The 288,358-nt window shown below is 46.8% G+C and overlaps 1 protein-coding gene across 1 annotated transcript; it reads right to left on the bottom strand.

The window, feature by feature from the left end:
- Window positions 1-2,125: 2,125 nt before the first annotated feature.
- On the bottom strand, window positions 2,126-216,989 carry PRTG (protogenin). The gene is made up of 20 exons (XM_069624881.1): window positions 216,827-216,989; window positions 200,423-200,725; window positions 110,279-110,423; window positions 109,255-109,388; window positions 106,904-107,041; window positions 105,516-105,674; window positions 103,153-103,312; window positions 101,747-101,994; window positions 98,168-98,332; window positions 96,590-96,895; window positions 92,677-92,865; window positions 35,512-35,607; window positions 33,529-33,721; window positions 30,728-30,855; window positions 29,299-29,469; window positions 20,087-20,269; window positions 18,609-18,735; window positions 11,813-11,978; window positions 10,501-10,602; window positions 2,126-9,530 (listed from the first exon to the last, which is right to left on the bottom strand). Exons 1-20 carry the CDS (start codon window positions 216,885-216,887, stop codon window positions 9,129-9,131), a joined length of 3,576 nt encoding a protein of 1,191 aa, XP_069480982.1. The 5' UTR covers window positions 216,888-216,989; the 3' UTR covers window positions 2,126-9,128.
- Between the last annotated feature and the right edge of the window lie 71,369 nt (window positions 216,990-288,358).

The following is a 288,358-nucleotide window of genomic DNA, read 5'->3' on the forward strand; positions in this document are numbered from 1 at the left end:
GTTTTGGATGTGGTGCGATTTGTTGTTGAGGTAGTCTGGCATGCTTGGTACAAGCTGTTTGCTTAGTCGATTCTTGAGAGTGTCAGTGAGAGGATGGAAAGTGTCCTGTCTGGGAAGCTGAGATACAGTAGGATACGTCTGTTTAAGCACAGGCGTAGAAGCATTTTCTTACTATGGCGTGGACTTGCGGTTGTAGAGTCCATGAGAATTCCAAGGTTTGTTTTCATCATTGTTGAGGTTTCGGGTCTATTCCACCATATTTCTGCAGGCCTGGGAAATGGCAGATGAGGTCCATTCCTGGAGGGGCGAGGGTAGGGCACCCTTGCTTTCCATTTGGTTAGGGTTACCTTTCAGTTATTGGTCATCCACATGTTCATCTCACTGAGGCAGCTAGTTATTGAGTTGTTCTATTAGGGGTCAGTTGTCAGCTTGAAAATGTATTGTGTGAAAGACTTATCCCCGTGGAATGCTCCCTCTGATAGCTTGTATACTTCACGAGAAATTGTATTTTTTTCGGTTCTTTCCATGAGGAATGTCTTTTCCCCATTGCAGTGCAGTGCCACACAAGTTAGATTCCTTATGTCTACAGTTATGTGGCTGAGGATGTTAAAAGCTGCAGAAATGCCTAGTAGCAGGAGAGCTAAAACATGACCGCATTCATTTTTAGATCACCCCAGATGGATTTAAGCACTGATTCGCTACCGCTCATCAGTGGAAAGCCTACTTCAGATTGGTCGATTGCTCCATTTGATTCTACGTGTTCAAGAGTTTCTTTGTATGTCTATATTTCCAGGATTTCAGCTGGATAGGGTATGGCGAATATGGGTCTGTAATGGGTTACCTTATCCAGTCTTCCTGTGGTAGTCTTGAGAAGAGGTTTAATGCAGGCATATTGAAAACCTTTTGGTACTATTCCGGTTTCCAGCTATCAGTTTTCTGAAATTGTAAACTGGGGTTTCCTTGCTGAGTAAACTAGTGAAGATGTCTGGCAGGCAGGGTTCTTTTGGGTGAGCTGGCCTTATTGCCCTCTTTCACAAGTTGGAGGAACATTTCTGGGGTTATAGGTCCAGGGGCTCTGCTGGAATTATCTGGTTGTTGTATGGGGGTTACGATAGTGGGGTAGCTGTTAGAATGGCTCCCTGAATGTTGTCGTTTCTGTTCCTGAAATGGTCTGAGATGTCCTTATAAGGCGTTTGTGACAGAGGGAGTGTGTAATTGCATGTGGCAAGGATTTTCATCTCAATGATTTTAAAGATTTATCTTTTTAGGTTGATCGCTGTTCTGATTCTTACGGGGTAGTGTAACTTCTAAGCTTTTATGATGACTGCTTTATTTTTGACAAATTTGATGTTACTTCATGTGTCAGCTTGGTGGTAGTGTTTCCTTCCAGCTTGCTCTATTTTCCAATTTGTTTTCTGGAGGGCTCGTAGTTGCCGGGTGAACTATTTTACTGCTTTTTTGCAGTGTTTGAATAGTTTTAGGGGCATCAGTGTGTCTAGAGTTTTTGTGATTCAGTGAGAGACTTCTTCTGTGAAAATATCCAGCATTATTCGGTCAAGTAGGAGGATAGTTGGTATTGTATTGTCCATTAAGTGTGCCACATTTTCTAGATTTATGTTGGATGTGGTGGTAGAGTTTGTGTTAGTGTGCTCATTGAAAAAAGGGATCATGAGATGTTCACTGCAGGTAAGTGGAGAGGGCAGTGGTCTCAAGTGCTTCCTTGTAGAAAACTGCGTGCAAGCTATGTCCGGTTGAGTGTGTGGCTCCGCTGACCATTTGATTGAAAGAAAGCTTGCCTGATGGATCCCAACATGATTGGTTGAGGTTTCATTTTCTTCTTCAATCTAGACGTTACATACCCCTGCCGCCCCCCATCCCCCGAGTAGGATCATACTCTAGTTTTCTAATGCATGGTTGGCTTCTACTAGGACTCACTTTCAAATACATTTCTCACAATTTCAATACCAGCACAATGGTGGCGCTATGTCAACATGTTTGGAACCCAGAGAGCTGGCCATACGGGTTATCGACAAATTGATTATTTCCACAACAGGTGCTGCTCCATTAAGCACCACAAGTCATAGCACACTCACAAACACAAATCAAAACAATGAAATTTAAAAAGTGAGGTATTGTAGTACTTTTATGTAGGAAAACGTTTATTTAAACTGTGCAATCCATTAATGATCACACTCATTTGACTTCTGTTCCATAAACATTCTTGGCATTTAAACTTCTATTCATTTTTGGCATGATCGCTGGGCAGCACGTACATGGCCCTGAAAATAAAAACACAAAAAGAAAACAATACAAAAACACGTAAAAAAGAACCCACAATATTAAAGAAAAAGTTTGTAAAAAGTGGGAAGATACATTCATATTTCAAGGCGTACACTGGCTTCAATCCTGCAAATGAGATAAAAGAGCTGATCCCCTGAGTTAAATATAAAATTACTATAATTCAGCCTCTTCCCTCGCTACAAGACTGCCAGTACATCCTTTACAAGAAAATAAGGAGATAAAGAGTGAGAGGACTCAGGACACCCACAATATGAGATACTGGACTGAGTCCACCACATCATTAAAGTGTGCCTTCTCCTTTAAAAGCCACTTCCTGAAATGGAAAAATGTGATTTCCTCTAAAAAAAGACAGTGTAACTAACTTGAAGGAAGCAGTTGACTAATTTTTGTTATAATCACATGCCAGTACAGTAAAGTAGTTCTGGCTAAATGGACTGTTATTCTAATTTCTAGCAGATTGAAAGAAATAAGGAATAGACATTTTGAGTGCTAGTGCTTTTTTACAATCACTGCATTGTGTTACACACCAGTGTGGGGAAGGGGTTTGCTCTATTGTAGAAGCACAGACAGATCAATCATTGGCTCTATGTTGCCTGCTTGTCTGATAGAAAATTCCACGACTGAATGTGTCTGCCTTAGGACATGGGATGCGAGTAGTGAGGGGTTGGGGGTAGGACATGGGATGCAAGCAGTGAGGGGGTTGGGGGTAGGACATGGGATGCAAGCAGTGAGGGGTTGGGGGTAGGACATGGGATGCAAGTAGTGAGGGGTTGGGGGTAGCACATGGGATACGAGTAGTGAGGGGTTGGGGGTAGGACATGGGATGCAAGTAGTGAGGGGTTGGGGTAGGACATGGGATGCGAGTAGTGAGGGGTTGGGGGTAGGACATGGGATGCAAGTAGTGAGGGGTTGGGGGTAGGACATGGGATGCAAGTAGTGAAGGGTTGGGGGTAGGACATGGGATGCGAGTAGTGAGGGGTTGGGGGTAGGACATTGGATGCCAGTTGTGAGGGGTTGGGGGTAGGACATGGGATACGAGTAGTGAGGGGTTGGGGGTAGGACATGGGATGCGAGTAGTGAGGGGTTGGGGGTAGGACATGGGATGCGAGTAGTGAGGGGTTGGGGGTAGGACATGGGATGCAAGTAGTGAGGGGTTGGGGGTAGGACATGGGATGCAAGTAGTGAGGGGTTGGGGTAGGACATGGGATGCGAGTAGTGAGGGGTTGGGGTAGGACATGGGATGCAAGTAGTGAGGGGTTGGGGGTAGGACATGGGATGCGAGTAGTGAGGGGTTGGGGGTAGGACATGGGATGCAAGTAGTGAGGGGTTGGGGGTAGGACCTGGGATGCAAGCAGTGAGGGTTTGGGGTAGGACATGGGATACGAGTAGTGAGGGGTTGGGGGTAGGACATGGGATGCAAGTAGTGAGGGGTTGGGTAGGACATGGGATACGAGTAGTGAGGGGTTGGGGGCTCTGGCAAGCAAATTAACATCATTTGTGAAGTTCTGTTTTTTGGAGAAGGCTCGGGTATACTCTGAATTTTCCAACACATGTTAAATCTCTTTGGGGCTTTATAGAAATAGCCCTAAGAGCATACCTTTAAAGGTGGGTGCTGCGCACTGTTAACAAAACTTTTCTTTTTTTCTATAGAGGCTATTTACACACTTATCAGAGGCCCAGCCCACATGTATTCGAGAGGCACCACTGAAGAGAGAAAATGGTTCTTTTTTTAAAGCAAAAATAGGTGGTTGTTATTTGAAAGTTATATAGTGGGAAGAGGTAATCTACGGAACATGGCTTTTAAATGTAAAAATACACTTTAAAATAAACCAAAAAAGGCATACAAATTATTTGTACATATATAAAAACACACTTCATGTACAATTCGCTTTAAAAAACATCATTGGCTGGTGTCATGTACACATAGAAAAGGGTAGTCCAAAAATCGAACCAGTTTAAGTAACAGTCACGTAGTGGTGTGGTTCTGAATGTGTCAATGGCACTATGCTTCGACTTGAAAAGTTTACAGGTTAGACAAACTCTTTTGGCCTCTGGACAACACAACCATTAGCATTTTAAAACAGGCACCCAATCTGGCTCTTTGATATGTTAGCTTAAGAAATTGGTACAGCAAGCAGGAGCTTGGAGGCCGTTTTTCAAGATGGAAAAATGTATACAATGAAATATATGTTTTTGAATAAATCACTAATTTTGTATCTATAAAGACTGATCTTGGTCCCCCTAAAAGGGGAGATTAAGCGCCAGTACGGCCTTAAGAGACGGGCCCCTTTTCAGCATGTTAACGGTTTGTGGATAACTCCAATAACCAACCAACCTCGATCTACTTCCTGATTACGCAGGATAGCCATGACACGTTCACATGCGCCTTTGGCGACAGCACATCTCACTGGCACACGGAGCAGCGGCCATTGCGGCAGAGGCAGCAAAACGTCTCTGCCAGCCTTCGTTGACATTGAAGTTTCACTTGCACATAACTTGCACGATGTCAGCAAACCAACGTAGCAAGGTTCTTTCTCAAGTTACTTGCAAGTGGTGTCACTACTGGGCAGCGTGTGTTCAGCATCCATATAACCATAAAATGAAGTATCTAGAGCTTCTAGTTGCTCTGAGTTTTGATTCACAACATATTAGCAGTGTGACGGAGCAGAGACATGTTCTCCTGTGACCTGTTGACTATTGGAAACAGGACTGATATCACTCAGCTATTCAAAGGTATTAGTAGCTGGGCACCCCGGCTGCTTAGTTGTGGGATTTATTTGCTGTGGTTTATCACCCATTTTGTTTGCGAGTTAAATGGTTAGCCACTGATGAGTACCATGTTACTAGTTCAGACAATCAATAAGTCAGTCTTAAAAAGGAAACAGCATGTCATTGTATCTAGCCAGGCAAGAATAGACTAGATCAACTGTCCCTTTTTGCAATACAAATCACAAAAGCTTTCTGTGGTTGTGTGTTGCTTTCATGTTTCTAAATGACCATATAAAGCAGCCTGCTATTACCAGATATGACTCAATAAAAAAAATTGAATGACGATGTATTGAGAATTCGAATTTTTGGTAAGAGACCAGTGACAACTGTATTGCTGGTCTGAGACCCCTCGATAGTGTAAACATGTCCTTTTTGTGTTAAAATATGCACACCTACAATGGCGCACATTTCTCTGAAAAACAAAAAAAGGCAGTCTTCTTTAATATATCATGGTTAATAATGAAATGCTGCTTTTCACCTGGTTCCTTAATTATAAGGAAATCAAAGGCCACACCCTTTCTGTGCATACATAACACCAGCTTTGGATCTTATACATTTAAAAAAAAAAAACATAGCAAATATCAGTTTAGAAAATGTAACAATTCCAGAGTCAGGTTCATCTTTGAAAATGTACTTAAAAGCACAATAAGACACAGGAGGGTTGATCATCTGTAGGTCCCAATTCTGTGGGCCCAGAAGAATTTTTGGCAGGTAGACTGAGGCTGGAGAGTCCGGGCAAGCACCAATAACGGATGCTTTGATATTGTCCCAAGCTTCATAGTAAATACAGTTTTGGAGGACCGGATTTGTTAATGCCTTGCATGAAATGTGTGTGCGCGTCACACTGGAGTGTGCCTTTTAGGTGCTGGCAAAATCTCATAACAAAAGTTCTCAGCACAAAATCGGCCTGCGCGATGCAATCCTTTAGAGCCTTTCTGGCATGCGTGTTATGCCGGACATTATCCCAACGAAGCATGGATGGGTTCGCAGGAAGCTTATCAGACAGATCTTTCTGGCACTGTGTAGATTCCAGCACAGGGATTGCTGCCTCAAGCTCCACATTTAATCCGGTTGGAACACGGTCACCATAACATTGACTATTTCCTGCTGCGCCAATAACACACTGCGTGTCCTGTGTATGGCCATCCCAGTATGTCAAGATGGCCACCATGCAGGCATGTCTTGCAATGCTCACTGGCCAAAGCACCGTAATCACGACAGTGGGACGCTTGACAATCTTCGACAAACCGAAGGCTCTGGAGATGCATTCTCTTTTTGGTTAACATGAAAAGTAACACACAAGACAAGACACTTAAAATTAGAATTGTTTGCCTACTATGCAATGGTAACCTTAAATATCTTTGGTATTCTATGTCTGCTGGTATGTGAATAAAAAGTAATTTTCGGTTCGTGTACAGCAAGTTACCGGGACTTATCTTTGGTAGAGTTGGTCTTGGTAATCTTTGGTTACAGTGGAGAGTCACTCTCTTACAAGAAGTGACTACAGGCAAAGGTCTGCTCCTTGGTCATTCAGTGTTTTTCTTTGGTCTTCGCTATGGTGATGGGTGATGTCCCAGGGCATCACTGTACACGAACAGAGAACTTCACCCAGGCTTCCAGCAAACAAGTCTTTGGGAGAGAACTGGCTACCATTGCATCTAGGCCTCTACAAAAGCGGTCCTTACTTATCAGAAAGCACACATTCGCTAAATACAAAGAGTATGCCACTGTGAAACGACAAATATTGCTTGGTCGAGACCAAAGAAAATAAAAAAAATAGATCTTTGGTGGGATTTGGTGCCTTCTTCAGCAAGCAGCGTGTTGTGTTCCAAAAACAGGCCATCTAATACTGTGTCATTAAACGACTGCAAGCTGAAGAAAAGGAACCAACCCAATTACACTTGGAAATCTTTGGAGCTTTCTGTTGCATGGACATATTTACAAAGTTCTTGTAGTATTTTTAGCAACAAGTAATTTGGTAACAATTGTAGAAATATATATCTAACCTAGTCATTCAACTAATACAAGTCAATATAAGCCCTACTATTTAACTATTTATACAATAGGCTCTTCAAACCTATAGCTTTAAACAAGAATATTTCTTGTGGCATATACTATGCAACTCTCTTGCTCTTCCTTTTATAGAAGATTCTTTGGTATGAGATTACTCCTTCAAAGGCTTGTATACACACTAGGGGTAGGTGGATATGCACTGGTGCATATCTCTAGCAAATAGTTACTTCCTGTGTACAAAGTAAGTATCTTCTATTAACAAAAAATGAACATGATACCCTGTCAGTCTTCCCCATGTTTCCAAGGGGTACGTTAAAAGTAAAACAATTGTTCCCTGAGTCCAGGAAAAATTATAACACTAAAATAATGTTACAAGGAGGTAGTATAAAACAGGGGTTGTAAGGGCACAAGGCAGGGAACTGATCCTTCCATGGGACTATCCACCCAGAGCTCTGATAACGTTCACTAACTTCACTCATCGCATAAGACTTCGCAATAGGGAAGGATGCGACAAACTGCTATCGGTAGGAATGCCGGAAGACGTGAGCATATGGCAAATACTGAACCCCGAACTACGGAGAAGGAAATGTGGAGCCCCGAGTATACTATGGATTAACACTTGCTATGGACGCGCTTACAGTCACACACACACACACAATGGCTTTGTGCACAAATAGAAGTACACAACCATGCTTCATAATCAGTTTGAAGTTCAAAGGCATCCGTAACCCTAACATTAAGGCGTCTTTATGCACTTCTAAGCAACTTTAGGTATACTAACAGGGATAAGGCAAAGTTGTAGTATTTTAACATAATGGAAGGCACCGTTGCTGTGAAGTACTAAGATATTTAAAGCTCCATCATTTATAGCTCAGTTATTTGTCATCACTGTCTGAGCATCCTTGTACGGTGATCAGTATAGGGATCAGTTTCATGTTTTTGGACTACCGCAGACATTTCACAAAACTGAAATCTTTGTTGTAAACCCTGAATGGGTCTGGCAACAATATGCCTTCGCTCGACGGGGAGTTATTTCAGGTATTAAAAAGCTGTGAATGGTAGGTAATTGTTAAATTAAAAGTAACAAAACGTCAAGGTTTCATTACAAAATCTCCAATGATCCTCTTGAAATGAAACTAATACCGCAGCTTTGATGCCAAGTTGCCCAGAGTAGCCAATTTCATCAAAACAACTGGCAACTTCATTGCTTCCACAGAATGCAATAAAATAACAGCAGGACATCTCCCTTGACATCGAGGGGTTTGTATCACTAAGGCTTTAGCGGTATGGATATTATTTTCTAACTTTAAAGACATTCATTATGAACAAATGTAGAGAAGGTAAATAGGAACATTACTTTTGTGAAAGTGGCACAATCTGGGATTTTTGAAAAAAAGCCCATTGGCACACATTGGCGACTGTGGTCTCACATACAGCTTTGCATGTGTTGAATATGTAAAGAACACGTATGAATGGTTCATCTTTTACACACTGGTTAATAGCCCCTCCTCCTCTCCCCTCTTCCCTATCGGACGTCTTTGTTCATCTGGTCAACGATGCCGAGTTTGTCTTCCCCTGAAAGTTCTTATGCTTAAAGTAGAGCTCTTGGTCGATAGCCTCATCACTTTGCCAATACAACCCCTTGCAGAGAATATTCATTACACGCACAGCAAAAATAAAAAATTGAAATACTCTATAGGAAGTATCATGTTATGTAGCTGAGAACAACCATAACACGAATGAGTTAAAGCAGCGGTTTGGAGTTCACGACATGGCCAACTGAGGTAGATATTCAGCAAAGGGTTTGAAGGTCTCCCCTTTGCTCCAGTGATAGCGATTTTGGACGAATCCAGTCTGAAAAACTGTCCATTCACATTACTGAAGAGTGAACATTCAAAGCGAGTGAGTAAAAAAAAAAAGAAAAGAACCAGAACATTCCAACGGAAATAAAGAATCTGATATGACATCGAGATTCTCAGGCTCATTTTTGGCTGTTGTTCATTGTCCTCCGAACAGACATAGTTAAGATGTTTTGGGTTCACAGGCTAAACAGGAAGATCATCCTTATTTAGGAAGGGCACAATAACCTGCGTGTGCAGTGTGGATGAGGTAGTCTGTTCAGCCGCCAGCGGCCCAGGGAGTGGGTCACAGGTACTAGAGATCGGGCTCTCCCCCGATTCACTGCCTGTGAAAGAATCGGAGGTTGGTGGGGTCCTGCTCAAAATAGAGTACAAGTGTATTTCGTCAATGGAGCCGTGGGAGTAGCGTCCCGAGTCGCCGGTCTCGTGGCTTCCTTCACTGTTTGCGGAGTGCTCACTATCATTTGTGATCCGGTATCCGACATGGAAAGTAGGCTGGCCAGGTGAGATAGGGGAGTCCTCCTCGCTGATCAATACAGCAGTGCCAGACTGGTATAAACACACCGTTTTCACAGGTCTCCTCTGGGGCTGTGTAAACAAAATAGCAGGCATGAATATAAAGGAAAATGTGATGTTTTTTATTACAACATAAAAGCATAAACTACAATTTAAATTTGTTCAAATACATACATTAAATGACATCTTTTCTGTGCAGGTTGGAAACATGAAATGCAATCGTATAAACCAACATGGCAAAAGAAAAGGTGTTTTCTGTTCCATTAATAACTATGAATCATTTGTAAAATAGAGTTCACAATTTAAGGTTCCATGTGTTAATACCCCCGCGAAAATATTGCGATACAAAAATATTGCCTTTTTTTGCAGCGATATTGAGGCATGCAACCTGCGGGGGACACCCACCCAACCCCTCCATGTGCGGGGGACACCCCTGCAAACCCCGCTCCCACAAATTACCCCCCCCAAAAATATCACCTATGGCGTTTCAGACGATCATATATACAGCAATATTTTTGGTGGGGATAATATTACCTGATACCCAATTTAAGCACAACATTGTCTTTCTTTTGTCATTTTGTAAGGCACCTCATTGTAAAAAAATGTTGGGTAAAATGACTAGGCAGTGATAATGTCTATGAACCTCATCTCTTGCTTGGAACTACATGAGGCTACAGCTGTGATGAGAACCACCCAAATAACATGCAACATTGTTATAGCACTGTTACAGGTTCCCCCCAAACTGTCCAAATGGAAAAAATGAGTGCCAACAAGTCACTGATGCAAAATATGTTTTTTTCCCAATCGCAGTGGGTTGCGGAAGCGTGCGTGCACACACCCCCACACACACTCTGGTTAGCAAATATATCAACGAATATATCAACGATCTCAAATTAACTCCTAAACTTGCAGTCATATAATGATATAACCCCTCCTAGATCAATCATTCCATCCCACCTGGAACCCAAATGAAAAAAGAATCTATTTTAATTTGACCAAACAGCTAAGAAACGGGTGTGCATAAATCACTCGATTGAAATACCTCGTTTTTGGTCTTCCTGCAATCTTTCAAGAACAGCCACTTTTTACTTCTGCGGTCCCCCTTCACCGGACCATAACCATTGATTATAAGATCAGACCCTCCCTGAAATGAAAAAATAAAGCAAAGTGTGATTTCGAGAAACAGCTGTAGGCAGGAAGCTATGCAAGGCCATCACTGATTGACCCAACATCAGACAAATTTGGCATTATCTGGTTTCTACTCAAGATCCTTAGAGTGCTGTCAATCCATGCAGGTGATGTAGTCTAGTGGCTAACTCGCTACTTGTCAACAGGGGAACAGAGGTGTACATCATACTTCTACTTGCGCTGTCCCTTATTTTGTTAATTTAGCGACTTACACCGGAGTCACAATAATGTATTTACCAGTGCGTTATAGTTATAATCTACCTGCCCATGAAGGATAAAGGCACGATGAAACAATTAAGATAAAAGCTTGATTTTTCTGGTCAGATTCCTTCCAACCCTGAGGCCTTGTGCATACCCCAAAACAACTCAAAAGAGACTAAGGGGCATACCCCCACACCATACCTCATTACTCTCTCCCAGTCAGATGGCGGCAGTTACACAAGCATTACCAAAGGTCCGGAGGGGGGAGGAATGGGGGTATGAATACAGAGCAGACGAACCCAACACAAGCAGCCTTCAGATACTGGGGGTGAAGGATAAGGCTACTAGTGAACTCGACTCAAAAGGTGGTCCCATGACCAATACCAAGAACGGGAATCATTTTTCAATCAAAATTCATATGCCAATAAACAACTCCCAGGAGCAGAGCTCGATCACGTAAGGGTTGCAATGGTTATATGCCAATGAGCAAGACCATTCAATGGAGCCCAGTCTCAAATGAGGATCCCGCAGACAACAGACATGACCCTAAGGGAGTCCTTTCTTTTATGAGGGTTATATACCAACAGTCAAGAGAGGTGGTGCCCTTTCTCCCGTGTTCCAATGTTCCAGAACAAGATGGGCTGGGTATTCGACCCCCAAAGCAAACTACGCCTATAACCGAGACAGAGTCCTTTCTTCCATAAGGACCCTACGCCAATGAATAAGACAAGAGAAGTCTTTCTTTCTTCCACAAATGTCATAGGCAACCAATGTCCAATCCCATTTTCTGAAGCTCTCCACAGCCTGCACCACACTACCAGCCTTCATTTCTGTGTAAATAAGGTAGGTAGGTAGGTAGGTTCTGGGCGATGCAGGTGCTTGGGGTTTTGTGATCTTTGCTCCGTTTGCACCTCCCATCACTGGCTAGATAAAATGTACAATGAGTCATCATATTCTCATGTTACCTTTGCATCAATAAAGTTACTTCCAACCATCACCGGCATGAAGGATTCACCATTCGCCTCCATTTGGCTCAGATTCTTTTCCAGTTGGCTCCGATTTGCTACTACAATTCTAGCACGGGGCAGCGGCTGCGTCTGTTGCTGGGCCAGTTTAAGAGCTGATGTTTTCCTGCGAACAGAAAGGAAAAACAGAGTTGGTAAGGAACTTACTAGCTACATTAAGAAATGTAAATAATTGCTCCGATCAATTCTCATGAACCTTGAAATCTCTTTAATGGATATTAAAGCAAAGAGTTGACTCAAAGTCCACTGTTTGGCCCAGAATTCCCTCTACCGCCCATCCCCAGGATCATGCCACAAAGCATTATCACTATAACAGCCGACTAGACGCTGGAGGTCGACTAATCAAAATCATATGGTCACCATCTAGTCTAAATACAAAGGTTTTGATGGAGGATCTCTCAATTTTCAAGGCTTTTCCTCTGGAATTTTCTCCAGCTCCGACCAGCCATTTAAAAATGGCATCCGAGTGAAATTCCACAGACAGCTCAGGATTTGTCGGTTGCTCTCACTGTTCAATAGCACTCCATCTGTGTAACTCTAGCCGCACCTGATATTTACATCTACGAACTCTAACCAGCCAGTATCAGACCTGGCCTTCTTCCTGTCATGGTCAATCCTTTGTCCCTCTCATTGCTACCCTTTGTATTTTCTCCTTCTCCTCAGCTCATGCTTGAAGTGGCCTTACAGCAGGAATGCATTCACTACTAAAACCCAAAAGAATGTTAACAGAGAGAACAGGTTTAATATCATTACTCATTGGCTTTCCGATCTACTTTGGTGGATAAGATTTGTTCACCTCTGGATGAAACGCCCTAGAGGATATGGATCTGCCCCTTTATGCCCTCTGTACGTTCTTTTCTTGGCAAGGCATGAAATATTAAATAAGAATATCTGCTCAGGCTTGTGACAAAATGCAAGTATATACTTTGAGCTATCTTCCTAGCCCAGGAGAACTCGCAAACATTTTCTACAAGGCCAAAATGTTTGGATGGTCATTGTCCAGGGCCAATTTGATTACTGGCCCCTACCCAAAATGCTAAGCCCCCAAAACATTAACCCCTCGATTTCAAAAGATATTGGGGGTTTCAAGTCCTGATAAAAAAAATGTATTATTCTTAAAAACACACACAGCAAGTAATACTGATAAAACATGACATTATTTAAATACCAAATCAGGGTTTGGCCAGGGAAATGTGGTTGGCACTTGAGCCAAATGGTGCACTTTAAAGCACTTGGGAAATAGCATTAGTAATACACGAAAGAATGCAAAATATAAATGAGTAGGGACGTTTTACTGTAAAAAAAGAAACTGCCAAAGTGTAACGCAATTTGAGCCAGTAGAGCATGATAAAAAACAGGACGGGATTTGAAAAGAATATTTTTGCCGGGGTTTGGGCTATTAAAGAGACAGAAAATGACTGCAATGCCGTGCATTGTAATGCAGATTAGTTACCGGCTCTTGGATGGCATGGCTGTGGCATTTGAAGCTCTACACTTGGCACATGATGGTGTTAGGAAGTCCCATGCCCTTGGACAATCAATGGGCACTGCTATATTGGGATGAGGAACTACAAGTACTGGCCTAATCTTGGAGGCCTGTCTCATCTCTCCTTGTGAAAAAGACACGGAGATGCGTAGGCGCGAAAAACAGCTTTGCTTTGCACTCCAGTGACAGCAGAGGCGCTATCTATACATGCCGGGTGGGTAAGCCACGAGTTTGTGTACAATGGAAAAGGAAAAATGGAAATCGGAAACGATCTTATTGGAGAGAGAAAGCAGGAAAAGTGCAAATGATTTAGCAAAGGAAGGATTGAGGTGGAAGAGAAGAGGAGGGATATTGTTTGGGAGCAGAGACAGGGGGGTATCCGCTTGTAGTATCTGCAAGGAAGAGAAAGGGAATATTGTGCGGGATCGGGAGAATATTTGGAAGGAGATGGCAGAGGGTAGTGTGGTGTTGAAGGACGTAGAGAGAGGAGGGAGAATGAGGGAGAGAGAGAGGAGGACCGAGGGGGAGATTGAGAAAGAGGGAGCGAGAGGGAGGGAGAAAGAGCGAGAGGGAGGGAGAAAGAGGGAGAGAGAGGGAGGGAGAAAGAGGGAGCGAGAGGGAGGGAGAAAGAGGGAGCGAGAGGGAGGGAGAAAGAGGGAGCGAGAGGGAGGGAGCGAGAGGGAGGGAGAAAGAGGGAGCAAGATGGAGGGAGAAAGAGGGAGCAAGAGGGAGGGAGAAAGAGGAAGAGAGAGGGAGGGAGGGAAAGTGGGGAAAAGAGGGAGAGGGCGGATATCCTTAGGCCATAAGGATATGAAGGTTCCGGAGTACCACTGCGGTCCATGGCAAAGAGTAGAGGTGGGATGAGGTTTGAGATGGCGCTGTTACACTGGAGCACAAATATAGATGTTCCTACCAGCGGTTAGTTCAAAATCTATTCAGTAATTCTTTTTACAGGGTATGCCTATTTGGGCTAATGGGGACCACTTTTTTGGAAGGGGCTTGTGGGATGTGGTCAAGACTAGGTTAACCCTTTTGTGTTAACGTAATTCTTTATACGAAATCAGTTTGTATCACATATTAGAATCTTGTTTAAAGAACACGAGATTATTAGGTGGTAACTATGCAGGATGAGAACTGAGACTCATGCTCAAATTAATTTAAATGCTTGATTGAATGGCTCAAGGCCTAGTAGGACTGTTATTGTTGTATTCTCCTCTGCCCCCCCCCCCTCTTTGTCTTGTGGTGCCTGGAAACACTTTCTGCTGTATAGGCGCCATACAAACGTGCGATAAATCAATCGAATCATCGAGTTCTTTAAACAAGATGCGAATATGTAACAAATGTATTGAATTTAAAAAATGACTGAGATAGATGTTGAACTAACCACTGGTAGCCACGTATCTTTTTCTGTATCAGTTACCCTCCCCAGTTCCTATCATTGTAGGGGCCTCCCTCTTGTACGTTAGCGGTTACACTGGGGAGCAAGGTGCACAGTGTAGAAGTAGGCAAGACAGAGAAGGGAACATTTGGTGGGGAAGAATGGGGCCATGCTTTTCTGCCAAACCTCACCAGAGAGCACCAGAACATCCCGTAAGTACCAACGGAGAGGTGGTGCCCTAAAACACTGGTTAACTCAGGAGCCGTGGGCCGCAACCCAGAGGAGCAGACTGCCCCCACCTCCCGACTCCTGGACAGAGAGACAGCCTCCTTGGGGAGGGCTCTAGTTTATAGTGCCCTTGTTGGAAAAACCTCTTTGCAGCAAGCGGGGAGAGGAGTTGCTGTTCTTTTGAACCCTTATTTGTGAGCCCCTTATATGCCCTTCCCTCACATCATGCCAAAACCTTTGATTATTCAGTTGGCATCCTGAAACTATATGCTTCAGTGAAAACCTGCCTAATAAACCCTTACAATTTACACTGGTGACAGGCAGTTGTTCAATACCAACAAGCTCCCAAATCATGTGTAGGCTACGAACTGCGGTGAGGTCCCCTGCCTGACCCTTAGGGTGGAGTGACCATGGGGGTCTTGTGCCACGGCCCGCTGTGAGAAAGATCCCGTTTCCTACCCCATCATGACACCTGCTTTTATAGACCACTCTCCCTTTTGGAGGCGCTCCCAGTAGGGCCAATACATATCTTGATCTTAGGCAACCTTAGGAGGCAACCGTTTCTACACGACGCCTAGTACCAAAATCCCCTTGCAATGCGAGCATCCCCTGAAACAAGTTGAAATGGCAAGTCTTAAAGTACGCCCGAGGGGCAGAGTATATCAAATCAAATATGCGGCATGTAACACACAGGCTCGCTTGCGGTACGACTGTCCAAAATACAGTCAGCGACTCCCCAAAGCACTGCACGTTTCCCACAGAGCTGGTCTCTGCTGCAATTCCAGCAGTTGCGGCAAAAGAAGCAGTGGAGCGAGCAGAGAGGCTGTGCCTGGGAGAGCAGTGTGTTCTGCAACGCACAGTCCAAACATCAAGAATCCAAGGCAGCAGCGGAAACTAATGTGTACTTGCCCCGCCTCAAAAGGCAATGCGGTACCCGATCAGTTAGCACAGGTGATTCCTTCCAGTCTAAATTGGGGGGGGGGGGGGCAAATGTATGTCTCACAGCAGACCTTCATTTAATGTGGGGGTGCCCCAGAATGGCAGAGATTGGATGGTACAAAAAGGGCACCTACGTTAGGCAGGGTGGGGGTGTTTAGAGGTGGGGTAGGAGTGATACAGGAGAGTGTAGAAGGCAAACGCAGAAGATTCTGGAGCAGGAGGAAGGTGACTGGCGAGATGTGGCCATAGGGCGGAGTGAGGAGGAGGTGAAGGAGATTGAGAGGAGGAGTATCACAAAGGGTGAGCAGGAGGTGGAGAGGAAGAACAGTCAAAGGAGGTTAAGGTGAACACGGTGTTGGAGAGAAAGAAAAGCCGCTGCAGTGAGGAGGAGCTGAAATATAACCCCAGGTCGAGAGGAACAAGATCAGGAGGAGGCGGTTGGTAAAGATATTCAGAGAGGAGAGGGGAAGGAGACAGACCGTGAAGACGGAAGGGTAGTAAAGTAGGAGCAGACACCCTAACGTTGAGGGATGCAGGCAGAGGATGGTTGGAGGTACAAGCATGTCTTGAGGCATCGAGGAGGAAGAAAGAAAAAGGAGATTGAGAGGCAGGGGAGAGGTGCCCGTAAGCACGAGACTGTGCCCAGTGGTGAAGGTGGTGGGTGGGGCCCTGGATCTAGTCTGCAATAACTCGTGCTGACGACAGAGATGGAGAAAGCAAACCAGCCCAACCTGTAGAGAAGCCCAGGAGACCCAACTCGTGGTGGAAGCTCTGGAGATCATGCTCGCCTCACTCATCCTGAACCCACAATGCTAGGTGGGCAGACAATTCGGGTCTCCCAGGAGCACATGATGAGAAGCAGATGACCTAAAATTACAGACCCGAGAGCCAAGCGAGAAGCGCAGCAAACTCACACGCCAAGACGGAGCGGCAGAGAAAGGAGAAGATTTCCTGAAGGAATCCTTGGAATGGGGCGTTTTAAGGAACTGTTGGAAATCCTTGGAACTGTTCTTGAACCCAGAGACTATAGTTTGGACTTCAAGTCTATGATCGCCTGCTACAAAGCGGCACTTCATTCGTAATCTCGAACGACAACCCTGCATTGGGCGTCCTGGAACTCAAGACTTGAAACACTAATGTAAGGAAAAGTCATCCTGATACTTGATGTTATGTCGAAGTGAGGTAATCAGATAATTTCCTAGGGTGATTACATTAGGAGAACCCCTAAGGGCCTAGTGAGGTTGGTAACACAAAGGACTTATTTTTTACCAACTATTGTAACCTCCCCCCCCCCAGAATAAAACCTTTACCAAACAAAGTCCATTCTCAGCCTTGCATTGACCCCACTCGGCTACATGAGAGAACATAGAAAGACAACAAAGCATGGAAAAGGTGTTACAGTTTTTGTGTTTTCTAGTAGCTGCCGCCTTGTGAAGCTGGCATGCTGCTTTCACCAACCCGCGCATTCAAGGAAAGAGGTAACAGTGAAACCCCTTCAATGTACAATAAAACATTTTTAAAAACTGCTCATTGCTTCGGGAAAATCCAGTTCATGATATGAGGAATTTCAGAGCAGTACCTGTGGACGCTCCACTGGGGGAAATAGCCTTAACCGCAAGACAACAATCTGGGCTGTTAACCAGAAGAGCGGCTAAAACATGAATCTGGGCCTTATCTCTAGGGCACAAACATAACTAACAATACCGGCACCATCAAAAACAAGTCGATACCCATGCCGAGCAATCACACCACATAATAAAAATGAGCGTTGGTGAACTAATGCAGTATTTACCACATGAGTGCTTTCTACACAATATATACAGTAAAGGACGTTGATGAACACCTTCACAAAGGCCCCCTGCCAATGTTCCCCACCACTGTCCTTCCGTCAGATGAATGGATGAGTCCAGACTCCGATTCATACAAAGAGGAAGACCGCAACACAACCTCCTGCGGTCTAAGTGATGGCCAGGATAAAAAGAAAAAGATGTTAACTATCAAACCGTGGATGTGTTTTTACGGAAGTCATCGTAGGTCAAATCTAACCTGGAGCTATGAGAACATGCGTTTCCCCAAGTAATTCAACGAGGCGTAATTGTCAGAGAGCTGTGCAGTTTTCTTGATGCTAAAGTCGAAATGGAACGGTTACTGTGACTGGTAGTGGTCTGCTTTTGGATGAACTCCGCTAATACCAAATAACAGTACACAGGGGCCCAAGTCTCACTGCTTTCTTCCAACAGGATCCCTCTGGAAAGAAGTTAAATTACACTAAGCCCCTCATCCCATGTATATGCTGCCACTGCAAGGAGGAACTTGCAAAAACTAGGCACTGGTCCTCTTTGCCCTTTTCCCTGGACCAGCCCTGATTTACTTGCCTTGGCCGTTGAGATGATCATATCTAACTGGAAGACGTCAACTCACCGACTATTGCTCAGTGCTGGAACGCGGCTGAGCAGCGTGCATGAGATGCCGTGTCCCACAACGGAGAGGTTAGCAGATCCTTCCATAAGATAAAGACTCTACCAAATCTTACTAGTTCCATTGCACTATCCTTGCACTTTGGTTCCTCCCACCTCTGTCTGCAATTTAAAGTATTGTCAGGCTATGCAGAGAATACACGCTTTATACGCTGTATGCATATAAAGATTGATCATAAGAGGCATGACTGCGCATACAGAACACTACTGGATTTCCAAACTCCTTACCTGGCTTTGCTTCGGTAGATCAGGATCAGGGCGCAGAGGATGATGCAGGTCAAGGCTATGCATACTCCCACGATGATCCCAGTCATGGACTTCTGGTCCAGGGAGTAGTATCCGCTGGACGAGTAGACTGCAACAACGGAGACAGACCCACGTCAGAACACTACATGCCTTGGCATTTATAACAAAGGCTTGGCGTCACATTATGAGAATGCGTCACTCCGACACACAAGATGCCACAGGGTTTGCAGCAAGTCCTAGATTTCGGTGTATACACATTACAGGTAGGAATAGACAAAGCTTTTCTCAGCCCATGAAGCGCACATGTATATCTATTTAAGGAGGGAGCATGACCGTGGGTGCAGAGGCAAAGTCTAAAGGAATGCTCTTATAATGGTCAATAACTAGTTTCACGCTTCAGGGTACAGGAAAGCGAGAGGAACAGCCACGTGCATTCAGCCCCTGAGAAGCCCATATATAGGACAATAAAATAACAGCCTGGGGAGGCTTGCTTTAATATTAATACAAAACTCGTCTCTAGTTGCTATTTGAAAAGAAAATTTGTTTCTAAAGGGGTTATGAAAATATTAGCTCATTACATTTGTAAAACTGTATTGAAGTAGAGTAAATGGATGGACGTGATTATTTCATAGCCGAAAATTTCAAATCCAAATTATCACTTCTGCCGCAGGGTCTATGTTTTTTATTTTCTTACTTTTTAAAAACGTTTTGTGCACCGCTTTCCTTTTTATGGAAGCAGGTGCCATCCCCTGCAACCCCCGAACTCCCACAATATCGATCAAGGGGAGCGGGAGGTGCGGGGGGACATTCCCACAACCCCCGATTTGTCATTTTAGGAATTCTTTTTAATTTTTGTACTATGCCCAGTGCGTATAAAACGTGCATTAGGCAAATCATTTCCCGAAACGTACGGCAGATTCGCAGTAAACCTTGACACAAGATAGTTACATTGAATGTTAGTGACTAAGTCAATGCACCCAACAATTGTCTTTCCTTTCCTTTTGCGTTTACTTTTCAAGATCTCTCCGTTTACCCCTTCTACACGTTATAGGCTCAGCACCAGTTCAAGGGCTCAAAACTCGGGCCGACTCATTAACATTGCTAATATCTGGCGCATGTTGAGATTAGAAATGGCATGCGGATACTTGTAAACACCGTCATTCGAACTAATACCACTGCAAGTAGTGGACCATGTGTTCAATTTCACTCCTTCTGCTAGAGGGCAATAACCCAGAAGACGAGTAATGGTCGAATATTCCCCAGGAGTTGGGTAAAGGCCTGTATGTACCTGGAGTTGGGTTATCACTGCCTATTCCAGAAGATAACTAAGATCTTGAGGTTTTAGGAGCTGGAAACAGTTTGAAGAGAAAGTGGCAAAGGTAGCATGTTCCAAAGCTTCAGTCCCACACCATCAAGACGCCCCCGTGCTTGGAGAATAGAGCGAGGAGTTATGCACTCACCTTCAGTGTTTGCAGTATCCAAGCGCTTCAACTTCTGATTGACCTCTTTGGAGTCCTTGGCCTGGACGGTCAGTTCCACTGCATTTGAAAAAGGCCCCTCTCCGACCTTATTGGAGGCAGAAATTTGGATGATGTAGACGTTTCCGGGAATCAGATTCTCTAGTAAAGCCATGGTTATAGCCCCTAGAATGGAGAATGAAGGCAGACATAAATCCACTTGACAAGCACTCATTACTACTCTCAGAAACCAGTCCAAACAAAGACATTGGGAGAGCTATCCAAGTATCAACACATTACGCAACATAACTTCAAGTGTAGAGTGGGTCATGCTTATTGGCTCAATTCAGATAGAATTCATTCCTCTGCGTACAAATCTCGTGACAGTTGCTTCACCTTTGCAAAAATCTCTTAAAAGTTTGCATTGTTTGCCTTGATCTCAAATGGAACACTACCTCCAACCTTGCATACGATTACTACAGAAGTATAAAAAAGCATCTAAGCTTAGACCATGTTCCCAGTTGTTTGAAAGAGGACCATGAAAAAATACAAACATAATTTCATAGACTCTTCAATGCTCAATATATTGATTTAAAAATAACAATACAATCTGTGTTGGCTGAATGTCTCTTTGATTCGACAAAATAACAGGTGTTTGCTTGAATAACATGTGAGCATATTACTATGCTGGATAATAGGTGCTTCCAGCAATGTCTTCTTAACTGGAAAAACACACTGCCAAGTCCAGGAATCGCCGCTAAAGGTCTATCCTCCAATGAAAGTGCTGATAAAGTGCAAGGATAGTCCCAAAGCTGTGGACTATGGATTAAGCGCTAGTTTAATGGCGGACTGCTCGGGTAACAACAGAGCTCTTACAATACTAATGAGTGACATGACACTAAGTATGGCACAGTCTAAGCGGAGTGACAGCTCCTACGGAGGGGGGCATAACGACAGAACCCTGGAGGATTAGAATACATTTAGGAGCAAAAGAGCGGCAGAGTGCTCCAGGTGTTAGGAAAGCGAGAGAACCCAAGGAGAGTGAAAGAGCCATGGTGGAGTAATGAGCCCTAGGAAGGCTAGGACGGTTCGCGATCCCGAAAAGTGAAGACTGAGACAGCCCTAATAAAGTGAAAGAGACTTAGGAGGAATTGTAAAGCCCTTGGAGAGTGTCAACAACCTAGGACGGGGGTCTGCAGCCTTTGGCTCCCCAGATGCTTTGGATGACAACTCCCATCAACCCCAGCCAGCATAGTCAATGGTGAGGGGTCATGTGAGTCAAAGTCCAAAACATCTGGAGAACCTCAGGGTGCAGACCCCTGCGCTAAGAGACGTGCAATGTGACTGAAGTGTAAATGTAAAAGCGGTACTAAGATCCTAATTATCATTACCCCACACTGCACAACGGCTAGACTGCAGGGTCTTCTGCACCCCAAGAAGAACTTACATTCCGTTAAGCGAGTATGCACTGTAACGCACCTCGGAACCCAATGCTGCACGTAGACTGCGCGAACCAACTGAACTACTTTGCTGCCTACTTTTTAAGGAAATATTTGTTTTGTAAAAAATCCACACAATCAATATAATTGGCAAAACAAAAGGCATTCCTAGCATTTTTCCCCCCACAAAACACATTTTGCAATTGTTCAGAGCAAGCAGCAGTACCAATTATCATGAATCCTCTAACAAAAATGACTTTCATTTGGGAGCCTATGCGGTGGCTCTTCTACACATTCCAAGGGTTTTCCCGACTCGCAACTTCCTTGCAAAGTTGAGCATGAGTTCTCCGTGTCCACAGGCGATGCAGTATTTACCGCCACCGGGGACTAAAGGTCCTAGCAGCCCCCCCCCCTCCCTTTTCCCCGCTCAGTGCCCCCTTGGAAAGCCAGTGCCCCCTTGGAAAGCCAGTGCCCTGCTCACGCAGCGCTGGAATCTGCACTGATTTACAGCCGCCAAGATGCGCAAAGGCAGCAACTCGTCCTGAGGCGAGCAGCGATGGCTCCTGTTGCAAACAGGCCCGGGCTGCACAAACAGGGGCCTGTTTACCAGTCCCTGCGGAGGAACAAAGGAGCTCTGTTCCCTGGCACACGTGGAAAGGTCCTCTCCTCCACCGAGAGGGACTCTGGGAGCGGCCGAACGGCTGATAAAACAGGTCTAGGAGCATTTACAGTAATTCACATGGACAGGTTGGGGGGGGGGGGTTAGGGTCTAAAAGCAGACGTTCCCTGCTGGAATCTCCCATATTAATCTGCAGGAGGGACAAGACACCTCGAAGCAGCTGCACCCCAGGAAGGAGCTACAAGGACTGCGTCCCACTCGTCTCTGCATCAATCCCTCTCTGAGATCTTTGCTTTGGTCCAAATTCATCAATATACACTTCATTTTATTTGCATCTCCTGTACCCTTTGTCTTACTCTGTGTTTAGGATATGCCCGTGTTTCAAATGCGAAACAAATATTAGGATTGTTCCATGTACATGCGCTGGTATTTCCAAAATAGATGTTATAACATAACAGCGCTGAGTTGGAATATCAGTATTGATTCCATGGTCATGAATAAACAAAAACTATGCCGACACGTGTTTCGACCACATCAGTCTTTTTCAAGGCAAAATATTTGATCTCCGATGTTCACATGTGTCCTGGCCATATGGCCCAGAAAAGTATCAGGTTTTGGTAGCGGTTACATTGCTGAAAACTGGCAAAATAATGCCGTAATGTGAACACTGAATTAGGATAGGCGCGATTTCCCTCGTAGCAAGAATGTGTTGCCGGCAGAAATAGTCATTTTGGGTATATTCAGTACGCGATCGTGCCATCGTCTGGCCTGCACAGCAGTAAGCAGTTGCTTACTACTATGCAGTTTTCAGCAATTTAACCGCTACAAAAACCTGACACACCCGAGGACGTTCAGGTACGACACATACTCCTTGGAGCAAGGTCAGTATTTTTGGGTTTCAACTCAGCCTCCTTGATTTAGGCACCAAGTGAAAGCCTCTGGCTCCGGCAAGTGTCCGGTACTTCCACTTCTCGTCGGGTCTGTGCATGGTATTATTTTGTTCTTTATTCCTAGAGCGCCTTCGCCAATGTCGCTTTACAAGTTTAATGCATTGGTAAAATAAATGAAATGATAACCAGTAAGCAACAGACTACAATAGAAGATCAAGTTTCCCCCAAAAGAATTAGGCAAACCAGAACATCAGGAAAGTGACAGTTGAGCAACAAGATGAGGAAAAACCTGACCGTTCTCCACCAGAACCAAGGAGAACGGTCAAATCTAAAATACATAAAAAATAGTTCTGTGCCAATTTCAGCATAACAACCGTTGGTAACAATTGCACTAAAGAGACCTAAAAAATAGCCCCAGATCGAACTCAATACAGGCGAATAAACGAAGTGCGCAGATGGAGTCCAGGACCTTGGAACCATGGCCTCCACCACTCAAGACAGCCACTGGGAACACCAGACCACCATTAATGGCCCAGGGGGCAGTCTGAGGGCCTCCTTAAATGTCCAGGAGCACCAGCCTCCACTCTACCACCATCTCCTTAGGCACCTTGACAGTTGTCACATCCTGCGGCCGGCAGCAGCAAAGCAACTTGCTGCAGCTAGGTGCCACACACACCCCTGTCCTCCTTGCCAGTGTCATGCTCTAGCACCACATAGTGGGCCAACCCGTCCCCCCAAAGGCCGACAACCGGAGGCCCGGAGGACGATGGTCAAAGCAGGGTCATGGACAGTTCGGTAATGCTTTCCCTTTGAGAAGGGGTGCTCTAAAACGTGCACCCCTGGGGGGGGAGGGGGAACACCAGGTCAAGCAAAAGGATTGCTAGTCTTTGGTTACCTCTAGTCAGCAAAGTCCAGTGTCCACAAATGCCGGACATTGGACCATTCTCTGCATATGAGAGCACCTCCCTTTCAATCCTATTCCATTTTAATTGCTGCATCTTACCTCCAACATGGGGTCTGGAGGGGATTTGTACATGGCTTGCTATCAGGACTTCTTGACAATTGGCTGCATATGTCCTGATGCACGGCACAAAGATCCATGCTGTGGTGTGTGTGTGGACTTTAATATAACCCATACATTTGTATTTGTATATTTGTTCACGATCATCAGTGCCTTTTTAACACCGGACCCAATATAGGTGTGTATGTTGTTAAGTAATACAGACTTTTTAGTTACATGTGAACTCGTAACTCTAACGCAGGTGTAGTGAGACTGAAACATGTTGTTGAGAGAGTTATCTGCGCACAAGTGAGGATTTGTCTTTGGCTAGTTCTGGGACGCCTTCCTACTAACCATCCACTGCACACTCCCTAGCCCCTTCAATCAACACATCGGTTCAGAATTTTCAAAAAGCATTTATTTGCAAAACCTTGAAATTCAATAGGCAAGCGTCAGCCTGCCCATCGCACCCACTGATCGCCAACCTTCATGTGCACACTTCACCCACGAAAATGCTACACAACCTTTCCTGCTCTACCAAATGCAATACCCTCTGACCAACGTTCTACCTCGTTGGTATGCAACATTTAGCTCCCCCGACATTTTGGACTACAACTCCTATCAGCCCTAGCAAGCATGGTAAATGTTGAGGGATCCTGGGAGTCCTATTCTAAATCATCAGGGGAGCTGCAGGGTCCAGACCCTTTTTCTACCCGTTGAGCTAATCATCTCCTCTGCTACCAAGCCCTCTTGGCAGTGCCACTGTACATACATGTCCACAGACTGCACATAAGTCGCTCGATGAGCTTTAGAGGTGTTCTGCCATTGGTGGGCAGGCCGTGTGCTGGAAATATTGGCACAGGTTGATAAGAAAATAGTCGGGGCAGGAGGGGAGGGTAAATCTTTGTTTTACTTTTATTGCAACACTAATGTATGCGGTTGGGCTAGTTGCTTCGCTTGCAGAACTGGAAGAAAGCTGAGGCCCAGGGACCATGTGCATTCTGTTGACTGTGCCAGGTACACATGCAATGCCGGCCTCTCTAAATGGCAGATGACAAACCAGCTTCTAATATTTTGGAAAATGCCAAGGCTTAATGTGCCCACAAGAGCTTCGCTGCGAGACACCCTCTGCAGGGGCATTTAACACCTACCCTTAAAATATGCAAGCTCCACAGTCTTTGTGAAGCCTTGAAATCAGAAACCTTCCCATATATTGCCAGCAGCTGGATCACGTGTCTTTTTGACATAACCTTTGGCAGAGCACTGCCCAGACCATAAACCTGTCAGGATGCCTGGATTTTTCCATGACCTTTTGCCCAATGAAATACTGGCCAAACTACAGGAATAGAGATTGCAGTCCTTATCGGCTTTCAATAAATCGAGATTCATAGCTTTCCATCTGTCTCCCACTGGGCCATCCTGTTTTGGAACCCATAAATTCAGCAGGCCCATGAACTGCAGTCAGACACCTAGGATTCTCCCCTTTCTATGTTCCATGAAACTGTCCTGCAGCGTCAACTGGTCTAGAGTGCCCGAGCCATGTGAATTATGTTACGGAAATGAAGTGCAAGGCTTAACCATTCCTGTTACTGAGAGAATTCTGCTTGCAATCCCTTCAGAAAACATTTTGGAAATATGCCGCTTATCATAGCCACAATGGACTATGTAAATAGCCACACTTGCTGGCGACCGGCGCGATACAAACACATAAATAAATAAATAAAACCAAAAATGCGGCAGAAGGATTAACATATAAAAAGCTATTATGACTATTATTATTAAAAGATATTTCCGCTGCCATCATGCACACTGGATCACATAGTTATTTCTGGCTGCTAGGAGGTGTGGAGGGCGTCTGCAATCATGCCTAATTGGGACAAAGAATCCATTCTTTAATGTATTCAATGTTATGGCTTTCTACATGTACATTAGGCTCTACTATCTGTATATGTAAAGCTGAATGTATGGGTGTGTGTATGTTTGTCCGGCTATACAAAGCTACACCGTGGAACCCACTGCTATCGAATTTTGCATGGATTCCTCTTTTGTCTGGGGCAAGATTGCAGTCTATGTTTGGATGCAAAAAATGCACTCCCTAGACACCCTCATTTACTGATGCTCACCCAGATTCACTACAGTAGGTACTAGAAGGAGGCCAAATTTGGAAAAAATGTCTTAAGCAAAATGTCCGATGTGTTGGTTATTCCTTTGAAATGTATGACTACTGTATACAGTTCGAATGTGTTTATGAAAGCATTTTTATAAAGGCAATTAAAAAATAATTTTAAAAAAGTTTTTATAACGACACTCCAAATATGGGAAATGGCAAGGCTACAGTTTACTTAAGTTTATTCCCAAGAAGAGGGCACAATCAATCAGTCTTTCTTGGACATTTTCTCAAATGTGCTGAAGCCATTGAGTGGCTGAAACAGGCCACACAAAAAACGAACATAACTTGGAAAAGCTCCATCCGATGCAAAGCGAAAATCAATATCAAGAGCTTCTGAAACACAACAAACAGCACCACGACTTGCCAACCAGAGGGCAAGAGCAACTTTCTCCAGGGCAAATGAGATGCCAGGGCAAACTGAAGCAAGACTTGCTGACATGAGGACAAGAGCAACATCCTCCAGGGCACATGAGAGACCAGAGCAAACTGAAGCAAGACTGCCGGCAAGAGCAACATCCTCCAGGGCAAATGAGATGCCAGGGCAAACTGAAGCAAGACTTGCTGACATGAGGACAAGAGCAACATCCTCCAGGGCACATGAGAGACCAGAGCAAACTGAAGCAAGACTGCCGGCAAGAGCAACATCCTCCAGGGCAAATGAGATGCCAGGGCAAACTGAAGCAAGACTTGCTGACATGAGGACAAGAGCAACATCCTCCAGGGCACATGAGACACCACTCGATCCGGACACAGGCAACCCTGGGTACCCCAGTTAGTATAAAATATGGGTGACCTTATTTGTAAAACATGTCCTATGATCTTTTGGCTTTGGTAGGATCTACACCACTTGTAATTAAATATTGACCTGTACATTAACAAAAATGAACCCTATGTAAATGTTGTAGCAGTATGCCTGTGATGTGTTCTAAGTGGCACTACGAAACATGAAAGGAACATTATCGTAACTGTTCCCTGGGCAGCAAATAGAGCTGTGTGTGTCCGTTTGTGCCCAGAGGTGTGCTCAAACAGAACATGTAGGTAAGAAAGCTTAATTCCTCTGAATAAATCAATATTCCAGAGGGCTAAACTACAGAATCCTATTTCTGGGACTGCTGACCCCAAGGACCAGGGATGGTCTAGCCAAGTTAGTGTGTGTAAAAGATATGATGCTACGTAGGGGAAAGGAAGGAGAAGTAGAGAGACCCACAAAAGACAGCATGGATCTAAAGTAGGGGTCTGCAAACTTTGGTTCCCCAGATGTTTTGGACTACAGTTCCCATGATACCTTGTATCCATGATGATGGCTAGGGCCGATGGGAGTTGTAGTCCAACACATCTGGAGAGCAAAAGGTAACAAACCCATTGATCTAAAGGAATCAAAGTGAGATCCTGATGACCATGAATTGCTAGGCTTTATTTTCGTTTCCTTGTTCTCATATGAACAGAATGTTGGTTGTACTCATGTAATGAATTAATGTTTTGTCAATAAATTGGTGTTTATTCCATCAGTGAATTGCTGTGGAGCCTTCAAATGTAGTCAAATCTGTAGTGGGCTGATTTGATGTTTATTGATGTAGTGTTGAGGATGCCCAGTCAGAACCATCCAACAAGAGGCCAGTCCCGTTGTGTGCATGGTGACTATCTACCATTAAGGAAGCAAATGCCCGGCCGTGTCATTGCTCGTTGTAGATACAGCTCCATTATCGGGCAAGACCAGGCTATGTCGAACAATTACCCCACCACGTATCTTGCCATCTCTGCAAGTGAAGCCAGCAGCCAGGTCCAGGACGCCCACACCTGACGGGCAATCGGTAAAGGGAACTGCCAGAGCCAATGTCCAGGTTAGATGCGTAATGTCTATCCATCTATTCCTTCAGGAACCCAGGAAATCCCAAATATGGAGGCCTCCTTTGCCTGGGACATGTGTGAGGTCTCCAACCGCCTGTCTAAGATATATGAAACTCCTGCGGAAATGAATCCATGCCCATAGAGGATGGTGAAGGATCATGGGCGTCAGTCCAAAACATCTGGAGAGGCACAGGCTGCAGACCCCAGCCCTAAAGTGAACAATAGAGTGGGCCAAAAGAAAGGTCTAACATAGGATCTATGCCCCTACCACCTCACTACAAAAGGCCAATGCGCTCTTAAGCCTGCGAGCCCAGCTTGAAGTCAAAGAACGCCCACCCCAAACTCCACCTCACCTAATACCCCCACAGCTCATTATTTCTATGAGTACCCTGGATAGAGTCAAACTTGTGTCAGACTCCGAGATGAAAATGTTTCAGAAACTGGATTAATCGGAGGGGTCAGGGTCGGGGGCCAGGTCTTGTATACCCAAGCTTTTTGCTGTGTCAGTAGGACTGAGGTCCACTTACCTCAGACATTTACCATTTCTTTTACCCTGTCAATTGGCTCCAACATATCCAACCCTGCCATTCACAGAGGGCAGTGCCGCAGGGGCACAGGATGGGAGATAAAGTATGCCAGCTCTCATTTAGTTGCAGCACAACCTGCTGGTCATCGACACTTGTAAATAAATGCAAAGCCAGAGGTGGCTAATAAACAAACTAGGGAAGGGGTGCTAAACTCGGTCCCCGAGAGCCGCCAACATCTCAGTTGTGTAGGATATCCAACACAAATATCAATTTTAAAAATGTATATGGTAAGTATATCCAAATGGTAAAAAATGAACATATGCAGAAGCTTTCCTGGAAACCCAGTAGGTCTGTAGGCTGCAGGATTCAAGTTGTGCACCAGTGATCATTGGGATGAAAATACAGATTAAATAGCACACCAGTGAAAGAGTGGATGCCTGTGGGAAGCTTCATAATGAACTATGTTATGTTGATTTATTTTCCAATGTGCAGAACATATATTACTGGAGTAGCTTTCCCAGGCGTTCCATGTGGCTAGGGGTAGAGAATTTGGAATCAGAGAGCACAGATGCTGGTGTTCGGTGCTGCGGAGGGGCAATCCGCAGGAACTGTACAGTGCATATTGTTGGAGAAATGGAATCCACTGCATCTTACTCCATTCAAGTCTATTGCACAGAAGAGTAGAAGCATTGTGTCAGATGACAAATAGCGCTCTAGCTTACCATCGATGTGAAGCACCTGCCACTCTCCCCCGATCCAGGCCTTTCTGGAGGCATACAGAATCGTGTAGCCGACAATCGTAGATTCCAGGCCTTCGGGTGGCTTCCAAGCGACAAGAGCAGTGTTGTCCTCTAGCAGAGTCACCTTCACTCCCACTGGTGGGCTTCGTGGGGCTGCACGAACACGGACGGGAATAATGTTAAAATCACATCCCATTCATGATCCTTTCCAAGACTGTAAGTAACCCAATGGCCCTGCCATTGTCTTTGTGAATAAACAATCACTTTATCTTAGAAATTAACCTATACCTTTACAAGTCCACTTCTAGAGAGGTTGGTGGCTAGCAAACAGTGGAGTAACTTTGCTGAAAATGTTGGGGGGGGCATGACCTCTGAAGAAAAGGTGCCCCAGCCAAATGAATGGGTACATAATGGTGTACCATGAGAGTTGGGGGGGGGGGACAAACACCCCCACATCCTTCTAAAATTAAGCCCATGCTAGCAACTATGCAATGATAACACAAATCCAGGGGGAGGGAGGTAGGGGGAAGCAAATACGCCATCAGGAAACCCCCCAGTTTGGAAACGTGGACATCAAATGACATTTAAATCCTCTTTCTGTGTCTATGATAAACAGCCTATTTGTCTGGTGACCCAGCAAGCATCGGATAAAGCTAGCGGGCAGCATGTACCTCTATTGTGGGGCATCACCCCCCCCCCCCCGCCCTCCTGTCGGATCTGCCACTTTTCCAGAATGGAGAGCCCTTGATTCCGGAATTGAAATCCGAGCTTAGAAAGTGATCATTCCTGGCACCCTGGATAGACAGGAGGCTCTAGCAAGAGGGGCTGGTGGGGAGATCCATGGAGCCCTCCTGCAACAGGGTGTCTTTTTCAGATTAAACCCCAGTCAAGTTCTGCCCTAGCATCCAAGTGAGATGGCTACTCTGAGCCCAGGAGCTTGGTCTGTAGTTAACATGCAGATCTAGGTCTTCATGTAAGCTTTAACATGCATGAAACAAAGCGGCTACAACTACCAATGCTGAGGAAACGCCAGCAATGTGCGCACAAAATTCTCCACTTTAAGGTCAGGATTCAACTTAATCTGGAATGCTAGATGCGTGCTCAGACCACATAAAAGACGGCAGAAGACCGACACAGAAATGTAATCACAAGGACACAGGCTGCGAAGCCTCCGTGAGGGCCAGCAGACACACACACTGTCAGCCAAGAGGAATCGTTTCCATCGCAGAGAAGGTCAGCGTTGGGATAGCAATGGAAACCCAGCTCATCCCAACTCCCTCGGCCTGCCCCTGTGGCTTTCCAAGACGCTATGCCACTGGCTGACGCTGTGCCACTGGTTTACGCTGTGCTCGATACAATATTGCATTCACGCCACCATGCATCCGAGGTGGCCAATGATCCTGCCGCTTACCTTCAGGAAACGTGGCCTGGTAAACAACCGGACTCCAGGGGCTGGACAGCTGGTCCACGTGCAGACGCACCGCAAACTCATACTTGGTGTTCGGTTCTAGCCCCTGGACTACCAAGTGAGGCTCCGACCTGTGTAAAACAACATGCATGTTCAGTTTCACTGCACCCCAGGGAACATTCCAGCAGCTCCTACTAGCGGCATCCCACCGCCCTCTCATTAAACATAGGGTGGCGTTCCTTCTCTGTGGTTGAAAGCTAGACTAGGGCCTTCATAGTAAAAATGGCTATTTAAAAAAAAAAAACTATGCCAATGGAACAGAAATGAGTTTATCTTTGATTTAAGGTTCGCTGGACGTGTCAGCCGAAAGGAAGGCCAATGAAAATCACTTTAATGAAAGCTTTTACTGGCTGTTCCCTTCCAAAGTCTTCTTCCAGACCTATTTTCATAAGCACAGGGATGACATTGTTGGTAGATTGGTTAGTTGGCATTGCTGTCCTTGCAAATATGCGATTCCATCTAGGTGTGGTGCATGCTAACATTCACATCTCCATCCAGATGTGACGTAGGCCAAAGTTCAGAATTCTAAAAGTGGTGCATGCTAACAATCACACTTTCATCTAGATGCGAAGAAAGTCAAAGTTCAGAATTCTAAAAGTGGCGCATGCTAACAATCACATTTCTATCTAGATGCGATGCAAGCTTAAGTTCAGAATTCTGAGTGTGGCACATGTTAAACACATTTCTATCTGGATGTGACACAGGCCAAAGTTCAGAATTCTAAAAGTGGTGCATGCTAACAATCACACTTTCATCTAGATGCGAAGAAAGTCAAAGTTCAGAATTCTAAAAGTGGTGCATGCTAACAATCACATTTCTATCTAGATGCGATGCAAGCCTAGATGCGACGCAAGCTAAAGTTCAGAATTCCATACGAGTGTGGCATATGCTATCACATTTCTATCTAGATGCGACGCAAGCTAAAGTTCAGAATTCCATACGAGTGTGGCATATGCTATCACATTTCTATCTAGATGCGACGCAAGCTAAAGTTCAGAATTCCATACGAGTGTGGCATATGCTATCACATTTCTATCTAGATGCGACGCAAGCTAAAGTTCAGAATTCCATACGAGTGTGGCATATCTAGATGAGAATCCCATATTTGCAAGGACAGCAATGCCAAGTAACCAATCTACTAACAATTTCATCCCTCTGCTTACACTTCTCAAACTCTAACCAAACACAACCACAAGCCTAAAACGCAGCAATCCGCACAAACTTCACAACACTGCAACAACAAAAACAACCACACATAGACTTGCACAACAGCACACAATGGCTAACGACCGTAAAACACCCCAAGCCCAGCCAACGGACCCACCAGGCTGAGGCTGCCAACAGCACATCACTGCTCTCTTGCACTTTTCCAGCTTTTTCCCACTAACCCACCCCACTTCCCCCCTTTTTCAGAGCCGCCAGAGCGCCAGTGGACCACTCCGGTGGTGATAGTGCTCGGTACAAATATTCTTTAACATTAACTTTTTTTTTAAATACAGGGTTTGCAATGGATTGGGTGCCACCTGGCTCCCACTGGTGGTCTACAAGAGACTGGTTGTCTGACCTGGAGCTACTTTGGTTCCCAAGGCCAGCTGGTGCCATACAAGCATACCCGTGTTACATCAACTCTCCTTGGGAATGTGCATAGGGGAGCATTAGGACACCTCTTGAAAACATTTAAAGCACAATTTGTCAGCATAGAATGGACAAAAAGATAAGAGATTGCATTGCGTGTGGAAGTTAGATGTGTGCCACCCCATGTGCTAGCTCCTCAGAAGCTGGCACTGCTTACAGGGTGAAGACTAAATACACCGCAGCTGCTTTTAGCTCTTGCTCATAGAATCCATTTTGATCCCCGATTTATGTCGGGCGCATCATGATTGACTCCTACAGCTTCGAAGCGCTGTAATAATAGGGGCTATCACGGCACGGTCCCAGAGGAGGTGTCATGTGGCTCGAGGGGTGAGAATCGTGGGTGAGGGGGAATGAAACAAAGCACATAAAGAACAGTAGAGCCTTGGTACTGCCAAGCCTGCAAAGTTAGAATTTGTGACGGTCCAAAGAATTCACAAAACCTAGCATACGCTTGACACCGATCAGAGCTTGCTGCCTGTTTTAGTAAATCAAAGTAGAAGTAAACAAAGGACTGGATCGCTCCGTTTTCTCTTGTAATGGTTAAGTGGCTGCTGGGACCGCCCTGGCACAGCCCTACGGTGCGACTTCATACCCTAGTAGAAATACCACCGAGCAGACCACCGGGAAATGGTGGAGGTGGACTCCAACAAGGTAAGTCATATTCAGGCGTTATTGTCCTTGGTCTGCCACACGTTCAGGGTCCGTAAGACAGTAGGAACGGTAGGTAGACTGAGACAACGCCTAGATCACCCAAAGCCATTGCCTACTAACCTGGGCCGGGATGTGGCATGATGCACGAGGTGTCATTGTACCATAACAATTGTCACCCCAAAAAATCCCAATAGTATTTAACTCACAATGATGGCGACAACTGGTGTTTGTGAAAACGACCAATTGTGGATTGTAAAGGGCTTTTGCCCAAAGTGGTTGCCAAACTACAATTTTGCGTCGAATCACTAGAGGACTTCAACTAGTAATGTTTTCATTCTTGCTGGCAGCACAGACTGCGAAGTAGGGAAATAGATGGAGACAGGCACCCAAAACATTTTTCATAGCACAGCAGACATGGTTGATCCGGTTGGTTCTGTGCTCCCTGGATGTGTACGTACGTCTGAAGATAGAGCACCAGCGACGCGTTCTGCAGGCCCACGGGGTTACAGCGGACGGTGTAGTTGATCACTTGCTCCGATGTGAAGGCCGCTCTTCCCCAATGCAGAGAGACAGAAGAGGAACTGTTGGCCTTGGCGTACAGGTGATGGGGTGGTGGCGGCGGCGGAGGAGGAACCCTGTGATCATGCAGGGCTTTTTGGATAAACACAAATAAACATTATTTAAAACATGCTTATGTTGAGCAATATAAAACTTACAGACTGAGACAGGTACACACACACACACACACACATTACAGATAAGCTCAGGTCACAACTTCTAGAAATCGATGCCAGTGAAGGAAATTCTGTCGCTTCCTTAACTTCAGGGAATGTTACATGAAACCATGGCCTTTGAGAGCAAGGAGGACCACAAGGCATGAACTGTGCTGATGTGTATCCTTCTACATACATTCATTCATTCAACTAAGCCTAAAAACAACGTGCGTTAACCTTCAGTCTTTTGAGGGCTGCAAACAAGTCCGGTTTTTCGGCTATCATGAATAGACCGGAAATACATTTGCATACAGGGAATCCAAACAGGAAATCATTTACATATTCAGTGTCATATTCAGTGCCCATCAGTAAAATAGGATAGGTTTGTAAGCTTAACAGCCAGAGATGTGCACCACTGATTAAACCAACTTGCAAATGTGTATATACGATGCACAAACCCTCCTAACCTGTGGCCTAGAAGAAGTGGTTTCTTATGCGCTCCGTTTGGCTGTTGCCGGCTGCATCCAGGATGCCTATTTTCCAAAAGAAATGTCAGGCGAGAGTTTGACTCGTCGACACACTGAAAAGGGACTTTCAGTTGGGTTCTGGAGGGACCAAAGTATTTCTTGTACATATGGATTGTGGACATTCTGAAAAACCCGATGGCTTTTCCGATTCTTTAAAGTATGTAATCTACTGACCATGACTAACAGCCTGTCACATTGAGATGTGGACCATGGAAGCAGGAGACCTTAGGAGAACTCTTGCTTCTCTACTTGGCAAAATTAGGAGATCACCGCCCAGCCACTTTATCTCTCCGTTTCTCAGTCATACGATCTTTCCAAAAACTGATAAAGCTTTTCGGCAGCCTCATGTATCCCAACACGCTCCTCCTTTCCCACTGCAATAGGACAACGAGTTCCATACCCGATCGGCACAATGGGGATTCAGGATCTTGAACATGTATGGGCTCGACTGTGACAGGACACTGCCCATTGTACATGTGTAATACTTTTAATTTCCTCCATGCATACAGTCCAAGGCCCGTGTCTATCTGCCACGGAATGGGGGGGGGGGGGGCTCTTTACCTGCATATTCCCACTGGGGCATCTCCTTTGCTGTAGCTCAAACCGGCTTATGGGGAACCTTGTCATGACTGCTTCCTTCTTATTCCGTGTACTCCTTACCCTGCTTCCCTCTCTCATATTGTCACCCCCCCCCACCTTTTGCAGTCCGAGGAGGGCACTAAGCAGCAAGCCGCATTTCAATAAAACCCAAAATAAATAAATATATATATATATATATACATACACACACACACACAGCATCCTGCAGCCTTGCATGTGGAAGAAGGCTGCACACTTAAGCACTTCTGCCTCAGTAGAAAACTAGATGAACTCACATTTACCTTCCAATGTAGCCACGTTCTGACATGGCATGATTGATCTATGCTTCCCAACATGCAAGTACAGAAAGGCCACAGGTCACTTAGACTGCAGCGGTCGGTCAATGCTGCGTGGGGGGCATTCGATGCGAGTACTGCGGCTTTTAGGAACGCGCAGCTGGAGGCAGGGACAAAAGGCCGCTTGCGGTGGGAGAGGGGCCTTGAACCTTTGCAGGGCACAGTGGTCGTCGCAGTGCACTTTCGCCAGCTTCACAATAGGCCCGCAATTGCACCTTGCGCCCCCGGTCTCAGGGTGTGCACGCAGCACGTCTGGCAATACTTACATGGGCATTCGGGGGTGCTGGCGGTTTGATCAGCCTGGTAGCCTTCCTCCAGGTGGTTGTAGGCCAGAAGCCGCACGTGGTATTTCCGCCTGGGCTCTACAGAAAGAGAAATGTTCGTTTAAACGTTAGGGTTGCGCTCCAAGGCTCTGCATGAGACACGATGGGATGTAAACACTTCCTGACACGTGTAATGCCCCAAGAGCTACATACAACAGGGGCCTCCGGTAATAGCACTAGAAAAGATCGCCAACAAAAAATAGACAGCTAATAATATTACCAAAACATGGCTAAAAATAGTAGCGCATAAGAGGGAGGGGAGCGTGCAGAAGTTAAAGCCTGTAGTGGTGGTGGGGAAGGGCCGAGAAAAGGAGGAAAGAGCATGGATCACTAGGTGCTGTAGGGGATAGGTTATATAGTGCAGGGTTTGGCAGCCTATGTCTCTGCAGATGTTTTGGACTACAGCTCCCATCAGCCCCAGCCAGCACAGTCAATAGTGGCGGATCAGGGCCCTCCTAGCCAAACCAGCTGGAGAGGCGCTGAACCTCCCCCCACCCCACCCCCCAGAGGCAAATAGATAAAAGTACATTCTGCCAGCTTCAGAATGCTGCAACACTTGCCTGGCAGAGTTGCATTACTCGAAAGGATGGCCATGTGCAGGGCACCGAGGATTCTGTAGAAAATGAGCTTGCTTACAACAATTGAAAAGCTAACCAGACACATGCATGTCCAGAGGGCCAAATACCCGACACGTGCCTTTCTGATCCCTCTGCATATAACGGATTGGCTGTTACTAGTCGTTTGTCAGCAAGCTATGTGCAATGTTTCCTGGGCAGAAGACACACACGGGTCCAATTGTATACAGTCAGGTTCTGCACAGTTTAAAATGTGAGGTTATAACACTGTAATATGCAGGGGGATTGTGGAGGGAGGTTTGATTCAATGAGATCCGAACTGTGCTCTGCATTGGATACCACCTCGCCCTTTGTCACCCCTTAAGAGAATGCGGGCAAACCAAGGTGACGAGGAAGCGGCCTCTGCTATGTTAAACAAAAGACACCTACAAATAAAAACGTGGATTTTTGATTTTCTTCCAAATATTTATTTCAAATATCCTTTATGTATTCCGTTTTTAATAGCATATTAAGAAAACGTAACCATACAACTCCCGCATACCGACCATCCCTTTCCCCAACTTTAGACTCCAAAAAAAGTCCTGATCTTTGACATCGTGCATAACCAGATCCAGTGGCCCCGCCAGCATTGCTTTTCAGAGTGACTGCTTGGCTTCTGGCATCTCAAATGCAGCTGCTGTAATCATTAGCTCATCAAAGTGCTCAATCTTGCCAGATGCCCTTGGCATTGTCCGCTCCCAATAATGCTAGGTAGGGGTTCTAAGCCCATTCTATAGAAGAATAGGAACATGGGGGCATTCGCTGAGCATTAGTAAGAGAGACCCTCCCTAGCATTGAGGGGGCAGGTGAAAGTGTGGTGGGGATCACTGCATCCTCTGCAAGATGTGTGTTTGTGTCTGAGGCATATTTCCATTCACTTGGCTAATCCCATCCGACCACAGGTTACTGTCTTCCATTTTAAGCAAAGGTGCGCCATGGGGCACCCGCCCAATGGTTTTAGAATTGCACAAGCCAGATCACACCGAATGCCACCTGCCCAAAGTTGTTCATCGCTCTGCCAGCACAAGTATTAATTCAGCGCATTGTAAGTTTGCAGCTGCAAATCACAAACATGTGCCGAAAACCCAATGTACCAGGATGCGCCATGCCGGACAACTCTATATTTATATAAAAATAGCAGGGGCATATATATCACATGAGTGCCTTCCTACTGCAGCAGTGCAGTGTGCCTCAGCAGCGGGCGGGGCTGGTGCCAGCGGAAATGCAGCCTTACCTCATCATAATCAGTGTTAGTGAAAGGTCTTAGTATGAGACAAACTTCAAACAAAACGCCACCCTTAGAAAAAAAATACAAGGATGATCTTTAAAGATCTGTTAAGGAAGGATAGCTCTGTGGCAACGTGCAGGCCTTGGAAGGAAGACCACGCCGAGCAATACAGGTTCGAATCCCGGATGCGTGTTCTAAATAACCTGCACGATCTGAATACACAAGGCCTTTTAGTATAGTTCCACCCTCACCCTTGCCTTGTTGCGCTTTGACACACACGTGTACAGGCGCATAATAAATGACCTATACAAAAAATAAAAAAAATCATCAAAGTGAACTCAATCAAAAAAAACTGGGAACCCAAGGCTGGATCGTTACCAGTCTAAAAGGTAAATGAATGCAGTAAACAACCCAAGCCCACAGCAGACCACCCAGAGTCCAAGCAGAGGACTATTACTGGAACAGGGCCATGAGGGTCCTTGCAACCTACCCTGCATCTAAGCAGAACACACAGGAGAGGAGCCCCCGCTGCCATGCCTGGGCGGTACCCTTGCTGCTAATCTGTTTATACGATGGGGAGCAAGCGGGAATGCAGGAGGCTACCGACATCTAAACACACCGAACACAAACCCAAAGAGGGCAAGTGAAACACTACACTGCACCTGTTGCTCAATGTAGCAGTATAGAGCAAAAGGGAGCACGGCCTCCTTTCAACTTCGTTCTTAGAAGCTTGAAGCTTGGGATGTCCTGCTACGTGCCTCACAGGCCCTGGGCATTTATCGCAATGGCCGGCACCACAACCTCCACGAATGGCCGTTCCAAAAACCAGCTCTCAATGGGAAGCATAGCTAAGGTCTAGTGGCGAGGACGTGTGGCTAGCACAACACCACAGGTGCACCAATTCCAAAGCTCCTTGCACACTCGGACCAGAACCGACTAGTCATTTTTTAACAATGCCTTACTAGTGTCCCATTGGCTCATTGTTAAGCACCAGATGTCTGGGGAGACCCACAACGCTCACAAGGCCCACCCGGTAGCTAGGATGCCATGTCGTCTAGGAAGATACGTCACAAGCTTAAAACCAGGCGGACATTTTAATGAAAGCACAAGTTAAGTAATACCATGTCGACCTGGATAATGGCCTTTTTCTGGACACTAGGGACCAGAGCTCTCTGTTCAATGTTTGCAATCCAACCATATGGTGTATTGATCACGATGGCGGCAGAAGCAGACCTCCGCCGCTGGGAAGACCACTTTCAAGAATGCCAAACTGCATGTGTGCCGGGGGAGTCAACTTCGGTGATGCCCGTTAGAAACTTGCAAGCATCGGCGAGAGGCACCAAAGTATTGCACTGGCAGGCCCTTAAGTTCTCAAATGGCCTTTACTCAACGGATAGTTGGATAGTAGCTAGCGCATGCTGGTTGTGGACATAGAAAATGGACTGGTCCACATGACAGGACAATTGCCTTCTTCGAATGAAAAACTTTTTGGAGGCTTCAGGTCTGTAGCTCCCTGTCGCATAAATAAACTTTAACAAAGTACAGACCACAGACAACCGAGTACAGACCACAGAGCATAATCTTGAACAAAGTACAGACCGCAGACAGAGAGGACTGCGACTGCAAAAGTTCCACCACTTCAGAGGGTGGCGGACATTTTGGAGACACTGAAGTAAAAACAACCAACACGCAAGAGCTCTGTGGTTCGGGAAGCATCTACAAAATGGCCTCTGCGGTGCTCTAAATAAGGTATTCGTGCAGGAGTATTTATTTCACTTCTTGTGGAAGTTGAGAGGGAAAGATTTTAGGGACTAAAAAAAAAAAAGTTTTCAAACTAGAACATTTTTTTTTTAATGTCTGGAAAGAAATTTGCAATTTTAAAACCTATTTTTGAAAAACATGTAATTCCAGAACAAGTAGAGGCATTTCATTGCACTCCATCAACTGGCCCAAGCCTTGAAGAGAGTAGAAAAGAGGCACGTGTCCACAGAATGTTCCTGCTCTATTATAGGTCTGTAGACTGAGCCCATGCATCTTGATCAACTCCGGGCTTTTTAGCCAACAGACGTTTGCAAGCTGGGCTTGAAAGCCCACACTTATAATGGACAGCGTAAACAAAAAGTGCCAGCTTGAAGGGTGAAACTAGCTGAAGAGACGGGGCTCGATAAACGCGATGAATAACGGACCAGTTGGCCACTCTGCGATATTTTACACCTGGCCAGGTTTCATTACTAGCTGCCTACGCAGTGAATAAAGTAAGAAGCTTTTGTATTTGTTTAAATTGCGCACCGAACCCTGGGGTAACTGGGCGCTTGAGAAACTTGTGAGTTACATACATGTGAGGCAATATACATACAATAACAGGTAAAGAGTAAAACATGCAGAGGGACCCTGGTTACAGATGGGTCGGGTGAAAATAGTAATTTGTACAGTGTCCAGTTAAAAGCTAATTGTTAACAGGTGGGATGACAGCAAAAGGCATTTATACAGTATCAAATGGAAGGTCAATTAGGAGGAAGCGCAAAAGGTGGTGAAGTAGAAGTGAGGTGACCGGGTATGGAGGGTGTCAGGTTAATGTAGAGGCTTATTATTGAGCCAGTTTTTAATTCTGGCTTTCAAGGTGAGGAAGGAGGCTTCTAGTCTGAGTTGGATGGGAATGGAGTTCCACCATTTGGCATCTTGGACTGCGAAGCTAGCTCCTCCCGCTGTCTTTAGGTTATACCTTGGTACCACCAGATTGAATGAGTGAGTTGATCTGGTGGTGCGTGCGGCTTGATGTTGGCATATTTTGTCGGACAGGTATTTAGGGGTGTGTGATAGCCAAGGTGCGTAGTGTGATTCTGTCACGAATAGGCAACCAGTTGGCGTTGTGTCTGAGAGTGGAGATTCGGCTGGATCTGGGTAAGCGGAGTGCTGCTCTTAATGAGTTATTCTGGAGGACCTGAAGTCTGTTTAGGTTGAGTTCGGAGGAGCCTAAGAATAGAGTGTTACAGTAGTCTAATTTAGACACAGCAAGAGCCCTCGCTAACGTAAGGCAACTACCTCTTCGATAGGTATGATTTACAGCAGTAAATCAGTTTATTGGTGTAGGCTGTAGAGGTCGCCAAACTGCTGACTTGTTTTTTAAGGGATAGTGCTGCGTCCAGATAAACCCCCAGTGTTTTTATCTTTACATTTCCGAACACGCATATTCTAACCAGTACACAATCTAACCAAGCATAGTGTGCGCAAGATAATTAAAAACACAATAGCATTCTGGCAGAAAGGAGCAGTTGGAACGTGCAACATTCTACTGACTCCCTCCGCTTTGCCAGAGAAGAAGCATCTTAGCAGCCCAAGCCCCTCAATAATGGGAACAGGGGTGGGTTCTGGTCTTAGCTTTGTTTTGCAAACACTTTTCGGAATGTGATGGTTTTGGGAGGAGGGTAGGCCTAGGGTTCCACTGTTTTTTTGCAATCTCGGCCAATAGGAAGTGGAGTCACAGCACGAAAGAAAATCCTCTGAAACCACTCCTGGTCCCAATGTTGGTGGCCAGCCGCCTGCGATTAGCAACCTTCAAGTGAACAGACCTGAGGCTCCAGAGCCCCGTTGCCCTCTCTGTGAATAGTCATACCAGTCTGCAAGCTTACACCCTTGTATGCTATGCCCCCCAGGCACGTTTGCAGATATTACAAACGACGTTCCCATATTTGCATCTCGCTACCTGTTATGGAATAGGTGTTGCAAATCATCTCTGTGCCTTTTGAAGCCGGTGCTTTCAAATATGGGCCTTTTGGGCTCTGTGGCTTAAGGGGTGTGGTTAAAGACGCCCTTGATTCAACGCTCGCCTGGTTTTTCCACATTTTTGTGAACTATTTCGGATCTGTCCACTAGATGGCAGGAGTTTACTAGAGATGTTGCTCAGCTCCAGTAGGGGACTCCCCTCCAGCTGCCACCAGGGGGTGCCAGTGAACGGCTCCTATCAAATTATTGGCTGTTGGAGGCGTAAAGCATGGCTCTCTTAACACTGAAGCACGCTAACCAAAGGCACCCCAATCGCATACCCTCCTCTGCCCCCCAGCTGCCATCTCCTGCTGAGCGTGACCACCAATAGCTGCCAGCCTGGGAGATCCCCAACGTACCTCCAGTGTAGGGTGACCAGACGTACCAGTTTTGCCAGGACTGTTCAGAATGTGGGGCTTAAGATAGTATTTGTTTGTGATAAATGAATTTTAAATAGGTGCTTATTTGAACAGTAGCACTTAAACCCCCTTCTCCTCCAACCAATACTGTTGGGTAGTGCTTTGACAGCCACTTTCAAGAGTTTGTCCTACTTTCATGTTAGTTGCCCTGTCCCGGATTTTTACTTTTTAGATCTGATCATCCTGTACCCCAGTGCCCGTTCACACAGGCATCCTACCTGAATCGCGAGCACAACCACGGTAATACATGCGTACAACGCACATATATACTTTTGAGCTAATCGCCCACTATTTCGCTCCAGGGGTCTTTTCTGCTAAACCGAAGTGACGATGGATGGATGGATGCCTAGCGTGCGCTCTGTGGAACACGATTTGCGCGTATGCGTTGGCTTTCATCGATTCCCGGCCAAGCTGACTGCAGGAAGTGATGGCCCGGAAGCTAGAGCTGTAGGGAGGCGGCTAACGGGTGTTAACGAATGCAGCCAAGGGCTACATCGCCCCACAAGAACATGGGAAGGTTCTCCCTCTGAAAATCGGCAGGGTTGGGACAGTCTGTCAGGGGTTAGGCGCTTGGCGATCACTTGCTGTAGTATCTTCACATCTAGTTTCCTGGTCCTGCGTGAGATGGCCATCCAGGCATGTTTTGCTTGGAATTCTGGGACTTATACTTTTTTAACCTTCATACATGGCAATATTCTGGAGCACCTGAGGGACATTTCTTCACAGGCATACATGCCAACATTCCGAGGCATCTGGTAGGGAGATTTCATCCAAGAAGTCAGGAGACGTATTTTTCCATAGGAATGAATTGGGGCTAGAATTATTTTAGGCGAGAGAACGTGAAAAATAGCAATTTTTTCCAATGAAATACCGGGAGTTTCATTTCCCTACAGGCAGGGGTCAAGTCCCAAAAATGTAAGTGGGGGGACTCATCAACAAACCCAATGGGATGTGACTTCGCCAGAAATGTACATATTAAGGCGAAATATGTAAATTTCATTGAATTGGCTTTGCATAACCACCCAAATTGAACAGGGTGAATGGCATAAAATCAACACAAACACAAAACCAAGAGAGGATATTTTCGCCTAATAGGGTTTTTAAAACGTTATTTATTTATTTAGATTTGTGGAGCGCACCTCAGCCCGGAGGCATCGTGGCGCTTGTTACAGACATATCTTAGTTGCATATACACAAGTAATACATAATTTACAGGAGCAGGTATGACATTTGTACAAATGTACAGGGCAGAATATTTACATAGAATTACGTTAAAAGGTGTGCATGTTTCAAACTCCAAGAACCAGTACAAATGTTTTCCCTGGGGCTTGCAGTACCGAAATGGGATATTTCCCCTTTAGTTGCTTGTTATTTTTCATCAGGTAATGTAGTGCAGTGGTGAAGTGTCCAGCCTACAAACCTGATGACTGCGTTTGATCGTTGAGGGCGGCTTAAATTCATAAATGTAAAGAGAACAACCAATATTTCTCTTTTAGCTAGGAGGGACTGAGTCCCCCCTCTGAATAAAGTGGGTGGACTCTGTCCCCTTCGCGTGTACCCTCGACTTGAGCCCTGCCTACAGGATTGCATTGGGGTTAGAATTATTTTAGAGGTGGGTGGGGTGGGGGCAAGTTAAACAGCAATATTTTTAATAGAAAAATCTTGAGTCTCTCGCCCAAATCGGGACGGTTAGCATGTATGGACATTTAGAATGGGTAAGTAAAAACTACAAGTCCCAGAATACAAAGGGTGAGGAGTAGACAGCCTTCTCACACGTATGGCCACGGGAAACGGGAGAGCTCTGCATATCATGACCAGTCCTTTGCACTGGAACCCGACCCAAACACGCCAACCCTCCTGATTTAGGCAGGAGACTCCCGATTTTTCAATGAAAAATAGTGCCATGAAATTATTCTAACCCTAATGCAATCCTATGGCAACATTAATGTATCCTGCTTTCTGTGGTGAAATGCCCCTCCCATATGCTCCAGAATGTTGGCGTGTATGCCAATCTTCTAAGGCCAGCCGCCCTTTGCAACTCTTGGTGGTTCAAGGAGTGGCACGATGACAGCACAGCTTGCCCCTAAACCCAGTGCCATAAGCTGCGCAGTGTGTTTGAGACACTGCGCAGAGGCCTTGGCAGGCGCCAGCGGGTCAGGGAGAGATAAAATGAAGACAAAATCCGAGGTCAGGACCGTGAACAAACTTTTTTTTACTCCCGCTCCGCCTACTGTCACAGCAGCCCTTTAAAGAAGCAAACAAAAGGCCGGAGATGGACGGCTCTTTCATAGCAAAAGCAAAGCGGCTGAGAAATTGGGCCAAACGCACCTTGCCAAAGAGAACTCATTGCCTACTGTGGCCATCATTGTGTACTGCTCCGGCCATCAATGCACCCTGTGTACGGCGCTCCGTGGCCACACCGTCTTCATTTTGAAGGAAATAAAGTAGAAACATAAATACTCATTTGTAGATCAGACCGAGATGCGGGGCAGTTTGCGCTGCTTTGCTCAAGCTGCGCGCACTTTGCGGAGAGCAAACCGAGATCAGTGTGCAATCTGGTGCCCAGGGGAGTTGCTAGGTCTGGAAAAGACCCGGGGCTAAGCTGATGTCGGATCTGTTGGGGGTGGGGGCTAGCTAGTCTTTTGGCTGTAGCACCTGAGATTGTATCCGGGGCTACAACCAAAAGATCAGGGGCTATAGCCCCCTTAGCCCCCCCCCTAGCAACGCCCCTGCTGGTACCTAAGCACCAAACACTCCGCAGTGTGCTAGCCCGCCATCTAGCACCAAGTCTTGCCTCAAAAAACACTGAAACAGGTCCCCCGTGAGAGTCCAGGGGCTCCATACTAAGTGGGAGAATGTCACTCCTGGTTTTTTTTTTTAAGTCGGGAGTATCATTTGATTTTAGGGAGCACAAAAGTAAGTTCCATTCCCAAATGGTTCATTTTCTTTTTTTTCTTCTCTAAAACCGGTATCTTTTTGTAAGCCTTGCAAATGAAGTGTTCGAATTTCTCCGGCAATAATGAGAGTACAGCTCTTTCCTGCGGCCCGGCTCTGCTTGTGCCACTGATCTGAATACAGCCTGGAGCTGTGTGGGCGGTGGCTGGTGTAGGCCCTTATGTTCCAGCGCTCTCCTTCTTTTAAACTTTTTTTTAGTTTAGTTTGGCGGGTTCCATGCTTATCTGCAGGCCTGCCAAAGGGATAGCTGCAATGCCATGACACCAGGAAGGGGAAACCGTGCCCACTTGATTGCAAACTCTGGGACTGCTCTGGATTGACTCGGGAAGTGGCAAGAAAAGGGCAGTCACGGAGTTTAAACGGATTTGTTCCACGAAAAGCGAGCCGAGGGCAGAGGGGCAATTCAAAAGGCAGCGAGGGTGGACCCTAACATTAATCCAGCTTGCTCTAAAGCCCCCTAACCCAGGGCACCCAGCAGAGAGAATTAACCCCACATGTCCTGTGCTGATGGGCAAGGTCCCTGCAATTCCAGGCTACCTTTTGCCAATGTAAGATTTGTCCAACCGCAATAAAAAATAAAAGGCACCCGATTTGAGGTCTCCTAAGCGAGTGAGGCCTCGGCCAAATGCCCCTTTTAATATAATCTTTTGTGGTGTGGGATTCTGTGTAACTCCAGAGATCCATTGTTGAAAGGGAGCCTGTCCGGACAGCCCATTGGCCCCGCTCTCTCTGCCCCCAAGCCGGCACCCTCAAGACAATAAGCTCACCGCCATTATTCAGGGGACAGGTCAGCGGCCCCGGCTGCACTGACATCGGGGTCGCGACCTTTGACATTAAATCTGGGGTTGGCTAAAGTCTGCTCCTAGCAATGGAGGTCCAGGAATTGTGGATCAGGGGGGGAAGGGTGGGAACAGGGCGACAAAGCCCGAATCTATTATTTCCAAAAGAGATGCTAAGGTCAAAAAAGCGAGAGGCTGGGGAAGAAACGTGTGGCAGACAGAGAAGCCCAGCTGCCCAACCCCCAGCAAGAAGAGCAAGTATGTGTGCTAAAAAAAAAAGAATACATCGCTGGCATTCAAATGACATAATGCATTTCACATCAGACACCTCCAATGCTTGGTTGCAAGCACGGGTGTGTGCTCCTGGCGCACCACTGCATGCTTAGCAAATACACCGACACCCAGACGGCGGGCATCGGGCACTTCCAGGGGCACTTCGGGGAAATGTTTGCAGTTATGTGTTATGTGTTAACAGGGCTGAACAGATACTCATAAAAAAATCCTAGTTAGATCAAGAGTTGCATTGTTAAATGGATGATTTAATCCTCCATACGTTAGAAAATAAGCAGGCTCAGTGGTAATATGAACACTGCTGTCGAGGAAAGAGTACACTTCAAAGAGCTTTGCAGCACCCATCGTGTCCTTCAATACCGTGGAACAAAATCCATGGGGGGCGGGACCGGGTGGACACTGCACACCACCCAACGAGGACTAACATCCAGCAACCAAGGCAATCTAGAACTCCCATCCAAAGGGAAGTCACACAACCCAGAGCATAAACTTCGGGAAAACACTCAAGAGCTGGTTATTTGCTAAACCGTGCAACCCTTAAGTCTTTCAGCACCCAGATATGAGCAACTGCTGGCAAGAGCCGCCCGCCCGATGCAAGTGCAACCATGTCAGTAATGCTCACACCAGGATGGCAGCCCAAGACAGGGTTCCAACTGCATGACCAACCCTCCATGGCAGCTCAACCACCGAGGATCTTGATAAAGGATACCCCGGACTGCACCCCCCCCCCCCAGCCCGCAGGCTGCGGTCTGAGGACCCCAGAGCAGCTTCAACCACTGAGAAGCCTAGCAAAGAATCAGGCCAGACTGCACCATGCACTGAACTGCCTCTTGAGGTGCTGCCGCCGCTGCAGCACAGCCGCATGTATCTGGGCCAGTGTAGGTTGGCCTCGAGGGATGGGACGGCGAGGAGAGGTGTCCAGTAGGACGGTGCCGCACAAGCTTAACCCTGACATAGGCACTGCATCCACTTCCATTGTCCTTCAGTAATACCCGAAAGGAGATTGATGGACCGCTGCGAGGGACCACTCCTATGAGGAGCTACACCCAAATAACCGATTGAAATGTCAACGCTACAACTCCAGTCCTAATGGCAAGTACATTAGTTTGTTCCTGAAGGGTTCATTCAGATATTTCAAACGGGTCCAGAGGGAGCAAAAACGAGCCTGTTATTCGCTATTGATACTAGGAAGTTTGCTAAAACCTGGTCCACTCTAACTACAGCACTATAATACTGGGTTCTCCGAGGGGTACACGCTTACGTGCGCTACTCGTGGGTCGATATCTTCATGGGGCACATGGGAGCCAAGATGGAGCCAAATACTTGATACTTGCACTAGGATGTTAGCTCTTGGGTGGGGTCACCAGTCATGTCATGGCTTTGGCGCCTGCTCCTGAGAAGGTTATCTGGGATTTTTGCTCCTGAGCAGGGTGTCTATGATGTGTCCCCCTGAGAGGTCCATTGTGAAACTCCCCGGTGGTGCCTCTATTCAGAGACAGTTCTTTGTGATGAATGCACAATGGTGGTGGCCGCGGCCGAGATGTATCGAGTGCTTGGTGGGATCATAACGTCTGTTTCCAACCTGCTCATATACATACTTACCACTATATACTCTGCACCAACAAAGCCACTCAAGCACTGCAACAGAGTACCCCTTTACACACTAAAACCACCAGAAACTACATCTCTCCCACCAACTAACATGAAAGTCCCACCACACACATTCCTGTACTCCGGGAACATGACGATCCCTTCTGGTTACAGCCAACTCGTGTGCCCTCTACACAAATCACGGGGAAACATACCTGCACACGAGCACTGCTGAAAGGATCCCTGGTGCGTGAAGCCGCGCACATGGGACCAGGAAATAAGTAAAGGTGCTAGAGTAAGGGACCCTCACGCAAGGCTCCCTTGACTCTTAAATGGAGAACAAAAAAGGTTGTCGGCGCAAGTGGAACACCTCACAACAGCAAACCCTGCTAGAGGTTTATAGACGTTCCATGCTCTGCCACCCCCGCTGCCCGGATCCACCATTGGCAGTTCTGCCATTGGTGTGGACGGGAGGGCCACACCTTTAGTATGTGCACAAACCTGCACAATTACATCCAAATCGTAGCAATGTTCCAGGCCTTCAATACTCCAACATACAACAAGGACAAGGAAGTGCAGCACTTGAATCCTCACTACTACTAAGCTCTGACCGAGTAGAGACAACCAACAAATCCGTGACACCAGACAGCCCAAGGCTGCAGTGACACCATCGTTGGGCAAGTCACCTGGGAACCAGCAGCCACCCAGTCCAGCTAGTCCACCTGAGAGGAATATCACCTGTAGTCTAACTACCAGCAAAGCAAGCGCAGCACACGAACATCATGAGCTATACCAGATGGGCTCATAGCGACTGCCATCGTTGGTCGCTGGCACAATCGCTTCTGGATTGCTGCTCACAGGTGCCCATTCTTTATGAGCGGTTCTACAGAAAACACCTGGCGCATATCCCATTGGAGCCCTTGGCTGGACTGAACTTTCTGGGCGTGGTGACAACCCTTGCAAATATCTTGGGTACATCCAGGTCAGACTGCAGCTTGCACACAATGTAGCTGGAGTCAGCACTTCTATCAACACCCTGGCCTGCAGCCGTCAGAGTGAAGATCCTGCAACACTGATGGCGATTGGAACCAATTCTTCGATGATCGACGCCGTGGCAGCATTATTTCGGGAGATGACTGGACCACGATATGCTAGCACGTTGTCCATGCACACCATTTGCTGACAGGTGTACTTGCAGAGAGAGATCCAGTCCAGAGCCAGATCCCACTCCTAGTGAACCTGAACCCCATCCGGAGAGTGTTACTTCAGAGCTTGTTCCCGATCCTGTTCCAATTGCCCCTACTATGTTGATCATGGTAGAGGAGCCTTACCCGTTCCTCCACTGGGAGAAAGGGCCCCTGACTTGGGTCAGAGCATTGGGCCCAGTCCGGGGGGAACCTAGATGAGACCATGGCTGTTCTTTGTTGTACCACCAGGGAGAGCAGACCTGTTATGAAGTTAACATATGATTCACCAGGGGTCCAGTGCGAGGTTCCCATTGCCTGTTCCTTTCAGTCTTTCGTTCATCCTTCCTTAGAACAGGTTCCTGGGAATTCAGGGGGTACTGGGGAGGTGTCTGAGATTCAGGGCACTAGGTGGCAACCAGTGGCCTGGCCTAAACCATGGCTTGATAAACTCATAAACCAGGCCAAGGCCAACCTCAGGGCCGAGGATAGTTGGGGGGGTCTTGGGAGTGGGCAGTCAAAAGTAACTCTTTTGTCAGGGGGATTTAAAGAACGGATCTCCAGTGTATGAAGCTGCACCAGGAATCTAAGGGGGGGGGGGATTAGATCCTCGGCCAGGAAATAAAGGGCTAGAGTAAGGTACACCTGCGCATGGGCACACGAGGGTACCTTTACTCTTAAATGAGAAAGAAAAAGTTATCTGCACGAGCGGAGCACCCGACATAACAGCAAACCCTTCTAGAGGGATATAGGCGCTGCACGCTCTGTCACCACCGCCGACCGGGCCCTGTAAGAACTCCCCTGATAGGCAGGGGAGTGCCACAAGCATTGTCACCCTTGCAGATGGCTATCAAGAACTGCCGCGGGTAGACATGAAATTAATGGCGCTCCCCACAGCAGGGGAGCGCCCAATGGTTTGAGCCCGCTTTGGCTAAGTTTAAATAAAGGGGCCAACCCCCTGGACAGGTAGCCTACTTGGTCTCCCTGGGGCACGCTTGGCAGACATGGCCCAGGCTGTGTAGTGTTGAGGGGGTCTCCCCACACTGCCTCTGAGTGCTGGACTGCATCGGACATATGCAGTACAGCCCATAAAAGACTTTTGGCCCTAACACTGTTGCTGCCTGCCCACCACCTACTGCCAGCTTGAACCGACAACACCAGCGAGTGCCAAGGTGAAAGAACATCAAGAGAGCAGCAGTCGGCACAGATCTTGAGACAGCCCTTGCCAGGTTGTCTCAGAAGTAAGGTTTTATATATAGTTTTAATACAGTGCACTGTATAGACTTTGTACATATTTTTTAAAGACTCCTACATTTGTAATATTTAAAAGGACTAATTTTAGTGTTTTCTTTTTAGATATGCAGCTGCTAGGAGTGTTTTCCACTTTTATACAAAAACTCACCAAATCCTGCTGGTGTGCCAGAAAAGTATATAAGTGAACATATAACTAAAGAACCATACACCAGGATTCCCTTTTGTGTGCTATTTATTATAGAACCGTGTGTTTTTTCCATGGGGTATTCTAGGATCCTGCTACTTTTTGCCTACCCTCGGGACCATCCCATTGGGGCTCACCGGGGTGATCTCTCGAACCCAGGGAAGCGGGGCTTGGAGACGGGTAAAAGGTGGGTCAAGTTAAAAGTTGATACAAGCTACATACTGTGATCCCGCCTACACCGGTCTCCCAATAAGGTGCCCACTACACATGCATCAGCACAACAGCAAAGCTATCTTGCATTTTTCCTGTCCCTATAAACCAATCCAAACAAGCTCTTCTGCAGTACCAAGAGACCTTGCAATTGGAAACCCATTAACATAACCGCAGTTCCAATGTTCTTTGCTGCGGAGTCCGCCCCCCACATTTCCCTACAAAAGGGTCTTACGTTTATAATGTGGGCCTCAGGCGGGGTTGTTTCAACAAAGCCAACATGCAGCACTGCTGCACGGTCTTAATGATAGTGTCTCAAGATACGACGTGTTCGTTTTTGCACCGCTGTGGTGTACTTGTTAGTCGCCACTCCTCTCTCAAAATGTGGTTTCTATGACCCTTGCATAGAAAGTACCATCTCATAGCCGGAAGTAAAAAGGTCAATTTCCTCTGTGCCAACTCCAGTGGACCTTGCAATAGTTTCTACTTCAACTGGCAGTTGTCAATTGGCACCGACTGATCCTTTCCTGCACTTGGCATCTCTGTCCTAAGAATAATTTCTGTTAAACTGGATGATTTCTTCATCCTTTTTCCATGTCCCTCCTCTTTGGCTATAATGCCTCCAGCTACAGCGCTAAAATCAGAGAAGAATTGGGCCACTGGTTGAAGTTTCCTCCCATCTCCGCCTGAACGTCTTAGGAGATTTCAATATATCTTTCCTAGAACAGGCTCTCTAGGAGCCAGATTCTGTACTTGGCAGTGCTCGAACGACAACTGCAGAAAACTGTCCGAACTGTACAGCGGGACACACCCTGGGTGCACCGGACCATTTACTTGTGCACCCCTGCTCAAGCTCCCCATGGGCAGATCAGCGGGTAGTCTTCTTCTGTATCTCTAGCTACATGTTTTAAGGTCTTACTCAGCCCTGCTTTTCGGAAAGCAAAGGCCATTGCGGCAGCAAGCTCACAGATGATGGTCATAACACCAGGTTGGGGGTGAGTCACGATAGGTGCAATTTCCCAGGTCCACTGCAGGACTGTGCCCACTATAATGTTGCCAGGTGTGATTTTACTCCAAAGTGCTTCACGTGATAGCATTCCAAGGGTCCCTCAAAATCCTGCCCGCAGTGATTTTGCTCACTCATGGCCCAATGCAATCTCGGTCCCTATTTTTGCCCCCAATGTATCCTCGCAAATAGTTGTCCCACCACAATTGGCTTATTGATACCGCACAGTGACTTAGCCGACTGAGTTACTGCTAGATGTCTCAACAGGACTCTCCAATGGGACTTGTCTCTTAGTGTCCCTATTGTGAGCTTTGTCCTGTAACTATATCACCCCATTGTTCACCTAGTACCCAATACTGGCCCTCTTCTCCATCTTTACTGACTAGGACGCGCACTGTCCAGTTAGCGTGCGGGTTTGCCACAGAGTACCTAGTGCAACGAGTGCAAGGGAAGACCAAAATGTTAGAAATGGTGCTATATTCGGCCACATTGCATTTCAAAACTAGAGGTTAAAAGTGGAAGCATTTCTGGTGACATAAGAGGAGGGCCTTATTTAGTCGGAGAAGCCGGGAGTACCCTACCATTGCCGCCTCGGATTTGCCGCATGTGGCATTAACAAACCTGTGAATCCAGACAGACGCCTGGCTCTCGTGCCGGTTAACACACCACACAGAAAAATCAGTTGGATTGCTGTAATGCGTATTTATTCATACGCGGCACAGATCGAGAATTGTGGCTCCCGTGCAAAAAACATGACAGCGGATCTCTATGTAAACCGTAGAAAGAGCAGGTATCTTTGCTTCAAATGAGAACTGATGAGGGCAGAGACTAATTTGGATCCTGCACGAGCCAGGAAATGCATCGGGGAGATTTCCCACTACTTTACTGCCTCCTTGTGGTGAATTGGGATCAAAACGGAGTAGATGTGGCAAAACCCAAGGAAACATGGCTTCCAGTGGTATTTATGATAGCATATGACATTTATAGCGCGCCTATACACAAGTGTTTCAAGGCGCGACGCGGCAGGGGAGGGGGACAAGACAACGATCTTACTAGGCCAAGTGGCATTGAGATCACACTAGTGGATGGGAGAGGGAAGGGGAAAAGTGCCAGGGGAAGGGGAGGAGGAGCAAGTGCAAGACAGGATCAAATCATCAAAAAACAAGAAGTACGTGAACCTCATTTTATACCCTCATTGTAATCATGGTGCTGGTAATTCTAAGAGAAAATAGATCTAGTCACCCAAAAACAAAGCAGACTTTAATTTTAAGAGGAAGCTGACCTACTGATCATAAAGGGAACACCGAACAATTGATTATAAGAAGCATGCCTAGCAACTGTAAGCAGGAAAGGTCCAGTTATTAAATAAAGGAGCTTGCAAGATTATCAGAGTAAACCGATCTATGGATCATTAAAGAAAGGAGGGCAGTGATAAGAAGAGGAAGCAGCTCCAGTGATGCTCAGAGGCGGATGGTCTAGTGATGAGCGGAACCAGATCCACACACTGGAAGACTGGCACAACAGCGTGTTAGCGCGGTGTCCTCTAGATATGTGCGCTGCACACTGGGAGGGAGCAGGGCATGTCTCAAACCAATCCTCACCTCGCCGGGAGCCAGGACAACAGAAGACACAACCTTTATAGGAAGAACCAAAGCCTATATTTGGATAAGAACTATAACATTTTGGTGGAAGTGACCCGTTTTTCCTAAGGAAGACCAGAAGGTCTCCTAATGAGCCTGTTGCGTGTGGAGGTCCAGGGGCATAAAGTGCCGACATGGGACTGAATCTCAACCCAGAGCTACATGAGGAAGTGGCCATGTCTTGATGTCTGGATAGGCTCATCTCTTTTGGTACAAGGGCCTGCAGAGACTGGGTCCCTTTAAAATGAATATTGAGACAACCAGAATACAGGTACTTTGTTGGATGCACAACGTGTAATTATCTTTCTTCGTTAGGACCCAGAGCTGTAGGACAAACCAGTTGCAGTTGGTCTTTCCCTACTAGGATGGCAGGCCTACGTCCTCATGTGACCCACTGTAAGACGAATGCAACGTAGTTTTGTAGGAGTACGCTGCACATATAGATCTCTTGAAGTCTCCGTCTGCTATCCCATTTGGAGGTCTGATGTGGCTGGAATTTGAACTCCCGTCATAAGCAGTCCAAAGCTCCAGGGGCAAGCCATGTCAGGCGGCCCTCCGATCAGGGGTGTCACATACATGTATTCATAGGGATGAGGTTGTTCACTAAATCGTCTCCACGTGCCCACATATTGCGTGAATCCAGTTCTTGCAAACAGGCTAAACATCTTACGCAGCACCTTATATCGAAAGAAACAAGTTGCCCATTCTCTTCTGCGTGCAGGTGCCCCGAGGCCGTTCTGCTTGGGGCACTCTCACCGAGTCATCCAGTTCCAGACATTGCGGTTCAGATCCATGTCAACCTCCCGGGGGTAAAGAGGCACTCACATTTTATTTTCTTAAAGCAGGGGCTCTCCCTTTACCCTCTCCGTTCCCGCCCTGCGTCAGGTGTGTGGGGTAAACTGGGAAACCGCTCCCTGTAACGCCGCAAAGAATTTGCCCAAATAAAGGCCCTGAACAAGCGACTCAGGTTTGCAACGATGCAGTCTTCTCATATCCCCTGGCGCTCAGTGATCCAGAGCACTCATCCCTGCTCCCATCTCTTGCTCAGCCCAAACTATCGCAGACCCCTCAGATAGCGCTTCCGGTTCACAGTGCTGCGCTATCCCCATCGTCTCGGATCTTCCCCAGTCACCCTGGTTACAGGTGCCTCGCATTACATTGATTTCAGTTTCAGGAGGGATCCCAGGCAGCTGTGCGCACGCTTTCACACCCCGATCCCTCTTTTAGAAAAAAATCAATATCGACGACCTGGGCCTCCAGGAGCGATTTTGGTTTAATGGCTGCGCGTGCGCGGCGAGGCGCTGCCAAGAGATCGAATGTCTCATTTTCGGAATCCGTGTGCTAACAATACATTTTTACACACCAACAGAAAGAACCCATTCAGAGCTCAGAAACCTCCCCCGGAGCTATGAAATAAATTCCCTTTTAGAACTAACATTTCCCTAGCCCGCTGTCATGAGCTCCCGGTGCAATCCTGACCCCCCACCCCCTTTATGTAGCAAAATGAAAACCCCATCTATCAGCTCTCACACTGAACCGACTTCCCTGGGAGGAGCCTGGTTTCATTGGAAAAACATCTGTGGGTTTGTGACCTGACCATCCGTGACCCCTAGCTCCGCAAACCCAACCCCCCCACCCTCCCCTCCTGAACTCCCCCCAGGGCTGCAGCGCATGTTTACAGCGCAAGCCCGAGGTCCAGGGCTACTGCTGGTCTCCCCTGGGATGCAAGTAACTCCCACGCAAGAGCCCAGATTCTGAAGTTTGCATAAAAATGATCCTTGCCTTGTAAAACGCACAGGAAGTACTGCCTGGGGGCGGAGGCCCGTGTTATGGCTCCATCGTGATGGCGACGTGGACGTGATCACAAGTGATTCGCGAAGGTTCTTAATGTGTTTTGCGGCTGTAATTGGCGTGTGTTCTTAAAGACAGTGTCTGCACCAATTTCGGTATTGTACTCCAAATTCGGTAAGTGCTGAAAATGGAGAGACGCCCTGGCACTTTTTGATATACTTGGTCGTGCGGTTTATTGATGGTGGAAATTGAAATGGCAGCCATACTTGATCGGGCGGCCTGCGATTAGATACGTGACTCAGACATAAAGGTGCCATGCAGCACACTCCCACACCCGTGTTACAGGATTTCATAAGTGTGTTGGAACCGCTTTAGAATACGCTCGGTCCCGACACCTTCGCAAATCTGGTGGTTGTTAGGAAAGTTTCCATGGCCCTAGAGGAAAAAAAAGTCACAACAAAAACCAAGCGGCGATTGCGATGGGGGCGTGAAAGACGGAATCTGCCCCCGAGAAGTGCGTCAGTTTGGGTATGTCACACCTCGAAGAGGGAGTTATGCGGGCTGAAACACACCTATATAAGAGCACTGGGGGACATCGAAATAAGGGAGGAAAGAACCTTACACCCATACCTGCCTACATTTGAAAATCAAAATTCCTGAGATTTAAGCCCCGCCCACATCCACACAAGACTCCGCCCACACGCCCCGCCCACCTTTCAAAAAGGTAAACCCGATTGTTGTAGCCTTCAGTTTGCTTACTATAGCATTGAATGAATTATTTTCAATGCTATAGTAAGCAAAATGAACGCTACAATAATAGTGCTTTCCATCCATGTCATTGGATGGAAAGCACTATTATTACGGCGGCGTTGCGACGTTCATTTTGCTTACCACAGCACTGAAAATCATTCATTCATTCAATGCTATAGTAAGGAAAATGAATGCGGCGCCGCAGCAGAAATAATGCTGCTTTCTATCGAATGACATGGATTGAAAGCAGCATTATTTCGGCTGCGGCGCCGCCTTCATTTTGCTGAATATAGCACTGAATGAATGATTTTCAGTGCTATGGTAAGTAAAATGAACGTGGCACCGCCACCGTAATAATACTGCTTACAATCCAATGACATAGATTGGAAGCACTATTATTATAGTGTTGCAGGCAGTGGGCACGAACATTTCGCGCCGTTTCCGGGTCCCGTCATATTCTCCACCTGATTGGCTACCGGCGGCAGCCAATCAGGTGGAGAATATGACGGGACCGGAAAGAATCTCAAAATTCCTGAGATTCAAGGGATTTTTCCGGAGACCCGGAGAAATGCTTAAAATTCCGGAGTCTCCGGAAAAATTCCGGAGGTTAGGCAGGTATGCTTACACCCTCCCCTACCTGCTATGCACCTTCAAAAGAAAAACATTGCAGCGATCCCAAACAAATCAAATTCTTCAGCCATCAGGCAACTGACGTCAGCAAAAGAGGAGAATTCCACAAGAAAACACTCAAAGAGGCAGAAGATTTATCCTCAAACTTAATATGTTGGAAGCAAAGGGTGCCAACATTACAGAAAGTCTCCTCGGCTCTCAGAGTAGGAGTATTAAGGTGTGGGCATGAATTTTAAAATTGGGAAATAAGTCTTGGTCTAAGATTAATGAGGCTGGTAAAAGTAAGCGTCTTCTCCCTTTTCATCTTAAAGTAGGCACAGCGCACTTGGACCGCGTCTGACCCTTCGTCAAACCGCTATGCTGCGCTACCCCTTTAAACGTTGATGCTTCTGGCTACTGGTTAAACATTGGAAAACTTCGTCAGAGTGCAAGAGTTTGTCTCCTTTTCACACAATGTAACATGGACTCCCCCACCCCAGATCTACACTGGCCCCCCGCCACCGACATTTTGCTTGAGGTCGATCTGCCCCCGGAGCTCAGTCAGCCAAACTAGACACCATGCAGGGGTCTTTGGGCAAAGAGAAGGCTGGTCAGGGGATTGGGCGGAGAGAAGGCTGGTCAGGGGATTGGGCGGAGAGAAGGCTGGTCAGGGGTTTGGGCGGAGAGAAGGCTGGTCAGGGGATTGGGCGGATAGCCTGAAGTCGTCAGTCATGGTCTGTTGTTTATTTCATGTTTCTATGTTTCAGTGTGGTCCACTTTTGCCAGATTCGAGTCAAAAAGTCGTATCTTTCATTCTCCCCCACCTCACCCCGGGACAGAAGCTTTAGAAAACAAATTAAAGAAACCTATTCGCAAGGTGTACCGTAATCAGTGCACTTTCTTCGAAAGCGTGGACATCTTCTGTACGTGATGAAAACTGCACACATACACTTTGCAAGATTTCCAGAAAGTCGCTAGCAATATTCTCAAGCCATAGTGTTGTCCCAAGCTCCCTGTCAAGAGCTTCAAAGTCTGCACCAGGGGGACACAGACACTTCTTATTGCTAACTTTTCCTCCCAGCAGGTCAACGCAGCACAGGTCACCGGATATGCCAAGCAGATTACCAGATAAAGTAACCTAGGAGGCTTGGGCCGAGCCTCTGCTTTACCAAAGAGAAAACTTGCACCCAGGCCTCTGCCCAGCCAGCACCGTCCTTAGTAATCATTCGGATGGGTTTTAATGAAGGTTTCAAGGTGTTATCTGTATTCTGGGTACTGGAAAGCAGGCCAAGCGCGACACTCCTGCTTTGGGCACTCTAGAAAGCAGATCATGTTAAAAAGGGGAAGAAAAAAAAAACGAAATCTTAGAAGGCAGAGTTGGACGGCAGAACTCCAGACACTGCACATGTTGCAAAATGGGTCCTTGTGAAGCGGAGCCAAGGCCGGAACACATCATACCTCGAAAAGTTGCAGGGATGAACAGGATGCATAACAACATTGCGCGGCTGCCTGGCTGGATGTGTTTTCAGGCACACTCTGTGGGAATAGGCAGGGTTGTATTCTCATTTAACATGGAGGCCTCACAGTAACTTACTTGCGCCTGCAGATGGCGCCCGTACATTACCCAGCAGTGTAAACGTGAGATTCACTTTTAATTAGTGGGTAAAAACGAATGTTGAAAACAAACTATTTCAATCAAGAAAATTTAAGACACAAGGATTACAAAAATAAAATAATAAATATCTATATGTTACACAGAGATACGATACATTTTCGTAGTAAGCCAAAACATATCAAGGCCTCAACAAATATAAGCAAGACTATGGACTAAGCCCCCATTTAAGACTAGATGCCTGGGGGGCCATCTACAATTCAAAGAGGTGCAAGCCTCCTCTTACCCCCAATTGCCCACAATCAAACCCTGTTCGCTTTCTGGCCAACAGCAGTAGGAAGCCAAATTGTGTAGGGTCAGGGCACTATACAAGACAATGTCCTCATTTTATAATATCCCTGCCCTTATTTGTAAGGAAACCGCTCATAAGCAGACTATATCAGGGGCACAGGTACGTCTATTCATGTAGGATGTTACTGCACTGCACGGCACCCCGTGGTCTCCTCAGAAAGCTGGCGTGGTGGGGGTAAAGACAGGAAGGCACCGGCCCATGGAGAACAGCCGCACGTGATGCAAACGGGCCGGGTGGAGACTGGCCTACTGCAGGCACGGAGTGTCCACGTCACATACTCCAGCAATGCTGAAAGGGGCCTAGTGGAAAGAAACCCCGAGAGCCGGCAAACGCGGAAGAGGGGTTGCAGCACATTAGACCATTGACGAATTAGGATTAGTAATGAGACAGAGGGGCGGGATATTGACAACATGCGCCTTCCGGAAGCATATGGTCCCTTGCCAATTACATAATCTGCGGAGTTCATGGTACGTTTGCGCATTTGATATGCACGCATCTTTGCGCATTTGATATGCACGCATCCTGTCCAACTGTTTTTTTGTCCCTCATCAAATGCAATCTGCCAAAAGTTATTCCATAACTTTTCATGGCTCCATGGGTCGTCATCACTTTTGAATGTCAACCTTGTGCCTCAAAATGAGGGAATGGCTCTGGGGAACATGCACTGTTTCATTCCCAATGGAATGCTAACATTTTGAACTTGCCATGTATTTTAGGTCATATCTTCCCATTCTAAGAGTCTAGAAAAACAAGAATGCATTTAAAAAAGGGAGGGAAGAGGGGAGCGTGAGGGGGAATTGGAGGGGGGGGGGTACAGTACAATCGATGCCAGGAAAGTTTTTCTACAAAACCAAACCTTGGCGATTTCACCTAGATCCAAAACATTTTCATGAACATAATGTATGCACACCATTTTACAGGGCAAAGGAGACCACAATAATATAGATCTATAGCTATAACCTGTTGCAGAGGCTTTCTAGCGGTCATCTTCGAATACAGGTAATTTAGCATTTATATAGCGCTACGAAGCCTCGGGCATCTGAGCGCTGCTTATTATTACCCACGGCGTGTGGTGCTCATTTATCAAGAAACAAGAGTAACAAGGGATACCAGGGATATCTAAGTGCTGTGACCTGGTCTGGATAGAACAACAAAAAAATTAATATAGAAGGTCAGAGCACTGTTGTGTTTATGTGGCGAGTCTCAGTGTAGCACACCTGTCTACATAATCATAACCCAGATAAATTCAAGGTGCAATAAACATCTTCTGAAAAAACGCGTCTTTCAATACAACCAAATACTAGGTAGAAACAAATTGAATTCGACCAAGTAGACGCTCCAACACAATTCATTATTTTTTATCAACATATATGGATCAAAAAATTGCTTTCATGAATATAAAAACAATGATACGTGTATCCATAAATTCATTAGTCAATCCAACAATTTCATTGGGCTGACAAGATACATATTTCCCATCTAAAACCACAACACACCACACTTCAACCATACTACATTCACACTCAAACAATTTGTCGCGTCACTCAAATATAACAAATATTTCATCAGTAAAAACAAACATGCTAAAAAAACACAATTATACAATTTTTACAATCTCTAGGTCATTATTAATATGAACCATGAATTTTAGCACAACTGAGTCACTCTTATTTATATAATCTATTCCGACTCGTGCAAATATCACTAAAAACTGTTTATAAATAACAGAACATTCCCCGACCCGACATGTTTCTTTCTGTATAATTCTTAGTTGACAGAAATTCTTCAGGGGCATTAAGGTCCAGCGGAGTAGTGTGGAATGTAGATAGAAAAAATGGAGAACAAGTGTACTACACCGACAAGGCTCACAGTCAATCTGGTATCACTAAGTCAAGTGATAATATTGCTGAAAACCAGACTGGATGGTAGAGAATCACCAAAGAGTAAAATGACACTAGGCACCTAATCAAGTAGAGGAGCCCAGTCTCGTGGGCTCTGTATCTGTATAGCGGCGAATTCTCGCCCACCTTTTCCACAAAGGTCTGGCACTATTCAGTGTGTGCCTTAGATGGGACTGCCAACGAGTCAGGCACGTCCAATGAGGAGGCGACAACAGCACCCTCTGTAAAGGTTGATTACCAATACTGCAAACTTCTTAGTCGTTCATCGTGGGTAGCCGTGAGCATTGAATCAGCCGACATATCCACCTCATTTATCAACCTCGGAAGGATGAAAGGCAGCGTTTTGGCCCTGCCGGGATTCGAACCTGCATCACCAGGCTCTGCACAGATGTCAAAGTGAGCGCTCTACTCGCTGTGCTATCGGACTGGCAGATGTTTTAACCTACAACTCCCATCAGCCTTAGCCATCAATCAAGTATGGGGATCATCAGAGTTGTAGCCAAAAACAACTGGAGAGCCACGGCAGGGCTCGAAATCAGAATTGGGGAAGCAGGAGCTAAAAGCAGCTCCTGTTATCTAGCAGTAACCGGTCACTGCGGGCTACCACTGGGTAACGAGGAGCCAGTACATAATGCAAACCTATAATTGTATCCATTGATTATGACCCCTTATGCTTTAAATGTGATATAGATGTGTCGTTCCTTTAATACACAGTTACATTCACATAGGTGTGTTTGTTCGGCATCAGTTGGCCTGGGGAGCCAAAACTAGCTTTTGGTAGCTATTGGTGTCAAGCTAACCAGGCTCTTCTAGGCCATAAGCAGGAGCTAAATAGCTCACAGCTCCCCTCAATTTCAAACCCTGGCCAAGGTTGAAGATCCCCTGCTCTAATGCACCAGGTCTAACAAATAGTTGGCAAACTAGCCTTCTTTACTGCCTAAAAACAGGCAAATACTCTCAACAAAAAATAAAGAATAAAAATACTCCCCACAAACACTGGCAACAATGGACTCAAAGAAACCTGCCTCTGCGTATGCCCACGCAGGTATGATATATGATATGATATTTTATTTATATTGCGCTCGTACACAAGTGTTTCAGAGCGCGACCAAGCAAAGGGAGGGAAACAAGGGAGAACAAAAAATAAAAACAACGATCTTACTAGGCCCAGTGACATTAAGAACGCGCAAGTGCATGGAGAAGGGAAAAGGGGGAAAGTGCGTGGAAGGGGAAGTGGAAAGGGCAGAACAGAGGAGAGAAAAGAATAAGTTAAGTGAATAAATATAGGCAATAAAAAGGTGATAGTGCAGCCAGCAAGTGGCAAGTGCAAGATTAGCTGGATAGGGTTTATCTGGTAAGTGCAGAGGAAGAGTGGGGGACTGTATGGGTACAGATACAGAACCCAGTGCAATGAGAGGCCCGAAGGCAGTGCAGGAGGGTGGCAGGGTGAGCAGGTACCTGGGCCAAAAGGACAGAGGGTGCCCAGGTGCACAGTGCCAAGAGAGAAAAGCAGGTCAGCAGGGAGAAGAGGGGCAAAGGTTGAAGCAAAGAGGAAAGTCTTGAGGTGTTTCTGGAACCGGAGATGGTTCTCCTCAAGTTTCAAAGTGGCCGGTAGCCTGTTCCAAAGGGAGGCCCCAGCCGAAGGCAGAGATCTGCCCCCAGCTCGTTTCTTTGAAAAACGACTGACCCTGAGGGAGTTAGAGGTAGAGGAGCGAAGGGTTCGAGAGGGGAGGTATTTTCAGGGGGATAGGTGAAGGTATTTTGGACCCAGGCCCCAGAAAGCCTTGTGGACAATGCAGAGGGTTATGAATTTAATCCCTGAATCCACTGGGAGCCAATGGAGAGATTTCAGAGCTGGAGAGATACGATCCAAGGGCTTGAGGCCAAGGACAAGTCTTGCCGTCCTGTTCTGGATTAGTTGCAGAGGACGGAGAGTGGAGGCAGGTAAATTTAGAAAGAGGCTGTTACAGTAGTCCAACCTGGAGAGAACCAGAGCTTGAGAGACAGTGAGCTTCTGGGGGAAGTATGTTCAGTCAGTGGTACCAGCAGAGTGGTCCCACAGGAAGGAGTACGACTATCATCCCCGATCTGAAAGGTACAATGCATCTTAACATTTTCTGCAGGCAAAAAAAAGTATGGATTACAAAATGATGTCTGTTTTAGAGTAAAAATGTATTAGATTTGTCTAAAAAAATCCCCCCATTGAGAATGTGTAGTACTTTTTGTTCCAAAGGGAGGACCCAGCCCTAAACAAACAATTGTACTCACACCTTCTAAGAAATAAGTAAAATACGTGCACCCCAATGTCTTATGTGCAGCCCTGAAAGAGTAGCATGGGTTGGGCCGCGGCAGCATTTGTGGCGACTCCAGCGGTTCTAAAACCAAAGCATGACCTTGCGGGTAATGCAGGCGGAGCCTGGAGCGCCACTCGATTTCTCGCGGCGCGGCCTCCGAATCAATGATGAGCAGAGACGCTACTCATGAAGATGCTGGCGCGGCCGGCACTCTAGGGCCTATTAAACCTGATTACTGGCTGCGCCAGTAAATTATTGAAGGGCCGGGTGGTGTAATTCAAAAATTGACAAAGACATTAAAAGTTTAATTAAAGCGCTCCATTATAAACGAACCGTATAAGATGAAAATTACTTTTAAGATGTGTTTTACTAGAGTACCAAACCTTAAAATGTAATCTTTAATAGTGGCTAAATATGAGCCACGGCTAGATTGGAAAGGCCAGATCCTTTAAGGCTAAACAGAGAAGAGGGACTGGGAACACGGACTCCTGAGCACAGCAGGAAGAGACCCCGCAATTGGAATGGAACTATCGGGTACTATGTACAGAAGATTCTGTAGGCATAAACAACTGCGCCGTGAGTTACGGACAATTGCATCCCGAAATAAGTCAGCCATGTGTCCACTTGCAAGCAAAAATTGCATTTTCCTTTTTCAGAAAGACATTTTAAAAATCTGTGAAACGGATTCAATATGAGGTGAGATAGCTTAGCGGGTTGAGTGCTCGTTGCTGCAATTTGGTGTGATCTGCAGGTCACAGGTTCAAATCCCGGCAAGCCAAACTGAGCCTTTCATCCTTCCTAGGTCAATAAAGGAGTACCAACTTTTGGTTGGGTGATTATTGTATGGAAATATGTTCTATGTTTCGAGCTTCGCCATATACAGACCATATCATTCACGAGGAACGAGCTTTGTAAAAAGAAAAAAAAACTTGGGTTGGGGCAGATGGCCCAATGTTAAATAAATAAGTGGGAGCTCCACTGCTTCCACTAGACAGGACTAGACAGGGGCGGCTCTGCAACTTTTGGCTCTCCATATGTTTTGGACTACAACTCCCATGATCCCATACCATTGGCAATGTAGGTTAGGGCGATAGGAGTTGTAGTCCAAAACATCTGGACAGCCAAAGGTCGCCTCCCGCCCTAACAACAACGGAGGCCCAACGAAAGCACCCCAGGCAGAGGCGAGACTTTGTAGGCAGGCCCGTATCCGACCTCATCTTGCTTGCTCCCGTCCTATACATGGCAGGACACTCTCCACGCAGGCAACACGCATGCGTCTCGTCGCACTGCAATCGCTTCACTCCATCCTTTCCCTTATATGCGGGTGCAAATTCCACACAATAACAAACGGGAATCTTTTCCATTGGGAGGAAAGGCTGCCGTTCCCCACAGCGTGTTCCAACAAGCTCAGAAAAATTGAAAACGGAGCATCAACAGTGTTTATGAACATGCCTGGTGACGCTGCACGTTAAACACACTGGACTGCAAAACGGCGTGTACCGGTTAGAAGGCCGCGTTTCCAGGCGTCGTTCTGCATAAATAAATTAAAACTGTTCGAGTCCTGGCGAGACCGAGAGGTCAGAGCGCGCTGATGAAATGAGCCCTTCTAAAGGCTTCAATCCGCCCGCGTTGTCTCTTGGTTTTATCGCGAGGCAAATAATCGACCAGCCCCCGCGCACCCCCCGCCCCTGACACATCCTTCATGTTTCAGCAGATAAGTAATAGGGACGAGACTGCTCTAAGCAATCGGCGGACTGACAGATAAGCGGCTCAGTCGAGGGGGGAGTAAATACTGCACGGACCTGTTGGTGTAAATGGCGTTATTAAAGCGCGAAGCTTGTTTGGTCGGTTATTGAGTGAACAGCCTTTTCATTATGTTACCTCCACGGAGGAGGTCTTTATAACATGCCTGCAGTCACGTCAACCATGTGATCTGGTTGGGGCCATCCAGAGCCTGTTGGGCAGATTCTTTGTCCCCCCCCCCTCCGGCCCCCCATGCTGCCGTCCCTTCTCCCCGACGCTGGAGCACTAAGTGAGCGCACAGTGAAGCAGGCACACATCTCGTTGCATATTCCGTGCAGTGACGGAAACACTGCACATTCTGCGCCGGGAGATACAACCATGAATCGTGTTTGTGAACCACCTGCCCTGGAGCAGCAAACCAGGAGGTTAGGGTAAGCATCTCACATGGCCCCGTGCCACCTTACCCAGGGTTCACGAAGCCTAAGCCAGGAGCAAATCTTTGCTTTTGCTGGGAAGCATCCCAATGTAACCCACTTTTAAGGCTGTGAGGATCTGCTCATTTGCGCCCAAACCTCCGAGAAGCCGGCCCGGCGTGCACACTCCGTGCAAGGTGGGAAACTCTCTGTGCACACCTAGGAGATATACTCCAAGCACTTACAATATGGAAATGGACCTTCGCAGTATTTCGGGGTTCTGTTCTTGCGTTCCCTTGATCGGAGCCACCAACCAGTTGGGAAGAACTATGGGGGCAACGATGACGTAGGAATATGGACTTTACAGACCGATGAGACGTCAGATCAGCGGGAGAGTACTGGCGGGGGCATTAAGGCCTGGCCCAGCTGTCCTTACCTTGCTGATTACTGGCAACAGAGGAGCTGAGGTACAGCGTCCCCTTTATATGGGCAGAACAGCTCGCACCGCATGAACCCCTGTGTGACCCCGCCCCCCGTCCCCCCCCCTGCCGGAACTTAGGAAGATAATTTGTGTCCTGTCCTAACTAGAGGAAGGAGACCACCGCTGTTAGTTTGGGTCAACGGTTTTAATTCTTAAAACGCCAGCTGTTCCTCCCTAAATCAATGGGCAGCCCTATCCGAGAATGTGTGCAGGCCCGATTCTAAAAAGAGGCTTAGCAGTGGAAGGGAGAAAACATTGGGCTGCTAGGGAGCAGTGCGAAGGAGGGCAGGCGGGCACTCTCGAAGACCAATTGTAATGTAACTGGGCCTTATAACGCACAGTTTCTGCTGTTCTTGGGCGGCCTCTAGGCGCTGAATCCTGCCTATCAGGAGGACCTGGCCTGTGCATTAGTTAGATGAATTAATACCGGAGACTAGTCTCTAAACTCGGGACCAGGGTTCAAATCTTTGTTCCTCTATGTTGCCCCTGACCTATCTTCCCAGCCCATTCTAGGTATTTGGGACAAGTCGGGTATATGGCGCCGAAAAGGCCCCCAACCCCTTTTGTTATGGTGCAGCTCTGTTATTCAGTGTCATTTCATGTGTGGGTGCATTAGGGGTGTGTGGTGAAGTGTAATGAATGGGCAGATGTTCCTGTCGCACATGCAGGAGAACAAGGTGGGAGTAGTGTGGTGTGGCAGAAGTGCAGGGCGAAGCGGTTCTAGGTCAAATATTCGAAAACAAAAGGATCGAATGCCTTTTTTCGACGCCAAAAGGATCGAAAAAAAAGTCGATTTTTTTTATTTTTATGGGGGGTACCCCCCAACCCCTTGTTTTCTCTTTTAAAACATCTTTTTTTACATACAAAACAAAAAATAAATAAATAAAATAAAAAGGCATTCAACCCTTTTTTTCCGATTTGGATTTGAAAAAAAGGTCATTCAATCCAGAAGCACAGCAGGGTAAGGAGCAGGTGAAGGCAGAATAAATCGACCCTTCCCATGTACCCCTTATTTTATGCTGTACACCTTACATTCTCGTGGGGGGGATACAGTGCAACAGACAACACGTGCAAGCTTCTCCAATACCAGAAGTCTTCTTGGCTACTCCAACTCCATGTTGCCTCCGACCACCGTCAAAGCGTGAACACATTCGATTATGAATGACTTTTGTTCCTCATAGATTTGCTTACTCACAAGGCCTCTACGTGCTTGTGGGGGCAGACGGAACAATGGCGCTTTCTGCCAAGAGCCTGAAATTTCAGGGACAAGAAAATTCAGGCAAAGTGGCCCCAAAGCTCGCAGTCCTGAGCCAGGATAGAGACCACTGGGCAACCGGTAAAAGGCCCAGGTGATGGATACTCTTGCCAGTCTCTGTGGCCCCTCGCGGCAAGCGTGTGCAGGCTCTGCGATTAAACTACTACAGGACCCCGGAGACCCCCGACGAGCCGGGAAGAAGGCCACAATGGTTGGGGAGTCCCAGAAGAGGATGAGCCCACCCCACACAGAGGCGAGAAATCTAATGGGCACGGACAGTGCTGTGGGGCGGCTGCGAGGATCCTTGAACATAAAGTGGCTGAGGTGCGGAGTCATTCTCCGAAAGAGATGCGTGCACACGCAAGCCTACGTCTTGGTGGAGAAGGCTGCGGCGTAGTAGTGGCTCAGGGTGTCGGACATGACAGTGCCAGTGGCACGAGCAAAACAAAAAGGATGGAGGACTTGGAGGTTTTGAATCCATTTTAACCTCTGACATTGTTCTGTGCAACCCTCCAGTCCATCATTCTTTGCCTGCCAAGCCATTAAAGCAAGGGGAAAGACCATAAGCAAACCAAGCTTGGTTCCACCCCAAAGGGGCCAGTCTCGCCCAATCTGCTTGGTCTCATACCTTCTGCAGGAGACCACAAGCGACTCCGGACACATTTCAGCCGCGCTGGGTTTCATCGACGAGGGGCATGGCGCCACTTGGCAAAAAACAGGGGGGGGGTCCTGGGAGTCCCTCTGCTGGACATTAGTCCCGGTTCCAAGAGCCTCACTCAGATTCTTTAGCTCACTACCTTTCACAGAGGAGAAATATCCAAAACATATCAGTCTTTACCTGTCCTGGGGCAGTCCAGCACCGAAATTCTAGGCAATTCTCTGAACAAGAGTACCAACAGCAACCCCAGACACATGTTTCAGTCTGGTTGAGGAGTAGGGTGGAGCTGTTCCTCTCTACGAATATTGAGCATGGGGTCCTTGTCTGGATTCCCATAGTAACTTAGGGTGAGACCCAAAGCTACTTGAATTATGCAAAAAACAAGGGGGGGTCCTGGGTCTCTGCTGGACATTAGTCCCGGTTCCGAGAGCCTTACCCAGATTCTTTAGCTCACTACCTTTCACAGAGGAGAAATATCCCAAACATATCAGTCTTTACCTGGGGCAGTCCAGCACTGAAATTCTAGGCAATTCTCCTCTGAACAAGAGTACCAACAACATCCCCAGACACGTGTTTCGGTCTGGTTGGACCTCATCAGCAGGGTGGAGCTGTGCCTCTCTAAGAAAAGTGAGCAATGAATAAAAAGATTTCCCAAAAAATAGCGGTTTACTGCCTTCAGGGGAACAACCTGCGAAGCAGACATTGGGGATTAACCTTTGGATGTGGCTTGGTCGATTCATCCAGTGCATTTCTTTAAAGTATACGGACACCACAAGCTGCGACAACCCCCATTTCTGAATGTTCTTATGATGTTCGGTGGGTGGGAAGGAATGCAATTACCTACGGGTTTGGTGCGCCCTACAAATCAATAAACAAACAATATCGAAATGAAGACCCTACAATAACTAGCCCCCATGTCAGGGTTGCCATTATGCCCATACTTCTGTTCAAAGAGTGCTACGCATATTATGGCTGAAAGATAACTCGGTAAAGTACGCCTGCCAGCTGCAGGTAGGAGGCAGTCCTGACAGTCAGATGTTCCAATCTTAGTGGTTCCACTAAGCCTCTTCACCCTTCTACCCTTGTAAGAATCACTAGGCTTGGTTAGAAGAACTCGCCTTGCTAGCGCCTGTTTGGAAAATGCGCCATATGTGTGTACTAATTACTACCGTTTCATGCACATCGGAGGTGCTCGGCTCACGACACTCGCCAGCTCCATAGCCTGTCCCGCCTCAATGCTGCTCAAAGCACACACGGACATCAGCACGGTTTTCCAATGTGCTCTCCTTCCCTGTAAATTAAACTTCTGTAAATGAATGCCAACATTGATTATCTGGAACCAAATCCAATTCATAAATCTGCCGGCTCATATTGATCCCGAGCCGTCAGTGCAGTATTTACATTTTGCCGTCCATAGGTTAATCACAAGTCTATAGTGCAAGTCTCCAGCATGGCTAATTACAAAATGGATACTTTCTAGGAAGCAGCCAGGTTCCAGCGGCAATGGCCCTGTTCTCTCGGTGGTCACAATGTATCCCGGCACTCAAAAGGTCCTTGCACAATGGTCCCAGCGCAATGGGTCCCCAGAGTGGCTGTATAACGAGCATCCGCCACCCCTACGAACAATGTTTAATTCCCTATGGACATTGAAACTACCAGACACCTTCGAATGTCCTTATGGACATTGAAACTACCGGATGCCTTCGAATGTCCCTGTGGACATTGAAACTACCAGACACCTTCGAATGTCCTTATGGACATTGAAACTACCAGATGCCTTCGAATGTCCCTATGGACATTGAAACTACCAGACACCTTCGAATGTCCTTATGGACATTGAAACTACCAGACACCTTCGAATGTCCCTATGGACATTGAAACTACCAGACACCTTCGAATGTCCTTATGGACATTGAAACTACCAGACACCTTTGAATGTCCCTATGGACATTGAAACTACCAAACACCTTCGAAGGACATTGAAACTACCAAACACCTTCGAATGTCCCTATGGACATTGAAACTACCAGACACCTTCGAATGTCCTTATGGACATTGAAACTACCAGACACCTTCGAATGTCCTTATGGACCTTCGAATGAACCCTCCACATGTCTGCAGTCCTGCTCTGTGATCTATGGTTGCTGGATTGACATGCATCCAAGCTTCCACAAACACGGTCCTTCCTTCAACTTGCCCCACCTCCACCTGTCACCCCCTCTTTGTTTTGCCTGTACTCACCCCGATTCATACCTTGCCTTTTTCTTTCCCTCCACTGAGCACAGAACGGATACCCCAGGCAGGAGCACAATGAGACCACTTCCCTACCACTACGTATGTGACGATTTGAACAGTAGAACGATTTCTAAAATTAAATTGGATAATGACGTCCCAAATAGCTTACGCAGGCAGCGATTGTTGCAAGACAGTGCTGGCAGGATTGAGCAAAGAAGTCGAAAATGTTAGTTACCTATAACACATTTGCAGCTTGGCTAATGTTGGCATGTTTCTGTACGTGTGTGTGTACGTGTGTGTGTGTGTGTGTGTGTGTGTACGTGTGCGTGCACGCGTGCGTGTGTGTGTGTGTGCCCGCGCGCGCAGGGGAGGTGGGGTGTCTAGGAAATGTAAGTCTGTATGTTGGTGGAGGGGCCCGGGGTGCAATTTCGCATAAGGTACACCCTGCAGTATTAGGCTATTTCATTACAATTGTTCCTACAGTGGAAAATACTGGCAAGCTGGGACAAAGCAGTGAAAAGGTCTGGTCTTAACGTGGCAAATAATAAAATGTTGGTTAAACACCATCACAGGGTTGCTTTCACGTGGGGGAAAATACTGGTTTTGGAGCAAAACCAACATAGGTGTGCTGTTACAGCGGCAAATACTGGTATATTGTGGCAAAGCCATTACGGATGTGATCTTGCATGAGCAATACTGACATGTTGAGGAAAGCCATCACAGATCTGGCCTTACAGGGGCAAATTCAGGCGCATCGTGGCAAAGCCATTGTAGGTGTGTTTTACAGAGGCAACTACTGGCATATTGAGACAAAGCCTTGTTTTACGGGGCGTGCTCTTACAAGGGGAAAATACTGGTTTGGGGGCAAAACCATTTCAGGTGTGTTCTTACAGTGGGCAAATACTGGCACACTGTGGCAAAGCCTTTATGGGTGTGTCTTACAGAGGCAAATACGGGCATTTAGGGCAAAGTTATCACTGGTGCGTTATAACATGGGCAAATACTAGCACTGCTGGGGCAAAGCCATTACAAGGGAAAATACTGGCATGATGGGGCAAAACATTCACCTGGGCATTCTCAGTGCAAATACTGACATGCTAGTGCACAATCATCACTGGGCGTTCTCACAGATGGCAATACTGGAATATTGGGGCCAGCCATCACAGGTGTGTTGTACAGGGGGACCATATCACCATAATGGGATACAGCTGTGTTCTTACACAGGCAAATAATGGCACTTCTAGGCCATCACAGCAGCGTTCTAATATGGACAAATCCTGGCATTGCTAAGGTAAAGCCATCAGAAGTGTTTTTTGACAGGGGCAAATGCAGACATGTTGGGGTAAAGCTATCAGAAGTGTGTTACTACAGGTGCATGTAACTTGAATTCTTTGAACAAAACCCTCACTGGTATATTCCTACCATCACATGGGTCTTCTTACAGAGGCAAATCCTGGCATGTTGGAGCAAAATCATCACAGGCATGTTCTTACAGAGTGAAATGACAGCATTTTGGGGCAAATCCATGACAGGTGTGTTCTTACATGGGCAATCTCTTGCATGATGGGGCAAAGCAATCAAATGCGTCTTCATACAGAGGCAAGCCCGGAATGTTGGTCAAGGCTATCACAATTGTACACTTAAAGGGGTAAATACTGGCACTATTCAGGCAAAGCCACCATGGGTGTGTTCTTACAGTGGCAATACTGGCCTTTTTTTGCTCTGAATACTGTATATCTACAAAATGGTTCCATGCTGGGCTGTGACTTTTCCTGCATATGTACTGCATGGTTATTCCGCAGCAGTTATCAGTTTCTGTTTGCTCTTTTTTTTGTGCCGTTATACCCTTTGGTGGAAGACAGTGTTCCCCATCAATGGTCAGGAGTAATAAATGACTAGCAATTAAAAAAGAAACATATTTATGAATGACATTATTTGGTGCTTTCTCATGGCACTACTGCTTTGATCGTCTTATGGCCCCCTGCAGTCCGGTGGTGAGCCTTCCTGCACATGAACAGGAATTAAATATGGCGACAATCAAAGTCAGCCTATGCATACTCATCTCTGACCCTCCCATCCCGTCAGAGCAAGTGCTGAGCCCATGCCCCACATAGCTGTGCAAAGAAAGGCTGCTAATCCAGGCGGCCCGGGAATGTTCACACCAGTACAGAAAGCGTGTTGCCCATCAGAGTGAGTGTGAACACTTATAGTGCAGCAACAGGCGAGTGGCTGATCCTAGATGCAGAAAGCCAAGAAGCGAAGAGGGTGCTGGGAAACAGCAGGGGTGCAGCAACCAAGTGACCTTAAGCAATTCTACAGCAGCATCGAAAAAGTTAGGGCCTCATTACGACCCTGGCGCTGACGGAATGAAGGGGGCCGGTACGGGACCGGCCCCCTTCATTCCGTCAGGGCTGATTACGAGGTTCCCTTTGCGGGACCCGGATCAGACGTCTGGTAAGGTACTTGGCAGGTGAGTGAACTAATTCAGTCAGTCAGGAAGTAACACAAGACATCTTCCTCGTCACAGTACTTGGTAGAGAGGAATACCAAGTGAGTCCAATCAAAGAAGAGGAGAAGCTAGGGTCGTGGACCCTTTGAACATTTGAGAACTGCATGTTTGAAGCTACGTGATATGTAGACATGGCAAAGGGAGTCATTCCCCCTGGTGGCCCTGACCTGAAGCCAGGGCCAAGAAGCATGGGGAAGGGAGTCATTCCCGCAGGCAAAGTGACAAAGCAAGAAGGGAGGCATTCTCTTGGCCAACTCAAAAGGACACAAGACTCTTTGCTCACCAGGGGAAGGGAGTCGTTCCCCTGGTGGTGTGGAACTGTGCAACCAAGTGAAAAGATAGCAGGAGAAGGGAGTACTTCTCCTGGCAGCCAAAGCTGAAAAGACTTTCTGATACAGTGTTAAAAGATCAGCAGTACGTCTGTCAAAGAAAAGTATTGGAACATTGTCTTTTGTGTTGGAGGACACTTTTAATCCAGGGAAGGAAGCCATTCCCCTAAGAAGAAGCCAACACCTGGAAGTGAACATTTAGCCCCGGTCCAGATGAAGGGAATCACAGGGAAAGTTCAGTTTTGTCTTTATTTTCTTGACTAATAAAAGTCTATAGCAATCACCATGCCACCTGTGTGTCAGTCTCCTCCTTCTGCACCATTACACAACCTTTGGACACCTGTACCATAGGTCTACCTGTCTGAATGCCCGGACCATGCCTCTACCAGGTGGACACCTGAGTAACACTGCTACTACTCTGTATACCTTAACGAGCCTGGGAACCTAAATCATACTTCTACTAGTTTGTACACTGAATCCAACCTCTACCAATCTGGACACCTAAACAACACCTCGAGACGTCCTTAATCGCGGCTCTAGCCATAGGACTACTAAACCAGCTTTAGTATTCTACAAATCTCAATGTCCTGCTATGACCAATGGTGCCCCCAGAGGGTCTCGGTGCCCTATAGCCTTCAATGTAAAAAAAGATGTAAACCATTTTTTTTTAAATTCCTACATTTTGAGGTTTTTACTCCATTTGTTACGAAACGTGTGCATGGTATTTCACTATGTTGTCATAGCAGCAATTAGAAATGTGGACTCCTCCCCACCCTCCCACCCTGGCTCTATTTAAGGCATTTCAGTATCACAACCTATCGCACCAGAGGACTACCAGAAGAATAAACTGTGCGGGACGAAGTACAGCACAGTCCATTCAGCGATAATTGCCTCTGGTGTGAGATTTCATCACGACTTGGATTGCACAGATCCACAGAATGAGCCCCTTCAAGACAAAAGGCGGCCACAATTGGCCTTCCTTTCTGCGGCGATGAAGATGCCACAAATCCTTGAGCAATAACAGCTCGAAATCGTTCACGGAAATTACTACATCACTCACTTCCTCCCGAAACCATTGCATCGGAGCGAGACAATAGACCTGTACATGGCAACCGCAAAGAGCGCGTAAAATAGACTGGATGCATTGCTGCTCTTGAGGCCGCTCCTCTGAGTGAATACACACTTGCGAGCTTCAAGCTCGGGCGAAGGGGAGCATTAAAGGCACTCAAAGGCATAACCGACCATGGATTGTTGAGCAATCAATCGCATTAAAGAGAAAAAAAGCTGTAAAGACAGCGACGTAAGGGAGGGTTTTTTAATGGGGTTTTTTACACCGCTTTGTAGTATGGAAGCAGTCTTTGAGAGTCAACCATTATATAATTGGTTATTTATAACGGGTTTAATACCAAAGAGGTTTCTAAGCACAGACCCGGGATTCGAACCTGTGTTGCTCTGCGTCTTCTTGCGGCGTTGACACTCTCACCTGGCTACGCTCAAATGACCCCTATGACTAAACCTTGCCCCTCTTACACTAACAGACCCTATCTAAACCGACTGTATATATGTACATTCCTTAACTGAACTCCTGAAATGTAATTGTCTGTATTTATGTAAATCTTTTAACCTGATTCAACGAAATGTTTTATACTCAAATTGTGCCTTATCCTGTAACTAAGCTTTTATGTAATCTTATTTTCCTGTTCCACCCTGTTACCTCTGGGTCTGGCGTGCCATATAAAATCAATAAACAAACAAAAATACTACCTCCGCCAATATTATTTAGAAGTAATTTTTAATGTGAATTTGAATGCCCAATTTATTAGATAGATTTTGGGTACTGTCAAGTCTTCACCAAATCTCACGTTTTTATATATCGATTAAGCCAAAGTCCTCCTTGACGCTGTAATGACGGTTGCAATCATTTTTGTCTCAATGTCGGATCTGCAAGAATAGGCATCTCTGAAGTGACGCTTACTCGCCTTCATTAGCTGCCCCACTCAAATGGAGCAGTCCACGCAAACGTGCTGGCTTCCGCTGAATGCCTGCAAAGGTCAGGTGGCCAAGCTGGGCGCATGCGCATTCCATAGAGGCGTGGCTGGGGCTCGCGACCTGCGCATGCAGCTGGAAACTGCTACCATAGAGAAAAAGAGACACGCATGGGATTCTGCCTGGTGGGGAAAGATTTCACAAAAAGAGCCCAGGTAGGAGACACAGTGAAGGCATCGCTCCATCAAAACCAACAAAGTCACCTTCACTAATTCCCCTAGTACACAGAGGCATTCCGCAGGGAACCCCAACAAATGCTGGACACATTTATGGGAACAGTTTTAAGTAGGCCTCCGCAAGAAACGAACCGGGAAACCAACAGCCCAAAACGCTGCAGTTCGATTGATAGAGGTGGCATCAGAAGGAGCCCCCAGTGCACTGGCAGCGATTCAATACCTACATTGCTAAACCTCGACCAAGAGAGCTGAGTTTGAATTGACTCGTTTTGCTCACTAGATTCCCCAAGTACCCACCCCATCAACGATTGCTTACAAAAAGTCGAATTGTTTCCGGTGCACGTGAGAGTTCTTCGATCTATGGCGAAAAATGCAGCATATGGCAGGCCATGTGTGGGTCAGGAAGGTTGACCTGCCAGTACTCAAAAAGACAAATTACGGGCTCTTTAAAAACAGCCTTCAGAAATTGCCAATTAGCCTGACTGTCCCTTCCACACCTTCACCTTGAGCTGTTCAGCACCTTACCAAGCGCTATACAAGCACGGCAAGTGCACCCAGGCTTGCCAGATAGATGAAAGGAAGCGCCAGAAGGTGGTGATTTTCACAGGATCACACAATTCAGCCACGTGGGGAAGCCAGGATTAGATCTCGGGTCTCCTGCTGCCCAAGTAAACTATCTAAAAACGAGACGAGATCATGATTACAAGGACAAAAGGGACCGGCTCAATGTGATTTTAAGTTGAGTTAATCCATAGAAACGGGCTCCAACTACTTATCAATGGCAGGCCTTACCTCTTTGTCAGGACGGAGCAGCGAGGTAATGCCTGCCATTCCTGGTCACCACAATAGCTAGTGGTGGATAGCAAACCGTGCATGCAATGAGGAGACCAGGTAAAATCAGATGGCTCGGAGGTAAAAGCAAGGCTGAAAAAACCTCTGGATGGCGTTCTGATGAATCCCACGTTGGAAAATGCAGGAGACGGCTTCAGGATCGAAGGGCAAGATCTAGGAACCATCTTAGAGGGAATCCAAGAGGGCAACAGAGGAACTGGAGCCGGATGGTAACGCTCGAGAGGCAGAAGAGAGAGCAAACAAGGCTCGTGAAACTAAAAGGGAAACAGGGAGCAACGAGGAGCGAACAGTTACGGCTCCGGCAAGCGTCCGCTCGAAGGGTCACAACGTTGAGAAGCAGAAACTTCTGTGTCTCTTGCAGCTTTCAGTGCGGCCAGGAACCACACCATCATGTCTTGAGCATAAGTGCAGTCTGGCGGCCATGTTGGAATGGGCTGCCGGCGCGCCAGCACTCAGAGGGCTTATTTGACACGGCGGACCGTGACTATCATCTGGTATTTCTGCTTTATACTTGGAAACCACAACAGTCCGGCACACAGGAGACATTGAAGGTGATACAAAATGTATTTTATGCCTGGTCTTTTGTGCTTTGTCACACTGCCTGGAATCTAGGATATATGAACTAAAATAAAATCTGAAGTATATATATTTCTACGATTGCCTGTCTGCCAGCTGCATATTTGGCTGCCAAGTGGCCTGGACCACTCGATGCTTACATCGATACCTATTAAATGCCACACTCGCTCTCCATTTCTTTAGATTTGGGATATTTTGTTTTCCAGGTCTCATTATTGCGAATATTTACCCCTTTTAGTTGTATAAGTGTCGACTTAACTCCAGAAGACATGGAGTGGACTCACTGACCTAGGTCCGGCCGGCCTCATGCTTCCGGCTAGAACTAGTGAACGAGGGCGTGTTTTCTCCACCCAGCCACACATGTCCCCGATGCACAAGACCAGGAGGCTCCTCCCAGTGCCCTTAACCTCATGGCGCACCAGATCCGAGAGGAAATCATGCCCAGAACTCGTGGCACTGCCCCCACTGCGGGCTGATGGGAGATAATATGCCAGTCTCTCTTGGCCCGATCTACCTCCACTGGATGGACCCCCTCAACAAGCAAGACAATTTCAACATGGGTGGCAATTCTAAAATCACTTTGAAGGAAGCACAAATAAATGTCATCCCCACGGCATTGTGGTTTCAGTCAGTGATGCTTAATGGTGGACATCACCTCGAGAAGGGTAAAGTCTTATGGAAAAACATTTTCGGGGGTAAACATATTTTAATTTGTTAACCTAATGTAGGCGTCTCCGCCAAATACAAGAAACACATTATATTCTCTACAAGGACAAACCGCCCTGCGTTCACAGGGGGACACAATTCACTCTGCTCACTGCAGAGACAGAAAGCATTGTGTTGACTGTAGTGACAAAATATGATTTACTACAATAAAAAAGGGAGTGTGTTCTGTCCCAGAGATGTAAAGTATTGTCGTCACTTCCAGGGAATAAAGCGGTTGCGCCATGTAAACATCCCAGGCTGCAACAATGTCTAAAAGCGGGAAGCATTTCTGCCTGACCCTTGTGTGGATTCGAGCCTGAGGGTGTATTTTTACAACTCGAAGAGGGCACGTTGGCGACAGACTTGCACAAGCGTTTCCATCAGTGGATGCCCTCCTCGCCATGGGAAACCGCGAGGCAACCTAGTGGAATTGGCCTCAACTGGAGCTGGCGTGTTTGATCCACTTGCGGTCTGTTGTCCAGTGTGAAGCGAGGGTGTCATTATCTACGGGGCGACAGCACCAATATAGACAGAGGCATAGCTTGCATATCGCTCCGAGCCACGACTCTGACTTCAAAGGGAAACATGACCACCTTAGGCAAGGCAGTTTGGAGGGTTGGGACGCTGCTGCAGAGATCTGTACGTAAAACAGCGGTTCAGAGGTTAAAATTCAGCTTTTCATCCTTCAAAAGTCCATAAAGGGAATACCACCTCTTTTGAACAGGGTTTGAAATTGAGGGGAGCTGGGAGCAATTTAGTGCCTGCCTGTAACCTAAAGAGCCTGTTAGCTTGACACGGATAGCTGCAAGGAGCTACTTTTGTCTCCCCAGGCCAACTGATGCCGAACAAACACACCTATGTAAATGTAACTCTTTGCATTTTGGACAATCTATGAAAATTGGCACACATTTATATGACATTTAAAGCATATGGGGTCATACATAATGGACAACATTATAGGTTTGCATCTTATGTGTAAGTTACATTTGTGGAACACTACGTACTAGCTCCTTCTTCCCCAGCGAGAGCACCTGGTCCATGGGTAATGCTGGATACCCGGGAGCTGCTTTTGGCTCCGGCTTATCCAACCTTAATTCTAATCCCAGAATTGTATATATGGCACTTCATGCCAGATTCCTCCTGCTGCTATGCAATGTAATATGTGCTATGACTCAAGGTTATAGAATCCATTTGATCCAGTACAGAGGATGAAGGGCTGAGAGGCCCATGTCGGAATAGAAACCTACACACTATAGGCTGGATACAGAGGACTGGTGCGAGCGCTTGATTGGTTGAGCTGAAACTGATCATCAAGGATGCTATTGGAGCATCAGGTCATTTTGTGATGTGCCATTTATGAAGGCTTCCTAAAGCCACACTTCAGCCCCATGGATCAATGCGCAGATTGGGTGGTTGTTGAAGTCACAAGATCCGAACTATGCATTACAGTTCTTAGGCACCTAACCTGGGTACCTTGCCAGGCGCGTATCCAATTGTAAGAGATAAAACCGCTCACTGAGCTTCTGACACCGATCAAAGTAATAGCTTAAAAATCACGGCTGGATCCAGTTTTAGGCGGCCAGATGACCAGGTTACTGGAACACTATTCTTCCAGTCACCAGCTTTCATTTGACAAAGAAATGCATTCTGGGAGTAGCCTCTGGTAAGTTTTATTGAACAAAATTCACTTCAGCGGCTGATGTTAGGGATTTGAAAAAGGAAAGCTCAGGGCTGGTAAAATGCTGTCTCACAGATCTTGAACCACCTAGTCCCCAGAATCCACGGAAATGTGTAGACGGCATGTTGCCCATCTAGGACCTCTGTCTATGTCGGGGTTCTCTATGAAGTCAATCCCTGAAAAGTGAGATTTCACAATCTGTGCCTCTGGGGTCATGTTATCGGACACTTTGTGGAATCCTTCCTCCACTTTTCTTGTCCTACATCTCATGGACCGCCCCCCTGCACCCCTCCTCCCCCCAGTATATTGTGCATTCAGTAGCATTCCTAATTTCAAGTTTAAGGATACTGCTCAAAACCTAGGTCAAGGGGGTTCTGTTTGACCTGCGACTGTGCGCCGGGAGAGGGCATCACATTATGTTATGAGCTATTTGTACAGTGTCTAGCTGCCAGTCATTGAGGAAAAGTTTCTTGGACCGCCTGGAAGCTCGTCAGATCATGGTCTGCACATTACATGTTAAAACAGTACATGGCGGATTCCAAGTTGGCGGCGGAAAGAGGTGGACGTGCCGAGCGTCGCTCCGTCCCCCCTTCCAGGCCGCGACATTAAAGCTCCATAATAAAGCGGAGGAAATCATAAAAAATAAGCAGGTTGGAGAAGAAACGTATGAGGCATACACGGCACATCGAGGCACACCGACACTCACGGCAGGGACCGAGAAAGGGAACCCCCCCAGAAGCCGAGAGCAATCCGAGATTAGCCGGAGGAGGGGAAGGGCCACCCACTGCACCCACGAGAAGCGACCCGGACATCGCCGGAGTCCAGCTGTGCAGGCAGCATTGGAGCAGAGCTCCCGACCCCAGGAAAGAAGCCGCGAACGAGAAGAGGAGTCAGCCTCACCTCCGTGGTCGGGGGAGAGGAAAGGACCAATCGCCGCCCGAAGCGTGAGGATCAGCGGGAACCAGATAAGGACAGCCCCCCCCCCCCCAGCAAGCGCGGCCCCGAAGGCCCGAAGACGCTCAGGAAGACAAGAACACCCAAGCGCCTGAATCAGGAACGACCCCCCTCCCGCGGAGACAGGCGGCTTCGTGTAAGCGGACAGTATCCAGCACCAGAGCGTAGCACACATCAAGACTAGCACGGGAGTGCCAAGGACATATGGCACAGAAACGAAGGATCCAGCAGGCAGCAGGCACCACCACCAAAAGTAACATCCCTTCCCCGCCTCCCCCAAGCAAGTGTGACGGGGGTCAGAAAACCAAGTGGCCCACACCAGAAGCAACGCCCAGGCCTGCGCACCTCAGAGAGCGCCCGCACGCACAAAGACACGGCGCTGGGAAACACACGGCGGACACCACAAGGGGACAGGGGCTCCCAAAGAAGAAGAGGAGTAAAGGAAGGAATCCTCCTCCCCCTGCTCATCCAGCCCAAATAGCCCCCCTAAGCAGCCTACAGGTATCAGAGGGGACACCCACCCTGCACATTCTGAAGAACTATCTCCCCCGACCGGGGGTAAATAAGGGAAGAAATAAAGGGAAGGAGGGGCGCACGGACGCTACGAACAGGGGAATCAAACCCCCCATACAACGCAACAAACGGACTCCCACTGAGAACCAATCTCAGGGGAGGAAGGCAAATAAAAATAAAAAGCCCCAGATAAGAACATTATAGAAGGGCTGGAAACACAGGTTACTTCCCTCCCCCACCCCAAGGAGGAAGGAGCACCTCGATTCAAGCGATTACCAAGGCGCACACGCTCCCCAGCAGGGATGAAGCGACAAGGGGTACGGGGGACCTCAACAGAATAGAGAACGTGCAGTGGGGACCACCCACCCCCCCACACAGGAGCCGTGCTGAGGAAGGGGCAAAGTAAACAACCTGGGAAAGGACCTCATCGGAGCAGGCACAGAGGAAGAGACGGAAACACGAAAGCCTAACAGCACATATATCAAAATCCAAGAGCATATCAGGGCAACTAAACCAACAGATACCCCTGAAGAAGCAGGACCAGAGCCTGCCGCAAATTTGGGGCTCGGAAATACCCACCCCATCTATCACGACCAGGAAAAAAAAAAACAGGAAGAACAAGCAGCAAAGACGTGTAAGGACACAGTAGACCCAGACATGGTGACCAAAGAAGACATGAAAGTGTGGTTCGGGGAATTTCAGGCTCAGTTTATGTCGTCCATGCAGACACAATTTGAGACAATGAAAAGCGATATGAAAACAGCGGTCCAAGACTTGAGAAAGAAGATTACAAATCTAGGAAACAGGACGGACACCCTCGAGAAAATAACACAAAATCTGGACGAGGAAACACAACAAAATGCATAAATCCAGGAACAACTGATGCGTCAGACCCACACCCTCGAACTGCAAACAGAGGACTCAGAAAACCGCTCTAGGAGGTCAAACATTAGAATAAAGAACATGATAGAAACGGTAGAAGACAAGGACCTAAGGTAGGCAGTCCAGCAAGTATTTAAGGACATCCAGGATGCAAAAGAGGAGGAAGAAATAGCAATAGACAGAGTACATCGGGGGGTTCCAAGAGAACAGAAGATCCAGGAGCGAGACCGCAGGATGTGCTGGTGGCCCTCTCCTCCTATCCCCAAAAAGAACAAATCATGCGGAAAGCTCGCCCAATGTCTCACATCATAATGAACGGACAGGAAATTCAGCTACACCAAGATCTGGCACAATCCACTCTACAGAAACGCTGGGAAATGGGCCAGGTAGTGAAGGCCCTTGCAGCGAAACAAAATCAGATATAAATGGACGTTTCCCTTTGGGCTTCTATTCACATGGGACGGGAGGCAAAGAAGGGTAACGACGAGCGAAGGATGACAAATTCTGGGCCTACAGGACCAAGACGAAGAAACCCAAGGGAAAAGGAGCGAGGGACCAATGCGGAAAAGGTCAGAGTGGCACTGGAAAACCATGGACAGAAAGGGGAAATCACCACCGCCTAGACAATAGGCTGACCCCGACCCGAAAGAAGGATCGATAGGATCCAGTCAAGGAGACCCCGAGATGGCCGGTCACTCCTCTAACCTCAAACTACGTCCACTCGGGAAGAGGGACCTCCATACTAACAGGTGCGGAGGAGGGGGAGGAGGGCACTTGGGACACTCCTTGGAATCCAGAGGGATTAGAAAACCCTACAAGTTATCCCTGAGAGGAATGGGCATGGCGCACAAGGCGCAACGCCTGAGCTATCATAGAAACCAGAGCTCACCCCAGTGTGGTTTATGGGGGGGAGGTTATTGGGCAAGTTGGAGGTCGCCTAATTGGGAGGGGGGGAAACCGAGATGTAGCTCAAGGCACCGGGAACACGTCGGGACACACAAACAGACACACAAACCTTCGACCAGAGATGGGGACTAGGATCTTGACATATAATATTCAAGGGCTAAACTCTCCAGTCAAAAGGGAAAAGGTAGAGCAGTTCCTAAAACAAGGTAGATACGACATAATAATGCTCCAGGAAACACATGTCAGAGGTCAGGACAAGGAGAAGATTAGGCTAAAAGGATACACCAAGAATATTCAGGCTAACGCGCAAAACAAAACAGCGGGTGTCATGATCGCTTTCCGCAACTCTCTAAAGGTACAGATACTCTGCACCGAGGCAGACAACCAGGGTAAATACCTTCAAGCAAACATCGATTTGGAAGGATATCCCCTCACGCTGGCAGCAGTGTATGGTCCCAACACGGGGCAGGAGGGTTTCCTCAAAAATCGACAAAATAGAACGGTTTGCCACGGGGGAGATAATATTGGGGGGAGACTTGAATATAGCGTGGGACCCCAACTTAGACAGATCGGCCCCAAGACAGCAGGGACAGGGCACCCCCTCAAATGCCCTGACACAGAAAATGTCCAACTTAGCGTTGGGAGATATCTGGAGGCACACAAACACTAATCAACAAGGCTTCACATACTTCTCACATGTTCATAACACAATGTCAAGGATAGACTACCTCTGGGCCTCAACGGGAATACTGGGGAAGACGCGGAAGGTAGAGACCGGTTCTATAACACTCTCAGATCACGCTCCCCTGTGGGAAGAGATAACACTAAACCCAAAGGCCCCTGGACTGTGGAACTGGAGACTCCCAGAGGAGATAATCTGGGACCCGGTATCTGGGAACACCATCCGAGAGCATATAACAGAATATTTAATTAACAATAATCTCCCAGAAATATAATTAGAAACCCAATGGGAAGTGCTGAAGGCAGTCACGAGGGGACATATTTCTTTAAAAGCCCAAAAGGGATAAACTCAACCTCCAATGGGAAAAAGAGCTAGAGGCAAACGTTAGCAAAATTCAAGCAGAAACCCACATTGAAGTTACAAAAAGCCCTGCACCACGTACAAAGCCAACTCGAATCTCGAAAGGCAACTGATTAGAATAAAACATTGGTACTACATAAAGGCTAACAGAGCAGACACACTATTGGCTAGACAATTAAAAGGCAAAGCCCGGGAATGCACAGTGATGGCGATGAGAGATGAAAAAGGGGATAGAAAGACACAAACGACAGACATAGGGGCCATATTCGAGAAGTTTTATCACCAGCTATACTCACCGGTCCAACCAGACTCCCAACAAAAAGCCTATATAGAGGGGACAACTCTCCCGGTATTAACGGACACAGAGAGGCAAGCACTAGATATTGATATCACTCCGGAAGAGGTAGCCAAAGCAATAAAAGACCTTCCCAGAAATAAAGCTCCGGGTCCATACGGGTATACTGCCCAATTTTATAAAAACTAAAGTGAAATACTGATTCCCGTCCTAATAGATCTGTTTAACTCCTTTAAAGACAAAGCGAACATCACCCAATCAATGAACGAGTCCAAGCTGCTGTAATACACAAACAGGGCAAGGATCTGGAGCAACCATCCTCATATCGCCCAATCGCGCTGATAAATCAGGATGCTAAGTTGTACACCAAAATCCTAGCCACCAGATTGACACAAGTACTCCCTAAATTGATCCATCAGGATCAATCTGGCTTTATCCCAGAAAGACAAACACATGACAACATCAAGAGGGTTCTACACATAGTGGAGAAAGTAGGAATAACGCAATCCCCAGCAATAATACTCGCTCTGGATGACGAAAAGGTGTTTGATCGAGTAGAATGGACCCTCCTATTTCACACACTGCAGAGAATGGGGGTGGGTGACTCCTTTATCAGAATGATTAAAGCTAATTACAACTCGCCCAGTTTAAGAGTACCGGTGAACGGTGAACTATCCAATAAAATTCAGATCGAGAGAGGGACAAAACAAGGCTGCACCCTATCCCCACTACTGTACGCAATCTTCCTAGAGCCACTACTCGCGCGGATAAGGGGGGTGGGGGGGATAACAGGCATAGAAATATTGGGTATCACGCACAAAATAGCGGCATACGCAGACGACATGTTGGTGATCCCGGGGGACCCCGAGAATTCCCTCCCAAACCTCATGAAGGAGATAGAAACATTTGGCTCCCTGTCAGGGCTGAAAATTAACAGGCAGATATCCGAAGTTCTGATTCTGGCAGGAAACAAACTGCTCATCCAATCAGTGGCAGCCGGTCTACATCTAAAAGAGGCAGAGACGGCCGTCAAATATCTCGGAATCACACTAACGCCCAAGATACAAGAGTTATACTCCCAAAATTACCCTCACATACTAAGACATATCAAACGACTTGGGAAAATGGAACCCCCTAACAATCTCTTGTTGGGGGGCGGATAACAGCGATTAAGATGACCATCCTACCCAAACTGATGTACCTATTTCAAGCCCTGCCGATAAGACTCCCTTCTGCCTTTTTCAAATCCCTAACGAAAGCCGTCAAGGAGTACATTTGGCAACGGAAAACCCCAAGAGTATCGAATACGGTTCTAACAGCCCCAAGGATAGATGGGGGGTGTGCCCTCCCACACTTTAGGAAATATTATGAGGCGGCCCAACTATGGGTGCTGAAGGAATGGATCCCAGACAATTCACAAAAAATGTGGGCAGCACAAGACAGAGCAGTGGCGACCACACGTACAAGACACCTGTTATGGATCGGAAAGAAACATAGACACCCCAATCTACAGATTAGCGAAATCATGCAAGCGACACTAGATGTATGGGATAAGGCAACACAGGAAAGAAAACTGACAAAAACCCCAGCCCCCTTCATGCCTCTATTCAAAAATCCAGACTTCCCTCCAGGAATCGAGAAAAGGGCGTTCCACAAGTGGGAGGCGGGAAGATGTAAAATGGTCATGGACATTTTCCAGGACCACCAAATAAGGAAATTTGAAGAGTGCTCTGAGCTACTCAAATTGAACAACAAGGATAGATACAAATATGAACAGCTATATCACTGGTTAGACACCCCCAGAATAAAAGAAACAGCGACAAGGGAGCTTACCCCCTTTGAAACCTATATTATGACACGATGGAAAGAAAAAGTTTGTCTCAAACACATACAGACATAAACAAACACACAGAAGAAATAAAGTGGCAATATATGAAAAGGTGTGAAAAGACCCTGGCAACACCAATCCCAATGGAAAAATCGGAACACATTTAGGAGATGATACCCAAACTAAAGAGGGTGATACAGCCAAAGGAAATGTGGATGAAAATCCTCTTGCAATGGCACTACACACCAGAAAGACTACATGCGATGTTCCAGGACTCCCCCAATGTATGCTGGAGGGGATGCGGAGGAGAAGGGGACTGGCGCCATATCTGGTGGGAATGCCCAAAATTACAGCAATACTGGGGGGAAGTGAAGGCACACATGCAGCAAATGTTCCCAGGAATAGGGGACAGGGGAGAGGAAGTATGGTTATGTGGAATGTGGGACCCGAGAGACAAGACAGTTTGGAAAACACGGAAACGGAACATCATGGGCCTACTGATTGGAGTCTGGCTGGAAATAGTCCAAAAGTGGAAGCAAAAACATCCCCCTTTAGCACTGCACTGGATAAGAAGAGTCTGGTCACATATAACGATGGAAAAAATCACGTACAATCTACAAGGAAGTGATCAGCCTTCAGAGACGAGTGGGCAGAGACCCTGGGTTACCTTCAAAATGACTACATGGAACAGTGGTGCCCCCACAACATAAAGATAACGGACCTATTTAGATGAAGAAGAAAGGAGAAATCCCGGAATGATGAGTAGACGCATAACATCGGGGGGGATGGGAGCGGCGAGGGGGGAAGGGGAAGTTATAAGTTAATTGTTGTAAAATTAATAAAAATACTTTTTTTTTTAAAAACAGTACATGGCTTTGCGCAGCAAAGAGACATTACACAGTAAAAACTACATTACAATTGCAGGAAAATGACAATTGCTTGGGCAGAGATGGCTTGTACCATAACATTTAGCTGTAAGGCATTGGGAGGGGGTGCCATGTCGTTTGCTATGCCATTGAATAACGGATTCCTGGCATGCAAACCCAACTGGGTATGTGAGTGTGCCAACAAATATCGGTCTACTGCACTAAAAAGGTGGAGAAGGCAGAATGTGCGGGCACAACTATCCGTGGAGAAAACGTTTGCAGTTGTGTGCTCTGTAGTTGGATGTTAAAGTGCACCTTATGTCGCATGCATATTGTATCGTCCCTGGCCTTGTCAATACAGTTGCAGTAAAACTCTATAGCTTTGGCAGAGATGGCATAGACTGTAGCGTATGTGTGCTTTAGGGTCGTTTGAGGCACATCTATACAGCAAATATCTAGCGATCCTGGCCCCAACCCCTTTCGTGTGAAAAATGCCATTGCCTGCCCATCTAGCGTTGCCCTCAGTGCATAAGTCCAGAAGCCAATACTAGACACAGCACCTGTGCAAGGTGGGGTGTTTTCTGAGACAGCTTCCGGCCTGCTAAACATCATATCAAGAAATGTGACATGGGGCCCTGTACAGATTCTATCCTTGGAGTCCCTTTCTCTCAACCAGAAAACCTAGCACGGTACCCCAGGATAAATGAGAGGAGTCCCCAGGTAGCCCCTCCATCCCTTATTTGCAAGTCCAGACCTTTGACAGTGGCAGATCTTCACCGGGGAAGGAAGGAATGGCAGGCATCTTCAACCGCAACTGGAAGGACGCCTGGTCTGCGTGTGGTGGCCATCGCTGGAAATCACCCTCTCCCCGCCCTGTGAAGGGTCCTGAAGAGGGCTGCATCAGTGAATCTCGCAATTCACAAAACGCCAGGGATTGCATCTGGTCCCGGGCTCCAGAGGCAGCGGCACCGGGGTCACCATGCCCTACCTAGGAGAGCCACATTGATGGTTTCCCCCCTTCCCCCATCATGGGAAGAAAATGGTGCTATTGGAGGGGAGTTGGTTCCTGGTTACCAGAATTGACTACAGCTACCAGAATTCCCTGAGACCAAAATTGAGACTAATCAGTAACACCTAAAAAGACTGCCTCCCTGAAGATTGTTAGAGACATGAAATCACTTGGAGGATAAGAGCAACTGAACTGCAGCAGGTATACAAAGCTGGGAACTAGAGTGCGCGCCTCACCCTCTCTTTTTTCTACATATTAGTTCAAAAGTCCCGGGCTCCAGGGACAGTGGCACCGGGGTCACCATGCCCAACCTAGGAGAGCCACATTGATGGTTTTCCCCTCTCCCCCACCATGGGAAAAAATTGTGCTATTGGAGGGGAGTTGGTTCCTGGTTACCAGAATGGACTACACCTACCAGAATTCCCTGAGACCAAAAGTGAGACTAATCAGTAACGCCTGAAAAGACTGCCTCCCTGAAGATTGTTAGAGACATGAAATCGCTTGGAGGAGAAGAGCAACTGAACTGCAGCAGGTATACAAAGCTGGGAACTAGAGTGCGCGCCTCTCCCTCTCTTCCAGTATCTCCCTCTCTTTTTTCTTACTGGAAGAATCCTTGAACTCGCAGCTCCTGGGCACCTCTCACTGGAACCAGTGACGGGAAATCCAACCTCCAGCAACCCCCAATCGACCCATCTAGTCATCTGGGAAAACCAGAGCTGGGAGATTGGGGGTAAACGCAGAGCATTTGTCCCTTGGTCGTCCATAGGATAACATTGGGAACCAGTCCCTTTGCAGCCTTATATTCCATTCCACTACCCTTTGATTGTTAAACCTGGGTAGTATCTGCTGAAAGACAAGAACACAATTTACTTACCTAGTAATCTGCTGAATATCACCAACACCAGTAAAATTAGAACTTCCCTACACAGACTACATTCTGTGGAGTAGCATTGTGGCACCTGTGACTTTTGGACACAAAGTCTCATTCTTCTTAGGGATTGGACTGCGAAAGTTAGGAGAGTTCACTTGTGACTTGGTTCCATCTTTACTGCATTTATTTACCTCTCTTATTAAGTCATTTGAATGCATTTTAAGAACCTATTGTGAATGTATACATGTGTATTATTGAGTATTGTGCGATTATATCACCTGCTCATTGTGCACTGTTGATCCCACTCGGACGCTCCTAGGAATAGCCTTGACTGCTCTCCTTAGCCTTGATTTGGTTTTGGCTTACCTCCAAGTTCCTTGTTCACTATAAGTAGGGTGGCCTCATAAAATCTGTCCTCCAGGTCAGATTCTAGAAATCCATCTCAACACTGCCCATGGGTTGACGACAATGAACCCCAGCCAGGACCGCCTCCCATTTACCCTCAGATATACATCATAAATGGTCACCTCGGCTCAGGAACTCAGCAGTAACACGAGTAGATCATTTGTGCCACAAGGTTGTGCCAACGGCAGAGGTGTGCTATACAAATTCTGCATAACTTAATCTCCTGTGGAGAACAAGGCTCCTATCCTTTGGTATCCGACCATGTGTGTTTGAACTACAAAGATGTGCTTTTCTCTCCATAGATGTGATTTGTTCACTATATATGTGCGATTTGGCTAATGTTTGAGAGCTCTCGCCTCCATATATGGGGTCTGGCTTCTGTATGCGTTTTGGCCTCAACATATGTGCTTTTGTCTCTGCATGTGCACGTTGGCCTACATGCGTGCTTTGGACGCCATATGCGTTCGCTAGCATCCATGCATGTGCTTTGGTCTCCAGTTTCAAGACTGCATTTTGAAAGTATTCCCCTCCCCAAGATGACTCGGTTCTCACAATCTAGATGGTTTGGACTTTTACTTTGGCCAATCAAAATAGGAGATCCCCTGCCCTATAATAGACCCTCAAAATAATCATATGATACGATTTAATTGTGCTTTTAATTAGTCATCATCAATAAGTCAACTGATGCAATGGACCCACAAGCTACCAAAGGGTACTGCAGCTCAAAGATATAGGCAGCCACTCCGGAACTCCTCTCGTCTTCTCTCTCGTCTTCTGTGCCCTCATGCTTTGCTAGACTCTTGAGGGAACGAGAATTACCTTTACTTGTAAATCAGGACAGGAAATCGATGATGGACAATATTTGAAAGCCCTGACCACCTGAGAGCTCCTGAACTGTGGAAGTACAGTAACGTTCACTAGACCGGCTTCCTGCAAGCCATGGGCTTCTAAGCCAACAGTGGCTTCAACCTCTGCGCTGTGGTAGCCACAGAATCGCCCAGTTCACGGATAGAGACTTGCGCTGTACGGTGCGTTCCTCGAGTGCAAACCGAGTACAGTAGAGAAGACATTCTGTCTCCGAATTCCAGAGGACATATGGCTTAATTAAGGTCAGAGCTTAGCTGTGAGAACTTTGTCATGATCCGTTTCAGAGTTGGGACGCCTGTTGGCACGCTTTAAAACAGTTATGTTAAGGCGGGAAGTTTTGGCATGGGCTATTAAGGCCATATGACCACCCCACCCTACCACCCCGTTCTTTCCTGTCCAAAAAAAAAAAAGGAGTGCTATATGCAAATTTGTATGGGATTAGAATATTCATTTCAATGACGATCAACTCTTGAGAGCCTTCAACTAGAAAAGCATTTTCTAAAGCTAATGTTTGGAGTTATATGCAATAGAATTCCTCCTTCATAAAAGCTGGACCTAGTTAAGCACAAAAGCTGTTTTATCCAAGCGAGAGCCGCCATTGATACACAACTTTCAGAAGGCCACTCGTAATGACGAAAGGTAAACCAATGCAGGGTTCCTTCCCAACAGTTCCTTTAGGTGTGAGCGAGACATGAGTGGGAGGTTTTCAGTGCAATTATTTTATTGGTATTGCCTTTTTAAACTCCACCCACCCTCCGGCCCACCCCAGGGGTTCAAGTATCTGGAATATTCCTAAACTACCACAAAAACTAAGCCAAGGGGAGTGAGGTTCCCTCTTCCTGGTCAATTACGTCAGTTCAGGATTGATAAATACCTATTACTAAATCAAAAACAATCTTATCAACCTGAGAATGATAAAAGATTGGTATTCACAATTGTGACCTATAGGTTAAACAACTGCTGCAGTCACATAACCCAACAAGTTATCTTACTTCAACTCTTAATGTGTGAACGTTACCTAGAAGTAATGCAGCGCACATGTTCTAAGCATGCAATCTATTCTCTCTCTCTATGTGAGTGGCTGATAAATACTTCTAATAGGAGCAGACTTCTAGCTCACACGCTTCACTACAGACCCTCATACACAAGTTGAGACTTTCAGGCGTGCTGGCAAAATTGAGTTGTGTGGGTCTTGTTCTGACAAGGACACTGCCTCTTCTATTTGGGGCGATTCAACATGTATGACGATCTCGGACGTACCAGTAACATGTGTTTGTAGGAACATACATTCAAGGTGAAGAACACCTGCAGGCCTTTCCCATCCATCAGCAGTGGGCTTAGCGGCAGAATTATCCTTGGTTTGTTAAAACACAAATATGGATTTTTTTTGGCTGGGGTTTTGAGGGGGTAGGGGACCCGAAACAGGTTTGTATTTTATTTGCATAAATGTGGCATCAGATCAATGGTGACACTCGCTCAGCGGCCCAAAAACAAAGGCGTGCTTCGTTGCACTCAATCAGTGGACTGCAAGAGAGATGGAAACTATGAGAGCGGCGTGTGGTGGAATAGAATATTCCAGGTAATTGATACCCTAAGTCCAAAGCAAATGCTATGAACGGGTCTGCGTTCTCCGAGCAATAACACAGCCCCCGTTGTGCGCTCTCGACTACGTTGATCCAGGAGAGCGTCAATCCAGCTCAGCTCCCCTAAAAGATCAGGTCCAGCTTTCGGTGACCGCGGATCCTACGATGCGAGCGGGCTGCAAAGGGGCAGCGGTTATAGAGGAACTCTCAATACTCAGAGGTGGGGCCACTGCCACGGGGCGTAGCTGCAGAAACACACCAATCCTACTATGTTGCTTTTCAAGACTTTGCCCTCCATTGGGTGATCTGAATCAAATTATCCCAACAGCAAATGACCAGTGAGACAGTTGCGTGTTGCAGAAATAGATACATGTCTGTCCAAAATAACAATTTACCCAACCAAAAACAAAAAACACCAAACTGACAATACTGGCTAAATGTTTAAAAATAGACAGCCTCCTATGTCCATTTACAAACAAAGGAAAGTAAAATGTACATCACAAGTCGTAATTTTAGCAACAACCCCTATATTAAAAAAAACAATTTTCCAAACTACAGTTAGAACTATAATTAAACATACAGTCTGCTAAAACAAGTTATGTCAAAGTGTTAACTCCCAAAACGTCTAAAACAAGAGTTTTTTTAGATGGGGATTAAACGGTACAGATACATAATGCATCAATTTTAAAATCGCTTTTGAATATAAGCATTTTTCACCTTGAAATAATTTGAATTTAATAACCTATTAAGTAGCCCCACCTATCCTCTTGCCCGCGCTAGTCTATTAGGAACACGTTCCCGACAGCTGGTATGCTATGCAACAGAGAAATGTGTGTCAACATTTTGATTTGCGGAAATTAAGTGCTTGTCGACTTTGTGGGTAGAAATAACGTGCAAAGTCCCAATTCGAGTCGTGCATGGTACACCGTTAAAATGTGCATGCAACTTTCACAACATCTTTTCACATTACAGTGACTGAGTCTTTCAACTCCCCAAGGTTAATATTATGCACACCATTCAGTAGGAGTACTACTAACCCTAGTTTTTAACATTGAATTGGGCTTTTAAATCGTGCTTCATGCCGGAGTCCAGCCTCCAAACACGGCACCAGGTGTCACACCCATGCTGCTCAGTGTTGTCTTGCTTCGAAGACAACCGAGTTGCCCTTCCACTATCCTCCCGCCCTTAATAGGAATCTTGCTCGGAAAAGCACTTGCACCCAAGGTGGATGTGTGGTTTACACATGACCAAAGCACACTTGAATCACAAAAGGAAACAGAAGCGTGAACTTCCATAGCGCTGATTCACAAAGGTTCAGACCTACCCAATTTTCACTTTTATTTTCTTTGATGAATCGGGTGCATTTTACTAATGTGGGAATTGCACATTTGAAACATGGATACCTATTTTTGCAAGCAAGCTCTTGTTTTATATATATATATATATATATATATATATATATATATATATATATATATATATATATATATATATATATACATATACACTCAACTGTTAAATTCTTCTTCTTCCCCGCCTTCTTTACTTTGGTGGCAAATTTTAAAAGCAGAGCATGCTGGGAAGTCCAGCATCACGAGCCCATCCTGAGCTTGCGAATATTCCATTAGAGGTTAAGTAGTTGACAAAATCCCTCACTACAGCCAGCACTGTTATGATTGTTGCAATCCCTTTTTGACTGTCAAACATGCTCGGCTGTCATATCTAGCCATGATGATTTTTGCATGCTGCGTCAAATAGCAGAATATGGGTTAGCAAACGAAGGGGGCGACATTCGCAGCTTCCTACGGATTTATTTAGACATTTGTATAGCGCACACCACAGACCCGGCATTATGTGGGTTTCCCCGCTGGCAGTATATTGCAGAGGGTCCTGCAGGGTTGGAAATTGAGGGGCGCTGGGAGCTATTTAGCTCCTGCTTGGTATCTGGTCTTTCCATCTAACCCCTTTCCATTGAATACCTTTGCATCGAAAATTATTAATTGATTTGACTTTCCACTGAAAAGCATATTCATTGAATAATTTGCGATGGTTAATTTCGATGGATAGTGTTTGGGTTGGGGCTAGTGTTAGATTATGGGTTAGATTAGGGTTGGGGCTAGGGTAAGATTAAGGGTTGGGGTTAGGGTTAGATTTAAGGGTAGGGTTAAGGGGGGGTGGAACCCCCCCCAATATACAAAAAAACATTAAAACGTTACAAGGAGCTGGCCAGTGCACTGGACAGCTTCATGTAATGTTTTAATGTAGAAAATAAACGCATTGAAATGCTATATTTTACATTTAAAAGTACATATCCATTAGATGGAAAAGTTTCGAAGGATATGTACTTTTAATGTAAAACATAGAATTTCAATGCTTTTATTTTCGATGCATCTTTTTCGATGCAATGACCATAAACCCTCCTGCTTATATCCTAGAAGAGCCTGGTTAGATTGACACCAACAGCTACCAGGAGCTACTTTTGGCTCCTCACGACAACGGATGCCAAACAAACACACCCATGTGAATTTAACTATGTTTGGGACAATATATAAACAAACATTAGGACATATCTATATGACATTTAAAGCTTAAAGGGTAACAAATAATGGACAAAGTGATAACTGCATGTTATGAGGAAGTGAGATTTGCAGAACAAGATACACTAATTGATCGTTCTCCATTGGTAGCTCTTGGTCACTAGGTAATGCGCGACACCCAGGAGCCGCTTTCAGCTCCTGCTTATACAATCGTAATTTCGAACCCTGCCCGGTTTTGAAACCAACACTTTGCCATCTGAGATCATTTTTGCTCTCCCTATTCTGATGGATTCAAAAATAAAGTTATTGAAAGCAAGACATCACAATTTTAAAAAAATGAACTTTAAACTCTTAAATGTAAACAGATGATTTGCACATATGGCTCCTGGTTTCAAAGATGGCTCAGTTGAAAACACATCTCTTCTTTTTCTAGGGTTGTCCCATTGAAACCAGAACGAAATGAACATACCGAGTCCTAGGATGGTGTACTGGAGGTTCTTGGCTTCCAGAAGGAACGGTCCCGTCTCCAGCCGCCCTTCCTCCTTGTAGAAGAGCTTGAACCCTCTCACGGCCGCTGGATCCTCGGGGTCTTGCTGCCACTTCACCACGATAGTCGAGCAGTTCAACGTGTCTAGACGGAGTTCTGGGGACCGCGGCGCTGGTGGGAAAACGTCAACAGGCAAATCAAGAGCATTAGTTTTCCAGCAACAATACTGCAGATACAACATGCACACTCAGATCCCACTGAACATAAATTGGTTTTACTGGGAAAGGCAGTACATGGCAAACTGAACAGACTGTGGCCTTTGTTCTGAAGAGCCAAACATGATGCTTAAAGAGCCAAAGTATTCTACATTCTCAGTGTTACACAGGATGTACCAACGACGGTACTGAAATTACCGAAATTAAATCACATACTGTCTTCTGCAACAAACAGAGGGTTTGCCGAGTTCCTCTTGCTTGGATGGGAGTCGAAATTCTTTATTCGTTTCGGTTGCCGCAGGGTTGAATCGGTGATAAACATCTAACCATTCCTTCCTTGACAAATCCATTGGAGAGGTGCGACAATGGCATGGATGATAAGGGTGCACCTAGCTGTTGATTGTGTATCCTCCGTAAGCCACCTTCTTCGTATCCGTGGGCGGTCTAGTCCGTTGTTTCGCAGGTCTGTCCTCTTCAAGGCTGGCTCAGGTTCAAGCCAGCATCCTCTCATAGGCACTGTAGGCTCTCGTGGTGATAATGACAGCGGGGCAACCTTACTGATACAGTGAGCAGCACCACCATGGGCTATAACGCTCCTGCAGAGTTGTTCTGGATTGTCGAAGATTGTGATCTATTGCTTCAGCTTACACCGACTTTTACTCATCAGTTCTTTACTGGGCTATGGTGGAGAAGAATTTCTGTATGGAAATCACCATTAAGTCACTGTAGAGTGAATCCTTTCACACCCTGCAAAGAAAGAAGTCTCCTTGCTAGGGGTGATTTCTTTTACCCAGGCCTCCAACATAAAGGGACTCGCTCAGGCTTCAGTGCAGGGGGGGGCATCTTCTCTGGCGTACATTCTAGATTTCACGGGACCTCACAAGACTCTCCTCATAAGTGAAGCTCTTGTCATATTACCCAATGCCTAGAAAGAGCAAATTGTTTCTATGCAGGTTTAGTACTGGTCAGTTACAGAGGATAAACATTATTATATATCTATATTTGGTTGATGCGCGCCCTACACACCGTGGGAGAGTGTTCACACATGAGGACACGTTATAGGGGAGTTCCAGAAGGTTGCCAGTGATAGGGGCGAAAAACAAAAGGATCGAATGCCTTTTGATCGACAGTCAAAGGATCGAAAAAAAGGGTCGAATTTTTTTTTTATAAGGGGTTCGGGGGGGGGGGGGAGTTCCCCTCCAGCCCCCACCCCCCCGTTTTCTTTATTAACTACATTTTTTTACCAACCCAAACTAAAATATATATATAAATAAATAAATAAAAAAATTCGACCCTTTTTTTTCCCGATCCTTTTGCATTCGAGCAAAAGGTCATTCGATCCTTTTTTTTCCGATCGTTTGACTGGACACCGTTCCAGAACAGCTGGGATCATTAATAAACCCAGATATGCTTTTCTGAACTCACTCACCTAGAGAAAAGGAAATATTAGGTGAGGTTGCCCTAAGCTTTCATGGCGGCAGGAACCGTGCGGGTGTGCCATAATGAGCATACCGGCGTGCCTGATAACCATTACACTTGCCACCAGGCTGGGGTGGCTACAAGGTCTGCAGCGGTGCAGCGAAGTCAGAGTCTACCTGCAACATCTAACGGGTGACTGGTTCTGCGAGAGCCACACAAGCCCTTCAGAGAACGGATCCCAACTGCTATACAGTGGTCAGTGCGAGCAGTGCACAGGGATCTCGAGAGTTTTCATTTGCATCAAACCTTGGTGCCTGGGATCAGACTGGGAAGCAGATGGCATGTGCCAGGCTCTCTCCCGGGCTATTCATCTGTATGGCCTCTTCTCCGGCACTTCCAGGGCATTCAAAAACTCCTTTTGATGTTCCTCACAAAAAAGGGGTAAAGGTCACTATGGTACCAGTGGGAGACTTATTACAGGGAAATTCACTGCTTTGGCGCAAGAAGATATCCTGCACTCCAAAGATGACTTAAGAGTTAGAGCAGCCGCCAACGGACCCCAAACCTCCATCGAAATGATTACAATGCAGAGGACATGCTTGCAATGTTAAGAGCAGAATATTTACAAAGACGATGAGTGCTCCGGTTAAGCAGAGAGAAAGAACACATATCCACTTCATATAATTGAGCCATTTCTTTTGAGTGCATGCTCACTGCTTGCACATGGACGCAGGTTTGAGATGGTTCCATGACATTTCATTGTCAGGCATTTCAAAGCCTGCAATTTACACGTGTGTGGGGGAAATCTCCACCTCCTGCACCTATTTTTAACTATACCGAACCGCCCCAACCACTTATCTGCCCTTTCACACCCCTCACCCCAAAAATTTGATGAACTGTCTTTGAAATGCCTGACGATGAAAGACCGTTTGAGATAAGAGCCTCACGCTTCAACCGCCTGCCCATTGGGGCACAGCAAAATCGGAGAAGTGGGATATCTGAGGAGTACTGCTCCAACTCTCCCCTCCCCCAACAATTGTACCCATTCTTCACTTAAGAGCCAATTCTGAATACACTGTGAATGAGGTCTACGCCTGAACCCCAAACTACCCCAGCACATTTCCATATAAGTATACCTACCGTTGACATTACAATGCAAAACAGTAATGATGCCCGTGGGCTGCTTGTGCGCTATAACATTTTTTATAAATAAGTAAATAAAATAACATTTGATGGAGTACAATACAGTCTTTTTTTCATTCGAAAAAGCCCATTCTGATTCTAGGTTCATGCCCATCATTGGAACCGGCTTCCAATTGGCTGAAGGTCCTCTACTAGCTCAGGAATGTGATGTAACTAGTGCGTATGCTTATGCCCCAATTGAAACCACGGTGAAACAAAGCACAGAATTGACAATGTACACATTAAACTAACATGATTTGCAGTCGGTCCACACCGGCATTAATTTGATTCAACAAGCGCACTAGTAACAGAGGGACCCTAAACCTCAAACATATGTGTAATCTGAAATGCATTTAGAAGCAGCCTGGGCGGGGAGGGGAGGGGATACGGGCTATCATGCGGAGTCGGTAATCTTTGTCCTGGGATTTCAGCAGGAGCTTCATTATCTCTTTTTAAATGTGTCTTAAATCTGTATGGATCGCCTCTCAGTTGGATCAGGACGGTCGATTGGTGGGAGGGTGCAGTATTTTCCAGACCTCGGTTACAGGTTAATATTGCTTTTATCATCACACATCTAGGAGGAGGCTTCAGATGACGCCCCTCCGAGCCCTATCACCACGCGTTGCATATCCTGCAAGGATAAACAGGCTGACTCGTCCTTTGAGGCGTGAGCATGTGTAAGCTTTGAGTTCGCATGCAGCCACCTCGTGGTTTATGAGGCTCAACCCTTCCACTGGCCTCACGCGATGCCCGTGTCTTACGGTGAAGATCTCGACACATAAACATCCTTAAAAAAAATATACCTCCTGCTGCACATTATTATTGAACAATATAAAGGACATTCCAATTATTAATTTGCCAGAAACCTGCATAGAGTGTGTATTGTCTGCAAAATTATTTCTAATATAAGGAGGTCATAATGTAAAAATGGAACTAGCAATAACTTTTCTTAATTTCCACCTAGATTTTCACTTGGACTAAAGAATATTTAAGTCTCATTACAGGCTACCACGAATAATCTTGTTTTCCATGCATTATAAAGTTGAAACAATTCGTTTCCATTGTATGAAATCTATTACCTCTCACGCTCGTGGCTTTTGGGGTCCTGTGGGAGGTCCAGACAGAGGGTTCGCCCCAGCCCACGCTGGTTGCTGCCGCAATCCGCACCATGTACACACTGTCGGGTCTCAAGCCTTCCAGGAGGTACTCGCTTGTGGATCCCGGAAGCTCCAGAACCTGGACTGAGCTTTCGGCACTGAGGCGGAAGGCGATGCGGAACAGCACCACCTGACCCCTTCGGAACTTTGGGGGGATGGGTTGCCAAGAGATGAGGACATCAGTCGGGCTCCGGCTCATCAAACTTATTTCAGGAGGTCTTAATGGGACTGCAAACAGAAGGTAAAAAGGGATCATTTTGTACCCCAGAGAGTGTTAGAAACAGCATGAGCGAAGCATGTGTAGGAGACACAGATGGCTGCGGGGGTCTTGCCACCCTCTAAATTTCATTTACATTTTAAGAGTGATCTCCTTTCGCCGCGCTGTGCCCTCAGAGATGACCATTTCAGGTTTAAAACCCAGATCGTGTTTTGTTGAAATTGCGCTTCACAGGACCAAAGTAGTCTTTCCAAAGGCAGCATCTAAAACCTATGATTTCAGCAACAGCATGCCCACCTTCATTCTCATGCCCACATATCAAAGGGCTGGGTATTTGTAGAGTGCAAATGGAACTATGAAACCAAAGCCAGAGCCGTGCAGACTGGCGCGCGTGCAAGGTGGTACGATTCAGAGTAGCGCGACGAGAGCGTACAGGGTGAGCGTGCGGGTCTGTAATCTCAGTGGGGTGGTGCTTGCACAGAGACTTAGGAAGGCCAATCAGCAGTGCAGACTATGGTGTTTGCAACAACGATGGAGGGGCTCCTTTAAGGAGTGGGGGCCTCAAGAAAGAGATAGAACAAGTCGTACAGGGAAGGGGGACGGATATTGCTCCACAAACTCAGAGGACAGACCGAGTTTGGAATGTCTTTCTTCCATTAGAGTGTAGAGAGATTTTGGCTCCTGATGTTGCGCTGATTGCCAGAGATGCACGGCTTTCCCGTAGCTCTGTAGGGGGTGCAGCAGGTACTGCAGCAGATGGGCAACAGTGGCAGGAAATGACGCCATCTAGTCTGCCTTGTCTCACACCATGGAAGAAAGCATTGAAGTCACTACGAATTTTGACAAAATAAAAACAATGCTAGGCCTGATGCCTCTTATTGGTATTAAACAGTAGACTACGTGGGAAGCTGGCCTGTGTGGTTTGCTCATCTAGTGCAGGCTGCTGAACTGGACCACAGTACGCATGCATTGGCATAGTATCATTTGTGTCAGTCCAAAGAGGTACAACAACCTGGAGTGTCTGACTTTCAACCTGGTGGGAACATTTTCTCAAGCAGGAGGACCCCGAAAGTTGATTCATGGGTAGGATCTAATACTAGGCGTCGGCTCACATCCTCCCCATGCAAGGTCTGTTTTCTAAGAGATAAATGACAACCTGTTCCACTGCCATAGAGCACCATGCAGGTGGGGGGGTGGTACATAAGGTATGAGAAAATGGTCTGTTGTGCACTGCTGCGTGTCTCAGTGGGCCCCAAAATAAGCACCATTCTGTGATTGCTTACCATCTTCCAGCGTGTGCTGCGTCACGTGATCAGACATCTGGCTGGCACCCATGGGCATATAGGCCACAATGTAGAAAGTGTAGTTGCTTGCAGGGTCCAAGTCATCTATGATGTAGTGGGTTGTGTCATTTCCAATAACTACCTGGTACTCTTCATTATTCAAACCTGGATAAAAAAAAAACGACAATTCAATAGGCGCAGTTACAAAAAACGAAGCATCGGATTATTGGAAAAATAGTCACTGCACGCAAGGGGATCGGCCAGATCGCCCACTGCGGACTTGAATATCCTACCGGCTCAGCCCACCTTGTGTGTCCGGTAAAGTTACTGTGTTCAAGTCGGATACGAGCGATTCAGAACAGCTCTGAATGCTCTCAATTTGCTGCTTCAATACTCATTCAAGAAGCAGTCACAATAAAGCGGGGGGAAGCGTAATCCAGCAGACATCCTTAATGGCCTCCATCCTTGAAAGACATCTTTAATTCCACTTATTTAAACCCAGTCTCAATGGAGGCCTATTTAAGGAGCCATCATGGTGGACTATGGGCACCGTGATGGCTCTACTCGGTTGACAAAACCAAAAACAAACAAAAAGAAGCCATTCTGAGAAAGATCTTATTTTCCCCCTGAGAAACCCATTATGATATTGGATTAAAAGGACGTCAATGGGATTGGTAAAGAATGCCCCCGCGCTGTAAATTGCCTGCTTTATAATGAGCGTCCTCTAAAAAAACAATTTGCTGCAATTCATATTAAAATATGCATGGCGATGTATAGAGGAGTGCTTGTCTTTGTCGGGATTAATTCCTATAGAACAAACTTGCAAAGTGGAACAAGCCCCAGAGAAAGCGGCCCTGCTTCGCGGCGGAGGCCGGCCCACTTAATCAAAGCCTGGCGAGGGCCAGGCCCCTCCGCTCGACAACTGAATTCACAAACAAAACCCGAGGCAAACTCTGCCATTAGGTTTTCCCACATTTCTGAATAAACTTGATAGCATTTTAATTAGACACGATTACCAGCATCTCACAACAGCGCCCGTGATGGCCTGTTAATTAGGACTGGCATGGCGTGATTTCTGACCTGCTCAACGGCACCCTCGAGCTCAAATGAAAAAGGCCCGCTCGGCGGCTGAATGGGGCCACTAGGCTTCCCGCCGGGGGCTAATGAAACCGCCATAATGGAGGACAAGCGCGACCTTGCACCACAAGCGGGGCTCCCCATTGTCCCGCGTTCAAATCCCCAACAAGGAATTAACGCACTCCAACATGCAATGTACTCTCGCGCGGGGACCTCATTATTCGGGTGGAGGCACCGACCGCCCGACTGAAATGCTAAAATATCCCTTTAAACAAAACCACCCACCTGTTAGTTTCTTTAACTAAGTTTATGAAACACTGCATCTTTTGGCTTTGTGTGTATGTGAGGGCGGGCGGGCGGTCGGTCGGAGCGGGACTGGTCACAATTTCCCAGCAAATTCGCAAGACAAGGCTTCGGGTATGGAAATAAGAGGGCTCTATGTTTTCAATAGCATCCAACAAAGGAAAGCAGAAGACAAGGGGACATCATTATTATTTATTTTTAATAGGAGTTTAAGTTTTTCTTTCCTTCTAAACTTTGGGGAACTTAACACAAAAAAAATAAGCTTCAATGAACAACAGGAGAGTTTACCTTGGAAGTCGGGGGTGAGAACTTTCTGCTGCCTTGTACCCGCTCACTTTATACTTTATGGAGATATTCGAGAAGGTGAAGGCAGGAATGTTTATCCCATTCTGCTTCCATCTCTGGTTTTTATTTCAGGTGTGTTCAGCACCACTGTAAATTCGTAAGGCCGCCCTCCGCACAACTACCAAAACTTTGAACATATACTCTGAACAAGGTGGGCACCCAAAATAGGATGCAGGCAAAGGGGTTCCACGTTCATGACACGCCTCGGAGAAATGGTGTAGGGGCGTAAAAGGAAATGGCTAAAAAAAAAAAAGAAAAAAAGGACCTTTATCCTGTTTTAGGATCCACGGCTATCTGTGCTTTCCCTGGGGTCGCATATTGAAGACCACGTTTTCTCTATGAGAACTACTTTATTTTTGGCTCACAACGGGTCGGAGGAAGTTAGGCGCCATTAGGCTCATATTTGGAACTGTGGGGTCCAGAGCAATGGACCACCAGGTCCAAGAGGGACACTGGGCCCCCTGTGCACCGAGGATGGTCACAAGGTGAGCAGGAGAATTCGAAAGAAAGCCATTAGATCACGGAGCGGATCTGCTAGGGCAAAGAGGAGTCTTTCGTAAAGGAGGTGAGAAGACTTGCGTCACCGATAGCATACGGTAGCACACTTGCGTATAGGCGCGTTACAAATGCCATATCATATCATATCATATCATGCAATGACAGGAACCGTTGGGTTGAGCAAGGATTGAAAGATCAAGCCCGTTCTCGGAAAAGGGCAGACTTTTTTACAAAAAATAGCTGCGCCCAAGGTTTTGCTGGGCCCAAGGTTTTGCTGGGCCACCATGTTATGTTATGTCTTTGTGCGTTTGTACTGTGCCAAATCACCACACCATAGTAGTTTCAAAGCACCAAATCCTTGTCCGAGGTATGTTATGACCAAGTCCAACGAGTAGTGGGGCAAGCCTTCCCAGCATAAATAATGGCGCTCGCAGTCAATTAATAATAGGCCTGGGACAGAAGGTAAAGATGCTGGGGACTTCTCAGGGTGTTCTTCGGGACTTGCTTAGAAATTTGTGCAGGAGATGGTGGGCATGGACGACAGTGGTTTGCACACAATTGGGGTCATTATGACCCCTCTGGTCCGGTAACAATGGTTTCAGTAGGCTTAGCGGCACCTTCGTTACCAGACCGGCAGAGTACAAGTTTGCGGCCCGGATGCCCTACTGCCCGCCAAGTCTGACCTGGCGGGGCGGAACGGCACCCGCTCACAGACTTTCACAGTAGCTCCGGCACCATTATGAACAGTGCCGGTGCTACCGTCATCCCCATTCTCATTGAGTCCTATGGGACTCATATGGGAATGGGTAATACCATTTTTCCAGCGCCTGACTTCCCGGAACGCCAGAAAAATCACAAGTCCGGCAGCCAGCCTGCCGGTTTTACTGGCACGGCTACCGCCGGACTCGTAATGAGTCCCAATATGTTTAGTCTGCTCCGCCTCAATGTACTATACGAAAGCACAGATCACTATAGCAAAGTAGTGCTTTCTGATGATGCCATCATAGGAATACTGAAGCCAGAAAAGCTTAACTTGATGCGCGGAAACATAAAACATTAATTCCTTGTCACGAGTAGTAGAGAAAAACACTTGTACAACACTCTGTAAATGACAGATTTCACCCACGTCAAGCCTTTCATCAAATGATTTCACACCACAACGAAGGCCCAAGCATGTGAACGCGCCCATTTTCAATGAAGAGCGTCCCAATGAGTCTAGAATTTAATGGCAACTGTAAATGCATCAGCAGGGGATGGGTGAGCAATGATCACAAATAAGGTCTACTGCACATTGCAACGGAAATGGAAAAGCTACTATGGACTTGTTTAGGCTCCACTGTGGGGTAAGCTGCTCACCTTCTGCCTTCATGTAGTGCACAGAGTATGCAATGACCTTGTCAGAGTTGTAGAGGGGCCGCTCCCAGGCCAGGAGAATGGCAGAACTGGACATGGTTTCTGCTCGGATGCTACGCGGAGCACTGGGACGGTCCTCCGACAGCACCACGATTAGCCGAGCTCGGGCGAGGATGGAGCCTTGGCTATTCTCTGCCATGCACTGATAGACTGCATCATCTTCTGGAATAATCTGGTTAATCACCAATTTACTGAAAAGCAATAAAAAAAGGACGTAAGCAAAAGTCCACATTTCTTGCCACATTACATCAATACAAAAGCAGGTTCTGCCAGAGCTTTCAAATGGGACTGCGTCCAAAGGCTAGCAACAAAAAGCATAACATGGCCTCGAAGGACAGCAATCTCCAATATTGCCCAGGAGTATGGAGCAATAATGAGACTGCAACTGCAATAAATATGTGAAATAACAGTAGCATTATTTCCTAGTGCAAATGGCACCTGGGTTGTGGAATGTGTTAATTGACGGGTGCCAACTACAAATGCTAAAAAGGGATTGGAGCACAGGATATTTCATCTTCTGATAAGGCTCTGCAACAGCCATGGAACACTGTGGCTAGATACTCGAGTCGATTTTACTATTCAGTTCACAGAGACAGCTGAAGAGTCCCCAGTCTTCTCCGCAGCCACATCCCACAGCATATCCTGTGATCTTGGACCTCAAGGACTCTTTACCAATGCATCTGCATTGTACTGTACATCACCTCAATACCACATAGCTGGTTTTGTTGCCATCCAACATTCCACCCTATGAGAACAATCGATGAAGCCACAATGTACAGCTTTTCTGTACAAAAATGCTTGAGCGGTACAGAAATACACATATTACACAAGGGAAGCAAGGCAGTTTTATCATCCTAGTCCTTGGAACCTTGGAAAGAAGGAAGAGACTGAGCCAAATCCAAAGCACGCATATTAATGTATGCTGTAAAGTCCTTTATAGCACAACCATAACAATCTTTTCATTCATAGTACAGAGTACTCTAGAACTATTTATAAGTATAAATGAAATCTGTGGATGCAAAACTCTGGAAAAATAAAAGTGGCAGGATTTAGAGTTGCTCGTATTTTAGTGGTCATTGATCGCAAAGCAGCTAAATGGTCTTACTCCTTCCTTTCGTGATTTCTCCTAAGCTTTGGAGGCCTTCATCTCCTATATTTTCCCTGGCCTTCCTCTCCAAAAGTGTGACCCTGTTCAAGAGTCCATGTTTCCTGCTCTGTCACTGCTCACTCAAATGCCCATCTCTGCACACACTAGTCACGTGGTTTTCCTCCTACTCCCCTGCCACAGCACTCACCAGGAAGCTCCAGCCACCCTCCAGATGTGCCTAGAAGTGAACGCACAACCCTACCTGTTGTACATTTTGATCCTTCCGTTTGAGTGCATTCTCCTCCCATTCTTCAGCCAGGACATCTTAGGACTTGGAAGCCCTTCCGCCTGGCACACAAACCGAGCAGTGCCCGCTCGGGGCCGGGTCAAACTTTCAGGCCACTCAATGAACGACGGGGGAGCTAAGGGCAGTAAAAACAATAAGAACATCAATTGCAATAAAGCTGACATACTGTGCAGTGCACATTACAACAAGTGTGTCCTCCCCACCCCTGTGCGTGTAACTAACTTGAAGGGTTTCACAGTTATTGAATTGCCGTGGCGTGGCATTGACATATGTGAGAAGGCCTCTGAACATGCACACGCCAATGGAGACATTGGACGGTATTAATTCTGAACACTGAAAGGAGTTCCTTCAACGAAAAATACATGGAAGAAAATCTCCCATTGTTTCCTTCAAATTCTGCTAAGAATACACAAGCCCTTTTAGGTGCTATTCAAATTGGCCACCACCCAGGATACAGCTTCAGTTAATGTCACAGTGAAGGACAGAGGTTGAGTACAAACTTCTTTCAGCCACCTAAAACCTAACTATGTAAGTCAGAGGTGACGCAAGTCACATAGCGACCCCAACACTAGCACAACAGGTTATTAGCGATTGACAAAGGCACTTTATACAAATATTGCTTGTGTTGGATGAAGAATGAATTAAACACAAGGCCACCATCTTCTAAATGAACCCGACAGTCTTCCAATATTTCTAGCTATTGAAGGTCCACAACTAAAGATTATTATTTTTATGGTTATTGAGTGCAGACCTAGCTTCGGAGAGCAACGCAGCACTATCATAGGGGGAAGAACACAGGGAGGGAAGCAGGGAACAAAAGTGGGGCGGTAACAAAGGGGGAGGGTGGGCAATTGGCAGCAAGGTATCTACAAGCAACCAGGGGAAGAAACAGTGAGGAGCAGATTGCCAGTGTCTCGGGTAGGGTGGGGAGTGAAGGGTTTGTGGATCTAGGTAGATGATAGAGTAGTCTGAAAAACTGAAGTACCCAGCCAGTGCACTGAGTGGCCCAGGCTGGGTATGAAGCAAGGCAGTCATTCATTTCAAGGTCGGATCGCGTCACTTCTGAAACAGTGGTCTACCACACAAGCATCCACAGGGCATGGTACCAGCTGGACTTTTCTGCATACAACTGGAAAACCAACCCTCAGCCAGCACTAGCCTAGGGGAGTCAATCCCACCTGCTTCTGCAAAATGTTGGAAACTAACTCAACCCACCAGCACCAGCATGGGAGCGCCAACACACCTGCAACTGACAAATGTTGCAAACTCATCCCTAATAGCACACGCCTTGAAGTGCCAATCATAGCTGCAAAATGCAGCAAACTAGCAGCAATCAGAGAGCAAAATACATCAGCATTTGCTAAATGTGGCTCAGTCCTTTCACGAGCACCTGTCTGGGAGATCCAGTCACACTTACATTTGCAAAATGCTGCAAATTAACCCAGAGCAGATATGGAAGAGTCAACTACACCAATGAGCAGAGGACTCTGATGCAAGCGCATCATGAGATTGATCCCCTTAGGGATTACAGGACTTTTGTTCTTTCAGGAAGGTCCAATATACTGCATTGGTGCCAAAGTGAGAGGGAAATGTTTCTATTTCCTCTTCCCACATGCTGTCTTAACATAATCAAGAGTGCAAATGTGTGCTCGAGTGTGTGTGCCTGTTTAGTGTATGGGTACGTGTCGGGGTGTGTGTGTGTGTGTGTGTGTGTGTGTGGGAAAAAGGGAGTGTGTATGAGAGCCATTGAATATGTGCACGAGAGAGAGTGCGCATGAGAGAGAGTGTGGGTTTGGGTGAAAGAGCGCAGGTGTGTATGCATGAGAGAGTGGGCATATGCATATGAAAGAGTGAGTGGTGCGAGAGAGAATGTGTGAGGGAGTGTGTGGGAGGAGGGCATTTAGTGTGTGTGTGTGTGTTTGGGTGTGGGTGTGGTGGGGGTCCTGCAGAGCTCTACTACCAGGGGTGTGTTGTACTGCCAGTGGGCCTGAACCAATTAGTTGACTGCATAGCTGAGAGCACAGTATCCCTCCACAGTATTGTAGTTTTGTGCATTTCATGATGCACAGCTTAATGACTTTGACACTTCAGTGTAAATCCAGAGGGCTATTCCTAAAGCCATAGAACGTTACGTTCTCGTCGACAGGCTCTCAATTGCAAGGTCTGGGAACATTAAACACTCTGGCTGATGGTGACAGCGTTAGGAGGAGGCAGCAACCCTCAAATGGGCCACAATAAAAAAAAATGTTTACACAATCAAAGGAGTGCAATATATTGACTTCTCAGAATGGTGTATAGAATTCAAAAAGTGTGCTTACCTAGGACCGTAACAGTTGCCATGGAGACAGTGAAGTTGCGTGTCCCTGGAGTGGAGGCGCGGCACACATAAACGCCAGTGTGCTGCATCTTCACATCAGATATAATGAGGTTCCCATTCCCCAGCACTCGTGTGTTGAAAACATCAATAGGCTTGTGATCTGCTCAAGAGAAAGGTTGGGTTAGATGGACCTGTTGCGCAAATCAGGTCTCAAAAGGATGAAACAGCGGTCTGCTTCCAGATTACCACGAGGCTTCCCCACTCACAGGGCCTCATGAAAACACCTGCAACATGTGAGGCACAAGAAAACCTACTCCGTCTCTTCCTGCTGATGTCTAAGCAACCTGTTCTGACACCTTTGTCTTCGCAGAAACAATACTTCAGCACAACAGAACTAGAATTACTGTGCAATTTCAGAATGAGGAGAAAACTACTCCTTCCAAGGTGTCCGCCTTCGGTGGAGGATTTGTAAACAATGTAATCGACCAGCTCTCTGCATAGAAAACTCACTTTTTCCTCCTCCAACGAGCTCCCCTGGATGACATGCCAGGCTGCCTCTTGCCCAACACCGTCCCCAAATGGCACCACTGGCAATTCATTGGGTCTGCTTGAGAAGGGTGTTGTGATGTGGCAATGTTTAGAAGCCCAAACAGTGGCAGAGCACCTACAACAGCTGAAGCCCACTTCTTGTATGAGGTGAACCCTGCAGCATGCTGACTAACATATGCACTGTCTACTCTGGCGGACTTCATTCCCTTTCCACATATCGGTTCCTCTACCCGAGGCACGGGACCTCGAGTCCCAACCAACCTCTGCTTCTACTGCTTGATTCTCATCTTTGCTCTTGATCCCCGCCATCACATGTTCTGCATAACATTCAGAATTCATCCGGCCTCTGCCCAAATTAAATCCCCTACCACTTCAGCTTATAAACCCCCATGAGTCCTAGTTTTGACAGAGTGGTGAAGCCGTATTTTATTTATTTTTGGGCATTTCATGAGTGCGACCCTAGCTTGAAGAATAAATGGAGCACAATTATATACAGAGCACTAGGAATCTTACAAAGAAGAAGTAATTTCACATTCGTCTTGTAGTGCTTGTTGGTCCCTTAGAAAAGGCCTCTCCATGCAATGGAAGCATTTACATCCTTCTCTTTCACTGCAATCTTTAGCTCAGTAGCGTGAAAGTAAATAAGAGTGGGGCATTATGACAATATGATGGTTTCGTCCATTGTCCAAGACAAGTTCTCATGCAGCTCACAAAGCTCGGACCACCAGTGTTTGAAAGGTACACACAGCCTTTAGCACTGTACGGGGAGACAGCCATGCATATGGTTGGGGTGTCCGCCTTCCAGAAGAGAAGGTCCGAAAGATGGAAAAGAGAACATACCTAGCCGGCTCCAGGACACGATAGGCCGCGGATTCCCTGTGGCCACACACTCCAGGATGACCGTCTGGTGCAGCGAGGCTGTAATGTTCTGAGGCCCAGCGATGATGACTGGTTTCTGGAAAGACTCTGGTTCAGTAGCTTTGGAGGAAAAAAACAGCACGAAGGATTAGAAGAAATAGTGTTAGACTGGAACAAAGAGGATTAACAAGGTCTAAAGACCAGAAACAAAGGGCATGAGGTGGTAATGGTTTTGGCAATAGTAGTTGTTCTGCTATCAAGAATCCAGACCATTACCAGGGATATTTCAGTCTCAACTCTTTAAGCATTTACCAGAGTTGTAATCTAAGAAGTAATTCTAGGAGATACACTGAGGAGGAACATGAGTGCAAAAGAATATTTAACCTCACACAAAAAGGCTAAATGCCTGGGACTGACTTCCAGCATTAGTAGTGTGGAAATGGCAATTTCTATGTACCATTTATTTGCAATGTGGTACATGACTTAATGTCCCCACTGTATTCAATGTATTGTACAACTTCATTTGACTTTCAGGTTTCCTGCTTTGTGGCTCCAGTTTCCCTGAAAAGCGAGTAAAATGGCAGACTTGTTTTCCCTTCCAACATATGCTTGCTGAATATTTCTGTCAAGTGCCCTGTGTGTGTATTTTTTCCTGTATTCACTGTGCTTGGTCCCCACATTGCCTGATCACTATATATTTTGTACTTGATTCTGGCACACTGGAAAGTAAGCCTGAAAACTCCCATTGTCAAAAAACCTGTTCTGCCACCTAGGGCTGAATCTTTACTCTGCTCTACTGACGAATGACAGTTGGTGGGGGGGGGGGGGCTCTGCCAAGCTCACCCTGTAATTATCCTGAGTCACCAAGCTAGTCTCTGCTCTCGGAAGATCCTCCAATCCCAATTCCAACAAATAACTTCCCTAACTGCCCTCCACTGTGTCCTAAAATTAACTTCCACACCTCTGGGCTCCACTCCCCTGACCCGAGCATCACACAACATGTCCTAGCAACAGCCAAACAACGACTCCTAGGCGGAGAGGTGGCTAACCCTGGAGGGGGTTGGAGCGACACTACGTGTCCTGGCAACACTTGCCCCAAACAAACACTTGCTTGGGTGAGAGGCCAGCTCTGCAGGGGGCAGGACCAAGAGCCTTATATAAGCCTGTGGAGAAAGGACTGGGGTCTTCTTTTTTCCTTGGCTGCTAGCAGTGTGGTGTGCTGACATGGGTTGGGGCAGAGGCTGCAGAAGTCCTTCTGGCAGGTACCCTTACCCCTGCCTGGTCTTATCAATCTCCCCTAGTTCCCTTCCTCCCCAACCATGCTCTATTTCTCCACCAGTGGGTCTCCTGGCCTCTGTCCCTTCTTCCCCTGCTTCTCTCTCCTGGCCTCTCAGCCTCTGCCCCCCTGCCTGCCTCTTTGCCTCCTTGTCCCCATCTGCTTCTCTGTCCCCATTGGATCCCTGTGTCTGTCTTTGTGTCGCTGCGCCTGCCCCTCTTCCCTTTCCCCCTCACCATCTCTACCGACCCCCTTCTCCATCCCTTTCCTTTCTCCCTTGGTGCCCCCCCCTTGCATCCAAGGGTACTACCCAGACCCTGGGTTCCATGTCAGTGGGTGTGCCTAGCTAGTCCTGTGTGTCTAATTTATCCTGCTGGCAATGAGTATACTTCTCTTCCTGTAATAAATCTGTTCCTGGTTTCTACAAAGATTTTGGTGCCTTCATTGTGTTCATATCTTTCCATGCAACATGGCTGTTATTACCAGAGGGGGCCCCAGTCTGTCTGCGTACACATGACACCCCCACTGTGTCTGTCTTGACTCCCTGGTCCAAAACTGTGGCTCTTACTGGGGTCTCCCACACGGCCTCCCCCATTTTGCCCTGCCTTCCACTTCCACAGTAGTTTGAAGAAAACAAAAGTAAAAATCAGTCAGGCTTGGTACGGACACAGGCCCATACCATGAGAAAAGCGTGAGAAGAAAGACAAATCTGTACTGTGTGCATAGCGCTTGCTGTGTTAGGGTACATACTCAAGATCAGCCTGGCTGTCCTCGTTTGCCCCACATTTTTGTATATCGTAGGGCAGAGTTTTAATATAAACGCCAACATGTATGGCACTAAAACCTTGCTCCATCCTGCCTAACTTGGCAGCTGCAATGTAGAAGTAGGACTGACCCGCTGGAGGTTGCTATGACAACAGTGGGCTGGCAGTACTTGTCCACAATCAGTCGGGTTACATGCTGCATTTGTCAATGCATCTTGTACACCTCCGCCCACAGTTTACCATCATAGCCGCCCCATGCAAGCCAGCATCGTATAGTGCCGCCTCATCAGTACCTGGAAGGATGGTGAGAGTCGCCTCAACACTTTTTCTTCTATTTGCGATTGTGGTAGCAACACATCGGTAATTGCCGGCATCCCTCTGGTCAACTCCATGGATTTGAAGAACACCTCTTGATAAGACGGTTACCCTGTCAGAAAGACAACGAGATGAGTGCATTTTCGTGAGGTTGCTAAAGGTGTGGTCAGAAGGTGAATAAAAAAGTTGCAGAGTAAGGAGTAATATGGAGGTAAAATGGAGTGTCCAACTAGTAAAAATACATTAAGTATAATTATCAGCCTACAGTGAAACTTTCACTGCAATCCCTTGTGCAACATGGAGCCGTTAGAAATCAGATGTAGTCCCTGCTGTTATGTATGAAGACCTGGACATTTCTTAGTAGGGAAATATTTGGGCTGGATGGTCCAGTTTGAGATAGGTGAAGAAATATTACTTTTAGACTTCATAAGAAAGAAATGGCAGGAAACTCCAACTTGGGATAATATGTCAGCAGATTCGTGTGGGCTCAACACATTGCATACAGTCGAATCTCCAGGGATATTGCGCAGGCACACTATTAAGCTTGTGGGCGGGATCACCAATAGTTGTTTCACAAATAGAAATATATAATTGTTGATGCCATTAACAACAATCTATGAGCATCTACATATAGGGAAATCATCTAGTCACAGCATTTTTCAGGTGTACATATTATGGAAGACTTCAGCCACACCTCCAACAAATTTTAAGCACCTCACTGGCATGCATAATACAAAATGGGGTCTCAGGAAAGAAATCGGAAAACAAACTAGATATCCTCAAGAGGATTAGGCCAATGAGGGTTCTCGTCCCTCTTAAACGATCTGAATAAGATTCCCACGGTGCAGGAATACACTCCCCCAACCCCAGCAAAACTGGCGCACATGTATTAGGGGTAAGTTACGAACGCGCAGAATTTGTTTGTGTGGCAACTCGAAAATGCAATAGGGAGGATATGCGTACGGCACCCACCCCACAGACATGCAATGTTACGTCACTTACCGGTCCATGGCGAGCGGCAAGGTGGTTCGATTCACTTCCCACGTGATGATGGCGGGAGGGTGCGCGGTTATTTTGCAAGAAAATCGTGCCACGCCTCCTTCTTGTACCTCGATGGAAACTGGCTGCACCTCAAAATTAGACATGGCTGGAAAACACAGGGAGGGGAGCCGGGATGTTAGTATTTTGAAAAGCTTTAAACGGAGTCAAAACATCACGGTGTGAGGATATTTCAATATGGCGGCACATATTATAACAAAGATTAGAAACGCAAAACATCACGGTGTGAGGATATTTCAATATGGCGGCACATATTATAACAAAGATTAGAAACGCAAAACATCACGGTGTGAGGATATTTCAATATGGCGGCACATATTATAACAAAGATTAGAAACGCAAAACATCACGGTGTGAGGAAATTTCAATATGGCGGCACATAGTATAACAAAGATTTGCAACGCAAAACGAGAGTGAAAAAAAATTCTCTCCAGCAAAACAGCAGCAGAAGAGCACGTAAGCTACAACACACACACTAAGGTCACGGGACTTCAGGGGGCCAATGGGATAGAGCATCAGTTACCAACTTCTTCTGCAAAACTCCTACAGAGAAAATTACTTTAAGATTTAGGGCGTATTAATTGTGCTTGTATTGACTGTGTTAGCATTAGGGATTCAAAATAGTTTCGGTTGTAGTTCGGTGATAAACCTGTCAAATTACAGCCAAACTCGATTACCGTTACGACACTTGGTTCCGCAGAGTTGGGGTTCCAAGTGGTGGTAGAGCAGTGCAATTTCCCATTTTTGGCATCCAGGGGGAGTCCGTGGGATTTTTTGCAGATTTACTGTGCAATAAATCCACCCATTTTTTGAATTACAGAGGAGGATTTACCCCCACAACAAGCTAGGAGGTAAAATTGCCACATTTCCTAGAAAAAAAAAAGATTTTTTTTTAAAAGCGGATTACCAGTGCAGTAATTCTCCCATTCTGCCATCGCCAACTCCACCAAAACCTATAATTTGTCGGTGGGGGGAAAAACAGTGGTAATTTCATTACCACCCAAAAACACGGTAGTAACAAAGTTACCGTTGTTTTTTTCCTGCACCTCCAAACTTGTAATTGTTCCAATTTTAAATATACTGGAGCTATAATGGAGGTCTTGCACTTAAAGTCTAACCCCCCTCCATGCTTTCTCGCAACAATGCCACGCTAGGGCATCGGGTACTAACTTCTGCTTTTCTCCTCAGTGAGGTCAGTGCTCATTTCCTGCTGGACTCTTGGTGCTTCAGGCTGTGAGGAACACAAGGGCAACCTCCCATCTACTGCCTGTGGATCTTCCTCCCAGGTGGCCAGGGAAAGTCCATTGATTTTGGATCCGGACCCTGGGGGTGGATATGCGAGGGAGGATCACCTGGGTGGAGGGACCTTGGGGAGTGGGGAGAGGGTGTCTGCCGGTGAGACATGGTACCCCCTTTTTCCCTATGAGAATGACTCCTACCCTCCCCCTTCCCGCTCTTCCACACAAATCGTATCCCTTTAAAACTGGGATGAGGAAGAGGCGACTAGGAGTAATGCATACTTCTAGTCAGTTTCACCACTTTAGTACTAAGACAAGTAAGATGCCAATTAAGGATCAGAAATGTTCTGTTAATTGGTGTAATGAGGGTCAGGCAAACTACCAGCACTGGCAACCTATTGAAAGGCTACAGGAGCTTAAAAGCATGCCCCAACAGCAAAGCAGGGAGAACCTGCCTAAAGAGAAGGAGGCAGATGTGTGGTGTGGAGCAGCCGGGAGCAGTACCGGCAGAGGACGCTGTGTCTTCTCTGGGGAGGAAAGAGGGGCCGTGACGTGAGCGGTTCGCAGGAGGACCAAAATCCCAGCACTTGCCGGTGTTACGTGTTCCATGTTGGAGCTGGGGAACACAGAGAACTCAGAAGTGCCTCAGGATGCTGCCTGAAGTTTTTCCGAAAGCAAGCGCTGCTCACTGGAACTCCCGATGCCTATCCGGGAGTAGAGAGCAGAACAGCACGAAGATGCCCGGCAAAGTAGAACAGCTCTAGTGAGTGCAAGACAGAGACTACCCGTGCCGGGTTGCTTGGGGGGGGCGAATGTAAAACATTTAATGTGTACGCACAAGCGAAAAGCACATAATAAGAGGGTTTGATACCCAAATGAAGAAATAAGGAATTGTGAATAAATTACCAAGTGTTTTTGAAGGAATCAAGAATCATTAAAAAGGTGGCAAGTATTGGAGAAAATACAACAGCAAATATTGAATGCTGAGCTAAAAAAAGACATGGAAATAATGTGAAATTTTAGCACAAATGGAAAACGAATAATGTGCTATGTTGAAAGGAGTGAAACTTGTTACAAGCATTAAGAAACAAAGTGAACACCGTTATGAACATTCATGAACTGAACGCAAAACAAGTGTAAAAGACAAGTTGTTGAACTTAGAGGGGCGAGGTGACAAGGCGGTGGAAGAAGACATACACCATCAAACAAGGTGAATGGAAGTTGTGGCAAAGACAAAAAAATGCCAATATATTAATAGGGATTAAGCCCCAAAGTTGCCAGAAAGAAACCACAGCAGATGTTAAGTGTGAACACTGGTTCTAGGTGGAAAGCCAGTGCTAATGTAGAAGAACTAAGAGCATCAAAAAGTGCCACGGGTTATTGGTTGCATGACCTGTAATGGGTGGGTCATGTGGTCTGACAACTGTGCCTAGACCGAGTAGGCCAACTTGGGAAAGAGCCAAGAAAAGCCCAAAGACAAAGGCTGCGTGCTATAAATGCTCAAATGAAAGAGAGCATCTGTTTTGGTACAAGTCGAAAGGAGTAAAAGTTGAAGCTGACAACATTGGTGAAAATCGAGAGACTTGAACCATTTTGGAACTGTGGTGGTCTTGGGGAAAGGAACCCCGATATATCTTGGAATTGTGTTACACATGGGGAAAGGACCCCCAAGCGCTTTTTGTGGAACTGTTTGAACTTGGGGAAGGGAAACCTGAACATGGGTCAGCTAGTGAATCTGTTGTCTGTGTCTTGCTTTGTGATGCCTTCACAAGGCACAAGAGAAGTGTGCTATGAGAACGGTTCAAAACAAGCCAACACTCCAACATACACAGCCACACACAGTGTTGATAAAGGGTCACTTTTGGTACCACTTAAGGCAAACTAAGCTTGCAAAAGCTCTAAATTAAGTTGCTTATTGACTTTTAAACAAAACATGCACCAAATAAACAATTTGTACTACTCACCCCCCAGCCATGAAGGGCGACAGCCATCCTCCTGCTCTACCTCATGTCCTCCAGCCCACTACTCATCGCCGCTTGCAGTGTTCCCCAAGTCCTCATGACCCCAATTCTCCTCTCCAGGTCCTCACAGATTTCAGCCAAGTTTCATAGCCACTTTTGTAGACCTTCTCCTGTGCATCCACTCAGGTCTCAATGGTGTGGTCTACCTTGGGGATATCGTAGTGCCTTTTCGAACCAACTAGTTTCCGGGCCAAATTCTTAGGCTAATTTTATCACACTATTGTCCCCAAACCCCTTTAACCAATAAAACTACCACCCTACAACATTTAGTGTTAATTCCAAAATGTCCTAGTCCAAATGTGATCACAAGAGCAAAACAGGTTGCCTACAAGGGACAAAACCTATGCCACTGACATCCAAAGAAAAGGCGGGAAAACTAGGCGCTCCAGAGGGTGGAACTGAAGAGCAACACCACAGCCCTGCACGCGGATTCACTGAGCGAGCACCATTTGATACCGCTCTCGCCTCCAGCATATCGAATTTGGAGCAGGGTACCCCTTGTGCCCAGATTATGAGCGTGGCACTAACCTCATTTCTCATTGTGGAGGACAAGGCCCCCGCCCCTTTCCCCCACCTGGTTCAACTGTGTCCCGGGGTAAACGCTACATGACAGCATCCAGCACAATATAAAAGCTGAACGGGAATTGTCACCTGAGAAAGCACTACACACTGTTCTACGTGCTTAGACAGCACCAACGCCCGCTAACTGCTTGCCACAGGGAACATGGGAACCCAACAGCTTTAAAATAAAAAGTGTAATCCTTTATCTCCTCAGTATCACCCCTTGCAAGGGTATACACATATTTTTACAGTAAATATCTTACATCCTTTAAAATCATTTAAAGGAAGGTATGAATTACATAAGCATACAAGACAGTTTGGATACCGTATCACCTTCCTGTGACAGTCAATAAACATTTTGTACGAAAATAGCTAAAAATACATTCGCAGCTTCTCCACAGCCCTAAAAGTAGTGCTAGGAGTCCAGGGCTCCATAAACCAAACAAGACAACGTCCGAAGAGCACTGCATTGCCCTCACAAACATGGCAATAAACCCGGATATTTTCAGGAAATCCCTACATCCCGATAAGACCCACCCCCGTCCCCCTAACCCCCACCCCCCCGTTATTTACAGCTGAAAAGGAGCCTCTAATGACTGGAGCATAGAGGGCTCCTTCCGTGCCTAGCTACGACTCGTTGATCTCATGCTACCCTAAAAGTAACAGAGGACAAATGTAAACATGTACAAAATGGCCCCGGTGGAAGCTTCCAGAGGCCAGCCCACATTGATGCAGCCAGTCACAGTGTTTATGGGCAGAGCAGTTGAGGCCTAACCTCACTGCTTCTTGGCAATTTTGGCACAGTCCGGTGGAGGTTGCTCGTGGGTGTATTTTTAGAGGAGATGGCACCTTAAGGTTTGTGGTAGATTGTCAGAGGCGCAGGCCACACCAGGACGCCCACCGCAGATTAACATCAATAACCAGAATGACTGTGCCTGGTCAGCCATCTAAGCAGCACTCTATAACACTTGTCTCGTGACCACAGCTCACCAGGAAAACAACCCCTAGCAGTAAGCCAGAGGGAGCCCCATAACAAGACTATGGGTGTCCGCATAGCAGCACTGCACCCCGCGCCCAGCAAGTTCGGCAAACATATCAAAATAGTTACATTCTCCATTTGTATAAAAAAATGACACAATAAAGAATGCCCAAGAACTCAATGCCACTTTATAAATTGTCGCAAAATAGCATTGTGACAAAGGGCTTACATACACGTGTTGTTGGGCTTGAACCAGACTCCCAATCTAGAGTCTAAGTGAACCCCAGCTGTACATTTTTCAGAGTTCAGCAAGGCAGGCGGGCTCTATAACCTTCCCCTACACCACAAGAAATGGGGGCAGTCATGGGCAACGAAAAAAGGTCAGACAGCTTGAACCCCCCAAAGCAGAGAAGGTCAGGGCCGGTAAATCCACAACCATGAGACCTGAGCTAGAAACCCACCATCCATTATTTAGGGGGTAATGATGAGCACCCCAGGAAATATTAGAACGAGAATAAAACAGCACCTATCAAACTCCAGGGCAAGAGACTGATAAAAATGAAAAGAATGAAACCAAAAAATACAACAAACCCAACACAGCAGCGTGTTATAGGTAGGAAATAAGGACAAGATGCATCATTGACAAGTCAGTGCATAGAGGCAAAAAACAAGCAACCAAAGTAAAAAAAAAACATCACTTTCAAATGTTCCTGCAGAGACATATTTACAGTGGTTCATTTAAAGGTATATTTTTTTTTACAATTTAGTTTGTATTTTCTAAAGGTGGAAAACAGTGGGAATGCTGCTTCGCAATGAATCCTCATATCAGCAGCAATGCCAAGGGGTGAAAGAAATGACACACTTAATAGTGTTATCTGCAAACAACACTAAAATAATAAAAAGATAGTCAAAAATACTATTATTTAATTATCATATAAATGTGTGAAATAAATGTACGCAACGATTCAAAATGGAGATCTTTACAGAGAGCGTTTTAAATGTTACAACCTTACTTTTTGGTACACAATTTATCGACCTCGGAAAGAGGATGGCTGGGTCAGTCCCCTGCCTGGATTCGAACTTGCAAGTGGAAGCTGAATGCAGGCAAGTGGTTAACTCGCGAACTAGCCTCCCGGTTTCGTCCTTTAAATCCGACCTATTAGCGGCTGACCTATGTGCTGACATCCGGGAAGGGGCACATTTTGTTGCAAAACATGAATATTGTATTAGCTCAGCGACTTTTATTGGAATGAGGAATACATCAGGAAATTAAATAAGAAAAAGTTGAGAAAACGTTTTTTTGGCTAAAAATAGAGAGCTTACTTCCTAATTTGGGAGTTGGTCAAAATGTTATGTTATTTAATATTTGTATAGCGCCTACTGCCGTTGTGATTGCGTCGAAGTGCTCTGGGGTGGAAGTCCCTTGGAAGACTGTAGTCTGTGCAAACCTGTAAATAAAAAGAGCATTGCATTGCATGCAAATAGTAATTAGGATTAGGTGACTGGTCAATTACTAGGAGAAGCGACTGATTTAACACATAAATATCGCGCAGTGCATCATGTTCGGGTGAAGCGATGACTGCTAGGTCAGCGACTACGTGACAGCTGCCACAACATTTTCGTGAGCTCAGCTGTATTCTATGGGTTGCAGTGAAATGGGTATTATATTCTGCCCATCAGGGGTGTTGCTAGGTCTGGAAAAGATCCGGGGCTACACTAATGTCGGGACTCGGGGGCTAGCTATAGCCTTTTGGTTGTAGACATTGAGCTTCTATTCAGGGTTACAACCAAAAGACAAGGGGCTATAGCCCGCTAACCCCCCCTCCCAGCAACGCCTCTGCTGCCCACTCCTAGGGGAACTATCTACTGTTGAGGGCTCGGCTATACTTTACATGCAGAACATATGCACAGTGAATAACATGCAGTCACATGCAAATGACATGCACAGTTGTCAGATATGTCAAAAAGATACATTCAATACTATGCGCGCTATGAAGCATTTCTCCATATTCCTCTCCATTCAGCAGAGTTTAGGTTATTGGCCTTTCTGTGGGATTTTGAGAAACTACTGGTTTATTTTTTGTTTATAGGGAGAATTGGTGTAATTGTATCAATGTAGGGAAGATTTTAGGTTAACAGCATCATCTAGGAGATTGTTAACTATTTAGGGGAAGTTCCTCAAACGCGGGGAGCCTTCAGTAGTCTGGATCTGTAGGATGCAGTAAAAGCAGTTCAATCTATGGAGCAGGTGGTCCTGATCTGCTCTGGAATCCCATCCTTTCCACATATCGAACGTGTTACAGGTTGATCTGTTGGCCACCTCGATGGCCCCAAGTGGAACACATTTTCACCAAGGCAAAGAGACGACCGTTTCGTTTTTTGGGGGTGGCCGGTGTATGCACAAGGGTCTGCCTTCTGGCTCCGATATTGCCATCTTATCCTATATATTCGCCCACAATCGTTCAGATCAGTTCATTAAATGCCCAGCTAAGCCAAGGCATTCGCTGTTGTAATCCTATTTCCCTGACACTCATTTACTTGCCTACAGGAGCGGCCTGCGATCTGGTCCATGAATGCATTATTTCAAGCTTGCCAGTCATCCAGGCCCGTGGACGTTATTGAATTCCACTGTGTGCTTGCAGTGAGCCTCGTTCTGAAAAGGAGTCCAGCTGTGCGCTTCATGCTTCGCTAAATTGCCGTGGCCCATCTACTTGATATTTGAGGCCCAACATAACACATTCCAATTCCCATTTCCAAGGGAACGGAGCGTGGATAATTCGCCACGTCCCTCTCCCTGGTGGACGGTCTCCAGAGGAAATCCTCAAGCGCTGAACCGTGTGTAGGCGCTGGATATTGTGGGTCTCGGGGAACAGCTAAGGACTGGAGTAAACTGGGGATTTGGGGGGTTGTTTTTTTGACGAGGCCACCGTTCCAACACCAATAATACTTAAATTTCAGAGGAGAGCGAAACGACAAGCTATGAATGGCAATGCAGGACTCTCTTAAGAGAAGCAGCCTTCTAAACCCTGCCCCAATAGAAGCCGGCAGCTGCCCTATTGGAAGTAGTGCCCCGGCGGGCAGGGTGCTTTCCTACCACTAAAGCACAATGTTACTACTGAGAGAGGAGGGTGGTCTTGGAAACTGCTTCTCTAGGCTTCTTTGCTAAAACCTAGAAGCAGCTCAACCCTAGACTGGACTCCATAAACTCTCAGTGTCAAAAGGCAGCATAAGGCAGTGGGGGTGGGTGTGTGTGGGGGCAGCGCGTTTAACATATCTACTGCTGCACCCTTCTTGCGGAAAGGCAAAATCACCCAACATCTATGCAAACATTTTGATGGGATACTGAGCCAGGCGGTAGTTAGGGAAATGTTACATTTGTATATAGTGCTTCATGACAGATTCCTCCGGCTTCAATGTAAGCACTGCGTGACTAGGTGCTACTATTGACCGATTTGATTCTATGTTCATCCTTCCCCTGTTTTATTTTATTTTAAACTTTTATTTTTTTGGGGGGGGGGTGGTTTCACTGCACTATTTTTCCAAAAAATCTTTGCTAAAAAATGTTTTTTTTTTGGGGGGGGGCCCACCAATCCTCCCTCCACTATTATTTATCCCAATACGCCACCCCAACTATATGCCCTCCCCCCTCATATTTTTTCGATGTTTTTTTCGGCAAAATGTTTTCGGCAAAAAGTGCAGCGGAAAAAAACCGGGGGTTGAATGAACATCGTACCCACGATGTAACTGTGCCCAATTTAATTAACCTTGGAATGGTGAATGGCGAACAGAACACAACCAGAGTTCGTACTTGCAAAGTGCTGGCTGACCCCATGTGTGAGGCAAGTGTTTTAACTCGTGAGCTTTACACCCGGTTATGCATATTTTCCTGGAGCATATTCATCTGGGTATCCCGAAAAGGAATGCTAGGGCTTTAACCAGTAACGGTGCTGTAGAGAAGCGGGGCTGCCTTTTCGCAGTGCGCCCACTAGCCTGGCACTAGTTAGCGCCGATACATACTACAATGATAAGGAAGAGGCTTCTTGGGACCTGCTACCAGGCGGGTAGAAGAGATAAGCCAAAGGAGGGTGCACAATATGTCCATGTGGGTCTTTTGCCCTTCAATCCAGTGTGGCGGTTTTCACTAACTGGCCATAACCGTGGCAGGATGTTAATGGAACATGCTAACGCCTGACATTATGATTGCAAAGCCACAAGGATGCTTTAGAAACGTGACCAGGATCACTTCTGCGACCCCTGTGACAAACAAACCCAACAATATACAAGTGTGAGCTGTAAAATGCGGGGGTGAGGACGGGGGCATTTAAGAACTCTAGTGTCAAATCAGCGGCCTGGATTGTGGCTTTTCGTGAGCTAGTGTGACATGTACGGGTGTGGAGAAGCATACAGCGCATTACTAAGGAGAGCAGTGATTACTATTCAGGCGAGTGATGGCCTGCGTCGCATCTAGACAGATTTGTGAATGTTAGCAAATGACACACTCAGATAGAATTGTGAATGTTAACCTGCGCCGCATCCAGACAAACTGGTGAATACTACAATGTGCCACATCTAGATATAATTGTGAAAGTTAGCCTGTGCCACACCTACACAGATTGGTGAATCTTAAATGTGCCACATCTAGATAGATTTGTAAAAGTTAGCCTGCGCCACATCCCGACAGACTGGTGGATACTGGCGTGTGCCGCATCTGGATAGAATTGTGAGGGCTAGCAAGCAACACATTTAGAATTGTGAATATTAGCATGTGCCACACTCAGTGAATGTTGACCTGCGCCGCACCTACACAGATAGAAGAATGTCAAACGTGCCACATCTAGATAGATCTGTGAAAGTTAGCCTGCGCCACATCCAAACTGGTGAATACGAGCATGTGCCACATCTAGATAGAATTGTCAAAGCTAGCAAGCGGCACACATGCAACTGTGAATGTTGGCATGTGCCGCACTGGACAGAATTTGTAAATGATTGGCATGCATCGCACCTCGATGAGATTGTGAATGTTGGCAAGTGTCACGCTTGGATGGAGTCATAGATGTTGGTCTCCACCATAACTGGATGGGATTGGGAAGATTAGCAGGTGCCGCACTTAGATTGGGAGGGTTGGCCTTGCGTCGCATCTGTATGGGTTCGCAGGTGTTGGCATGTGCCGCACTTGGATAGAGTTGTTAATTCCGTCTGGTGCCACACTTGGATGGTTTTGTGGATCTTGGCTTGCATCGCATCTAGCCGGATCTGTGAATATTAGCAAGTGCATTCAATGCATTGTGATGCCTAGGCCTCCCCCACTCCGCGGGACTCTCTGACCTAGATGTGCCCTCCATCTCTGTCCATTATATATGTTGAGACCCACCTATTATGGGGCCTGGAGCTTTCTCCCCCTGTTCAGGACTCTCATGCCTAGGGATAACCTCCATCCTTGCATACTATATGGTGAATCGAAATTTATTGTGAAGCCTGGACCTCTTTACGACTTTGCAGCGCACTTGGATCCAGGTGTGGCCTACACATACGCCCACTGTATGGTGAAATGGAGCATACTGTAAGACCAGGGCCTTCCCCCACTATACAGGATCCTCAAAATCTAGGCATTCAGCCATACTGTCAAAGTTAGCTGCAAAACACAGAACCCACTAACCAAAAAGCTCAAACTTCCTGCATACTTAACGCACGCAAAAAACTCAAACCACCACCTCTCGCACAGCAAACTGCATGCACTTCACCACACCGCAACACCACATAAGCCGCGCCAACAGCACACAAGGACTGACATCGATCCGATACTCGCACCAAAACTCAGAGCACAGTGTATACCGAATGAAGCTGCCAACAGCACACCACCTCTACTTCCCCTCCACCCGATTAACCCTACCCCACCCTCCTCCTTATTTACAGATCCGCCAGAGCGCCTGGGGAACAATTCCATTGGTGACGGTGCGCTATATCAGTACTTTTAACATAACATTCAAGGTACAGCAAGTCGCCTTTTCAAGTCGGCGCTGTCCCCATGCATAGCTGCCATTATAGCATGAGGGCTCCAATCAACAGCTTTTTAGCCAGACACTTTGAATTCTGGGATGTGTCATGTGTTTCATACAGGGTTGTGGGCAACAATAACGCCGATTGTTCTCTGGGTTGATACCTCTTTGCTGCCTAGTATTACCTCCCTATCATAAGGGCTTGCATGGGAAATGCTTACCGTATCTCCATTTCACCTTCATTCTGTTGCTCCTTGGAGGCCTTGAAGCCGTCCCTCTCAGCCTGCTTGAGTTGGGCTTAGACCAGTGACGTTCAGGTCCAGGTTGATGGGATGGTTCTGGTCATGAGGGATGAGTGGGTTTCATAGGATGTCCCAGGAAGGGCCTTCAAAACTAGATTTATTTTCCAAGTGAAGAAAGGGGTGCCTGCTTATGGGTGGAGGCATGGACGAGGAAGAGTAGGCCTATGAGTAACATACGCCACAGCGTTCCCAATCTAAAATGCAATTTGCCTTCTTAAGAATACTTTATCAGAGCTTTCAAAACTCCCAGTTCCCTGAGGAAGAGCCATCTAGTCTGTTTTTTTCTTGGAATTCTATGATTTGAAGTCCCCAATTAGATGAAACTAAACCCCAGGATTCCAAGAAAACCCACACTGGCAATGCTATTCATCAGGCACTGCGATAGTAGTATTAACTGGCAACCGATGGTAGCAGTTGCAAAATGGTGCGAGTACCCGGGCATCTAATTGCAGTGCATGGCAAAGCTCTGTGTCCCTCCTCATATGCAATTTTTCCCGCATCTGTTCTCTAATGCAATAGTTTCGACTCAGTGCCACCTAATAACCCAAACTAAAAAGGGGACTGGGTAGAGGTCAGAGAGGGCGTGAAGTAAAGGGTATGACATTTCCTTACTTCTCAGGGAAATCCATGATCGTTCCCTTACTTTATGTCACCCAAACTAACGTTAACATTCCTGGGTAGCAATTTCTTTGTTTTTTTTTTTAAACTTCTCCCCTACTGGAGATTCAAACCTGAGCCCTGTCGATAACAAGAAAGTAACATTACATGCCTGGATTGCTGTTTATTTCAATAGACTGCCAGGGACATAAAGCATTCCCAAGCGACCAAAAAGCCCAGATTTGCATATGAATTGCTGTAGGTGCAGCAGTGTTTGCAGGTGAGGGGTGTATGTGGCTATAGACATGGGCATGCCACTTAAGAGGTGCGAATGGTTAGTGGTTGGAAGGGGAGCCGGCGTAAAGCTCCATGCTGTGCGGGATACTTACACACTAACGCATTTTCTTGCACTGTGTTTTCTTCAGTCTTGCTAAACTGTTGTAAAACGCAGCATTGCAGGGTGGAGTGGAGGAAAGTAAGGACCCAGTATGTTAAAGGGGCTGGCAGGGCCGGACCCCCTTCTACATACTTGCTGGGCATAGACATGGGAGTCAGCGAGTTGGGTTGTCAACTGGCGCATGGGAAGACTGTGCGTCCCTTTTATTGAAGGCATCACGTGATGTGTGCTAGGTGTGCCTAACACGTGAGACCGCATAAGACCAGGAGGGGCTTCAGTTATAACATCCTGTGCCAAAGGTAAATGTTCAAACGACATAAGGTGACATTCAGCAGTTTTGAGCAAGTGCATGGCAAAGCATTCCATTACTTACAATTGTGAACACATTATGATCAGGCAGTTTGTCACAGGATGTCAGTCACACATCACATACATTTAAAACCCAGCCAGTGGGGCACTGGACGTTACACACATACAGCACACTGTATTATTCCAGGAGAGGTGAAGCGTGCATGACATGCGCCTTTACTGGATCCAATTTAAGCATTTTTGACTTGCCAGAAACACAGCTTTTGCTGGCTCCTCTTTAAGCAAATTGAACATGCGTGACCCCAACTTATTACTGCGCCCACTGTAATCATTTGGCACATGCGGGATCACATCTTCAAAACAGCACATGACAAGTCACTACGCTACACACACGGGTAACTGTTCTTTTCTAGTTCAGTGCCAGAGAAAGTTCCTTGCACGTAGAGCAAACTGGGAAAGCAGCATTGGGGGATCCCGGGTGCCACAACAGCTGCAGTTGATTGGTTTATAGGTAGGACGCTGGACAGATGACAGGTTGCAGTCACGGGCCGCCACGTTATACCCCCCAGTCAGGAGCAATCTTTCCCCTTTGCGGCAGCAGGCCACGTTGTCTCCTTCGCTCTCCCATGTGGGCATATGATTGTGATCGGCAGGTGAGCCGGGCCGCATTATGACGCAGTCGCTTTATGCATGCAGCGACAGCTGAGGCCGCCCTACACCTATGATCCGCCAGGCGGGAGATAAATTTATTCTAAGGTGCCCCATTTCATAGCGCAGCAAAGGCCGTGCTGCTTCTTCACTCCCCCAGTCAGAAGATGTATTTTTTCCTTGTGGCAGTGCACCACGTGCCTCCCTCAACCCCATGCGGGAGCACTCTTTCTCTCAGCAGCGGCGACCACTCGACGCTGCCCCCGGCGGAGGCTGCACAATGGTAGCGGAGTAAGCCGCACCTTCTCCCCGCCACTAACAACAGCTGCGGCGGCGGAAGTGCTCCTCTCTCCCCGACAGGAGTTCTTTTCACTGGCTACTACTACCGCACACCCCGGGCTCTTTGGTGTACACGATTCTCTGCGGCGGGCCGCTGTGCCCGACAGTTCAGTTGCTGGATGGTGCATGTAAACCTGCGCTGGGGACTCCAGTTGCTGGGCGCCCGTACACCACGGGACCTCGCCAGCCATGCTGATGGTTGTCAGGCAAAATCAGAAGTGGTTGGTGGGAGCTCCGCACGGCACACACTCCCCCAGCGTGTACAAGCATTTCCAGGCGGCGTGCGAGTTGCCATAGTCCTCGTCGCCAGTTGTTATGGGGGCCGTCAGGGCCGTACCCCCTGTACTGCATACTTGCTGGGCACAGACATAGTAGTCAGTGAGTTTAGTTGTCAACTGGCTTTCTTTCTTTCAATTATCGGAGGCGTGGCCGGACCCACGCAGGCGCTTCCCCATCCTAAAGGATGATGTGCACCAGACCCACCAATCATTACTTAGCTTACATAAACTCACAACTCCTCCCACCGCCCCGTCTGCCTCACAAAATCCAACATCACACTGCTCCTCCTCCTACCTCTCACCCCGCCACCTCCCAGCAAAGTCCTCCCACTCAGCTCAGCCACACCTAGCGCAGTCAACCGAACCCTCATCAATTCTCTCTCTTCAACATGTCTCTCACACCTAAGCAAAAAATGTCCCACAGTCTCAGGCACCCCACACACTGCACAGTCCCTCAACTCACGCTTCCCCACTCGAAACAGACAGTCATTCAGCCCCACATGCCCTATCCTCAACCGATTCAGCATCACCTCCTCCCCCCTCCTCCATTCCAGACTCCCTGCATCCACCTTCACCGACACTTTTCCACGAACACCAAACATCCACCTGCCCTTCACCCCACTCACCCACTTCTCCTGCCACTCATCCATGACCCGTCTCACCATCACAGCCTTCACCTCATCCACACTCAAAGGCAACCTCACATCAACCGCTCCCCTCCTCATACCCTCACCCGCCGCCAGATCCACCAACTCATTACCCAAAATGCCACTGTGACTGGGGACCCACGCCAACTCCAAATCCATTCCCCCACGCACACACTGATCAATCTTCCTCCTGATATCCAAAATCACATCCTTCCTATCACCATCCCCTGCCACAATCGCCTGCAATTCACTCAATGAATCCGAGAACACCACCACCTTCTCATACCCCAACTCGCACACCCTATCAATCGCCACCAACTCAGCCGTACAAATAGACACATAATTCATCAGTCGCCCCACTTTATACTCCCCATTGTTTTCCAAATAATAGTCCATACCCACTCTCCCAGACACAGGATCTTTCGAACCATCCGTGAACACCTTGCATCCTTCCTTCCCTGCCACATACGCCTGACCCAAAGCCTTGATCTCACCCCGCAAACCTCGCTTCTTCGACACCACACTCGCCAACTCTAAACACACCTTTGGAGACCCCATCATCCACATCGGCCATCTCACCAAATCCATACCCGTCACAGCCAACAACCCGCCTACACCCCACTTCACCCCTTTCTCCCACATATGAAATCCCAAAGTGCCCCCCTTCCTCCTCCACCGGTCCCTATAGTAGTCACACCACCAATTATACTTCAAACATTCACGCACCGTATGAGCCACACTCTTCGCACTGCACCCACCACCTCATATTCAACGCATCTCTCCTCAACCCCAACAGGAAGCCGTGCACCCCTTATATTGAAGGCATCACTGCACGAGTCCAGGAAGGGCTTAAGTTACAACACAGTATGGGGTTCGATTGTGGGGCAGACAGTGAGTAGGGTAAAGTGTGGGGAGGGTAGTGAGCAGAAATAGGGCGTGGCCACTGGAACATAATTCCACTTCTTTTTGTTTGACACTTGGACCACTGGGACTGGGTGTCTTTCTCACTCACGGAGAAACAATGATTCTGTAAAAACTTGTAACGCGCCCACATACCTCCAGGTTTGGAGCGCTATATAAATAAACAAACCTAGAACTAAGAGATTTGAGAGCTCTTATTTCATATTAACAAGTTGCTTTCTTTCCCCGTCAATGTTGTTGAGACGAAACCTGAATTCAAACATGCATTTCGAAAGTTTGTATTCGAGTGTTCAAACTAACGAATACAGGCGTGAGCCCATTTTGCCGTTGCATTTTATGATCAGTGCTGCCTCTCACCCATCCCTGGTCATGAAAGGCAGCTCGTGAAAGCATGGGAAAGGTTCCATGGGGGTCAGCAGTCCGGCTCTGGGCTGGCTCCCACAGGAGGAAGGAAACCTTCCCCAGGAGCTGCGGACGCTTTCCAGGAACATCCACGCAGCATGTCGGCGGCTGGCAGCTCCTCGCCTCGGCTTGCTTCAAATGCCAGCTTTCTAGGGAGCAGCAGCAGCCAGGCAAGTGTTTCCGCCTACGCACACGTGAACTGACCCGGCCGTAAACTAGCCACCCCGCCCCCCACCCCCCGTGGGCTGCTTCCGGCGCATCAGGAAGATGATGGCAGCGCGCCCGACTTCCAGGCCATGCGCCGCAAGAAAACACGGCCATGCGCCATAGGCTGCAGAAATGGCAGGAAAACTGGATGAAGTCATAGCTCAACGTGCACTGAAAATACTGCCTCTGCATATCAAATATTAAAAATGATAATGCGCTTCATGCCGGGACTGGGTATCGAACACGTGCTGCTCGGTGCCGTCTTGCAGCCCCCCCTCCGTCCCTCCCCAAACAGGCTTGTTTAGAAGAAAGTACCTTATCTCTGAGCTATCCTGCCAGCCCAGCCACCGGTACACGGCCTATTATAGTTGTATACCCCTTAAAAAGGAAAGCACAAAAGTTTAATGCTTTCGATTTACATCTCATCAAATTGAATACAACGTGCGGCAATTACACACACACACACGCACACACATACACACACACACACACCCCTATGAAGAGAATATGCAAATCCCTCGAGGACTGTCGCCTGCTGTAAAGTGACCTGTGTAAACAGGAGAACTTGCCAAAGTGCAATAATCTGAGTCTGTTATCTAACTAACTCAAAGGGCTTAGTTTACCCTAGAAATGTTATAGTATTGCAAGGATTTCTGTAACTACCAGGTGTGACCAAACATTAAAGGCCGAGCTTTACATGCAGCCCTAAAACCACAAAAGTGAAAAGAATGCTTGGATAAAACCACCAACGCTGGGCCACAGTGGATATCGTGGCGTATCCTCGGAAGGTTTAAAGGGAAATGTAGCGCTGCACAAACAACAGAGGGACAAAAACTGATGTGCAAGAAGGGGAAAGAAAATTGCACATGGACTCGCGTTTCCATGAGAAAATCCTATTCCAGAACGAGCTAAACTTCCTCAAACAAGTGCCCCGAATTGCGCCTTTCCACTCGCTCCCCAGACTCTGCAGCGCAACCCCCCCTCCATTACAAGGCGAGTGGGAACACTTCATAAGCTTCGAATGCCTCAGACACAATTGCAATTTCCAAACCCAGAGCTCTAAATCCTGGGGCTTTGATCACATTTGGGCTGAAATAAGCATAAAGCTTCTTAGTGCAAACAATTGCACGAACACCCCGGATTACAGCTTCAATTGCGGGACTACACAACTAGGAGGTGTACAGTAGATACAACAGTAATCGTTTGCTTTTATTAAATTGATGATGGCCGCTTTGTACAGTCATTTATTCCCAGAAGCAGGCGATCCCACGTATAAAGAAGCGCCGCAGCTAAGCAGGCATAGCAATTTCCAGGTTGGGATCCTCTGGTCCTTTGTGAGGTCCATATCATTCAGGGCTTGCCTACCCTTTAATCCCAAGGTAAAAGGAATTCCATTTAGGATTTCAAAAATTGGGCTTCCCCCATTTTGTGATGTTGCTAAAACCCCAAAGTGAGCAGGGACCGCCAGGGCCGTGGAGTCTGCCACCACTTAATCCTGGGGAATTAAACATCGGGCAGTGGTCAGTGTGGGAACAACTGTAATCGCCGACAACAGAGAAGCCAATTTGTACAACTATTGTAACCAAACAAAAAATTAGGTTTATGCAAATGTTTGCAAATATCTTTAAGACCCCCTGACGGTTTTGTCTCTCTGGCTTTGCTTAGAACGTGGAGGTGCTGAAAGTTGGGACGCCAGATTAAAACGATGGGAATACATGAAGGAGTGACAGAGTTTCAAATAGAGAATTAAGATTCAAAGTGTTGTTTTGAAAGCATGAAAATGCCACCGGCGTTGATCACACAGCGAGAACACAGCGGCATCTGTAAGGCTTTGGTTCGGACAATCACAAATGGCTTGAGAGTGGTGTACAAACACCGAGCCCTCAATAAAGGAACATAAATCAACTGAAACATTTAAAAGAAAGATGCATAGAAGGGGGTTTTACAGAGAATTCTCTGCTTTTCTGATGTATTGAGGTGCTTGGCGACTAGCCCAAAGTTCCCCAATGGATGGCATGGCCAGCTGCCACTTAAAGGACCGGTTGCCTTCTGACTGCATGGTGTACATGTGCAGTAGTAAGCCAAAGAGTGAAGAACTTAAGAAAACTCTTCAATATTGGTTTTGAACTGCTGTGCACATTTACTAAGCGTAATGCCATGACATGTCCAAACTAAGCATCAGGGCTGCTAGCAATAAGATGGCTTTGCGGGCTGGTGGCTCATAACGTTACACTGCAGATGGCATCGTTTTTGAGACAACAAAATAATGTTTAAAAAAAGATCTGTGATGCAAACTCCTCGCCAAGAGCGAGGACTTGTGTTCACCTACATGAACTGCAGTGGGTTCAGCAAAACTACGAGTGCAAGGGTTAGGAGCAGTATTTAGAGCAATAAAGCGTCATTCCCTCTCGAGTAGATCTTCCTCACTTTAGTTCCTGTTACACACAAAGAGAAGAAATACGTTTATCAATCGAGCACAGGGGGACTCAAGATAAAATGATGGGAGGAGGGCTCAGGCCATCTGCCCCGGATCCATCACCTTTGCCCTGACAAAAAACTCCACTAACAAAACCAAAAGGTTGGGCTTTTTTTCCACAGCCTGGGCTGCAAAGGAGGCCTTCCAACCCCAAGCAGCCGCCAACCCATCACATCTGGTACAGCCCACTGTGTTTGTAAGCCCCCCGCCCCCAACTGCCGTGCAGCACATGACAGGGTTCTGCTTTCCACACTATCACACACGGCCCTAAAACCTCCCTTTCACATCCAGCTAGCTTCGGGTCCACTTAAAATAGCCTATTGATTATTGAAGATATCCCCCAATGTGGCAAACATAAGGCCCGCTATATGTGACAAGGCCTCTAAAGTCATGCTATGCAATATTTCACAAAGCTTTTTTTGTTAAACGAAAGATAAAACGAGATCAATAGAAGTCCTATGCCCCGATGTAAACATATCCTGTATCTTGATGCCCCAATGCTGAATGCATATCAAACCATGCGTCTCCATGTGGGGGTTGGCTGTCCAACACATGACAATTAAACAGTTGTAATGTATTGTATCCATGGTAATTTATTATGCATATGTTAAACTACAATCTACTGAAAACCCACAATAGTGCAGTGCTGCCACGCCCCCGCACCCCACTTTGTGGATTTCTGAAGGATTTTGTATCACTCAGGATGTGTCAGTCCAGAGAACCCGCCCGTGATAGGAGAACAAGCTGAACCCGAATTTTCTTTGATCAAAAGATCCTCCTTTTCTTTCATAATGGTCCTGGAAAGTGCATCTGTATGGGTGAAAGAGGTTTGCAACCACAAAGCCCTCCGACATCCTAGTTCAGAGCTGCATAGGGGGCTTGAAAATGAAGCGGGCCATCACCTCTTAGAGGACCTTTGTGTATCATGCATGAGAAGGCCATCCAGTCCCTTTTTTCTTGGAATTCTGGTCCCTGTAGATTACTTACATTTGAAAAAAGGAACGAAAATCAGGACTGGGTAGCCTTCTCACGCATGCAAGAGGAAACCTGAGAGTTGAGCCAAACTGGCATCTTGTTCTGCTCCTCTGAATTACAGTCCATGAAAGGTAGAGGACTTGGTTTGTTGACCAAGAAGCATATAATCCAATGCAAGTTGAAGGCAGGAATGTGAGATCTGGAGTGTTGAAAGTCAGGTAAGTCAGAATTGCTTCAGCATCTTTGAACATTTGGAAACATGTTTGATTGTTCGGCAGGTTGAGGGACTTGGTGGTGCGATAATGAAGAGAGGAGTTGGCGGTGGCTTCAAATCCTACTCGTAAGCCTCTGGCGGGTAGGAAAAGGCGATGCGCCAGAGAAGAATGAGTGAGTGGTTGGATAAAAACAGCCCCTAAACGGAGCTTGGAACCAAGTGCCATTAAGTCTATGGTAACAGACAGACATTGGATCTTGGTGCTTGGCGATTCTTCAGGGTGCAAGGTTGGATAAAGGAGTTTGTAGGGTGTAGGTTAATTGCCACTTTCAACCTTTTGGTTTCATTGCGTTTACAGTGATCCATGCCCTGATGGCAGGTGGGGTAGTTTCTCGGGCCTAGTATTGGTGTTGCTTATTGGTGACATCGGGCAAGTTGTGCACATTCGGCACAGAAACTGAAGAGAAGGCCTTGATTGCCAATGGGCTTCAGAAGGTGCTGAAGAGTACTGATGACAGAGGAGATGCTTGATGGGGTCCATCGAGGATTCAGTCAAGAAAGAGTTAAGTATTGACTGATTCATCAGGCAGGAAAGGTGGCCAACCATTGGAAGGAGGAGCCTGTGGATCTTATGGCTTTCGAAAAGCTGCAAAGGCGGTACGGCCCTCTGGTAGCAGTAGCAGCTGTTACGACTAGGACACACAACATATGGCAGATCATCGATGAGATCAAGAAAGATTGTGGCTTTCATCTAGGAAAGTAAATGACTATGCCTGATGGACGTTCTAGAGTAATGTGCCATAGTCTGTGCAATCTCTATGGCATGGTGCACAGAGGCACATGTATGCCCCTTTCCAGGAATCAACACCGCTGAATGTTATACTATTACCTCACTACCTATTCAGGTTCCAAGGAGGATGAAATAAGGTCCATTAAAGTTAAGAACAATTGTTGGAAGATGTTGAAGGTTGGCATTAATGTCCGTGGGAGACCTTCGGCTGGTTTTGCTTAGAAATGGGATTCAAAAGGAGGGTAACCACCTCCAAATGATGGTCAGTGTGCATGTGGAAAGAACAAGTCACCTGTGGACAAGAACGCGTTGGCCCTGAAGAACGATCAGGGCACAAGAGCAGGAAAATTATTAATGGAGAGATTTAGACTGTAACTGAGGAAGTGGCTTCTTACATGTGGTCCTGTGGAGACCTCTCTAAACCATGTCCCGCACAGGTGCCACAAACCAGCAAAGAAATGGTCTCCAGCATTGAGAAGGATTGCCACCGTTTCTAGCAGAACAAAACGTTTGTCTTGCATCTACAATATTAGCACCCATGGGCAGGAGAGGGGCAGTGACATTGAGGTCCCTAGCTAATCGGGAAGCTCAGAACCCAGGCTTTACCCCACTCTGAGCCCCCAAACCTACAAAATAATGTCATCTCACTTCCACTGTGGTTCCCGCTGCACTTCCCTCCCGCCTAATCACTCCCACTGCCGTGAACACAACACAGTTACCCGCTACCTACTCTGTGTTGGCACCATTTAACAACTAAACAAAACGTTCAAAAACTATTGGCACCACAGACAAGCATGCCCGGGGTTTACAGCTACCAGCCCCTGCTCTAGGTCCCTGGTGGCAGGATTACTGACTGATAATAGTGAGAAGGCCTTTGATAGATGACTTGAGCACCTCCTCCCACTGTCAACACTTCAGGGGTTTTGCTTAAATATCAGCTTTTTTAAATAGTGCATCATTACAAACCTCTTCTGCTTTAAGCTGCCTGATCATTGCTGTCATTATGACCCACTTTCGAGGTGCTCAAAGGATTATGGGCTGAATCGGCCGATTCGACTTTGTGAAGTGCAAGCTTGCTACGTCAGGAGCATGCATTTATCTATATCTATAGAGCCCTATGTTCACCCCAAAGGGTGTCTTAGTGCTAAAGCAACTAATCACAACTCTAGGCTGAAAAAGCAGAGAACATTGAAAGTTCGCACTAATGAGGAAAGAGAGCAGTTTTCAAAGGATGCCGAGAAGTGGTGAGGTGGGCAATGCATTTCGCGATCGTACTGCAAGCACAAGGAAAGATCTTCCACCCACACCGCTCACGATGATGGGAGGGAACAAAAAACACACCCTAGGAGGCTGATCTCAGGCCAGGACCTAGGGATGGTACATAAGGTTGGAATCTCGCGGGAAGAAAAGAGGAACCCAAATTGTAAACAGCATGATGGACGAAGAATAATGACTTAAAATTGGCCTTTTCCTTCACCAGCAACCAGTGATGTGATAGCTACAGCCCAATTTGGGGAGATTTCAGGGAGAAGAATAATTTGGGATAAAGTGAAGTTTCCTTAAAGCTGTTGAGGGAAGTGCCAGGTAGATCGTAGTACAGAAATCGGATTTACTGGATGGAACCAAACATATTCACTAATTAGACTTTATGTGTGTAAGTGAAATAGACAAAAAATCTGTGAATCCTACGAAGATGATAAAAAGCAAAAGTGAGTGACCTGCTTGATGTGAAAGTCAAAGGATGAGGATGAATCTACCAGAATACCAACATTATGAAAGGCAAATGAGCCGCTCTTGAAGGCATGCCGGGTAGGGCGTGCCGGGTGGTGGTCTGCGGGCAATGTGAGGGGCTGGGCCGACTGAAGGCAGGAGGCGCCAGGTGGAACCAGTTCCACAGTAGGGGGGGCAGACAGGGTTTGTGGCAGGGGATTGTGTGCCGCTGTGTTCCTGTCGTCCATGTCCGCTCCATCAACCTGCCTGCAGCAGAGTACTTTTGCATCCCACCCACCCTGAATGTCGGAGTTCGGGAGGGGGGGGGGACAGTAGGGGGGTACAGGGTCGCAGGTAGGGGATGACCACAGAGACGTTAGAATCCACTTCAGAGGGACTCTGAGCTGGATAGGGGAAGGGGTGGGCACAGTACGCCCCCCTGTGGAATTCATGGATAGCTGCTGGTGGGTCCCGGTGGGGGAGAGGGTGTGGGGGCGGGGTCAGGAGGCAAGTTGGGTAACGAAGGGTCAGCCTCCTCGGATCGCCCCCACCACACAGCGCAGGGCATGGTGGGGGCGGGATAGGGACTCACCACCACGTGTCGGCTTGAAGGATGGAGTCCGCATGGATCAGATGTCAGTATTGTGAGATTTAATTTTATTTGTGATGTGTGGTTTTTAAATCACATTTTTGGTTAGAATGTGTGATGTAAGGAATCAAAATGTGGCCTATATGGCATCCAAAAAGAGAAGGTGTCAAGTGTGTTTCTCGAGCCCCGGCATTCTATCACCACCCCCCCCCGCGCAGAGCCCACATACATGTGACATGTGACACTGCAGAAGACCTGAAAGAAACCAAAAGATAGTGCTGGCCAAGAGGTTGAGATTCCCTGGGATCAGTCACAGACTTACCAGGATCATCCAAGTAAGTCTTTGTCATGAGGACTGACAGAATAGAGCCTCTGTCTTACATGGATTAACTTTAAGACTGTTTTGGACATTCAATGTCCAACCATTCCCATACATCTTCTGGAATGTAGTGGGTTTTTTCCCAGGTCTTCACCTGGGTGGGTATCACCTGTGTACATCCAATATGTCAGGCTACAAGAACGGATTACATCAAAAAGAGGTCTCATGTACAGATTGAAAAGTAGTGGCCTGAGGGACGAGTGCAGTGGAACTCCACATTTAATCGCCACAGCAGATTGACCCCTAAGGAGGAATAGCGACCAACTGCCTTCTCCCAGTTCAAAACAATTGAAGCCAGGTTACTGCCACGCCAGAAGAGGCGGCCTACAAGGGTTGGGTGGTCGACGGTATCACAGGCTGATAGATCCAAAAGGATCAGTGCCTCGACGCCTCCTTTATCCACCACCCCTCGTGGATCGTCCACTGCTGCCACCATGAGCTATGCATCCAATAACCGCAGCTGCACTGAACGGACAACTGTGGAAACAAAGGCACGCATAGTAGACAGGAGCGGTCAATGATGGGGAGCTGCAGAGAAGTACAGCTGTGTTTCAAACCGGCCGAGTGTGGTGCAAGGTGGGGGGCGGGGGGTACATAAAGCATATCAGAGTACACAAAGCAATATATCTTTTTATTTCTTTAGGGATATACGTGTGTGACTGCACTGAATGTTGTTTATTAGTATTATGCTAACACGGCGTGTGTTATACAGACTAATAGCCTGATTCATGGAATTATTTGCGTTAAAAACGCAGATGTGCGCGCCTTTCTGCCCAAAAATACTATACTATACTTCAAACAGGGATTTTCGGGCAGAAAGGCGCGCAAATCTGCGTTTCTCACGCAAATATTTCCATGAATCAGGCTGTAAATTGCATGTGGTTTTATACAATCAGTTAAAAACGTTGTGAACCATTAACACATACTGGCGTTCAAGGCAATGGGGCAATGCCAGGCTGGATAGTTTGCACAGATGCTATGTGCCAATTCGATAAATTAGAGATCAGTGCTGCTGGAAGCGTTGACCAATGTCACTGGCTCGATATGCATTATTTAATAATGTACAATTTGCCACAAACAGTCATCACAAAAGTGCACCTCCAGGTACTACTTAAATAGTTTGCTGTGGACGGTAGCAGACTGGGATCCGCGAAGGTGTGCCAACTTCTTCTCTCTAGGGCTGGACCTCATGAGACTTCACACTGACCTACATTAGTGCTGCAAAGGGACATGCATTCCTGCCAAACTAGATCTCTAATTGCCTGTAGAAAGAAGTAGGATACAGAAGCCTGGGTGCAATAGAAGACACGTTTTAAAAAAAATAATCCGCCATTGTGTGGTATAATTTAGCAGGAACTCTGTGTCCGGGAAAACAATGTTTTTTTTACATGTGTTTTCCATAGCCATTCAAAGGGGTCTGCGGGAGCGCAGTAAATGCGGCTCCGCAATAAAAGTCAAGCACGAGTGTTTGAAGTCGGTGATATATTGCTGCAATTTAGAGACGAGGCAAAAGGAATGAGGCTCAGATCTCCAAAAGGGGCGGGAAGAGCCTTCCAAAGAGCCACTGCAGGCAACTGTGCGAATTGCTCGCCATTGCCTTACAGGGCTGCTTTTCCCCCCTCCTAAATACTGGCTCGAGAAGCGCTCTTTGGCACCTTTTCCTGACCCGGTCTCAATTTAATTAGTGAGAAAATACCTACCCATCAGCAATGTGCCCACAACAGTCCAGTCCCCCTGCCCTAACGTCTGACTCCTAAAAGTGATTCACAGCTTCCTGTGACAGCGCTTCCCCCAGCAGGCTCCAGGGCGGGCATTAATGAGAAATATTTCGGCAACTACGCCAGTCCTTAGTTATTTTTGAAGCTCTGTTTAATTGGCCCGAATATATCAATTTAGTGCACACGCGAGAACCAGTAGAAGTTTGCGCCCACGCACGTAATGCTCGCACCTCATGAGTAATGGCATGGGGCATTTGTGAGGCGCCATCTTGGCACTGGACTGGACGCCATTGCACACACGCCAACATTCTGAAGCACCTGCTACGGCGATGTTGTCAATAAAAGTGGGAGAAACGAATTTTTCACATAGGCTTGAATTGGGGGTTCGAATTATTTGGAGAATGTGAAAACGTACATCAACCCCCAATGGGAACATTTCAGTTCTCCCGCTTTCGATGCCAAAATATCCCTCCAAGGTGCTGCAAAATGTTGGCATGCATGCCTTGGAGTGTCCCCGCCCGTGGGACTGTGACGCCGCAGGAGAGGACAGTACCATAGGGTGACCAGACGTCCCGGTTTTTCCGGGACTGTCCCGGTTTTTGCTGCTCTGTCCCCCTTTCTCAAGATTATGTTCCCATTGGAAACTGCAGTGGTCCCGGTTTTTGGTAGTGTGTCTTCATAGCTGGCAGGCATAGCTCGCAAAGAAGAAATGCTGCATTTTACAAATTAAGATAGTGTTAGTTTGTTAGAAATTGATTATAAAATGTGTTTATTTTAACAGTAACACTGAAACCGCCTCTCCTCCAAACGCTACATAAGTGTAGTGCCTTGACAGTGCCACTTTCAAGAGTTAGTCCTACTTTTATGTTAGTAGCCCTGTCCCGGTTTTTTACTTTTTAAATCTGGTCACCCTACAGTACCACTGGGGTTTCTGTATGTGGATGGTGGCATGGGGGGAGGAGGGGTGGACTGTGCTGCTGTTTTGGGGACGGCATGGGCATAGCTCTCAACTCACAGGCTTGGCCGCTGTCACCCGCCATGCAAGTTGCTCTCACCCCCATGCCTCCTTACGTGCCCATATATTTCGATTAGCTTCCAATCTCCAAAAGCAAAATCGTGCGTTTTCACCCACCGTGGGGCCTCAAAAGTTTGAGAGCTGGCCAAGGGGGGAGGGCGGCAGATAAAAGAGCATGGTGGCGCAGGGACAGCGTGGGTTATTTTGGAATGGCGAAGGGAAAGGTGGGCGTATGGGAGACAGCAAAGGGAACACGCGCTGTAGGGGCAAGGCAGGCACTTGACTTACCTTTAAAGTTGCATTCAGGCACTACACCAGGAAGTGCTCCTGTCACTTTCCAGCCAATCAAGTGGATGGGGAGGGACTGGATGTCAGGCGCCTGGCTCATGCAGGTAGCATGGCAGGAACATGTTTTTTTAAAACCATTTCTTTCTCCTCGGGTTACGGGGCCGCAAGTGGGGGCTCGTGGTCTGGCCCCCGCTTTGGGCAGGCGGCTACCAGAGAGGAAGATCAGGCCATACCCCCATTTTTGCACCGGCCGAGCCCCTCAAGGCTCGCCCAGCTCTAGACCAGCCCAGGAAATATTTGCATGGTATCAGCTTTGTACAGTTATGCGTCTATATGCTGGAGACCCCCACCCGCCCCCCTACAGAAATAGATAGTTATTGAGTGTCCTTTCTAAAGAGGGGGGAAGTGGGTAGAGCGGTCCATATTCCACGAGGTAGTCGGATTTCATCTTTCACCTCTGAAAGCTTCCGAGATGGGGGGTTTCCCTTCTCGGCACATCCATCCTTCCTGGCAGCAGCGTGTGGCCCCAGAAGGGTTCAATGCACGCCAACGCACTCATCCCACACTGGTCCCTAGCTCGTGCCTCGCAGCACATAGGCCCATATAGAATAGGCAGCATTCACACTGGGCCCTTTTAGCTGGCTTCAAAGCCAGGCTTCTTGTGTGGCTGGCCGATACATGGGCCAGGAGGGCACACAGCTTCGCCCCCATGCCAGCGCAGAGTTTCCTTAAGCAGTTTGCCAAGTGATTACCTTCTAGAGTCGATGGCTAATCCCACAGATGGCATTCTCAAGGCGTCGCGCCATTCCACGCAGAATTAGTTCTGCTTAGCGGCTTAACCAGTTGCACGGAGACTATTGCAAATAATTTGCCGTCCGCGGCATTAGGAGAAACGGCCGGCTGATCGCGCAAGTTGGCGGGGGTCCTGGATTCTATGGTGGCCACGCTTCAAGCAGTTGCTGTATCAATTTCATAAGGAGATCACATCCAAAATGAGTTTTGAAATTGCTTGGGGTTCTGTGCGTGCCACTCAAACACTTGAAAACGTGCCTTTTACTGCATAACAAGCTCCTACCCCTCCCCGTTAATAGATCATGCAGTCAACACTTGTTTAAATGAAAAAAATACCTTTCCTGCAATTTGCCGAAGGCCCAGGGGCCGTGATCTGCACTCCACCAGTGTGAGTTGCCACCAGCCCTCCTCCACACCAATCTCCTTGACACACTGATAGAGAATGCGGTGTGTTCATCATCAGAAATAAGCACACTGTGAGAATATATGTTTTTATATAGCTTTGGACAGTCACATCAACTCTAAGGATTGCGCTGCTCCAATAGTAATGTTATGTGGAATTTATTGCCAAAGAAGTAGTAAACAAAACAATACACAAATGAAGGCAACTCTGAACCTTACGCTCCTCGCTATGAACTATGGGTAAAGAATGCTAGTCCACACGCGTTTCGACCCCTAGGTCCTTCTCAATTCTATTGTATTCTTAAAAGGCACATTCTCTTGACATATCCTTTAACTTCATAAAGATATGTGTCAACATGTATCACTCCAGTATTCTGTACCGTTAGTGGCAGTTTCTATGATCTGTCATTTAGAGCGCGCCTCTACACAAGTGTTTCTATGGGCACACAGTGCCGTTTCATGTTCATCGCGAGGAGCGCGTACCATCATTTGTGTACGGTTTCGTAATAATAATTTCCACATAACATTACTATTGGACCAGCGCAATCCTTACAGTTGATGTGATTACCAATTCATTTTTTTATGATCGGTGTAGGGTAACACCTATATTAACTTCGGTTGCAGCTATCCTAAAACATTATAGAAGGTACCAGAGCGCACGTATACACTGTCCATACCCTAAAGGCGTTTGAGTGTTTTTATGTAGCACTTCATTGTTAAGCACTTTAATGATAGGGGACATTATTCCTCAATTTAATTGTCCTCAATTTCAGAACCCCCAAAGGATGAAGGGCTGAGGCTGGGATTCGAACCTAGTGCTTCCTCCACTCAGCTGTCTTAGTGGTATCATGGAGTTTACGGGTATTCCACAGACACAGTATATGTCCGTAGCCGTTTAGCAGGACGGATGCGGTTCCCCGGCATTTGCTGCCCTTTACGAGGGATACAAGGAGATGGGAAAGAGAGAGAACACGAAGTTGATGCAGCGTTCACTATAAGTTCCAAAATCATCAAAGGACAGTACTAGTGAGCTGCTGGCTGAACAGGACGTAGGTCGATGGAGCTCTGCACTGGACCCCTTAAATCATGATAAAATAACCAATTACACACCTCCCGCCTACACAAAATTGAAGGTGGGTCCTGGGGAGTACTCCAGTACTGTAGAGGAGCCATGGGGGTTGGGCTATTTTTGGTCAGTTCAAGGTTTATACTCACATAGGCGATTTGGTAGTTTGGGGTCACATGGGCGATTTGGTAGTTTGGGTGAAAGAAATGCAGCAGGGGTATGGGGCTATTTCTATGGAAGAAATGTGGTGTGGGGTATTACGGCGGGCGTAGGTTTCCTTGTATAACCTGGAACGCCCATGGTCTATGCCACGGTCTATGCCACAGGACCACGAAGGGCGCAGTTTTGCCATTGCTGGAGTAGACCCTAACCTGATGACCGGACATTGTCCCTTTGCAGGAGATTCACCTGTTACGCAATGACTGGTGATTTGTGGGCAGGACGAGGCGCATGTTCCAGGGATGTGAGGTGGGTTTGGTTTATGCTAAAGACGCCGCCCCCCCCCCTTGCCCGGACTGAAAGTGTTTTAAATGGAAAGGGATGCAAGGAGGAGCTTTATTTCTTCTTGTATGTATATACTCGCCCACCAGTGGCCTTGGAACAGTTGGATGAGTTTGAGGGACTGTTGGTGCAATATCCGGCCGATCAATGGCTAATAGGGGGAGACTTCAATGATGTCATGGACATTCAGTCGGACAGGCTGAGGGAGGGGCGGAAGGCCGAGGGACAGCGCAGTAAATTATACCATTGTGTCAATGTGTTGAGTCTGTTGGATGGGTGGAGATACACGCACCAGTCACTCACAGGTTTTTCCTTTCATTTGGAGGTTCGCTTCTCCCTGTCAAAGTTGGAAAAAGGGGGAAGCTCACAGGATCGTAACATAGGGTCCACACCCAGAAACATTTTAGATCGTTCTCCACCATTGATCAGTATCAAAGGTCCAGCAATCAGGACGTGGTACATGTCGAATCTTTATGCCTAGCCTCTCGGATCGCCCGAGATATCTCGATCTCTAGACTAGGTCACTGTGGATTATTTTGCTCATAAGAGGTCTACAAGATCCTTGCTGCGGCGGATGTATCAGGCCACTGAGCCACAGACCTGGCTTATACCATAGAGACTCAACAATGCTGCAACTGCAGGTACAGATTACGCACAGAGCCCTTGCTCCGCATTGACAAACACTTGGTATTTTTTGCAAGGCTACCACAAAATGTCTCTTTATTACTTCAGGGTATTTATTACATGGAATCCTAGCTTAGGGGAGCAACAGAGCTCTAGGGGTTCTGCTGCCAGGGCAATATGCCAGCATTAGAAAGCTTGTGGTAAAAAAGTTGACAGGGGCATGCACTTTCACCGCTCCTACAGAAGAGTGATGGGCATGGTTGTTGGTGGTGAAGGGGACACATACGAGGATACCCCCCCCCCCCCGATTCTTTTTTTTTTTTCTAAAGGGTGTGAATGAAGCAGGTAATGTTTTTATTGCCTGCATTTTAGGGCCAGCACATTCACACAACACCAGCATTACAAACATACAATAGATGGTTATGAGGAGGAGGGCATTAACAGTACTTAGAGCACAGCATTTATTGCCAGAGGCCATTTAGTAAAGCAGGGGAAAGTTCACGTTTACAGTTATTGGGGTAACGGGTCACCCGGCTAACATGTTCTTTATCATTCAGTCATTCTTGAGGTCATCTAGGAAGGGTGCACCCTAATCCTCGGGTTGCCCCCTTCATAGATGTGCATGGAACAGTAGTGCCATGCCTGCTGCCACCAACAGCACATTTAGTGCCAAGATGCCATGGAATTGGTGGCCGTTGTGCTTTGCAAATACTACTCAACATAACCTTTACCCGTGGCGCGTTGTATCAGAGTCAGCCGACCAATTCAGAAACATGGGCCGCCAGGAATCCCCTGATTTCGCATAGACCAATCAGCCTGCTCCTGTAAACCCTGCATGTGAACTGCGCTGAGCCGGAGAAGGCCAGCAGTTGAAAAGGAAATAAGCCCAGCGACGGGGTCAGCCTTGGCCCACCTCGGATAACAGCGCGGCCTGTGGCTGGCGCGTCAATCGGGCCATGTTAACACACCAAGGACAGGCGGCTTAAGCCGGGCCTCTGCCATCCGTGAAATACCACAGGGGCGGGGGTGGGGGGGGGGGCGCAAACACAGATCCTGCAGGGGGGGGGAAGGCACTAAAAATTCCAAGAAGTCCCCCCAGCCACGCCATTCCAGGCACACGGCCCCCTCGGCCTGAAATGTTTGTTTACCAGGCTTCCCTCAAAAGCATTTTGCAGGGTTTCCGAGCACACTGTAAATACACGGGGCCCGCATCTATGTCAAGTGAACTGGTAACATTTTGGGGATTTATTTTGTCGACCACCCAAACTCTCGCTCCCTCGGTGCATCACTGATACTCAATAATCTGTTGTTTTCTAGCACGTTCACACATTTGAAATGCCGCATGCAGCAAAGCAACTGTCTACACAATTTTTTATGACCACATACTTACAGAGCTATTGGGTGTAATCTGTGCGCACGTGATTACAAAACGATATCCTCATGTGTTCACTGTGATCAAAAGTAATACAAACCATGTTTTCATTGAGGACGGGCACCCTACGCTTGCCACTTTGTCATTCGCGAATTCCACTGGTGGAAACTCAACCTGGCCACACATCAGAATGTTTACTTTTCTCCCCCTGGTAGCCAGAGGCGTTGCTGGAGGGGAGGGAGCTGGGGATGGGCGTGGGGGGCTATAGCCCTGGGTCTTTTGGTTGTAGCCGTGGATAGAAGCTCAGGGGCTACAAGCTAAAGGCTAGCTAGCCCCGAGTCCCGACATTAGCATAGCACTGGATACTGTACAAACCTAGCAACACCCCAGCTGGTAGGCACATCAATGCTGTCCACTATCCAATTGATGTATAATCATGTCTTACTGCATCCCATCCCAATCTTTAACCATCAGAATTTCACTTTCTTCCTGGTAGGCACATATTGATGTCCAAGATCCGAAAACCCGGATCCGACAGGTTCCAGTATACAATGGTTAGTGGTTGTGGAACTCCCACTAGGATGGGCCAGAATTACGTTAATAGACAAAAAATGGGCTGGGGGTGTCAAGGAAGGACGAGTATGCGAGGCAAGCAGAAACGGTTTTATTGAATTGGATTTGGCAGAGCCAGTGGGTAAACGTACGGCAGCGATTTGGTAAAGATTAGTGTTAAAGAGAATAGGAGCATTTTAAAACCAAATCCACAGGCAAGGTAATACATTCATAGACACGCAGAGACTAAGATAGTCCGGGCTCACGTGCATGTCACAATACTAAAGGAAATGTTACACACTGTAGTATCGCACTGTGTACAATGCGCTTGTATAGTGTGATATCTCCTTAAGATGTTTGACTCTTGGGACTCGCTCCCACTCACCTTGTGATCTCGGCTAGCCACCATTTCAGCTTTACAAATTGATGCAAGCGGGCTTTCCGCACATGGAATTACCTCAAGTCTGGGTCCATCTTCTGAGCGACAGACCATTGTACATGTTTTTCTGATGCATCGGAGTCGACTGTAGATAGTAGCCTAAAGACACAGTGTGTACTCTTCATACTTTGTCCGATTCCCTACAATTTCAAAATTTTGGGAGCAGACAGAACTGGAAGCTGGTCATAGAATCGGAGACTGTCCCATGACCTTAACGAGCAACACATTGGTAGATAGAAAGGGCCAGCTTTTCACTGTGTCAAACAGAGAAGGTCCCAAAAGCAGAAGAGCTGGAAATTCCGGACAAAATGCCACCAGGAAACTCATTTTCCATGTTGAACATCTGAAATCCCAGGATATGGGCACATCCAAGTACTGAATGGCGAGTATTGCTCCAACTTTGAAGCTTTGTCTAGAGCTTCGGTTCCCTTGGAAAAGTCCATCTCTTGGTGAGGGCATGGACTTGGAGACCGAGCTGCCTCTTGGTGATGAAGGAGATATGTACTTATCCACATCACAACCAAGAGATGGATTGATCCAAATGCACTCAGGGGCCAATCCACCTCTTCGTGATGAAAGAGACATGGACTTAACATCATTAGAAATCTATAAAATTGCTTCGCTTTATAGCTGTAATCCCCAACGACTGTCAAGTGTTCCGATATCAAGCAGAACGCTAGATTCAGGAAACAAACAAGTACATGGAAAAACAGCAATTGAACAGCTCAAAAACTAAACCAGACCTCTTAATTTTCTATTGATACCAGGATGAACTCCTGCTTGGTGTCTTGAGAGCTTCTAAATTGAATTGAATAATTTAAATCAGTTTAAGATGGCAAAAATATGAATGAACGAAATTTGGAAACTCTACCATGACAAGAAAGAGCGAAGAATTGTCCCCATTTGAGAAAAGAGCGAAGACTTCAAAGGAAGGGTTTGATTCTTGACACGCATGGACTGACAAGCAAAGCAGTCTTGACTGGGACTTGAAAGACTATACATTATTGAAATAGGAGGAAATACAATAAACAGAAACATTCAAAAATGACCAGTCAACCCACCACCCAAAGACCTACATTGCACACATCCAACTCTAGAACTTTTAATATCATATTCAAAACATTAATTCCAGGAAAGTCAACGACCTCACACAAGTTCTCCGTACCTACTGAAGATCCACAGTGGCCATCTAAAAATCCAGGAGGCACAAAAAGAGGAAACCAGCCAGCAAGCAAGCAATCTAACTTCACCCCAACAAGAATATAGGACAGGACTGAGGCACTCCCTGAAAACACACACTACCGCCAAACGTATACACCATCTCTAGACCTACCCTGACACACAAACCTGATCTATTTAAACTCCCAAGTGTGCTGTCCACTGCGATCTATTGCACCACCATCGAAACGTGTACATTTGTACGACAACCACACCACATAACCCGCGTGAAGCACTCCATTCAACATAAGGTCAGCATTATGTCATACCCTGAATAAACAGATCAGCTCACAATGGAAAGTCTCATTAAAGAACTGCCGACCACCCAAGCCATAGATTGTTCTAGTCGGCCTTGGGAGTTCTTGCGAAAAGATGGAAGTACATATGGAAAGGACCATGGATGACGTCAAACAAGTAAGAAATGGTTTGACTCACGATCATGTGGCCCATGTTCCTGTCCATTGAGCAGGTCTGCGTCCATATTCTTAGCTCCTGCAGGATAAGACTGACAATGTGGATGCAATTACTCAGACCACCCATTAAAAAAAAAATAAAATAAATAAAATTAAAAAAATTAGCATACAAAGAATATTGGGTCACACCTTGCTTGTTTTGGTAGAACAAAGTCATGGGCCTCAAACCTAGCAGGTGGACGGGGAGAATCTGGCCTTCCTCTCATTTGGGAGCGGCCCACGTTTCGTAGGGATGAGTGTGCGGCGACTACCTTCGTTCTGAATGGAAGGCGACTCGATCATGGAGACCCTTCCCGTTAGCCCATATTTACTGCATGCTGTAACATTATTTGGAAATACTGCCAAAATTGTACTGAAGGCTTAAATTTCATGGGTAAACTATCAGAAAACAATATTTAAAGGGTAAGAGGCCACACAAATGGCAAAAGGAGCGGTATACCAAGACCAGTAACATTATAAGGAATGTTTAAAATATATATCCTGCTTTTTTGTAAATGTGTGTACATTTGGATTAGGAACTAACAGAATTAACGTTTCAGCCTGTCCCTGAATAGTCTGGTGCGCTATATGTATTGCTTCCAGTTTTTACTGATTTTCACACAGAAATACAGACAGACAGAAATCAATCTGCTTTCTGTCTGTATTTATTTATAAAAATTGAGAAATAAAAACAGGTCTTTCTGTCTGGTTCTCTATGATGTCTCTCATACATCGGCCTACTATGTAACCGAAGCTAAAAGTTTTCTTGTACAGGTTGCGCCCAGTTACCTCAGGGTTTGGTGCGCCTTATAAATGAATAAACAAACACACATCGCAAGCCAATCGCTCTGCAGATTGGCAGAATGGAGAACGTAAACGTGTTGTACAAATAGCATTAACGTTCTTTAATTTGCTGAGAGCATACATCTTAAGTCAGCAGCAGTCACAGGAGCAACCGTTTGTTATAGAAAAAATGAAGCTAGCATTTCTTTCCTATATGGCTGCATGTGTGCTTTAATAAATGCATTGTTTTATTGGAATAAATACTGAAAAACACTGGCTGTGAATTATCTTTTCATTTGACAATTAATTGTGCATAAGTACAGAAAAAAAGGCCAAAAAATAAATATGGATAAATACAGACGGAAATTGCAGGAAATAGACAGCATCACACCGGAAGCCTTATATGATGCTCTTTCTATCCCCTCCCTCACAGGCTTGACACCAAGAGACAGCCAACAAGGCAAGTGAGATGCAGCACTCTACAACATCACTTTACATGACATGCCCGGGCACAAAAAAGTGGGCACTTAGCGCAGACGGTTTATCGCAAGTTTCACCATTTATTTACCCCCTCACCTATGGTGCCCAGGCACTGAGGGGGCATTTCCAAAATTCTAGTCATGTATCCCTGCATCGTTATTCGTCCGCATCATCTGTTCAACCTGCAGTGCACTTAAATGAACCCCTTGTAGATATACGAAACCTTGGCGGCGGCTGGGCCTAGTCTTCGCTTCACAAAGCCTTCTAATAAATACATACACTAGTACCCATGATTGTACATTTTAATGGGTTATTTTGTGAATTGTAATGGGTTAGTTATAATGCGCTTAATACCCAAGAGGTTTCTAAGCAGGAACCCAGGGATCGAACCTATGTTCCTCTGTGTCATCGTGCTTCCAAGACGAGCGTGTTGCCCCTGAGCTATCCGCCCTCCCTGATGCATAGCATCCAAATAGTTTGGCCAACTGCGCCCCTTATCAGCCATCCCTTTCCATGTGTGGGAATAGCAGGGAGTTTGATTGCCGAGTGAGCCATCCTCATTGGTCTGTTTTCTCTGTTGTTGCTGGAAGGCGGGCGCCTTCAGGGGACTGTTGGCACAGTGGACCAAGTATGTACTGCGCATTTGTGTATGGCTCGGAAGATGGGGAAGTGGGGGGTGAAGCCACCCCATTTTAGGAAATCAGCCATGGAGGGTATGTGTGGGGGGGGAATATGTGGCGTGTGTGGGGAAGGCAGGGGAGGAGAAACCAGAAAAGAAAGGCCAGGCGTGGTAAGGCAGCACCGAATCGACCAAAGGGAATCGCCAAGCACTGCAAAGCCGTGGTTCGGCACATTTTCGATAGGCCGGATTCAGAGACTGGGCTTCTCCCAGGCCGAGAATGGTGGCCAGGAAGTTTCACCGAACACTTAGAACCCTCCAATGAAATACTGAGGCTTCTACAAATCAGCTCACTAGGAAGGATACAAAGAAACATAATAAGGAAATTGAGTATTTATCATTTATTTCATTACTGTTTAATATAGATGGTACTGCACTGGGTACTTCCACTGAGGAGTGGGAATTGGTGCACACTCTGCAGACCCAGACGACCCCTTTGTAAAGAATGTGAGATTTATAGAGGTGTTTATTTTTGACCTCCACTCTTCCTGAGACCACCGCCACTTTTTCACTCTTGCTCCATCCAGCAACTTGCAACGTTCGCCAGGTGTCCAGTCGGCCTACTGGCAAAGCGCAATCATTCCTATAGTGTGTGTAAAATATCCATACAACCCCCCCCCCCCGTCCCTCCGCCATCCACCCGCCCTCCTACAGGCGCTGCTATTGCGTACCTTTCTCAGTCTTATGCACTTTTCCCCAGTCCTGTTTTTGGTCTCCGAAAGGTCCATCAGCTCACTTCTCCAAGGTCTTCAGAAGATTCCAAGTGTAAAGAGGGGCGAGGGACTGTGAAGTTGTGTGTATTGTTCCTTGCAGAAGGGCTGGTGTTCCTTTGATACACATTTCACAAAGATTGAACTAAAGATTTGACGAGCAGGAGCTGAAAGCAGCTCCTGGGTATCGGGCATCACCCAGTAAGCAGGAGCTATATCTAGGGATTGAGGAACTCGCGGATACCGTGCCACAAACTCTACCCAAGATGCAAATTATACACTTCTGTCCAACATATATGGCCCGCTAGAAAGTGTTCTAGATGTGTCGTAATGCTCCCTTTACACACATTCCCAAACACACAGAGTTGATGGCTTGCTGTATACAACAAGTTGGCCTGGGGAGTGAAATCTAGTTTCTGGTAGTTAAGCAAGCTCTTCTAGGGCGCAAGAAGGAGCCAAATAGCTCCCATTGATTCAAATCCATGATTATAGAATGAAAGTATTGTGGATGACATCCGTCAAAGAAAAATACTCGTATGGGGACCTATTGGAAGCACAAGCTCACCAGTTCTACTGGGTAATATTGGGCAGTTTTTTGTTTTAAAGATTGAGCCATCGAGGTCTTGTGGAAAAAAACACCGGAGGGGAATGATTCTGGCTAGGAAAAACACAGCCTGACACCAACAGTAATCAATAACTAGCTGGAAGATCCAACTTTAGCATGCGGGACCTTTTCCCTATTGTAGGAATCTGATGAACGATTTGCCAGAGACCGGATCCAGTATCAACCATTTGCCAATTGGTACTGGGAATCTAATTTCTGGAGTTTAATCTTCTCGTGTACAGGGGATGCTTTCTTGCGTTGGGATGTCAGTTTAAATTGCACAAGTGAATGAACACCAATGTTCAGTCTTTCCTCGCCCGCACCAGGAGAAAAAGGAGCCCAGAACCACACATCTTGTGTCCAGGGGGGAAGTGGGCAGAAATGCTAGGCCTTTTTGGTTCCGATACCCATCAACTTAGTCACTTCACCCGATCTCCAGATATGCAATAGAAGGAGATGACCACGGCCCAGGAGCATACACATACCCTGGCCCTAGACACGACCTACCAGGCCTAATTAAACGGGGTGTGCAAAATGAGAACCTGGCAGCATATCCATGCGTGAATTTAGTTAGTGGTTGCAACACGATAGCATCTAGGACTCCGAAAAAACAACCGAGGTCGCCCACCCCAAGCCCATTAAAGTCGCTGGGTTCAGATAGGAGAATGCGTTCGAGCAAGGGAGGGCCTCGGAAAACGTAGAGGCCACCGAGCGGCCTGCACTGCACTTGCGCGCAATAAAAGCACGCCACGGCGGTGACCCTTAAAGGTCAAAGGCGATGAAGCAGAAGAGCACCTAACCTCGAGCACAGGAATACAAGGGTCGCTTCCCCTAGTGCGCGCCTCCTCTGAAGTGCGACATCCTGGCTCAGGGCCAGTTGGAAATCCCTATAATGCTTTCGATAAGCCGAATCAAAACATGCCGCGGCTCCTGGGGGTGGGGTAAAAGAAACTTGGAGGTCATGTTTCAGCAGCGGCAACCTGTCGCCTTCAGTCAAGCGGAGGCAGCGGGCGACTGGTCCAAGGACAGGAGCCCTGCTGCACAGTTCAATCCCCAGCCCTGACTGGGCCCACAGAGCAGCTCCTCCCGCAGCACTCCAGGCGCCAAAAGCAGAGCCCTATCTACAGCTCTCAATGAGCCCTATCTACAGCTCTCAATGAGCCCAACAGCTCCAACCCCAGCATTGACTAGGCCCACAACGCAGCACTCCAGGAGCCAGAAGCAGAGTCCCATCTGGGCCACTCTCAGTGACCTCGGTCCAGGTCCCAGCCACTCTCCACTTGCACTGCCTCCCCGGCACCCCCCTGCACTGCGGGACTGTCACTGTATCCTTACAGCCCCCCCTTCCCAGCACTTGTTCTGCATCTACCTTGCACTTGCCACCAGCTGGCCTTATTTATTATTTTTTACGCTACTTACCTTGTACTGCACTTCCCCCCCCCTCCTCTTCCCCTTGCACTTTCCCCTTCCCCCCACCCCTGCACTTGCGCGATCTGAATGACACCTGGCCTAGTAGGATCGTTGTCTGTCTTCCCCTTGTCCCCCCCCCCTGCCTCGTCGCGCCTTGAAACACTTGTGTATAGGCGCGTTACAAATGCCATATCATATCATATCATATCTACAGCACTCAATGTGTCTCACAGCTCCAACCCAGGAACTGACTGGGCCCACGACACGGCTCCTTCCATTGCACTCCAGGAGCCAGAAGCAGAGCCCCATCTACATCACTCAATGAGCCCCACAGCTCAATCCCCAGCACTGACTGATCCTACGACACAGTTCCTTCCGCAGCACTCCAGGAGCCAGAAGCAGAGCCCCATCTACAGCACTCAATGAGCCCCACAACTCAATCCCCAGCAGTGACTGGGCCCACAACGTAGCAGTCCAGGAGCCAGAAGCAGAGCCCCTCTACAGCACTCAATGTGTCTCACAGCTCCAAACCCAGCACCGAAGGAGCCCACAACCCAGCTCCTTCCACAGCACTCCAGACGCCAGAAGCAGTCCCATCTACAGCACTCGATGAGCCCCACAGCTCCAACCCCAGCATTGACTGGGCCTACGACACAGCTCCTTCCGCAGCACTCCAGGAGCCAGAAGCAGAGCCCCATCTACAGCACTCAATGATCCCCACAGCTCCAACTTCAGCACTGAATGAGCCCACAACACAGCACTCCAGAAGCAGAGCCCCATCTACAGCACTCAATGAGCCCCACAGTTCCAAACCCAGCACTGACTGGGCCCATGAAACAGCTCCTTCCATAGCACTCCAGACGCCAGAAGCAGAGCCCCCCTCCCACCTATAGCACGCAATGAGCCCCACAGCTCCAACCCTGGCACTCAATGGGCTCCGACCCTGACACTCAATAAGCCTCACAGCTCCAACCTCAGGCACTCAATGAGCTCCAACCCCAACATTTAATGAGCCACACGCCTCCAATGCCGGCACTCAATGGGCCTTATACATTCAACCCCAGGCACTCAATGGGCCTGACAGCTCCAACTCTGGCACTCAATGAGCCAGGCACCTCCACAGCTCCAACCTTTGCAACCAATGAGCAAATATTACAGTGGATTTAGTTTCCCCACAATGAACTTCACTTGGGTAGCTGGTTGCTCACCTCCATCCCCAGCACTTAATGAGCTAAGACTGCTCCTTCCACGGCACACAATTCACCAGCCTTTACCCCACAAAGAGGGAAAGCAACTCCAAACGGAGCACACAGTAGTGCATCTCCAGTCTCAACATTAAAACAGCGCAATTCTCAGCACGTAAAGAGCTGACAAGTACTGCTTAGACCACAGCATTCAATGAGCCGGCAGCGCAGCTCCTTCCTCTTGTAGGAATGTCCCATTGGAAGAGGTTTGTTTGTTTGTTTGTTTATTTATTTATAGCGCGCGCCAGACCCGAGGGTATCCGGGCGCGTGTTCAAGAATACTTTAAGCTTACATGTTACAGTTACACATTTCAGGAAGGTTACAGGGTGCATTAACAGTAAATGATGACAATATACATGGTTACATACACAGGTGATTGTACACAGGGGTGTGTACACAGTATACATTGAATGTCAAGGATCAAGGTGGGTTAAGCGGGGGTGATGAACGAGGTATGCGTTCAGCTGCAGATTAACAGGTGGGTCAGACGTGAGTAGTCCTAGTCTGGTCAGTTATAGGTCATTTTCTTTGAGCCATTTAATGCAATGAAAAGGTGAGTCCAGGAACTCGGCCAGATATAGATATGTGCTTCCCCTGTACAGAAGCAGGTTGTATCTTTGGCCAATGGTTTAGTTATGCTTTTAGCAGAAGTTTCTTTAAGAAGCATATTGGCCACCTGCACACACCCTGGCCTTGCATGAGCTTGACAGTGGGGACATTACAGCTCCCAACTACTCCTTTCCCCATCAGAGCGTTGTTATCCAGCCTTGGACTTGTAGCCAGTCAGCCCTTTGAATGATGGGCCTCGTAGGGTACATGATAGCAATAAAACCCGATCTGGCGGGCCGGATCAGGTCGTAATGGGCGAGACCCAAATTCTAGGCCTGAGCTCACCAATGATAAATCTACTGTTACTGCGTAAATAGGAATCAGTCACTGAAGGCAAGCTAACAAGAAACCGTTCAAACCCCTTTTACAAACCCTGTTTGACAATTATTTTTTTAATCACACCTTTTGCGATTGCCCACCTATTCAGCTCCTCATATAGAACAGTTGCAAATATTTTACTTTACTAACGTCATCCACAAAAACAGCAAAAACGCCATGCTTCTGCAACCTGCATAAGAGCATACTCATCCGGTCAGTCATTGCTGCCGCCTTGGTGGAAAAATTATCTCCCACTGTGTGACCAAGCAAGGATCAGAGATTTGAAAGCAAAAATCAGGTACAATTTTGCAACGTCAATGATATAGAGGGCACCCCATCCAGGTCTAAGCCTTACACTTTATATGAAACAGAATGACTAAGTCCACAGAAGGATTGACATGAACACACGTCTGATGTGCCCAGAGAGATATCTTGTAACTTTATCCTATTTCAGAGTCTATTAGGAGTTATGGCAAACATCTCCCAGGACCCCCCTTGTTATTTGCAAATTTCAAGTAACTTTGGGTTTCACCCTAAGTTACTAGGGGAATCCAGACGTGGACCTCTTGCTCACTATTCTTAGAGAGGCACAGCTACACCCTACTGATCAGGTTCAACCAGACCAAAACAAGTGTCTGGGGTTGCTGTTGGTACTCTTGTTCAGAGGAGAATTGCCAAGCATTTCGGTGCTGGACTGCCTCAGGGCAGGACTAAGACTGATATGTTTAGGATATTTCTCCTCTGTGAAAGATAGTGAGCTTAAGACTCGGGGTAAAACTCTTGTAAACCAGGACTCATGTCTAGCAGAGAGTCTCCCAGGACCCCCCTTGTTATTTGGTTATGGCAAACATGTCAGGGCATTTTGAAGAGTTTTGGGCTTTCGTGGGAATGCTGGTTCTTTTTCTGCTTGATCGCATGCACACGCACCGATACGGGGACTGCAACGTGCATGAATGAGCGACTCCCAGCCTAGGCATCCATCCAAGACCAAATATGAGGTCAGACCATAGCCGGGCATAGGAGAGCTACAATCAACGTCTCCTCTAACTATAGTCACATTCTGTGTTTTATGGACTTAACTACATGGTTTCATTCACTTACTAGGAAGTTTTTTGGGAAATGTACTAGCGTTTTGTTTACGCCTTATACACCTATGAACAGTTTTTTCACTGTATTTTAGATGTAATTATGTGTTTGTTCAGTACTATGGTTATTATGAATTGTTATGCAGATAATAACACTAAAATATTTTGCAAAAGAAAAAGCATCAGCGAATTAATAATAAAAAGCTGATAATTTCAAAAACTAAGTGACGTGTTCATTAGCAGCAAATGTTTGTTTCTAATGATGGCGCAATGAGGATGGGCTTCCAAAAGGGTTTAAAACCGGTTTGCATTTAGATGTCTTTGCATGTTCTTGAGCCTATTTCAGAGCAAAGCGCTGGAAGTGTTCCAATCGAGGGCCCACCCTTTGCCGGACGCTTATATAAAACTTCCTTTGCTTGAACTAACCTTTCATTGCCTTCTTCCCTGCATTGTAGTTCTCTGCATTCTCCTTCACGCCATAATTTCTGCGCGTCTTTCATCTCTTTTTCCCGCATATTTTTGTGCCATCTGACCCTCTGGCGGCAGCAAGAAAGGCCACCCCGTTTGCATCGTCACAGCCTCGCCAGGCTTTCCCTGCAGCAGCCTGGCCTGTACTCGCCCCATGTCACAGAAAGCATCTGATAACAATCTGGGTTCAAAGCATTTCCCTAAAGCAGAGAAGTTGTGGAAAAGCTTGTATTGCCAAGGAGACATCTTTCTGGATGCCTGGTCACCCTATGTTTTTGGGGATTTGAGAAGAAGACATCCATCCCCCAAAAAATACACAATACACGGCAGCCTAGGTCTTTATATACATATGCAGAGACCAACCGGTCTATCTGTAGGCAATCCACGAACCAAGATTGCAAGCTCGTATAAGGCGGCACTGACCAGAGGCATCATGTCAAAACCATACCAGTTCAACCAGGCGCAAGGTGCTCCGGCTGCCAGGCTGCAGCATGTCCACAGTTCACGCCTGAAGGGGAACACACACAGTCCAAACACTCAATTCATTTCAACCATCCCCTGGCTGATGAACACACATATGCTTCTGCGAAGAAATGCCCCTGCAGAGCTGACGCAAAGTCCATCAGACTCCAAGACCCCAGAGATAAGGATCAAAATGGGAACATGGAAAAGTCTGGGGCCCCCAAGCCAGGACCTCTTCCTTGATGACAATAGTATGTAGTGAAGAGTCCTGTTTTGGGTGAATGCATTCCCATAGTAGGCTACTTGGTTTCTTCTTTTGCTCTATGCACCCTTCGTCTTAACTCCATGTTCCACCACATAGACCTTTTACTCATTGACGGTACGCAGGGACAATTTGCTGCTAAATACACATATGAGTGTCGATGTCTTAAAGCTGGAGCTCAACTCTAGAGGCTAAGTAGGATGGCCTGTGTCACTGGGACCTTGTATTGCCTCAGTGAAAGGGCCGCCTGTGGGACATCCACAGCTGATCACGCTAGCATTCACTGAGTGACTTTTCCTATGGGTCCAATCGGCCAAAGACCTTAAAAAAAAAGTCAAGCTTTGTGCTACACCATCAGCCACCCAAGGCAACCTCTTCAGCGAGCAACACTGTCATGGCGCAAATGTGCAACAATGTCAACAGACCCAATATTCTGCCAGTGCACGAGGGCAGGTCCCATTCAGTCCAGGGCACACACACCAGTGGTGAAATTCTACTAGGAGGAGCGGGAGGGACTGTGTCTGATTATTCTAGTAAATTAAGTTGCTCTTCTGGAGGGCCATAAGGTCCTGGAACACTAGCAGTGTCTAGCAGAGATTAGTGGCAGAACGGGGTCCTTTTGAGGTGAAACTTCCAGAAGCATGTAGTGTTAGGGAGAATTATATGTTAAGGCTAATTTCCCAAACCTAGTGAGTCCTCCAGCAGCTTTGCTGGATTTTTGGGGTTTACTTTTTTCTCCTGCCAAGAGTGAGACCCTTTTACCCGCACTCTTGGGCATGATTTGAGTGTTTTTCTTTGAATCTGGATGTGTTTAATGGGCTATGGGGTCTTTTACCCCATAGCGCTTCATGTGTTTTTGTGATGTGTGTTACACAGCACCCTCAGTGCAGTAACACAGGGGTGTCATAGTGACCCCCAAACATAGACTCCATACCCTGGGACTGACTACTGTCTCCCAGGGCATGTAAAGTCACCATTGGCTTTGCTAGTCTTAAATTGGGAACAGAACCAGTACAAACCATCATATTGTGGAAGTACTGGTAGGGGTAATTAGATTGCCCCAGGGTCTGTTTTTCGAGGGGGCACTGTGCACTCCCCCCTCGTCGAGTTTCTGGCTGGTGGCAGTGGTTACCACGCGAAATATTCCACCGGAATATTTCCTATGGGATTTTCCCATTCATTTTAAACGCGCCACTTTTTGGTGCAATGTTAAAGATACCGCTGGGTTATTTATTTAATATTTATTCCCCGGTTGGGTCTTTTTGCCAGGACTCGGTTTTAAAATGGCGTTTGTGTTCGCCTCTGTAACTCCAACCCAAGTCGAGCCCTTTCTTCCACTTTTTGGCAGGCTTCTCCACAGAAGCCTCCAAAAGTGGTGCCACTCTGTCTGGGTCTACAGGATGTGTGGGAGGGGGGTTTAGGCACCCTAGACTGAGTTGCCTCGGCAACTCAAGTCGCACTCTTGTGTGATTGGCCCAGTGGTGAGCCTCAAGTTTGAGTGACAGCTAGGACTGATGAATGGGGGTTTTCTGCATAAAAGCAGGACTTTGGGGACTGGAACTTGAGACGTCGCCACAGGATCAAAGAATCCGAAGAGGGAGAAGCTGAGCCGATCTGCAACGACAACACCACCGGTGGAGCCCTGCCGAACCGGCTCACCACTTCTTCCAACAACAGAGAAGATCTTCATCCAGGAGAGTCTTCTTCCTTTGACTGGTGGGGATAACCAGTTTGCCCGCCTTTTCGCCTCCCGGATCATTTCGTGGCCGCCTTGCCTGTGCCAAGCACCCCAGCAACCGGGATACCACGTTTTACCACTACCGCGAATAAAAGGGTAGTACCTTTTAACCGGAGAACTCCGCGGCTGGTTTCTTCCCTGGCATTGCAATGACCTTCAGCTTTCCTCCACGTCGAGATCTTCTCTTCCTCTGGAAGACGCCGCGACTTGCACCCGCTGCCAGGAACAACTGCCCCCGCTGGAGGATTCTCTCCCCTTTCAAGGTACTGTGTCCGCCTGGCCTCCTTCGCAACGGTCTGTGTGGGGTGTCTCTTTAACCCTCAATTTACCACTTTGGTTGGCCCTAGGCTGGCTAACTGAACTTTTCTGAGCTGAACTAATTCCTTTTTGAACTCCCTGCAAGACTTTTCAAGCCGTTTAAACTGTGTGATCTTGGGAGCATTGGTGTTCTACTCTCTCCATGAGGGTGCCTGGCCTCTGAACTTTTTGCTCACAAGCAGACTTTGACTTTCCTGCCTTGCTGGGTGCTTCTAAAGTATTGTGTTGTGTGCTTTTCCTAATATCTGCCTTTTCCCTCCCTTTTTCTTAACTTATTGGAGCGCCATCTTTAGTTAAGCGTTCACCTCTGTCTGAAAATAAGTGGTGTTAACTAAGACTTGTCTAATAAGGAATAAGGGATGTATATATATTAATAGTGACTGTGTTTTTGAACTTGCTTACAATAATAGTGCTGGAGTGTTTCTAAGTGTGTCTTTTAATAAATAATTATATACTTTGATACCAAAGCTCTGGTCAGTGTTTGCTTGTGCTACTGTATTTTGGTACCTATCTTGTATACTCTACATACTGTCTAATTCTTCTTGAGAGAAGTCTGACTGCTCAGCCACAGCTACCAGGTAAATCTGGGTGGTGCAGACTGCTACCGTTATGGGTATGCCGTATGGGTTTACTGCCAACACCTGTAGTCTTAAGCCTTTTGCAGTGGTCCCTAAGGGAACTGCACAGGTTTCTGCCTAACACATGTGGAAAGAATAATGCTTGCAACACAATATGTAAAAACACATTCAAAATATTCGCAGTGGGTCTAGCCTATCCCACGATGATACTTCTTTACTCCCACCCATCACTGTATGGAGTTCTTTAGCGCGTACATTCTGAAAAATCAGGCTTATAATTGACAAGTGAAATAAAGTGTGGTTGTTTTTTTCCGTTTTTTTTTTATTGGTTTGTTACAAACCTTTAAAAAATAAACAAAAAGAAAATGTATTTACAAAAGTTCTGAAAAACTCAATTAGAAAGTTCGTTCTTGAGAAAGAAAAAATCCACAGAGAGAGCTCCAATGGAAAGATAGATCGAAATATAGAGGTATAAAGGCAAGACGAAAGAAAATCGAGAAGGAGGCACATAGGGCACAATTCAAGACCATGGAGGCCCAAACACTCTTAAATTCCCAAAGTTCAGGCTGAACATTGAGCAACATTGTTATCAGTCTCATGTTTTTTTCCGTTAAAATTACTGCATACCGTTTTTGAACATCCTCACTCCACTTATTCAGCAAATTGAGAATAGCTCTAACAAAAAGCAACCACATGCAGACTGAAACATGTACCCTTTAAACAAATGCCTACTTCAGAGACATATCAAGCAGTACACACTTGAATTGGTCAGAACTACCAAGTTTTCAGTTTGTGTATGTATGACATATAGATGCTTGCAATAGGCTTGTGTGTGACATTTCAAACATTTCAATATATATATATATTTTTTTTACCTTTATTTATTACTGGCAACAAGGTACAGGGCATCAGGGTAATACTACATTGTAAAGTTTAGCATACGGATTGCAGACACTTATGGATACAGACATCACATCACGAGAGACCGGATTACGGTGGCGAGTTACTGTTAATAGGAGATGACATGATTCAGTTCGGGTTTGGGCGCACCAGGATCGCAGAGGTAAGAGCGGAAGGCCGCCCAGGCATCTTGGGGTCTGAAGCGAGAGGGGAAGGAGGTAACATATAGGTCTTCACACTCTTGAGCCCATGTCAATGCAATCATCCATTCATTTACGCTGGAGGTGTCCCATCTTTCAATTTTATTAGAATCACCCTCTTCGCTATCATGCATGCCAAATACACAAACACCCGGTGAGTTTTGCTAGTGATAGTTGGCCAGATGACAAAGGGCGTTCCAAGGGGGTCTCTGGGCATTGGGATGGACAATACCTGTGAGATTGCGTTCAGGATGCAGTCCCAATATTCTCCTAAGCGCGGGCAAGCCCAGAACATATGTAGGTAGTCCGCGGGGGAGTGCTGGCATCTTGGACAGGCCTGTCATTGTGCAGAGCCATTTTAGAGAGTCTAGCCAGAGTGTAGTACAGTCTATTCAGGAGTTTGAACTGCATACATTTGAATATAAAATTCAGTGAGATTTTTTGGAAATGTATACACATGCTGGCCCACTGGTTGTCCGTGATTTCAGAGCCTAGTTCTCGGGACCAGCCCTGATGTGAACGGGAGGGTGGTGGTCCGGGGGAGGGTGGTGGTCCGGGGGAGTGTTATCTATCAGTGCCTTATATAATGTAGAGAGAATATATCTACAATCCCCTGAATTTGCAATAAAGGCCAACGAAGCAGTCTCCGGGGGTTAAATCGGGTATGAGTGCCATCTGGCAGCCATGGCCGCCCGCAGCCTATAGTATTGGTGGTGTCCATACCCGAGTTCCCATGACCTGGTTTCCAGGTGGTAGGTGTGATAAATTGGTCCTCGAGAAAGAGGTCCGCCAGGGCCATGTAGCCTAAGCGTTCCCATGCGGACTGGACCAACCTGTCCCATGTGGGTTTTAATTCGGGGAACCTCCATAGGGGGAGCCAATGATAGTAGGGTCTCTCAGTGCCCGTGTGGGTGAATAGTAGGCCCCATGCGCACAAGGTAGTGTATTGGTCCTCGAGAAAGAGGTCCGCCAGGGCCATGTAGCCTAAGCGTTCCCATGCGGACTGGACCAACCTGTCCCATGTGGGTTTTAATTCGGGGAACCTCCATAGGGGGAGCCAATGATAGTAGGGTCTCTCAGTGCCCGTGTGGGTGAATAGTAGGCCCCATGCGCGCAAGGTAGTGTAACGCTCACCTGATTCCCGCAGAGGCGCCGGTCTTGACTGGGTGAATGCCGTATCTTCAAAGGTGATGTGTAACACACGGTTGGCTCTTTGGGCTGGACCTCTGTGCACTGTATGTCTGACTCGAAGAGTAAGATGTCTGCAGATAGAAAATATGGGATTAATGAACTGGGGTTATTGGGTGCCACTCTCCTCTTCCCTTTCTCTTCTCCTGTAGAACCCCAAAGGTTAACGCCCTCACCTTAGGTAAGTGAACGCCGAGCTCTCCATCTGCCTCGGGGCAGGGTGCCGTAACCAGTTTCTTCACTGGATAAGGGTGCAGGCCTCTTGACCTCAGAGGACTGCTGTCCGTCGTTAACTGCACGAACGGTAAGTTCTGGGCACTTCAAATGTCTTAAAAGTCTTTTGTAATGATATCTCTTGTTTTGCAGGGTTCCGGCGATGGCGGATGGCGGGCTGATGAGAGTTGAGGATCGAACCCGCGTGAGGAATAGAAGCGCCTGGAAGCACGTAAGTAAGCGCTTGTAGCCTGCTTCACGATGCGCACTAACTGTCCCTTTTATCTTGCAGGTACAAGTTCGGAGCTTTAGAGAAGCTGAAGGGTGCTGGAATACCCACTGGATTCGGCGTGGGAAGGAGTAATGGCACGTGAGTAATAAAGTTGCCCAATGTCTTTAAACGCACCTTCTTTTGTCTTTCAGATGCGGGATGCAGCGCCGAAGGCCTCCGGAGCGTGCGAAGAGCTGGTAAGCTTTTGTCTTTCAGATGCCGGAATGCAGTGCGAAGACCTCCGGAGCATGCGAAGAGTAGGTAAGCCTTTGTCTTTCAGATGCCGGAATGCAGCGCGAGGCGTTGGTGACAGCCGATGGACCAGGTAAGAGATGCGCTGCCACTGAAGACCGTAGTGCTAACCTGTTCTTTCTTTGTCTTTACAGGTGCTGCTGAAGACTGGATTCCCGGATGGTAAGCCTTTGTTCCCTTAGGCCCAGGATCAGAAGCAGAAGACACAATGAGCGGTCTGCTGCAGAGAATGCAGAATAACACAAAGCAAGATTCATCCATCGGGTGTGGTTTAAATAGCCTCCTGTAGTGCTTAGGTGTCTCCTTCCACAGCCACGCCTAGGTAAGAAAAGAGTTCCTGCTTTCCAGAAGAGTTCCAGTGTTCTGAACCTAGGGAGTGGCTCCTGCCCCACCCAACAGGAAAAGTAGTCCCAAACAGAAGAGGATCAGGGGTTCAACTGGCAGGTAAGTAAGCAGCATGGTCTGCTGCAGGTAAGTCCACCCAAGCATTATGAGCCCGGCGCTTCCAGCGCTGGGACTGGGCATCTTTATGAGCCTGGTGCCACTGGCGCCAGGACAGGGTCCAAAAGGTCCCAATTGGGACTGGCTGGCACTCGGAACCGGGGTTATGGGTCTGCTTCCAAGGGAGTCGGGCAAGTCCTGATCTTTTGGAAGCAGAGATCATGACAGGTAGAGGTGACCGGGTTATAGGAACAGTCGTCTTCATAGTGCTGATCAAGTATCAGTGGTTTCAGATCTGAAACAGTCGTGGCTAGTGTCTCGAGTTTTACATGTGGGCGGGTGCCATGGGGTACCAGAACGTGGCGAATTGCGCTTGGGCCGCAATCCAGTACAATTCTAGATTGGGATTCTAGATTGGGAGTGGTGAATCCCCTTTATCATAAGGGTATGTCATCTCTTTCCATTTGTTACGGCCTGCTCCAGAGTGCCATAGAAACTGCACAAATAGGGCATGCATTTTAGTAAAGTATGGCTTTCCCGGCCACACTGGGACATTTAAGGTGTATAGCAACTTGGGGAGTAATACCATCTTGATTAGCGAGAGTTTAGCCAAGGGTGAGAGCGGGAAGGGCTCCCATTCATGTATTTTGGTTTCGATATATGAATTGAGTGAGGTATAGTTGTCCTGTAGCATGGATGGAAGGGAGTGGTAGACTGTCACACCCAAGTATTTGATGCGGTCTGGAGACCAGCGTAGAGAGGAACCGCCCCGGCAATCTAGTGTAGCGTCTGGAGTTAATTGTGAAGCCTGACAGTTTCCTTAAGCGCATGATATCCTCAAGGATTGGGGCCAGTTGGTCGTGGGGTCTCGGAAATAAAGTATCACGTTGTCCGCGTAGAGGGAGACTATGTCGGGGGGCCAGTTAGCCGAATTCCACAGTGCCAGTGGTGTAACCTGATGTGTTCTGCCATGCGCTCGATGGCCAGGGCGAACAGGATAGAATAGAACGGGCATCCCTGTGGGGTTCCCCTCTCCAGCTGGAACAGTGCGGAGGTGCAGGCATTAACCAGGACCCTGGCCAATGGTTGTGTATATAGAAGTCTAATATATTTTATCATGTTAGGGCTGAATCCCATCAACTCCAGTGTTGCGAATAAGTAATCCCAGGCGACGATATCAAACACTTTTTTGGCGTCGTTATCGCAACTGCCTGAACACCGGGGTCAATCCTAGCCATTATATTGACTGACCTTCTGATGTTCAGAGTGGTGGATCTTCCTAAACATTTCAAGATTTTGTGTGTGACATTTGAAGTGATATTTGAAGGGGCCATGTCAGTAGTTTCCTGATGTCAACAACCCAAACAGAATGTGGCAGAGGGCAGCTGGTTTGCTGGGCTTGTGCCAGTAGACCTGAGAGGTATGATCCCCAGGATGCAGATAAGGACAGCGAAGGACATCTTGGAGAAGTAAAAGTTACTGATGAACAGCATATGGCTTGAGCATTACATCAACACCTTGCATTCCTGCTCCGACGCTGCTTCCATTTGTGGCATGTCCCTTAGTTTGCTGGGCTGCGCCACAAGGTGTTCAAATGCATGAGTGTCACGCTAGATGTGCGGCAACTGGCAGTTCTGGGCTAGGGTGATGAGCACCTTGCCCTCTTGCCATGTGCTCCCTCAATCCGCTCATGGTCAGGCAAGTCTGCTCTACAGTGGCAGAAAGAGACCACTCTCTGAACCTCATCAAATGCGGTACACATTCTGAGAAGGCCCACCTAGCAAGGGCCCATCCTCGGTCAGGTGACCAAGCCACAGTCTGATGGATCATCCTCCGACCAATCATTGTGCGTAGTGCCTGCCGACATTGGCTCTTGGGAAAACCTGGGCACCTCATTAAATATAAAAGCCCCCCGCCCCTTAGGCATGCAGGTAATTGTCAAAACTATGAAGATTGAGTAGAGGTGAGTAACTGGTAAAGGAAAAGTGTGTCAGGTGTTCAGTTTGTGTATGTGACAGTTAGATGCATGTAATGGGTGTATAGAGGCATCTTCATGGTTTTGTTTGAGTGACACACGAGGAAGATTGTGCAGAAGAAAGCTGATGCCACAGTTGAACCTAATGAGCAGACAGCAGCTTGTTTTCTGAGTGTCGGGTAGGCGAAACGAGCAGAGAGATTGCAAGATTACGGGAGGACATTGGGCGGAAGGAAAGATTGCTGAAAAACAGAAGATATGTTGAGTAATAGTTACATTATCTAGGTATATAACCTCTGTTCTGTCACCTCTCTTGTGCATACAAACCAACACTCCCGATCGAGTTGGGAGACTCCCGATTTTTTTAAAATCGGGATATGTTACTATTTTTTACTTTCTCCCATCTAAAATAATGCTATCCCTAGCGCAATCCAATGAGGAAATTCAATTATCCCGCTTTCTGTAAAAAAAAAAAAAATCTCCCTCCGTGCTGTAAAATGTTGGGATGCATGCGTGACATGTTCCTTTGCTTTGCTGAGGCAGAGTGCATAAAATGAGTGAGCGTACCAATAGATGTGTGGCACTTGGCAGGTCTGTTTGATTTGTGTCTCCGTTAAAGACCAGGCAGGTATCTACGCGATAGGAACTAAACCCAGCAACATCCAGAACAGGAGCCGGGGAGGACGTCAGCAGATAGAGAGCTTGTTTGTGAGAGGAAAGCCAGCCCAAAAAGAACTAATGGAAAATAAAAGTCTTTAATTTCCCCTCTAAAGGATAGGGAGGAAGTGGCACTGTGAATCCCAGAGCAAATAATTGCAGGATTATGGCAACACCTGGAACGAGCGGCCAAGGGCTTTAGAGAGTCTATATCAGGATAACACATCTAGAAGCTTTTTAGATTATCTTAATATACTAGTACCAATAAATCACCACTTTTCGGTAGGGTACCACCGTACGTCATTCCCTTGAAGCATTGTGTATACTCACTCTGGTAAAAACAAAAAACAAAAAAAATTCGAAGCACTAAAAGACACGAACGGCTTTTCTGGTCGCGTTTTAAACCATGGCTTTTCTGGTGTTTTTTGTTGTTTTGTTTTAACTGAAGGGCCATCCCCCCGCAATAACGTAATGCGTGTGTTAATGCGTCATATGCACGCAACGTGAGGTCGCCCCGCCATGACGTGATTGACAACTGCCCAAAACGACCACTCAGCGGGTCCCTTGTAACTTCTGCTTCCTACCATTGTGGCTCTTGAAATAAACGCGGTCTAGCAGAAACACGCTTGCATTCAGAAAAACATTTTTTTTGCCCTTAATTATTTAAGCTGCATTTGCCCGACTCCTGTAGAAAGTGAAGGCCTCGTGGCGTGCCTTGTTAATGAGAGTGGAGAAGCGTGCCTGCAGGCGCATCCTGTTTAAGTTACTATGCGCAGGAGTCGCATTTCCAGCATGGAGAGGAGGCGGCGGAGGCGGCCATCATTGTCCTGTGCGGCCTGCGCTCAGGCGCGGCCTCTTTCAACCATGCTTGCTGCCCTTATTCCGTTGCCTTCCACTCGCCTCGCAGGGAAGGCTACTCTCACCTAAACCCCCATGCCTGCATACCGTTAGCTTCATGAGAAATTACGATTTATTGAAAAAAATATTACGTTAAGTGATCTCATTTTAAGATGTCAGAAATGCGCCAGTCATGAAAAAGATCTAGTCTGCATTGAAACGGTAATTATGTGTAAACTTTGTTTGCATAGCGAAATGATGCAAATATTGTCACACTGAGTCTGGAAATGAACAAAACGTTTTGAGGTAACCCCCCGCCCCCCCTTCGTGTGGTGGGCGGATTGTCAGTGGTGTGGGCGGGACTGGGCCTGATTGTCAGTGGTGTGGGCAGGACTTTGAGCAGAGGAATGTGTGTGCCCTGAATATAGGATGCTGGCTGCTTTGCATAAAAACAAAGTGCATTTTGGGAACATAAGAAGGACCACCAATTTATCAAACATGTCAGTGCTAGTAATTCAAACTTTCATTCCTTCTGAGCATGCAATGCACACTTGCTATGGTGCTCATTTCCTACGTCAGAATAGTCACCCTGATAGTAAAATATATGCAAAACATGAGACATAAGTACAGGTTTATTTGAGTTTCAGCTGTTGAGCAAAGAACGACTTTCACAGTCTGAATTGCTCTGTCTCTATGCGTGCAGCTGTGGTTAACCAGGGCTTCCTCAACTTAGTGGGTTTGGACCTTTTGACTACATGGAAAGGCGCTTCAGCAAGACAGTTTTGGCCCAATTCATCCCCTGCTCACATTTTAAAAATGTATATTTGCATATATATGTATATATTCCATTTTGCAACATAGTTGAGTACCGGTACTCTTTCAGGCGTTTACAGGGACTCAAATGCTCAAAAATAATAAGTGCAGGGGCTGAGGGCCAGGTTGCTTTAAATGGGCCCGTCCTAGCTGCCCTCACTACCTTCACCTCTTCGTTTTGAACATTTGAGTACCTGCACTTCTCAACGCCTGAAAGGGAGTACCAGTACGCAACTATTTCACAAGGTGAAAATGAAAGCTGTTTATTTCACTTTATCGCAACTTTAAAGGACTGCGCATCTGCAGCCTTTGCTGGGGAAAGCAGCGCCCCCTCCTCTCTACATCATCTGCAGTGCCCATAATGTCTCCTTTAGGGCCCAGTGCCCATAATGTCTCCTTCAGGGCCCAGTGCCCATAATGTCTCCTTCAGGGCCCACCCACCCTGCAGAACAAAAGGAGTGACAAACGTGCATCTACTGTGCTCTCAGCACACCAGGCGCTGAACACTGCTTCGGTAAGTGGGCTTCATCTGCGTCCATTGATGGAGCAGGGATTGATTTGGAAAGCCTGGGAAATCATTTTAAGATATTTGTTATTAGCAGTGCCTATTCTACCATGAATATCTAAATGTTTAAATAATTGGAGTTGTGACTGAACGTTTTCGACTAAATAGTTACCTACCAAATTTCTTATTGGGCAATGAAAGAAGAGCAATGATAAATCTACCCTTCTAAAGCTTAGTTTACAGCTGTGATATTTGCTCGTTTGATGCGCTCAAAAGAAAATCATAGCTATTCAAACTTTCTTAAAACAATGCCTAACGACAAACTGGAAGTTTGTGTGAAAGGATCTCAGATACACTGCTATACCAAAGTGTGTGCTCCTTGGCACCTAATTTAATCTCACTGACAGTGCCTGCAAACAACAGTGGGCAACCTGCACTTCTTTTTTTCCCCCATTTAAAACACTGATTTTGAATGTGTTTGAGCAGAGTGACCTAAGGTGAATAGAAGGGATCTGTCTGGCTGCCAGACAAACTATAAAGCATGACATTCAGCCTCCTTATATCAACCTTTCCAAGAGCCTGTTCTGCAATTTGTGTATGGGCATCAGCTGTGGGTAGCCAGGGGTAGCAATCGCTAGCTCAGTTTCTGTGCCTTTACCAATCACTGTTTATTAACATGTCACAACTTCAACTTTCAATCAAGAGTGTATAAAACAAAACAATGGCTTGCCATTTGTTTCAAAGATCATGCCATGGTGTCAAATCCTGGGAGGACATTCAGGGGTGAAGGATCATGTGATGTTACTTCCAGTAGGTTAACTATTTGATATTGGTGAAATCATGCCACTTGGATAACACATTTCTAAATGTGTGCCGTGAAGTTTTATTTCCCCCACACAGGTTTTGTGAACCGCATGCCGCCAGCTAGCAACACTCCAGCAGCCATACTTTTATCTCAGTCTACTGAAAAAGAGCAGCCCCAGCTGAATAGGAAGTAAGAAATAGAATGAGTTCAAGCACTCATACTTTCAGAAGTCGACTGCTGTATTGCTGAATACCTTACAGGCTCGAAATTAAGATTGGATAAGTAGATGCTACAAGCAGCTCCTGGGTATCCAGCAGTAACCAGTCACCAGGAGCTACCACTGGGGAACGAGGAGCTTGTACATAGCGTCCACACAAATCAAACGTCGTCCACATAACATGCAAACATATACTAATGTCCATTTTTTATAACCCCTTATGCTTTAAATGTCATATATATGTGTCCTACTGTTTATTTATAGATTCGTCCCAAACGTACAGAAATAAATTCACATAGTTGGGTTTGTTCGGTATCAGTTGCCCTGGGGAGCCAAAAGTAGCTCCTGGTAGGTGTTGGTTTCAATGTAACCAGGTTCTTCGGGTCTATAAGCAGGAGCTAAAGAGCTCCCAGCTCCCCTCAATTTCAAACCCTGCCTTGGCTTACCAAATGAACTAAATCAGACCCAACCTCTTGGTCCAAGACAAAGCTACCAGACTTATCCTTGGCCTGAAACCGCAAAGCTATATTCCACCAGCAGTGCACACGCTGCACTGTACCCCTACCAAAGTCAGAATCAAACTCAAAGTGCTTTGCCTGTGTGGCAAGGGTACTGGAAGAAAGGCCCAGAGTACCCGACAGAGGCTCAAAGATTACATACCCTGAAAGAAAGCCAAGAGCCATGTGATCAGTGCAACTACAAGAAGAAGAGAGCAAAAACACCCTAACCGCCCAAAGGCCATGACTTTGGAACCAATAACCCAAGCGCTCCGTTATGCATCTGTACTGTTGTATACCTCTGTAAAATCACTCTGTTGTGTATCTGTACTATTACCTCTGTAAAGCGCTGTGTTGCTTCTGAAAGCTAGGTATGTGCTCAATAATGACCATAATAATACTAATAACCATGAGATACCCAAGGCTTGATGTACAGAAGACTAAACACTATCAAGTAATGATAGCCTTGTATATATATATGGTCGCTGTATACAATGTCGCCGGGAAAAGGTTGTGGTGACATTATATAGGTGACCATATATATAGGGACAGGTGGAGTGTTCCATCTAATAATGTCTCCGCAAAAAACAGACATTTTTCGTCCATTTTTATGCATGGCGTTATTTTTGAGGGGACATTATTACATGGAACCGACTAAACCAGATGGAACTTCAACAACATGACACCGAGGCCACCAAATTCTGTCCCAGCTACGGTGACCTCCTTCCAGCACTTTGAGCTTCAGGAATCAACTCTGGCATCTTACACTTTACGATCCCTTCACACAGTAACTCTCCACACCTTATGCCCTACTCCCCCGCCCCCTTAATGTTTTCCCCTTCACGGTCTGCTCTCCGATGTAAACTGCCTTTGCATATATGGCATGTTACAAATCACCAAATAAAATAAATATGAAATGAAACCTAGAGGGAAGTGAACAGTACGCGGCAAAGACTTGTAGAGAATCTGCAGCGGTTCACAGATCTCGGCATGCTCTGCTCTCTTCTTCAGTGGCGGGTAAGGGGCGATGCAGGGCGCAAGAGCATAAAGGGATTCCCGTTCTCAACACTTTCTTCTCATTAACCACCTTTCTTAGTTGTTCTATCATCAGACTCATTTTTGGCGAATTGCCTAAAAAGTTGGAGTTTATACAAGATATTAGATATATAGAGACCTCACTAACGGGCAGAACATTCCTCCGAACCCCCATCATGCTTCAAACCACTTAAAATGTGTGTAAGGACCCCGGGGAAGAACATATTAAGACAGATGACCAGAACACCAACAAGGTATTCATATTATCTTTACACACGGATGTATATTGTAATAAAAAGAAAGGTAATTGCTTCTAAGCATTGAAGCTTTTCAATTCCTTAGGTAATTACTGTGTCGATGCATATCCAACGCTTAAAGGCGTGGGCAGCCCGGTTCACTTCTGAGAGATGGAGTGGCAGTGCATCGAGTGCCTTCAAATACCAGATCCTGTGCATTGGCCAACATGGCTGCCTTCCGACTCAGAACTCGCTTTGATGGAGGCCCACATTAGAAACCTGCCAATGCAAGAAGCGGTGTGACCCAAGCGTAATCCACTCAATCATATAATGCCTGCCCTTTCTTCCCCCAAATTGAAAGGCTCTCCATAGAGCCGGCCCCTCTCTTGACAAACCCTCGACTGAAGAATGTACTCCAGGATTGTGCTGATGAATCCAACCACAGCTGCTGGTCTGGGGACAGCAGGGCGGCCGGCCAAAGTTCACTGACCACTGGCCACCGAGGGACAAAGGCCCCGGTTCCCATGAAAAGCCCTGCACAGGAGCATAGGGGTCACTGTGATGCCCCTTCAAAAGACCCTGTGGTTATTTAGAGTTCCCCGAAATCTCCCACCGCACAGATCATTGTTTCGGGCTGTCAGCATCTCCCTTTTGTCTCTGCGCTTTGTGCAGATCCAAACTTCTTTCGAAAGAGGGGAATTGACAGTAATACGAATTAGGGGTGCCAACCTACTAGGATATAGGAAAACAGTGAATGTCTGAACCCCAGTGCTTATGCTCCCAGTTCTGGCAGATAAGTGGGCCAAAAAGAGATAGCCCTTTCCTCCCCCCCCACCCCAGTGTCACACATCTTGGTCTGCCGAACAAGACAGATTTCAATTCTTCAAACACAAAATATTTAGTTGCACGCTCTTTTATAACCAAACTAGGAGGCCGACATGATTTAAAATGTGCAACGTCCGGATGACGTCTAACTGCTTATAGGCTTTTTTTGCTCCCATGTCTGTAAACTGTCTCTCTCTTTCACTTGCAAACTTCGAGCTAGATTTAAAAGCCATGCCTTCAGCCTGAAGATCCTTTCTCAGCCCCAACCCTGCGCTGGGCATATTCTGTACATTTTGACTAGTAGAGAATGGCGTTGGCTCAGAGAACCATCGTAGACCTTTTGATTTCTACTGCAATTTTAAAAATTCTGGGCCCTAATCTTCACACGTCGAAGTCAATTTTCTAACATCAAGAAATACAGTACACGGCGGCTTATCGCTGCATCTCACGATGTGATTGGGAGCATGGCGGGAATAGCATGCAAGATGAAATAAGAACGCTTGCTGCTTGAATCAGACTAGTTCTCCCACATGAGGTTCCGTCCACATTGGAAGACTTGGCGGTCGATAACTTGCCATGCGTGTCTCTCTGCAGCAGTCACAACAGATATTAAAAAGCGACAATGGTAGTGAAAAGGCTGGATTTGCCCAGATAGTCCGACAACAGGACACATCCAGGCACCAGGAACAGTTACACACTTTAACGTCTTTAAACAAAACAGTAGCCAACATTCGAAAAACTCAGGCGGGCAGGTTTGTGTGCACACACACAAAAAAGAGAAATCAATGATGCAGCTGTTTGGTGGCAGGCCTGTTGTCTTTAGCAGGCACCCACAGTCGGGTAGGCCTTGTGCTATCCATCCAAGTTGGTTTTCAATGGCCCAAATGATTGGCTCACAAAGGAGGGAAAAAGCAGTGGCCAAGGCTTTTCTTTTTTAGGGGTCAAAGATGCTTCTGACCTTTGGCCCGTGGGTACGGAGCCGAACAAAGGTCTCGCAAATGTGTGTCGAAAGGGAAGAAGACATCGGTTGGTGCATTTCACAGGGTTAACTATCATTCATTTTTATGTGGAAAACACTCAGGCTTAAGCCCCTCATGGATTTGGTGGGAAAGCGGTTTGTGTCAATCAGGCTATGTTCGTGTATAAAGTGATTGGAGGTACACTACCTCAGGTGGGACATGGTCACATGGCGGACCTGTACTCAGTAAGGGTGTCCAGACCAGCAGAGCGAAATAAGTGCAAGCAGAGCAGCGACTATCTGGAAAGAAGCCGCCTGTCGGCCATCTTGGATCACATCGCGTATTACAGAGCGTTCTTCATTAAAAGTGATCTGTAGCAAAGACGCAGCACTTAAGAAGGTTGCCAAGGCACATACCGCACTGCCAGTAGGGCCAATGTCTTCCTCATTGCTGTCCAATCTCAAGCGACTTTTTTTTTTTTACAAGAAATGTTGTGCTCTTGAAAGGCCATAAAGGTTTTTACAGAGCACCACAATCTAAACTAGGAACCACAACACTACACACTGCTCCTAGCGGGTAAAAGAATCAGCAGCGCATTATGTTTTGGTCGCAACCAGTATCTTCTGAACCAAGAGGCTCTCCGCCAAACGCTTCACACTACAAACCTCGCCTTTACAATGCTATGGGTATCTGTTCCAATCAGCTCTCTGGTGGTGCTCGACGGCACTAAACGTCTGAGCTTGCACTAAAAACCTAAATGTGCAACACTGTATTTAGCCAACTACGGCTCAAAACGAGGTCCCTCATTATTCAGTGAACCTGGTGCTGTCTGGGCCACCCAATACTAAAATAGTATGCCAAAGGCCGTCCTGGGGTACCAGGGGAATAAGGGGTTTACGTAATAAGATGGCTGTCTCCTTACCAACCTCTGGGTGGCGTGGCATCCTTTTACCATGAAGAGTTTCAGTGGTCCCTCCATCCCTATAGAGAAACGGTGTAGCAGCTAGTTTTACTCTCTCGGAACAGGCAAATGCTCCCTGCTAAAAATAGGAAACAAACAAGAAGGGGTCTCCCCTTTGCTTCCACCCACACGACACCATGAATATGTTTGGATCAGTGGTCTCAACACAGCAGTACCACAGGAAGGAGTACTAATATTATTACTACCAGATTAGTGAAAAAAGCTTTGTTTAATGTGCATAAACTACTATGAGCAAAGAAGTACTTGTTACCAAATGATACAGATTATACAAATATATGTTTGCTTGCATCGAAAATGCCACAGTTGGGAATGGGAATTGCTGTTTTACTCCCAACTTCCTCCAAAGATAGGGAGAAAAGCACTCCTTCAAAATCTTATCTGGCGCACTGAAGGCCCCTGTACATGTGAATCCACCCAATGCCTCTATGTAACACTGCTGCCGCTGCATGCCCAGTCAAGTCCCTGGACTCATGCACCGGTGGCCATAAACCCCCTGATACTGCCTTCAAGGGTGGGGGGGGGCACCATTGCTGCATGCCCAGTCAAGTCCCTGGACTCATGCACCGGTGGCCATAAACCCCCTGATACTGCCTTCAAGGGTGGGGGGGGGGCACCATTGCTGCATGCCCAGACAAGTCCCTGGACTAATGAACCGGTGGCCATAAACTCCCTGGTACTGCCTTCAAGGGTGGAGGGGGACACCATTGCTGCATGCCCAGGCAAGTCCCTGGACTCATGCACTGGTGGCCATAAACCCCCTGGTACTGCCTTCAAGGGTGGGGGGGGGACACCAATGCTGCATGCCCAGACAAGTCCCTGGACTAATGAACCGGTGGCCATAAACTCCCTGGTACTGCCTTCAAGGGTGGAGGGGGACACCATTGCTGCATGCCCAGGCAAGTCCCTGGACTCATGCACTGGTGGCCATAAACCCCCTGGTACTGCCTTCAAGGGTGGGGCGGGGGGACACCATTGCTGCATGCCCAGACAAGTCCCTGGACTAATGAACCGATGGCCATAAACTCCCTGGTACTGCCTTCAAGGGTGGAGGGGGACACCATTGCTGCATGCCCAGGCAAGTCCCTGGACTCATGCACTGGTGGCCATAAACCCCCTGGTACTGCCTTCAAGGGTGGGGGGGGGGGACACCATTGCTGCATGCCCAGGCAAGTCCCTGGACTCATGCACTGGGGGCCATAAACTCCCTGGTACTGCCTTCAAGGGTGGAGGGGACACCATTGCTGCATGCCCAGGCAAGTCCCTGGACTCATGCACCGGTGGCCATAAACCCCATGGTACTGCCATCAAAGGAGGAGGGGACACCATTGCTGCATGCCCAGGCAAGTCCCTGGACTCATGCACCGGTGGCCATAAACCCCTGGTACTGCCTTCAAGGCTGGAGGGGACACCATTGCTGCATGCCCAGGCAAGTCCCTGGACTCATGCACCGGTGGCCATAAACCCCCTGGTACTGCCTTCAAGGGTGGAGGAGGCACCATTGCTGCATGCCCAGGCAAGTCCCTGGACTAATTAACCGGTGGCCATAAACCCCCTGGTACTGCCTTCAAGGGTGGAGGGGGATACCATTGCTGCATGCCCAGGCAAGTCCCTGGACTCATGCACCGGTGGCCATAAACCCATTGGTACTGCCTTCAAGGGTGGAGGGGGATACCATAGCTGCATGCCCAGGCAAGTCCCTGGACTCATGCACCGGTGGCCATAAACCCCATGGTACTGCCTTCAAGGGTGGAGGCGGATACCATTGCTGCATGCCCAGGCAAGTCCCTGGACTCATGCACCGGTGGCCATAAACCCCTGGTACTGCCTTCAAGGGTGGAGGGGGATACCATAGCTGCATGCCCAGGCAAGTCCCTGGACTCATGCACCGGTGGCCATAAACCCCCTGGTACTGCCTTCAAGGGTGGAGTGGGACACCATTGCTGCATGCCCAGGCAAGTAACTGGACTCATGCACCGGTGGCAATAAACCCCTGGTACTGCTTTCAAGGGTGGAGGGGACACCATTGCTGCATGCCCAGGCAAGTCCCTGGGCTCATGCACCGGTGGCCATAAAACCCTGGTACTGCCTTCAAGGGTGGAGGGGGGATACCATAGCTGCATGCCCAGGCAAGTCCCTGGACCCATGCACTGGTGGCCATAAACCCCATGGTACTGCCTTCAAGGGTGGAGGGGGATACCATTGCTGCATGCCCAGGCAAGTCCCTGCACTCATGCAACGGTGGCCATAAACCCCTGGTACTGCCTTCAAGGGCGGAGGGGGACACCATTGCTGCATGCCCAGGCAAGTCCCTGGACTCATGCACCGGTGGCCATAAACCCCTGGTACTGCCTTCAAGGGTGGAGGGGGACACCATTGCTGCATGCCCAGGCAACTCCCTGGACTCATGCACCGGTGGCCATAAACCCCCTGGTACTGCCTTCAAGGGTGGAGGGGACACCATTGCTGCATGCCCAGGCAAGTCCCTGGACTAATGCACCGGTGGCCATAAACCCCCTTGTACTGCCTTCAAGGGTGGAGGGGGATACCATTGCTGCATGCCCAGGCAAGTCCCTGGACTCATGCACCGGTGGCCATAAACCCCCTTGTACTGCCTTCAAGGGTGGAGGGGGATACCATTGCTGCATGCCCAGGCAAGTCCCTGGACTCATGCACCGGTGGCCATAAACCCCCTTGTACTGCCTTCAAGGGTGGAGGGGGATACCATTGCTGCATGCCCAGGCAAGTCCCTGGACTCATGCACCGGTGGCCATAAAACCCCTGGTACTGCCTTCAAGGGTGGAGGGGGATACCATTGCTGCATGCCCAGGCAAGTCCCTGGACTCATGCACCGGTGGCCATAAACCCCTGGTACTGCCTTCAAGGGTGGAGGGGGATACCATAGCTGCATGCCCAGGCAAGTCCCTGGACTCATGCACCGGTGGCCATAAACCCCCTGGTACTGCCTTCAAGGGTGGAGTGGGACACCATTGCTGCATGCCCAGGCAAGTAACTGGGCTCATGCACCGGTGGCCATAAACCCCTGGTACTGCCTTCAAGGGTGGAGGGGACACCATTGCTGCATGCCCAGGCAAGTCCCTGGGCTCATGCACCGGTGGCCATAAACCCCTGGTACTGCCTTCAAGGGTGGAGGGGACACCATTGCTGCATGCCCAGGCAAGTCCCTGGGCTCATGCACCGGTGGCCATAAACCCCCTGGTACTGCCTTCAAGGGTGGAGGGGACACCATTGCTGCATGCCCAGGCAAGTCAATGGACTCATGCACCGGTGGCCATAAAACCCTGGTACTGCCTTCAAGGGTGGAGGGGGGATACCATAGCTGCATGCCCAGGCAAGTCCCTGGACTCATGCACCGGTGGCCATAAACCCCATGGTACTGCCTTCAAGGGTGGAGGGGGATACCATTGCTGCATGCCCAGGCAAGTCCCTGCACTCATGCACCGGTGGCCATAAACCCCTGGTACTGCCTTCAGGGGTGGAGGGGGAAACCATTGCTGCATGCCCAGGCAAGTCCCTGGACTCATGCGCCGGTGGCCAAAAACCCCCTGGTACTGCCTTCAAGGGTGGAGGGGGACACCATTGCTGCATAACCAGGCAAGTCCCTGGGCTCATGCGCCGGTGGCCATAAAACCCCTGGTACTGCCTTCAAGGGTGCAGGGGGACACCATTGCTGCATAACCAGGCAAGTCCCTGGGCTCATGCACCGGTGGCCATAAACCCCTGGTACTGCCTTCAAGGGTGGAGGGGGAAACCATTGCTGCATGCCCAGGCAAGTCCCTGGACTCATGCGCCGGTGGCCATAAACCCCCTGGTACTGCACCCCCTGGTACTGGCTTCAAGGGTGGAGGGGGATACCATTGCTGCATGCCCAGGCAAGTCCCTGGACTCATGCACCGGTGGCCATAAAACCCCTGGTACTGCCTTCAAGGGTGGAGGGGGATACCATTGCTGCATGCCCAGGCAAGTCCCTGGACTCATGCACCGGTGGCCATAAACCCCTGGTACTGCCTTCAAGGGTGGAGGGGGATACCATAGCTGCATGCCCAGGCAAGTCCCTGGACTCATGCACCGGTGGCCATAAACCCCCTGGTACTGCCTTCAACGGTGGAGTGGGACACCATTGCTGCATGCCCAGGCAAGTAACTGGGCTCATGCACCGGTGGCCATAAACCCCTGGTACTGCCTTCAAGGGTGGAGGGGACACCATTGCTGCATGCCCAGGCAAGTCCCTGGGCTCATGCACCGGTGGCCATAAACCCCTGGTACTGCCTTCAAGGGTGGAGGGGACACCATTGCTCCATGCCCAGGCAAGTCCCTGGGCTCATGCACCGGTGGCCATAAACCCCCTGGTACTGCCTTCAAGGGTGGAGGGGACACCATTGCTGCATACCCAGGAAAGTCACTGGACTCATGCACCGGTGGCCATAAAACCCTGGTACTGCCTTCAAGGGTGGAGGGGGGATACCATAGCTGCATGCCCAGGCAAGTCCCTGGACTCATGCACCGGTGGCCATAAACCCCATGGTACTGCCTTCAATGGTGGAGGGGGATACCATTGCTGCATGCCCAGGCAAGTCCCTGCACTCATGCACCGGTGGCCATAAACCCCTGGTACTGCCTTCAAGGGTGGAGGGGGAAACCATTGCTGCATGCCCAGGCAAGTCCCTGGACTCATGCGCCGGTGGCCATAAACCCCCTGGTACTGCACCCCCTGGTACTGCCTTCAAGGGTGGAGGGGGACACCATTGCTGCATAACCAGGCAAGTCCCTGGGCTCATGCGCCGGTGGCCATAAACCCCCTGGTACTGCCTTCAAGGGTGGAGGGGGACACCATTGCTGCATAACCAGGCAAGTCCCTGGGCTCATGCGCCGGTGGCCATAAACCCCCTGGTACTGCCTTCAAGGGTGGTGGGGGGGGACACCATGATTGTTGCAAGTAATCGTCACACCTAGGGGCCCAATAATGATTATTGGGGGAGTAAACAGGGTGGATGCTTTCAGTGATTTTGGTACTGGACTCTTCAGCTCTCCATCATGTCACCCGTGCAGGTCGAGCCTCCATCACGTCACCCGTGTAGGTGGGGCCTCCATCACCTCAATCGCGCAGGTGGTGCCTCCATCAGGTTGGGCCTTGCTCTGCTAATATAGGATATAGGATATAAGATACAAGACAATTTATCCAAACCACTCTGACAACCAGAAATTAAAACTTTCAATGGCTACTTCAACCCTATTACAAACCAACCACCCAGCAAACCTCACAGACTCATCGACACTCCTACAATAAGGAGCTTACCGAAAGGAAAAGTGCACTGAGAAACACTGTGCGACAATTAAAGAAAAGAAAAGACAAAGAATTGTTCATTAAAATAAAAGCGGCAAAACAAAACTACAACAATTGGATCAAAACGCATCTCATGATGCTTCTACAAGCAGATGCAGAAGCAATCTTAGAAACCTACAAAACACAGAACCTCCGAGACCTATGGAATCTGCTGAACAACAATTCAGCACACCAACAAAAACTGACAGGAAATGTGACAGAACAGCGATGGATCGAACACTACACAAAAATTTACAAAGCCCGGCCATCAGAAACCGAAAAAAAAAATCACAGTGACAGAACATAAAGTGGACAGTAATCTGCAACTATCAAGACATCTTTGATATGATACAAAAACTCAATATATCCTGTGCTCCAGGCCCTGACGGGACATCGAACGCAATGATAAAGAAAGATCCGCACTCATGGGCAAATCTCATGAGGAACATCATGACACTCATAAACAAGCTCAACCGGATACCTACATCATGGAAAACTGCAACCATTGTACCCATTCATAAACAAGGACCGAGAGATGATCCGACAAATTTTCACCTAATTGCGCTACTTGACCCCTTAGGAAAGTTGTTTGCGTCGATTCTTCGAAAAAAACTCAATCAGTGGGCAACCGAGACACATAATTTTTCAACAAGACAAACTGGTTTCACCCCAAACGTGGGGACAAATATCAATTTTCTCTTGCTAAACCTGATAAAACATGAAGCAATCCACAACAAAACAAAAATCTACGTGGCCTTCATAGATCTCCACATGGCCTTTGATGGGATATCCCGGCAAAAACTCTGAACAAACTCGATAAATGGAAATGCCCTAATGACATCCTGGGGCCAATCAGACAACTCTATTCAAACACCTCTATAACAATAAGACTTACACAAGAAGGCCATACAACACCGAAAATATCAGCCGAAAACGGACTAAATCAAGGATGCCCGCTAGCAGCTACACTGTACAATCTCTTCACCGCAGACATCGACACTGATCTGCAATCCGATGCCCTTAACCCCCCAAAGATCAATTCAACACCAGTAAAAATCATGACATATGCGGACGACATTATCCTCCTGGACAAGACACCTTCAGGCCTACAAAACAGTCTCACTCAACCAAGCCACTACATGACCCTCAATGAACTCACTATCAATAAGAAGAAGACGAACACCATGTAACTGACCAGTTCGATCAATAACAACGGAAAACAACTAAAAATCTATCTAAATGACAACCAGCTTGAAGAAGTAACAACATTAAAATATCTGGGAATCCATATAAATCAATCCAAATCCGAAAAAGAGTGGATTCTGAAATTAGAACAAAGGATCCAATCTCTGGCAAGATAAGGATGCGTGATACAGCGAAAGTTTGGCAAATACTAATTCAAACCCATAACTACATACTATAAACAAAAGGTGATTCCAACAATAGTTTATGGAACAGAAGACATGATAAACGCAACGGACTATGGCTGGACAAAATTAGAAGCCTTCTTCTGGCGCAAGATCCTGCAGTTGCCACCTTCTTTCCCCATGCCTAGAATCAGACACGAAGTAGCAGTACAGTCCATTAGCTCACTTGTCCTATGGAAACAACTAGACCTATACCGCAAGCTCCTCACCGATGAGAAAACACTGGCAATTCAAATCTTGAAGTCCCATGACGGAGCAATGAACAACACAATGCTTGCTAAGTGGAAAGACAATCTGGAGCAATTTATGAAAACAGAAGAAATTTCACATGAAATGCTCACGCTACGCCCTCAACATGCAAAAATAAAAATAATGAAAAATGACTGGATAAAAACCCTCGAAGAAAAAACAAAATACACCCTTAATCTACAATGTAAGATAGACATCAGAACCATTAACGAACTACCAGCCTACCTGACCATTTTCCCTGATCCCAAAGTGCGAGCAATATACTTGAAAATCCGAATGAACACAATACCAACACGTTTTTATCTAGCCAAAACCAGAAAAATTCCTTCAACAGAACACTTCTGCCGCTTCTGCTCAGACACTCAAAAGTCAGAAACGCTCTTCCACTTACTAATGGAATCCAACAAACTCTCCAAACAAAGATCCAGATTTGGTACCTGCTACAAGATCAGAGAACAGACGATGGAGAGGCAGATCGCATAAACTCATCTTTACAATATGCCAATTTCTACAAGAAATTTTAAGTCTTGGCCAAACCCGCAATGAGTTAAAGGGAAACCTTGGAAAACTGGAGACAAATGAAGTAAAAACATTAAACTATAACATTTAAAAAAAAAATATAGATATATATATATATATATATATATAGGATTCATATAGATCGAGCACGCAACCACTATTGTCTGAAGTCAGGTCCACCACTTTCTATTGTTGGCTCATCCTTTACCCACAGGTGGGAAAACAATCAACAAATCTTGACTATAGTGGCTAGAGCCCATGGGAGTTGTAGTCCAAAGCATCTGGAGAGCATACGGTTGCAGACCCATATCTAACAATTCACGTACATTTCCTTTCGATCCCATTGTATTGCCTCATTACATAACGTGCCGTATCATCGATCAAAATGCAAGCCACAAGTGGTGGGGAAAAAAATACCTCGACACAGAGCACACGCCTATTTTGTTTCTAGATAAACATTTCTCTTAGCAAAACTCTACACTGGCAGACAACTTCCACCCCACCCCCTTCTATCTCAGTACTCTAATCAATAGCTACACTATCTCACCACGTAATACTTGCCTAAGATGCTTTCCTTCCCATGCGCTTTACCCTTCTTAATGTGTACCCCAGCCCACAAATGACCACACGCCTGGTTTAGTTATAGGTTTTGGAATTCTCGACCATGCACTGCTGCCATTAACATGGCCTCCAGGGGCTCGGGCGGATATGGAAGAGTGGGTGGGTCTGGTAAGTTGGGTGGCGAGGGAAAGGCAAGACAACAAATATGAATCTCCATGAATCCAGAACAGAGAAACTCACCAACCTCACTAGTCCATACCCCTTTCTCCTGTAACATGGACTGATTGTTAATCTTGGTATTTTCACTAAGCAATACTGCAGAGGAAAAACTGGACACACCAGAGCTTTTGACATCAATGCACTTCTCCCCTGACTAAGAGGCACAGTGATCACAGACATAGAAGATAGACTACAATTCCATAGATGACCCCTTCATCACTCTTCTTAATCCTAATTTGGGGTGTTGAATTCTGAGTTTGAAATTACAGGGAGATATTTAGATCATGCAGCAACCCTAGGAGAGCCAGGTTAGCTTTAAACCAGCAGCTACCAGTATCAAATGTTGGCTCTCTAGAGACCCACTAGTTCTTTACCAACATCCATATGTGACATTGACTGTTTGAGAATGTAAATAAAGAACTAAGGCACATCTAGGACACACTTAAACATAATGGGCCATACGTAATGGCCAAAAAATGAAAGCGTACACCTTCTGTGGATGTTAGATTTTTAAAGCTCCTGTTTCCCCAGTGGTAGCTCCTGCTTAGTAGGTAATGCCGGACACCCAGGAGCTGGTTTTAGCTCCTGCTCATTCAACCTTAATTTCGTACCCTGTGAATTGGTCCGTTTCCAGAGGCAAATCATCTCATAAATTGGGGACGAGGAAAATATATCCACAATCTCCCAGGTGAAAGGGTACTTTTCTATGAATGCTGAGAGCTATAGGCCATATATGCATTTCAGAAGACCCTAAACTGTTCCACCCTCAAAACATCCAAGACTCCATAGACAGTGTTAACCTTTTAATGTAGCATGCGTGACGTGCAGGCCACCATGTTAAAACCACAGCAACAAGTGTAGCCTCGTTTGTAGGCAACTTGCATGCACTGATCAACACCTACCCAGGTTGGCCCTTGTGTGGGAACTGGTAGCCACAGTCCCCCTCCCCCAGGCAGCAGCCAATCTCCACTATGTGTTTACTATGTTGCAGTGACATCACCCCATACATTAAGCATGCCTGAAGGGCCTATCTGCAAGCTGCCACATACCACAAGGACAAAGATGCCCCAAATCTCCACTAGCTTTGGCTCCTGTACAGGTCCATGCCCAAGCCTTGCTGGTGATCAATATCAGATGTCTATAAGCAGGATAAAAGCCTGGGGAGGGTTTATGTGGGAGACAATTAAAGAGCATGTCACTCATTTCCCCTTCTTCTAAGGCAGAGGGAAGCACTTCAAGTCAGGGAAGTGGAGTATGCTTAGTGCTGAGCGTCAAGAGTCTCTACATCCTGTGGTAAAAATGAGTAAGTCACATTGCAACTCCCAAGCAATACTTGCAGTCAACAACCATCTAGCTCCAAGTTTTAAGACCCCCTACAAGCAGGTTTCCACTCCTATCACGCCCCGGAAACTGCTTTCCTGTCACGCCCCGGAAACTGCTTTCCTGAATGTGTTCAACTTCATTGCCTCTGCTAAGCACTCCAACGTATCCTTATTCTAATTCTCCTTAACCTGTCTGCTGCCTGTGGCACAGTTGATCACTATGTTCTCCTTAATACTCTCTTTCCTCTTGGTATTCCCAATCATTCCCTTGCCTGGATCGAATCCTACCTTGCAATTCTGTCTCTGCCATTAAATATTGGATAGCTTTGCACTCTCTGATGTTAAACTCTACCAAAACGGAGGTGCTCTTCTTTCCTGCCAAAAGCTCTCGCTCCCATCCCTTCCTCGGTCTATCCAGTTCCCACCTGACACTCACCCCTGTTCTTCTTTAGCTAGAAACCTCTGCGTCATCTACGACTCATCTCACACCTTCTCTTCCATCTCCAAAACTGGAACAGCAGCTCACCTCAACCTCCTAAATGTGAGGAAAATCAGGCACCTCCTTCCTTTCAACACTGCCAAGCATCTCTTAACCACCCTTGTATTCTATTGTGCGAGCATCCACTTTGGTCTCCCAAACTATGCCTTCTGTCCCCCCAGCAAGATCATTAACTTCGCTACAGGACTCTCTTTGAACTCCCTCCCTTCACCCCTACTTCCTTTTACAGTCACCAGGCTGGATGACCGACGATGCAAAACAGGGCCATATTAATATTTCTTCTTCTGGTTCACAAATCTATGGTAAGGCACTATTGTATCTATCCTCTATCCAACTGTACTCTAGAAGCCTTCTCGTAATCTCAGCTCTGCCTGCTCTGCTACCCATGTGGCTCCTCGACCTCCCTGTGCATCCTCTTGCTTCTCTCTTCTTGCTCTGCTTGCATGGAATTCTCTTCCAACGGACATGTGAAAAACAGTCCACACAGATTTGTTCAAAACCAAACTAAAAGCCTACCTACTCGCCTCAGAGTTACCCTCTTAACATACCTCTCACCTGTCTGCTAACTACATTTCTCCCTCGCCTCCAAGCTGCCTCTCTCCCTCACTGCCCCCGTCGCCACTCCAGCACTTCACCTATCATGATCACATACCGAGCACAGTTGTCCTTACCGCCTACACCTGCACTTAAATATGTCCAAAGTTAATGGTCCATCATCTACGCATGTCTACTTATGTATTGTCCCCGGTGACTGTACCTGGTCAGAATGTCCCTCAAACTCACCCTACTTTAAGAAGCACACTGCTTCCCGTCAAATCTGATTTCTTATATATATTAACATGTTTTGTTCCTTCTGTATTCTCCTTCCTCTCTCATTCCCAATTGTCTGACTGCTATTCAGACATGGTGTGCTTCTAAGGATCTCTGTCTTAATGCCAATTTACTCTCCCCCCCTTTACTTTCTGGCTGTGCTCCTTGGGCCCCCTCCCTTCAGCTTCTTGTGAGGCAAAAAACCTGGGTGTCATCTTTGACTACACTCTCTCCATCTCACCTCATATGGTGTACCATGCCAAGAAGGCTCACTTTCAAGTACACCTTCTTAGAGGCATTCTCCCTTTCCTCACCTTCCCCCAGAAACTCAATGTCTCTAGAGCTCTGGTTCTCTCCAGGTTGGACAACTGAAACAGCCTCTTCCTCAACCTTCTGCTTTCCTCCCTCTGTTCTCTTCAACTAATCCAGAATAGGACTGCAAGACTGATCCTTGGCCTCAAACCCAGTGACCACATCTCTCCAGACCTAAAATCTCTCCACTGTCTCCCGGAGGCTGCAAGGATCTAATTCAAGACCCTCTACATCATCCACAAGGCATTCTGAGGCCTGGGACCGTGCTACATCCAACTTTCTCTCCCTAAATACCACCCTGCTACAGCCCTTCGGTCCACTAGCTCGAACTCTCTGCATGGCAGACGTTTCTCCAAGCAAAGAGTGGGGGGTAGATCTCCTCCTTCGGCATGAGCCTCCCCCTCTGGAGTGTCCTCACTGTCCCTCTCAGACTTGAGCCGGATCTCTAAGTTCCGGAAGCTTCTCAAGACTTTCCTTTTCTCCTCTGCCTTCCTCTCCCCCTTCCATGCTAATTTCCTCCCTGTGGCTGCAACTAGAGTCCTGGTCCCTTATGTGTAACACAGGGGCTAGGCCCTTCCTTGGTCAGTCTGTTTCAGCACCCTGCCCCCCACGTACCGTTACCCGACTACTGAGTCTGGTCCACCCCCGCCTCGCACTTGCTGTCCCTTACCCCATGGCCCCTGTACACTTGCCCTCCAGGCTGCCCATAGCAATTTCCAAGCCTCTTGGGCCCCTTCCCTCCTTCACCCCCACATCCACCTCCCCTTACCTTCCGTTCAACATGACCTGGCCCTCACCCACCCCCTGCACTTACTGTTTGCTGCACTTGCACGATCCGAATGTCACAAGGCCTAGTAGGACTGTTTACTATTGTTTATCTGCCTCTGATCCCCCTTCCCATTTAGTCTTGTGGTGCCTGGAAACACTTTATGCTGTATAGGCGCCATACAAATGTTCAATAAATTAAATAGATATATAAAGGCCTGGGGGAGTTGGGGGGGATTGCTTGTGGCTTTGTGTGGAAGCGGTGTGATCTAGCAGTTTGGGTTACACTGCCGATTTTGGGGAAGAGCCAAGTCGGATATAAGAATTGCATAGATAGATAGATAGATAGATAGATCCGCCTGGCTTTTTTCTGCCCTTGTGTTAATGGCACACTGGGCTCAAAAAATCAGGAAGAAGGCTGCCCGGAGCAACTGCCAGTGGCTATGATTAATTCCAAGCTTTCCATCCATCACTCTTCAGCATTCCAATATTACAGCGCAATAGTGCCAGCGTTCTGTTTTTCTTGAGGTACAACCCTAGGGACGATGAAAATAGGAGCACCAGGCCTCGTCCATTAAATGAAGAGATGCCAACAGCAGATTCAGTGTGTAGAAGTAGCGTGGCTGGTGTTCTTCGGGGGGTTCTCTGTAAAGCACCCGGTTCTGCCATGTCCGTAACAGCTGGAGAAGTGTAGATGAAGTACCCCTCAACCAGGGGTGGACTGCCCATAAGGAACTCTGGAGATTTCCCCGATAGGCCTCTGCACCAAGGGTATCTTTTGTGTGGCATCTCCAAAAGTTCTCATAGGAAAAGCATTGGGCTTGCTGAAAATGTGTAATATGGGGCTACTTAGAAAATTATTTCCAGGCCCTCTTTTGGTTCCCAGTAATTATTTCCAGGGCCTCTTGTTTCCCAGCCCACACCTGCCCTCAACTGAACAATGGTGCAGAGATCAGCACCCGGCGACATATATCCCAATAGGAATACGTCGATTTCGTTCTGATACGGATGGTTATCAGAAGTATATACTTGGGGCTGTGATACGTTTTCATCCTGAATGATGATATGAAGCAGCATTTTTTTAAAACATGAAGAAAAAAAATACAAAATCATGGCCAGCCTAAACAGTTGAACAGTGGAAGTGTGGGCAAGCATGCAGGTGCATGGCTTAGTCATCTTAACCAGGTCCACCCATCAAAAAGGTATAACTGGAAAGCGGTAGAGGAAACAAATCCATCCCGGAGCGCCTCCTGCACACCTCCGCCTCCCAACTCAGAGGCCCACCCAGGCACAGCAGGGTCAGAACCCAGGTACCTTTCTTAAACTCAGCCTCTGTCTTCTAACCCACAATAACCTCGAGCCTAAATTAAGAGGCGTGGCGTTGGTAACAGAAGGACAAAGCAACACCCTGATTGGCCAGAAGCCCAGAAGCCCTGAGGTTATCTGATGAGAAAACCCTGTGGTTACCTAGGTGACAGAGCATGCTGCGGTAAGAAAAACATACAAAAAAGAAATAGAACAATGACCTCGGAGGTCAGGCACTTCCTGACTCTTAATGCGGCTTAGTGGGTTAAAATCCCATGGCCTCAGTTTGTTCATCAAGATATAACTATCAGGAAATGTACTCCAGCGCTCTGTGCATGGCTAGTCCACTGCACAGGGCTTGATAAAGGCGCCAGCAGACTCCCAGTGCATATACACGTGCGCAATTAGAACAAGGTCGCAATAACATGCAGTGGTTCAGGGAGCAAGTCAAAGGATAAGACCCAGGTCTCTGGGTCCAGGCGATGGATGAGATTAATCATAGCGATGCGCACATGAACAGAACCAAAGAGAAGGGTCTCCTGGCCCTACAAATAATGGGCACTTCTTCCCATTCGATTGACCTCAGAAGGATGAAAGGCTGAGCCGGACTTGCGCGTATTGAAACATGAGACTTGCCCACTACAATTCTCTGCGGCAGGCAAATCAATACACTGCCTAATCGTGCCAGGACACAAATGGCCTTCAAGGAGCTGCCAATTTCTTGACCAGCATCGTCTACAGCAACTTTTCACACTATTTAGAAATCCCTCCCCTCCTGTGAATTAATTCCCCAAACTTTTGAGAGGTCCTCTGAATTTCCAAGACATCAGGCCGGAAAAATAACACGTTTTCCCGCCGACAGAGTAGGTACCTACTTGCCAACATGGTCTTAAATCTTGATGTTCACAAGTCAAACAACGGTAAATAGAATATACAACCGGACCGTGTCCAACTGTCACATGGAGGCACAACTAACTAGCGTTCCCATAAACATCTAGGATGCAGTTCTCTATAAAGAGCACGGAACACATCTGGAAAACCCATGGTTGCATCATCGGCTCACTTGACAACCCCAAGTTCTACATTTTCATGGGGTCCTGCTTCTTCTATTCAAATTTAGGGAATGCATTTCAATTATGTTAATCAATAGCATTTACATGAGTGAAAGACAATTTCCTGGCTCAAAGGGCTTGAATTTGGGATAATGTGTATACCCACAATGCCTTGCTAATGTAAAGGTGAACTGGGGGTGAACTTCCAGCGACTGTTACCAGGTGGCGCTGTGGATGTGAGACTAAACGCAAATGGATTACTCTACTTTCCCAGAACATCATGAGAAATGCAAGTTGTGACAGAGGCAAGATGGACCGTACCCATTTTTTTTAATGTGGGTTAGTGGATCAATGCCCGCCATCTTGTAGTACAGTGGGGGAAGGCATATATGCAAAACAAAGTCATGGAGCAGAAATGACCAAGGTATTCAGGGTAAGTCAGCTGTGCTCTGCTAGCGCAGGCCATCCTCAGTGCTCATGTGAGTGGAGAAGACTTATTTTTTATTTTATTCTTTTTTTTTATAAACTCGCTTAATACCCGAGTTCGGTTTCGAAGCGTAGATTCGGGATTCAAACCTCTGTTGCTCTGCGTAATATTGCTTCCAAGACCAGCACGTTGCCCCTCTGCTATCCCTCCGTTGACTATGTGGGGGTGTATGTGCGTTTGTATATTTAGCAAGATCTCTAAACTTCGCCTCACCCCACCCAAAATCCCTAAATGCAGTTATTTGTCTTCACACTTCATCTAAAAGTGTTTTCCACTTCAGTATCAAATCTTAAGAATACTCAATGCCAGCTCTAGTTCGTCCCGTGGTATATACCTGAACACCCAGTAGCTGGTTTATTCTGAGCAACGTTCAGTAAAGCACCCCCCCTCACCCTTGCCATCCACCGGAATGTGCGAAATAGGTACCAGATTGGCTCAGATGCACCCCACCAGCCCTCCTCCCTCTGAACCAAAGATGGACTGCATAGCATGCGCTTTGGAACACATTGTTTATAGGCGCTATATAAATAAACTATGATATCATATCACTGCTGCCAAAAGTATAGTTGAGGTTTCCAGTGCACGGAGGAAGCACTGTGCACAAGAGCATTTCTGCCATGACCTGAGAACCTCGGAGTTCTGTAGAGTGGGCCTTGAGAAGAAGGCCTCAGTCAGACGAGCCAACGCGGAGATGCCCTGGTTGTGTGCAAAGATGCCCCCGAGGAAATCATTGAGAAGCAAACTGTAAGAATGTGTGCTCGCTCATTGCAAAGGGTACTGAAACAGCCTTAATGGGGGCCCGAGCTGTCCTGAAAGCTTGCAAACTGGAATACATGGGCCTGACAGAGGCTCTCTCTGTCCCAGTCTTTCCATCTGAAGACACTGGGACCTCCAAAACTGCATGGCGTCTGGAAAGTCGTCTGTGGCTCCTCAACTCTTAATGCTGTAGTATGGTGACATTACCTACCCAAGTCAGACTAAGATCGTCATCAGGTGTGGATGATCGGTACAGTAAGTCATGTTTGGGCAGAAAAGATCTCCAAATAGCCGCACGGCCACGTGGAACGCTCCACCCAAAAATCTGAACACTGCCTGTATATGAATGTTTACAAATGAAATAAAGGATTAAGTAACGCTACACGCGACTTCATTGTCCTTAATTGAGCTGGCTGAGATTAGTGGTCTGTAAAGATGCATTTCTTAGTTTGTAGCGTTGTGTTATCTATTATATTTGTTTTGTAACGATTTATGATCCAGCACCTTGAAAGTACCTGTGTGGCATGGTTTGCATGGTTTGCGCTTCAGCATTTGAAAAAAAAAAAACATGCATACGGCTTTCTTGTTGGAAAATAGTTTGTACTGTAAATAAAATCAGCGCTGTACCCGAAAATGCAAACAATGATATCAATCATTTTTTATTTTTTTTAAACATTCCAATAAAAGGTTCAGTTTCCGATTAGCAAGGCAGAGGGCTGCCAATCCCGGTTGCGGAAGCAGACAGCAGCGTCCATAAATCGGAGCATGCGCGCTGAGCGGCTAGAGGCCCACTGCGAGGCCAGGAAGCAACGACCCTTGAACGTCTGGGCCTGTCCATGACGGCCATTGTACCCATTGTACACCATTGACAACAGGCATCCTGGAGAGATGCCTACACCCTCAGCAGGGCCATGCCAGGAGAATAGCCGCAGACAGCATTGGTACCGAGCAAAACCGGGGCACTGCACTGCGCCCTTACTTCTCTAGCAATAGCAGCTGGTTAAGGTAGCGCACTTTGCTTGCCCCCATAGAGATGGTACTTCCAGAAATGAGACCGCACTCGTTGTCAATCCTGCAGGAGATAAAATACTGAGTGACCATCCCCAAGGCAGAAGGCTGCAAGGTAGCAGGTTAGGACACTGTTGCCAAAATATATGTCGAGTTTAACCTATACATCCTTCCGTTTTTTTTTCGAATTCCTTGTTTAATCTCTGCTCTGAAACATAGTTTCCACCTGGGGAGTTGGGGGGGGGGTCACTCCTGTTCAATGGTATGCACATATTCGCTTGTGGGACAGGACTGGGTCATTTTTGCCCACTTAGTGACAAAAGTAGGTCCCCCCATGCCGGGTTGTCACGTGCTTCCTTGCGTGAGGCTGGATCTGCCCTAGCCCTACCGGCCTTTCAACGGCCTTTAAAATTTTGAATCCATGTTGGCTTATGGACCAACCCGCTTCTGGACAGACAGAACGAAGGTTTCCACACGTTGGGCAGAGTCCCCGTGGGTTCTCTGCCGCACCAGGGCTGCATGCTGGAGCGCAGACACGCCCTTTAAACACAAACGTGCAGCATTCTGTGTCCGAAAGGTCTTGTATAGGAAAACAGGGCAAGAAGCCACCTTTGTTCTGGTTTTAGATTGCGCTGGGCTCCATCAATAGACACAGCTGCTAAACTGTGAAGACGTGACAACACAACCCTGGCAAACAAGAGAGTCCCTTTTCTTCAGATAATCAGAGAGGGCGGACAAAAGAGGACAGCGTGAAGGCCCCCTGAACAATCCCTGGGCTAAGCCGTGCAGAAGCTGGACAATGGCGGGGGCGAGGCACCCTCTGCTTTAGTGCAGGGCTCGGCCATAAAGTCCCAGCATTGTGGTCGATTCGCTCTTGGCAGGTGACCCGCGTGGTCAAAGAAATAACCCCCACCAAACCCTAAAATAATGCACTGCTCAGGTAGATGCAAAGCGCACACGTCTTTATGGAGCATAAAGACATGGGGGGGGGGGGTATTTATTTTAAGCAAAGCACTACACGTGCCATAACGTGGCAGGAATGACAGGGAGATCCAGGGTTAAGGTAACAGAGGCCCAGCAGCAAGCGATTTACACGAACCCCTCACCTGGCTGACCCAATCTTCCCCTGGCAACTAGTCTCCAGCTCTGTGGTTGCACTATTTATCATCACGCCTTTCTGACCCAGGGCTGTCACTGATTTTGCCAAGACGGTTTCTTCTGCAAGGCACCTGCGTGCATTTGACACTGTGACTATCAGGTTGTGCAATGAGCGGCAAACCCACGCGCAAGCAGAACAGGAGGCGCTACGCAAATGCAAGATAACATCAGGGCTCAAGTCGAGGGTACACGCGGGGGACGGTGTCCACCCACTTTATTCAGAGGGTGGACTCAGTCCCCCCACTTCAAATGAGAAACATTGAATGACATCTTTGAGTTTATGAATTAAAGATGACCTCGGGGATCAAACCGCAATCGTCAGGTTTGTAGGCTGGGGATTTCACCACTCCACTATATAACCTGATGAACAATAACAACCAACTAAAGGGGAAATATCGTATTTCAGTCCTGCAAGTCCCAAGGAAAATATTTGTATTGCTTCTTGGAGGTTAAAACATGCACAGCTTTTAATGTTTTCAAAAACACTATTAGAGGAAAATATCCTCTCTGTGTGTGTTGATTTTAGGAAAGGCAAATTCCATTCGTTCTGTGCCATTTGGGTGGTTATGCAAAGCCAATGTAATGAAATGTGTATATTTCACCTTGATATGCTAATTTCTGCCGACTTCGCATCCAATTGCGTTTGTTGAGGAGTCCCCCACTTTAATTTTTAGGACTTGATTCCTGGATAACATGAGGTGTTCAATTGCACACGGGCGTCAACAAAACCGAAGTTGTGCACACCACTAAAGAGCAGTGATTTTGCAAGTCCAGAGCCTCTTGGTGGATTTGACCAGACTTGGGAGTGGGGTCGGGTTCTTTCCACATGGAATAGGCCCGTTAACCATGCTCGCTCTGCAGACCCCCCTTCCCCCCGCCACCCCTATTGAGTTCTTAGTGTTCCTGTGGTCGCGATGGCCATTTGTCGAAGACCTCGCGCGGGTCTTTCTGGCCATCCAACGTTCTGTCGCAGAGCATGAAAGAAATGCAGGCCACGTGACGACTGCACCGGCAGAGCCCACCCACTGGCCCCACCACACCCCGCACCAAACCAGAGATAGGATCCAACTCGCCAGAAGTAGTCGCTTCTTTTAGCCCATGTGAAAACTGTTAAGTGAAAGTACTTGAAGTCAAATGGCCTTGTTTATCCAGCAAGCAGAAGGCCCTACTTGTGCCAACAGTTTGAAGTCAAAGACCTTCTTGCAGGGTGAGGCAGTTAGACCGAGTCAACTCTCCCAGTTCCAACTCATGCTGCCGATTTCACAAACTATCAAGCGATTGATGGCCTCGATTTCTTCCAATGCCACTTTTTAATCGCAACATAGTGCTAGATATGATGGTATTAGCGTCTATGCCATGCACTTCTGCCGTTGGCTTCGTTGGGTGGTAAGTGGTTCAGTGAGTTTGCGCATAGGGGCTGAGAAGGTTAGTGCCAGGAGGTTAGCGGAAGACCCAACAGGCATCTTAAGAGTATGGCCAAGCAGGGTCGGACTGGGGCATAAAATGGTCTCTGACATCAAGGGAAAAGTGGCCGGCAATTCATTCCTTTAGTGACAAACACTTTGAGTAGTAGTACCCAAGGGGGAGGTTTTCGATTAAATGTGATGCAAATTGTGCATTTGAAAGAAAATGCATTGAGTAACACTGGTCAAAACTACTAGCCGAATGGGGAAGTAACTTATCAAAGTGGCCCACATGGGCCATAAAAGTGGCCCTGCCCTAGCCAAAGCAATGTCTCCATAAGGGTCCCCATTGGGTGACGTCTCAGTAGTAAGGCTAGTGAGGAGATGCCCTGCTGTTGGCTGCTATCTCCGGCAGCGTACCTTGTGCAGTCAATTGTCCATGATGAGAGTGTGGGGGGCGTGGGAGGGGTGTCCAGATCTACATTTCCCATTTTGTGGTGAGGGAAAAGCGCTGAATACAAGTGTGGGTTTCAGGGCAGTGCTCCTCTACCATCTGTCCTGCACTTAATATCACTGGTAGAATGCAAGTTAATGTCAGAGCACCCTCCCCCACCCAAGGGCAAGGAAGGCTGTCCCCTCGAGCCACCTGGGGCTGATGGGAGTTGACAGCATGTGCAGGCCAGTAGTTGGCAGGGATGCAAGCCAGAGTAACAGCACTAGGGACAGAGTAACAGCATAAGGGACAGAGGCGTATCCAGGGTTGTCAACTAGTGGGACCTTAAGCTAACATAGTTGGGCCCACCGCAGTGACATGAACATCCGTAAATGTCCACACAGCGCCGCAGAGTGGGCACTTACATATTTTGGGTGGGCCTTGCCCGCTCAGGCACTATCATGTCTACGCCTCTGGTTAGGGCAGACTGAGCAATCAGCCACCAAAGAGCACAGCCCACCCAGTAGCCTCATGCGGGTCATATCCTGGCTTGGATTGTCACAGGATAAATATTTGAGCCTCAAACTGGGGAGTATGTTGCATTTCTTGGTCTGCGTTATGCCTCTAGTTTGGCCCGGTGTTGCAATTGTGAAAAGATAACCTGTAAACGTTGGCAGATGGAGGAAACAGAAAAGGTCACCCCTGATCTTGTTGTTACAGGGTAATGTGGAAGACCAGCAGGCCGAAAGACGAAAGGTCAGGTAGGGATGCGGAATATGGCCAGGAGACTTCTCTGGGGCGCCTGATGACTGGAGTAATAGGGAAAGTTGGTCAAAACAAAAGAAAGTGCCAGAAGAACCTGGAAGGAAGGCTATGGGGGGTGGGGATGAGCATGGTCAACCTTGGAAGGAAGGTTATTGGGCCCGGAGAGTGGTCAATGATGGAAGGACGGCTTTTGGGGGCCAGAGAGTGGTCAACAATGAAGGAAGGCTATTGGGGGCCAGAGAGTGGTCAATGATGGAAGGAAGGCTATTGGATGCCGGAGAGTGGTCAACGATGGAAGGAAGGTTATTGGGCCCAGAAGGTGGTAAATGGTGGAAGGAAGGCCATTGGGGGCCAGAGAATGGACAAGGAAGGAAGGCTATTGCGGCCGGAGAGTGGTCAACGAGGAAGGAAGGCTTTTGGGGGCCAGAGAGTGGTCAACAATGAAGGAAGGCTATTGGGGGCCAGAGAGTGGTCAATGATGGAAGGAAGGCTATTGGATGCCGGAGAGCGGTCAACGATGGAAGGAAGGTTATTGGGCCCAGAAGGTGGTAACCGGTGGAAGGAAGGCCATTGGGGGCCAGAGAATGGACAAGGAAGGAAGGCCATTGCGGCCGGAGAGTGGTCAACGAGGAAGGAAGGCTTTTGGGGGCCGGAGAGTGGTTAACAATGGAAGGAAGGTTTTGGGGCAGGAGACTGGTCAACGATGGAAGGAAGGTTATTGGGGCCGGGGAGTGGTCAACGAGGAAGGTTTGCTGTTCTAACAAGGAGGGTGACGATATAAATGATTAAATGGTGCTGAGACAGTGGTTTATGGTATTTTCGGGTGTGTAAGCGATGGGCAAGAGGACATGGTTTCCAGAAGTTTGACCATTTCTTTTTTTTTTTTTTTTTAACAATACCACGAATGTGTCTGGCTACTGTGCTGCGTTGTCCTCTCCAAAAGGCTACCGCGCAATGTCTTCAGATATCACTCCCGCCCCAACCAGTTTTACGGGACTATTAGGTAACTCAGTGGGTTTGGTATAACCTGCAGAGTTTTGTTGTCATAACCAGGTCACAGGCTCAGGATGGCCGACCCAGATTTTTAAAAAGATTTTAAAAAAGTGACACTAGACTGGGAAGAACTAACACCTATTTTCCAAGCGACTGGGGTCGTTTCGTGTATGAAGTTAGACAGCATTTGGAGCAGACTTGTATATATAGAGACCCGTGAATGAAAGCTTGCTGTTCTTGGTAATTGACTCTTCGTATGGCACCACCGCCCCTCCACCCCAGCAGGGGCCCCCCTCCACCCCAGCCGGGGCGCACCCGGCAGTGGATTACACTCGGAATAAACCCTTAGCCCTTTAACTCCACATGAAGCCGAACACAGACCAGTGCATGGCAGGAGGTACAACCTCTTTTTCCAGTTCCCATCCGCTCCAGACAATGAATGGGACAAAAATATAAAAACACTAATTTTAGACATCCCAAAACCAGATCATGACTGCACAAGACATCCATGATCAACTAAAATCGGTATTTCCAGTTTGTTACATTTTAAATAAAGTTTAACAATTCATAAACCAGCTAGCAATCAAAAAAATCTACAAATCCTGAATTCAACATACCCACAAGAAACAAAGATTGCCAAACACAATTTAGACAAAAAATTATGATCTGTCAAACAGTGAACATTTCCGATGTACAATCTGGCACAGTCCATGCATGATAAAATATGTATACATGGGTTTCTTTAGAAACCAATTGCCCTTTCTTTTATTTTTATTTTTTTGTTTTTTTTTTAAACATAGGTGTACTGCACCCTCCCATTTCAAAACCAAGTTTCGGCTAATTCACAAAAATCCCTGCCAGCAAAGCCTTCTTCAGGACTAGAATAAAAAATGGCATGTACGTTTTATATAAATTGATGGTTTTCCCTGAAGAAAACGATCCCGACAGATGCCTGTAAATAAGTAAAATCAGACTGGTTGTCACCTTTGAATCTTGTCTTCTATGGTTCAAACCAGCATTCATTCTGGTTCATAGTGTTCATGAATGTGCTTGCAAGGTGTCCTTAATCCGGTTATTATATCCTAAACTCAGATTATGGCCGGGAAGCCCATGCAGCGATGTATGCAACACGTTTTAAGATGTTGCCAAGCTTCAAAACTATCCTGAAAAGGCACCTCCTCTCACTTGAAGGAGCAACGACTCGCCAGCCGGCATTCTGGCAACCACTAAACTTCTGGGCATCCTGTCCAGTGAAATACTGTTCCGATAAATCCTGAAACATACGCAGAGGTCGAAGTGGGAGGGAACTAAATGGTACGGGCGCTCCTCTGCTTTTCCGCAAAAGCGCCATAGTTCCCTTACTTTTGTAACTCAATGCTCCGTTCCTGGATGGCAGAGAATAACAACTTTGCTTTTTACTTTACCCCCTACTGGGAACACTATTATGAATTCGTATTGAGTTACCAGGCAGGTGCTGGTTTGCTTTTGTGTATTTGAATAGCATGCTGGGGCAAAACGCCCATTCACAATCTGCTACATAGCACAGCACTGCCATTAATGTGAAATGGCTGCTAGAGCAGAGATGTGTGCTTGATGTGTGCTTAATGGCGGAGTGACTATGGTACTGGGCATGTCCCTTAAGAGGTGTGACCGGTGGGTGATTGAAAGGGGGGTGCATAAAGCTGCATGCTGGGGGCGGACAGTGACTGAAAGTGACAATGGTCGTTTAAGAGGGGTTTTCTTTCACTATGTGTGTTTCAGTGTTGACGGACAGTTGTCAAACAGTGCTTGTGGGTGGAGTGGAGGAAAGGCAGGACGCAGGTATGGGGGTTTGTATGGGGGGGAGGGCAGTGGGTGTGGTCAAGGGGAACACAGTTCCACTACTTTTTTTTTTTATAACACTTTTACCCGTGAACACATGTCAATACTCCATGCTGTCAATCCTGTTTGCTGTACATTTCTAATGTTTGTGCGTGTGCGTGTGATCACCCCTTTTGCAGCACCATGGCCTCCATAGTACACCTTTGGCGCTGCTGAATTATGAAATATTACACAATTCAAACGGCATAAACATGTGGTGAAAAGGGAAACGCCACGAGGAGAGACTGCATTTGTACCTACAGAAGTCTGGCTTCCTTCGTAAATAGGCGGTGTGTAAGTGCTGATGTAAGTGTCCTTCACAATAAGCAGAGTTGTGGGCGTGTACTTAAGTGTCCTTAAAAATAAGCAGGCTAAAGTCATCCGAATTCTTTTGTTGCAAGGCTGAGCAGCAGGGCAGCCAGGCCTGGAGAGGAGGGGGCAGGGGAGTCTCTCTGGAGGGCGCCCTGTCCTTCAAGGCCCGATACGCAGCTCAACTAAAGCGCCATAGTAACACTTCAGAAATGGCGTGCCGTGCACACATGTGAACCAAGCATTCCTGAGGAACAATCGTCAACAATCACCAATATAGCAGAAGAGCTCCCCCCCAACCATCCCCATTGCAAAAGGCCTGGCCAATGAATGAGGGTGGCCAGCTTTATCAGGAGTGTAAACCCAAACCCCGGCCAGTTTCTGACCTCTGACCTCCCCCAACCCTCCGCCCCAAAGCCGGATTCTTCATTCGCACAGGAATAATGGAATTCTTTGGCCGGAGTGCAGGCCCTGGGCTCCCAGGTCCTAGCTTCAGAAACCAGGGGCCTTATCTTCCCCCCCCCCTGCGTGTCCAGGGCCCGGGGGCCTAGAGAGCGCGGGCTACAATGGGCGGAGGCCTCTCCCGCCTTCAGCGCTGCGCATTACACTTCTGAGGCGAGCGCTAATCCGGGAGAGAAAGCGCCGCTCAGGGCTCGGAAGAAAAAAGCACATCCGAGCTCCCTGCTGCTACCACCGACCCGGGGAGCCTTCCCCTCTATTGGGAAAGGAACAATGTCCGTTTAATGCCCTTTATTCCCCTGTTTATTGTGTGCAGCCTCTGCTGTACCGCCGGCCGCGAGGCAGAGTCATTTTGGGGCTCCACAACAATTTGCACCGAAGACTTTCAAACCAAATAATTATGCCACATAAAAAAAGCTACCCCCTTTGGAGGCCGGCTACAAAAACGTGCCACACAAAAAAACACGCCTTGAACCGGGAGGCAGCGTGCGTTCTTGCTAAGCTTTGGGATATGGGTTTGTGGCGTTTTATGGCGAGGACTTCCTGCTAACAAGGGCACCGACTGGGCCAGTGAATACATTAGCCCCACCGCAGATGTGGGCCTCGCGCTCCCCTCCCCCTTTCATGAATTCAGGAGAAGGGGGAAAAAAAACACTTTCTGCTGTCTCAATTTGGGAGTACGACCCAGAAAGAGCACTTCTCAGCCAGCGGACAGGTCAATATTAGAACGCCCCGCTTCTGGCCGTAAGACCCAGAACATAAATGACCACGGACCCCCAGGGGGTAGTCACAGTGTCCTCACACCAACCAAATGTCGATCTTTGGGGAAATGCTAACACTGCGTACAGTTTTCCTGGGCAGGGCCAACCGAGGTGGTGAGCAAGGCACACTATTCCAATAAGCAGAGCTCTGAGGTGCCCCCCCCACACCCATGTCATGCGAGAGGAGCTCCCCAGTTTCTTTCTTGGAACCCAGCTACATACTTACTGTATTCTAGTGGGAAAAGCAAAACGTCAAATAGCAGAATCCAGAGAAAAACCCAAGATGGGAAAATAGACCAACTCTGGGTTTGATTAGTCCACACTCAACAAGAATGTTTCAGTTTATGGTAAAAAGATAAGTGCACAAGAACAAGGCGCGTCCCGGATAGCAGAATAGTTGTCCCAAAATATACGTTGGCTCAAAATCTATACAGTTGGGTTTTGTTTTTCATAACTTTAAAATCCCAATCAGATGAATCTACTTTATTTAACCAAAAGTGTGATTCTTGCTTCCATTTTTTCTTTCACTATCAGATGGGGACATAAAATAGGCCCAAACATCATAATAGTGTCCCACAATCTCAAATTAGCTACTTTTCAGACAAACCGAGTACCAAGGAGCGGTTTTGGTAGATTTCTTGCAAATAGTGCACCTTAAAACACATAGGGCCCGATTCATGGAATTATCTGCATGAAAAATTGGGACTTTGCATGGCAAACTGCGTGTGGAATCCGTTTGTCGATTCATGAAATAGACTGCGCAGCACTTTTTTCCTACTTTGCAGGGACTTCGCACAGACTCAGCACGTGTCTGCGAGCGGCCGAGTGCCTTGCACGAGACACCGTACAGATCGTGGCTTGGGCAGGAAAGGGGTCAGAACTCGGAAAATGAGCAAGAACAAGGGAAATGAGGGTGTTACAAGGGATGGCCCGCAGGCGGTCCATCGCATGCCCAGTATTGAGCGGAACGATAAGTATTCATGGATTCGACCACACAACCGCTCGGCGGGGAAATGGTCACGCAACGCCCTCATTCCATCCGCCACCCGAAGGCAGTAGTACAGACACTTGCGTATAGGATTCACTGCGCAGAGGTAAGATTGGGTGTCGGTTTTAGTGGTGTGTGTATGGAGCTGGGGTTCCACTACAACTCAGGGGTGTGCGTACGCAGTGTAGCAGGGTGCAGGAACGGTTTACGGGGGTTCGCACGCAGATTTTCTGAGTTTTACACGAGTTACGATAAATCGTACACATGTTGTCAGGGTGCCGGTAACAGTTACAGGGTACCCTGCGCTGGTTCCCCGAGATGCGCGCTGCTTGCAGGGGACCCCACACACTGTTTAAAGGGTGCATGTATTCGCGCCTGTTGGAGCACGCAAAAGGTAGCCGTTTCTAGCTGGTTTTGCTTTGTCAGGGGCGTTGCGGACGCAACTTGCATATTCGGTTACCTTGTGCAAACACAGGTATTGCGGGATCTCTGGGCACTATTCCATGAATCGGGGCACTTAATCAGTACCATCGCTCAAAACTGGCAGAAGCTCAGTGCAGGAACGCATCATACATGCCCACCTTTGCACCCACAAAAATGGCCTACTTTGGCCCAAAATCGAGCCTACACAAGTATGCTGGGGTTATGTACTTCAAGACGGAAATTTATCATTTACCAGCAAGCAATAGGTTAAACTCCCGGTTTAAAAACCCAGATTCTGATTAATATGTAATCCGTGTTAGCATTTGAGAAATAGAAGCTTCAATGCAATGTAGCGTTAAAGGCATTTTATAGTGTGCCCACTACTGGGACCAGTGTCCAGCCGAATACTGGAATTTTTAGCCGGACTGCGGTACACCCCCCAAGTCAGGAAGGGTGCCCCTGGAGGTCCCTAAAACCACCGCCCTGCGAGAGTTAACAAGCAGCCCCTTCCTGCGAAGGGCCATGCCGATTACAGCATCTAAGCCTTGCAACCCAATCCCTCCCGAGACAGTGTCGGGCCCCTTGCTGCACACAGAGACCTCTGAGGGGGGGGGGGTAGGGGTGTGGGCGGCTGCAACAGCAAAAGCATCCCAGGCTTCAGTTCGGCTTCTTCAGGACAAGAAGTCAGAAAACTGCCCCAAAAACACATTTTAGAGCGATATTTTTTGAATCGGGAGTGCAGATCTCTCAAAATGAATCATTACTAGCCCCGAAAACCCTCCCTTTTAAATGATTTGGCCCTCACTCTGTCAACTCCTAGGCTTCTTTGTCTTGTCTTTATCTGTTCGGTCTCATTGTGTTCATGTTACCGCCCCAATGCCGCCGGGTTGTCGGCGCTATATAAATATACACATCAAAACATTTTTTTTTAAAAAGGCATTTGAGGTCCGCGCAGCAGCAAGAACCGACGTTTTTTCCACGTTTACTTCTTAAGATATTATCATCCTACATACCCCTCTTGATTAAACTCCTATTAAAGTGCAAGTCATATTATCTGGTTTTACAAAAGTAGATTATGCCGGATGAAGCCAGCTTCCAAGCGCTGCAATGATAGCTGTTGATATAACCATTTACCGAGTCTTAAAAAAAGGTGTGGGTTAGATCTAGCGTCCTTTGGATGAAATCCAGCGAGCACGTCTAGCAGCAAATGTCGGAGTTTTCCGCCACCACAGTCACTCAGTTGGGAATCGGGCTGCTGGGAGTGCTGTGTTGCCTGCACATGGCCAGAAAGAAAAGAACTTTACCTACCGCTGCAGACATCACCGTTAGGTCCTAACCTCAGCTACAGCGCCGCTAAGAGTTCACAAGGCCCCGGCCGCAGCCAGAGAAGGGCAGTATGAAGATAGCCTAGAATCGTGCACAACAGGTTTAAGTGGCAGCTCCTGGTTCCCCTGCCCTAGCTCCTGCCTACAGGGTGGGTGATGCCCGACACCCAGGAGCTGGTTTCAGCTCCTGCTCATTTAATCTTAATTTCAAACCCTGCCACCGTAGAGTGGTTTCTTAAGAAAAGGGCATCTTTGTTTCCTCTCAGAAGACACTTGCCCGCAGGGTCGGGCTAGGGCATAAAATTGTCTCGGGCACCAATGAAAAAGTGTCCCACAGTTGCAAATGGCAATTCAGTCCTTTTGTGACAGACTGATTGAAGAGTACTCAAGGGATGTTTTTTGCTAAAATGTGATGCGAATTGTGCATTTTACAGAATAAGCATTCAGTAACACTGGTCAAAACTACCAACTGCATAATGAAGTAATTAAACTGCCCGACTTTGACCCAAAAAACGGGCTGGTGCCAGCATTTTGTGTTTTTGGTTCGGTCATTGCCCTATAGCCTAGGCTAGTCCGAGCCTGCTTGCCCGTATCATTGATTGAATAAATGGGTAAGAACGTACCATAGAGATGGCCCACAAATCGGCTGTATTTCAACAGACCGAGAAGGCTCGGATCTGCAGAGGTCATTCGAGGAACCATGCAAGACAGACAATTTCCTTCCTGTGGGGAACAGGTACCAGGGCAGGTGGCCGTCATGTGCACCAATGCTAACACTTTAAGCATTAACAATCTCCTGCTTTGCCTGCACCACTGCTTACTAACTCAATGATCTGTAACGTTATACTCTGTTATTACCCTGTACAAGCGCTGTGATACCTGTGGGTCTGGGCATTACACAAATGTTAAAATAAAAAATAAATATATGTGTCAATGTTAGTGTTAAAGGACATTTGTACCGCGCACTATCACCACCCACCGGAGTGGTCCCCTGGCGCTCTGGCGGCTCTGAAAGAGGAGGGGAGGGTGAGTTAGTGGGAGGAAGCTGGAAAAGTGCAAGAGAGCAGTGATGTGCTGTTGGCGGCCTCAGCCCGGTGGGTCCGTTGGCTGGGCCTGGGGTGTTTGCGGCCGGTAGTCGTCGTGTACTGTTGTGCAAGGCTATGTGTGTTTTTGTTTTGTTGTTGCAATGTAGTGAAGTTTGTGCGGTTTGTTGTGCTGTAGGTTTTGGATGTGTTTGGTTTGGAGTTTGAGAGGTGTATGCAGAAAGGGAAATTGTTAGTAGGGTTGGTTAGTTAACACTACACACGTCTAACCTTGTCGGATTTAGGACTGCGTATACCACTATGCTATTCTCCAGCTGAGGTTACATTAATGCCCGGTTGCTAAGTACGAGCGTGGCAAATGTTTACCATCCAGCAACGGTCTTGCGCAAAGCTATTTATTACTATGCACTGGGGTATCAAGTAGAGGGAAAGCACCCATTGGCATGAATACTAACCACCAACTAACCTTTCAGCCTCCCACCACAGACGCCATCACATTCCTGCACCACCACGACAGCGGAACAATACTTGTGTGCAGGACTCAGACTGCGTCGCCACCAAAATTCACACTTGAGCAAATGTACCTGCACCAGATACCGTGGCCCCAAAACACCTAGAAGCGTACAACGTCACAGTGCACGGCTTCTGTTCTGCATGCACCCACAGTGCAGCATCAACCATCATTCCCTCCAATGGGGTCGGACTGGGCCATAAAAGTTTATCGGGCACCGTTGAAAAAGTGGTCGACAATTGCAAATGGCTATTCGTTCCTTTTGTCACCTGTTTGAATAGTAAGGGGGGGGGTTTGATCAAATGTGATGCAAATTGTGCATTTTAAAGAATATGTATACAGCAACACTAGTCAAAACTACTAGCCGAATGGGTGAAGTAACTTATCAAACTGGCCCACATTGGCCATAAAAGTGGCCCACTTTGACCCCAAAAAAAACTGGTCCACAACACCTTTTTGTATTTGTGGTTCTGCCTGGGCCCATTGCCCTATAGGCCAGTCCGCGCCTGCCCTCCACCCTGTGATCCTACTAACTTCATGCCCTGACCCGTCCGATCCCAAGGAGGTTTCCAAACAAAAAGAGGCCATGAAAAAAACACTGGTCACTCTATAGGAGACCCAATAACATAACACGCACACGGTCTTCAGATGCACAGACCATGCAAATGCCTCAAGACAAACAGGAGCAAAAGGACAGCCAAAGTAGTCCACCTTGGGAGGGACGGTTGCTTTTCAGATCCGCCAGAGCGCCAGGGACCACTCAGGGGATGATACCGTGCAGTATAACTATCCTTTCACATAACATATCATACTCCCGGGGGGTAGGTCTATTGATCGAACAAAAACTGTGCAAACGAGTTTTGCGCAAATTACGCCTGAAAAATGTAGATAAATTGGGGTTAGGCAATATTGATGGGGGAGGGAGGGTTAGGGGCACGGTGGGAGAGTGTGGGATGTCTCCCAATGCATTCAATTAAAACACATTTCTTTTTTTTAAAACTTCTTAGAACAAAAAAACGGATAAATAGATGTTTTAGGGCGAGAGAAATGGAAGACATGCTCCCGATGACCAAACACTGATGATGGGGCTCAACTGAGAAACATGCGGCGCCACCTCTCAGGCAAATTCCAGTTGATCAGCTAGAAATGGTTTGTACTGGACCCAGTGGCTCAGGGTTTAGACATCTACGAAGGGCTTCAAGGGAAACCCCATTTGTCTCTTAACTGTGTATTACCGTCTACTGACTTCTAAGACACTAGACCCTACCCATGGCTTTTTTGCTACTGTAGTACAAGAACGTGTCCACGCCTCCTCTCCTGAAGCTGAGCATTCAATCAGCTCAGTCTTCTCGCCAAATATTGCTGTGGGGCGGGGGGACCACCTTCAGAGCTGGCGCTTCCTGTGAGAATTAGCTTTGGTCCCAAAAACGAGAGCCGGCCATGCCCCCTAACGTTACATATGATGTGCGCAGGCAGGCCAGTCAGGCTCTTCCAAGCCATGGGCACATCACACAGGAAGTCCCACGCCCTGAAGATGACTGCCTACACACAAGGATACTAAACATTTGCAACAGATGCTCTTTATGCTGGCAGTTAATTACCTGGCACTGCAATTGATCAGTTATGTACTAGAAATAGCACACGGCCTCTTAATTAATTGGGCATGCTATCAATACAAAATACAGGCATTGAAAGACTAGATGTGTGCATTCACTTTCTGCTAGGCATTACACATTTATTATGCACTAATTTCCATAGAAGGGCGGAACCAGTGACAAGTCTGAACTAAGAAAGGCATTTTGTGTTATGCTGGAATGCACAGCACGACAACACACCAGCACCGAAAAACACAAAGAGAGACATTTCTCCATTTTTATAAAACTCAAATCCGAAACGACGCAGATATTCTTGCAATCTGAACTGTTTCCGAGACGAGGATAAAGCGGTTGAGGAAACAGGAAAAGCTTGCGGCAGCAAGCACATTTGAGCGCGCAACCCGCCTAGTTATCGCCCACAGAAATACCACAGCATGGCACTTGTGCCCGAGACTTACTTGCCAGCACAAGCTGCGCTTTTTGACTCAGGAGGGCACCGTATTTGTTCACGGCCAGGCACTGGTAGAAGCCTTCGTCGGAGGGCTCACCCCGTTTTCCCTCAACCTCGCTGATGTACAGGGAGCCGTTCGGCAGGCTGTAGAGGCGCTCATTCTCAGAAAGCTTCTGCCCATTCTTCAGCCATGTGATAGCAATCGGCGCCTCTCCATTCGCCTGGCAGTCTAAAACCACAGCATCTTTCCTTGGGACAATAACATCCTGAGGCTCCTTCGCAAAGAACAGCTCGTTAAAGCAGCACGCTCCTGTGGAAGAGAAGAACAGGTGGGTTTAGCTTGGCGCCCTATAAAGCACATACAATCATCCAACATGGGGGCAAGCAGCGCCCTCTCTCAAGCAATCCGTGGACCTTGCAACTTAAGCATGGCTGTATTTCATTCAACAGTAAGCAAAAGTGCCCAGCAGCTAGTGCAAGGCCTCAAACCACGATTAAATCAGGCCACAACAATGTGGCATCGTTTTAAAGATGAAGTTTGGGCTGTAGGCAAAAGGAAACGCATGCAACTCCTGCTCCATCATTGCAGACTTCGAAACTCAAAGATGTTGCTAGTCACATGATTACATACTTGATTTAGCAGACCAATAAATAAACCAACTCCTGGCGTCATTTCCGAATATCTTCTCTATCCCCAGAGCGTATTTTCCTTACTACAGTAATTCCCCAAGAGCCAAGAAAGATCATGCCAATTTTGTGAGAGGACATTCCCCCCACCACAAGTATCCGTGGTAGGCCTCACACCTCTTAACCGGGTGGGGACCTAGGCAGACTCCTCCCCCTTTATTTTTCCATCAAGCCTGGGAACTAGGCTGCATGACTCCCTGGCTCCCGTCCCTGAACCAAACATCAGGCATTTGGGCAATTATTGGCCCCGACTGATCTGCATAGCGCCTAAAAATGATCGCTAAATTCTTCCACAATACACAGATTTCAAAAATGGCCAACTCAGCCACCTGGATCACACAAGTCGTTCATTCTTATCCTGCCAAACTTGACCTATTGACTTCTGGTTCCTGGTGTATGAAAGCCCAAGGTGCTCCTGGAAACCTCTAATTATAGCATGGAAACAAGACGCTGTGGCGTGGCATGGTCCAAGTTCATGGAGTGCACTCCTAGCTTAACTCCTACGTCACTGCAGACCGGAAGTCCCCCCCAACCAGCCAACTCCTTCCACTCTCAACATGAATTGAAACCACAAGTTTTGAAGAGACACTGCCCTTTTCAGTGGACGCATGAAGTTATTTCTGTCATGTACGACTTCTGAGACTGCACCATAGTCAAGTGTCTAATATCAACAGGGACAGTTTGACAGTGTTCCTGAAACTTACAAAGTCCTTCCCACACACTTTGGAGGATGGTCCACTCCCCAAGTCAAGACCCACCCTAGGGCCAGTCTGCATTGATCTTGGGGTCAATTCAGTAGTGTGAGCTTGCAGGTGAAGCTTGTCCAGGGAATTCAAAGAACATGAAAGTGTGGACACATGAAACAGTTTTTTTGACTCACAAGGGCACTGATCAAACTAACTGCAAAATGGGCTATGATGGCATTACAAACTTGGCCCATCTTACAACAACTTTTACATTCAAGACAAACAAATTGAAACCCATAAGAAAGTAAAAACCCTCGGAGTCCAAATAGAGGCCTCCCTCAACTCAGATGCCCAGGTAAAATATATCAGCCAAAACAGTAATTGCTACCTAAGGCTCCTTCGGGGTATTCACCCCTATATTATCGAAAATAGCTGCAACCATAGGTCAGGCCACCATCTTGCCCAGATTGGACTATTGCAGTGACCTGCTATGTGGGGCTTCCAAAACAAACACCCAAGCCTGTCAAATCATTCAGAATGCCGCTGTTCGTATTGTCAAGAATGCTCCTAAAAGATCCCACATCTCCGACTCGAGGAGAGAACTCCACTGGCTGCCCTTTCGCATTCTCTTTAAGATAGGCACTTGGTACACCAATGCTTTTACGGCATGTCAACAGAATACCTCAGTACCACCGTACCAACCAACAAGAAATCTACGATGCTCTATCCTAGGCAACATTCAGGGACCTAAATTCACACAATCCAGGGGTCTGGGTAGATCTTTTCCAGTCGAAGCAACCTCCTTTTGGAATGCTTTACCACCTACAATCAGACTCATGTCAAACCTGAAGCTTCTCACAAAACCCCTGAAAACTCACCTATTCAAGTGAACCCATGAAAACTGACATCTAACCGCTCTACCCCCCTGTCCCGTTCTTCCTGTTGTCTATTTGTGTTCTTGTTGCGCCCTGATGCCCGCGGGCTGTCAGCGAATTACAAACAAATAAATCCCCCCAAACAAAAAAAATATATATATAATGCCAACATACCTCATCCATTGTGTTAAATATTCTCAGAAACAATAATGTAGTTGGGACATATGGGTGGAAAAACGTTTAGGCGGCACATATGGTGGTGAGGAAAAAACAGAAGTTCAGGGCGTCCAAGGGTCTGACGAGACCAAAAATAAAGTTGTGCGCTTATCTCCATGTTACTTTTGCCACCAACTCTGAGTAATGTCCAGCAGAAGATCTTTTGCCAAATCTGTGGCAAATAGTGCATTTCAATGCACACTGTGTTTATAACATTGGTATAGAATACCAGCTGCACAGTGACCTAGCTCCTCAAACTGGCCAACATTGTCCCACAAAACTGGGCCCAACAGCTGACAGTTGGGCCAGCCATTTGATCACTTAGTGCGACTCAGCCAGAAAGGAACACTCAGTCAGCCAATAATTACAACAAGGGGGCTGAAACAAGGATGCCCGCTCGCATCAGTCCTTTACAACTTTTACATCCTAGACATCGACGAACGGTTAGAGCCGGAAAGATCCTGCTCTCTACACATAAATGGGAACTTGGTAGGTCACCTATTATATGCAGATGACCTGGTCTTACTGGACTTCACCCCGAACGGGGAGAAAGCTTGACGCTTTGTAGATTTATGTAGAAGCCAACAAACACCAAATCAACACTTATAAATCCGAAATCTTAATAATCAAGAAAGCTCATTCAAAAGTAAACAAACCTTTCAAAGGGTGCCTGCAGAATATTCCAATCAAAGTGTCCAATAACACAAAATATCCGGGAGCCGAAATCAGCATGGATTGGGGTGACAAGCCATGGATCGCTAGTCTGGAATTAAAAATGAGCCAATTGATAGCACAAGCACTAATAGTGAAGAAGTTATTCAGGAAATTTTCAGCCCAGCCCCTGGAGGATTTCTATAACCAAAAAGTCATACCTATAATCACTTAAGCAGGTGAATGCTGTCTAAGGCTCCCCTGGGAAACTTGGGACACACTGGAGGCCAGATTTTGGAAGCGAACATTGAGATTGCCAAACTGCTTATCAATCAGCGTGAGGTATATAAGGCGCTATATAAATGCAAAATAACATAACATAACATAACATTAGGCACGAATTGGGACTCCATTCACTCCACGTTCGGGCGACGTGGAAAACCACATTAACTTACAGGAAAGTGGAACTAATTGACTGCCCCTTGCAATATAAAATAATCAAGTCCCAAAATGATGCTACCACCTTCCGGCCCCTCGACATTTGGAGAACCACATGTAAAGACATCCTGGAGACCTTGTGAGTCAGCATTGAGACACTGCGTAAGAACCCTAAAAAAGCAAAAGCAGTATTGCTAGCCGTGGATTGGGCTCAAACAGAAGCAAGTCGTGCAGGCCCCAAATCACACACTTTATCAAATAACGTAGTCAACTTTCAAAAAATGCTACCCAATTACTTGAAGAAGCGTGCGATTCCAGAGCCTAGGGACGTGATACTACGATTTAGATTAAATGTTATAAGAACAAAACAAAATAAAAAAAATGTGGAATTACAGCAGACAAGAAATGCCGATTATGTAACAGCCATGAAGAATCGTGACAGCACCTTCTCATGTTTTGTAAAGAGCTCAAATCAGAACGAGAAAAAAGTTACTTCAATGCTCTCTGCCATCGTCATGTGACTTGGACTCTGATGCTTGGAGGGAAGCTCTGGATGTTACTCTTAATAACCGAACAGCAAGAGGCCTGGGATTGTTTTTGGAATCAATGCAAAAAAGACTATCTGGACGAGATAACATGAAACCTGAATTAAATTAAGCACAGCCAAACCTGGTCCCAGACAGCCAAACGTAAAACAGATAACTGGGACACGAGAGCGACGATTGATCAAAGGCTCGTAATCAAAAGGACGTACGGACACTTCAGAACGTTTGGGTTGATGAGAGCGACTAATTAGACTGTCAAAGCAAAACGTTTGTATTAATTTACGTGAAATGCTTAATAAAATAAAAAAAATTGATCACTACCCTATTGGCCAGTCTTAGCCTTCAGATAACCATTGGGCGGCACTACCACTCCTTCCAGATACAAAAGACTACGCTGTGAGGGACTTTCAGCCACAGCTGCAACAACCTGGAAATAAGTCTACTGATCCCCACCCAAAGAACCAGTGTTCCCACCAGGATGCCGAAAACAAAAGCACTTAATCTGCACTTGAGTAAGGGGAATTAATATAACATTCGTTAAGTGTTTCCTAGTTCCATGGACCGATCATTTTGTTAGAAACTTTGCTACTTTAGTGCCCGATGAGGGAATTCCTACCATTCATGAGGTTGGTCCACCAGTTTTAAGAGACAGGGAAAGTAAACTGTTGCCTATCCAGCTACCGAATTGACTTTGAAACTTTCTACACCCTCCACTCAGAGCTGCATTGGCGAGTATTTCTCTTATGTCCGAATGGCTTTAGATCTGTCTGTGGTCTTCAGGCCCCCTCACAGCAAGGGAAACTGGAAAAAAAAGCCTTCCAAGCGTTGGTTCTCCCCCCACTCTGAAACTGTAAAATATTGATCATCAGAGGTACGAGAAAATCAGGAGGAAACCAGATAACCATGATTCCTTAATCAAATGCTAAATGTGTTGGGGATTCACAAGAACGTTGTTTTCGAAGCCAACTGTTTGCCCCTGACCCGCATCAGATTACCAAAGCCCACAATAGGGCTAAGGAACTTGTGTCTCAATTGTTGATTCCTGCCTTAACCCCTGTTGTGCTCACAACCCTATAACCTCTTCTCTGGTTAGGGTTAATGGCATCAATGTTTTTTTTTTTCTTGGCAAGATCTCAATGATCCAACAGAAAATACTAAGAAAAGGTTGTTTTGCTTTTTCTCTTGCTTGCCATCACCCCAACTAGTACCTGCTTTAACTTTTAAGGCGACACAGCGGGTGAGGTTGCCCAATTGCTAGCAGTCTCGGCGCTTACTTGTGACTCTGAAGATTCTCTCCAGGGTGTAGTTGCCCCTCTGTTACCACAGAGCTGCAGCAACATTTATTGTCAATTTAATCAATTTCTCTCTTCATTAAGGGATTGTACCCCCGGCATTGGAGGAAGCTCGTATTACTCCTTTACTGAAGAAACCCAATAAGCTTCCAACTATTCTTCAGAATTATCATCCAATAGCTTTAGCTAGTTTGCCTCGGTCTGCACAAATCCTGGAGGAAATTGTAGCATGGCAGGGCAATTGATAGTCAACAATCTTTATCTAATTAATAGTTTACAGTCCAGTTTTCGACCTTTTCATGGAAATGTGCCTGTCCCAATTGTAGACAGAATATTCTTTTGAAAGCCGATAAAGGGGGGTCCCCTTACTTTTGGTGATGTTTGGCCTCTGCTTCGCATTCAATATGGTGGGTCATAAGCTCTTGATTTCTCAACTAGCTGAAGTTTCTGGGGTTTTGTAGACCGCTCTTGGGTGGTTTTAGGCCTGTCTGTCCGATAGTACTCAATAGGTTAGGCTTGGTCCTTTCAAGTCTTAATCCAATATGGATTTGTGCCGGATTCCACAGGGCCCCCCCTTATCCTTTACTATTCTATTCAGCCTCTGCTTTTTTTCATGATCTTGATGACTTGGGTATCATTCGTAAACTGATGACTCCAAACTGTCGCAAAATGTCTTCACAATGTGATGGCCTTTCTCTGTTGATTTGAGTGAAGTCAGGGTCTGGATGGCCAACAACAGTCCCTGCAACTCAATCCATCAAAAACTAAATTAATTTGTTTTAGGCCTAATCATCTATCAGCTGATCCAGCTAGACCCCCTCCCAGGCCCTCACCACCTTTTGAGTCTGGAAACTGCCTTTGCCAAATCAGTTCAGAATCTGGGGGTCTACTGGGAGGCTTATCTTAATGTTAAGCAGCAGGATGGTGAGGTGGTAAAAAGTGTCTTCTTAAAACCTGGGTCAATTTCGCAGGATTCGCCCATGTCAGAGCAGAGCTGAATTTGCACAAGTTGTTTGTTTCCTTAGCTGGCATACCAAAGTCCCAAGACAGTCCAACTGTGTGCCTAGTTTCCTAGACGCTCTCAACTCGCAACCAGTTCACCATAAGAAACATTGTACGTCTCATTTTAGTGCCTTCATGGCCTAGCTACGTCATATCTTTCAAGCAAAACCTCTCTCTATGAACCCAGGCAGAAGTTGTGTTAGCAAAAGTAAAGGACCATGCGCCTCTAACACATTTTTTTTATTGTATCGGGTTTATCAGCACAGTCTATCAGGATGTTGAAATCACAAGTAACAAGAGATGAGAACACTTTAAAGACAGAAAGGTGTTTCTGCAAGGCCAGTTGAATGGTAGCAAACAACTAGTCGACATTTTAAAAAGCGTGAAAAATGGCTAGATGAATGACCCATTTGGGAAACATCGGCCCAGGCTAATGGGGGAAAAGATCTGAAGGGCACAAATTGGTTTAATACAGGATAGCCATGAATGCCATGGAACGGCATAACAGACTGTAAATAGGGAGAGGAGCATAGAACCACATTTTTTGAAAAACATGGTTTGGTTATAAACAATCTATCAAATTGTTTCTGCAAAGTGAGATGAAAAACATAGACTTAGATAACCAAAGACTTTGCTTTAATTGGTGCCATAAAAGGTCTGATCAGAAGGAGTCAAGGCACCAGTCAGACACCTTGTGCAATCAGAAAGAGAATGCTGGAATAGGGAGACACTAAACTATTGAATTGAATTCACAGCTTGAGATGAGATTATCCTGTTGTCAGTGTTAAGTTGTTATGTTATTGAAATGTGTACAGCGCACGGTCACCCGGAGATATCTTGGCACTAGAGAGGGAGAAACTGAGACTACCATCCATCAGCAGGTAACCACTAGTACAGAAATATCTTTAGAGCCCTTCTAAATGCCAAATGATTTGACAGGGTAGATCCACTGACAGTGGTAGGTCCACATTCGAGTAGAGGCTACCAAGAAAGCCCGGCCATGGATGCGCGAGCGGTGTAAGGTAGGGACCACCAGCAACCGAGCCAATGCGGAATGCAGGGAAGGGGTAGGACAGTAGCGAATGAATTTTGGTCTGGAGGTATTCTGCCCCCAGTCCATGCAACGCCCGATGAACAATGCAGAGTACCTTGAACTCAATATGCTACGCCACCAGGAGCCAGTGCAGGGCACGCACCCCGGGGAGATGTGAGCACCGTAAGGTGACCCCGTTGCCACCCAAGTGTCCAGATTTTTAAGGCACTGAAGCTGTTGGACTGTACCCTTGGGCTGGGCAAGGTATAAGTAATTACAGTAATCCAACCGACTGAGCACCATGCCCACAACCAGCGGCGCGGAAGCACCTTTTTAGTGTCTTAAGATGGAAATTACCTACTTTACACACTGCAGAGACCTTTTCATTCATACAAAGGGAGGACGAAAGAATCACCCCCAGGTTCTTCACCTTCGTCACTGGAACAGGAAGAGACCCAAGAGAGGAAGGCCAAAAATAGGACACCCAGAGTGCAGGTTCAGGGAGGGGGGCGCCAACCGCCATCACTTCTGTCTTGTCCCCATTCAACTTCAGCAAGTTGTGGCTCAACCACTCACCCACGGCCGTCAGGCACTGATGAAGGCACAACAAAATTGCAGCCCGATCGAGATCTAAACAGATCAGGATCTGAGTGCCATCAGCATATGAATAGCACCTGATGCCAAGGGAGCGGATGAAACGGATCAGAGACCAGATATAAACGTTGAAGAGAATGGGCGACTAGGCAGATCCCTGCGGAACTCCACAGGTAAGGTGGCAGGAACCCGAAAAGAAAGGAGGGAGAGCACCTGAGTGCGATCGGCCAGGAACAACGAAAACCAGGCTAGCACCTGACCCGAGATACCAATTTGAGTCAGGCGAGTTAGCAAGGTGGGATGGTCCATGGTGTCAACCGCCGCTTGACAGATCTAACAAGATCAGGGCACCCACCCCACCTGTATAAACCGGTCTGGCCATGTCATCCTGGACTGATACCAAAACACTTTTAGATAAGGGGCTCCTAAACCAAAGGGTAACTTATGGCTAAAAATTAAAGGTCAAAACCAGAAGCAAGTCATTAAGAACAGAGATCAATAGCATGTAGGGTTGCATTCAGAGCTGGGCCAAAAGAGATCACACAGCCTGAACAGTACCAACAGCATGCCTGGGACAGAAGCTAGCCAGAACAAACCCAGAAGCACAAAGTAGCATAAGTGAGACAGTCAGACCAGAACACAAGTCAAGTGTCCAATCTGGAAACCTAATAACAAGAGCAGAGTTCTGACAGAAACAGCACAGTGGCCGGCTCTTACCCTGACAGAGTGAAGGGAAATATAGACCGATCTTTGTTGAGTGCTTCAATCAGGTTCTTGGCTTTTTACAACCCTCTGTACATACTGCCTTGGAAATAATTAAAAGGTGCCAATAAAGCGAGAGCCAAACAGCAAGCTATCCTGGGGCTTAAGAGTCAGAGATTAAATGCTGCTGAGTATGCATTAGCAAAGAAGAAAGCTGCGCAGATCCATAAATATCTGGTCAAATCCCTGTCTGTTATGTTATTTGGTATTTATATAGCGCTCTATATATATCATTGGTATGACCTCAAAGCGCTGGTAAGTTGAATGCCCTCGGGGACCGTAGTCCAGGTCAGTCGAGAGGGGAAGGTGTCAAAGGGTGCTTGGGTGCACTGATTATATGCGCAGCTGATGCGATTGCCTGATGGTTGCTGCATCTTAGCATTGGGTGTGGTGGTATTTGATATCAGTTGAATGTGTGCAGTCTTAAAGATGGTCACCAAGACTGGGTTCTAGCTGTGTTAGGCCTATCTAGGACGCTTATGTGTGCCGCTAGGATGATTTTCGTGGTGTATAGCTGCGTTTTATCAGAATGATGAGTTGTTCATTGAGTATTGTTCGTATGTGAGCAGCTAGGCCGAAAATGATCGAAGGGTGTAGCTGCACTCTAATTGTGTGTTAGTGTACAGTAGAGTGAGAATAGTGATAGGAGAGGTGAGTGTCTGGGTAGAGGTTTTGGTCTAAAATGCTTGCTATTCCGGATCTCAAGTGTTTAATTGCGATTGCGGGGTTCATAGTAAACTTATTAGTGACTCAATAGGCGTATTCTGTGGTGTTACTGTGTCTTTGGTGGTGTCTATAGAGTCTTATGAATGAGATAACCTGTGCATGCTAGATAGCTTATTTGTGGGCAAGTAGGCAGTCTTTTGGGCAAACCTCAACTCTGTCTGTGGGGAGTGAACCCCGGCTATGGACTCTTATCTCTGAAGCCACTCGGGTGGCGTTCTTCGAAGCTAAATATTCGAGTCCGGAGGACAATATTCACTGGGCAGACCTTAGTCTGGGACCTATGGAACAGGGGGAGTGCTTTTGGGAAATGTCTGATATTACCTGAGCCATAGAAAGTCTGAAACCTTCTAGGGCCGCGTGCCCGCCCGGATGGTATTCTGCCATGTGTTGTTCTCAAGAGCTCTCCTTCCTTGTGGGGTACTCTCCTAAAGCCAATTTTTTGATGCAATATTTATGTATCACTTCATCCCGCCCTTATGGGTTCAGTCGATCATCATACCTATCTTTAAGAAGGAAGAGTCTGGCAATTATATACCAATTGCCCTCATTGATGCCACCTGCAAGGAATTTTCTATTCTACTCCTCAGGGACCTTAACTGCCATATTAGGCAACATTGTCTTTTTTCCAAATTCCAGGATGACTTTAGGAAAAAAATGGGCACACCACTAAGCGCTATGATTCTTGCGCATATTTTATCTAATATACAAACGAAAGATGTGGGGGATGTCTACATGGCATCCCTTGACTTTGTGTGGTGAGATCCCAACTGTGTAACAAACTCCTAAGCTGGTATGCACCCAAAAAGCTGGTTCACCTCTTGGCGTTGCTTTACTCATGCACTTCTTTGAGGGTGTGCCTTACGCATGAAGGTTCTCCGTCTTCCTGCATCCAGACCGGGGTGGGTTTGAAGGGGGGCTGTCCCGTTGCCCCCGTCCTCTTCAATTTTTATGTGCAGGATGTGGAACATTTGTGGAAGAGAGATCATTACTTTGGCTAGACTGGGTATGATATGATAGTTTATTTATATAGTGCCTATACACAGTGAGTTTCAAAGCGCTTCACAGCAAGGGAGGGAACAAGGAACAACAAGTATGTGAAATTAGCTAAGACATTTCAGATAGTGCTGGAGGGGGAGGAAAACAAGTAAGGAAGGGGGGAGGAGACAAACGTTTGTTACTACCATACTAGTTTGGGGGGGAGGGGCAGAGAGAGACATCACAGTGTCCAGAAGGGGCGAGGGGGGCACAGAGACGGGGTAGTCTGACTCGATTGGTTACCCTGATCTCTCAAATGAAATGTCTTTACAGAAAGGTGTGAACATTTTCAGTTCTGCCAATTCAGCGTTTTTTTATTTGGCTAAAGTTGAGCCCGTGCTACTGTATGGATAAGACTTTTGCCTACTAGATATGGGTGATCACCTGATTGTTGTGCAAGGTAAAATGTGAAAACAGGTCTTGGGTCTGTCTTTCTACTGCCATTCCTAAATGCATCATCAGGCATGAACTCTGCCTTACTTCGCTTAAGGCCAGGTATATTTGTCATATGCTGGCTAAATAAGATCCTTGTCCACCGCCCAATAGCCTCTACATGGATCTAGCCAGCATCACCAAAGGTACCTCAATCCCTTCCGTTAACTCCTTCATTATCATATCGGTGGAACGGAAGAGGAATTGGTTCATCGACCTGGTCATGTAAAGGCAAAATAGAACAAATTGGACTGGGTGGAAACAGATGATGCAATTTGTCTGTATACTACAGATAACGAATACTCCAAATTTGCACACAAAATTGAATGCATCCCCCGGTATTTGGGGAGGTAGCTTTGTAATAAGAGTTTGGGAGGTCAATCTATGTTTCCGCCTCAACCAGTTTAACCCCAAAGAACATATCTGCCATCGAAAGGTCAACAGTCCCTATTTGAGAACACCAACTGCAGTTTTGGTAACAGTATGAATGACCAGGAAGCACTCGAACATTGGGTTACCGTTTGTCCTTTCGGGAAAACAGAGAGAAATGTTTTAAACGAAATGCTGCGAGGGAATATGACTTCTCTTTGACTTGCTTTGGTCTCGTTTAATGTGAGGCCACAAATGTGTTTCTGCTCTGTACAGTGACAATTGTTTTTGTGTTTTTTATACTGTACGAGCTAATTATTTCTTGTTTTCTATTATGTAGTTTGGACATATGTTTTCTTTGGTGTAAGGTTGCTTTGGTGAACAATATCCCTATTTTTGTTTTGTTTTTGTTTTAAAGGTGCCAGTATAGGCCCCATTTGTTTGGTCTGGGCCGAGAACAAGCCTGAACAAAAATGCCTTACAAGTAACTTGTCATAAAATAGCAAAGATAGACAAAAGTAATAATTAAGCAAACATAAAACAACTTTCTTTCAATTAAATTCAGATAAAGTCGCATAAGTAGGATGTTTGCAAAACTTCATAAGATGCTGGTAAGATGGTAAACGTTTGCACGGGGATGAATATTCGGATGTTAACCCCACACATTCGAGGAGGAGGGGTCTGCAGAGAACTGAGGCAATTCTGTGACCCACTTCAAAGAACCTTTACACACAGCAATAACGGGCCTGGCCATTTCTCTCCAGAGACTTCTCGAAGCAGTAAACACCCAGGCACTAAGATATTATAGCCCAATAAAATAGACGACGGACTACCGCAGTTGAAACCCTACGCAACCACTCAGATCCAAGAATTGCGTTTTTAACAGAAGGAACAAACTATAAAACGTCCAATTAGTGAGTGGTGGTACAACAACAACCAAATGCGAGTCCGCAACAAAAAAAACAGCGCAGGTAGGTCCCTTAATGGGGAAGAGCATGAGGGCACAAGTTGCCTGTTAATTTTACAAGCTTGTCAGAAAAGATGTTTAACAGGGAAAGTCGTAAAAGCCTGATTTTACAATATATAATTAGCGTGGGGTAGCTTTTGCGAATAGGGCCGTTTATTTGGCGGTTTTATTGTTTGGGGATATTTTGCACCTATTCCCCTGGCGGTTGCTTTGCCCCATCGGGGCGGACGGTGGCCGACAGGGTCCTTCTTGCATTTCTGGGCCGCGTTGTGGCCAGGCAGACGGCCACCTCACAGGGGGGGACTGGGATTAGCAGACCTATACTCCCAACGTGTGTATCGCCAACTGTTCCAGAAATGCAGAACTAATGGGCTGCTTACCCTCCACTGGAAAGAGGGGGGGATTTAATTACCCAATACACATCTTTTGTTTAAGGGAGGCGAAAACGTGGGAGAATGTAAGCACCCTTAGGGCAGGTTACGCCCCCCAATGCAAAATAAAGCAGCGTGTAACCCGACTTGCACGCTTCTTTCGGGGCTTGCTTAGGTCCTTGGCACACAGTTTACCGTGCACGCACACAATATAAAAACACCAAGAATTATTATTTTTTTTTAATTTGTTTCAGCGCACACAGCCCTCAGGAATCTAGGCGCGCATACGTAAATACCCACGGCGCCTTGTAGTTGTGGCTCAGAACTGGACTTCTTAGATCACTGGATAAAATTATTCCATGCAAGTTTTTGGGCACTGGACAATGACGGTCCAGAAGGAAAAACGAAGGGACGTTCTAGTGATTAGATCGAAAACCAATTCGACGGCACAACCCCGTTCCGAAAGATCGCTGCAGTGGTTTGACATGTTACAGTTAAGGCTACGCTGCAAGGTGCGTTTTCCAAACCTTGTTAACCAGTAACTGGATCTAGTAGAAATAAACATACGCGTCAACAAAAATGTCCACCTGGGCAACACCTGATTGCTTTGAATACGTCAGGGTAGCAGTGCACAGAAAAGTGCAGTGCATGCCACTTTGGGGTGCAAGCAGCGCCCTGGAACTACTTAAGCCTTGTTATGGGCACAGAGAGGGTGCTTGGTTGGACACTGCCTAAAATGCTGGGGTGTCAAAAAAGATGCGCCGATTGCCTGTGCGATTTGGGCCACGCGTCTGAGGCGTGTGTACACCCCCTGCCGCCCCCATGCCCCTGGATTTGATTACTGCATATAGACAGCGCACACCACACGAAAGCACTGCCCGCCTCGCAGCAGGAGCCAGAGCCGCCCCCCTGCGCCCCCATTAACAGGCCTTGAGCACTGTGTGTGTGCGCCTCCACATCTCGTTACAGCAGCGTTCTGCTCCGAGGACCTGTCAACACAACACTCACTGTTGCCAGTGCTGCATTGCATCCGGGACCCTGGTCCAATGTGGTGCGTGCTGTGAAATACACGATGGGAACTAGTAACTTTGTTTTGCTGAAGGCAACGTGCAGATAAAGCAAAAAAAAAAAAAAAAACGCACACACAAAGCGGCCGGGAGAGGGTGAACCACAACACGACCGCGCGGGAGGGGGAGTTAGGGGGGGGGGACATCGCTAATTCAATTAAATGCATCTGCAGCCGCCTTTCACGACGTCTTATGAGTGCACGCAAGGTCCACATGGCCCAAAGCATGCTTCAGGCAAACTAGAGTGAGGGCAGACTCGATGCATATCTAAAAACGGGATACTATACACGCTCTCGCTTACAGAAGCTCTAAAAGGGGGGGGGGCGGCGGACAGAGGCACGACACCCACTTGCAATCTGAAAAGCGAAAGGGGGCAGGAGCTGGTACCAAAAAGTAAAACTGAAGGCCGAAGGTGGACCAGCCCACCCCGCTACCAGAAAGAGTGGGGTGGGAGGGGGCGGCACTGGGCACTAACAGTTATTCTCAAATTGGGGAAGCCCAAATCAGGAGCTAGGAAGTTCAACAGAAGCCTGATTTCTCAAAACGGGCATGGCCCGCGATGTTCCCAACTGGGCCCTTAAACATTTGGGAATTGCAGTTGGAAAATAGTAGTCAACACATATACGTGTATACATGCATTTAAGAACACAAAATGTAACGATATACACATATAGGTAGGCCAGAACAAGTGGCATTATAGAACGAGTGCCACACATAGGGAGGCCAGAACAAGTGTCATTATAGAACGAGTGACACACATAGGGAGGCCAGAACAAGTGGCATTATAGAACGAGTGCCACACATAGGGAGGCCAGAACAAGTGGCATTATAGAACGAGTGCCACACATAGGGAGGCCAGAACAAGTGGCATTATAGAACGAGTGACACACATAGGGAGGCCAGAACAAGTGGCATTATAGAACGAGTGCCACACATAGGGAGGCCAGAACAAGTGGCATTATAGAACGAGTGACACACATAGGGAGGCCAGAACAAGTGGCATTATAGAACGAGTGACACACATAGGGAGGCCAGAACAAGTGGCATTATAGAACGAGTGCCACACATAGGGAGGCCAGAACAAGTGGCATTATAGAACGAGTGCCACACATAGGGAGGCCAGAACAAGTGGCATTATAGAACGAGTGCCACACATAGGGAGGCCAGAACAAGTGGCATTATAGAACGAGTGACACACATAGGGAGGCCAGAACAAGTGGCATTATAGAACGAGTGCCACACATAGGGAGGCCAGAACAAGTGGCATTATAGAACGAGTGACACACATAGGGAGGCCAGAACAAGTGGCATTATAGAACGAGTGCCACACATAGGGAGGCCAGAACAAGTGGCATTATAGAACGAGTGACACACATAGGGAGGCCAGAACAAGTGGCATTATAGAACGAGTGACACACATAGGGAGGCCAGAACAAGTGGCATTATAGAACGAGTAAATCGAACCACAAGCGAGCAAAATGAAGTTAGGTGCTTAGTCCAGCTTTGAAGCAGACATGGTACTAGGATTTCTAGCGGACAAGCCCCTGCAAACACTCCGTTTACGTGCTGGGATGCCCAAGGAGATCACACACCCCCTAGGAACACAGAGCTGTGTGGTCTGTCCACTGCCTCCCATGCCCGCCGCAAGCTCTGTGCATTAACTGGGGGCGGCGTGCCCCGATGGCTGCGGCCTTTCTCCGGTCCCGGGAGTAGTGCATTGGCCTAAGGGCGCAGTCACTAGAGTCGCAACTCCCTGCACCGTCCCCGGGGTCAGGGTGGGGACACGCGCACGTTTGCTGCACTCTCCCCCGGGTGCATGCGTTCTCCGGTTCTGCTGCTGCTGCACGTGACGAGCAACCTGGGATCAGCAGGGGGACGCACTTTCCGGTGTGTGCAAGAGATGCACATGTTGTGGAGTCTGCAGGAGTTTTTCATTTTGCCATGCCTGCAGGGCCAGGAGGACCAGGGCTAGGGCGGGTCAGCGTTAGATTCATTTGGGGTGTGCGTCCATGGGGTCCACATTCTCTGTGTCTGCGTCCATGGGGTCCACATTCTCTGTGTCTGCGTCCATGGGTTCCACATTCTGTGGTCTGCATCCATGGGGTCCACATTCTCCGTGGCCTGCATGCATGGGGTCCACATTCTATGTGGTCTGTAACCATGGGTTCCACATTCTCTGTGGTCTGCGTCCATGGGGTCCACGTGCGTCCATGGGTTCCACATTCTGTGGTCTGCATCCATGGGGTCCACATTCTCCGTGGCCTGCATGCATGGGGTCCGCATTTTCTGTGGTCTTTATGCATGGGGTCCACATTCTCTGTGGCCTGCATGCATGATGTCCACATTTTCTGTGGTCTGCATGCATGGGGTCCACATTCTCTGTGTTCTGCATTCGTGGTGATCCACATTCTCTAGGGTCTGCATGCATGGGGGTCCACATTGATTAGGGTCCGCATGGCATCCACGCTCCTGGGGTCCACACGGCATCCACATTCTCTGGGGTCTAGACTCTCTGGAGAGTGCATGTACGGGGTCCACACTCTCTGGGGTCTGCATGGCATCCACCTTTTCTGGCATGGTGTGCACGAAATCCAGTCTCTGGGGTCACCGGGCTGTGTCACCCCCCTACGGCCCAAGCAGTAAAGTTTGCAGCCCGCACTCACCTGACAGCAGGAGGCAGAGCCCGAACACCCGGCCGCACGCCTGTCGCCTTAGATCCGCCATTTACGGGGCTCCTGCTCGCATACCCAGCCCGACACATCCAGCTCCCCCCGCTCCAGTCAATGCTCTGCCGGCCTCGCTCATTCAGCCTCCCCCGGGGACTCTTTGCCCGGCCGCAGCTCCTGCGCAAGGACAGCAGGCGCGATGATCAATGGGGCGGAGGGAGCAGGCTGGGGAGGGGGCTGCTGCTGCTGGCCGGGACTTCTTTCCCCTTTAACCCCTGCGGAGGGGGTGGGAGGGGAGGGGGACTAAGTCCTGTCTCCGGACCAGGCACCTGGGGGCGGCTTCCTCCTGCTGACGTGCACACGATCCCAATCCCTGCTGCATTCCTCCTCCTCTTGCAGCCAGAGCTGCACAGCACGGAGACAAAGCACTGCGACCCCCCGTCCCTCTCTACCGTCCCCAGCTGCAGCGGCGCCCCTTGAACTCAGGCAGCCCAGGAGTGCAGCGCGGCGGCTGTGTACTTTGCACTGGTCTCAGGGTTGCTACAGGACAGCTGTGCATCTTTGAATGCGCACAGGTGCTTATATTACTGTTACTAGTAATCTTCATTACTCCGAGTTCAATCGGTCACAGTCCTTACTCTTATCGAGTGACCTACCACCCAGTAGACCGGCAAGGCACATCTTTTCTTGCTATTTATTCCAAAATTGCGGCTTGCATCCCCGGGAAGGAATTTTCCCAAACCTATTCGTTTTTTCGATCTCCTCTCCTTCTTATAAAGGAGAATGCTGTCCCATCAGACACCATAATAACACGAGGATCTCAAAAATCCCGAGTAGGTGGGGGATCCAGGACTGTGACTATGAAGGCTAGGACTCGAGTAATAGAGATTACCGTTAAGTCATAAAAGCGTTCCCTTCTCGTCTGCCCTCCCAGTCCTGAGGATATGCCCGACCGTACCCTCCTTCCGCCTCATGCATAGCACACCGCACACCCATGTTTTCAAAGAGTGGAGAACAGTATCACAGTTCACACTATTGGACACAGCCCGCATACTGTACCCCCAAAGGAGATGGAGGCACCCCCTACCGCCCCACCACCTGAAAATGTTAAAGATGCATAAAGGTATGCAGCGATAACCATGTAGCTGCATTGGGCCTTCCCGACAGGTCCACCTTTCATGCTCAACCCTAGAAGTGGACACCCGTCTCGTGGCTCTTCCCAGCACTTGGTCAGAAGGGGCATACGTGGTCCGCCTTCATAAATGCAGTAGTGATGACTAATCAAATCCACCTGCTTAGGATAATTACTGATGGAACGCTCCCCTTTCCCGCTGGGCCACAAGTAGCAAAGAGGGAGTCTGAGTGGTATTAGCATACTTGATCGTGGCTCAATTGACCTTTTCCGAATTTACCACATTTTAGTTGTTCGAAAATTTCGGTTAATTAAATATAGATGTGGGGTGGGGTAAGGGAATAAGTTACAGTGGGGGCGAGGAGGAATAGGTGACGGTGGGAATGAGGGGCGGGGGACGCCCCCGCATTTTCAAACGAACAAAAGAAATTCAGTCAAATCAGAAAAGGACAATTTTTTTCGATCAAATAGACCTAAACCGTCTGAGACAGGGTAGGGGGCAGTAGGCTCTAAGTAAACCAGAAGTGCCCTCCTGATAGCTTAGCAATGTAATGTGACTTCCTCTGGAGATGCAGTGTTGGGGAAATATGTTGCTAAAACAATATCCTGTTGCAGGTGAAAGGGGGAAGGAACCTTATGCTTAAACCCAAGACTGTGATGGTAGGGTTGTATACGAATTGGTAGTTTTACAACTGTTCGAATTACAATTGACCTTTTCACAATTGACAGAATTGTGAAGGTCAATTGTAACATATATGTGGGGGGAACCCCCCACAACCCCCCACCCAACGCCAAACCCCCCAAAACCCCTATATATATATATATATATATATATATATATGGTCAATTGTGAAAAGGTCAATTGTGACCCTTTAAATTCGGTCAATTGTTCATTCGAACAATTGTAAACGATCAATTTGGGTAATACTGATGCCGGACAACCATAACTAGTAATAGCTGGAAGTGGGGTTCTCTGGTTAAAGGACCTTATTTCCTCCAGTCAGCCTACAAATGTCCAGTGCTCCTTAATTTGTGGGGGTGTTTGCCAGGGCTGAACACCGGCACCTATTTCTGAGCCAGAGCACTTATTTTCTCAGACTCAGTCCGATTATGATGTGGTATTTTGGAAACTTTATTATTTTAATTCTCATTCAGTAGTTGTCACACAACAAGGGAAAACAGTGTGCACTGGGCGCAGTCTCTTCACCCTGGGCCGGTTCATTGTTATTCCTGAACCTAATTACTCAGATGGGCAGGACAGTGCTAGTTTCCATGGCTAACAATACGTTGGAAGGTGACAATGCTGGGAGCTCCAGTCATCCTGCATGGCAGGGGTGCAGGTCTGCTACTGCAGTGTGGGTTGACGATAAGAGGACAGTCACCAGTTAGCAGCACCAACACAGGGGCAAAGCCAGGGGAAAGGCCACTGCCTAAGTGGAGTGTTTGCATGAGCGCCAATCTACACACATATTTTGCTGCAGTGTTTGACAGGCAAGTTCAGCAGTACATGAATGATTTTTCCTGCATTTGTCAATTTACTGTAGAAGAAAAAGCATGTTTTCTGTGGATAGATGGTCAACATGTTCCAATTGCCACCCATTGAATCCAAGTAAAATGTTAACAATGATGATTTTTTAAAGAATCACTCAAATATTTGCCTTAAACTAGTATGCTATGATATTTTATGTCGATTGGTATCTTTACATTCAACACCTGCCATGGCTTTTGCATCCATCACCTGCAGTAGCCCGTGAGAGATGCAGGCTTTACCCTAAATATGTGGACACTTTGGGGCACAGCCGTGGATGGTGGCACCAGTTGGCCGAAAGTTGCCTGCTCCGATGTGTCCCAGATGTGCAAAAAAATATTTGGTTCCTGGCACATATTTTTTTTTTTAACAAATTAAGCACTGGTAATGGCTATCAAAAAGCAGAACTTGGCTACAGAAGGAGGGTCTACACACGGTTGCTCCATAAGGACAGCAGCACCACAGGTCCTAAGATGGGACAGTCAAATGGGCGGCTGGGCCCTTTAAGTCAAAACCACAGAGGAGCCATATTACCAGATGGGAAACAGACGGCACCCCACCCCCATTTGCTCAAAAGGCCCTTATAGTAGTTGATTCTACCCGGAGTGTAGACACACAAGGCCCCAACTTTTACCATTGAGAACGATAACAGAGGATCAAGTTTTGTGAAAAATTGGTAGGGTGTTCACCCAGGATTTACATCAAATTGAAAAATGAGACCAGTGTCTGGGTCAAATGACCAGAGTAGACGTTTTTCCAGACTGCCGGATCCACCGCTACCTGAAAGCATCCTCTGGAGCAACCAAAGCCTCTTAAATTCCAGGCCACCAATCAAAGTCATTGAATCACTGGGGCTTAGAGGGTGGGCCAACTCAGCAGAGGGGGGATGCACTGGAAGCAGCCAGGGTGATTCCAGGCACATGCTTAACAAGAAGGGGTACCAGGGTCATTGCTTCCAAAGGAGAGATATTAGGAGCATCTCCATACCGTCCCTCTGAACTTTTAGGACCACGTTCTTCAAGTAGGGGATTGTAGGTAATGCATTGATCAGGCCTTTTTCCAGAGACCGATAGAGGGGAGACTTTTGCAAAATGTGGGGACCAGAGCATATGATTTGCAGGCAAAGAGGTCTATTAAAGGTAACCCCCCCCACCTTTCTGCAAGCTTGTTGAAAATATGGGGATGACAACACAGGTATAGGTAGCCGGAAAGAGACTGCTCAACTGGTCCGAAGCCCATTTTTCCTCCCCGGAAGATAAATGGCTTTTAGATTGAGGAGATGAGACTCTGCCAATATTTTTCTTTTGTGACCTCTGAAGCCTAGGAAAGGATTCCTTGCCCCTCCTGCTTAGTGGTTTATGTACAAACTGGCCATGTGGTTGTCTGTGCAAACCATGACCGCCCCTCGGACACTGACCAGACTTCTCCAAACTGCACACTATTTCCCGCAAATTAGAAGATCTGACAACCTTCTCTTTTGGCCATTTTCCCTGAACAGTCTGATCTTGCAGGATGACCCAGCAAGCCAACTGAGTCACATCTGTAGTGAGAGTCATCTGGATCGGGGAAACCAGGAAGACAGCAATTGTCAGGTAATGTGACCAAATGACTACTGCTCTGCAGGAGTAAAGGAAAGAGTAGTTGCTAAAGCACCTATTCAGCCCCACACTACTACTAAACCAGCAGTGATCCCATTCGTAAAGGTGAAACGGGCACTGTCCGACAGGTATACCTCCTTCGCTGTTTGGGGTAACGCAGGCCAAAGGGCAGGTTATACTCTTCAAGAGGGGTGTGAGGTGGGAACACAAACAACAATAGTACCGTGGAACCAAAATAAAAGAATGTTCAACCAAGGTTCTATTAAAAATTGGATCTTTCATTAAACTAACAAAAATGCACACAACTAATAAAACATAGTACTGGCCCACCCCTGTAAGGGAAAAAATAGAGACAGCAGACTTTAAATTAAAGGGGCACTCTGGGTTTGTAGACAGGAATGCGCAGGCACAGATCTCAGCAGCAACATGTCAAAGTTAATGAATATGTCCTTCAAAAGGCAAAGAAGGTGGCTTAAAAGTCACTCGGGTCCTTTAATGCAGACCAGAGGGACACTTCAAAAAACCCTTTAGTTCTTGCCTTTCAGAGCTTAACAGCATCGGGCCAGACTTTTCGGTGTCAAACAGGGAGACTGAGCACTCTCTGCCAGGGTTGACTCGGGGAGTGGCGACAATGGCTTCCAATGATCATATGTTGTTTGGCACAGCAGCGGCTTGCAGATCGAAGATGCTGGGGATGGGAGGTGATGTTGGGTTTGCTGTCAGAGAGATTCGGCAGCCTCGGGTAAGGAGAAGCATTCGGGGTGAGCCGGCATGACTGGCCCAACACGGCACTGTGGTTCTACAACAGCGACACCATGGAGCTCTAAGAGGCTAGCAACCAGGCAAGAACTGTAGACTTGACAATGCTAACAAAACTAGGTGGATCTCAGATGGCGAAATAGCAGAGCTTTGGCATTGAGAGAAACTCGGAGATTTGGAGGAGAGCCTGCGTCAAAATCAAAGATGGCTAAGCAGTTCACTTCTAGCCGCCTGGACAGCACTAAAGGTGCCCACACTGGCATTCATGTGGTTCAGAGAATGCAGGGAGAGCCAAGAGTTGCTTCCTAAGTGCTTTGGGTGCGTGGTGCCCCCGTTCAGGATCTCACTAGGAAGGTAAGTCCTTCCCTGCGCCCTTCCCAACCAGGACGCTTTGTAGAGAGCACTCGCAGGGTTCTGTCATCACTAGTGAACAGGGTCTTGGGGTACCAAGTCTCTGTTGCAGCATTCCTTGTCAAACCAGCTGGTCATCTCAAATGGGCCCTTGGGATGGTTAGGTTAGGGATAAGAGCTTTCTTCTTCCTCGAAGCTCCGGTCTTCATCCCTCTAGCAAAGTACTTTGGAGCAGATTGATCTCCCATTCAGATTCCACTGAATACTTCTTCAAAAGTGTTTCAAAGATGATTCAACTAAGGGGAGGTCCTCTACCTTAAATAGTCAAAATGCGACAGCAGATCGGTCCACAGGAAGCCTGTTGTTAAGGGTCCAATCCTGGCTGCTGCAACAAGTGTCCTTTGCCTGCTGATATAGTACCCATACCCACAAGTTTAAGAACAAACACACAGTGTTTCCCCATTCATGCTACCTTTGAGGGAGTTACCTTTGTGAAACCAATTGTATTTTATTATATAGTTTTTAGGTCATGTGACCAATTCGCCTCTTATCATGCATGATATTTATCCCTCCACATCTTCACTTTGGTCCGGCTTTTCCTCTTTGCAGCTTCTATACAGACATTTCTTAATGAGGCGAAACTTGCCACATTTACTGTGATACACAATGCCTATTGTTTTCTGAGCCTATGGGTGTTATGTGAATGGGACCTTAGGACCAGCAAAAGGGACAGTGTAGGGGCTGACTGAGGTCACGTGGTGCGGATACATTTGCCAAATGGACTCAGATACGATAATGGAAATACACTAGCACGTGCACTGAGGAAAGATGGCGATTCCAGAATTAGTCAGACGGGCGGTTTCTAGAAGGTACAGGTCAAGTGATTTATGAATAGGTAAATCTGCGTTGACGAGGGACTTTCCTGCTCATCTTCAAGAACTGGATATTGGAAGGAAAGACCCCTTCATTAGAATATTGCTGTTTCCATTTCCAGAATGTTCCTAGATAATTTTGTTCATGTCACAAAGTCAAGGCCTATAAAGGGGGAGTAAACTTGATATTCCAGTAGTGGTATGGCAAAATAACAAAGCTGTCTCCGTCCTTACTGCTTTTGAATTTCGTGATATCGGGTTCTCTGTCACTGAGACTCTAGTGTGATTTGAGGGCATGCAGCCATTTTGCTGACCGCCCTCTCTTGAACTCCTCCGGCACCAACAGAGAGGTAAAGAGCCCAATTGAAAACTACAGTGGAAATGTCAGGATTAGGCTGACAGTAAGCAGGTGTTCCCCGCAGCCATGGAGGGAGTCGAGGGTTAGTCCAGCACTGTGTCCAGATGTAGGATGCATTGTCACTGGCAGAGGGTTGTGCCTGTATAATTGTGTACATTTTTCTGTTGGGTGCTCTTTGAAAGATGAAACGCACCATCACACTAACATTCTGAATCTGAACGGGTGAGGTCAGGGGCCAAGAGTGTGTATACATATTATTTTCCTTATCAGGATCACTTAGTGGCGTCTCTGGTTGCCCATGTTCCCTTCCTTCCCAGGATTGCATAAAAAGTAAACTTTCCCTAGGACTGCATGTAGGTGAGTGGGAGATGGAAAATGGCTCAGCATTTCAGGTTAGATGGATGGAAAGGTATATAATAAAAACAGTAAAATAAACAGAAAAATAATAGTAGAGGAGAGAAAACAGGCATGGAACCCATAGGGTGCACCGGCACGTGAAATATACACAAAATATAACAGCAGGACGTGCACGTATTTTCACGAATGGCACGACCTGGCGTGGGGAAATCGCCATAACCAGTTGCTGCTAGAAGATACCTTCACCTAGATCGGTGTGACAATGCTCTCAGTGAGTGACAAGACGAAAGGAATATATTTTTAACTTTTATAATAAAAAATATATACAAACAAGTCAATCGGTGCTTCAAGATTAGGAGTGGTCCCTGTAATCTTTCTCTCCTCCTTGAAGAGGTCTTCCACCTCCCCAGCCCAGTCTCCCGATTCCAAAATGTCTGATTTGAATGCAGGTTATCGACAGCCAGGTTACCCCTAGGCCAGCCCTACTATAGGGAGGCATAAAGGCTGTAGCCATTTCTATCCAACTCCCTCAGGGACTTCCTAAGTGACCTAGCAGGGTAGTCTGATTGTCCTGGCGCCCTTCCTCTGGATGACAGTCTCTCAATCTCAACCCTTTCTTCACTCACCTGTCCCCTCTCTCTCTATATACACCCCGTTGCTGGTCTTCTCTCTGTCTCTCTCATATATAAGCCTTCTCCTGTCTCCATCCTCCAGCTCCCTCCTGATCCTATTCATGTCCCTCCAAATCTCACTGCTTCCACCACTAAGCCTGCCTATACACCTCTACCCTCCTCCCTCAAATCCCTCTTTCTCTCATATGCACCCACTGTCTCACTACTACTCCAAAACACATGTATTGCCCTCCCTCCAAAACTATTTTTTAATCACTCTCTCCCTCACTCACTCACAAACAACCAAATTGGTACCACACTCTAACACTCTCTCACTCTCTAACACTCCCAACACCTTACCTTCACTTGCTCCAAACATTTCAAAACTCTCCTCCAAGTCCTCCTCAATCTACTGCACACTACTTGGTGGTCTCCACTCCCATTGGCTGCCCGAGTCAGCTGCTTCCCTACTTCCTGAATCAGCTGCTACTCTAGGCCCATCTCTAGCTTCTATAATCGCAGCTCTTCTCATCTCCTCTCCTTCTGGGACGGGACCTCCCCAGGGAGTCCTCAAAAGGGCCCATAGAACCACCTCCATTCCGGTCTGTTTTCCTCCAGCCTGCCATGCGGTGTCCTGCATTGTCCTGGCTCCATTAAGTTAATGTTTACAAATGCCTTTGGGAGTAGCATGCCTGGGCAGTCTGTAGTAGGTGTTTGGTCATCCATTCCACTCCTGAATGGGAAAGCCTAGTGCATTTTCATTTGGGTAGTGTGACAGATGGCTCAAGAAATAATCCAAGTCTCACAGACGGCTAAACGGCTCAAGGGTGTTTATTAAGATTATAATAAGCCCTATGCCTGTCCCTCTCTTTCTCATCTAGAGAAGTATCTCCTCCCTATTCCTGGTTCTTCCTATACCCCAGGTGAATAGATATCAATGATTAGCCCCTAATGTCTGGTTTACCGACTTCTGCTGGAGGTTAAGACCCAATGGCAGGAAGACTTCTCCGTCTAAACTCCCCCAGGGACTTCCTCTTCTGTCGCTACACTAGCAGTGGTTAGTAATTCTAAAGGGGTATGGGGACGTACCTTACAGATACTCTGCCCAACTTGGTCTCCTTTCCATCACACCGACATTTTCCTCTCCCTCTTACTACCTGATGTTCTTCTCGTTCTGCTCTTCACTTTCCATCTTAACCCACTTCTCACACTTTCTACTCCCTGAGTCTTCCTTCTCTGCTCCTTTGATGTCTCTCACTCCTTCTAAGCCTTGCCTCCACCCTTTCCTACTACTTTCTCTACAATTCTACTACTCCCTCCTCCACGCTACTCTTCCTTCCCTCCACACTGCTTCTCTCCCCGCCAAACATCTACTCACTACTCCACACAATTACTACTTCACTCCACCTTCCACTCAAACACCCTTCTTTCACTTACACACTCACTTCACACAAACTCCCTACCTTTCAACTCCTAAAAACACTTGCCCTTTTTTCACGCACACTCACAACACAGTACTACTTGCACTCACTAACCATTGTCCCACCTGCTCCAAAATCCGCCTCCACAGTACACTCAACCTTCCACCTGCTGTTGTCATCTAAGACATATCTGGTCACGTATCTCCCTTAGGCCCTTACTATAGGGCTACTCGAATCAGAATTCAGTGGACACACAGGGTATACTAACATTTGCACAGCCAATATTTTCATTAGAGGCGATTGACATGTTAAATTAGCTATCCCTTGCAGGGGGGGGAGCACCTCTGTCCAGAACTGGTGACAACCCTAGATGGAATGCATAGCATAGGATACCGTGCTCCGAGACGTCAACTCGTCCAGGGCCGTTAGAGGATGTGGGAGGAAGAACAAGGAGTATTTCTGTGTGGAGGAGATTATAGTGTAGCAAGTCTCAATGACTGACACCTCATCCCTTACCAAAGGTAACCGCTTCTGGTAGTGGGCCATCTGGACTCCAAGCAAGTTGTGCAATGCAAAACTATGTCTCCTTTCTGCACAATGGCTAATTTTGAGCATTCTAGCTATAAATAAAATCTTGTGCTGCTGATGTCTTTTGTGAGCCAACCAAACTTGAGCTATCCCCATATCATATTAAAATGATAGCTTTGGGTCAGTAGTGCTGAAGTAAATATCCTCAAGTGGAAGTCCATGACGCTCCAGTCTATCCACTCAAGGTAGAAATGCTTGTGTTTCCTAAAATAGTCTGTCCATAAAAGCGTCTGGTGATATTACACTGTCTAGAATGAGCTAATCTCTCCAAGTATGACATTTATCACCCTTCAATAGCAGGTGCAGTTTAAAGAGCCTCACATGCTATCGGTCCATTGCATGCTCTACCATAAACCTATTTCACTCTTTGATCTAGCAATTGGCCATTTTTAACAGATTAAAACAATCTTATTTCTCGATGGCAAAATGTGTCTGCTCCATGAAATGTTTTCTCCCGCGGGATTTCTATGTATCCGTTATTTTCGCCTGGTTCGTTTTGCATCATGAATTAATTTCACTAACTATTGAAATCAGTCAGATATGTGATGGGGATCAAAGGACCAGATAAACTCAGAAACATAGAAGTACAGTGATTTATTCTGGAAGTCTTACAGTATGTGAACAAAATAATAAACGGGGTAGTCATAAAGTCTAACTTACTGTGAGGATTCGTCCAGTGGTGCCCATTAACCAAAGGTCCTTAGTCAAAGTAAATGTTCAAAATGGGCTTCACTTCAGTCTCAAAGCTATGTAAAGCTACCTCCAATGGAGAAAGTCCTTAACCAAGTATCTGTGCCGGTGTTCCCTTTCCAGTAAGACTCTGTACAGAAAGAGAACTTTTTTCACATAGTCTCTATAGAGCAAAAGTCTATTAAGAAAGTCTCTAGGGTTCCCAGTGCCTGGGACTTGCTCAACCCAGGCAACCTCCACAGCACTGGTCTCATTCAGGCGTCTCCCCTTAACTCCTTCTCTTTGAGACTTGATCTATGTGGCCTTGGTCTGTTATTCATCAGGTTCCACGCTGTCAATCCAAGATGGATGACCACAGCAGAAAGTTCAGGTACAGATTTCATCAAAGGGAAGAGCCTGGGGTTGCGGTTGAGGTACCCTCCAAGGTTTTGGGTGTCGACCAGGGGTGCTGGGCAAGGTAAAAGACTGGTCAACTACCCAGTTGCCTCCTTGGTGGCTTGCCATGCTGACCCTGATCCCCAGTGATCTGGCCATTCTCCCACTCTCCTCAATCTTCTTCTGAAACTCTAATTCTCTAGCCTTTCTCCTCACTCTGGCTGGCATCTTTCACTTTTCCTTTCTGTGTGTTCCTCCTCATTTATTTACTCTCTCACCCCTTCTTTCTCTCAGCCCTACTCTCTCACAAGCCGTTTCCTGCTATTCACTGGTGCATTTCTCCATCCATTCAACCTTGATGAACATTCTTTCTCGTTCATTTGAGGCTCATTACATTTGTAGCCACCACTCGTCTGTGTACTTCCAGTCAAGTTTCTTTTCCCCATCTTCTTCTCCATGATCACTGACTTCAACACCTTCACCCCTTTTGGTACTACTGTTACTATCCCCACCTTAATTTCTCAGAGTACTGCCCCCCTCGACACCGCTATCAAAATCTTCACCCCTCTGGGTATCTTCTAGACTCCTTTGAGCACTGCCCTCCTCTGCACTACTTTCACCCTCAAGTTCTACCCCCCCCCAGGTGTCTGCTTTACACCTCTGAGCACCACCCTCTTCCACACTACTGTCACCCTCAAATCCTTCTACTCTTAGAGTGCCTGTGTCACTCCTCTGAGCCCTACTCTCCTCCACACTTCTAGTGTGGCCATGCTCTCCCCCATTTCCTCTTGCTCCAGTTCTGTGGTCTGCACCTATGGGTCTCTCCTTCAAATTCCAGGGTCCTATGCTTCCCAGCCTCCCGGGCCTTTCCTGTTATCCTCGGGCCCTGAGCAATCTCCTGCTTTCTTTACCAACATCTCCAAATAAGCCATTGTTTCTACTCTCCAGTCTCGAAACACCTGCAGTGACAGACTGAGACAGTGCTTTCTTTAGTGCTGTGTTCCTGTATCCGAGTCACCCTGCTGAAAGGGGATTCAAGTATGTTCGCTGGGATGGGGTTCACTGTCAGGCATTGCCCCCCTGGAATGGCTTTCAGCCCTGATGTGGGACTTAGCATTTGCACGTCCCTCTCCTTGGGTGGTCCTCTCCCTGCCTGCCACACCCTGGCTCTGCCTTCCAGTCTCTCCCTGGACTATTGAAACTCAGGTGTGTCTCTTCAGGTAGCCTGTTCTGATATTGACCCATGGGCCATGGCCCCTGAGGATGGCTTCCAGTTTTGATGTGGAACTTGGGACTGGCTATTACCGTCTCTTGGCTGGTCCATTCTCTAGTTGGCATGCCCTAGCCCTGGTGGACTCCCCTGGCCTTTGTTATCTTATCTATATGCACATCGGGTCCTTGTGCAATGGTAGGATAGATGGCTGGCTGGTGTGTCTCTCATTAATTCAGGGCCCTCTCTTCCCCTCTGTATATTTAGAGCAGAGCCTACAGGCACTACTAGTTCCATGGCACTGCCATTCCTTATTTCCTTAGAGGGGCAGTGGCTACATACTCTTGAGTGTCAGTAGCATTGCAAATGCTGTGCTTTGGGAAGAGCCTGTTTTCCCTTCTCTTAATCTATGCTTCCCAGGTGTATACCTCCATGTTCTGTTCAGATCCCCAAAGGAAGTGATAGCAAGACCCTGCGCAAACAAGGGACCCCTAACTTCCCTGATAGCGGGTCCCATTAAGTCCCTCTCCAAGGCAGAAGCCCTTCACAAAGGGGAGGCTTATCGATCAGGCGTCCTGTGGCTGGCCCCTGTCTTGGGATGGGTTTTCAGTGAGGGTAACAATGGGACCCTCCCAATACTGTGCTTCGGAACTAGGAACATCATCCTATATCCTGGAGACATAGGGACCCTTAGATATAGGCAAGGGAGGTTGTCTCATCCTTTTTCATCTATCACATCTAGGATAGATCTTACACGCTCTGTATTTTGTATGTCCATGCAAAATAATTAATAAAGTATTTTGAAGGGAAAAAGGGGGCATAGAAAGAAAACACCTAATTAAAAAGGTAGCCACTAGAAGGAGAGGGGTCAGATACCTTCATGGGCACATAACTGGGCATTCAGGCTTTCGGGCATGCAGCGCTCTATAGAATTAAAATATATAACGATACAACCCAGGCCTGGGCAGTGTAAGGGAGGCATGGTATCACAAGTATGACACTGTCACAAAAGGTACAATTTGAAAAACCTTTATTGAAGTTTCAATGGGGTTGTAGACACTCCTACTTTGCTCTATAGCTAAGATGGGAGTAGTCTCAACCATCAAATCATAAACAAAACAGTCCTAATTGAATCTGTCAAATAAAAATAGTCTTTACTAACAACCTTATTCCTGCCCTATATCTTGTACAAAAAGTGTGAAAAGGAATATATGTATGCAAAGGAAAGTCAGCGTATAAAGAATACATGTGGCTGAGTCAGCTCTCCTCCCCATGTTGGACAGCATGGAGTAAGGCGGTTCCCTCTAGACAAGATAGCACACTCTGGCTCAGGCTCTTAACACAAAGGCAGTTCAAAACGTGGATCCAGGCCCGTCTGGCCTTCAACGTTAGTCTTACTTTCCAATTTCCGAAAACACAGTTCACCAAAAGTTTCACAGCGGTCCCCCTCGGCCGGGCTCAGACCTCTTAAAGCAAAAGTTCACAACACTTGTAGGGGTTCCCACCCCCTAAATGATTACACTTCCGGTCTCCCTCAGTGCGGCTCGGACCGTTTCCTGATATTGAAGACTTTCGAATGTGCGTGGCTTTTTTCTACAAACTTCTGCAGGACCAGTTTGACTTCCCAGCTTTCAACTCTCACTCCTATGTTATTTAACCCAGTGTTTTCTGGTCTGGGTAGTTCACTGTATTTCACCAAAGTTCAACGTTCATCTTTTACTTTCTCCTTCTCTCAGGGTAATTCCAATCACTTTGCATTTACAGTTCATTTGCTTTATCGCTACAAACTTTTCACCTTTCACTGAGACATTCGAGTGGGCTACTTCCTTTCGCCGGACCCCTCCATTACTAAGTATCGCTGACTTTACAGCTATCGTTACCTACGGTTCATTCGCAGGTCTGCCTTTCCTCGTGTCTCATCCACATACGTGCAGCCTTCAATTGTGCGATATAATGTTGCCACTTCAATCTTTCTTTAGCATACACCGGTCTCTCACGTCGCTTGCCAACTCACCAGCTGTGGGCGTTTCTTTCTTTGCTTTACTGTCTGCCAGTTTACTAGTGAACTAGGATAATAGGTCGACTACCCCTACCTTAAGACCATGAGTCGCACAAGGTTAGATCCAAGGTAATCTCATGCAATTTTAAGATTACTTATACCACACATAATTAACAAAAATATTTTTCTTTTTATTGTTAAGACAACATATGCCTAAAAAAGGCTTTCTAACGCCTAAATCTATAAAAAAAAAACTGTGCTACTCACTTACAATCTAACTGGTGTGTACACACCAGACCTTTCAAGATGCCAAATTACTTAGGGAAAGGAAACGGGAAAAACAGTGTATATTACTGCAAACATGGATGCATTTAATCTCGAGGAAGAATCAAATATATTAGAGCCTCCCAACTATAAATGTATGCCTCAAAGGTTTTTTAACCAGAGCGGATAATCTAGTTTTGTGTTTTGTTTATTACCTACTCTATTCTAATTAACCTGCGTTGTTGTAGGGTAACTGCGGGTTACTTAATACACACCAGCTACCCTTTCACAAATTACTGAAATGAGAGATAGGAATCAGAGAAGTGAAAAAGTTCCTATTAGAAAGTCTTTAAATGCATCCATGTTTGCAGTAATATACACTGTTTTTCCTGTTTCCTTTCCCTATGTAATTTGACATCTTGAAAGGTCTGGTGTGTCCACACCAGTTAGATTGTAAGTGAGTGTTTTTATAGATTTAGGCGTTAGAAAGCCTTTTTTAGGCATATGTTGTCTTAACAATAAAAAGAAAAATATTTTTGTTAATTATGTGTGGTATAAGTAATCTTAAAATTGCATGAGATTACCTTGGATCTAACCTTGTGCGACTCAGGGTCTTAAGGTAGGGGTAGTCGACCTATTATCCTTTGCTTTCAGTGTATCAGTCTCCCATTGATAGTGTCGTCCCCCCGATAACAAAAAACTGGGAGTACCCAATGTTGAATTGCCAGTTTACTAGTCAAGGTTAGTACAACAGGCTTGGCCTCGCTTCCCCAACTCTGCCGTCCACCTAGGAGGGTGGCTGGCGTCCTTGAAACACAATGCAGCCTTCTTGTTTGGGATTTGGCCTTCTCCATGTATCTTTCACAGCCTTTTGGAGGCAACGACCTGCTGCAGGGAACTCCTGGGGTTCTCCACCCGTGGCTCTCGTCCCTCGGTCCGTTGCTCTGCTGCACTAAGTACGCCTAGGGCCTGGAAGTTCTGCTTTTGTCTCTATGTTCTGCTTTTTATCCGTGTGAGGAGGAGAGCTAATTGGTGTCAGATGTACGCACTTAGAGTCAAGTGCCTGACTTTGCCTGACCCAATTAGTGGGACATGTCAGATGTCTGCGGCCCACTCATAGCACACATAATACCCAGAATTTAGTACAGATGTACGGCATGAAGGTGATGAGAAAATAATATAGGTTTGGAGAAACCCACTTCAGGGTACTGTGATGAATCAGAGATGATTATCCCAAGAACCCTGACCTGGGACTCTTCTCATGTGGCCAGGGAAAGGCAGATGTTTCCTGATCCTGAGGGTAGTGTTCTGCGGGCGGATCACATGAGAGTGGACTTGAGTCAGGAGAACTGGGAGAACCCCCTAACATCCCTAGAGACCCTATAGCTTTGATGGCCTATTGTAGAATGGAGGCCTTTGATGTAAAATGTAACCAAAACATTGGGGACTTCAAGTCCTACAATGCCCTAAGTACTGGGACAAAGAAGAGGGTCTCAGAGGCACAAAACTGCATTACGCAGTCTAGTGGTTCTAATGACCCACACCTGAGCAGGACTTTTGAATATTTAAGGCCCCTTCAGCAGGTGCATGCCATTAGAACCAGAAGGTGGAGCAGTAGCAGGAGTTGCAAGCTACCATTGCAACAACAGAAGCAGCGAAACAGAGTCACTGCTGTCTTGGAAGGGGATGTCGGTCCTGACAGGGTCTCTGAGATTTATAACCTGAAGTGCAGAGGGAAGGCAGTGTGAGCAGTGCTTTAGCAGGTTTTCCCCTTGGAGAGAGAGAGGCCCTCCTTATTCCGTGCCTTGTCCCGGTGGTTGGTGAGCACTGAAATACAAGGGGGGCGAGAAAAGCTCCTTTCCCGAGCGGCGCAGGCCTGGGGAAAAAGACCGAAGCAGTCAGCTGTACAGAAAGTATCAGAAGAAGCAGAACTGGCAGTGGCATCATCAGAAGGAGCAGAATTGGCAGTGGCAGCAGATCGAACGGGCGCATATAAAGAAACAGGTGAGTTTACCTTTGTTGGGTAATCCCTTGGGTAATCCCGGAATGCTCTCTAGTCGACCGCTGGCTGCTGATAATTGTTTTGAATACTGAACTAATATAAGAAAGTCATATTGGCGTAATAAGAAGTTTTCAAGAGAACAAGAAAAGAAAGGTTATAATCATAATTACCAAAACCAAGAGTATTGCTAAAGTAAAGCAAGGGCAATATGTAAGCAAGCTAAGAACTACCATTGCCAAAGTAAAGAGGGGGCAATACTTCAGAAAGCATAAAACCTGCATTGACTAAATAACAAGAGAAAGATTGTAAACATTATTTCCAGAATAAGGAAGAGGCAATAGATGAACAAGACATCAACAAGCATTGCGCAAGCCAAACAGGGGCATGTATAATAAAGAGATATCATCAACCGTTAATTGATTTTAAAGTGTGAAAACAAGAGTAGCAGGAGAGAAGCCCTTCTGGTAGCAAGTATCAAGGAGGAGAGGAGAATAACCTGCATTACATGTGGCAAATACACATTGGTGTTGTTTGTTCCACTGTTTTATTATGTCTTCCCAGAAGAAGTTGGGAATTATGAAGTTGTTGAAAGCCAAAGACCTTTCTAAAGGTTTGAAGCAAGCCTCACCACAGAGTACTTGTAGTAATGTTGGGAGTTTTGTCCTGGCAGGCGAATATACCAGGAAAGGGATTTTAGTAGTTAGTCCTGGCAAGTGCAGGTTAGTGGACCAGGAAGAAATCATTCAAGTACTACATTGTGGTTGGAAGATGTGAAGAAGGGGAAGTGGCAAGTCCACTAATGTGTTTTATGAATTGTGGTGAAATCATGAGGATAAAACATTGTTGTTGATAGAGAAGAATTGTGAAAGTATTTTGTTTTCTCAAGAAGGAGTTTGTTGAACTATTGACTACAAGTGGAGGGATACAGACTTTTTCATTTGGTTGATCTTTTGTTAAACGCCAAGTAAAAGACCTCCGGAGTAAGAAGAACTTAATGATCAGAACTTGGCTACAAAAAGGAACTTTATTATTTAGATATTCGTTTGAATACCTGCTTTGAATCTGGGGAAGGGGATCCAACCCAAGTTAAAGGAAACACATTTACTAGTTTTTTATTGAGCATAACTGCTATTTCTGTTAAACCTAAAATGACATATTCTACCTTTTATATGTTTGATGAATGTTTAAGTGTGAGGGACAGATTCCTTTTTATTAAAGTATTTTCCTTTATCTTTATTTTGATAGGTAGGGAAATCCTCTTTAGGTTAGGGATAGTGAGGCATTTGTCACACCCTTATGAGTTAATAAAATGGCTACTTGTGTAAATCCTTTACCAATTTGTCAACCTCGCATTTCAGACCGCTCACAGTAGCCTTTATGAAAATTAGTAAAGACAATTCTAGCACAATTAAGTACTGCGCGAGTGGTGCTACTTGAAATTTTGGTGGGAAAATACCAGAAACTTTTCAAAATATAAGGCAATTGTGTGCAAGATACACACACAAAGCGAACTCATGCTTGACACTATTCACATGGAGTACACATAACACGTAATGGTATTGTGGTCCAATAAGAACACTGAGCGGTTATAGGGACATGATAAATTGCGGGGCTGAGGGTTTGTAATTGCTTCCAGAACCTTGAGATTCTGTTTCATTTTCAGAAAGGACTTTTTACTCTAAAATTAACAGGCATTCTAAAGTGATATTTGTTTGCTACATTGTGACCTCTCTGTTTTACAGAGTTTTACTCCCCCGTTAGTGTATTTTTCTATTGGCCTTTTCCTAAATATAATGATTGCGGGACAGATTCTCAAAACTTGTTTTGGCGCAAAGCACATCTCATCTCATGCTCTTTTTCACCCCTTTGATCATTTGCGCAGATCAGGGAGCCTTTCTGTGCATTTAAAATCACATCCCTAATTCACAAACTGGATGCACTTTTAAATGCACACAAAGGAGGGCCACCTCCAAATGCCTGTTGGGAACAGGGGTAGGTGCAAAACATGAGTCATTTGTGACAGCCACAGTTGGAACATGGCTGTCACACTTGCAAGTCGATCCCCCAAACAGAGATGGAAATGCCTTTTTTCCCAACCATTTCACAGAAATGGGCCCTTTAAGGGCCCGACTCTGTGAAATGTGCTCCCACCATGTTAGGCAGAATCCTATGCAGTGCCCTGCAAAGAGTTAAGACTACAAGTGGTAATACAAGTTCACCTTTGGTACAAGCCTGTACTACACTGTTAAAGTGGTAGCAGTAGCAGAGCAGCCAGACTTATCTCAAGAGCAAATGAGCGGTAGTAGAGATTACACAAAGGACCACAATTACTGTGACTCAAGCAAACACGGACTCAAGGTTTTAGGTTGAAAAGTAAAAGTACATTTATTTCTAAACCATCTGTTGGTAAAACACTTCACTTCTATTAAACTAAAACCACACGAAAAATGCACTAAACACAACCAATTCACTTTGTGCAGGACAACTCAAGGTAAGTACCTTATGATTAGACGGACTGGTGTTGTGAAAAGTAAGACGTTACCGGGAATACACATGCAATTACTTTTTGACAGTAATGACAGTTCGGTCTTACTAAAGATACGCGTATCCGCGGAAAGAAATGTTACCGGGGTAAAAACACACTTAGCACCTGAGTTAACAAAAGAGAGTTGGGGGCAGTAATCATAGGCAATACTTTTGTCAAGGCAGACAGGATCAGAGAACACTTGCTAACAGGAAAATGAAAGTCAATAGACTTGTGCCAATGTCAAGTGGAACCGGGTTCCTGTTGTCGAGGATCACACAGTCAGACAGTTTAGGATTCAACATTGCCAGGAGTACTGGGATATTGTCAACAGAGGAAACAAAAGTTATAAGAGGGAAGGAAGACAAGGGCAAGCCTTGGGTGAGGAGAAAAGGGTTCCTCCTTGTCCCCCGAAGCTGGACACAGTACCTTATTCGTTGAAGAAGCTGGTGCCACGACAGCTGTTCCTGGTACTATCCTGCAGGCTCACAGTTCCTGGGGCTTCAGTCGTGGGAACAAGAAGGAGGGCGTCTGGAGTGAGCTGCACTACGCAGGGATGAGGCCAGCAGCAGCGACAATGAATAAAAAGTGGCTACTTTAAAACAGGAGAGGCTCTTCAGACGGCTACCCGGACGACTACAGCAAGGTGCAGAGATTCCGACCTAGAAGAGGATCTTCTGCCTGTGGAAGATGAGCTGGTTGATCCCGCGAGGCTAAAGGGAAGAAGACTACAGACTAGATCTTCTACGGTCGTTGAAGGGTCGATAGCGCAGGACTGCAGCAGGGCTTCACTGGGACTCGGTAGTTGCAGCAGCCGTCTTCTTCACTTCTCTTCGGTTCCTTGCAGTTCCAGTGGCAACTCTGACTTCCAGCCCAAGAGTCCTGCCTTTTATGTGAAAATCCCCCATTCACAAAGCCTGGCTGTCAATCACACAGCAGGGGGGTTGTCCGGCCCAGACAACCACCTCAGCCAATCATGCCAAAGTGTGACTTGGGTTTCCAAGGATACCCTGTGCACGGGGTGACTACACCCCTCCCTCACATTCAGCCTACTTAGACACCTAGGCACCAAGAGGATGTCTTCTTGGCAGAAGCCTGCCAAAAGACTGTGAACAAAGAAGGCAAACCTGGCTTGCCACGCAAAGGAAAACACAAGAAGGACTTTAACAAAAAGAAATGGCGACTAAACCCGACCGGAGCCGAAATAAAGAGTATTTGAGCAAGCGGGTTTATGTTCGAGGCTGCCACAATAGCCTGGAACAGTACCACATTTATATAACATAATCGCGGTAGAAAAGGTAGGTAGATACCACTGCCACCAGCCAAGTCTAAATGTTAAAAAAGCAAAACAAAGCTCAGAGAGGCACAGACAAAAAGGGATAGGAATTAACCCTTTCCAGTACTCCATGTAAGATGGGGTGTACTGGGTCTGTAGTTTTAAATGACTACATAAAGTTAGTGGCAACTTTACATGTTCCTGGGGGACAGTAGTCAGCCCCAGAAATTGAGTCAGTGAGACGTCACCTCCAGAAATCCAGCAAAGCTGCTGGGGGACTCGCTAGGTGAGGGAAGTTAGCCATAGAATGAGAATTCTCCCAAACACACCAACCATGTGGTTGTTGGGGGGCCTGTCATACAATAGTGTTGGGAGTGAGCTTCCGACACTGATGTTTGCAAGGGGCCTGGACAGTAGATCTTTGCACCACTGTCCAGCCCCTTGTGGAACGCGCATGTCACTATCGAGAATGTGGTGACATGAACATTTCTGAAAGTAGCGCAAATGAAACCAGCCCATTCTATGCGCTCCTTTCATTTGCGCTACTTTTTGAGAATCTGGCACTACATTTTTATAACTGTACGGTGTGGAACCTCTCCTATTTGGTATCTAATGAAAAGTATATACTGTAACTGTGAACCATCACACACCATAGCCTTTGAATTAGGTCTGGTCTGCTCTGCCACTTGGAGAACCTGGTGAGCTTAAAAAAAACACTAGTAATACCTAAGTCAGGAAGATATACCAGAGGATCCCGCACACAGCAAAACCCTAACACCCTTACCGCAACCAATGTCTGGCACGCAACAGACGTGTTTCTGACATAATTTGCCAAGTTGTAGTAACCAGTGGACTTGTGCAGCAGAGAATTGGCTTAGGACAGTGGGACCCACAAGAGAATCATTTCCACAGGATCCCGCAATGTGCAGTCAGCCAACATTCAGCAAAGGTTCCACACCTTGCAGACCATGAATTACTGCCCCTTTGTGACTGGTGATCTCCGTCGGTCCGTCCACAGAGCCGGAGCCATGCTGCGCAGACTCGCCACGTACCACAGACAAGACCTTGAACAGCAGTGATGGCTGAGGTATTATGGGAGATAAAATGGAGGATGCCATTAGCAGCTTGTGCCACAGAGCCACACTGATGATCAAACCTAAGGTAAAAACAGGTGAGAAACCAATTTTGAATTTCAATACCAATCCCGGCGTGGCATGAGCAGCACACAACAGGTGCTTGTGAACAGTCATTCTGGGAGCCCGAGTGGTGACCCTGCAGGAGTATAAATGGCTCCTTCAGTTCAAGCCAGGTGTGGTGTTCCAAGGAGATGAAACACAGCAGTACAGGGCATGGAAGATGAGCGACAGCACGCAATATGCACAAACATTTAATTTGGAATGCACGCAAGCACGAATCGCACGTTTGGAATGTACACACCCACATTACATGTACGTCCAACATGCACATACAAAATGCAAGTTATATTCATATGCACATAAGACAGTCAATACACACATACATTTAGTTTGGAATGCCTGTAAGCATAGATGAGAAGCTCTGAATTATATATACACACATACACGCTTGGAACGCACAAAGGAGAACTATAAATCATATGCTCATTAACATAAGCACATGTGTAACAATTAGGTACTCACGAATGTCCGGAAACAGCAGAGGTGTAGAATTGGCTCGGAAGTATATAGGTAATTCCCCCAAAGTGTTCAGAGGCCAGAAAACTGGACTCAGTGCACCCCGGGGGCAGTACCCTTGGGAAACCCTCGTGGGGAAGAAAACCCAATTCTGTCTCATAGAGGATGGTGTCTCCAAAGTAGTTGTGGAAGAATGGTAAGTACTGCAGGCTGAGGAAGGAACGGTTCCAGGAATCCGCTCGGTGAGAAGGAGTCGAGCAGCGACGTGGGTGGAAGCCCGAGTACAGCAGGCTGAGGAAGGAACGGTTCAGGAATCCGCTCGGAGGGGAGGAGTCGAGCAGCAACGAGGAAGGAAGACCGGTCGTGCTCAATGCTGTAGATAAGGAGTAAAAGTAAGGAAGGAAACGAGGTAAGAAGTAGCGTAGAAAAGAAACCGCACACGAGTGCACGGGGCAGGAAAGCAAGAAGAGTAACAGGGAATACGGAAGGTAAGGAAAAGGTAGAATAAGTTGAGGCGGAGCTCAGATAGAGTGCGCAGGGTGCAGAATAGAGGAGAAGAGGCTTAGAGAAGTCTCAACGGTTGTATAGAAGAATGCTTAGAAAAGGCACCAGCGCAAACAGCGAGGTGAAGCGAACAGAAGCGACGCGTCTTGCCCAACCATAGAGAGGAAGATATAGAATGGGCAGACGCGGTCGCCATGTTGGAAAAAACTAGAACGGTAATCGTCTTGTGGCAATAGCGCTGATAAGCCGCCATCTTGAGTTCCATTGTTGGTATCTTGAATGACTCATTCTCCATTTCCGCCAAGCGTGTCGAGCTGAATTCCTGACAACATGCCATATGATCGGAAATATAAATGAGTACAATATTCACTGAAAAAACCTTAGTTAAGGTGCAGTGAAGTTGCTCAGATTTAGCGCAACAAAACCCGTGAAATTCAGCGGATGTGGGAAGCCAGGACCAGCTTAACACAGCACGCTCCCGTTGATGTCCCCCATAATGCTATGTCCCCCATAATGCCATTTTGTATGTTATGGTAAATCACTTCTCTTACAATATGTATGTGCTCATGGGCTTTGCAACAGGAACGTGCCCTGTTAAGTGGGTCATGGCTTCCCAAATCCGCTGAATTTCAAGGGTTTTCTTGCATTAAATCTGTGCAATTTAACTGCACCTTAACTAAGTTCTTTTCAGTGATTTTCAAGGGTTTTGTTATACCATCATTTTTTATGGGCTACTAGCCATGGGCTTCGGCCATTGTCACTGTACATGTTCACCCAATATGTTTCTTTTGGACCCAGTAGTTGGTGACGGCCTCTGGCCATGGCCTCTATACATGTCTTTCGAACCCACTAGCCAGGGCCATCTATTCTGGCCAGTGGGCATGGCTGTATATTTTAAAACACTACCAGTTCATGTACGGGAGGCATAGTATCACAAGTATAACACTGGCAGAATGGGTACAATTTGTAAAACCTTTATTGAAATTGTTTTGGTTGGAGAAAGTCCTAGTGTGCCCTATAACTAAGATGGGAGTAGTCTCGACCATCAAATAATCAAAAACGCAGTCCTAGTGGAGTCTGTCAAATCAAAAATGGCCTATGCTAACAAAACCTAATGCCTGCCCTATCTCTTGTACAAATAGTGTAAAAAGCAGAACTGTATGCAAAAGGAAAAATGAGTGCTCAAATGAAAATGTGGTTGAACCACCTCTCCTTTCCACGTTAGACTTCCCGGAGTAAGGCTGTCCCTATAGGCAGGATGACACACTCTGGCTCGGCTTCCAATACAATAAACAGTTCCAGAACTTGGATCAAGACCCCTCTGGTCTTTCACATTTAAGTCCGTTTTCTCGACTTCAAAATAATGTTTCAACCAAAAGGTTCACAAAGATCCCCCTCAGCCGGGGTCAGACCTCTTACGATAAAGTTCAATCCAAACTTGCCTGGGTGGGTTCCATTCCCCAAGCTTTTTTACTTCGGTTCTTCCTCTGTTAGGTTTGGACCACTTTCGGATGTCGAAGACCTTCGAATGTGCGTGGTTTACTTTTCTGACCACTGCAGGACCACTCTGACTCACAGTTTGCAGTTTAACTTTCACTTTCCCCTTCTCTTGGAGTTAAAGCTCATTATTTCACTTTTGCTGTTCTTTCGCTTTATTGCTTTGAACAATTTACTATTCACAGAGACCTTCAAGTGGGCTACTTCCTTTTGCCGGACCACTCAGTTACTTAGTATCGCTGATTTTCCAGCTGTCTTTTACTTCAAAGTTCATTCACAGGTCCATCTTTTCTTCGCGTCTCACTCACACGCGTGCAGCCTTCACTTGTGATAAAATATTGCTATTTCAAACTTTAACACACACCAGTCTTAAAGGTCAATGGCAACTGACCGGCTGTGTGCGTCGTTTTCTTGGATTTGCGATATCCAATTTATGAGTCAAGGTAAGTGCCATTGACTTGGCTCGCCTCCCAAACTCTGCTGTTCACCCGGGACGAGCGCTGGCATCCTTGAAACACAATACATTCTTCACTTGTGGGATCTGGCCTTCTCCACGTGTTTTCTGTGGCCTGTCAGAGGCAATGACCTCCGGTAGGGAACTTTTCGACCTGCTGCTCTCTCCCCTTTGTCCATCTGTGGGATGTTTTGACCCACTTTTGCTCTGCCATGCAGCATCACTGTGTTCTGATGGTGCCAGAAATAGTAAAATGGCTGCACAACCCTTGTGTGTGCCAAAACCTCTGAAAATCACACTTTGCAAAGCACAAAAAGATGGCTGCCCAATCCTTCATGCATGTTGTCAGTGGTGGAACAGAGAGTCACTGAGCTCCACAACATGTGAAAATGGAGCACAGAAGGAAAAAGCAGTGCTTTGCTAAAGGAAACCCCAAAATCCTGCTTTAAATCACGGTTTTGTTGTTGCTGAAACTGCAGAATGCCTGTACAAAACACCCTCAAACATCCAAAATTCTTGCTTTGTGCTACAATTCACTTAGTGCAAGAAATCATTGTGAATTTACAATGTCCTGAAAAGCTGAAAGCATCAAGGGATTTCCACAGCAAAAGTGGCCTGTCTGTGAATCTGTCAAAATCTGGGTGCAGTACCATGGGCCGCCTGAATGACAGCTGTCAGTAGCCTGCCTGATTAAACTTGAAACATGTATAAACTGAAATCAAAAGTTTGCAATCTAAGAGGCTTGTTGTTGAGAGTAACCCATCAGTAAGCTGGCTAAAGCTACTAAACTGGAATAACATCTTTCCTCACAGAGGCAAGGCCTCTCCTTCCACCAGGAAATCACACCAAAGTGATAATTATAGGGGTTGGGAAGAACCTGGTCTGCAGTGGGGAAGGAAACAATGGCAAACTGCAAAGCAGGAAATGCTAGGTGTGAGGATAGTCGTAAAATGGCCTTTGCCAAGAGAACTGGGAGGAGACTGTTTCTGAACTGAAGGGAGACAAAAAGAGGCGGACCCAAACAGCCATCTGTGGCTGAATATTCACAAAGAACATTTCATTTAAAGACTTCTAACTTACCACTTAAAATTGTGAAAAATACAAAAGTAACAGAATTGTAAATCTACATTTTGGTGGCACATTTCAAGAGGCGGCAAGATCGTGTGACATGTTCTGGAAAGAAACGTCAGAAAAGGTGATTTTACACCAAATTTATTTCTGCTAGAAGTGTGAAACTTTATACACTTATGCCCAGGTTATACGCGCACACTTATAGAAATTTTCTGATAAATTGGACATTGTGTTCCTGATGAAAAGGGTGAAATTCAGTGAAAAGCAGACACACGATCCCACAGCAACGGGGTTTTGAGGAGTAGCTGCTACACAAAATATGTAATCTGTATATGTGATTGTTATAGAGGTGACTCACGTGTAAATATGCCTTCTGTCAAATGTAGATTTTGTGTCCAAGAGGGTGGACTCTAAACCTCATAAACCCATACCATAAAGGTGACGCATTGTTTATCTCCTCCTATCAAGGCAGAGAGGAGACCCTGACCAATCACCTGTCAAAGGGGCGAGCTTAGGCTAAACCAGCACACACACACCCCTTATCATAGCATAAATAGAGACAGCAGAGGGCAGATAAAGACAGACAGATTCACTCACTATCCCGACGCTGGCGGAGCACCCTGCTGCTGAACTTCCCATCTTCCTTGCTCCAGACTCCAAAAACTTGGCAAAGCAGAAAGGCCCATTGCATAGCTGAACCATTTTAAGATAGGCCTCAAACTCCAGAACCAAAATCCCATAATTCTAAGGGGAACCAAAAGACAGCCGGGCTGCGCTGTACTGCTGGCCTGCTGAAAATAATTTCCATCACAACCAAGAAGGGCAGATCCAATCCAATCCTATCCTGTGCCGTGCTGTGACCAGAGTGCCATTGCAGATCCAATCCAGCCTGGTGCCGTGACCAGAGCGCCTTGACGCTGCTCAATCCGATGTGCCTAGCTTTCTGTCTTAAAACCAGATCCAGTTCCCTGACCAGAATTTTGACGGACTAGAATACTGACGGTTCTGTTTAAAAACTTATCTAGTGAGTATCTATAGAAAGAACTGTGTCACTAGCATATGTACTGTCCATGGTCAGTCCCTATCTTAAACCCATCCTCTCTTGTATTCAGAACCCGTGTTGTTAGAAATATTTTTAAATTGTCTGAACTCTCCATCCAAACCATCCTATCTTTCTCTGTGCTAGTATTGTTAAAACTATCTTGGCGCTGATAATTTTTCATCTGAAGAAGGCGAGCTCCTCTGCAGGTAGTCACCCTGATCAAGTGGCTGTGTTCCTGTGTGGCATTTGTTTATTCATAGTCATCCTCTAGTGTAAGAAATCCCATTTGTCATTTTAAAAGTGCATTCCTGTTTTCCATTCTTGCGCCTATCTGGAAAAAAACAACCTCCACTAAAACTTCCATAACTTCCTCAGTTTTTGTGCTGGAAACACAATTTCAACTTCTCCCGTTATCGTGATTATCGCACAGTGAAAAGTTTGCCCCGAATTTTCGTTTAGGGAAATACTGACACGTGTAAAACAGCTTTTGAGTGCTTCCAACTTCAATTTTCAGATTTCAAATTGTTTCTTGGTATTAAATCATTGCTAGTGTTTGTGTGCAACTATCCAAAGTGGTTCCCATAGGAATTATAACAATTTCAGCAATTTAGACCATATTAAGTGTTTTTGTCAGTCCATTCTAAAATAACTTTAAAAGCCATTCTGACAGCTTGCCAATCTATTCAGTTTTTCTCTTGTGTTGCTGGGGAAAGTGGGATTGATATTCTGTTTGAATTCTGCCATTCCTGAATACCTGGTCTCTCTCCTCCTATCTCTTTACATTGCATATTGGGGGTTGAGGGGTGTGCAGGGGGAACCTCTAACCACAGTGCTATCTGATCTGAACACACACACAAAAGTATTATTTCTGTGCTAAATGGTTTTGCTCACTATTACTCCTTGTATATTAAAGAGATTATTCTGTGTTACATCGCCCCATTGGTGATCATTGTGTACCCATTAAAATATAGTGTGATTGAATTGTAAATACATAAATAAATATTTTAACTTTGCAAACCAGCCTGATTCCTGGTTCAGTGTGACTGGGGGGGTTCCAGGAGAGGGGCTTGATATGAGTGGTATATCGTTCAGAATAAATAACTTTTAGACAAAAGAAAATAAGGATTTCAGTTGTGCATTACACGCTAGGCGTTGACTTGGGTGTGTGCCGGATTGAAATCACTTACATGTCGCTCTGCTCCAGTAGGTTTGCCTTAGTCCTGGAAGTTCTGTTCATACTTGTGTACCGCCTTGCTCAGAGTGCGTCTTTGGGTTCTGCCTTTTATTCATGTGAGGAGAACTAATTGGTATAAGGTATATGCACTTAGAATCAAGTGCCTGACTTTTCCTGACCCGATTAGCGGGACGTGTCCAGTACGATGTGTGAAATTTAATGCTGTTACTCTTAGTCACCCTCTTCCTCGACCCAGTGTTTGTGTAAAAAGAGGGGGGGGTTGGGACCTCGGAACATCCTAAAACATAGGATGGTTTGGATAAACAAAATAAGGGGGAATACCGCGTCTCACCATTGGCCATCCCAGCCCCATTCCCCGAAGACCCCTCACCCAGGTGATCTGGCCACAATGGTCCACCCTCAGGGTCTGGATCCAAAGGCGATGGCCGTGTCCTGGCCACCTGAGCGATCCCCGGGGACTAGCAGTGAGACACCATCTGGTTTCTCACAGTCGCTAGCCATGGCCTTCGGGCATGGTTAGTGGCCACGGCCTTCAACGGTGTCCACTGTACATGTTCCCTTAATATGCTTCTTTTGGAACCCCTAGGTTAGTGGTCTTCAAACTGTTTTGGTCTGGGCCCCTGCAAGCAAAATGTGGGCAGGCCAGGCACCCCCAAAAGTGCCAAATCAACAGTAAGTCCAAATTGCTATGGACAATCGTGCGCCATGACTGCACCCTACTCCCAGTTTAGTCCCTTGGCCACCCCACCTGCTCCCATTACAGTCTTTGGGCTCCCTTATCTCACTCCTAGCCCAGTCCCTGGGCTCACTCCACCCTACCACAGACCCTGAGCTCTCCCCAGCCTGCTCCCACCAGTATCCCATTGCTCCCCCATCCTGCTCCAACCACAGTCCCTGAGCTCCTCCCACCCCACTCCCAGCACAGTTCCAAGGCCAGTGGAGGCTGTTCAATTTTAAGTGGAGAGGAATGAGACTGCAGCCCTTCCAGGGTATGTGTCCCACCATTTGAATACCTCTGGCTCCCCCACCTGCTCCCATCACAAATTTAACAGTGGAGGCTGTTACATTTTTTAAGTGGAGGGTATGAGGAAGGCATGGTATCGCAAGTAGGGACTGACACAATATGAACAGTTTCGAAAACCTTTATTTTTGGTAAAAGGGATGGAGAAACTCCTATTTGGCCCTAAACGTAAGATAGGAGCTCGCTCTACCAGCTAAAGGAAAAAAAGAAAACGGTTGTGTCACAAAAGGATTATCCGTTAAACTATTAAACCTAATGCCTGCCCTCACTCTAATACAAAAATGAGTATAGGTAAATGTGCTTTGCAAAGGAAAATCAATGTGGAACCAAAATGTCAGAATGACAAGTGTTTGTATGGCTATGTCTCCCCCTTCCCCACGTTATATGGCACATGGGTTTAAGGTGAAACACTGGCACTTGGACACACTCTGTCTGGAAAACACTTCGGCAACTTGTTCCGTCTTTCAAAGTCTCTTGGTAATGCAAACAATGTCTCTCTGAAAAACAATGTCTCTCAGTAGTTCAGCAATGACTCCGCTCGCTTAGGCTCAAGCCTCTCCTTCTCAAAACCAATAGTTCAACAATGGATCCCCTCACTCGAACTCAAGCCAACAAAGTCTCTTTTCATCACTCACTTTCTCGGATTCCCTTCCCCTATGTTTTTGCTAGCACCATGTCAAGACTTCCCTCGGTCGGGCTCGAGTCTTCCTTTTTACACATCAAAGTTCGTAGAACATTTCACGAGACCTTCGACTGGGCTTTCATCCTTCGCCTGACCACTTGGTTACTCTGTATCCTTATCTATTCCTTTCATATATGTTGCTTAATCTTCACTCGCGTTTCATTTTCATTACGAACAGCCTTTAGGTTCGGACACAATTGTTGCAAGTACTCCACGACACAAACCGGGCTTTCAACCTCTCACTTGACTCACCGGTTGCGAAGGGAGGCTTGCTACTTTTGCGGCTTTTCAACGGGAGTCAAGGCCATGTCTCTCTCAATCTGCTGGTACCTCCCCAACTTCGCTGTTCACCTGGGAGGGCAGCTGCCAGCGTTGTGGCATGGGATGCAATAGCTTCTTTCCACCTGGGCTGGCTCTCATAACCTTCTTGGCCGCTTGGAGTTCTCGCATTCTGGCAAATAAGGGGCTTTCGCTTGCAGCCTCTCCCCCCTGGTTCTCTGATCACTCGCTTTCCTTTGCCTGGTCAGCCACCTTTCTGGATGAGCAGCTCAATTATCACTTAATAGGTACAGTTCACACTTCCACAATAGGCCTCCCTCAGCCGGGCTCGGCCTTTTTGCTTAAAAGTTCACATATCTCCCTAAGCCGGGCTCAGACCTGTTTAGGCCTCCCTCAGCCGGGTTCTGGCCTTTAGCTAACAGTTTCTCAAAAGACATGGTTTTGGACTACCAGTCCCAGAAGGCATCTGTCTCTATTTTGCTCCTACTTTGCGAGCTCTCCAAAACGGCATTCTCATGGTTTAGAAGCAGCAGGAGCACAAGGGGATGTTTACCTCAGGTCAGGGTCTTATCCCCAGAGGCCTGTGCTACCCTGTTTTGCCCAGGGGAGGAGCCCTGATGTGGGTGCCGCCAGGCAACCCCAGCTGCCCCTGGGTTTGGTTTCCTGAAGTTACAGCTTCTACTCCACACTGCAGCCTCCCCTGCACAATCAGGCTTAGTGTCTGGGTAGTTCTTCTTCCCCCAGGCCATCCGGGTTCCTTTCATCTCTACCAGTCTCTCTCTGGCTTCTCTGCACCCATCTGCATCCCCATCTCACTCAGTGTGTGTCTCAGTGCTCCACCTTTTATACTGGTGGGGAGGAGTAATGAAAGTCAGGTGTGAGCAATTGTCCAGCCCTGCCTGACTCTGCCTGACCTTGTTATTGGGACAAGATGGAGACCACCCATAGGAACTCATGGTGTATTGGTCCCTATGGGTAATCTCCATCACTCTTGTCTGCCTCTTTCTCGTCCCAGTGGTTTTGGGAAACAGCAGTGAGGAGGAATTATGGGAATTGTAGTTGTTGGGAAAGAATGTATCAAAATCATGGGGGGGTTTGTCAGGGTGAAGGGGGTTAAGGTGGTGAATATGCAAAGGTGGTTTTATTTTCCTTTTATGTTTCTTTCTTTTTGGTATAGAAGTATACTGGGGTTTGATGGGATTTGATTGACAGTATCCCATAATGATTGACAGGGTGTTGGGTAGGTAGAGTGTAGGAAAGGGGTAAATACTGTGTCTCACCCAGGGGGGTTCTTCTCATTATCTCCAAGGGCCACCTTCCCAGGTGATCCTCCCTCGCTTGTCTACCCCCAGGGTTGGGATCCCAGAGCGAGGGCCGTTCCCTGGCCACCTGGGAGAAACGCCTCAGGTTTCTCACAAGGGGAATACATATTTCCCCCAGATATGCCATTGCAACTAAGCATAGCGCGGGAGCCCAAACCAATCAAGATGGGTTCAGGGGGGGTTCACCATCCGGAACATTTTTTAAAATAATGGGTTCAAATGTTGCATTTTAGAGCATACTTTAAAAAAATGGCGTAAAAAGCCAAAAGTTTTGCAATTGCTGCTGGGGGCCCTAGAGGACAGGCATGGTCTTTTTTTTTTTGTACTGGACATCTATGATAGATGTCCAGTAAAAATACAACATCCATGTCCCCTTGGCTCCACAGCACCTCAGAAGGAGAGTTGATTTTGACAGATGGGAAGGGATATTGCACAACAAAGGCATTTTTAAAATACCTTTGTTCTCTCGTTCTCTCGTTCGTTCTCTCTCTCTCTGTCTCTCTCTCTCTCTTTCTCTTTCTCTCTCTCCCTATCATTCACACAAATCACCACAGACTCACTCGTAACACAAGCATTGACACATCCATACACATATTTAAATAAAAAAGAAATGAATACAAACTTACCTTCTGGCCCGGTCCTGAGGTTTCCTCCCCAGCGCTCAAGCTCCTGCCTCATGAACAGCAATTGGGAAGCACGAGATTCCTGGTTCCTGCACATGCGTGAAGGGGCCTGAGCGTGGGTGCACCACTCCAGCCTGTTCCGTCTTTATGTGCGAGGAGGCACAGGAGCTCCCTCTCGCACGTACAGCCATGCATTTCCCCATCCAGCATTTCTAATGAGCTGCGCAAGGTTGGCAAAGCAAAATGCCCCCAGCCATGTGTAGAGGAGCAGCTGAATGCCTCTTCAGGAAGTCCCGCCCCATCCTTCTTATATGTTGGAAGCCAGAAGTCGCACCAGCACGACACCAGTGATTGTGCCTATTCCACTGAGAGTCTTCAAAAAAATCCATTCAGAAGACCCTATATGATGTATCCCCGTAAAGATGACAATCTCTTAGAGGAAATCCCCTAAGGAATATGAAGATAAGAGAAGGAGAAGTTGGTGATGTCACAAGAAGCGAGTGTGGTGCACTGAGAAGAGTGGCTGAAGAAAAGGATTTATGGAATCTGATGACGAAATAAGGAATCGGGTAAACTTTCATATGCGGAATGAAGATTGCACGTGTGAAGAGCACTGCAGAAAAAGCAAGCCGTTAATAACTGCACAGATGCAGAAATGCAAGCAGACTAAGTAATCTTAAAGGTTAGCTATACATAGTGAATAGATTACAGGCAGTGCTGCCATTTTATAGAAGCTGGACACCGTTGTCACATATTTAGTAAGCTCAGACCCACAGAGAAAGAAGGATCGGAAAGCTGTGTCGCAGCATACTGAAGCTAAAAGCATGGAAAGGCCTGGAAGAGCTGTCTGGCCTGGTGTCAAAGGATGGCGCGGGCAAGGACTGGTTATCTATCTTTGAAGAATAGTAGGCATGAGACGCTGAATCATCTCTTTTTAAGGTGCAACGAAGGAACACTGTGGATGCCAAGTTTATTAATTAAAGACAATTAAATACTGCAAAACGGGCCAAAATACGGTCTCCTGTCATGTGACCCAAGGATGGAAATAGGAGTTGGGCATGCAGACCAGACTTGAGATAGTGTGTGCTTGTACTCCCATATATTCTCAGGAGCAAGGATACTTTGCAAGGCCAAGTTTAAGACAATCTGAATGGCAGAAGGCATGAGTGATGAGATATGTTGGGCTAATTGGGTGGGGAAACACGGTCGTAGTCCACCCACTGGCACCTAGGGTACTATCTTACGTGCTGCTAGTGAGCTGAATGTTTCAGAAGGGTACAAGCATGCCAGCCAATTATAAAGGGCAATATAACGAAGGACCTTATATTTTAAGAGCCAATGTTATACCGTGTATCTAATAACTGATGAAGATGACTTGCACTAGGGGTGGGCATAAGTTGTCCACTTGACTGTAGACACCAATCACAACCTGTTCCCTTATAGAAAGTATACTTAGATGTTCAGCTTGAGCGTATCACAATACCCCATAGGTTTCTCGTATTTGCCATGTAGTATGACGTCATGTATGACACATTTTTAGTATATAAATATGTTTTTTATGAATTTATAAAAATGTTTGAGAGCTTAAGTGTCTGTCAGTGTCTGTTGTAACTCCCTGTTTTAGACAATTCATATTTAAAACAGTCGGATGAGACTATGCCAACTTCCTGAGTCGGTCTAATTATTTGATGTAAGAGTTATTCTGCATCCTATCCTTTGTATGACATGTTACTGATTTAAGGACCCCTGGGTTCACATGCATGGCTCATTGAGCATGTGAGGCTGGGGAACTGAATTGTCAAAGTGAAACTGTGTTTCCCTTTGACAGTTCAGCCAGCCCAGGAGCCCTCCCTCAGCTGGAAAAAGCAGCTGAGGGAGCACTCAGTGTTTCACTGGTCTGGCTCCTCCATAATGGGTTATGGGGCCACTTGGTCAACGGCACCTCGCTCATTATGGATGAGCCGTATAGCGCAGGGATACCACCGGTCCTACCTTTTCTTTCCTCACTTTTTAAAAGAAAAGTGAGCATACATTTCAGGCTGGGGTCTCCGCCCCACCGGGAATGAGGCTGCGACCCCCTGGGGGAGCACCCCACAGTTTTAATACCTCTGCCCTTTGTCTTTCGGGCCCTGGCCATGGAGCACAGTCTTCACTGTGCCACTGCATATTTTAAAACACTAATCGTCCACTTCGGCCATGATCAGTGGCCACAGCCTTCGATGTTGTCCATTGTACATAATCACCCAATTTGCTTCTTTTGGAACCCCTAGGTTGCCACGGCCTTCGGCTGTGGCCACTATACATGTCTTTCAGGCCCACTGACCTTTGGTCTTTGTGCTCACTGGCCAGGGCCATATTGCACCCCTTCACATGTTGCCCCAATAGGTCAAGAGTTAGGAGTAGTGACCACCGCGAGTGAGTGGCTATGAGTAGCACTAGCTGAGCTGTTATTTGTTGTGAAGGGTTAATCCCTTGATTTTGGGGGTGTGCTAGTGCTCTTAGTCCCTCTATCTCTTTCTTTTGTTTGAATGAGCCCCAATAGGTTACCCCACACCTCACTATAGCTGTAAAACTCCACTTTTTGTATTCATCTCATTTTTTATAAAGTGTTTAAAGAATTTTTTTTCCCATAACTGTGGTTACATCAGCTATGAACTACAAATAACCCCTAATATTTAAAAATATTTGTGGTTATTACACATGTAACCAACTTTTAAAAATAACCCTGAATATGAAAAAACCCAGAATATGAAAAAAATGAACCCGCCCCAACTCCCCAGTTTTACATGGTGTGGGAATGGCAATTTCTATGTTCCCTTTTATTTGCAATGTATTACATGTATTTTAATTTCCCCACTGTATTCAATCTATTGCATAACTTTATTTGACTTTCATGTTTCCTGCTTTGCGGCTCCAGCTCCACTGAAAGGCAAGCAAAATGGCAGACAGTTTTTCCCTTCTAACACATGCTTGCTGTATATTTTTGTCAAGTGCCCTACGTGTGTATTTTGTTCTGTATTCACTGTGCTTGGTCCCCACATGCATGATCACTATATTTTAAACTTGGGTCTGGCACACTGGACAGTAAGCCTGGCAACTCCCATTGTTGGAAAAAACCTGTTCTGCCACCTAGTGCTAAATCTTTACTCTGCTCTCCTTAGAACCAGTGACAGTTTGTGGGTGGGGGGTCCTCTGGCAGGCCCACCCTGTAATTATCCTGAGTCACTAAGCTAATCCCTGCTCTGGGAACCTCCTCCATTCCCTATTCCAACAAATAAACTCCCCTCTGGGCCCAACTTCCCTCCACTGTATCCAATGTATCCAACAATTAACTTCCACACCTCTGGGCTCAACTGCCCTAACCTGGGAATCACACAACATGTCCTAGGAACAGCCAAACACACACTCCTAGGTGGGGAGGTGGCTAGCCCTGGAGGGGGTTGGAGCAACACTACATGTCCTGGCAACATCCAAAGACTCCTGCGTGAGGGGGATGGCCCTGGAAGTGACCCAACACTTGCACAATTAGGTCCCACTCCCACAGTGGCAGGGCGCTGGCACGTTGCCACTGTCAGAGGAGGATCTGCACACCTCCACAACATCACACAATTGTGCTGGCAAATTGTAGGGTGTAGCTTTCCAGATAATCTACCCAACTAGTCATAGCATCCAGTTCTCAACCCCTAATTATATCCAGTGTTCGGTTTTAACCCTGAGAGTTCCCGTCTCAAACTCACCTTCTAGGCCCACACTGGAGGGTGAACAAGGGTAGCTGTGGCTCATTGCTCACCTTAGGGACCGGACCACCGAGAGCCTCGTTTTAGAGCGCACTACATATCACTTAATTCAGTTTACTAGTGTGTCTGAATCTGGGTACAAAGAGTGGTGAGGTGGCATCTTCATAGTAAGTCCTTCTGTAGATACCTTTGTGGAGTGTGCCCTGATATCCTTCCGTTTGCTTGTCTGGAGCCCTCACCCAGGGGTGAGGTGGCATCTTTATGGTATGGTAAGGAGTGAACAAGGCTAGTGGAGGGCCCAACCTCAACCACTTACCCATTTTTATTGTGTCCATATCCTGGTCGTGAGAGAAGTATTTCTTTTAGACCACAGAAGTGGGCCTCTAGAGATCATTTTTGCCTGGAACTATTTTGTGCGGAGTGCCAGACTTGCCTGACTTCCTGCCTGAATCAGAGTAGTTTTCCAGGGACGCCTGGGAATTGTATTTAACACTCCTTTTGGAAGTGGACCAGTAGCTTGGCATTACTGTGCCCCCCTGTCCTGCAACAGTTTATCATCCAACCCCTTCCCTAGTTGAGTGCCTGTGAATGTGCACCTGTGAGCGTTCTAGAGTAACCCTGGATGACAGGCTTGGATAGTAGGGAATCAGTGGTGCTGACCTATGCCCTGTAGTGATTTAGTATTTGCAACATCTTTTTTCCCGTCAGAATGGAAAATTCTGCAAGCCAGAGAGTGGGCCTTTTTCCCTGAGTCCCCCGTGGAACTCATGGCTACAGTGCAAGGCCCAGACATTGTCAGATGGATGCCAGTATGGCATAAACAGACCAGGCATGTGAACCTACTGCTCTGGCCCCTAGAAGGATCCTTTGATGAGACTCACCTAGCTGCGGTGCATGAGGTTCTTGAAAGGGAGAAAGGTAACTCTGCATTTAGGCCCTGGGGCGCCTACACGTTGTGATCCCAGCAAAGTGTGGTTGTGGCAAAGAAGAAATGGCTGAAACAACAAGTGAATCTAGGGAAAAAGCTAGAACAGCATAATCTAGAGAAGATGAGAAAGAACCCCAGTTATAGGTGTCATCCTCGCTTGTTCCCAGTGTTACCCCAATAACCCTTTCTGCCCCAGAGGATGTTCTAGAGCTTTCTGCGCTTGCTCCCCCACTCAGCTATTCTGCTGCCCTCCCTGTCCTTGGTGCGTGTGTGTATGCCCCCGCTACCTCAGCCTCAGGAGGAGGGGGTGGTAGCACCCATGAGGACTTTGGCTGCCCCTGAAGCGTTCACATTAGCCACGGTCCACCAACCCTGTTCCCCAGCAGAGATACTGAGTTTAAAGTGCCTGTTCCCCAATGTTAGGAAGAGCCCCCAGGAATGTGTAGTTTTCCTGAAGGATGTGGTAGCCACCTATGCCCCTTCTCTGGCTGGTATGCACCAGTTACTGAGCCACTCCTGCCCTCTGACCAGTTGGCCACCATTATGACCAAGGCTAACTGGGCCATAGACATGGACCTTCAAAATCTGCCTGAGAAAACAGAAGGTGACAGAGTAACTCCAGCTAATCCTGTGTCAGGTAGGTCAGGTTTGGCTATGGTTTCTGATTCGTCACAAGATCCAAACACCCCCTCCTCCTCCTCCTCACCTGTATCTTCTGAGGATAATTCCTGCTGTCTTCCCTTCATTCTGCTTTCTTTATGTCTCTTCTTGGAGAGGTAGGGCCTCCCTCGAGAAGAAGCCACTCAGCCGCCGTGCCAGTGGAGGCAAGCAGAAAGGGCCCCTTCCGAAGGATCCCGAGAGGAAAAAGCCAGAGGCAGAAAAAACCTCTCTTTTCCGATGGCTTGGGTGGCACAAAGAGGATCCAAGGGCAGGTGGTATGGCACAGAAGAATTCCGGTCAGGTGGCAAGGAAGATGGTGAGTAGATGTAAAAGTCCAGTTAAAGTATCTTGAAAACAGTCAATGGGTCTGCGGATGATGGCGGAAGAGACCGTCAGAAGGACGATATGCCGCCGGAGGAAGCAAGGCAAGCAAAGGTGGACGTAGAATGGCAGGATTCAAGGTCTCCGGTAAACAGGGAAGAAGGGGCAGCCTGAAGAAAGGCAGCGAGCAGGAGGGATGAAAGACAAGAAAAGAAAGTATAGCCGAAAGGTGGGAGCACATAGAAAGAAGGGCACAGGAGGGGTGCACGCCGAAGGAGGTGGGCAAAAAAGAAAACAGAACGGGCTGAGACCCGGAAAGCAGAGGAAGCGAGGGGGAATCATTGGCAAGTGCCGCAAAGGAAGCGAGCAATGAAGAGAGGCCAAAAGGCCAAAAAAGACTGAACAGGCGAGAAAAGCACTAGCGTGTAAACCTGAAGCAAAGCGAAAGGGTTGCAACGCAACGTGGAAATGGGGGCGTGGCTAAATAGGCAAAGGGAAGGAACAACACTGTGAACAGAAAGATTAGACCGAGAAACCAGGAACTTAGGGAAAAACAGAGCAGAACATCCTAATGGCAGAACAGCCGCCAAGCGGACCACAAGCGCCAGGGTGCACAGCGCGTGACATCCTGTCCTGTCCCGAAAGCTAGAAGAAATTGTAAATGCAATAACAGAACTCTACCCTGCAGTTACCGATTTTGAAAGGATCAAATCATGCAAGCCGCATAAAAAACGAGGATGTGGCCGAGTATCTTGAGAAGGTAAAACATGTCTTCCAGCAATACTCTGGGATGGATGACCCTGTTAAGACAGCTAGGCCCCTGATTGTCAACCAGTTTGTAGAGTGTCTGCTGCCAAAAGCAAGCACAAACATCAAGCAGATGTGTGTGTGGTGAGTCAGCATGTCCTATTCCAGCATCTTGGCATAAGACAGGCACTACTGCAGCCAGCATAGGAAGGAGAAAAAAATGCAGCTGAGGTTTGCCACTCTGCAAATGCAGGCTGATGCTGCTGCCGCTACACCGGCATCTCCAGATTTGAGTGAGACTGCCCTCCAGAGGGTGTATGCATCCTATGGGGGCCAGTATGAGGGCTCTAGAGAACATCATGGATTCAGCAGGGGAGGAAGAGGAGGAATCATTTCCAACTCCCAGATGCACCCTCTGAACCCCCAGTACTGGGGATATCAGAACCCCCCAGAACATGCCTCAGCCTGTCCCAGGACAGTATCCACCTCCAGGCCAGTACCCATCCCAGTTGGGCCCCCTCGTACATCAGGACCAGTGCGCCTGCTGTAAGGAATGGGGCGATTGGAAGTACAACTGTCCTTAGCGGATCTAGCAAGAGCAGAACCAGGCCACAGCCCTGTCTGCTAAGGCCCAATCACAGCTACCCGGACCATACATGTCGCCCCATGCTCTTCTAGAACTTCTCTCGCCCCGGCTCTTGCTGATCTCTGCAACCACTCCTTTACTAGTGGTTCTTTTCCATCCTCCCTCAAGCACTCCCTTGTGCGCCCTCTCCTTAAAAAACGTCTCTGCAGCCCCCTGCGGCCCAGCCAACTACCACATCATTTCTATCACCTGCTTCCTTGGGAAACTGCTTGAGAAGTTGGCCCTCCCCCAACTCAACTCTCATACCAAACTAGTTGGAAATCTACATGCCCACCAGTCTGGATTCCGAGCATCCAGAGACACTAAAACTGCTCTTCTGAACACCCTTAAAGAACTGCTTGCATCCCTGGATTCCAACTCCCCTGCTGTCCTCATCATCCTCGATCTCCCTTCTGCATTTGACACACTGAGCCATCCCATCCTCATAAAAAGGCTCCATGATCCCCTTGGTATCTCGGAGCGGGCACTGGACTAGCTTACCTCCTTCCTAACTGACCGTTCCTCCAAAATCATTCTGGGCTTTTTCTCCTCCCCTACTTCCACCTCCACCTGTGGCACCCCAGAGGGCTCCATTCCTTCACCCTGTCTCTTTAACCGATACCTTTCTCTGCTAACACGGCTCATCTCCCCCTTCTCTCCCAACTTCCAGTGCTATGCTGAAAACCCACAACTCTTCTTCAAATGTCCTACTGATGAACTTGCACCTTCCTTCATCCTCGACTGCCTCTCTGCCATCCAGGCCTGGTGCACTGCTAATGGCCTCTGCCGGAATGCCAGCAAAACAGAGATTCTCCCGATTGGGTCCCCTGCACCCTACTACTTCCCTTTCCTCTGGCCTTCCTCCATGGGCTCCCTCCTGCCCCCTCCTCAGAAGCCAGGAATCTCAGATTCATCTTTGACTCCTCCCTTTCCTTCATCCCTCATATTCACAACATCATCAAGAAGTCCCACTTTTAGCTCTTCCTTCTCAAAGGAACTCTACCCTTCCTCACCTTCCCCCAGAGACTGAATGTTCTGTGCTCTGGTCCTCTCCAGGCTAGACTGTTACAATAGTCTCTTCCTTAATCTTCCTTCGTCCACCCTATGACCCCTCCAGCTAAACCAGAATAGGGCAGCAAGACGTACCCTTGGCCTCAAGCCGAGGGACCGCATCTCTCCTGCCCTACAAAGCAAAGCCTTCACTGGCTCCTGGTCTCAGCACAAATTAAATTCAAATCCCTCTGCATCATCCACAAGGCTATCTGGGGACAGGGGCCACTCTATCTTCAACGCTTCCTGACCAAATACTCCCCTTCTAGACCCCCTGCATTCCTTTGGCACCAACTCCCTGCGTGTGATGCGGCTTGCTAAACAGAGAGCTGGTGGTCGATCACTTTCTTTGGCGGGCTCCATTCTGTGGAATATCCTCCTTCTCCCTCTGTGACTTGAGCAGGACCTCCTTAAGTTAAGAATAAGGCTCAAGACCCTTATCTTTACCCCTTCCTTCTCCTCCTCTCTCCCCTGCTAGTCATACAGTAGAGTAACTGATGTCCCTGCCACTGTCTTTTTTTACTGCATTTGCTTAGACTGCTACAGGAGGTTGTACTTACATTCTTCTCTTCTTAAGCACTTCAGCCCGAGCACTTCTCCATGAGCACCACAGCACCTATCCCTTACCCGCCCCCCTCCCCTCTGCACTTGCACGTTCTGGACACTCACAAGGCATAGTAGGTTTGTCTCCCCTCTCTGTTATTCTCATTATTTGTTTGTACTATTAATTCAGTTATTTATCTTTATTGTATTTCATTGTCTACCTTCCCCTGTCCCCCACCCTGTTGCCCTGTGGGTGCTTTGAAACTGTTTTTGCTAGTTGTATAAGCGCCTAACAAATGACCAATAAATAAATGCCTGCACCCCAACTCCCTGCGCTAACCATCCCCTTCCCATCCAGTGGCCCCTACGTGACAGCCCAGGTAGATAACAAACACACCAGGATGCTGGCGGACACAGCAGCCACCTTCAACACACTGAGGCTGGGAGAGTTCCCGGATACCCCATTGTCTGGACAGATGGTCCCAACTGTAGGGGTAGAAGGCATCCCCTCCAAGGTGCCCGTCACCTTACCCACTGCGGTTGTCTGGGTCCCCTTACTGGCACACAGGCTTTCATGTTGAGCACGTCCTTCCCTGAAAAGCTGCTGGGGATGGGTTTTCTGGGAAAGGTGGGTGCAGTGATCTTTTGCAAAAAGGGTTAAGGGGCTCTCTACATCCCAGAAAATAGTGCTGAGTTCTTCATGGAGATCTGAAAAACCAGAGCCCAAACAGAGGGATTCAGGAATCTCTGCCCTAGCTTCTCTGTCATGTTTCTGATGGAGGTGGATGAGCTGAAGCTGGCAGCAGTACCAGATACACTGTGGGTCACCCAGAGCACAGAAGCAGGACTGATTAAATCTGCTCAGCCCCTGCGTGTTCATGTGATTCCAGGGTCCTACCTGCCTCGGATTCCCCAGTACCCTATGAAGTCAGACTCTGAAAGGGCACTGGTTCCTGTCATTAATACCTTGTTAAGCCAGGACATCCTGACCGTGGCACGGTCACCTGCCAAAACCGCCATCATGGTAGTGCAAAAGCCCATTTCTAACACCTATCGCCTAGTTCAGGACCTCAACCCATTAACCTTATAGTGGAAACCCTGGCGGCTGTCACCCAAAATCCTGCCACTCTCTTAGCTGCCACCCCGGTGGCTGCTTCCCACTTCAGTGTCATCAATCTTTGCAGTGCCTTCTTCAGTGTTCCTCTGCATCCAGACTCCTGGCATCTGTTCACCTTTTCCTTTAGTAGTGTGCAGCTGATTTGGAAAAGAATGCAAATGGGGTATATTTATGCCCCTGCAGTGTTCTCCCGAATTCTCCACCAGGACCTCTCAGAGATAGTGCTGCCCGGCTCCAGCAAGCTTTTAATATGCGTGGAAGACCTGCTGATTTGCTCGATGACAGAGGAACTGTGCACTCTTGACACGGTTCATCTGCTCACTAGGCTGGCTAGCAGGGGCCACAAGGCATCAAAGGTGAAGCTGCAGTTCTGCAAAACAGAGGTGAAGTATTTGGGGAATCTCATCAGCAAGGGGTGCAGGTCCCTGGATCCGGAAAGAGTGAATGCCATCTCTGCCCTACCTCCCACCGTGACTAGGAGCAACCTGTGCTCCTTCCTAGGCATAGTAGGATACTGCTGGCAGTGGATCTGTGATTAAGCCATCTTAGTAAGACCACTGCTGGAGGCTATCTTTTCAGATAAGGTAGACCCTGTGCCTTGGACCCCTGAGCAAAGGGAAGCCTTAGTAGGAATCAAAGCAGCCCTGCGTAGTACACCTGCATTGGGCTTGCCTGACTACGACAAATGTGTCATCCTTTACTGTCATGCGAGGAAAGGAATAGCTTCAGGGGTACTGCTTAAGATCATTGTGGTGCTCTGCGACCCCTGGCCTACTACAGCACTCCGCATGACCCTGTCGCTGCTGCCCTACTTTCCTGCTTGCGTGCTATTACTGCTCTGTCCCTCGTTCAGAAGAGCAAACATATTATCCTGGACAGTGAGCTTGTTGTTAGGGTACCACATACTGTGCACGCTCTTTTGATCCATAGCAGGACCCAACATCTTTCTCCAGCCCGCAAACTGAGATATGAGGAGACCCTTTTCAACAGTAACAACACCACTGAAGAGAGGGCTCCCGATTTCAACCGTGCCTCCCTAGTGCCAGCGTGTGATGAGTACCTCGAGGAGCATGACTGCCTCCAGATAGTACATCAGCAGGTTACTGTCTGCCCTGACCTGTCCGCCACGCCAATCCCTGGGGCCCATATACTACTTGTGGATGGGTCCACCCAACCGAGAATGTCTGATGGGGCCCTCGTATCCGGTTATGCCATTGTGTCCTGGGATGAAGTGAACAACACCTTCAATGTAAGAGCACATATTTTTTCTTTTTTTTCTATTTTTTTTATTGTGCACATTAGCCAAAACAAATTTTGACTTTTTACACAGAGTACAAAATCATTAAGAACAAATATACCTAAATTGCATCATTTAAAACCAATTAAATCATTACTTAAGACTTTACAGGCAAGATCAAACATACAAATCTGATTATAACCAGACATACAGAGAAACAAGAGAAAAAAGAAATGTGGAAAACGCCACACAGGTATACCATTCTCCTTTGCCCAAGCGATAGCTCACTTCACCAAGTTAAATCGGAACATGGTCAACCAATTTTAGGTCTTTAAATTTTTTTACTACTTCCACTGTCAAAAAGACTTCATCGTCTAAGAAGTCTCCCCCTTGTTCTGCCCAAGTTTGAGAGCATGTGGCCTTCACCAGGGCCTGCACACTGATGTCAGAGAAACAGGTTAATATCTTGACTGACAGTAGGAATGCACTAGGTGTGTGCCTAGATTTTGGCATCATCTGGCGGGAAAAGGAATATCTCACATCAGCCGTGCCCCCAATCAGGAATGCTTCCCATGTCGCTGCCCTTTTAGATGCTTTTCTCCTACCTGACACAATCTCAATAATGCACTGTAAAGCGTACCAGACTGGAACATCCTGGCAGGCAACAGGTAACAACTTGGCAGACCAGACAGCTAAACAGGCTGCCCAAAGCACTCCTGAGGGGACACAAGACCCCACTATCATACTCCTCAATTTTCCAGTACAAGATCCTATTGCAGAACGGACAACATTGCTACACACACTGCAGGCTACCCTAGGGACACAAGAGCTAGATACACTTAGACAGCTAGGGTGCACCCAGGATGAATCAGGACTGTGGCAGTGCCCGGAAAGGGAAACCAGTGGCACCATGTTTTGCCCAGGAATACCTGATTCACCTGGCACACACCACCGCACATGTGGGTAGCAATGCCATCATTAGCAATATAAGGAGTACCTGGTTTGGCCCTGGTTCGCCCCTGGGCTGGGAGAGAGAGCAAAACGGTTTGTTCAACAGTGTCACATCTGCCAGCTTCACAACATTGGTAAGTCATTGAAGGTTGCAGCAGGCTCCACCCACCAGCCCCTTGTTGGGCCCTGGAATGAGATCTAAATGGATTTCACTACACTGCCACCAGTGGGTAAATACAGGTATGTTCTGGTCCTCGTTGACATGTTCAGTGGATATGTGGGGGCCTTCCCATGTATCCGGGATGATGCCAGCAAAGTGACACAACGATTACTTAGGGAAATTCATCCAATGTGGGGAGTGGCCTCTGTTCTCTCTAGTAAAAGAGGCCCACATTTTGCCAACCAGGTGATGACTTACATGTATGAGGCCTTGGGGATTAACCAAAAGTTGCATGTACCATACAGACCACTAAGCTCAGGGAAGACGGAAAGGAAGAATGGGGAGCTCAAGAACAAGCTGGTAAACGTGTTTGCACAGACAGGGCTAAATTGGCGGCCAGATGCATTGCCCCTTGCCTTCATGTACATGACGCATGCCCAGCCGCTTTGCTCGACTCTCTCCATTGGAGATCCTGATGGCAAGACCAATGCCCCTGCCGGCTTCAGCTTCTCCCGCTGTGAACAGGATGCCTTTGGCACTGACTCATGATTCAGTTCTGGCTTATTTCAAACACCTTACTTCTCTCATGGGACAGATATACCACCAGGTCAGCGAGGCACAAGCCGTGCCAGGGCTGATAAAACTACATTCAACACAGGAGGGAGATCTAGTGATGCTCAAGGACTTTGCCCCTGAAAATAGCTTACGACGCAGGTGGAAAGGACCATTTACTGTCATTATGACCACAGACACCACCCTGAAGCTGCAAGGTGTAAAGTCCTGGGTGCAAGCCACCCATACCAAGAAGGTGAGGACCCCTGCTGCTCATGAAGTAGAACCCCCAGTGATGCCTACTACAAACCTGGGACTCTGTCCTCCACCCCACTGGATTCAGCCCAGTGGAGACCCGCTATAACCTGAGGCCTAGAAAATAACATGACCCTAAACCCTACATTTAGAAAAAATCTGGCCTCAACCCCACTCTGAAGCATTGCCGACATGGGAACATTACATCTTATCTCCATGGGGAAGTGACCTTTTCCCAAAAGACAGCACAGCCGGAACATCAATATTTTATTTTTTCATTTTTTGGAAGTGTGATTTTAAAAAAAAATATTTTAAACAAAAATGTATTTTTGATTCATTGTTTTTGAAACTCAGTTTTTGATTCGGGTCTGTTGAATTGTGATCTTGTTGGGACAACATTTTGTATTTATTTCCCCTTTTGTTCAATTTAGAAATATTAATTTCGATATTTTTGTAATTTTATTTTAATTTTGTTTGAATTTTTATTACATTTTTATATTTTAAACTTTTGTATTTAATATTATATTTTAAATATGATTGATTTTAGTCTCAAATTATAATTAGTTTTATTTATGGATTTTAATTGTGAAACTTTCGATTTGTAGTTTTATGCTTTTGAAACAAGATATTTTCTATATATTTTGAAGCATTATGTTTGCAGTTAAATCTGCGGTTTTCGTCCCGCCTTTATATTTCATTTCTTTACAGTGTGCTCCCTTGTGAGAACTCTGCTTTCCACTGGAACAAGTAAACTCTTCATCTGCTCCCCAAAGGACTTAAAGGACTCTGACTCATCTACACGTACTCTGCACCAAACAGGTGTTCATGCTCCCCATGGGTACCCAAAGCCAATCCGTAATGTCTGCCATCAGCCAGTTAATCACACTTGCTCTGCTCCTCCCTCGGGCGCTAATGGGCTCTTTCCTCCAGATCTGCCATCTGGCAGCACGCAAACTCAATCAAACCAACTGCTGGGTCTGTGCCCATATGCCTTCCCATCTGGGTGCAGAATCCCTGCTCCAAGCTGTACCTGCAGTGTCTCCAAACAATTCTTCGGCCATCCCGGGAAGCCCAGTGCACACATGGAAAAGGCGACTCTAATGGAGCGGTACATGGCCACCTTCCCTGTGTGCTTCTAGTTGGTAGGTGCAGAAGGGGCAGAAGATTTGGCACTGCCACCAGATGCCAGTCCACGGAACTCCGGTCACATGAACGCCCCTGGTTGTGAAGAAATGGGTACAATCTAACATGGACTGCCCAGACAAGCCAGCTAACCAAACGTCATCTCCCTGTGAAAACGCCCCAACTAACTTTTCAACAATACTGCCCCACCTGCTACCTTACATTGCCTGCCGGGTATGGAAGCTACCCTTGCCTGAGTGTCAGCCAACAAACACCTGGTTGGCACCTGAAGACCTCTTATGGATCTGGAGCAGCAAAGCCTACAAGCAGCTGCCTCAACTATGGAGCAGCAACTGTGCCCTAGGACACATGGTTCCCGCCATTCTGGAGGTTGTAGCAAATGAGACTGCTGTATCACTGGAGACATTGGCCGCAAAGCAGAGGGAGTTGAGAAAGCAGTCACTCCAAAATCGTATGGCCCTCGACATGATACTGGCTTCCCATGGTGGAGTGTGTGCACTTGTTGGGTCACAGTATTGTGTATTTGTTCCAGACTCCTCGGATGAAATCCTTGACCATGCCGCTCACATCACCTCCCTTGGGGCCACACCCAGAGATACATCCACAGACTTTCTAGAAGGAATAAAAGACTGGTTCAGCTCCTTCTGGGCAAAACTACTTTCATATATCATGTATGTTGTTGGGTGGTTGCTTGCACTAATTGTCATCTGCAAACTACTCTGGTGCTTCATATGAAACTGTTGTCAAAACCCTGGACCCTACTTAACCATGGCTCATATCCCCCTCACATCCTGCAATCCAGACTCCTTCAACCAAGAACTTTACAGACTCGCCCAAATTGAGGTGTGACACTGGTCCCCAGCCCAGTTCATGTGGCCCTTTCAGGGACCAGAGGGGGGCTGTGGAAGGCAATTTCTATGTTCCATTTTAGTTGCAATGTAGTACATGACTTTTAATGTCCCCACTGTATTTAATGTATTGCACAACTTCATTTGAGGTTCATGTTTCCTGCTTCGCAGCTGCAGCTCCCATGACAAGCGAGCAAAAAGGCAGACCTTTTTTTCCCTTCCAACATATGCTTGCTATATATTTCTGTCAAGTGGCCTGTGTGTGTATTGACCTCATAGACCTTGAGTCCTTTAAGGCGAGGTAGCAATACTAGGAGGTGGATGGGGATGCAGAAGTTGCTAATACATCAATAATCAAAACGACTCAGGAAGTTGGCAAAACTGTGTTTTGTTTTATTATCAATCATCTAAAACAGGCAGTACAATGGACATCATCTGACGTTGCGCAGTATGATCTCAACACATTTCAGAAAAAACAGTTCTTTTATAACACAAACTCATCATTGCCGATGTCATACTACGTGGCAAACTACAAAAACTTATGAGTAACAGTGGTTTGCTTTCAGGGATCATCTAAGTATACATTCTATATAGCCAGAGGTTATGATTGGGTGTCTTAAGTCAGGTGGGCAATTAAGCCACTCCCAAATAAATGGTCATCATCATTGTCACTAAATACACAACGATTAATTGGTTATACTAACCATAGGGCTGTTTATTACGTGGCCCTCTATGATTGGTTTGGCACTCTTATAACTGCTGGAATATTCAACACGCTAGCAGCAAGCAGGCTACTCATCCATGTGCATGGAGGTTTGGCATGGTCTTGCCTCCCTACCACTTAGCCCAACATCTATCATCACTCCTACAGTCTGCCAGTCAATTAAGGCTTTGAACTTGGCCTTGCAGAAGCTGCTTGCGCCTGAGAAATAAAGGGAGTGTGGCATCGTTCTGGTTTCGGTGTAGCTTGACCCAAGCTATTTTGATCTCACCCATGTGACTAGAGACCACTCTTTTGCGCCTTTTGCTGCATTTCATTCTATTAAATGATGAACTCTTGACGCCTTCAGTGTTTTTTCATTCTGCTTCAAACAGGAGTTTGTTCTTTTCTCATGTTCATTGTTGCTTTTTTGACAGGCGCTCAGCTCACTGTGGCCTTGTCTTCTTGGTGCTGGGCCAGCCAAGCCTTTCACGGATTTTGCCTTGCCATCAGTAATTTCCAACTGCCCCACACCCTGAAATCCGTTCCAACCATGGAGCTTTCAAGCCTTGCTAAAGTGCATCGTGGAATATGCAAGTTCTGTACATTCCTATATGTATACATTGGCACATCGCTGCAAACCTATTCACTACATAGCCAGCCTTATGATTACTTTTCCCGACTTGCGTAACTGCATCTGTATAAGTGTAAACTGTTTTACATATTCTTCAACGTTTCTGTAGCATGAGCATCTTCATCTCGAGCCCGAAATGTTGCTCATCTTTACCATCTTTAGTTTAGCTCTTGGAGATTGTTCTTTCACCTCATTCATCTTGTCTGGGTGCGTCAGTTCTTACTTCGCATGATGTCATCTGTTTCCTTCTGTGTTCAAATGCACATTTCTTCTGGCACTACAGCCAGACAGGCACTATTTCATTGTGCATTTATATAGGGGTTTCTTAATGTATAACTTGTCTCAAAGGTTCTTTGCGGTATTGGCATTCTTACTAGAACTGCACGTGTTGCCATTTCAGGTTCCCAACATATAGGCAACTTGGGGGTGGAGCTTTTGATGGGGGTACTTGAATCCAGCTCTACACCCCTCTGGGCGATTCATCGACCACTCTCTCATCACTCTTCACATCAAGACAGCCTCGTCTGAAGAAATGCTTCTTTGGGACCCATATCTTTATGACTCCTTTCAGAGATCCGGCTGATTTCACATGCTCATCAACACTCCAGGTCATAAGTGTGCATTGTCAATTTGGGCTACAATAGATCCATCTTCCCACATACTTCTTGTGATGTCTCTGATACAGGAATTTTGTTCCCTCAGGTGCGTGAATGCTGGCCTTTACGTAGTCTCTGATTTCTTCATTTGTCAGCTCCTTAGGCTCCACTCCTGCTTCAACGTCAATCATAATCTTCATTCTTACTGCTTTCTTTGCAGCCTTCTTGCATTGTGTGATTATTATTCTGATCACACAAAATCCGACCATGACCATCACTAACAGGGCTCCCAGGAAATTAAACATGTCTGCCATCCATTGTGGAACCCATGAGAATATCGATCCAAACCAACTGTCATCAGCAATGTCTTCTACTTCGTCTATAATCTGGACGTGTAGGTTTGTCAACATCGATATGGCCTGTGTCAATGTGCCATTCTCATTGTTATGAGAAGGTATCAATGTGCAACATGATTCTCCGATTGTGGTACAAACACCTCCATCCATAGATGTGATCATGTCAAGGATGTATCTGATCTGGAGAGTCATTAATTGTATTGCTCTCAGCTCTTCCTTGATAGCATTGAATCCCTCTATGGTAGTGTTTATTGTCTGCAACAGCTCCCATCTGGTTATTTGTAACCATTTATTATTTGCATCCATCTCGATCCTGGGCATGAAGATTATCATCAATATTGATGAAGTCTTACTAAACAATCTGTGTTCATATGGGATAGAATCAAACGCTTCTATTGACTTTGCTGAGAAATAGTTTTCCCTCTTCAATCGATTCAAGAGCTCAGCAGGTCTCAGGTGAGCATCTGCTTTTGGGAATTTACCAATGTTCAGGTCACTCTTTGGAATCACCAATGCTGGAACATGGACAATCGCCAAAGAATCTAGTCCTCCCCAATCTCTGGGTAGCTTCATGTAAGCTCTGCATCCACAAGCCCAGTAGTGATCCATTATCACTGCTGTCCCAATGCTCATTCCTGGCACATCGAAGATACAACCACAATTTTGATTCTCTCCAAGTTTTCTCATGCCATTATTTCTAAAGCACAGCTTTGCGCTGTCCAGAGGCACTATCTGTAAAGGACCTCCTTTGTCTTCGACCCATGTCAGTAGTTTTGCGAGTCTTCGCGATAAAGGTTTGCACCCCTTTTCCACGATGTCAATGGTTGGCTTGCGGTAAACAATCACTACCCATGCTCTGCAAATAACTACACCTTTCTCCCAGCCGTAAAGGGAGAAAGTACTGATCGCCATATCTGCATCTGGCATCTGCCCTTCCATCTTCGAATTTCTTCTGCAGTCTTTCCTCAGCTCTCAAGTCTTCTGTTTATTTCCCATCTGATTCCTCCTCCCTTCTTACCAGGCTGTGCATATCTTATGACATGATTTCTGGTGTGTGCTCTTGCTTTTGTCTTGAAATCTTGAGCATAATCATCTTTATCAAGGGATAACCACTCTGTCGCCCATACCAACGATGCTGTTTGACCCATGAACTGGCCTCTTGACTGGCAGAGTGCTATGTGAGATAGGCAATGTGCTGTTTGAAAATCTATTTCAATGGCTATAAAAACCTTAATCTTCCCCATACTATAAGGCAGGATTGCACATACATAGCATTCCTCTTCAGAAGTTTGTTTGCCCACCTCTTTCATATGCTGATACCACAAATGATTTCCTAAATGTGCTGTACTGTCTAAATCATTATTTAATTCATAATCATCTTCTATTGCATGCCTCTTGGGTCTCTTCATTGCATAATACTCAGGCATCCAAAGATCACGTAAAACCTGTAAAGCTGACCTTCCTCCAAAGATAAGCTCTGACCCATTTGTCACAGAACTAGGTGCTTTCTCTTCCACCACTGGTGTGGGGCAATCACATAGGACCTAGGCTTTCTTGCAATGTCTACCACTCCATTAGCTACTGGAGTGGGACGAATTAAAGGAACTCTTCCCTTCCTTGGACCCATAACATGCGCATCATGAATTATCAGGACCATAAAAACAATGATAAACATTGAGCAAGCATATATCATACACCAGTACGTTTTCTCCACCAACGTGATGGCTGCATTCGTCGTCGTCTTTGATCACTTTCTGGAATAGCTAGGTGGTTTATGGACCACATGGTTTGTCTGTAATTATCTTTAGGGAAAGGAAAAACTATTTTTATTCAGGCAATCTCATAAAATATTCTGGCAGTTGGTGAATCTGCTCCACAAGTTCCACAAGTAGCTGGCTGATTGCAGGATGATTGATAGGATTCCGAATGAACACAAATGTGTTACTCTTACGCCAAACAAGATGATGATGTGCTTCAAGCAAATAGTAAAATATCAAAGCCAGTAAATTGTGAATGTCATCACTCGACAGGACCATTCGTGCGTTCAAAGAGATGCTCAGGTAATTGTCTGATCTGGTCTAGAATTGCTGCCAGTAGATGTGTAATCGCTGGGCCATTCTTAGGATCTCGGATGAAAGTGCACACATCAACGCGATGGCCAACAAGAGCAGGGTAAGCTCTGAGTATAATGATGAAGACAGCAAGAAGTAGTATTTGTAGTCGACATCAGTGAGCACCATATGGCCACCCAAAGAGAAACTCGGTCTGGAAAGAGTCGGGGAACTGCTCTCTCTTCCAATCGTCAAACATAAAGTCCAGATCTGGCATGCTTTCCTTTTTCTTTTGTACTCCAAAGCCCCATGTCAACACACTTCTGTGGCTTAAAAACAGTAACTTTCTTACTCCTTGCTGTAGCAGATACAAAGAGTGTTTTCACTGAAGCCACAGTCCAACATCACCAATCCCTGTGGCTCAAGAACTATTGCTGGTATGCACTCTTATCAAATGTCTACAAGAGTGCCTGCGAAGGAGCCACTGTCCAAAATAGTCTTTGTCTATCTATCGGATAGTCCCTGCGTCCATCTTCCTTGTCATCGATCTAGCCTGCACTTGCTGAACTGCTTCTTCTTGACTTGCTACCAAATGGGTTGGAGGTGCGGGGGTCTCTGCAGCGTAGACTTTCACATCACCTTGATGAATCCAAGCTCATCTTCCGAGGACCTTGACTGCTGACAGTGTGACGTTTTCCACAATAAATCATAGGTATAGATAGTTCTTTAACTCGGGCTGCTGTATGGTCTTCATCTGTGTTCTGAGACCGCCACCCCGTTAGCTTGACTTGACAGAGATACTAGCCGTCATACATGTTAAGTAATCATGTAACTCAGTTCCTAACTATTCTGCAGTTGTCTGGGCATCACTCCTAGTCCTCAATGGAGGAGTTAGAGGCGTTCTCATTCACCTCCTTGTGACTAGTTTGTGGGGTGTGAGGTGGTGGTCTGAGCCAGGCTGTTTATCAATGCATATAATGCAAGGGGCAGGCAATGCAGCCACCCCTTCTTTAATGTTAGCTTTCATTTGGCTATCCTTTCCTTGAGCAGACCATTGATTCTCTCACATATCCCATTCGCTTGCGGGTGATAAGCCAAACAAAACTGGTGTTTTATACTGAGCAACAAACTAATTTTCTCAAACACTTCATTCACAAAATGGGGGGGCATTATTTGATCCCAGCACCTCACATACTCCCCATCTATGAAATTCTTCTTGGACTAAAAACTTCACGGTGCAAGTGGCGTCCGGGTGTGTGCACAGACCGGCTTCGATCCACCTCGAGAAGGGGCATACCACCACTATCATATACCTACATACATTACAGACCGGCAGCATATCAACATAATCAATATGTAAATACTGAAATGGACCATTCAGTCGAGGGATAACCCCTCTGACTGTTCGCAGCGTGTGCCCAGCAGTAAACATTTGACATACGATGCAATTTACTACATAAAAAGCAACGTGTTCTAACAGGTTCAGAACAAACCAGTCCTCCGCAATGGTTGCTGCAAGGCTTTCCCTAGTAACATGTGCAGGGTAGTGTAGCTGTTCTAACACCACCCTTAATAAGGCTTTAGGCATCACCGGTTTACCAGTGATGTCTTGTCACCACAGAACTTTGGTGGGGGATAAAGAACACCCCCTCAGTGTCCACAGGTCTTTCTCTTCCTGTGGGGCTCCACCCTTAAATTCCATGAGTTGCGCTTTCAATAAGTGATTAAAGCTTCCATTCACTATCATCATGTCAACAATTTTCCCTTTCACATCAGGCGTATCAAAACGCATTATGTCAGATGAATATGCAACCCTTTTTGCCTCTTTGTCTGCGGCTTGATTTCCGCGTGAAAAAAAGTCTTAGTCTTAGTGTGTGCTGAGCTAACCACTGCAGTGGCTACTGGGAGTTGTAGTGCCTTAATGAGCCTTTCCAATAAAGCAGCGTGTTGCACCGGAGTGCCATCCGCTCTGAGGTAGCCCCTCCTTTCCAACGTGCTAGCCCTGCGTGCACGGTTGACGTCACGTCAGCAGAGTCACTATACACTGTTATTTCCTAGTCTACGTGTTTCTCAAGCGCGACAATCGGCACCACTAATTCTGCAGGCTGTGCTGAAAAGTGAGACTGTAGTCTTGCACTAGCCATTACTTCAAAATCCCCATTAGCCTTGTGCTTTACTACAGCGGCACCTGAATGCCTTTCTCCATCAGTTTGATCTATTCTCGAAGAACCGTCAATAAAGAGAATTTCCCCTGGTGCAAGAGCATTCTCTTTCACTCTCGGAATATCATCATAGAACTCCTCATAATTCGAACAATCATGCACTTGTTCATCTTCTGCCAGTGGTTCAGCAACAAACGTGGCAGGGTTCACCATTTTACACCTGACTATTTTGATCGCTGGATTCAATATTACCACCTCATAAGCAGAGACTCTTTGAGATGTCAGTGTACCTCTAGGTTTCTCCAAAACAGCAAACAAAGCATGCTCAACAAATAAAGACATGGAACACCCCATTACTATGTTTGCAGACTTCTCAATAGCGAACGCGCCTGCTGCCAGTGATTGTTCACAAAGGAAGTGACCCTTCATTAGTGGGTCCAAAATCTCACTGTAATATGCCAGGGGCTTGTACCCCAATGTAGTTCTCTGTGTGAGTTCTGCTGTCATAACTATTCCATTTGTATGCACGAATAAAAATAACTCCTCAGAATAATTGGGGATTCCTAAAACTGGTGCTGTGCATATTGCCTTTCATTCATCAAACCCTTCCTCCATTTCCTCAGCCCATTCAATTTTTTCCTGATTCTGCTGTTCCTTTTTCAGGGCTTGCAACAATGGTCTTGTGTCAGAACTATATTCAAATACCCATGCTCTGACATAATTGCACAGTCATAAACACAGCTGCATTTGCTTTATCATATGCGGTTTTGCTGTTTTCAAAATTGCCTCAGCTCTTTCAGGTTTAACCTTCTTTCCTTCGTGTGAGATTTACTGCCCTATGTACAACACCTCTTCCTGGCAATACTGCAATTTCTCTTTGTCTACCTTATATCCTTTCTCTGCCAAAATCATCATTAACTGAATTGAGTCTCGTCTGCACTCTTCTTTTGATGTACTGCAGACTAAAATGTCATCTACGTATTGCAGCACAACACTTGGCAAATCAATAATGCTTAGGTCCATCTGCAGGAACCTATTGAAAATTTGATTTTGATTATGGTTATTTCTTGTGCGCACCAGGCAGACTAAACTGCATTTGGGTGCAGATGTTAACTATGATTCAACCTTTAACTGTGGAACGCTGTTTTCGCCCCTACCTCTTCGGTTGACTTAAATATTTTAAGTACCTTTCTAAAATCTTCTAACGATGGGCATGACCGTATGGCAGTTGGTAACTCGTTCCATAACTTTGGGCCAAACACGCAGAACCTCCTGTCCCCGTTCGAGGTCAGTTTAGCCCGGGGTATATCCATCAGAAGTTTGTCTCCAGACCGGAGATCTCTGGTTGGCTGATAATGGTGGATTCTAGCACTCAGGTATTTTGGTGCGAGCTCATAGAAACATTTATACATAAGGCACGCCACCTTGAACTTAACTCGGTCCTCCACCATAAGCCAATGGAGAGCTCTCTGTGATGTTGAGACATGGTCCCTTTTCCCAAGATGGCCAATTAACCTAACTGCCGCATTCTGTGCCCTTTGGAGTCTCATCATCTGTTTCACTGGGATCCCTGTCATCAGAAAGTTGCAGTAGTCGAGATGAGAATTTGTCAATGCCCCCACGACCACAGAGTGGTCTCCAGTTCTAAGAAGGGGAGTACGTTCTTAAGCATACGCAGGGAGTAGTACACAGCCTTTACTTTGGACCCGATCTGGGCTTCACTGGCCAGTTTTCCTGCCATATGCACCCAAGGTTTCTCACTTTCTTTGAGAATGGAATTTCTTCACCCAGAATCCGCAGTGTTATATTTTGTTCTTCCCCTCTCCTTTTTTCTCTGGTCCGAATAATATTACCTCTGTTTTAGCTGCATGGAGACTCACAATACCCCTGAGGTAATCTTGTACTTTTCAACTTAGTCTGATGGAACGTGAATGATGTCAGATATTGAGAATGTTTATGCATTTTTCAAGTCAATCACAGTGAAATATCGTGCCTCTACCAGGATACTACATAGGATCTTCACTGGATTTGGAACTAGAGAAAACTCTGCCTCTACAATCAGGTTAATTGGCCTCATGTCCTGAATTAAACGCCACCACCCCCTTAGAATTTTTGATAGGGTATACTGCAGTATTACATGGTGACTCTGGCGTCACTAAAATACTTTGATCCTTCATAGGTGATATAGTCTTAAAAATCCCCTCATCCACCTCTTGAGACATAGAATACTGCCTCGCTCGAGGTAAAATTGCTCCAGGCTTCAGCTTAATCTTAACTTCTCCCACCCCCTTTAACAGGCCTACGTCATAGGGGTCCGTAGTCCATAAGGAGATTGGTATTTTCTCCATGGCCTCATAAAAAGAATGTGGGACGCTGCTGCACGATCACCATTTGTTGTGGGATCTCTCTCCTTTCTGGCCTGATCTAATATGTAATGCTCATTTCAAACACTACTTCGTCATCTGACAGGTCGTCTCTAAACATGTCCTCATCAGTGACGTCAGTCAACCTATCCCCTTCCCCAATAGCAATCGCTGTTCTCCATGGCCTGCCTTCGTCATCAAATCCTTCGAGCATGGCCAACTCCCCTCGTACTATGGCTGCCTGTAATTCCATGGGAAATATCTGTCCCCCCTCTTCGTCCATTAGTATCTGTGGTCTGAACAAAAATTCATCAAGTATTCTCATTACCTTGCCCACTAAACCAGGTAGCCATGTTAACAAAATGCATACCCCATAGAGATAAACCTCAGGTTCTAGCGGCTTTCCTCACAAAGCGATTTGCCCTGTGAATGCCATAATGAATTCACTTATATTCAAATAATGTATTCCTGGCGTAGAGCACACTATGCCTTCATCAGTAAAGGAAATTGTCATGTTTAACTTCGTCATTAAATCTCGGCCTAGTATATTAACTGGCATCTATTTCAAATACAATAATGGAACAGACATATCACATTATCCTATAGGGACTGGACATTTCTCAGTAAAAGGAACTCTACGTGTAGCTCCTGAGAACCCTTGAGCATTCATGGCATTACCCGATAATACAAATGTTCCCTCTCGTATACATGAGCGAGTTGCCCCAATGTCTACTAAAAAAGAAAAGGATTTGCCTCCTATCATGATGTCAACCCTTGGTTCCTCTTGAGGATTAGGCATCACAGACGGTACTGAACACATCAAGTCACCCAGTGAGCCGTCCTATTGTGGGTACATACTTATTCCCGTAACTGTAAAAGGATTCCCTCCCTCCACGGTGACACCGCCTATTCTAGGGGTCAATAACTGTACTGTAGTTGCACTTTGCTGTATCTGCATGGGTGCGTGCTGTGTCTGTCCTTGTAGCAGACTCAATGGTGCTTGCTGTGATTGTAAAGCCTGCTGTGTTAATGATGCTTGTGTCTGATACACTGTCAGATCTTGGGTGAACCCATCCCTGCCTTTGTGGGCTATTTGCTGGAGGATTAGCTGTTCCCCCCTCTTAAGAATAGCCCATTCTGTACATACCCTTGGCTTCCACGTGTACGCGCTATATGTCCTGTCATGCCACATGTCCAACATACAGGAGGGAATCTTCTAACTTGCCCATCAAGCATTCCCTGATTGCCACCTTGGTTATTCTGAAAATGTCCTCTTCCGCGGAAGCCTCCTCTGCCTCTCGGCATAAATCTGTTTCCCCCTTGATCTGAATGCTATTGGTTATTCACCTGCGGAATACCTGCAGCTTGCTTTAATCCTGGCCCTTCTCCACTAGTTAGCATTGCCCCTTCTATAGAGAATTTCTACTGCGCTAGTTTAGCTTCCTCAACCTTCCTAGTGGCCTTTTTCTTCTTATTCTTCTCTTGCAACAATCGGCAATGATGCGCTATGGTCAGCTGTATTTCTGGCCATTGCTTCGCCACCATAACCACAAGCTTCTTAAGCTGTCTCTGTGCCTGTTCTGGCAATCCCTAACATAAAACATGATAGAATACCGGTATAGATTTCCCCCACGGTTTCCCCGTTTCCAAGCTCCACTGCTCTTGGAAATTCTGAATGTAAATAAGCGGATTCTCCCCTTCCTATATTTTACGTGCCATTATTGCTCCCATATCTGACGTGTCAGGATATTGTACTCTTCATTGCTTTCCAAACTGCTGCTCTACAATTATTAAACGGTGTGGCATTGTATGCTGTGTTCTGTGCAGTGACTCCTGCATATCCTGCTCTCGTCCAAATGTCGTCAGCCCTTTCCCCGAGGATGGTTGCAAGGAGACACTTAATGTCCCCTATAGCTAACGTATTTCCTCTAGTCATCTTTTCTAACTCCTCAATCCATTTTCCGGCACCTGACGTTAAACTGTGCAACTTACATCTTAAGTTGTCCTTGTCCATTTGGGGTCACGGAATATACGCATATGGTGGCGAGTCCCCCCTTACACTACGAGACCGCCCTTTAGGTCGAACTGGCCGCACAACAGGCTCTGGCATCCTCAGTTTAGGCAGGTCCAGATCCAACTATCTAACTTCCTTGTCCATCGGAAAACATCCCTCAGGACCACACGCACCGGCTCCTTCTTCCCCATGGAAGGTTTCCCTTTCTTCGTCTGACATATCTTGTCCCCAACTCGTATGGCTATCCTCTTTCTCATCCCTATTCAGAGTTAGCCTGTCCAAAGATAAAGCTTGGTGCTCAGATCTGAACGGACTTCCCTCCTTGCCTTGTGTCTGGGAAATCTCAAATTGATCATCTTTCCCCTTGTTTTAATTCATTTTTTGTCTTCATCTCGTGATATGCTTTCGCAGATCCTATTTCTAATTCCTCCTCTAGATTTACCCTGTGGTGGGAAGAATTCATGCTTCCCATGCTACTACTGGATTTGTATCCATTATCACTTTCTCAATGCGATCAATGTCACATGCTCTCTGTCTCATCTTTCGTTCCATTTCCTCATTAAATGCCCTTTGTTTTTTTGCTTCTTCTCTATCTCTTCCTCCTGTCCTTTCACTTCCCTTCTCTCATTTGCCCTACACACTTCATCTTTTTGTCTTAGCATTCTTTTCTCTCTTACTTTCGTTCTGCTTCTTCTTCTCTCTTGTTTTTGTACCTGTCCCGTTATTCGATCATTTTCTACCTGTTGTCATATTTTCTTTGTTCTTCTGCCCTTTCTTTATTTCTTAGCTGCTCTTCCTGATGCATCTGTTCTCGCCTTTGTCTATTCTTTCATTTAGACTCATCCTCTTTCAATCATTTCTCTCGTTCCCTGTCTTTTTATCTTGTTCGTCCTGATCTTCCCTTTGCCTCATTTCCTCGATGCTCTTTCCATCAAGTTTGAGCAATATCTGAATGCCCATCCACTCATTCTGTATGAGCGCTATCTCGTCAGTTTTGTCTTTTTCTCCTTTCCATCTCTTAATTTCTCTTTCTATGTCCAGGGTCACACCTGGTCGTTCACCTCTCCCTTTGTCTCAAGGGACTTTAGAGATCACATCTTTCTCTGGAGCTCTCTCTGAGCTCTCATCACTGTTATATGCAGGCGGTTCATACATAGGATTGCTATATCCTGCTGCTGCTTTAAGCTCTCTGAGTGGATACACTCCTTCATCTTTTGCATTATCGCCATTTACCTTTGGAGTGGTAGGGGGAGCAGAAGGCTCATCACCACCCTCTTTACACTGGTTAGGCATCCAGTCTTTAGGAGGCGGGTCTTCCCGTTCCTCCTGGTACATCTTCCAAAGCTCTAAAATAGCTAACCTTTTTTCCAACTTCTTGCCTGTGTACGCTGCGTGCAAGTATGTGGCCATGTGTTGGAAAACCGATTTTGATAGTGATCCTCCTTGTGGCCATGGCATGAACATTTTATCTGTCGTACCCTTAACCCATTATGCACTGTACTGCTTAAGTTTGGGTGCATGTTTTGGCAACTGTTTGCACAAGTGTATAAGCAGAGTAACATCCTCCATCGTGACAAGTCTCACTCGACTGTCAATACTTACCATGCTTTTACACAAACAACACTCTTCAGAAAAATAAGAAAATATGAGCGTGCACCAATCGTCGCAGCTCCAATCCTCTATATTTCACTTTACTTCAATCTACCTATTCAGCCAATCCTCTCAATGACTAAATAAATACATTTTTTCTCTCGCCTTTTAAACACAATTCTACTATTTGTCGCTCTTCAACACTTCACTTTTCCTTTACACAAACCTATATAACATACACAACACATAAACAAACTGGCCGGCCCACATATATCTCCGCCAACGCTCCTCATGGCTTCTTTCTTCCCCTAAATTACTCCTGAAAAATGGATTTTGTTTGTCACCTATATTATCAGCTTTGGATTTTAAAACAATCTCTTCTGACGTTCCTGAACACAGGCCTCTGGGCTATTTTATGGATCGCTCCTCATCCATATATTCTTACTCAATACTCTTTATGACTAACCTAATACCCAACCAATCCTCTGTTACTTCTCCCCATTATCATTTTCCCCATGCAATGTACGTTTTGCCACATTTCTCAATGTGCACACCATTCAGTTTTCAGCTCCTGACCCTCTGGATTGTCTCCTCCTTAATCAGCTGCTTCAGTCTTCGATCCGCTCAGCTGCCCGTAGAAACCGGGAGGGGAATTCCATGAAAGAGGGACATGTCCCAGCTATCCTTTAGTAACTTGCAAGTTTTTACTAATGGCTGCTATCTACAGGGAGCTTCACCTTCCTCCAGCTAAATGGCAGAGGACATCCTATAGTCCAAGACCATTAAAAGCCTACTAGGTTGATGGGGACTTTAACCATCACCTCTGCTACCACTTGAACTCATAGACCTAGGGCCGCATTATGAGCATGTCAGATGGGTAGCAATGGTGCCAGTAAGCCTACCAGCACCGTTGTTAGCGGACTGGCACACTCCGAGTCTGCGTGCGGCTGCCGTCCCGCCCGCCAGACGCTCGCAGACTTTCACGGAGGCACCGGCAACATTATTTACATCAATAATCAAAAACGACTTAGGAAGTTGGCAAAACAGTGTTCTGTTTTATTATCAATTATCTAATACATGGAGTACAACAGACATCATCCGACATCGCACAGCACAATCTCAGCACATTTCAGAAAAAAAACGGTTCTTTTATAACAAAAACTCGTCATTGCTGACGTCATACTACATGGCAAACTACAAAAATGTATGAGTAACGGTGGTTGGCTTTCAGGGAACATCTAAGCATACATTCTATATAGCCGGAGTTTATGACTGGGTATCTTAAAGGCCATCCCAAATAAATGGTCATTATCATCGTCACAAAATACACAATTAATTGGTTACACAAACTATAGGGCTCTTTATTACGTGGCCTTCTATGATTGGTTTGGCACTCTTATAACTGCTGGAATATTCCACACGCTAGTAGCACGCAACCTACCATTCCAGGTGAATGGAGGTTTGGTGCGGTCTTGCCTCTGCACCAATTTGTCCAACATCTATCATCACTCATACAGTCTGCCAGTCAATTAAGGCTTTGAACTTGGCCTTGCAGAAGCTGCTTGCACCTCAGAAATAAAGGGAGTGTGGCAAGGTTCTGTCTTCTGGTTTCGGTGTAGCTTGACTAAGCTATTTTGATCTCACCCATCTGACTCGAGACCACTCTTTTGAGCCTTTTGCTGCATTTAATTCTATTAAATGATGAACTCATGACACTTTCAGTGTTTTTTCATTCTGCTTCAAACAGGAGTTTGTTCTTTTCTCACGTTCATTGTAGCATTTTTGACAGGCGCCCAATTAACTGTGGCCTCGCCTCGTCTTTCTTGGTGCTGGGCCAGCCAAGCCTTTCGCCTTGCCATCAGTCATTTCCAACTGCGCCACGCAAAGAAATCCCTTCCAACCATGGAGTTTTCAAGCCTTGCTAAAGTGCATTGTGGAATATCCAAGTTCTGTACATTCCTATATGTATACATTGGCGCATCACTGCAAACCTATTCACTACGTAGCCAGCCTTATGATTACTTTTCCTTACTCTCGTTACTGCATCTGTACAAGTGTAAACTGTTTTACATATTCTTCAATGTTTCTGTAGCATGAGCATCTTCATCTCAAGCCCAAAATGTTGCTCATCTTTACCATCTTTACTTTAGCTCTTAGAGATTGTACTTTCACCTTGTTCATCTTTTCTGGGTGCGTCTGTTCTTACTTTGCATGAGTCTCCTTCCGTATTCAAATGCACATTTCTTCTGGCACTCCAGCCAGACAGCCACCATTTCTTGATGCATTTATATAGGGTTTTCTTAATGGATACGTTGTCTCAAAGGTTCTTTGCGGTATTGGCATTCTTACTGAAACGTCACCTGTTGCCATTTCCGGTTCCCATCATATAGCTTTTCATGGGGGTACTTGACTCCACCTCTACAGTATTGTGTCCTGCATTCACTGTGCTTGGTCCCCACATCACCTGATCACTATATTTTGTACTTGATTCTGGCACACTGGATAGTAATCCCGCCAACTCCCATTGTTGAAAACCCTTTTCTGCCACCTAGGCTGAATCTTTACTCTGCTCTCCTGAGACGCAGTGACAGTTGGTGGGGGGCTCTGGAAGGCCCACCCTGTAATTAGCCTGAGTCACCAAGCTGGTCCCTGCTCTGGGAACCTCCCCCATTCCCTATTCCAACAAATAACCTCCCCTTTGGGCCCAACTTCCCTCAACTGTATTTTACAATAACTTCCACACCTCTAGGCTCAACTCCCCTGACCTGGGAATCACACAACATGTCCTAGCAACAGCCAAACAAACACTCCTGAGTAGGGCGGTGGCTAACCCTGGAAGGGGTTGGAGCAAGACTACATGTCCTGGCAACAGACAAAGACTCCTGGGTGAGGGGGCTAGCCCTGGAAACAACCCTGGCAACACTTGCCCAAACAAACCCTTGCCTGAGTGAGAGGCCAGCCCTGCCATGGGCAGGGACAACAGTCTTATATAAGCCTGTGGAGAACGGCCTCGGGGGGTGGGAGGGTTTGTTAGGCAGAATCCAGTGCAGTTCCCTTAGGGAGCATTACACCAGATTAGGACTACAGGTGAGAGCAATAAATCCCCTTTGATATCAGTCTGTACCACAAAGATTTAGTTGGTAGCTGTGGCTGAGCAGTCAGACTTATCTCAAGAGGGAGATTAGCAGTATTCAGGGTTTATACAATAGGTATCACAGTACTATGGAACAAGGAAACACTGACAAAAGCTTTGTATCAAAAAGAGAATATATTTATTCTATACACATCTAGTTCAACACATTAATCACAGTTGATACAGTAAGTTAAGTTTAGTCAAGGAAAAGTATATACAACTCCCTATTCAATTGTAGACACATTTTCTGTGGAGTGAAAACTGAGCAAAACGGCACAGTGAAAACCAACTACAAATGGCACTCTAACAATTTACTGAAAGGGAGGGAAAGCACAAGTTAAACCGAAATATCTTCAGACACCCCCTAGCAACACTTCCCGGAAGTTTTGTGAACAAGTAATGCACAGTGACACTTTAGCAGAAAGATAAGTGAATGAAAACTGAGCAAAATGGCACTCCTCAAGTTAAAACAGTAGGAAGGAAGAGGGGTTTAGAAGATTTTGGAGCATCAACATATTTCTTATTGAAAATCAATTTAGTGAGAGCAGATCTAACAAATCAGCCAGAGTCAATAGGCCTGAACCAGAGTCAGTGGTACAGGACCAAGAGCTTAGGAGCAAAAAATTTCTTATAGCTGCAGTCAAGTCTTTGGTAAACGAATATTGAAAAGGTAGATGCGAGGCGAAAGACAATGTTAAGAGAGAGGGTGGCCAACCCAACAAGTAGATAAAGGATTTTAAACACCTTTAGGGCTACCAGTGGGAAAGGGAGGCCTGGCGGAACAATGTACCTTAAACGTGAAGAAGTGGCTCCTGCGGTGGCGGTTGTTCCTGCTAGTTAAGGGAAATTAGCCATAAAATGAGAATTCTCCCTAACAGGGGGCGAGGGGGTCTTCTTTTTCTCTTGGCTGGTGGTGGTGTGGTGTGCTGATGTGGGTTGGGGCAGAGGCTGCAGAAGCTCTTCTGGCAGGTACCCTTCCCCCTGTTTGGCCTTATCCTTCTCCCCTGGTTCCCTTCACCACCAACCCTGCTCTACTTTCCACCAGTTGTCTCCTGGTCTCTCTCTCTTCTTCCCCTGATTCTCCTCCCTGTCCCTCTCTGCTTCTCTGTCTCCCTTGTGTCTCTTGTCTGACCCCCCTTGTGTCTCTGTTTCTGTCTCCCTGTGTCTCTGCACCTGCCCTTCCCTCTTTTCCCCCTCACCATCTCTACCAGCCCCCTTTTCCAACCCTTCCCTTTCTCCCTTGGTGTCCCTCCTGCATTCAAGGGTACTTGTAACGCTCACCTGATTCCCGTAGAGGTGCCGGTCTTGACTGGGCGTATACCGTATCTTCAAAGGTGATGTGTAACACACGGCTGGCTCTTTGGGCTGGACCTCTGTGCACTGTATGTCTGGCTCGAAGGGTAAGATGTCTGCAGATAGAAAATGTGGGATTAATGAACTGGGTTATTGAATGTCTCTCTCTTCTTCCCTTTCTCTTCTCCTGTAGAACCCCAAAGGTTAACGCTCTTACCTTAGGTAAGTGAACGCCGTGCTCTCCATCTGCCTCGAGGCAGGGTGCTGTAACCAGTTTCTTCACTGGATAAGGGGAGCAGGCCTCTTGACTTCAGAGGACTGCTGTCCGTCGTTTACTGCACGAACGGTAAGTTTCGAGTAATTCTAATGTCTTTAAAGTCTTTAGTAATGATGTCTCTTGTTTTGCAGGGTTCCGGCGATGGCGGATGGCGGGCTGAAGTGAGTTGAAGATGGAGCCCGTGTGATGAATAGAAGCGCCTGGAAGCACGTAAGTAAGCGCTTGTTGCCTGCTTCACGATGCGCTCTAACTGTCTTTTTATTTTGCAGGTACAAGTTCGGGGCGGCTGCAGGGTGCCGGAATACCCACTGGGTTAGATGTGGAAAGGAGTAATGGCACGTGAGTATTAAAGTTCCCCAATGTCTTTAAACGCACCTTGTTTTGTCTTTCAGATGCGGGATGCAGCGCCGAAGGCCTCCGGAGCGTGCGAAGAGTTGGTAAGCTTTTGTCTTTCAGATGCCGGAATGCAGTGTGAAGACCTCCGGAGCGCACGAAGAGTAGGTAAGCCTTTGTTTTTCAGATGCCGGAATGCAGCGCGAGGCGTTGGTGACAGCCGATGGACCAGGTAAGTGAAGAGCTGTCACTGAAGACCGTAATGCTAACCTGTTCTTTCTTGTCTTTATAGGTGTTGCTGAAGACTGGATTCAGAATGGTAAGCCTTTTTCCTTAGGCCCAGGATCAAATGCAGAAGACACGTTGAGCGTTCTGCTGCTGAGGATGCAGAATAACGCAAAGCAAGATTCATCCATCGGGTGTGGTTTAAATAGCCTCCTGTAGTGCTTAGGTGTCTCCTTCCACAGCCACGCCTAGGTAAGAAAAGAGTTCCTGCTTTCCAGAAGAGTTCCAGTGTTCTGAATCTAGGGAGTGGCTCCTGCCCCACCCAACAGGAAAAGTAGTTCCAAACAGAAGAGGATCAGAGACTCAACTGGCAGGCAAGTAAGCAGCATGGTCTGCTGCAGGTAAGTCCACCCAAGCATTATGAGCCCGGCGCTTCCAGCGCTGGGACTGGGCATATTTATGAGCCTGGTGCCACTGGCGCCAGGACTGGAACCAAAAGGTCCCAATTGGGACTGGTTGGCACTCGGAACCTGGGTTATGGATCTGCTTCCAAGGGAGTTGGGAAAACCCTGACCTTTTGGAAGCAGAGATCATGACAGTACCCCCCCCCTAAAGGCCCCTCCCAAACCGGGCTTCTCCGGGGGTTTTGGCTTGTCAGGAAATGTTCGGTGAAATCTTTTGATTAGGCGAGGAGCGTGGACATATTCAGCAGGTTCCCAGGATCTCTCTTGGGGGCCGTAGCCTTTCCAGTCAATTAGGTAGAATAGTTTAGATTTGGAGATCTTGGAGTCCAGAATGCTTTTGACTTCAAACTCGAGTTCTCCATCAACTAGGATAGGTTTTGGAGATTTGGTTAGTCGGGTTTGAGGTTGCACGGGTTTTAATAGAGAGACGTGGAAGACCGGATGTATCTTCATGTGCGGGGGCAAGTCCAACTTGACCGCTACTGGGTTTACTATGGTAGTGATGGAATAGGGACCAAGGTATCTTGGGTTGAATGTGCGTGACCCTTTTAGAGGTAGATATTTGGTGGATAACCAGACTTGATCCCCTACTTGATATTGAGGGGCTTCCTTCCGATGTTGATCTGCTCCTTTCTTGTATTGTTCTTTAGCCCTTTGAAGGTGAGAAACAGCTTCCTTAAAGGCTTGGGTGATTGTAGAATGCAGGTAGTCTACTGCTGGTGTTTCAAGATCTTGGAGGGGATCCAACTCCGAGGTTCGAGGGTGACTGCCGTACAAAAGAAAAAACGGGGTTTTCCCAGTTCCCGAATGGACAGAGTTATTGTAGGCATATTCGGCTATCCGAAGGATGTCTTTCCGAGTTTTTTCAGTTTGTTGCAGCATGCAGCGTAAATACTGTTCCAGAGTTTGATTGGTCCTCTCGGTTTGTCCGTCGGTCTGAGGGTGGTGACTGGTCGATAGTCTCACATCAATTTGAGCCGACCGACAGCAACTTCGCCAAAAATGAGAAATAAATTGACTACCTCGATCCGAAATTAGAACCGAAGGAAAACCGTGCAGTCGGACGATGTTTTCGAGAAATTCTCGGGCCAGAGTTGCTGCTGTTGGCAAGCCTTTGAGCGGAATGAAATGCGCCATCTTGGAGAATAAGTCCACGATTACTAGAATCGTATTGTATCCGGAGCATGGAGGTAGATCGGTGATGAAGTCCATAGAAAGCGTATGCCAAGGGCGAGGTGGGATGTCAATAGGGCGTAAGAGGCCTGCTGGTCTTTCCTTTTGACTCTTGTTTTGGGCGCATACCCCACAGGACATTATAAAGTCTCTGATATCTTTTTTCCAAGACGGCCACCAGAAGTAGCGCTTGATCTTTTCTGAGGTCTTGGCCATACCGGGATGTCCTTCCATTAAAGAATCGTGATAACAAGAGATTACTTTTTTCTGTAAATCTGTGCTGGGTAGGTATAATCGTTCTTGGAAATACAAGTTGTCCTTTACTGCAAAGTCCTTTCCCTGCAGATGCCAATTCTGTATGTCTGCTGGAGTTACAAGTTGCCTGGCTTTATCCTTAACTTCCTCTATGGATTCTGTGGCGATTACACCCAGAATTCTTTGTTCGGGAATGATTGGTACAGGTTTAGGGTTGATCAAGTGTTCTTCCACTCCCATCCGAGAAAGGGCATCAGCTTTACCGTTTTTTGTACCAGGTCGATAGGTAATTATGAAGTCAAACTCGGCAAAGAATAATGCCCAACGGAGTTGTCTAGAGGATTGGGCTTTTGCGGTTTTCAAATATTGCAGGATTCGGTGATCCGTAATCACAGTAACGGTGTGTCGGGCCCCCAGCAGATAATGCCGCCAAGCCTTAAAGGCAGACTTGATAGCCAGAAGTTCCTTGTCAGTAATCGTGTAATTTATTTCAGGAGGCGAGAATTTGCGGGACCAAAATGCCACGGGATGCAACTGATTGGTTACCGGGTCCTTTTGTGATAGAACTGCCCCCATGGCAAGGCTTGAAGCATCAGTTTCCACGATGTAGGGGAGTTTGGGGCGAGGGTGTTTTAAGATTGGTGCAGAGATAAATTTAGTCTTCAAATCCTGGAAAGCTTGTTCCGCCTCGGTAGACCATTCAAAACGTTTGTTTTTCTTTAACAAGGCAGTGATGGGCTGGACTATTCGAGAGAATTCGGGGATAAACCTGCGGTAAAAGTTAGCGAAGCCTAACATGCTTTGCACACCTTTTACGGAGGATGGTGATGGCCATTTGAGAACTGCATCGACCTTCTTTGAATCCATACGCACTCCGCCAGGTGATAATATGAATCCCAAGAATTCAACTTCAGTCACGTTGAAAACACATTTTTCCAACTTAGCGAAAAGTTTGTGTTGACGCAATCTTTCGAGGACCATTTTCACGTGTTTCCGATGTTCAGATTCCGATGAAGAATAAACGAGGATGTCGTCAATGTAAACAACAACACACACATCTATGAACTCTCTGAGGACATCGTTCATAAAATATTGAAAGGCGGCCGGGGCATTACAAAGTCCGAAGGGCATGACCTGATATTCAAATAGCCCATACTTGGTGCGGAAGGCCGTCTTCCATTCATCGCCCTCTTTTACTCGTACCAAGTGGTAAGCTCCTCTAAGATCCAGCTTTGTATATATGCATGCTTTTCTGACTTGGTCCAGGAGTTCAGGGATCAAAGGTAACGGATATCTATTCTTAACGGTGATCTGGTTCACGGAGCGATAATCTATACAAGTTCTAAGGTCTCCTTCCTTTTTTGGAACGAAGAACAAAGCTGAAGAAGCAGGGGACTTGGAAGGACGAATAAACCCATTTGCCAGGTATTTATCCAGGTATTGTCGAAGGTGAAGGTTCTCAGGCTCGGTGAGGGCATAGATTCTACTACAAGGAGGAGTAGATCCAGGTATCAGGTCGATCTGGCAGTCATAAGACCTATGAGGAGGTAGAGAGTTAGCCTGATCCTTCCGGAAAACATCTTGGTATTCTAGGTATTCGGGAGGTAACTGGGGAGTCTCTGAAGAAATTGCTGCCAGTGCAACACCAGGTGGAGGGTGACAAGTAGAGACACATTCTGGAAACTGGACCGTTCTTGCTCGCCAATCGATCAGAGGATTGTGTTTCTCTAACCAAGGTATTCCTAGCATAATCTGAAACTGAGGGGCCTTGATCACATCGAACACGATCTTCTCATGGTGTCCATCTTGACTTACTAGCGTCACTTCTTGAGTGGTATGCGTTACTGGCCCGGAGGCTATCTCCGTACCATCCACCGTAGTAATGACGTCCTTTACAGCCTTGGGACAAAGAGTTAGATTCATCCTCAAAACCATTTCATGATCCACATAATTGCCGATGGCACCGCTGTCGACGTAAGCTTCAATTGCATGTAATCGATCCGGATTATCAGGGCTGATGAGTACCATAGGTATCACGAAATGCGAGGTCACGGAACTGGTTTTCACGCTCGGCAAGAGGACCTCTATTCTTGTCGGGCGAGGTCGTTTCCCTGCTCAGAGTTTGTAACTTTGGTAACTGCAGCTCCTACTGCCTTCTTGGCAGGTTTCACCGGACAGTCTCGAAGAAAGTGCCCTGAGTTTCCGCAATAGAGGCATAATTGCAACTGTTTTCTCCTTTTCCGCTCCTTTTGTGTTAGAGGACCTTTCACACCCCCTATTTGCATGGGTTCCCCGGAGTCTACTCCTTTGGAAGGAGTTGGCGGTTTGGAAAATACTCGAGCATCAAACTTGGAACGATCGGCCTTCCTGTTCTGCAGTCTGTGATCTATTTGAACGACTAAGTCTATATAGTCCGAACAATCTTGTGGGGGATTCACTACTTGGGCTAACACATCTTTGAGCTCTCCGCGTAGACCTCTATAAAACAGCGTAATCCTTTTGTCCTCAGGCCAGTGAGTTTCCACTATCAGTCTGTTGAAAGACACAATATAAGCCAAAAGGTCTTGATTACCTTGTCGCAACGAAAGAAGCTCATTGTCCAAGGCCTGCCCCTGTGAATGTCTTGCGAACAGTTTTTCCATACTGAGCTGAAAAGCTTGAAAATCATGGAGGACCGGATCATCTTGATTTACTAGAGGGATCGACCAGTCTGCCGCATTGCCACTAAGGTACGAAAGCACGAAAGCTACTTTAGCTTGATCAGTTGGAAAGGCTGCTGGCCGGCATAAGAAATGCAACCGGCACTGATTGATAAATACTGCAAACCTCTTTGGGTCACCAGAAAATCGTTCGGGCGGAGCCAGAGGTACATTCCCAGGTAGGTTGATCTGCACTGGATTCATAGAGGATGTAGAAGGAAGATTTCCCCCAGATGCGGGTAACGGGGTCTGTCCGGCTTGTGACTGTAGCAATTGTCTAGCGAGATCATCTGTTCGCTCCTTGGAAATAATCAGTTCCCTTCTTAGAGCGTTCGTTTCCTGACGGGCTGCGTGCACTTCTGCCCTTAGTTCCCCAAGTAACTGGGCTAGCTGGTCGGTATCCGAGGTTTCCATAGCGCCTGGACGGGAGTTTTGTGGTAGGCTTTGCGTTCTGTAACGCTCACCTGATTCCCGTAGAGGCGCCGGTCTTGACTGGGCGTATACCGTATCTTCAAAGGTGATGTGTAACACACGGCTGGCTCTTTGGGCTGGACCTCTGTGCACTGTATGTCTGGCTCGAAGGGTAAGATGTCTGCAGATAGAAAATGTGGGATTAATGAACTGGGTTATTGAATGTCTCTCTCTTCTTCCCTTTCTCTTCTCCTGTAGAACCCCAAAGGTTAACGCTCTCACCTTAGGTAAGTGAACGCCGTGCTCTCCATCTGCCTCGAGGCAGGGTGCTGTAACCAGTTTCTTCACTGGATAAGGGGAGCAGGCCTCTTGACTTCAGAGGACTCTGTCCGTCGTTTACTGCACGAACGGTAAGTTTCGAGTAATTCTAATGTCTTTAAAGTCTTTAGTAATGATGTCTCTTGTTTTGCAGGGTTCCGGCGATGGCGGATGGCGGGCTGAAGTGAGTTGAAGATGGAGCCCGTGTGATGAATAGAAGCGCCTGGAAGCATGTAAGTAAGCGCTTGTTGCCTGCTTCACGATGCGCTCTAACTGTCTTTTTATTTTGCAGGTACAAGTTCGGGGCGGCTGCAGGGTGCCGGAATACCCACTGGGTTAGATGTGGAAAGGAGTAATGGCACGTGAGTATTAAAGTTCCCCAATGTCTTTAAACGCACCTTGTTTTGTCTTTCAGATGCGGGATGCAGCGCCGAAGGCCTCCGGAGCGTGCAAAGAGTTGGTAAGCTTTTGTCTTTCAGATGCCGGAATGCAGTGTGAAGACCTCCGGAGCGCACGAAGAGTAGGTAAGCCTTTGTCTTTCAGATGCCGGAATGCAGCGCGAGGCGTTGGTGACAGCCGATGGACCAGGTAAGTGAAGAGCTGTCACTGAAGACCGTAATGCTAACCTGTTCTTTCTTGTCTTTATAGGTGTTGCTGAAGACTGGATTCAGAATGGTAAGCCTTTTTCCTTAGGCCCAGGATCAGATGCAGAAGACACGATGAGCGTTCTGCTGCTGAGGATGCAGAATAACGCAAAGCAAGATTCATCCATCGGGTGTGGTTTAAATAGCCTCCTGTAGTGCTTAGGTGTCTCCTTCCACAGCCACGCCTAGGTAAAAAAAGAGTTCCTGCTTTCCAGAAGAGTTCCAGTGTTCTGAATTTAGGGAGTGGCTCCTGCCCCACCCAACAGGAAAAGTAGTTCCAAACAGAAGAGGATCAGAGACTCAACTGGCAGACAAGTAAGCAGCATGGTCTGCTGCAGGTAAGTCCACCCAAGCATTATGAGCCCGGCGCTTCCAGCGCTGGGACTGGGCATATTTATGAGCCTGGTGCCACTGGCGCCAGGACTGGGTCCAAAAGGTCCCAATTGGGACTGGTTGGCACTCGGAACCTGGGTTATGGATCTGCTTCCAAGGGAGTTGGGAAAACCCTGACCTTTTGGAAGCAGAGATCATGACAGTACTCCCCAGGCCCGAGTTCCAAGTCAGTGGGTGTGCCTAGCTAATCAATTGTGTCTAATTTATCCTGCTGGCAATGTGTTTACTCCTCGTCCCGTAATAAATCTGTTCCTGGTTTCTACAAAGATTTTGGTGCCTTCATTGTGTGAACATTTTTCCATGTTACCTGCCTGTTATTACCAGAGGGGGGACTCATCTGTCTGCGTACACAACACACCCCTACTGGGTCTGTTGACTCCCTGGTCCAAAACGGTGGCTCTGACTAGGGTCTCCCACATGGCCTCCCCCATTTTGCCCTGCCTCCTACTTCCACAATGGTGTCATCTTCCGCCCCCCCCTCCTCGCCTGATGCCATTTCATCCCCTTTACTCCTCGAAATGGCATTTTTTTTCAAATGTGCGTTCTTGGATAACCCAGAATATTACCATGAATATTTGCGAATATCTCTCGCATCGGACAAAATAAAAAGAAGAAATGACTTACCGTAATGTTCCTTCTCTGAATTCTTCTCCCGCATTTTCCATATCTGATAGATATTCCCTGCAGCACTGCTGTTTCAGAACATTTTCGACAGAGGGCATAGTGGACCTCGATACGACCGTCGATCCATCTTGCTCGGCATCTGGTTGTCGGCTCCGAACGTGATGTCATGAGTCATATAAATTCCATGTCACTATGCCCCAACCTCAGTATCCTTTTTTTCCCCCCAAGCACCACACACTGTATAGGAAAACAGAGAGAACAAAAGGGCTAATGAGCCCTTAAAAAAGAAGTAACTATAGACTTCCGAAGGAGTAACAATTGAACAAACACTACAAACAACGCAAGAAAAATCAATCTTTTTTTTTTTAAAACCAATGGCAGGAATACAGAAAACGGACACAGAGGACCATCACCAAGTGAACGTGAAAGAGAAGATGCATGCCAACCACCGACTTCCTGAGCGGGGATGAATGGTAGGGCAGAACATGATCCATCGGGATAAAGTCTGCTTGGTTATGGGCAGGCCCCTACGGGCTAAGGAAGAGGCCACGAAGAGCTGGTCAGCTCTCCTGAATTCAGCTGTCCTCATAATATAATAACTCAAAGCCCTCTTCGGGTCTTGGCAATGTAACCGTTCCTCCTGTTTAGAAGAGTGTCAATGAGGGTAGAAGATCGGAAGGTCGATGGATT

Source organism: Ambystoma mexicanum, chromosome 11, assembly GCF_040938575.1.
Source record: "Ambystoma mexicanum isolate Mex_15411 chromosome 11, UKY_AmexF1_1, whole genome shotgun sequence".
Classification (NCBI taxonomy): Eukaryota; Metazoa; Chordata; class Amphibia; order Caudata; family Ambystomatidae; genus Ambystoma; species Ambystoma mexicanum.

What these genes read in the sequence shown, in the direction of transcription:
- PRTG (XM_069624881.1), bottom strand. Translation starts at nt 216,887, where the DNA reads ATGGCGGATCTAAGGCGACAGGCGTGCGGCCGGGTGTTCGGGCTCTGC. An exon ending in CGTGTCCTGGAGCCGGCTAG is followed by an intron (nt 105,675 to 106,903) that starts GTATGTTCTCTT and finishes TCTCTTGAGCAG; the next exon opens with ATCACAAGCCTATTGATGTT. An exon ending in GCACTACATGAAGGCAGAAG is followed by an intron (nt 98,333 to 101,746) that starts GTGAGCAGCTTA and finishes TTTTTTATCCAG; the next exon opens with GTTTGAATAATGAAGAGTAC.